The following is a 288,358-nucleotide window of genomic DNA, read 5'->3' as shown; positions in this document are numbered from 1 at the left end:
GGACACAGAACTGAAATGTGAATTACAGGTCAGCGTGGGGAATGGCCAAGGCGGAAGGATTCCGATTGGATGTAGGCTGATGGAGAGACCGAGGTCAAATGTACCTTTTTTATTGCCTGGTCTTATGTCATACTGGTGACGAATATGGCTTAGGGTAGAGAATTCTACAGATTTTTAAAAAATCACTTCTCTCAATTTCTTCTTCTTTATAAGAAAAAAATGTATTCTAAAAATACTGAATAGTTAATATATACTAGATATTATATAATTCAATTATTACATGACCATGCAATATGAATATTCAATCTTGCCGATGAGACAGTGGAAGCCCAGGGCCACAGAGCTGGTGACACCAGCCTTGTCTGTCTTCCAAGCCCTTGCTTGAGTCCTTGCTTTTGGAAGCTAGGTTGGGGGCAGTAATACGTTATGCAATACTTAGCTCCCCTGACGAACAAGAATGGACAAATAAAGGAAAGCCAAGTAAAAAGAATTTTTATAAGCATGTAGTGAGGACTCATAGATTTTTTCAAAAAGTCTAATGGGAGGTGGGGAGGGTACAGCTCAGTGCTAGAGCATGTGTTTAGCATGCACGAGGTCCTGGGTTCTATCAGTACCTCCATTAAAAAAATTAAAAAATAAAAATAAACTCCTAGAAAGTCTAAGTATTCTAATTACAGGTAAGGATGTTATGAAACCCCTTGGGAAGGCAGAGACGATGCAAAGACACATTGTGGGCATTAAGAGTGAAAATGATGGGAGCTTAGCTACCAGTATTGCTCAAGAAAGACATCAGAAAACTCTAGGGAGCTGTCAGAGGCAAAAAGAAAAGCAGAAGAATTGGAAAGGGTCTGGGGAGATTGAAATTTGTCCACGTTGCACGTTTCTTTTGACAATACGCATCCATCTCATGCAGATTCATTGTTTATTCTTACTATGCCAGGTTTCCTCTTCTGGTCTTCTGCTTCTCTGGGGTTTCGTAGACAGTAGTGGGAGTATTCAAATTTCAGGAGCATTTGGGATTTCAAAAAAGACAAAATATAAAGGTTCCCCAGCAGCAGAGTTTACTTAGGGGCTTTTAATCGTGATAATCTGCATAGTGTATGAGAATTCCTACCTCAACTGTCTGTCTCCTTTCTCTTTAGTGTCTGGGGAAAAGTCAAGAGCCCCTCCCTCCAATTTAAATATTCTGTATAATTTTGGTGGAAATGTTTTGCCCCAATCCATCTTCCCAATTCCTTTTCTGCTGTAATGAACCCAATTCACTCGTAAGAACCGCCATTGACAGCGTTATAAACTGGGTCATGGGCAGAGTCAAGTCCTGCCTTATGACTTAGCTGTCATTACCTTATGGGATTTGGCAAGTCCCCCAAACGCCTAAACGCAACCTGGGTTTCTAGCCTCTGAGCTCTCAAAGGCTGACTACAGCGTGGCTGGGAGTGAACTGGAAACGCTGACCCTGGTAAGGAGATGCCAAAAGGGAAGAGATCACAACTTAATCTGAGCCAAAAGGCGTTTCTTTGCAAGAGGCGTAAAGCGGGATCGCACTCCCATAACCCACGCATAGCGCAGAAATCACTGCTGAAGAGATTCAGCATCACCAGCCAGACACGAAGTGAGTGATTTCTCTCCTTCCCTGTCCCACTGCAGTTTCCTCCCTCTTGGTCCCACACGCTAAGCCTCCACCTAACCTCGACTGCAGTCCCCTGGTCTTATCAGGAGATCTGCACTCCCCACCACTGGAGCAGGATGGAGCGCATATTTCCAATGTGAAAAGACTGACATCATTATTATTTTAATTAACTAGTTGCCAGTTCGCATTCTTTTCCGCCCTTTCCCCTCTCATAACCTCACTCCCATTCCCCACTCTGCCCCAGCAGCACCAAGTGAATTTCCTCTGCTGCAGTCAGTGAAAATTCAGGATGAGTTTAGGATCTCAGACTCCCCGATAACACGGGTTGTTTTCGCCTGCAAGCTGTCAGGTCCACTCAGCATCACTGAAACGCTGAACGAGCAACCACAGTGTTGTCACATTGAGGTCTTTTAACTATGTTGTGACTTTCTTTGCTAGCATTTAGAAAATGGACAACACGGTATTTTCCTGGACATTTTGGTCAAGTGAAAAACTATTATTATTTATTAGTTATTTATTAGTTGTAATTATATGTATCTTTTAACTATTTTGTGACTTTACTAGCATTTAGAAAATGGACAACAGGGTGTTTTCTTGGACACTTAGGTCAAATGAAAAAATATTATTATTTATTGGTTATAGTTATATATTATGTATCTATATCATATTAGTTATAGTTATTAATTTAGGCTGTCTTTGTCAATGAGATCTAAAATAAAAATTGTTAGCATGTTTCATCAGGGGTGAATCTGTACACAATTTTGCTACATACAGAACAGCCTGGCAGCTAAATCACAGCATAATTTTACACCCACATCCTTTCTCAAGGACTGTGCATTTATATGCATGAACTGACTGAAATACTTTCAGAGACGTCATGAAGAAAGACTGAGAAGTCGCGATCCCCCCCCCAGCACCTTCTCCATTTGGCTGTGCATCTTTTAAAAGAAGGTTCTGACCACACACACGTACGGTCCCTCACTTGGAAGACCAGTTTCCTGTTATAATCAACACAGATTACTTTTGGACTTAAAAAAAGGCAGACAAATCTTCTAAATTGTTGAACTCTCTGGGTACGTGTATCTTCTGCTTTGTTAAGTTTATTTACTTTATCCAATATCCCTTCTCTTCTTGCTCTAGAGCCTGTTCAGTATCACCGAGTGAATCTCAGGAGGGGCTCGGAGATGGTCTGGCTTGGACACCATGCCTGAAGTGAGTGAGTGTGTATTGAGAGACTCGGGGTAGGGGGTGGTCTTCTCTGTTTTTTAATCACTCTATGGCTAGAAAATACAAACACTGTTTCTGATTATGAAATGCCTTTATATATTTTATAGATGTATAATTATTTTCTCATTAATGACGCATTTGAATAGCACACTTTAATCACTATTTTTTTTTAATTTATTCCTTAAAGGAGGCACTGGGGGTTGAATTCAGGAGCTTGTGCATGCCAAGCACAAATTCTATCACAGAGCTATACTCCCCGTCCCCAATCATAATTTTTAAAAGCAAATTTTATACATATAGATTTTCTCCTTTCCCTGATACTGTTTTAAGCCCAATATCTTAAGGATGCTTTATCCTCCCATTAAATTTTTTGTTGTTTTGCGTACACACCTAGAATGTCTGCTAATCAAGTCAGGACCACGTGCATCCAATTGAGTCTATGTGTCCAACCAAGTGTTGCCCTTCAGGGTTGATGTCTTAGGGGAAGTGAACTTACTGCAGGTTTGTCCCGACTTCAGCGACACCCGTTCATAAGTGGCCCCCAAGCTGCGAATTTCGGTAGTGGCACTTGAGTTGAAGAGAGGGGATTCTTTAAGAACAAGTTCCCTGGAGATGAACAGGAGAGCCCAGAAGAGATGAAAAGTGGGGAGAAGATGGAGGGATGAAAACAACTCCAAATTCTCCCAGAACCAGGACCGAGGGGATGTGATGACATTGACCTGTTAGGTGACACAGAAGGACAGCAGATTTGGGCAAAAGTTTATACTACAAAGAATACTGGGAAATGAGAGACCTGAGTGTTAAGTCCCTAATGACCAAACACATCACTTCTTTTTTTCTCTAATTTTTTTCATAAAATGAGAATGATTATCAGTACATTCAGTTGGAAAACTTGGTGCCCCAGACATAAATCTGCATAAGCTTCTGCACTTTTGTAATAGAAAAAAAAATCATGTTTCATTATGGCATTTCCAACAGGCTGCCTTCTTACTCTTGAATTACTTGTTCGATTTTAGAAAATAGATACAATGTTTTCTTGGCTATTATGGCCACATGAAAATCTAATGATCAATTACATTACCTTCATCAGTGAGGTTCGAAATAAAGACTACCTGAGCATACTCTGGGATTGTTATGTAACTACAGAGCTGCAGAGAAGTTAGACTCCAAAGAACAGACCACCAGGGCTGGGTCCTCTGCTGAGAGAAGTCACACCGGCTTAGTCTTCTAAAAGATGACCGAAATATTAAAATAAACACTTTCATTTTTTTTCCAGACTAATTGTGGGTGTGCCGAAATTCTAGGTTGTTCAAAAAGTTAACTCCTAAGTCATTCAGGTTGACTCTGGATTATATTTCTGGATTAGAATTGCAGTCTGATTCCTTCCCCTGTTAGATGGTAAAGTGAAATAACCATGTTTTCATTCAGTATTTATTTGGCCTCCCCGTGAGACGGCTGATTTTCAGCTGCTGAGGACGGAGCAGCTTCTGTTTTCTGGGACCACAGGGTGTCACTGGGATGGATGCAGAGAGCAAACCAAGCAGGCAGCTCCAAGGCCTGGAGCGAAGGCGATCGCACGGGAACACACAGACAGCTCGGGGCTGACAGTATTTTAAACACTTCAGGAGTGGTGACTCCGTGGTAGGCACCAAGCCAGGATCTTAGATGTCAATCCTACTTTTAAATCTCATAACAACCTAATAGGCCCTTATTCCCATTTTACAGATGGAAAAACAGAGACTGTATTTGCCCAAAGTCACTTGTTATTGAAAGTGATAGACTCAGAATTGGGACCTAGGGACTCTGACGGTAGGTGTTTGAAGACACCTTCACAGGTTTAAACTGAGACTGCAGAATAAAAACTATGGGGTAAAGGAGGTGGTGACCATGGCAGGAATGGAGAGGGGGCTGTGGGGAGAGAGAAAGCTGCCCAGAGAAGGAAGAGGGCGGAGCAGCACGAGTATGTGGTGGCTGCAGCCCGGAGCTCCGGGACAGGGAGCGGAGGGAGAGTTGATGGGGCAGGTCAGGTCTCACCTTGCAGACGACACCTGCCTGGGAGCTGGTGCTTCAGGCTCCTCCCGGCTGTCAGGGGGAGCCCGGGGCAGTGAAACGTAAAAGGCAATGTCATCTGTCAAGCTCCCCAGCTCTTTGATTTGGGAGAAATAGTGGTGTCCTTCCCAAACGTTTGTTCTAGATGCCTTAATTCTTGTTTTACACATCAGGAAGCTAAATTCCAGAGTGGGAACGTGACTTGCCCAAGGTTACAAGTTAGAGAGCAAATTCCAACCAGAACTCTCGGTGTCTTTTCTTATCTCCTGGTGTCTTTTTACTCTGTCCTGTGGCTCTCTTATTATAATAAGATCTTTAAAGATCTGCTCTTTAAAAGTTTGTTTCCTGCTAAAAAATAAAACTGCCTTTTCCACTCCCAGCCTCTCTTTTAGCACAGATGATTCCAGATTAACCACCCCAAAGTACAGTTCTAAACACATTGCCCCTTTATTTCTATGTCATCATAAAATACACAATTAGGATCAATAAAAAGAGCCAGTTCCTAAATTGAAAAAGTCAGTTATTTTTCATATCACTTTATATATTCTGCATATGCAGCAGAATCACTTAGGAGACCACAAAATAAATAATTAGAATGTTTCTCCTTTGGCACCAAGCTAATATTCTATATTTTCTGTATTGCAACACTTTGTCACGAATTTGGTTTTATCAGCGAGCACAAAGAAAGTAAGAAAACAGTCCATCAACAGGTCCGCTAATCTCTGTCTCCATATTTTCCTTCTGATAACCCTCACCTAGCAACTGAGTCACCATCCAGTAAGGGTTGCTGTTCATCTTATCTCTACAAATTTCCTTCACAAAAAAAAGGGAGTCTATTTGCTTTATAGATACAACGAGTTTTAAATGGAAATGCCAAAGGGGTGTTTTGTGCTCATATGTAACAGCTACAAATAGTGACAATATCACAAGGAGACAGTTTGAAAACAAATCAGCTTGTATATATTTAAAATTTTTAAAAATAAGACTGTAAAGTCACTAGCATTTAAGATCTGGGTTTGTAATTCTCACATCTTCCTCTGGGGTCATCTTTCCCACAGAGGAAGGTTGGAGAAAGCTTCCGCTGAGGCACAGAGAGCCCGGGATTGTGTGCGTGTGTGTTTGTGGCTCGTCCTGCTCCGGGGCAGGTGCCAGCCTTGGGCCTTGGGAAGCCCTGGGGTTCCAGGGGAGAGGGCAGGGCTCTCCCACTGCCCCTGCGAGTTCTGACTCCTAGAACAGAAGACCCGCGTGGACCCCCTGAAAGTAGACCTCAGAAGTCAACGGTCCCAACGCAGCGTCTCAGGGATTACCGAACTGGGGTCTCCCATGTGTCCCCCAGCCTGCATGGGCTTTTTGTAACCTACTAAAAGGAAAGACTGGACACCACTGTGCCCTCAAGCAGTGTCACAGTGATGGGTCTCTTCTCAGGTCCCACGCGGGGCACCCAGAAAATGAATCCTTCCTCTTCCCCTGGCCCTTGCTGGCTCTGCAAGTTTGCATTCACTAACACAAACTTGAAAGAAGTAGTCACTAACAAAATGGAAAACTACTTTGTACACATTTTAAAACATTATGCATTTCATCTGTAAGTGTATCTGAAGTTTATGTAACTTCGGACTGGAGAGAGGTCTGAGAAAGAAAAACTATGTTTATTTATTCCCCAAATGTTACTTTTTTAAATATCATAGAATGCTGAAAGTCAGAGACTGGAAACCCGAAATAGTTAAACTTGCATAGAGACACTCATTCATTACTTTTCAGAAAAGAAAATCTTCTTAAAGGGAAAACATTCAATTCTTGGTTTCAGTCCAAAGGTTCTGTTCAGTTGTTTTGAAGTTACAAGGAAAAAAATGTACTTTTCCTATCGTACCCATTGACATTTTTAAACAAAAATAATTCAAAGATATTTAAACAGTACAACTTCAAATGTCCGTTGTTAATCCGCTGTGGGGAAGAATCTGTAGGGGAAAAAGAAAACTATGAAAAAATAAACTTGGAGTTTGGTCACCCTTTCAAACACTGAATCCAACGAAAATCCTTCTGGTTTATGATTGTACTATCACAGTGGGGTTTATTTTTAACTAAAAGAGAATATAAATTCCTGTATTGTCTCTTCCAAAAGTATTTTTTAAGGGGAAAACATTTGAAACTATTGCAGTTAGAATACAATTACAATCAGAACAAAACCCTCTCATTCTGGGAAGTTCGTTCTTACAGAGCGAGGCTGAATTAATTATCCTACCATTTCAGGAGACTTTTTGGTGAAGGTTACCCTTTATTTAAGATTATATGAAGTAGAATTAATATGTGACCTTTTCTCTATATTCTTGTGTTATAATTTAAACCCAAATTCTATTCTTAAGCGGTCAAGGGATACACAAATTAATTTAAAGGAAAGAATCTGTGGTACAGTAGCCCAGAGATAAAAGCTCACCAGCGTGTCTCTGTGAGTTATTTAGCCTCTTGCGTGTAAAGACAGCGGAAAACCAACAGGTTTGAATCCTTGGGTAAGATATTTTATCTCTAGCAATTTGGTTTCCTTATCTGTAAAGTGGAGATAATAGTAAGACTCACGTAACAAAAGAGATCCACGCAAAACAGTGCGGATAACACCTCACTCTGCACGCGCTTCGCGATTGTCAGCTCCCGTCCCCTTTCCTAGACGCAAACATTCATTAACATAACTTAAAAATAGAAAATACAAGGAAAATAAAATGACACGTAATAACCAACACTCAACATCTCTGTGTAATAAGTCAATTTACTCCCCACTGGATCGGCGTTTTCCCAGCCGTTGTTTACACACCGTTAGTGCATGTGAAATTAACTTCGATGGTTCTAACCAGAAAGAAAGAGAAGAGAAATGAAAAAAAGGAGAAAAATATCAGAGTATGTCACACGGAGAAGAGTATTATTGCATTAAACTTGAGTTTCAGTTACACTGATGACGCGAGTATGCATGGTAGACCAGTTCACAGCATAAAATCTGTTTCTTACGATTTTTTAAAAAATTGTTGCAATTTTTAAAAATAAAAATTGAAATTGAAGAAGTATACATTTAAAAATTAAACATCTTTAAATTATAACCATTTTTAAAAAAAATTTAAAAACATCGTTTACTTTATCTGTTCTTCCTATTCTGACATCACTTCCTGGTTTTGAGGTCACAAAGTGTCTAGAGAGATAACCTTGAGCATATACTAGTGTTTGTAAGTTCGCTGATGCATTTTTCAACCACTGAACACATTTTCCACATCCACACGAAACCAAATGTTCTGGTTGGCCAAAATCTGGCCAAAATGGAGCAATTCCTAATTATGAGGCACTGTGCTAGACACACACTCTTCTTTAATCTTCAGACTACCTCATGGGGCATTGATTATTATCCTCACTTTACAAAGAGTAAAACTGAGGCTCAGTGAAGGGAAGCCAAAGTCAGGATGGATGGATGGATTCCGTCCAGGCTGGTCTCACTCCACCCCCTGCTTTTCCCGCTAAACCGTAACACGATCTCAGGTGGAATATAGTTCCATATATAACGTGTTCAGTGGAGAAACGGGTCCCATGGCTGATGCTTCCCTGCCAACTGCAGAGAAACACAGACCAGGGAGAGGATGCCCCGCACAAAGGAAACTGCACATAGATGGCGAGGGGGACTCCTCTCCTGGAGCAAACTGGCTCTGTCAGTAACTGGTTTAGTCGTAACACAATTCAGCCTTTTAAAGAGTCAGAACTGTATAAATACAGCACAGGAAGTTCAAAAAGTTATATTTTAGAAACCGCATTCTTTTCTCCAGAACAGACAGCACAGAAGGTTCCATTTCCCACATTAAAACACTCCGTCTTCTCCTTGGGACACAGGGAAACATTTACAAAGAAGTCCGAACAGCCAGGAGTGTGAACCCTGGTTCTTTCCACTGTGTTCACAAGAGCGGTGGATTCAATGGCAGACTGGGACTCTCAGAGTCCGTTCCGACCGCTCTGCTCATGCTCAGCTAATATCAATCACTTTGACTGAGCACTGCCCTGCTTTGCAGAATGGTATTCTGACATTATTAATAGTTGGCTCAGTTAAGTCGACCACAATAAGAGCTTTCTCCAGCCTGAGACAGAGCCAATCACGCCCTTGTGAATGTCAGCATTAAGCCTGGGGACGGATTCAGATCCAACTTTTAAAATATAGTAAACACTCTCCGAAGATATATTACAATGGGCCGGCTACTAAAAACCAGCATAACAGGGTAATTGTGGGACTCCAGATGAAACCTAAGCTTAGCATGTATCACATGAGAACATGTTACAGAACAGAATTTTGTAGAGGGATTTCTACCATACCTACTAAAGAATGCATTGGTCTACTTGTTCTTTCTTTTTTTGGCTTGCTCACAGCTATGTAGCTCAAATCTGAATTAACTTATTCTTGTGTGATATCAGATAGTCTCAAAAATATCCTGTTTCAAAATTTCTCACTTATAAACAGTATGTACTCAGTAACAAGACGAATGAAAGAGCCTTTAGAAAGGATTATGAACAACACCAAGAGGCATGCATCACTTGGGCCAACGGTAGCACAACCAGTGCCACAAGGAAAGATGCTCGGGGGCGGGGGGGGGGGCTTGGGAAATTTACTTTAAATTATGCTAATGTGTCTTGAGCTAACATTCTTCCTTAAAAACAAAACGTTGGGGGTGGAATTCCAATTACATTGGTCAAAACCACTGTGTTTAGACTAGAAGCAACTTCTTAAATCACTTAATTCATGTCCTTCTAGAACAGGGCAATCATTTAATGAAGAACCTGGAATGTAACTCCTTTTTTTCAGGAATCAAGGAAGAAATAGTGATTTATTTTCCAGTGACAAAGTTTTAGACTGTTGATAATGTTCCTTGAAATCCCACCCCCATTAGCTCAAATTTTATTTAAAACTGCATATTTACAACAGTGATGCCTTTCAGTTCATGTTTTATCATACCAAGGATGGGAAAAGAATCATAACCATAACAGTTTTTATATTATGTCTTAGCGGCTGGTCTCAAAATCATTTCTGTCAAAATTCCTTTTCTGTTGATTTTTAAAAATTTTTGATTCATTATGTCTTTATTTTCCATGGGTTTTTTTTTCTATTTTCTAATTGTCTGTGTAATAAAGGCTCAGTATAGATAAATCGGAACTATAGAAAAATAGATATGAAACAAAAAGTTCCCTCAACCCTGCCACACAAAAGCAATCACTGTTAACGCTTAGAATTTTATCCTTCCAAAAGTGGTTTCCATGCATACAGGATGTATTGTTTTATAAAACATATCATATAGTATATCCATCTCCAATAAACTATAAATCACAAGTAATTGCCTTTGTTACTAAAAATTTTTTTAATGTTTTAAGGGCTATAAATTTTATACTCCTGGACTGTATAATGATTTTAAACTATTTTTATATCACTAGGAATTTATTTCTCCCAATTGTTCACTATTTATGTTATGATGAATCTCTTTTATATACACTTTGTACTCATTATTTTTTAGAGATAGAATTGCCATGTCACAAGGGCCAAGAAGATGCTTAAAGTTTTGACCTATATTGCATGACTGCCCTCCAAGGAGATGCAAATAGTACCTTCTCCCACCTGTTTCATCCCTTTCTGGCCATGTGGGAGGTTATCATTGTATTGGGTAGCCCTAGGATACAGTCCTCAATGATTCTCTCCCCTTCAGGATGGGCTGCACATGGTAACTTGCTTCTATTGAACAGAATGCGGTAGAAGTGAAGGGCTATCACTTCAGAGATTGGATTGTAAAAAGACTGCTTCTCTCATGTTCTTTAGTAGCTTGCGCTCTCTCTCTCTCTCTCTCTCTCTCTCAGTTTCTCTCTCTCCCATCACTTGCACCAGAGGACTGAAGCCACCATGTTGTTCAAAGCCCAAAGGAGAGGAAGACATGGCATGAGTTTGAAACAGGATCCTTCAGCTTCCGTGCAGTCTTGAGATGATTGCAACTTCATGAGGAACCTTGTGCAAGAACCATCCAGCCAGGCTGCCCGCAGATCCCTGCCCCCTAGATACTGTGAGAAACATTTTATTATTTTAAGCTGCTAAGTTTGGGGATAACTTGTTCAATAGCAGTAGATAATACAATCATTTCCCATCCTCATCAGTTTTCATTTAAATGCCTGTATCTTCAGAAAGATGGAACATTGTTTTTTCATTGGTCATTTGTGGTTCTTTCGTTGAGAACTATCTGTTGTCATGTTTTCCTTCCTATTTATTAATTCCTAAGAGCTCATTGTGTGTGAAAGACACAACTCTTGAACCATTACATATGTTCCAAATAATGTTTTCTCAGTTTTCCACTTTATGTTTCTGTAGACTCCAAAGCTGTTAATATAAAAAAAAGTCTTTCAAGTTGTTATTAAAAAAAAACTACATTATCTTTCCTGATTTTTTTCTTTCATGTTTATGCAGAGAAAAGTCTTCCTCATTCCTAAATTAGATACATATCCACCTGTATTTTCTAATAGTTTTAGTTTATAAAATCATAGACATAAAACTAGGTAACATAGTAAAGTTTTATTTGTGTGATATGAGGTAAAGATATAACTTTTTTCTCTCCAAATAAACCTTTGATCATCCCAGGAATATTTATTTAATATTTTTCAGACTGATCTCAATCCTGTCAGTACATAGTAAATTCTGAGAGTAGTGGTTCTCAAAGTTTGTTTCATGGACCCCAGGGGTTCCTTAGAGCCTTTCATGGGCCCCACAAAGAGTGAAACTATTTCCATAAAATACTAAGGCATTATTTGACCTTGACATTGGCACAAATGAAGCCAAGTCAGTGGCAGGTGGAACTGTGGATGCGTCAGCTTCAGGCACACAGTGTGCTACTAATCACGTATTCTTCATTTTCTCACACTTGTACTTGAAAAACAAAAGGCTGATTTTACTTTGATGAAGCACTAGAAGTTACTAATTTTATGAACTCAAATGGCTTCAAGACTTAAATATAAGATGTGACACCCTAAGACTCCTAGAAGAGAACACAGGCAAAACATTTTCTCACATAAATTGTAGCAATGTTTTCCCAGGTCAGTCTCCCAAGGCAATAAAAATAAAAGAAAAATAAATAAACGAGACCTCATCAAACAGCACAGCAAAGGAAACTATAAACAAAATGAAAAGACAATCTAAAGAATGGGAGAAAATATTTGAAAATGATGCAACCCACAAGGGCTTAATTTCCAAAATATACAAACAGCTCATACAACTCAATAACAAAAACAAACAATCCATACAATAAAAAAAAATGGGCAGAAGACCTAGATAGACACTCTCCAAAGAAGACATACAGATGGCCAAGAGGCACATGAAAAGATGCTCAGCATCACTGATTATTAGAGAAATGCTAATCAAAATTACATGAGGTATCACTTCACTCTAGTCAGAATGGCCACCGTTAAAAACTCTATAATTAATAAATTCTGGAGATGGTGTGGAGAAAAGGGAACCCTCCTACACTGTTGATAGGAATGTAATTTGGTGCAGCTACTATGGAAGACAGTTTAGAGGTTCCTTTAAAAAGTAAAAATAGAGTTGCCATACGATCCAGCAATCTTACTCCTGGGCAAATATCCAGAGGAAACTCTAATTAGAAAAGACACAAGTGTTCACTATTTACAACAGCCAAGACATGGAAACAACCTAAATGTCCATCAACAGATGAATGGATAAGAAGATGTGATACACACACACACACACACATATATATATATATATATATATATATATATATATATATATGCAATGGAATACTACTCAGCTGTAAAAAAAGAATGACATAATACCATTTGCAGCAACATGGGTGGATCTGGGGATTATCATACTAAGTAAAGTAAGTCAGACAGAGAAAGACAAACATCACATGATATCACTATTATATGTGGAATCTAAAATATGATACAAATGAATTTATTTACAAAACAGAAACAGACTCACAGACACAGGAAACAAATATATGGTTACCAAAGGGGAAAGTAGGGGGAGGGATAAATTAGGAGTTTGGGATTAGCAGATACAAACTACTATATATAAAATAGATAAACAACAAGGTCCTATTGTATAGCACAGGGAGCTGTATGTAATATCTTTTAATAAATCATAATGGAAAAAATATAAAAAAAGGCTATATATATATATATATCTGAATCACTTTGCTGTACACCAGAAAAAAACACAACATTTTAAATCAACTATACCTCAATAATAAATAAATACATAAATAAATAAATAGTTACTAATTTTATTAAACCTCAACCCTTGCGTATGCATGGTTTTACTATTCTGGGTGACAGAATGGGAAGCACACATAAAACATTTCTACTGCATAGTGAAAAATCGAAGTTGTCTTGAGGGAAAACACTTGTGCAATTGCTTAAATTGCAAGCTGTTTTCAAGAAACACCGTTTTACTTGAAAGAATGACTGACAGACAAACTACGGTCACCCAGATTTTGGTATCCGGCAGACATTTTCTTGGAAATGAATGAGGTGAACTTGTCACTTCAGGGAAAACAAGATATTTATTACCAGAAGTAAAATGTGAACTTTCAAGTGAATATTAGAATGTGGGGAAACTTGTATCGAACATCAAAATCATGACAGCGTCCAAAGACACTGCTGATGAGATCAGTGGTGACATTAACAAATGTGATTTTTTTGGGGACATTGTGTGATAAAATATAACAGCATTTAGAGCATTGGCATAATTCAGTTCAGAGTACAAGACAGACAAATGGATTGTACAGTAGAAAAAGTTCACATGGACACAGTTTCAGACTTCACACTGCAGCTGATCTTGAAGACCCCACCCGTTAGTGAGGTGGGTTCTAGCTCAGTGTCGGAGCAGCAGCAGGCACTTCTGCCTTATCCAGCCGTACATCCATGTGGGGCCAGACCTCCTCCACACGCACGAACCCAAACAGCGTACAGCCGCGGATGGAATGCAGAAGCAGATGTGAACCCCCACCTGTCTTCTATTGAACACGACAGTAAAGAGAATTGAAAAAATGCAAAACAGGGCCACTCATCACTAACTTATTTTTATTTGGGAAGATACCATAAAAAACACGTTGTTTCTGTTGACATGTGCTGGGTGTGTTAGGACAACGTAAATGAATTAATACATGATCAATTCAATAATTTCTGAGCCTTAACTTCTCACACAGTAACTAGACAGAGACACAACCCACATAAACAAGACCTTTCTGGGCACCACTTCCCTTTCCTCATCCATGTCCTGGCTACTGGGTCCTTCCCACCAGCATTGAAATATGCTCAGGGCCTAAAATACCATTGACTCCATTTCTTCTTCCAGGTATTGCTTCTCACCTTTCCTTCAAAACCCAACATCGTCCCCTCTTGGCTTCTTGGTGAAAACAAACAGTCGTCACCATCCTTCCTCCATGGCCTGTCAAGCTTGGTCAGATGACAGCTGCTCATGCTCTGTCCTGAATCACTGAGGGCTCTGTCCTAGGACTTCCGGTCTCGTTTTCCTTCCCTCTGTCAATCAGTTCAGCCATGTTTACGCCTGTAGGAAAGCCCACCCATCGTCACTTCACGAGAGCATTTCGTTTCATAGGGGCGTGTGATTTTTTCCCTTGTTTTTCGTGTTGCTATAAATATTGAGTTGAAAGCCACCGCTGAAAAATTACAATGCTTCATCCATCTTCTCTGCAGATCTACGAGCCAGAACACAGCTTTCGATAGGGGGAGAGTGGATTAGACCCAGCGCTTTGCCAATTCTGTCCCATCCTGACGTGTTTTTAATGGCTCTACCAGGGCATATACAAGAGATTGGAAAGAGCACGCACTTCTGATTTATATAAAAGACTTAAGCTGCGGCTAGTGGAAACGGGTTATGTAAGTGAATTAAACCACAGTCTACTAGGAAGACCTAGACGTCCTTTCAAGAAATTTATAAGCCTCTATTATCAGTAGCATAAATCACCCAAACAACTCCATCAGCAAAACCAAATTATCTAGATTATAATAAGGGGCCCAGTAGCTGGAACAAATCCAGAGAAATTTAACTCAGTTAGGTCTGGTTTATCTTATACTAAAAGTTTTCCTCAATCTTGCTTTTATAAACGATCATTTCTTTGTTATCGGGTTTCTCAGGACTCTGTTGCATCCAATTCCGCTCTAGCCATCAATTTCAAAGTGTGTCATCAGTTGGACCCACCAAACCTAAAGTTGGGCTTTGCCCAACTCATACCGTCCCTCCCCCCACAGAGAAGGGAACTTCGCTTTCAGATTCCAGCTGCTACAGTCAGTTGCTGCTTGGGTATAATATCTTTTATCCAAATTGTCAGGACTCTGAAAAGCCTGTCCTTCAAAAGGTGGCTCGTTTCTTTTAAGTACTATTTAAAATACACCTCTAGTTGACACAAACCATCACCATTAGGTAAGTCCACACTACCGAAGCTCTGTGTATATCCAACAGTCTTAGAACAATGCCAGTGAGTGACTCATGCAATGTGAAAGGTACCAAAACACAGGATTTCAAAAAGGAGTGTGATTTTGTTTCTCAAAGAAGAAGAATATCTGGGGAACACTTGGAAGATTTTTTAAGCTATTCGAAACCATACTGTTGGTAAGGGAAATGCGGACCCGATTTTGAGAGCAACGTCTGCATGCAAAGATGTGTCAGGGTAGCTTAAAATGAGCCTTTTATTTTTCACAGCATCACTTTGACCTCTTAACAGATAAGGCGATGAACTCAGACAGGTTAAGTAATAAGTCCAAGATCACACACTGCATTTTATTATAACGAGGATGATGTCTGTGCACTATTTTCCAAATGTACTCTCTTTTTCTATTGTGCCCCTTCCACCATTTAGGGGAAGTGGTAGATATAGGACAAATCCTAGAATGAAGAGGTCATTGAGCAGCTTTGACTCTCAAGGCTGCATTTTTAAGTCCATGTTGACGTTAAACTTTTCTCATTTTCTTTTCCTCCTAGAGTCTCCATCTTTTTCAGTGCCCTCCCTCACCAGAGCCAGACATGGGGTCACCATCCTCAGCTCTCTGTCCATTTCTTCACTTAAGTTCATTGGTCTCTACAGCCGACAGATTCTACTTTCCAAGACTAGCACCTGTGGACTTCACTTCTTACTCTGTGTTCCAGCTCTGGCTTCCTGAATCAGGGTCCCCTGACTTCCAAATTGGCTGCTAAAAATCCTCCCCTGTTGTCTTTGTCTTCATAATGCAATGCTCTCCACACCCCCCATATCCTCTCTACCAGACTGAGAATAATCATCTGAAAAACAAAACAAATGTTGCCAAGCAATCGCTAGTGAAACTTAATTACTTGTTCAGTTACCTGTAGGAGAAGGTCCAAATTATTCTGCATGGAAATAAAACCCCTTTATGACCTGCTTGCTGTCCCTCCCTTGCTGCACCTCCGTCCCCCTCCTGTGCCCTGCGCAGTGATGTCAGATTACCGAGAGGGGCAAGGATGGGCCTTCATCTTCCTCAGCTACCTGTGCACGCTCCTTGTTTTGTTCAGAAGGTTTGTGTTTCCTGGGCTCTGACTGCTCCCCTCCTTCCCTCTCCTTCTAGAGCTCAGCCGTTTCTCTTCCACCTCCCATGGAGTCATGAATACATCTTGTAATTATTGACGTGCTTCTCTTCGGCAGACCAAGAAGGCAGATTCCAGGCTCCACTTATATTTTTATTTTTAGTTCCACTAGATAAAAACGTGTCGCATGAATGAAGACACAAAAAAAGAAGTGTAGTGGCATAATTTTGACACTCCTGAAAACCCAAATCTGCCTACGAGATGTGCAGCAGATGACTGGTTTTTCTAGACACTACTGGTCTTGAGTTCAAGAGACTGATGAGACAGAGACGTGGGACTCATCGGTGGTGGTAGCCGAGGCCAGTGGGCATGGGAGGAGAGCTTAATTTAAAAAAAAAGAGCTTTGGGTCTTAGAGAGCATTGGTGTTAAGGAGCTGATGAGGCCAGAGGAACCTACAGAGATGACTGAGGAGTGTTCTGAAAGGTCAGAGAAACCAGACTTGTGGAAGTCGAGACAGAAAAGAGTTTCCAGAAAAAGGAAGTGCCTATATAAGATGATAAATGGAAAGCATCCATTAGATTAGGCGTTCCGTTTTGTGATAATCTTAGTAGGACCATCATTTAAAAGAGGAGGCACAATTTAAGGATAAAGATCAAAGTGTTGCAGATGTGAGTATGATTTTCTTGCTTTGTGAGTCTGGGAATTATAATCTTGGGTCTACAGAGAAACGATGGGGAGAAAAGTGGTAATAGTGCCTATTGGTCAGGGTGCTACCGACAAGGGTTCGGGGCGCGGGACTGAAGCTGGGTGCCTCTGACCTTGCGCATTCGTGCCCTGGTCAGGGTGAAAACCAAAAATCACCCCACAGTTTTCCAACCCCTGCGTGTGGAAGGGCCTCTCGCCCAGTGAAGCACTGAGACCTGGCTGGGTTTGTACTCCCAGCCCGTGAAGGACATGTTCCCTCCAGACTTTGAGAACTGTCTTGACTGGAAAGTCCCACATGACATCTTTTAGCTGCAGGATTATCAAAGCCTTTCTTCTCTAATCAAGACATATTATTAGCGTCTATTAGAATCAGAACAGCCTTTATCTTCCAGCCCCTGCATGTTTCTCACAAAAGCGGTCTGTGTACTTCTTGTCTATTTCCAGCAGCCGTTTCACAGCTGCTCCCTCATCAACAGTCTGCGTGTTTTGTTCTGCATTGATTTTTAAGGCTACTTGTTCTGTTGGAAAAAACACCACTTAGCAATTCGTTATTTTTACCATAACCTTAGTCTGTGTGAACATTAACGTATTCCTGGGTGAACGATGTAAAACGTGTGTGATGTATTCTATTGTGAACACACTGTGCTCACGCCTACTTTTTTTTATCTTCTTCCCGGTTGACATCCTCAGGAATATCATTTACTTTTCTGTTCTACCCAAGTTCGCCTGGAGTTTGGAAGCCCTGCACCAGTCCCCGAGTACCCACGTGAAAACTGACCACTGTAAGTGATCTTAGGCAGCCCTGACCTCTTTGAGCTCCAGTTTCTGAGCTTTGGTTCATTATCAGCACAGCCTACATCACACGCATTAACCCTGAGGTTCAAAGAAGTTCATTTTTGCGAAAGCAAGTATGCCAATAAAAAGCCTCCTATAGGCAGTAAAAGCGAATTCAATCATTTCAAGCCAACTATTTCAGCAGAACTCTATTTGGGGACACATCTCGTTCTCACCGTGCGCTCCATCCAGATAGACCTGTTCTGTCATTTTCTTCGAACAGCATATTTTTTACTGAGTTGTCCAACAGCAGAGCGAAAGGCAGACGTGGATTTCATGATCTGTGCATTTGCACGTGAGAAACGGCCAGCAGACCACCAACTTACTTCACATGGAGTCCAAACGGCTCTCAGGTGGAAACAATGACTCGCAGTCATTAACAGCCCGATTAAACAGAAACCGCTGACCTAGAGGTGAAGGTGTCCCGTGCCCACTCTTAGACCTGGGGGAACCCGCCCCTTCGTTTTGGCTTAATTACTTCACCCACTAATGGGATGCCAAGCTTAGCTGCAGCCTGTGTGTGCACGCAGACCCTCGCGCACGCGCACACACACGTGCGTGCCACCAGCGCCGATTTTTATATTTCAACAGTCCTCTTGTTTTCAGCATTTTTTGAAGATAACCTAGAGGATACCACGGCTTTGCTTAAGCCGTGTGCACCACACGGGGACAATCTGGAACACTGGATGGATGTTTAAAAAGATCAGAGGAGATTATATTATAAAATAATATTTATACTACTCAGATATACCAACAGAGTCCTAAAATGATTAGGGCCATGTTTCGGGTTTCAGAGTGAGTCTTTCTGACAGGTGTGAGTTATGGCGGCAGTGAGAGCTACGTGGCTGCTGAAAGATCAGCCCACGATCGGGTTGTGAGCTGATAGCCTCTTTGCCCAGATGAGCGCTGTCAGAAGCAGGCGCGGAACCTTAATACTTTGCCGTCTAACGCTGAGGGGAATATATTCACGTGAAGTGATTATCTCTGATGTTTCTGGACAATCTAAAGATACGTTACATTTGCCTAATAATACCGACCTTCTTTTTGATAGGAGGTTTTTAGAAGAACAGCTTGCACTTATAATCAGCACAATTTATCACCCATCCCCAAAGTGCCCTGCCGCTGAAATGCCTGACATATATATTGGGTGTCATGGATTTAGCAAAAATTGAATTATAAATTGCCCTGCCAGTTTTTGCCTCTGGAAATAATGAAAAAGTAAGCTAAAGAAATGTTCTCCTGAAGGATTTACTTTTTAAGTGACTCTGAAGAAAGAAACAGCCCGCGTGGATTGCCAAAATAGTATCTCTCCGAGCACAGAATATTTGGGCAGCTAAGAAAATTAACAATAGAAAAAGTAAAAAAGTGCAAAGTCCACTTCCAGGATCAGAAAGCAGTTGAAAGGATGTGTTCTTTTGAAACAACTGAAGGATTTAATGTCTGACATCTTAGGGTCCTCCTAAAACTAAAATATCGTGCAGAACTCTTTTGAATTATATTTTGTTCTTTTAAATGAAACAATGGCCTGTTGGAGCTAATTCTTTATTAATTAAGAGTTAAAATAAGGTTTTGGCTCAGTATCACTCAATTTGTTTGAACTTTGTACAATATGCTTATGGGTTTTTTTGTTTTCGTTTAATTAAAAAAATTTTTTGCGGGGGGGAGGTAATTAGGTTTATTTGTTTAATTTTTTTTTCCTTTAATGGGATACTGCAGATTGAACCTAGGACCTCACGTATGCTAAACACTTGAGCTATACCCTCCCCACTTTATAATATGCTCATTAGCAATCTCATGCAAACTTTTTATTATATGCCCTTTGTGAAATACTTGGAAATGCAAAAGCTTATTAAAAAAAACCCTGAATTTTATGCCTCCAAATTCAGTGTAAGTTTTTCTAGTATTTTTTCTCTGCTATATATTTTTAAACAAAATTATGTGTTTATTCAGTATGCACTTTTATAGTTGTTTTTTCCACCTAATTATAAGCCACTCTATTAGATAACTTTCTAAAATATATTATTTTTAATGGCTTTAACCCAGTGTCATGGAAAGTATACTCGTTAAAATATTTCTCTATTTTAGAACACGGTGTTTTTCTGACTTTTGACAATGAAAAAATAACAGTAAAATGACTGTCCTTATACTAGATCTATGTTTTATCTCCGGCTATTTGCTTAGAAATAGAATTCATGGATCCAAACATATAAAACTTCTGAAGTTACTTGATAATATTTCCAAATATCTTTTCATAAAGGTTATTTTACCTTTTCTTCTACCAATAACAAGTCTGCCTCTCACAGAAAGCCTTACCAGGTTTAAATTTTCTCAGCTATTGGCCTTTTGACGGGTGAAAAATTCTATCTCCTTTTGATCTGAATGTTTTGATAACAAGTTACAAGGGCTTTTTAAAAAATGTATTTTTAGGCTGTTAGAAGTTTTTCTATGAATTACATATTAGTGGTATTTTATTGAGATGAGTAACTTCTTTTGCTTCCTTTAACTGAACTGATATTACAATCATGGTGTTTTTTTTTCTCTGAGTAATATCTTACAATGAGTGACATAATGGATAACATGGGTATTTTTCCGTTTTATATACTTTTGGTTTTTTAAGGACATAGCTTTAATGATCTAAAAGACACTGCATCATTATTTAAGAATGCTTATTATATTTTCTGGCTATATTTGTAACAACTATCCGGCTTGGTTTTTCCAAAGCTTAGTCATTTCAGGATTTATTTCAGTAACACTCATTTGGAGAAAGAGATCTCACAATGTCACTGATGGTTTCCAGTGAGTGATACATTTTATAAAGTTACCTTCCATTTTCCTTTGCCATTAGCCTCACTGATGCATTTTCTAAGGTAGAAGCATTTTTTAAATCTCCATCAGATTATTTTGGAAACTTACACAATCACACATCACATGCAGTACGCTTATCACTCTGACTCTGTACTTTATGCTGAGTTGCACATAAAGACTTGGTGATTTCAAAGTCTCTTGCAATCCTGCTAGTTTTCAAAAAAAAAAAAAAAAAAAAAGAATTCTAACAGAAATGACAGCCCTGTCAATTTGGAGTCTCCCAGAGCAAAAAATGGAAATATGAAATTACACATGGGAATAATAACAACTTCAAGCAGGAAGAAAAGCAAAGTATTGAAGATGGGTACAGTCTGCATCCTTCCGTAATGCACAGACATACGTGATGCTCATCTTCCCGGCATGAGCACAGTTCTGTACTTACTTGTTGGGTATCTTTGGGCAAATTGCTTCACTTCTCTCTGAAAACTTTTTCATTTATGCAGTGGAGATTTTTTTTTTAAAACATCTACAATGTTATCGTGAATATTAAAGCAATATGTATAAAGAACCTCACACTCTGAACAGCTCTTACAGATGTCACGTGCTCAGCAGGGGACGGCCACTGCTGCTACTGCAATTTTTACCTAAACTACGGCTACACTGTTCACATTGGAACATCTTGGGTTTCTTTGAACTGTTGTCCACTTGTTTATCTCAATAAGAAATATTTTTAAGTTGGTGTAAAATCTTAGATTTTTACAGGGCTTTCCTTAACTATTTCACTTGATCTTCATAGACAAACCCCAGGGGAACAAGTAAGAGGTGTGAGGACCTCAGCTTTGTGGATGCGGAGACCAACTGCCAGAGATGATACGGGGCATGACCAGAACCCGTATTTCTGTGATTTAATTTAGCACCTCTCCCATCATCACTTCCGCCCATCCGTCCCATCACATCCTGAGGATACAAATTGCCAAGGAAGGCAAACGAAGCCAATATTAGAACGCAAGCCCTCTCTTACTGTCCCCTCTGACCTCTTTTACTTTCTTACCCATCAAGCAAATGCCATTAGAGTTCTAGAAACAACATAGGTTCTTCTCAAGGTGAACAATTTAAATGAAATGCGCGGAGGTACAAAAGCCATTACAGGAAGCGTTGGTCATTATTCTTGGCAGTTAAATGGGGACAGATTTCATTGTCATGAAATCCAGGTGCCTTTTGATAGCCAGCTCTTCCCCAAAGCTTATGAGTACGTGCCCCCATATTTCCTTGTATTCTGATTTTGTCTGTGTAACCATCGTCAGCATGTTTTTGAGTCAGGTGGTCCATATACGGTGAATTGCTCGTAAGTATATCTTCATTCCAGATCTACACTGAATCCAGATTTCAATCTTTCAAAATTATTGCCTTGGTTGGCCATGAGCAGTAGGCAAAATCAAGAAGGCAGTGTTCTTGACTGTACATTTGGGGCTCAGAACTCCAGCCTTAGTTGGAGAAATGAACTGCGCCCTGCTGAATGCACAGGGACCCAACGCTGCTTCTGACGTCACGCCAGCCCCAGGATCTCGCACCTTTCCAGAGGGCGATGCCCCCCTCCAGAGAACTGTGAATCAGGTGTTTAAAGTAACATCTCAGAGCCATGCAAACCATAAATCCACTGACTGTTTTCTTCTGGGTTTGTGTGTAGCACTGCAGACAAGGAACTCAGCCCCACATAACGAAAGTAGCCGATACAGCCTCGCTCATGGTGATTTGCTGCCACTGTTCTAAATAAAAGCTATTTTAAAAAATCTGCTAGACTTCATTTTAAGCTGGCTGACTTCCTGACTTTCCAAAATAGTGAGAGAAGTCAACAGCCAAAAGGGAGAAGAGAGCCAAAAAAGAAGGAAGATGCATGTCACAAAGACATGAAACAGATCAGCGAAACCCACCTTCGCTTAAACATTAGACAGAAAAGGCAGAAAATAGGACCCTCAAACCTTATAGAATAAACTCAGCCAATTCCAAACACTCGCCTCATGTAGAGGATGGCAGGTTCAGCGTGTATGTTCCTACCATTTAATTCTTCCCTGTAGTTTTAAATCTGCAAACAAACAACTGTAGAAATTCGTTTTGATCTTGACACATAGAACCTAACTTGAATTGAGGGTGTCGGGCTGTGACGTTGAAGTGCAGGGGGGCATCCCCTCCTCTCTTTCAGCAGCCTGGGCTTAGGTAGGAGCAGGAGCTGTGAATCCCACTCATCTGGTTCTGCCAACAGCCCTATAACCAATGGATCAAACCACAATAAAGTCAAAATGGCAATTATGAAATTCACAGGAAAGAATGTCACTCTTCATATACAATCTTCATAGCCTCATTTTACTTGTTTATGATTTTGAAAGTTGCACATTCTTTTTGGGGGGGTGTAGGGAGCTAACTAGGTTTGTTTATTTATTTTAACCAAGGTCCTTGTGCACACTAAGCACGTGCTTTGCCACTGAGCCGTCCCCTCCCCACCAAGGATCACGTCCTCATGGTCAGACACTATGTGAGCAGAAAAAGTTCTGAGGCCACTTCCATTTATGAGGCCAGGATTTTTATCTCTAGTTTCAATAATGATCAAAATGCACTTATTTGTTTTACTCTAGGGAGACTATTTTAAACACAGAGAGAGCAAAAGTCATGCTGATTTGCCCTGTTGCCTTATGATTTGGTAGAATGCATGGGAAAGTCTGCTGGGTATAAATCCACATTGAATGGAGACATTGGTGTCTTCCGAAGTAATATGAAATGTGAGAATACAAAGCAAAGCCCGCTAGTGGGGCTGTGTGTTAGGTCTGGAGCAGGGGGACTGAGAGCATCAGGTTTAGAATCGGACCCCTGGGTTGTCCCACCCCTCTTCCTGGTATCCGCCCTCCTCCCCACACCTCGGAATGTTGGGATTCTTCTGAGCTTGTTCTGTCTGCTTTGTCTTGCTCAGCGTCTCCCCAGTATGCCTGCTCATAAGGAGCAACTGGAGTGCTTATTAAAAACACAGACAACCGTGTAACCAACCCTGAAAATCCTTACTTAGTAGGTCTGGGTTAGAGCCTAGGAATATGTATTTTTAAATAACTGTCCTGGATCTCTATGTTCTGACTTCAGTTTGGGAAGCACAGTGGCAGGTCATCCTACCCATCCCTCTAGTTTTAAAAACCATCTGTATCCTGGGGCTAGTCTAAATGCACACATCCAGTCCAGACACCTGTTATGTATCTTTCTGTCTGACATGGTCATTTAGCTGTCTTACCAGGACCTTAAACTTGGCATGTCTAAAACTGATCTCTTGATCACCTATCCGATCTCTCTTCCTCTCTCAGCCTTCCTTTTCTCTACAATTTACTCTAAAATCTACTTAGTTGCTCAATCAAAAAGCCTGATGGCAATCACTTTCTCATCCTTAACTCCGGCATCCAAACCCTCACCCAATCTATGGATCAGACTCCCTCCAAAATATATTGAACCCATCTGCTTTCATCTTTTACATCTTCGCTGCCACCCTCCTGGAAATAGGCCAACAATTTCTTGCCTGAAGCATTGTGGTAGCCCCTTCATTCTTCTCCCCTATTCTACTCTTGGTCCCATCTGTTCAATTTCCGTGCAGTGGCCGGATGACCTTCTATAAAAGTAACCTGGACTGCTTGCACCTTGCTCAAAAATCTTTAATGGCATTTCCCAGTACTTAGGATAATTCCCAGTTGCTACCCAGTGTTGCATGAGTTACCCCATCCACCTCTCCGGTCACACCTGGAGCTACTATCCTCCCCCTCTCTACACCCCTGGCTTGTCTCTGGCCGACCCTGGTAAGCACTCAGGTCTCACTGAAATGTCATTACTGATAGGAGAGCCGTCCTTGGCCACCACCGTCCTGAACTAAATGACTGTGTCTCTTAGAATCTCTTACACATTTTTCTCCGTCTTAGTGTTTATGTTTGTTATTCCTTTTTTGGTCATTTGTTTAATACTTGTCTGTCCCACTAAACTATACACCCATGAAAACACACGTTATTCATGCTTTGCTCAACACTGTCCCCCTGCCCCCGGCCGGTGTTTGGCAAGCTTGGTGCAGATGAGGTGCTCAATGCATGCTGGAATGAATGAATGAATGAATGAATGAATGTTAAGCACTGAGGGCACATCAGTGAATGAAACAGAAAATCATCTCTGCTTCTGTGGAGTTAACATTCAGTGAAGGATCTGTTATTACCCGGAGCACTTGATGATTTGTGATAAGAAAATGGGGGATTTTTGAAAAAAATCTTAAATGAAATGAAAACTTAACTCTGTAACATTGATTGGTTCGTTTCATGAATGCCCATTACTGGTTATGTCAGGATCTGTGCTATTTTGACCATCTGAAAGCTTACATATTCATAGAAATTTTAAACAGTTTGTGTAACATGTGAGATTGGCAATTCTGTCTCTGAGTGCATAAGTGATTGATCCCAGTATCAAGAGAACTATTCACGTGGGCAGGAAGGAATCCCCGCTGAGGGCCCCAAGCCCCACGTCCACCCTCTGAAGAGCCAGGGGGCGGTAAAGGAGTGAGAGTCATACTTACCTGCAGAACCCTTTGCTGGCAGGCAGGGGCGAAAGCTTATAGCGGAACAACGAAGACATTTTTACAAAGGTCCTCACTTAGACTGTTGGACTTGTCAAAAAAAAAAATGATTCTTTTAGTGAACAAGAAAATTATTAAATATTTAAATGGAGGAGCTAATGAAATCAAATTAACAAAACTCTCTAAGAACTTAACTACTTTTTCTTAGTTTATTAAAACACTATCAGAAACTTTTTACCAAAGATCCAGAATGAAAGGAGAAAATCTCTTGGTTTGGAGTGTTTGTCCAAACAGCGCAGGGCTTCAGGGTGACTCCAGCCCTGGACCAGTGTTAATTATATGATAACTTGTGACCAGCCAGTGCCTAGTGGGAGGAAAAACCAAAATTTGCCATTTTAAATCAGAGGCCAGAAAGCACGGTCCATTTTAATGGGAGCTTCTCCTCACACTCTGAAAAGAAAACATGTCCCAGCTTTTCAGTGCCTTGAAAGCACTGGATCTTGCATTAAAATGTCAGCTAAGAGTTTCTAAGCAAATGTTTCCTTTACAATATGGCGCACGTCATAATTCCTTTGCCTGGTTCTCCCTGAAGAAGAGGGGTGTGTAACCCCCTAACTAGCTGCCAAACACGCTTCTCTTAAAAATGCAGTAAAAAGAAATGAAACACAGTCGTTGCAAAACAAGGTGTCTAGAGAAAAGGTCTTGCCCTGAATTTATCATTTGTTTATATTGCTTCCAGCCTTTTAAAATTTTTCTAGTTACATCTTTTTATTTTTTTCAGAGAATTAGGAGTGAGTTAGTAAAATCACTATAAAAATATTTTCTTCAAATAAACAAATTGAATTTGGCCCACAACGAACAAACACTGGTTAAAGTTTACTGTGTTTCACATCATTTTGTGATTAGTACCTGTAAGTCTTAAGTTCTAATACTTGCCCTGTTTCATTTTAATGGAGAAATCCTCCTTGAACAAAGAGATTCTTTTTTTTAAATTAATTTTTTAATTAAGTATGGTCAGTACAATGTTGTGTCAATTTCTGGTGTACAGCATCATGTTTCAGTCATACGTATAAAAGAGAAATTTTAAAAACACAATTAATTCCTCTCTAGGCGCATATATATCTGGTCCTTTCCTTCTCTCCATGAAATGATCTATTTTTCCACTGAGGCACCACTTGCCCATTTTCAGAGCAGAGCTAATTTCTCTAACAATGTACCCATTTTCAAAAAAATGTTAACAAACATTGGAAGAGAAATTTGACCATAAAAATGTTGAGATCCTTAACCAAGAAGCATGGACAACATCTCTGCATTGAGTAGTAGTGTAAGGAATGTGTTTCGTTGACTCCAAGAGCCACAGGGACACTGTTCCATCTCTATTCCATCCCTTTGTCCCCACATTGAAAGGAAAACGTATTTTCACATAATAGCACTGTGCCCCTCCATTCACGGCCACCCCAGCTTTCAGTGTGGATAATCGTCTTTCCCCAGGGAAGCCTCTAACTTAGCAGATCCCACCCCAGGGACATTTTTTCATAAGCTGTTATGTTTGCAGCTTTTCACTGTTTCCCTCAGCTGTGACACTGGGAAATTAGGAAATGTGGAATAAATCACTCCTACCATTCAGCTAGCCGAAAGTGAACCATTTCCAAATAATTAAAAAAATGCAACCAATGCCTGTGGCTGGAAACTCACATGGGCCAGAAAATGTCCGCCTCAGAACATATTAATAATAATATGAGTGTTGTTTTTTTCTCCCTCTAAAGGATTCTTTCCAAAATCAGCCTCTGCTTTCCCTCCGGGGCTGTTGCTCACCAGAAGCCTAGAAACAGCCTTGTTAGATGCAGGCAAGAATTGTATCTTTCCTTTTATGAATATTGAAAAAACTCTGGGTGCTCTTCTCTTCCCAACCAGAAGAAAGGAAGGCTGTTTATCTCACCTCCACTCAGAGACAGGCCTAACCACCCGAGCAGAGCTAGCAGTTAAAGGAAAACTTGAAACGTGAGATTCTCTTTGAATCCAACTCCGCCAGGACCTAGTTAACATGGAATGCATCCGCTTTAAAGGGCAGTTTCCAGACATCAGTTTGTCCTGTGCCCAAGAACACATGGGCTACTTTTTTCCATCTCTAGAATACTCTATTTTTACCAATATAGAAGGATGATTGAAGGCATCCCCAGGCCAATCTAATTTTTCACATCTTAACTATTTTCAAATATTTGAAACAAAACTCATGAGTACTATCAAGGTGAGATGTGATCTATAAGAAGGGGAGGGAAATGAGTGTCTCATCGCTTAGAAGAGAAGGTATAACGTCTAATGCCACAGAGAGCAAGTCAACCATAATCCACATAACACACGTTTTTCAGTGCAGCCTCGAGTCCCTCCCTAAGTGAGGAAAGGAAGGAGTGAGAATGAGAAAAGGAAAACAGAAATTTTATGACTGACAGTGTGGTTCACTCAGAATGATTAGGATCGATGCCCTTAAATGATATTGTCTTAAGGCACAAAACAAAAACAAGAAAAAAATCAAAACTGCACATGTGAGACGACCCCAGTGGAGCTTTAAAAATACTTTGAAAGACGTTCTGTAAGACACCCTAGGTGGATCTATCAATTGTAAATGAGGGTTAGCCTCAGATGATCACGTTACAGTTGATTTTTTTTTCAGTTTTCACCTTTTCTCTCAACTTCTTTTTACAATGAGTAGATTTTATAGTCAGAAAATAAAACAATAAGCCTTATTTTCTAATAAGCATTTTCCTAGCAATCAATAAATTCCTTGTGTTAAATACCATAAAATATAATTACATAATTATATCATTTCAGTATTACAGGTGCTCCAGAAATGGTATTAAAATCGTGGGGGCCCTGGAAGGGGGAACCATTTGCACTGCCTGGAATAACAAGGAAATGTGAAGGGGAATTTAGAATCAGTTCCAAAGAATGAGAAGAGCACTTACTTTTTATTTGCAGCAAGAGGTTGAGAGCATCTCTGGCCAAGAGACCAGATTAAGGAGTGTGATTGACTGGGCATGGTGGGAGCCAGATGGCCAAGTGTTTTGTAGGCCACTGTTAGCCAAGTCCAAACTTGTTCTGCTCACTGAACAACAGGCCAACAAATCGGGAGATGAAGTGCTGGGGCAAGGAATATCAACTTTATTTGGAAAGCCAGCAGACCAAGAAGACGGTGGACTAGTGTCCCCCAAATCCATCTTCTCTGAGCTAGAATTCAGGATCCTTTTATACTAAAAAGGGTAGGAGGTGTGGTTGGTTATTGCAAACTTCTTGATGTCAGAATCCTTTGTTCTTGCAGCCATCCACATAGGTCAGGTCACAGCGTTCCTGTAAACCTTCAACAAGACAAATGTTATTCTCTGTTCTGCAACTTTTTACCTCTGTGTGAATGGAAAAGTGTGCACTCAGACGACCCCTGGCACCCTCACGAATTGCTTTATTCAATATCACGAAAATAAGTAACTCCATCCAATATCATGACTATAGTAATGAGATGTTAAAATATTTAAATTATATTTTACTTCATTTGATGGAGTGAACAATATGTTCCAGCAGTCTTCTTCAATTTGAGGGTGTACAAGAGACTCGAGATACATCACACTGTACTGTACGACCAGCGTGGAAGCTTCTCAGGGCCCTGAACCATCTCCTTTGATTCTTTACATTGCCCACACAAGCCAGGTTCCCACCATGTGATTTGCCCTCTTCGTCCACGCCAGATGAATGGATGAGCTGACTGATTACAGGACAAAATGAGCAGCATTATGAGAACTTAAATCATTTGGACTGAAAACATGATGGCTTTAATAACCATTTGCAAACACAAACGATGGCTGAAACCATTTATTAGCTCCAGAAGGGATACATGTGTGAGGAGAGAAGCAAGAGAACTAGGCCTGAGGTTTGGGGAACAGGAGGCAGGAGCCATTAATGTGGTGGATAAAGTGTCCGGACAGGGCAAAAGTAACACGAAGGGAAACAGATAGGTCACTTCTAGGAGGTAGGAAGAGCTTTTCTCTTTATTTTATTGTTTCTCAAATAATGTGAATGAGAATATTCACTTTACCATATGTTGAAAACAACTGATGGCCTAATCTTGCCATTTCTTCTCATCCTTGGTCACGAATTTACATGATATTGAAGTGATACTTCCTGTTCACATCAAGACTAGCCTCTTCTGCTCGATGTTCGGGGTCTTCTGTAGTATGGATCAGCCTGATCTTTCCAAGCATCTTTCTTCCTCCTCTGCAGCCCAACTCCTGGACTCTAGCCAAGAGTCTATGGATGGCCAATAGGCATGTGAAAAGATGCTCAGTGTTGCTAATTATCAGAGGAATGCAAATCAAAAGTACAATGACGTATCACCTCACACTGGTCAGAATGGCCATCACTAAAAAGTCTGCAAAAGATAAATGCTGGAGAGGATGTGGAGAAAAGGGAACCCTCCTACACTGCTGGTGGGAATGCAGTTTGGTGCAGCCACTATGGAAAACAGTGTGGAGGTTCCTTTAAAAACTAAAAATAGACTTACCCTATGATCCAGCAAACCGACTCCTGGGCATATATCCAGAGGGAACCTTAATTTGAAAAGACACATGCACCCCAATGTTCATGGTAGCATTATTTACAACAGCCAAGACATGGAAGCAACCTAAATGTCCATCAACAGATGATTGGATAAAGAAGATTGGTATATATATACAATGGAATATTACTCATCCATAAAAAAGAATGAAATAATGCCATTTGCAGCAACATGGATGGAACTAGAGATTATACTAAGTGAATAAGTCAGATAGAGAAATACAGTGATCTTAGTATGTCACTTATATATGGAATCTAAAAAAAAGATACAAATGAACTTATTTACAAAACAGAAACATACTCACAGACATGGAAAACAAACTTACAGTTACTAAAGAGGAAATGGGTAGGGGAGGGATAAATTAGGAGTTTAGGATTACCAGATACAAACTTCTATATATAAAATATATGAGCAACATGGACCTCCTCTATAGCACAGGGAACTACATTTAATATTTTATAATAACCTATAATGAAAAAGAATATGAGAAAGAATATATATGTATATGTATAACTGAATCACTATGCTAAACACCAGAAACTAACACAATGCCGTAAATCAACGATACTTCAATCAAAAAAAAAAAAAAAAAAAAAAAGAATCAAGAGTCTAGTCTAGTCCAGGAGTGTCCTGAGTGTCCATCCATATGTCTTGTTTGTTAGAGTTCCCTTTGCCATAGACACAGTCATGCATTCCCTGTGTATTCACAGGGATGAGGATGCAAACGCAGGCTGTGCAGAATCTGTCCTCAAGGACTGAGCCATTTTTCTTAAAGCAATAAGCAGAAAAATTGAAAACACCACATAAATAGGCACTGGCTAGCACCCTCTAATTTTTTTTTTTTTTTTTTTTTGGTATCCTTGTGGTTCCGGGTCTCCTATAAAATGGTTTATATCTCTGTAAATCAATGATACTTCAATCAAAAAAAAAAAAGAAAGAAAGAAAGAAAGAAAAGAGTCAAGAGTCTAGCTCCTATTAAGATAGCTCCTTCCTCTGGAACAACTTCACAACTAGTTTACGCATGCTTCAGTATTCAGGTCAATACCTCCTGCTTAGTCACCCATCAGTACCTGTTGAATTGAGAGGTGGTGTGCAGACCAGTCATGCCTTAGGTATTAAAAGAATGGGAAAATCAATGTTGGGATAGAGTTGTGAGAACCTTTTAATCAAGGTCCTTAATTTAGCACCAAGCCACATAGGAATACATAACCCGTGTGGTTCATCGTGGTAGAGGAAGGACACTGAAGTCAGAGACTAGGCAGTGAAGAGCTTGGTCTACTGATTGCCACCTGAGTGAACTTAAAGTCACTTAACCTGAATCCATCTCCAAGCCTCTTGAAACAGGTATGAAGGTAACCCTTCTTCCTGCCTCACAGAGTTACTTAAGCAGCAAATTAAGTAATCGATCTGGGGGCAGGAGGACTTTGTAAAGTATAATCCTACACAGACACATGTTACTCCATTAACTATTCTTTCCGCTGTTTTACAACTAGATAAGAGCACAAACTGGGTAGAAAAATGTTCAAGAAGAGTCAGTTATCATCAGTGCAGTATCAGCCGGGGGTGCATGAATGTTTTTTCAAAGGAAAACAGTTCTGAGCCAGAACTATTTAATAATATCTTTAATGGTACAGAATTTGGGAGGTGCTCATTAAATAACCAGTGGCACCAAGTTGAGTGGGAAGCTTAGCCACTTGGAGGAGATAATTATAACTTGAAATGACCTTGAAAAATAGACAGAAATAATGAGAATAAAAATTTAATCAGAGCAAGCAAAAGGGGGGAAACGAACTGCACAGACTTGGTGATAAAGACCTGGTTACCAGCAAATACAACATAAACAAAAGACAGGATTATGGAAGATCGTATTATGAGTCATCAACACCATGTTAATGTTTAAAAATGTGTTGATAATAAACTGGAATAAATAGGATTCTAGCATGTGGGAGTTACTAGACAGTCTTCCCACCATCCTTCGGACTTTATCATTTTGAAAAGACTTATCAAACACCTACTGGATACAAGGCATAGAAAAACAGAAAAATGTGTCTGATCTGAGGTCTTAAAAATGAGGAATGGACTCCCTGGATGGGATCCCAAGAGAGGGAGCAAAATGATTCATAGTTTGCAAAATAAAGTCTCTGAGTGGAAGTTAAACGGATTAGGTTTATTTAGAACTGAGAAGGGAAAACAGAGATGCGGGGGTGAGGTGTGATGAGTAAGTATCTGAAATGACAAGAAGGAATGTATGGACAGGACCGGAGATGATGCACTGAGTCTGCCCCAGGAAGGCTTTGCCTTGGCCAGTACCAAGAAGCTGTCTGTCTGGCGATTGTTGGAATAGCATCGTTCGGCCAAAGAAAGGCTTCTTGCTAGCAGTGTCATGGACACTTGTGTGTCAGTCAGTGCTATTCCTTGTGATCAAGTCTACTGTTACCGAAGTTTCCTGCAGTGCCTAATTTTTTTCCCCAATTCAGTTAATGAATGATTTGGTGCTTTCAATGTCTTTGTCTCTTCTGTTTTCCCACCACACTCTATTCTGTTATCCAAGCTAGACGCCTAAGAGTCATCCCTGATCCTACCTCCCACTTCACTCCAAATGCTCAATTAAGCAGTAAACATGAAGCTTGGTTTTCATTATCTCCTAAGTCCCTCCTGTCTTTGTCTTCGCTCCACCAGCACCAAGAGTCTGAACTGAGGGTCTCATCCTTTCTCTCCGGAATGTTACAACAGTCTCCTAATTGGTGCGTGTACTTAAGAGTTGGGGCCCGCTCAACGTGCCTTCTATCCAGACATCCTCCTGACAATCTAAAATGTAATTCTGAGCTACTAAGCTGAGTTCCTATGCAGCCTTTCTACCCTATCGCAGATCGTGTCATTCTGAAAACACCTGCTGGATGTGCAGCAGAGCTGATTTGAAGCCTTACACTCAGATATGGGATCCCACGAGAAGCAGCAAGACTCTTCCATGGCTCCCATCTCGAACAAAATCAAGTCCAAGCTCCTCAACACTCAAGCCTCCCCTTGCTCCGGCCCTTCCTCCCACTCCCATCGCAGTTCTTGCCTGTCCCATCCTTGAAACACACTTCTCTCATCCCCTTCGTCTGTTTCTGTTGATCTCAGTCTGGAAGGCTCTTCCCCTTTCTGTGCCAGGCTGGCTCCTCACGGCCTCTGCCCAGAATTCCCTTCTTCACCCCTTGATGTAGGTACCATCAGAGTTTTACGGGTCTCTATTTTTCCGTTGTCTCTCGGTTACCTGTCTCGGTGGCCATCTCCCCAGGTGAGTGAGCACCTTGAGAACAGATGAGGACTCATTCTTTGGGTCTTCTGGCCTCTCTCACAGCTCCTGGTAAAAGTGGATCCAGGATAAACTCTTAAGAATTTAAAAAAAGATGAATGAATGAATGAATGAAACCGTCATCTATCTACTTCACAGCTCTTTCCTAAGACATTCTGATAATATCCTCAAAGCTCTGGCAGAGCCACAGTACCATTCTGCAAGGTATCATGAAGCCTTCATTTAAGCCCATGCACATGTCTGCTAGACTACATCGTGCCTGTTATTTTAGCCAGTCTAAACAGGGCTGGGATAGCTGGTTGAGAACAGAACAGATACCATTTCTGGATGCAAAGACAAGACGAAGCGAACACCAGGATGAGTGTAACACGATGGTTTGTTCACCTCAGTTGAAGAGTTACTTAGAGTTAGAGCTTGAGAAATGTTGGAAATTGTGCAAAACTGAAGATGTAAAATTGGTTTATTTAATATGAATAAGTTTAGTGGAAGCCATTCTTTTTTATTTGTTACAAAATGGCAAGGTCTTGTGCGTTAGTCCTTCGGGCTGCTGTGACGGGGTTGTTTATAGACAACAGAAAATTACTTCTCACAGTGCTGGGGGCCGGAAAGTCCGAGATCAGGGTGCTGGCTGTGTAGGTGTCTGGTGAGATCTCACCTCCTGGCTCACAGACGGCCCAGCTTCACCTTTTGCTGTGTCCTTACCTGACAGGGCAAAAGAGCTTTCTGGGGCCTATTTTATAAAGGGCACTAAACCCATCCACCAGGGCTCCACCCTCAGGAGCTAATCATTTCCCAGAGGCCCCACCTCCTCATTCCATCACTCTGGGGAAGAGGTTTCAACAAAGAAATTTGGGGGGATGCAGATTTTCAGTCTGCAGCATCTTGCATCACCTGACCTCCACCTGCCTCTCCACCATCACATCATCTCCCTCCGCTTCCCCAGGGCCACCGTACGTATGGGCAGGTCACGGCCTGCGTTGGGTGTCCAACAGGGTGGTGATGGGGCTGAGATGCGGCCCACCCTGGACTCAACAATCCACGTGCCCTGGTGCCGTCTGCACCCACCTTGAGGAAAGAGTGCTGGGTGGCTGAGCTAGACTCTGAGTCACCTCACTTCCTGCTCTGATGTCACATGGGCTTCCTTTTGCTCCTACCACAAACTTTCACACATGCCACACCTCTGCCCAGACGTCTCCCCATCTTCTTCAATGCATTGTTTACATTTCACACATTGGATCCCACATTTGCAGGGAAAACCCTGACCTCTGTGACAGGGACAGTTCTCCCCATGGTTGGAGGCTTTCGTGAGACCACAGACCTTATCACATGCCCAGGTTTATGACTGTATCACCACCAGCAATGGTCCCCCCCACTGTACTGCATCCTCCACGAAGACCAGAAAAGGTGTCTGTGTTGGCTACAATCGTATTCCCAGAACACATGGTACGTATTAAATAAATATCAGTGGAATGAATAAATTCATTTACACAGAGCATACAGAGGTGCATAATAAATGCTGTGGAATAAAAGAATTGCTCTATTTCACTCCCAAACTATGTAGCTGATATTTAAAAATTAAATAATAAAATCAAGTATAATTATCAAATTCCTCTGCGTGTTTTTGGACATGAGTGTTATTACTTGGTTTTATTTGTTTCATCTTTTCATAAATATAAACCATCTTCACCTGTGAAGTTTGCTGTCAGGGCAGTAGATTACTACCTGATTTTACCATCCTGCAGGTCAGAAACACGAAGGTTGGTTAGCTTCTTTTGTCATCTGTCAAGTCAGTAAAAGCTTAACACATGTTTTCGATACAATTTTCTGGCATTAAAAAAAAATAAATGTAATGCTTATTAAATAATGAGGATAGTACAAACTTTCAATAATGCAGACAGGTTGATTATAACTGTAAACCACATGCTTATATACTTTGGACTTTTACAGCTTTTAATTTATCAAAGGAAATAATTAGCACACTTTGTGGCAGCCAGTGATGGAATTTATTCATTTGGAAGGCCGTGGGTTTCCTGTCATTAAAACTACATCATGTCCTTCCTCTTCTATTAAACTTCCACTGAGGGCAGTGAGAAGTCACCAAAAGGAAATGAAGAGGTTTTTTGGCAACGCTCTCGTACAATGATTTAATACGCTTAGAAGATAGCAAACCTCCAGTGTATGCCAGCAAGTGTATTATGTCGAGCGAGGCCCCAATTACCACATTATTTCCTTTATTTGAAGTTTTGTTTGTGACTCAATTAACTGTGATTTGCAAAGTCGTGTCAATAAATTTTTCTTTTTGCAGGTTAATGTATTTTTTGGCTTTCGTTCGTAATGTTTCTCTGCAGCAAAGGAATGAATTCCGATTACAGAAGCACTGTGTACAGAGTTATATGTCAAAGGAGATGCCTTTTCTCTCCAGATGATCCATAGCCCCTTATTACATAGAGAATTGTTGTAGTTAAAGCTCACACACATTTTTTTTTTTTACTCTCTGAAGGTTTTCTCAATGCGATAACACTGTAAACTCTAATCTTTCTTCTGTTTAAATAGTTACTAAGGTTCCATCTAGACTCTGCTCCAAATGCTAGAACTGTAGCTCCTAATGAGATCTGTCCGGTTTGGGAAGGCTTAAGTGAAATGCTTGTTTTCCTAAATTCTACTAGGGGTCTGATGGGGAGACAATTGGCCTCTCTCCCCCAGAAGTGGGTGGTCTTTGAGGCTCCAATCTAGAGACACTGTCTGTCAAAGGTGAGTTACATTTTCTTACAAAGCCTTTGCAGGTGATAGGAGTTCACATCTGATGTGAAGGATTGTTGGGCCTGACTGTAAACAAACAGTTGGTGAACATGCTTTGGACAAGTGCACGCAGGCCTTTCACACGACATGTGCTAAGAAACAAAATGCCCTCAGTTCCTAAAATCACAGAAATGGGCAAAACCCCACACCATGGAAGACTCAGTTTTATGTAAAGCAGGAATACTGCATTTCACATCAATGTCCCAGTCTTTACACTGTCACCCCACAAATACATTAGGACAAGGATGATGGCTTCAAAATGAGCCTATCAATTTATTTTAGAATAATTCTAGATTTGCAAAAAAGTTGTAAAGACAGTACAGAGAGTTCCTTTCACCCAGTTCCTCTCATTGCTAACATCTTCCATTAACATGGTACACTTGTCAGAACTGAGAAATTGACACTGAGTACGTCAATTTTCAGGAAGAATATTTTTTTATGATGAAGCGGTTCTTTAAAAAAAAATAAACCGGCTTCAGCTTCAAGACAGACGATGTTTTACTGAATATCTACAGATAAGCCATTAATTTCAACAGTTTTCTCCCGTCACGTAAACCAGATACCGATACTGCTGCTGAGTTTGCAAATTAAGATGTAAGATCAGAGCTGGGTGAGATTGTCGTATTGTCTCCTTTAATTTGGAAAAGTAGAGCGAGGCTTGAGAGAGACTCATAAAACAGACTTTACGACTCTCTTCAAGGCAGATATGGAAGGCTACGCTTCAATCTCCTTCTCCCAGCTTCTGCAATTACATTTCCGCAGGAAGAAAGAGAAGGAATTAGAAACAGGATAATGTAGTCTTAAATCACCATTCTCAGCCTCTGCCTTCTTGTGGGAGCTCTGAATTTTTATAACACAGCCCTCATATTGTATAGTGTGACACTACAAAAAACACAACTTGTTTGACCCTTCCTCAATAAAAAATCATTTTGTCTGACATCCTATAAAACCCATGCATGAGTCGATACTAACCTCTGTTGTCTCCTCCAATTGGCAAAAGGAAAACATTATAAACACATACAGTGAAGCTGAAGATCATTCTCAGCATCATTTACAAAGAGCTGAAAATTTAACTGCCATCTCTGAAGTCTGAGGTTCGGTGTCAGCTCCTAATACTGAAACCATAGGAAGGGTGGTGCATTGTGGCCTGAAAGATCATGTTCTGAGTCAATTGATTTGCTTCACAGGGTTCCTTTCAAGTGTTCTGAGAATTAGGATGTTAGGTTCTTATTCCAATAAGAGTAAGTCTCTTGCCCAAATCTAAGCTGCCCTGGCAACGGCTAATTGATAACCCGTATATCTTGACGTCACTGGAAGTAGATGTTGGGTATAACATCTACTTGACATCTACGTGACAGTGTTTTTCCCCAGAAAGCACTGCTCAGCCACGAGCTCTCACCCTCCACCCTTATCTCGGACATCAGCAGCGCCGGGAGAGCCGACCCTGCGTATCTGAACGTGCGTGGGAGTGCTCACAAGCTCTGCTCCCCACGGGTTTGTGATAAGGCGAGTCCAGATGAGATCAAGACGTAGGAGGATCCATGACTCACAGGCGGTGCAGCGCAGAGACACTTCCTGCAAGAGTTTGCACTCTGTGATGCTGGCAAGGCCGACACGGACACGCATGTAGCACAAGACTGCTTTCATAGTGGATTTCACAGCAGTCTGGCGGGCGATACCCTGAGGTCTGCAAAGTCTGATCAAAGTCGAAGGCAATATTCTAAGGTCTTTTGCCCTCATTTCCAAACCTTATGTCTAAGGTCAGAAGGAGAGGCTTTGCCTTTTGAAACGAAGGGAAATAATGATGTATACTGTCATATAATTAAATATCACGTCTAATTAATATATGAACATGACTCTACCTCCTGTAACTGACAAAGGCACCAAAACACGATGTGTTTTAAAGACTTTAAAATACGAAGAAAGAAAGAAAGAAAGAGAAAAAGAAAATAAATAAATAAATTAATTAATTAATTAATTAATTAATTAAATACAAAGAAAATGCCATGATCTTTATTTTCTTTGTGAGTTCAGGTTATTCAGAATATAGTTTAAATATTTCAAATATAGTTTAAATATTTCAAATATAGTTAAAACAGAGCACTTACCAAAGGTAGAAAATTTGGGTTTTAGACTGACTTTACCTGACTTTGTGCTCTAGGCCTCAGGTTCTTTGGGAGAGAGAAAGAAGATTGATTACAATGCCTACTGTGGATTGCTGGAATTAAACCTAAATTTCCACCATCAGTATATACTGAAATCAGATACTCCATAGCAAAAACCAGCCACACAAACAAACAAAAATACTTTTTATTTTCATAAAAGGAAATAAATTAAGAAACCAAATCCACTTTGGTTTACACCAAAGTGTAAGGAATGTAAAAGTTCCCTAAGGGTTTAGTATAAATATTACTATAATGCAATATAGTATAATATAATGTAATAAATATAGTATATATTTTATTTTTACAAAAAGTATTAGTTCTCTAAATCTGATAAAAATTAATTGGCACATTAGAATATTACAGAAAAATGCTTATTTGAAAAACTCAGTGTTGACATTTTCTTCTCCCTGATTACTAATACACAGAACTCAATGTTCTAAAAATTTGTAAAATACTTAAAAGGTGGAATTTAGAGTCCTTTTCACATAAATTGTTGTGGTCCCCAGCGCGTAAAGCATGCTGTGTATCTGTTCTTAAAGAAAAAGAAAAATAATCCTTCATCAATTACGGTTAAGGATCCCCAAACTGAAACACATGTGGATGAATGCCATTCAAGTCACCGGCCCACATGGGTCTGGGGGTGGGGGAGGAAAGGAAAAAGAGGAGATAAATGGCCTGCATGATTGATTTCAACTAAGACTAAAATCTTGGAGGACAATTATTGGATTTACTCACTGTTTGTTTTTGCAACATTTCGGAAATTGGCAAAAAAAAAAAGTTTACAAATTTGAAGAGGCGTGTGGCGGCTGAGAAATTGATTTTTTAGGTAAGTAGTTTTTTTCCCCAAAATGTCTTTTCTTAACTTGCCTTAGCTGGTATAAAGCAGTGGAAATGGTCCTCGGGAAATTGTCAACCATGAAATTAACAATGTGATGATGAAAATTGTTCGGTGTGTGCATCCCCAATACATATGCATATATGTGTAGATTCTAAAGCTCTGGTATAATTTAAGGGATTCTTTACATTATCTAAGTCATTCTGCATGTGCCGTTCGTTGTCTGACATGTTTCTTTAAAAAAAAAAAAGAAAATTCTTTCCATTTTGTCCAAAGAGGGGTATTATATCTAATTAATATATCAACGTCTCTTTCTCCTGTAACTGACAGATGCTAAAAGCATTATCAGTCTGGCACCAAAAATGATGTTGTCTCAGGGTTTCCCAGACGGCCTTGTCTGAAAAGGTCCATGAAACACTTTACTGATCATATATTAGGTGGGAACTTTAACCTTCTTCGTACCAGGTCAATTGAGTAGGTAATTGTAAAAGTCAGTTCCACTTGCTGTAATCCATTCAAAGGGAAACTTACTTTTACACAGAATGTAGTTTTCAGTCACAAAAATAATGCAGAGCTGCACAGAAAAACAAGGCAAAATGCAGTCATTCTGGACATAGCATTAAGGTAAAATGACTGAAACCAGAACAAAAAGCACAGATCAGACAAAAATCGTTTTCCAAATTTTAGAAAATTCTATTTTTTTTTTCATTTGAACATAGGTGAGGCTAAAGGTAATGCAAAATTACAAATACAAATATTAGTTATTGAGCATTGATCACGTGCCTGGCATGGTGTTTCACTTCTCACAAAAATTATTTAATTCTCAGAAGAACCAGTAAGGAAGGATTCTTGGGACCACATGACAGCTGACACTTGTACAATAGTGCCAACCAGACTACTCCCAGCTGCCTCACTGCACCATCACCGACACTTACTAGCTATGCAGCCTTGGGCAGGTTAATTCTCCTCTCAGGATGCCAGTTTCCCCATCCTGAAAGTGGAAATGACATCAACACCTGCCTGGCAAGGATGCTGTGAAAATCAGACACCATGGTTGGCATGTGGCTGTCCTACCAACTCACTGTGTTGTCTAGAAGAGGTTCTAAAATGTACCCCAGATCACAGAGTTAAGCATTGGAACAGAGTTCTGAGCTTCTGAGTCCTCCTCCAGGAGCCTACAGATTAGCCGGGAGGGCAGGAAAGAGAAAGAAGAATGCACCACTCTGATTGCTTAAGAGTGGGATACAGGGACATTTTAGAGTACAGGGCAACAGTGCAAGAGGGGGACTTCTGGTTCAGTAGGGGGCTGCCCAGGTCGGGAACAGGAGTTTGTCAGGAAACGTGGGAAGGACAGTGCAGGCACGGCATACATCACAGCCTGGGTGGCAGCAGGTTTGGGAGCTCGAGGAGCAGCCACCTGAAGGCTGACCGTACTTTCATGGGAGCCACTGGAATGACAGCTGTAGCAAAAAGCAGGATCTGAAAAATGCAGTTCTCTTCACATTCCAGAATTTGCAACATTCCAAAAACATACACCTCTCATTGCAAAGGAGTCTCTCTCTATGTAAGGTATATGGTATCTTAAAAATATGTGGAAAGAGGTGTCTTGGTCAGTTCTGGCTTCTGTAACAAATTACCATAGACAGAGTGACTTAAACAATGGAAATTTATTTCTCAACAGTTCTGGAGGCTGGGAAGTCCAAGATCAGGGTGCTGACCAAGCTGGTTCCTGGAGAGAGCAGTCTTCTGATTTGCAAATTGCTGTCTTCTCAATGTCTCTTCCGGTGGCTGAGAGCAGAGAGAAAGACAGCAAGCTCCTTCCTGGCTCTTCTTACAAGGGCACTAACCCCATCATGGGGCCTCACCCACATGATCTAATTACCCCAAAGCCCCCACCTCCAAATATCATCACATTGGGCACTGGGGTTTCAACATACAAACTTTGGGAGGGCACATTCTGTCCATAGCAGAGGAATTCAGACTTCTTAGGATCTTCCATTAGATGCTAACAAATCTTTTTATGTTAATAGTAAAAAGTGTTCAGATTCCACAGTCCTTCATGTGTTCCTCTCATTACAATATCTCTTTTCAGATATTTGACAGCTGAGAAAATTTTCTCTAGGTAGAAGAGGTCACAATATGTACCAGGATTCACATTCTTTAGTAAATGTGAATGTTAGGAAATAGACAAACAATATATTATACCCCAATAACAGGCAACCAGAGTGTTGAATTTCCAAAGGAAATGGAGCCTTGGTCTTATTCCTTATTCTTATGGTTTCTAGGATACAGAAAAGCACCCTATGTACAGCCAGTGAGATCTGACATGGCCTGGTCCCCATCTGTCTCCAAAGCCCTCTCCAAGCACTCTCCCACTCCAACCTCTCACAGCCACAGGGCCTTTGAACATGCTACCCTCTCTGTCTGGAGCACTCTCCTTCCCTGCCTCCATTGTCTCCTGTCCACATATAAGATCTCTGCTCAGGGTCACTTGTTCCAGGAAGCCTTTTGTAAACCCTCAGGTTTTCTTCATCTTCTTCCTCTTCCTCTGCTTTTCCTTTAAATGTGTTCTAATATAACCCTATATTTTTTCCCTTTATTTATCCAAGAAGCATGTGTTGTCCAGCAATTACTGAGCTGCCTTCTCTGCACCTTCTTTGTGCCTTCTCTGCACCAGCAAGTAGCAGAGAAATAAACCAAGAGCTCTTCTGCTCCCAAGATTCCCCTGCTTTATTTGACTCACCGGCTCCTGTGGACTGGACCACAAGTTCCCCGGCATTCAGCAGGGGATAATGCCATGGTCTTCCTCATTGTTGTTTTGCCAGAATCTTGCATGGAGTCCACTCATATGAGGCACCTAATAAATATTCACTGAGTTAATGAAAAGTGAATGAAATTTAAAGTTAGCCTACAAACCTGTAATGAAAAAGAATATGAAAACGAATATCTGTATGTATATGTATGACTGAACTATTATGCGGTACACCGGAAATTGATGCAATGTTGTAAATTGACTATATTTCAATAAAAAAGAATAAAAATGTATCAATAAAAGAGAAACAAATTTTTAAAATAAAGTTAGCCAACATACTTTAAAAAATGATTAGAGTATAAAAATACAAAAACAAAAGCCCTCAGATCAAAGGTGAAGAGGGCTGACACCCACCTGAGGAGACACTTCTGTATCAAGACCTTGCAGTGTGTGCGTGGTCAACCTGACCCAACACAAGCTAAAAGGAAAAGTTCAGCAGACCCTGAAGGCACTAAAAATACCATTAAATCTTTCAAGAAGAGAGGAGGAGAGAGACAGAGAGAGGGAGAGCCTCTGAGTCACGTTTACTGATAAATATGTACCAGTTTACCCACTTGGTGATTATTTCTTTATCACCCTTTATGTATAGGACACTGTTAGATGTCGAATCTGTGGTTTCAAGGAGTAAAACGACACTGCCCTCTCTGCTCTGAGCTCAGACCCCCTCTGTCTGGTTTGGTCCCTCAGGGAAGGGCTTTGCAAACCCCTATTGCAAAGTCTCAGACATAATATCTGCTCAAGATAGTGCTAGGTTGAAGAATAAGTGGATCTTCAAGGATAATCTCTAAAACTCACCTTAAAAATATTGGGGTTTACCAGAACTCTGAGTTGATTTGTTCTTCATTAAAGGTGTTGTGGCTCTCAGTGATGTGTTCTCCCCTGCCTTGGGAGTTTTAGACAATTCCTTTGCTTCTGACTCTGAAGCACCTGAACGAGTCCATTGGAGACCAGATGGTGGTCTCTTCTCTCATGGCCTTGAGCACAGGCAACCCCATGGAGGCACCCACCCTTCTGGGTCCTAACCCTTTTGTTTCTCCTTTTGCTCTGACCATGGACCATGCCTGCCTTGAGGTCTGTCACCAGGGAATCCTAGCAATCAGTCCTACCTCCAAGGGACACACGGACTTCAGATATGTGCTCTTTTAGCCTCTTCCAGCACTCAGTTATTCCAATCCCAGCTTTACTTTGGATAAAAATGAATTTGGATAAAGATGAAAAAGGATTATCAAAGAAAGTCTCTGCATGTACCAGGACATGTTAAAACCTTAATACACAAGACATGGAACAACCTAAATGTCCACTGACAGATGACTGGATAAAGAAGTTGTAGTATATTTATACAATGGAGTACTACTTAGCCATAAAAAATAATAAAATAATGTCATTTGCAGCAACATGGATGGCTGTGGAGAATGTCATTCTAAGTGAAGTAAGCCAGAAAGAGGAAGAAAAATACCATATGATATCCTCACTCGTATGGAGAATCTTAAAAAAAAAAAAAAAAGAAAAGACAAATGAACTTATTTATAAAACAGAAACAGACTTACAGAAATAGAAAACAAACTTACGGTTACCAGGGGGAAGGGGATAGGAAGGGATAAATTGGAAGTTCGAGATTTTCAGATACTGATAAGTATATATAAAATAGATAAACAAGTTTATACTGTGTAGCACAGGGAACTATATTTGATATCTTGTAGTAGCTTATGATGAAAAAGAATACAAAAACGAATACATGTATGTTCATGTATGACTGAAGCATTGTGCTGTACACCAGAAATTGACATAACATTGTAAACTGTCTATTCTTCAATAAAAAAAAGTAAAAAATAAAATAAAATAAACTTAATACTGCTTCTTACTTTACCCCCAGTTCAAAGCCCTACCTTATCCTCCCCAATGCTGCCTGAGATATTTTTATGTTCTTTTTATAATAAATAGATGAACTACTCAAAACTGTATTAATTATTCATATGCTTATTTTGCTACATGTCTTTATTACTAGACTCAGACAATGACGTATATATATTTTAAGTGAAGTAAATAACGGCCAGGGACATATGGAAAATATTAGATTCATTTCACACTCATTCATCAGAATGAAATCCCCATAAAAATGATGAAAACAGCAAAAATTGAATAGATGAATAAACAGCCCATAGACAATTTTTTCAAGTACATCAAGTACCAAAGATCAGAAGCAGACAAGAGACTAAGAGATGAGAGTTGGAGCAGAGCTGGAAGGAATTTCCTACAGGTTTCTTGTCCATTTCTTATTAGTTTCTTCTATCCTACGTGTCCAATAGAAAAGGGATATTTTGAAATTGGCTTGCTGGTCATTTCTCAAGAACAGCAGTAAAGAGTGAATATGGTTAATTGAATAAGAGTGGGAAGTATTAACTTGTGTGTTCTCCCAATACCCGGACCCCACTCCAAACCAGAGGCTGGAGAATTTCCCCCTGGTAGCTTAAGGGAGACACCCCAATAGGATGTAAAAAAACAAAACAAGTTGACTTTTTACTTTTGAGCTTCAAAAGCTAAGTTCTTATCACGTATGATACATGGCGCCCACATGTCTGGAAGCATAGATAATATTATATATTTTTGCAGATTGAAAATCTCCTTAATGATATTATGCATCAGTTGCCTAAGTTTCCAGACTTCATGGAAACTCTGGGGATTTAGAAGATTATTTACTAAGCTCGGTTTTCCCCCATGCCTTAGGAGAGAGAATTTCCCTGGATGAGGTTGACGAGACATTCAGTTGGAAATAAAATAGTAAGATGCTGTTGAGTGACCCTGAGAAGGGTCTGAGAGACCTGAGAGGAGGGGAGGCCTGTGCTTAACTTTCTAGGAGGAACAGGATGCAAGTTGTAAGAACTACCAAACCCACGCTTCCCATCAGGTGAAGGCAGCACTGAAACAATGAGATGAGAACAAAAGGACTTGACACTGCTCTGCAGAGGCGACCTTGGAGGACACGGCAGGATGAACCCAAGACTCTGAATTGAACTTTACTGGGGGAAAGAAGGAAACCCAGAGTGGATTGAATTTACTTTGAGTCACTCCAGGCTTAGTTTCTACCATGAGGTTAACTAGGTGGAGTGAGGCTCTGTTGTAGAAAAAATTTAAGTTAATTTTTTTATGTACCTGAGCTCATGATCTAAAACAGCAGATCCACCACGTGTAGGAAGACTCTCGCTACCCCTCACAGTACATCAATGGCTGAATAATGAAGACAATTTACAATAAAATGAAGAACTCAAAACTCTTAAAGAAGAATGTGGTATCTGTAGGTGCTTAAAGTCCTAATACCCAATTAGAAAATGAAGGTAGAGGTGCAATTAAGCAAGTACATGTACATTTCGTTTTATAAATTGGTACAACCTCCCACAGTAAGTCCACTTCTGAGGCTCTCTACTAAGTAAACAATACAGAGTCTATTCAAATCTTTGCATATGAAGATGTTCATTATGGCATTATTTACAATTCTATACAAACTCAAGCAGTCTGGATTTCCAACACCAACAACAGGGATGGGCAGAGATAAGGACCATGGTTTGGGATTTAAAAATCAGGGGTAGGGTCAGGGGTGGAATCCAGGCAAAGACATTGATGCAAGTAGGTGGTATAGGGACCCAAAAACTGCCCGTAAGTGGTCTTAACAAGCAACAGTCTGGAAGCTTAGTAAAAGTATTGGTGGAAATCTGCATGAGTTCAGTTCCTAGAATCCTAACTTAACTGGAAAGAACATTAATCCATCACATTCCTGCCCTGATACTCAAGATACATTTAAAGAGATAGTTTCAGGGGATTCACAGATTTTTGAGACAACTTGGAAATTACGTTGTAAAGTTTCAAAAGTCATTAACATTCTGATCCATGTCTCCCACCCCTAGAGAGGACAGGACATTTTTGTCATTAGGCAAATGGGTGCAAAATGCGTCATCACCCTCCTGTGTCTTGCATTCTGTATTTAGCTGAGCCATCAATTAAAGAGACATGCTTAACTCTTCAAAGACAATAGACGGGGGTTGAGGACGTGTGGCCGCCCCTGCCCAGACGGCGTTCACTCAGCACCCGAGGTATAGACACACTGCCCTATTTGTTTTGGTGATAATTGTCTCCCTGCCCTGAAAGAGGCCTGAAAATTGCTTCTATGTTTAGAAACAAAATTGCTCTGTTGTGGCTGCTGGTCAGAGTCTCACCTCTTTAGAGAAGTCTGCTCTTCCTAAGACTCTGGCTCCTAATTTAGGCGTTAGGGATGTTTCGCTGATGAAAAGGCACTTTTCAGGCACAGATGGGGCAGGGTGGGGTGCAGGAACCCCGGCAAGTGTGCCTGGGGAAGCCATGATGGCTACTCCCCACAAGATCATTCATTGTGAGGGTTTATCGCTGACCACTCGGGATAAACATCATGATAGATTCAAGCTGATGTATTGATTTGATGGGAAAAGGGGGACAATTTAATTGTCAAAGAAAGTGGATTTCAAACCAATATATGAAAAGTAAATCCAGACTCTCAATTCTCGGTTGCACAGATGGAGAGGAAAAGGCGGCCATTCGTGCTAAATAAGTATCTCCGTGCCCTTGAGAAAGGGGTTTCTTGACCGCCCACCCCCTTTATACCATGCCCAGGAAAACCACCCCAACATCCGAGCGCCCCAGCACCAGCCAGGACCCAGCCATCTCAGGGGACGTCCGGACCACTCTGCGGTCCCCAGTCCACGTCATCGACCCGTGTGTGCTCGGGTTCTCAGTAAATACGTCCCATTAATTTAATCTAAGCCCAGACTTTTAAAACCCCAGATAGCTCGTTCACTATTTACATTAACCATATGCTCTCTGGCTTCACACACCACAAAATCACCCCTGTTATTCAAGGAGGTGAAATCCACGAGACAGTTGTATACACAGACTGACGGTAGAGATTTTGTGCTTTATCACGACCGACTTTGGTTTATTGTCCCTTTAAGTTATGATGAATAAAAATCTTACTCGTTGCCTTAAAGAGAAGATCTGTCTCCCCAAAGAAATTCTCAGCAGATTAATGTAAGACTTTCATGCCAAAATGAAAGCCAGCTAGATTTGTTTAAATTTTAAAATGAAAAATGTTTTTATGGTGCTGCCTCCCCCCCTCACCGTGACACCTCCTCCTCACAGTGTTCCACGTCTCAGTCCAGAGCAACCCAGTGACTTGGGCCCAGGCCGTGGAATTAGCCTGGACTCCCCTCTCCAGGACATCAGTCAACCCTGCTGGTCCTCCCTGCCGCATCCATCCAGCTTGACTACTAGTTACCGCCTCTGCTGCTCCCACCCTGACCTGCGCCACCACGGCCTCCCACCTGGATGATTCTCAATAGCCTCCGACCTGGTCTTTCCACTCCCATCCCCTTTCTCCCCAGTCTCCTTTTGAGCAGGTCACCTTGTTCAAGCTTATGAAAACTGTAATTGAATTTCTTTAGGGCTGAACAGCCTCATTTTTAACATGGAGCTACTAAAATTTCCCTCACAAAATCATTACAAGAATTAAATGTAGTGATGGACATAAGGTAATCTGCCTAGGGTTTAACCTGCAGTAGTTCTTCCGACCAGCAGTAACCATGGTTACAGCCACCCTTCAGCTAATTAGTAGTGCCAGAGTTTATATTTATATTATATTTGTTTATAATAACACTGTCCCCCCTCCCCTTTATAATGATTTATTTTTGTCTTGAAAAAAAAAACACACGTTCCACTTCCAAGATGAATTTGCTGACATTTCACAATTTTTTAACCTGCCGTAAGAGCTGTTTCCTGTGCTCAAACCCTGGTAAGTGGAAACACCCATCCAACCAGAGCTGCCGTGGGTAGTCGGTCACTGTGTAAGATGCTTCCCCGCAGAGTGAACCCTGGTGTGAGATGAACCCATCATGAGCCAGAGAGTCAATCAAGAGCATTCATCGTGCCACGTTGTGATGAAGTCATCCACATCTGTATCCCACCTCCAGTTAAAAGGATGTTTAAAACCAAGTGACTTGACAGACCAAAACTTTAACCTGCATTTTCATATAAGCGCCTCTCTTTGGCCTTATGGGAAGGTTAGGTTTAAAAATGTCTTGGTAGTGTTTGACAGATTCTAAACATTATTCATGCACATGAAGTGTATTTATTATGAGTAACACCACTGAGAATTCCTCGTAAAATTCTGTCCCTGAAAAAAAAGTTCTGTTCTGTAACAATAGGAAAGAATGCATATAAGCTAAGCTGACTAAAGAGAGTCTCTGTAGATTTATTTATGCCTTGACAACCACCGAAACAGTTTAATTTAATCATTCAGGCATTTCCATTAGAATGGTGTCAGCTGAAAGAATAACTTTTTTTTCCACCTTTAATTCTTATTTTTTATTGAAGTGTAGCTGATTTACAATGTTAGTTTCAGATGTATAGCAAAACAATTCAGTTATACGTACACATACTTTTTTTTCAGATTATTTTCCATTACAGCTCATCACAAGAAATTGAATATAGTTCCCTGTGCTGTAAAATGAGTCCTTGTTGTTTATCTCTTTTATATATAGTAATGTGTATTTGTTAATCCCAAACTTCTAATCTGTCCCTCCCCCCACCTTCCCCCCTGGTAACCACAGTTTTGTTTTTATTTAATTTAATCACTTGGGCATTTCGATTAAAGTGCTGTCAGCTGAAAGAATAACTTTTAAAGAAACCCATAAAACTTTTCTGATTTGTGACATGTTTAATCAGCTTAACTACAATTTTTTTCAATTGTCTGATATTTTTAAAGAGTCTAAGTTTCATTGAATACCAGAAGCATGATGTGTATCTCAGTATAACTACTTAATACCGCCTGATAAGACAGATCTGCCACTAAGAACTGGAAAATTCCATGAACAAAAAGCAACTTATCTTTATAATGTGATTCAGAACCTGTTAAGAAGATTGCCACATAGGTCTTTCTGTTATTTTTCCTTCAAAAATTATTTAAAAACTAGAGTATTCCAAAGAATTACATAAAACAGCTATTTGCTCACTTAGGTAAGAAATGTTATAAGAGTGTTAATTCAGTCTCTTTTATTTTTTGTAACAAAATATGAGCAAAATGTGGTTTTTATCCTATGCATTGTTAATAATAATGGGGAGAGGGGACAAGGACTTATTGCTTGTTGACTAAAAATTCTCTTGGTTTAAGAAATTGAGCTATTTGAAAAATTATTTCTCCTTTCTGCCTGAAAGTTTTTAACTCCTAGGGAGGGATCTCTGTATCCCAGTTTCCCCTAAGAGTTCAGTGAATACATACAGACATTATTTCCTAACTTATAAAATAGGTGTTATCCACTGTCCTAAATTTTTACATGTGAACATAGGTCATTTTCCCTTTCAATTTAATAAAATATAAAAGTAAGAGTGCTAATTCTAACTGAATTCCAAACAACATTTTTTTCTCAACTAAGTGAGCAAGTAACCCTTTTTTTAGAGCTTTATTGAGGTACAGTTGACATATAACATTTAAGGTGAACCACATGGGGATTCGCTACACTTCCATACTGCAAAATGATCACCGCAATAGAGTTAGCTAACACCTTCCTCACCTCACATAGTTACCTTTGTGTGTGTGTGGTAAGAACATTTAGAATCTACTCTCTTAGCAACTTGCAAGAATATGACTCAGCATTGTTAACTATAGTCATCAAACTGTGCATTGCATCCCCAGGACTTATTTATCTTGTAACTGGAGATCTGTATCCTTTGACCAACATCTCCCCGTTTCCCCCATCCCCCAGGCCCTGGCAGTCACCATTCTACTCTCTGTTTTTATGAATTCAGCTTTTTTAGATTCTACGTACAAGTGATGTCACCCCGTATTTGTCTTTCTCCGTCTGACTTATTTCACTTAGCGTAACACCTTCATGTTCCCTCCATGTTGTTGCAAATGGCAGGGTGTTCGTCTTCCAAGTGTGTGTGTATATATGTATGTAAAATGTGTGTGTGTGTGTGTGTCACATCTTCTTTATCCATTCATTCATAGACAGACACTTAAGGTTGTTTCCATTTCTGGATTATTATGTATAATGCTGCAGTGAACATGGGGTGCAGATACCTTTTCAAAATCCTGACTTCATTTCCTTTGGATATATACCCAGGAGTGGAATTGCTGGACCATAGGCTAGTTCTATGTTTAATTTTTTGAGAAACTTCCCCGCTGTTTTCCACAGTGGCTGCACCAATTTACAGTCCCACCCAGAGCGTACGAGGGCTCCCTTCTCTCCACACCCTCGCCAGCACTTGTTATCTCATGACTTTTTGATGATGGCCATGCTGGCAGTTGTGAGGTGGCATCTCACTGTGGTTTTAATTTGCATTTCCCTGATGATTAGTGATGAGCACTTTTTCATGTACCTGCTGGCCATGTGTATGTCTTCCTTTGAAAAATGTCTATTCAGGTCCTCGCCCATTTTTAAGTTGGAGTGTTTGGCTTTTTTGCTATTGAGTTGTCTGAGTTCCTTATATCTTTTGGATTTTAACTCCTTATCAGATTGGCGGTTTGTACATCTTCTCTTTTATTCCATAGTTTGCAGTTTCGTCCTTGCTCTTTGTTTCTCTTGCTTTTAAAACACCATCTTAAGTGAGCTGGTTTCAAGTAGAAGTCCAGTGTGGGATGAAACACTATAATTCAAGTGTGCAAACCTAAATTCAATTAGAAAATCAAATCACAGTAAAAGGGTAAGAAATTACTTCCAAAATTTAAGGTAAAAATGCATTTTCTCAGTATGCACCTTCCTAAAATAACCCACTGTACTAAAATGTTTCAAGTTCAATTTTTAATACAATTAGGTCACCAACTTCAAGCCCAAGTGTGACCCATTTTACAAAGGATATGCTCTCTTCTGTATGTGATCATTAAAACGAAGCTTTAAAATGTAATGGAAAGAAAACTATATAATAATGTGCCTGACACTTTCAGTTAAAGCCTGTAAAATATAATTTAACATCATAATCACACTAACACTTTCAGGTCTCTTTCTACCACTGTTAGCTGTATCCTCAAGCTAAAACAGAGCTAATCTGTGGTATGTACTAATCTCTAAGCAGAGTAGTGCAATAAATTTCGATAAATTTGTTTCCGAAGCAGAAATGATTACTGCCAAAAAGTTTTTTAAAAAGGGAGAAAAATAGAGCCCTCTTAAAATTCTTTCTGTTTTGAATGTTGTCATAGTTACTGGAAAGAAATTTATGTTTTGAAGACTTTTTCATAGATGTTAAATACTGTGACCAATTGCGGCTGAAAGAAGAATAAGATTGATGAGGAATTTCATTTATAAACATCTTTTCAAAACCTATCTGTACTAATTATTCCCTTTCCACCTACATTAGACTTCAAGTTGGCTGTGTGCAGACTTGTTTTATCATTTAAGCTATTTTTAGTTATAAACATTCACATATAGCTATAAGTTGAATTTAGTTTCTGAATGTTCAGCCCAAGTCCAAATTTAAATATTTTAAAATATACCTTGTGAGCCAGCTACATAAAATGAGTGAATTGCCAAATAACCCCAAGAGTATAAATAGTAGAGAATTGTGTTCAATTAATTTAGTTCTATAATGGCATTCTTATTCCTCGTTATCTCTGGAATACCATGCTAGGGGGACTTGGGGTTGAGCGTTACAATCCTAGAATATTTCAAGCAGAAAAGCAGCATAGAGATCATTTAGTCTGGAAGTCTCTGTTTTTAAAAATGCAGAAACTGAGTCCCAGAGATGCTGAGTGGTTTGCCCAAGGCCATCCTGCCAACTAACATCGAAGCTGGAAATTTAATCAAGGTCACCTGATTCAAATTTCTTTTTTTTTTCTTTCTTTTTTTTTTTTTTTTGTGACACCAGGCTTGTGTCAAGAAGCTATGAAAATAAATTTCTCCCACCAGAGAGGGCTGGGAGAGGTGAGCCTCGAACCCTTAATGCTCCTTCGAGCCACCCCAGGAGACACAGGGGAGTGCAAAGGGAGATGTTCTGCTCTATAACCGCTTGGACCTAAGTACCCTCTCTTTTCTTCCATTTGATATAATGTAAATTTTGAATAATATTTCACATCTAGGAAGATTTTTCCTATCAAAAAAGAAAGTTTGAAAATTGGTTCTCAACTCCTGGTTCAAGCAGTATGGAGAACTAAAACTCTTCCACTACCCGTATGTAAAAGTAATTGAATAAGATAAAATAAATGTCCTTCAAGGGCTTTTGTGACTGTTAAAATTATCTTCATGTCATATATGGTCAAACGGCTTTAGGTAAGTGTGCCAAGACCACTCAGTGGGAAAAGGACAGTCTTTTCAACAAATGGTGTTGAGAAAAGTGGATCTCTACGTGCAAAAGAAATTAAGTTGGACCCTCATCTAGCATCATACACAAAAATTAACTCAAAGTGGATCAAAGGCCTAAATGAAGATCTAAAATAATAGAACTCTTAGAAGAAAACATAAGGGAAAAGCTTCACAACGTTGGATTTGCCGGTGATTTCTTGGCTATGATACCAAAGGCGTAGATAATGAAAGAAAAAACAGACAAATTCGATCTCATAAAAATTTTTGTTCATCAAAAGACACTGTCCACAGAGTCAAAAGGCAGTGCAGAGAATGGGCGAAAATACCTGAAAATCATATATGTGAAAAGGGATAAATATCCAGAATATGTAAAGAACTCCTAAAATTGACAACAAAAAAACAAACAACTGAATTTAAAAAATGGGCAAAGGACTTGAATTTAGACATTTCTCTGAAAAAGATATATGAATGGCCAACAAGCACACGCAGAGGTGCTCAGCGTCACCAGTCACAGGGAAACGCAAACCGAAAGTGCAATGAATGTCACCTCACACCCATTATTAGGACGCCTACTATTAAAAAAACAGAAAACAATTGTTGGCAAGAATGTGGAGAAATTGGAACCCTTCTGCACAGTTGGTAGGAATGTAAAATGGTACAGCTACTGTGGAAAACAGTGTGGCAATTTCACAAAAACTTAAAAATAGAATTACACTATGGTTCAACAATTTCTCTTCTGGGTGTGCACCCAGAAGGACTGAAAGCAGGGCCTCAAGGAGACATTTGTGGACCCATGTAGATAGTTGCATTTTCACAGTGGCTAAAACGTGGAGGCAACTCAGGTGTCCAACAACGGTGGATGGATAAACAAAATGTGGTGTAAACCTACTGTGGAATATTAGTCAGCCTTTAAAAGAGAAGGAAATTCTGCAATAGACTACAACATGAATGAATCTTGAGGACGCTATGCTGAGCGGAATAAGCTAGTCACAGAAAAGGGAAGTGTTGTATAATTCCACTCACGTGAGATGCATAAAATAACCAAAATCATGAAGACAAAAAAGTGTGACAGTGGTGGCCGGGGACTGGTGGCAGGCCACAGCTGGGGAGAGAAGAAGAAATTATTGTTTCGTAGGTACGGTGCTTGCTATTTTGCCTAATGACGTCTTAGGTCCTCACATCAAATTAGAATCAGTCGACTTAAATCCCAATATGTTCTCCAAATCAGGCAAGTTCAAAATAGTTAAAGACTATTTTAAGGTTTGCTACTATAGGTGCTGTAAAAATGTATAGTAAAGACTTATTTGCTGTGGACAGAGCAACGGTTACCACGAAGGCTTTCGGCCAGGGGTCCCCAACCCCAGATATTTTTAACTCCGTTTCAGCCCGTAGCTGAAATCTATGTAATCGTCTGTGGAGTGTTCTGTGCATTAAACCTACTCTGAGGCTCACTGAACACTGTGGAAAATTTTCCCAGTGGACCAGCCCGTGTGCAGAACCAGGTGTTTCTGTAATTGTGACGCCGTGAAAACTATTCACAGCGCTCTGAGGTCCTTTAAACTCCGACTCCACCTGTGCTTTCTGCTGCAGTCCGGTGGCTACTTAGGGTTTTCAGGGGTCTCCTTGTTTATGTAGGTGCATTTCTTTGTTTTGGAATTTATTTTGCTACGTTTTAAAGAGGAAAATTTATAGAAAAAGATTTTAACAAGCTGATGTTGGGAGTCACTCACGTTTCAGCCAGGTGCGCCCCTAACGTGCAGGTGTAAACCAGGGCACAGGTAAGGAAAGCGTGATGTGGGCTGCGGTCTCTGAAGGATTAATTGTGTATGTCCTTAATGAATGTATCCCAAGGTGCATTTAAACATGTGTTATAGATTAAGGCGTTTTCTTCTGTTTGCCCCTCTTTCCAGTTCCCCTGTGTCATTTGTATCCATACAGTAAGCTGAGTCTGTATTTGGAGATCATGAGAACGAATGTCCTATGTTCTTTATTAAATATCATTGTATAGAAATTTTTTAAATCAAAAACATATTTGTCTACAATGTATTTTGAAAATAAATACATATTTCTAATATGGCTATTAGCAATCAGGTTTGGTCTAAGTATGTTATACCGATTTTGACATAATTACATTAACATGTCAAACAAGTGCAATCTTTACATTTTCTAAGCATTAGATTTGACATCTGGATGTGGCATATTAATCATGCTATCTTACTTAGGCTTTTGTGTTGCCTTTTTATTATTAGTGAAGTACAGTCAATTACAATGTGTCAATGTCTGGTGGACAGCACACTGTCCCAGTCATGCATATACATGCATATATTCATTTTCATATTTTTTTCACTAAAGGTTATTACAAGATATTGAACATAGTACACTGTGCTATACAGAAGAAATGTGGGTTTTTAACCTTTATTTTTATAGTGGCTAACATTTGTAATTCTCATCCTCCCAAATTTATCCCTTCCCACACCCTTTCCCCGGTAACCATAAGATTGTTTACTTTGCGAGTCTGTTTCTGTTTTGTAGATTAGTTCATAATGTCCTAATTTTATAGGAATTTTAATTTTAAGGTAACAAATGCACATTACTCTTCTAAATAACTGACTATTTTTGTATTTGAAAATAGTCCACTTCTACTTAGAGTACTATATTAAAGACATATTTTAATTTCTTCATCTTCATAATTTTGCCCCTCACATCATATAATAGTACCATTACCTCACCTACATCTATGCCTGAAAATTTTTTTCGAATAAGATAATTTTCAACTGTGATACTCAATTTCCTCATTCTGAAAAATTTGGAAGACATCCGATTATTCAAATTCAGTTTCTAATCAAAATAACTTTTTCTTGACTGTTCAGTCCAAGTAACATATATTATTCTGTTTTCCGTGTTTCATACCCTGGAGAACGTTAGCTATTCACTTTTCCAAATAACTTATAATAAGGTAATACTTTGATTCTTTTAATACTGTATAGCCATACTAGTGGGACTTTTACACACTATATTTAATTATATTTTTATTCTTATAATGCAATGTTCTAGATTTTGCTTTAGCATTTTTTAGAAACATTTTCACAACTAAGTCCAAATGTATAATTAGAAATCATATAGGAATGAGAAAAGTGTAGTTTTGGGGTGAAATTTAATATAATACCAAGTCCAAGTAAAAATCTTTCTTCTCACATTTTAAGTAAGAAAAAATGGAGTTTTGTGTCAACAAATTATTATCTTTTAAGAAAACTATCGCCTTTTTCATATGACTTTTTGAATATTTGTGTCTACATCTACCCAATGTCTGTCACTCAGAAGAAAAATGTTTTCCTCAAACTGATGTTTGCAAACGTTAAAGTGTTTAGCAAGTTAGTTCACTTTTCTCAGTAAGTTAAGGTGAAACAGAGGTTGCCATTAGAACTTTCAAGTCCACATCAGAGGTTCCACATTGGAAGCCCAGGGGCCAGAAAGACTTTGCAAACTGTTGGCTTGCCCAGTGTCAATTGAATTTATGTAAAAATGTGGGTTTCCAGTTGCTAAGCCTGGTGATGACAGACTGACCCTGAGTCCCAAGGTTGATACCAGGGGCTGAGGTCTTTCCATTGATCCCCAGCCCCTGTTGTGGTTGCTCACGGGCAGTGGCTCTGTTACCACATTTGTGCTGCTGTGGATGGACACAGAATCTTACTTACATGGGTCTCTAGGTCGTGGTTCCTTCTTTGGTCAACCACTTACATTTAACTATGGGTAGCTGAATAAAGAAGCAGCAAAAAATAAGTCTTCATAGCTTAGTCCTAAGAAGGGATGGAATAAATAAAAGACGTCGTAAGAAGTTGTAAGAAGGGAAAGGCTGAACACCAGCGTAGCCACGTCCACTCAGTAATCACGCTCCCACTCAGGGCTCCCTGTGGACACTTGCGGACATTCTGACTCTCGCCCCGAGGACGAGCTGCACCAGCCTCAGAGCCACGCTCACCGCCAACGTGCGGACACCCCGCACTCCAATACTAAAAGCCTCTCTGTCTCAGTTAACATTCTTCTAGCAGTTTCTCCAGCTGTTGTTTGGATTGAACTGTTGGCCCCGCTCCGTGGACAGTCCCACCCCCCCCAACATCCCCCTCCATTCACTTGGAAATGAAGATGAATGCTGGCGAGAAAATGAGGCTGGCTCTGAAGGACTTCACAGAAATAATCGGCGTGAGGCACGCAACCTGCATATTAGAGGCTGAATGGCTGGGGTGGAAGGGACTCAGAAGGACCGGCAGCCCGGCCGCGCTGCACTGAGTCATGGCTTTGAAACAAGGCCTCGAGTCAGAGCTACGAGGCCGGGGCTGCTGTTTTCCTGGCTCTGATAAGCCTGTCTCTTTTTGTCCAGAGGCTGAGCCTGTGATTTAACATGGCAATGACAGCAATCGTTTTCCCCCCAAACATCCCTAACAACTCATTTCTAATACAGATCACTTATTCTTCGTGAAGAATGAGTGAGTCATGCAAGCAGCAGACTGCCCATTAGAGGTACATTGTTAATTTACTCCTTAATGAGTTTAGTGGCATATAATTATTTGAGGTCAAATAATAATTAAATTTTGGTACGCTCCTTTTTTTCCCTGGTAAATTACCACTGGACCACCCTCCATGATAAAGGATCTCTAAATAACACACAGGATGCTGGCCATAGAACACAAGGAAGTGTGTGATTTTTTTTTTCTTCCCCTACAAAAGCCCCCTTTAAAAAAAAAAAAAAAACTCTCCATGAAAAGAATCATTTTATCATCATTGTTTAAAATCCTCCTTTTAAGAATAAGAATCATCAAATAAAAATATAATAAGCTTTACTCTTCTAATTAAGTGAGTTAATCTGAAAAAAACCAAAATGCACCAACTTTTCACTTTTACTATAAATAACAAATACGAATTAGACTTACGAATATTAAAGTGGGCTTTCCTCTAGAGAACTCCACCAAGAAAACATGTAAGTAAATTTGGCTTCCTCAATTACCTGAAATTAATCACCTAAATTATCCTCTGTGTTTTTTCTTTCCAGAAGCAAACACTTGATTATTAACTAAGATGTGATTCAGCTAAAATCCCACAAAGTTCTGCTTAAAAATAAAAATTTAGAAATTCGTTTTCTCATTTTGACTTAGGCCTTAGAGAAACCATGTTCATAATAATATTAGATATTCTGAAATATATTTGAAGAAAGTATGATTTAGGAAATGAACTTAAGAAAAGATTAATACCGTGTTTATAAGCAGTGAGAAAAGCTGCCTTTGGATTAAAAAAAACAATATTAACCAAAAAAAATTTTCAATTCTTCACCCATGCAACTCCACTCTTGAAAGTAAAAGCTATGTTCCCACCATGCTGCACGCAGTGAACAGATCTGAGCTGACTGAGAAAGTCCTGGTGCACGCCACAATCTTTTCTAGAAAGACAATACCACACCCCGAAATGTATGTTGATTCTATGAACCTTTGTAGATTTCCAACATGTGCTTTGCCAACGTTGACCCATACTTAGCTAGGCCTTCGGTCTGCCAGTTACTGGGCTCCTGTCAGTTATTAGAGAAGAAAAGCCCTCAGGAAGAGACTACCAAAAAGAACGTAAGACAGCCCTACCTTGTCGTGAAAATCAGCTGCACAAAGACCTTTACCAACAAAGTATTTTATGTTTTTTTTTTTAATTAATATAGTCTCCTTTGCACAGAATTGGCATGAATTAATGAGACTTCTCAACAGGAGCACACACACTGAGCACCAGCGCCACACAGAAGTCAAAGCAGTGAAAACACATTTTGTCCGGGAGCCTCTATCAGGACAAGTTGGCACATTTACAGCGTCTCTAAGACTGACAGCTTCAATCGCTTATATGTGGAATCTGGAAAAAAAAAAAAAGGACACAAATGAACTACTTACTTATACCTTAGATGACTGATTTCTGGAATCCGTGTAAACACGTGTGATTGCCCTTTATGACTACTGCATTCTGTTGATTCTTTCTTTTCATGGTTGGCTTTATTCCTTTGATAACTATGTACGCTTAAAAAGCTAAAGCTCTAAATTGTTCTTAGAGACAACGCGCAGTACATGTATGTAAACTGAAAAAAAATGACATTCAATAGCTAAGCAGACTCAGTGCTTATGTCAGGAATTCTGCCTGTGGATCAGGGCTCTGGTTCCACTCCCTGCTCTGGTTCCACTCCCGGCTCTGCTCCTCACTTGCAAGGCAACTGAACCCCCAGCACTCACCCCACACTTAGCATAGGCTTCCCACATGCTGGGAATTGTGTTATATTCGTGGGGCTTAAGGAAACAACCTGTGTTCTTATAAAGTACAAACTCATATTGTTCAGGGCAGGAAGAAACCTTGCCAATGAAGATGACTCTAGTGAAGAAACACTCACAATGCAGTATAATAGATGCCACTGCAAGGGCATATATGAGAGATTTTAGTTGTGCTTAAAAAGACCAGGGAAACCCTAACCCTAACACAAGGATGAGTTTCCAAAGGTCACAGGGAATTCACTTAAGAGAAAAAAGAATGCCTGGGGACTGAGACGAGGAGTAGGTTAAAGAGTGGTCAAAGAGGAAGTGATCACAGAGAGTAGATAATAGACATCTATATATTTCTATTTATTTCTATATGACGTCTCTATTATTACTACAGAAAGAGAAAAGGAAAAAAAAAAAGAAAATGAAAAGGGAAGGCAAAAACAAAACAAAACAAAAAAACCTTATTTCTTAGGCTACATCACGTGTAAGGTACTGTTGCCAAAAATGTCTGACCAAAATTCTTAAAGCTTCTTTGTTGTTTGGGAGCAAATTATACTCAGAGACTGAGACTGTCTTTGCCAATCTTTTATTTAACACGGGCTCACTGCGGGGATTATAATAATTTCACAAGCCACTTGCATACAGGATAATGTCTCTTAATGAGCCCATAAAGAAATAACACAGTCCAAACCAGTGAGAGATTAATTACACTATTGCTCCAGGCAAGGGCAGATAAAGGAAGAGCGTCCGCAGTTAGCTGAGGCAGACCTTTTATACCACTTGGTTCTCGGGAGAGATGGTGCAGCCAGCCCAGAGCTGTCGTCCAGCTGCCATCACGGAAACTCAAGTCTCCCGTTGCTAGGCAACGAAGGTACCAGGATTGGGGGGCAAGATGCTCCCCTGCAAAGGCTCCCACTCAGTGTTCACCCCTGCAGAGCAAGGATCCACCTTTCCCAGCAGAAACTACTGCCCCAAGGTCCTTGGAGAGCCATTTACATCAGCAAGAAATCACCTTGCCCACCGGGCGAGAAATCATCATTGCAAACTCTGGGTATTTATAGCTTATTGGCTACCACAGATGTGGATGCCTGTATCCTTCCCTGACAATTTCACTTTTACATCAAGACAACTTTACTGATAAAAAAATAACTTCATGCTGAAATCAAAACAACTTCACTCAACAATGATGGCAGGCTTGACATGAACAAGTGGATTTGAAATCATCAGACCACCACTCCACACTCTTCAGCGGCTTCCCAGTTGTTCTTAGAAAATAAAGGTAAACTGTTTACCTGCGGAACCTCACAACCTGGTCCCTGCCTCCACCTCTAACTTCGTCTCGTGCCCCTCTGCCCCTGGGGCTTGACTTCCGTTGCACTGACCCTGTCGTCCCACAGATGGGACGAGCCTGTTCCCGCCCCAGGGCCTTTGCCTCGGTAGATGTCTCTGTCTGAGACCCCTTCTCTAAACCTCAGGGGACTGGTCTTCCCTTGTCATTCTGGTTCAGTTGAAGTCACCTCCTTAAAGAGGTCTTCACTGACTATCCAATCTAATGGAACTCCTGTCCCTGGACCACCTTGCTCTAATTCCTGCAAAACACCTTTGCTACCTGACATTGCACACTCGCTTATTTGCTTGTTGGGAGCCTATCGCTGCATCTATCACTTTACAGCTCAGGGTCACCTCCCCAGGATCTGGTCATGTGGTTCCCACCTATCCCGTCAGCTCCATGTCTTCCGAGCACATGCTGCGTTATGTATATATAGCTTTGGGGCCATTGCAGTGGGTTCTCCGGATGGAGAGGCAGCACTTGCTCATCTTGGATGTACCAGGTACCACCTACAGTAGCTGACATGGAAAAAAGGGGAAGGAACCCAGAGATTTTTCAGTTTAAAAGCAAAACACTTCCCAAGTGAGGGAATACTTCTGGATTGTTTTAAGTGGGAGAAAAGAGAAGGGGAACTAGCATTTATCAAGCAGTTTGCTGCAGAGGACTGGCTTGGCAGTGGACAGACTTTCTGGTTTTCTTGGCAGACGCACGAAGTGGTTACTGTTGCCCCCACTTTAGAGATGCTCACCTGAGCTTGGAGAGGCCAGGAAGCTCTGTTATAGAACCAGGAAGAGAAGAGCCAGGATTTGCCACCAGACTGTGTGATTTCAAACACCTTCTGTCACCCTATTATTCATAATTTTGGAAAACCGATTATAAGAACTTTAATAACTAATCAAAATTGAATCCGTGCCTCTGTGAATGAAATACATACATTGTCACATCTCAGAGATTACCAAGCTTAAATTGGTCAATTAAAAGGTTAAGTCTATAAATTAAAAGTATATGGTATGACTGAAGCATGATGCTGTACACTGGAAACTGACACAACATTGTCAACTGACTGTACTTCAATAAAAAAAGAATGTACATTTTTTTTAATTATATAGAAAAGTTCACATTGTTGTAGGTACATGTTGCATTAATATATTTGCCTTTAATTACCATGTGTTGAGCACTGTGCTGAACACTCAGCAATATTACCTTATTTAATCATAAAAATAACAGTGTTTTGAAGGCAGGGAATTGAGAACTTAGAAAGGTTAAATAAACTGGCCACTGCTACACAGCGGGGAAAATCGGGCTTCGAAACAAGGCCTGTCATATACCCCACTCCCAACCACTGTCCGCATTACCTCCCCAAAGGGTCCAAATTGCCACCTGAAGGCCCAGGCCTCTACTCATTTCATCAGTAATTTACTGTGACCATTCACAATCCACAGAATCTCTCACAGCATACATAGCCTTCCTCCTCTGTGCAAATAGAAGGTTGGAAAGGTGGTTTCAACCAGGTCCACCATGGAGCAGACCCACATGTCTGGGACCACAGCCAACTCTGGTTCTCAAACATCAACCTGTCCTGTAACCAAACAAATGACTTTAAATTACAGGGGAAAGAAATTCTAGAATCGAACTCGATGAGGGTCCTAGTTTGACATAACATCTTTAGATGCCCTATTAAATGAAACTGGAGGTTCCCTTGGAGGCCACAGAAAGCAAGCTCTGGTAACTACAATGGGGCTTAACCTGGCACAAAATTGATTAGAAAGAATATGCTGGTGAAAGATCTATCTTTTTCTTTACAGGAGAACCTTGAATAAAAGAGCAATAGAATAATGTTTGATGAGGAGATTTTAATAGGTTTATTTTTTGGCTTATTTATGTAGGAAAAGCCAGAAACATTTTGAAGACTTCCGCAATACATGAGGATCATATGTGGAAAAAAATGAACTCCATAGTCATTTTTCCAAAAACAAATACCCAGTTTTCATTCCTGGTATGGAGGTGATGAGAAATAAATATTGCAGGCATGGAAGATGTCTAAATGTTACAGAGATGCCAGAGCGTAATGCTAAAATTCTTTGGAACACCAGGACCATGAGATGAGTGACTGGCATTTGAAAAATTTCACTGTTTTAAAAAATAAATCCTGGCTCGCAAGAGGAAGGCTGGGTGTGATTGGAGGCCCTCTTGTTCCCATGCCCTTGCTTTCATTTAAATATTTATAAGATCATTGTTAAAAATACTTAAAAACAGCCCGTGTGAGCAAACGGGTTAAACACCTTCTAGATTCCAGTATGAATCTTGACCACCCCCAGTGTTTCCAGAAAAAGATAAAGGGATATTAATAACTGGTCACCTGAAGTTCAGACCCCGACAAAGGAAAGATCCTATTCCGGAAGGCAGGTTGCGGTGACAGGACTAGAATTCAGCCTCACAGGCTGTCAAAGCCACACTGCGGCATCTCTGCTGCTTCCACGGGCACATTGGCGCAGGACCTGTGAGGAAGCGGCTGGGTTAGTCCACGGTCTAGGCGTGGAATCGTGCTCCTGTCCCTGGTGCCGGCGGAACGCAAGAGTTACTGCCAAGTTCACGTGAGATACAGACAGATCCGCAAATAAGTGGATGCCTGAGCTCAGTCTTGGGGAGCTGAAATGGAGGTTATAAGAGCAGGGCTGCTGACTCAGGCTGCCATGTGACCAAACTCCGAAGCCTCCTTTCAACTCCCGTAATAGCATCTCTTGACCAAGTTAGGACCAGACCCCCGGTTACATCCCTGTGTGGACACGCATTTCATTGGATTGTCAAGGTCAAATGATTTAGTCTACCCAGTCAGGTGTAAGCGCCACCATCTGTCCAGTGAGAAGTTTACTATAGTCTACGTAAGCTCCTAACCACACAATTTGCCGCCAAACCTGCTTCCGTCATCAGCATTGTGAGCTCAGAATGCCATCTCTGATGACCTCAACTCTCTGTTATGTTACAAGCAATCCACCAGGTCTGCTCAGAGTTGACCGCGTTTGGTGGGGAATGGAGCATTTCTGTGACTCTCCTCTCTGGTGATTTACCATCACCATGACCACGCTGAGCATTTCGCTGGAAATGGTAGGGCTACCAAAGTTTACCTTCACTAATGACTCCTTTGCTTAAAGAAAAAAATCCCAGTTTTCCCCTGAGTTCAAAGGAGTGAGAAAGTAAGTTTCATAAATCTTCCATTTAAAAACTGTGCACTTGGAAGGCACTGAGCCTCAGACTTCATGGTTAGAACAAATACCTGGAGAGCTGGTATTAGACGTGGAATCTCAGTCTTCACCTCCAGAGATTCTGACTTGGTAGATCTGCGGTGGAGCCCAGGAATGCCCGTGTTTAATAATTTCCCCAGGTGTTCCTGATACAGATGTTACAAGACCATTGCATGAGAAACACTGCAGACTGATGGAAAAACAGCTGTGTCCTGGACACAGTAACGCCTAACAATTAGACTCTAATGTGGTCCTTGCACGATCATTGGAAACCCAGACAAAGCAGCTACCTGGAAATTGTTACATGCACCGTTCCAGGAAAAATTAATTATCTTTTTACTTTCTGCACTACCATCTTCTCAACATGTACCCTGATCTCTTTTCTGAAAATAAAATGGTGGCTTTTATTTAATTGTCACACTGTAGCCTAATTTCATAACTAAGGAAAATGACCTGAGAGCTTTAGGAAGCATGAAAGCAAATAAGGAAATTATATCCATTTGAGGGTTTCAGCATTTTCTACTTTCTATTTCTCATTCCATTTGAGAGCTGAACTTTGGCAGCAGGTCCCTTGAACTTCAGAGAAAATCCTAGTTAAAGGCTCAACGTTTTCAGTGTCATCACTAATGGCTACTGTTATCACTGCTGACGTGAACCTATGAACCATTAAACCAAGCTTGCCTCAGTTCATATTCATCAAGATGTCAGATAGGGGCACTTACCCTATCTCCCATTTGACTCGTAGGTCTCGTATTTTCTTCCCTTATAAAAGGTGCCATCGTATCAGTTGAAAATTGAACTGTGGCTTAAAGTCAAGTGGTTAAATCAATTAGAGCTCTCCTTGGATGTTTAAGAACACAAGGCTCAACTTGTCACCTAGACACAAGTCTATCGGCGGAGAAAAACCAACGCTGCCAGGGGAATCCATGGGGGACCATGTTAAAGACAAACAGAAGGGGACAGGAAAGGGGGTGAAAGATACGGAGAAGGTAAAGAAGATTGAAGAAAAACAGAAGGAAGTGACAGCCAGCTTAGTGACTTGGGAAGACTTAGTGCCTGACAGACGTTGCTCAATGTGTTTGGTGGGCTTTAGAAATCCATGGACTTTTCTGAAGAATACGATTAAGTCACTTATATCCTATATGGCCCCATTTCCACCAAAGGTAAGATGCTGATGGTGTTACACAAGAGTTATGATAGAAATAACTTGCCAAGAAAATAGGTGCTTGACTCTGTCAATAGAATTTTTACAAGGAGGTAAACTGAAAGGGAATCTCATGGTAGACCTACAGAAATTATGTAACTACCCCAAAAGAAATTTAAGGTATGTTACTTCCTATTTCTTTTATTCTACCTTTGTTTCCAACAGACCTAACATATCTATACTCAACAGAAGCTGTATTTCTCACATTCTCATCTCATGAGATGGAGTGATGAGATGGAAAGCTGGAGAGTGGCACTGAAACACTGGGAAACTGTTGATAGAGCAAAAAAAAATTGATCATCTTACTTCTGAAAACACTTTTAATTACTGATGGAGCAAAAGCTAATTTATGATGAACCCAATAAAGCTTGAGTTTCAGGGACCCTCATTTGCCATTTTAGAAAGTGATGAAAATGATAGCTGAATAGTTGTCAAAGAACTTTGGAGCATCTCTATACTTTAGTTTTATAATCCAATAATGATTAAAATAATAGAATAACTAACAGTTATTGTAGGCTTACTGTGTGCCAAGCACTATGCTGATGACTTCACATGCATTATCTTATCTCATCTAATCAAAGAAAAATCACATGGGCACTTAAGAAGACAAATACCATGACATTGTCAAAAATTAGCTGTGTCTTGGTTCTCTACCTGTCACAGACGTTAACAATTAGTAGATCATGAGTAACTTGCAGGCAGTACTGTGTCTTAGTCATCTTTGTCACTTTTAGTAGCACCTAGAAATAAGGCTTCTGGTCAACCAAATGAATGCATTAATTAACGTAATTTTGCTGTCTACCCTCTGCCAATAACGGTGGCTGTAAATACAAAGGATTATAAAATATTCCCTAATTTCTGTGTGTGTGTGTGTGTGTGTGTGTGTGTGTGTGTAAGGATCTGGGGAAAGAAATAGCTGTAGCAAGTAAACAAGTGTGATGCAAAGCAAAAACATCTCATCTGAATCTTCCTGTATGTAAATCAACAATTTCATCAAAAAGCAGATTATGGAAAAAAAAAGAAAGACCATTTTGGAGCTACCACACATTAAATGAATATTTATCTCTGCTCTTTTTCCATCAGGGCACCTTGTAATGGATTTTTCATTTAACAAAGACAATTCCTCTGAATTATGAGATTCTCTGATATTCTCTTTTAAAGACATATCTCTCCCCCTTTTTAATGACTCAAACTTGTGATGGTTTCTCTGTTCTGGTCATTATTCATTGAACTCGTAGTTACAATGATTTTTTGAGTCTTCTCAGGATTGGTCATTTTTCACACTTTCCCCATCTAAGCCCAGGTTCAATTATCTAGTCTGTTTTTACTATTCCTTGATCCCGAAAATATACCCTTCTTTTTCATTCCCACTTCAACCACTGTAATCAAATTTATATCACCTGTGGCTTGGCCAATTGTGTAAGTAATCTGACTAGTCTTCCCACACCAATCCATTCATAAAATGGTAACATATTAAACTTCCTTAAAAAAAGCATGATTCTATTAAAAAGAAAACCCCTACTTGCAATCTAAACTCTTCCTTTATCCAGTGGTCATTTTTAAAATAATCTTTAATTTGATAAAATATATATATTTTTAATACAATTATTAGGAAGCAGATATGGAACCAAGTAGCTATTGATGAATTTTAATGACCGAGAGATTCATTGGAAAGTAGTCTGACAGATCAAATGATTAGAATTATGCATAAAATTGCAATTAATGGATGGAAATGATATCACTAGTTTTCAGACCACGAGATTGCCTATAAGAAAAATTGCTAACGTCTTTGACTTCATTTTGCCTAGTTTATATTTTTTTCTTAACATTACTTGAGTTTAATATAATACCAATAAAGGGAAAAAAGGAGACTATGATATATGATCCGAAATATTCAAGACAGCTAAAATATGACAAAGTGAGGGGGGAAAAATCACAGACATTGGAGTAAACTGTCCCAGCAGCCTGTCTCAGTTCTGAAAGCTCTGTGCAAGTTTATTCAAATTCTCCAAGTCTCAGTTCTTTCACCAAACTAATTTGCAATTATTTCTTCTTTGTTGGCAAATAAGTTCAAAGTGTATCATTAAGGACATGAGCCCTTCCTGTTTCTCTTTATTCCTTCCTATATATCACTCTCCCTGGCCACTCTGTCCACCTCTTCCACAAGATTTTTTAATGTATTCATCACAGATGTTATAAAGTCTTCATCTTCTGATTCCAACATCTGGGCCATCTGTGGGTTAGTTTCTGTTGGTTATTTTTTCTCTTGATTATGGATCATGTTTTCCTAGTCCTTCAGGTGTCTTGTAATATTTACTTGTATGCAGGACGTTGTGTCTTTTAAAAAAAAAAAAAAGGAGCCTGAAGTAAATAATAACCTTTACTCTCAGAAAAGGGCATGCCTGTTTTTCTGTCAGGTCTGTACCATGGGATGAGGTGGGGGGACCAAGCCAATTTAATCTGCGGTTGAGCCAGTTCTGGACTTTGTGGTAGCCTCAGTTAGATCCAGTTCATCTCTTCAGCAGGACTTGGTGTACGAGCACCAGGGCAGCACTGAGACCTCCGTCTGCTTTATAGCTCAGTCCTCAGATTTCCAAATTGCGTGAAGTTGACCTCCATCCTGCTGTCCTGTCCCCACCCTCAGTGAGTTGCTGCTATGTACTAGGCGAAAGCTGGCTGAGAAGCACTGGGGAAAGTTTGGTGCACAAGATGGGGACAGGTGGGACACCTCTGTCAGCCCCCTGCCCTGTCCCAGTCTTTGGCTCAATAGCCATACACAGTATATGCAGGTGGGTGTAGACTCACTTTGGGACAAGGCTCCTTGGAGTTCTGATCCATCACACCAGCCCACAGGAGGCTATTAAAAGTCCATTAAATGTTGAACTAACTTCTACTTACCCCAGTCCATGGCGTGTTTGCTTCTGAAAGCAACCGTGGGTCCCTTCTCTCTTTGAAAGGGCTTGTGACTCTCTAGAAATGACTTCATTTCAGTTTCTTTGCAGCCTCAGCTGTCTGGTGAGTTTTGAAAAATAGATAAGCAATGAGTTTGTAGCTCATCTGGATTGTTCTTATTGTTTGTCATTGAAGATGTGTGAAGAGATTAGAAAGTGACTTCTACTGACTTCTCCAAACTTCCCTTTCACTGTTTCCAATCCAGGATGCACTAGTTTTTGTTTCTCTGGCTTACTACTTGGTCTTGAAAAACCACGCCCCACCATCAGTCTTACTCAAATCTAACCTGCCCAGTGAGGCATTTGGAAAACCTCTGCTACCCTCAGGAACTCACCCTACCCTCAAGGCGCTGAACCAGCACCACACACCAGGAGAACATGGCTGTGAAGAGGACAGCGCTATCTTGTAATTTAAAAAAAAAAAGCGTACATCTCTTTTTTCCAACAAGAAGTAAGCCCTTTGAAGTCAAGGGCAATCTTATATCACTGTTATCTCCCTTGCAACATCTAGCAAAATGCCTTGAACTGAGTAGGGCTGATAAGAGTCCTCAGAGAACCAAAGTTCTTGAATGTTCTTGCCAACTGATCAGACCCTAGGCTCCCAACTCCTGGGCTCATTTGTGTTATGGAAGATGGCCAGTCCTATTCCTTGTGAGTTAGGGTTTCCACTGAGACTGGTCTTAGATGAACGTAGCAGAGCAATGACATTCATTGGGTTGGAACCATCCCATCACTGGTGTGTCTGGCCTCAGCGCTCCCGTCACCTCTCCGGGCGTGATGATGATGGTCCAACTTACGTATGTCAGTGCACACATCAGGATAAAGTAACACAGGAAACTGCACAGCAAATTCCTGAGGAATACGCTGACAGCTCTTGTAGCTGTGCCATTACAGTCCACCAAAAATATTTACCTCACATCAGGGAGACTACTGGCTACTGTAATAAACTGATGCTTCATTTCTCTTAGAAATAATTTGAAGGGCAGAAAGATGGACCTTCTAAAAATCAAGATAAATAAAGCAGATGAATGCATTAAAAAAATCAAGTTATCACCTTCAGAGGGGAAAAGGGGAGGGCAAATAGAAGGGATAATGTTTCATGTATCCTTAAGAAAAGATTCCACTTGAGTTAAAAAAAATCATGCAATCTTTGAAAAATAAATTTTCAAATATACAGTAGATAATGGGAGGCTCAGACTTAATGAAAGAGCCAGGAAAGCAAGTGGTTTTCATTATTTCCAAAAGCCTCTGTGTGCCCCAGGATTAAAGAAATTGATTCTAATTTATTTCGGTGCCCCTATAAACGAACGGTAACTCATCCTTATGTGATGCTCCATTTTCTGACCGTGCCCTTCGGAGTAGGAACATGTACAGTGTCTCTAATAGATTTGGGCCATTTTTTTCCTAAAAGAATTTTAAGCATGTGGAAGATTTCTTGCTGTTTCACAAAAAAAAAAAAAAAAAAAAAAAAAAAAAAGCCAGCCACATGGTCATTAAAATTTTCTGTGGCGTTTAAACTTAATATGACTAAGACGTGGTTATAAAATAAAATAACACTCCATATTGGGAAACCTTTTAAAAAGCTGAATGAACCTTTTTATTCTACATACATCAGACTCTTAATGGCTTTTCAACAGTTCGGGCCATTTTGGGTGATTGCTCCAGCTGCTTCGCATTAGGGGCGAGGTTTTGTTATGGAGGCTGGAACACAGGCTGCTAAGTCAAGCTCCATGGCCCCAGAGTCAATTTTGTTATTTATTCCTTGCGGGGTCTTCTGATTTGTTTTGTTTTCTACTTAATGAAGACTTTCCAGGAATTTTCAAAAGTCCAAACAAAAAGAAATCGATGTTAGGCGCGCCCCGATGAAAACACCCAAACAATTGGAGTCAATTATTTATTGAGTGTCTGATCATACCTGGCGAGAGTCCTATTAAAATATCAAAATGTATCCTCAGAACTTCTGAAACCCCTGCTTGTCATTTCCCCGAAGCTGCAGAAGCCAGAAAACTACCCCAGTTAACTTAAATACATTGTTTGGCGAGAGAACAATTAATACTGAATATAGTGTTGAACCTTAGAGTTTTTTTTTTAAAAAAAATACATTAACAAAACTAGTTTTATTACTTGTCCTCAGAACATGGCTTTGAAGTGGGTACATCATAACTTAGCAGGCAGGACGTCCCGGCTGCTTTTTGGTAGACCACATAGCCTTTACACTTGAAGCCAAGGAAAACCTTTACAATGGCTTAATGCGGTTGTAATAAGACCCACAAGGTCTCTTATTTCCAGTGACCTTACCTCATGCAGAAAAGCTCCCTGCTTTTTGCCTAGATTACTTTGATTTCAATTAAAATTATTTCATTCATCTAAAAAATAATAAATATTTCTTCGCAGTGTTGCAAAATCCTGACTGAGAGCTGTCCTTCAGTAACTAAATAAAATCATGCCTTTTAAATGTTCTTAAAATAAGAATCTGAACAATTCCTGAAGGAGGTCAGAATTAGTCCACGTTCGAAGGCAGGATGGGAAACAGCAATTTGGTAATTAACTGTACAGAAGTCAGAATGGACTCCTTTACGTGTTCAGTTTCTTCCTGAAGAATTTAGTTCCATGAACTACTTTGATAACATCATCCAACTTCAACTACTTATCTCCTTTTAACTTTGTATTTTTACTCTTTAAAGAAGTCACAGGTCAGAATCCTTTTGTAACTGGTAGGGACAAATATTCGAGATCACATATTTCACACACAGACCTCAAAGGCTTTGATTAGTGTTAACTGGTTTTTCCAATGGCCAGTGGAATGAAAGCGTAGAGCTGGCAACCAAGAGGTGTTTGTCAATTTGATTCCGGTTTTATACGTCAGAAAAGAATCTTGTTTCTCTCTATAGACAAAATTACGTTAAAAAATAATTGATGTGTGTTTGAGACTACCTAAATGTATAAATTAGATCTAGTCTATGGCCAGATAGAACAACATTTGCAGCGTGCAGTCTCGGTGGGAGCACAGGGGAGGGGAAGGAGGGAAGAGGAAGGAAGGAAAAAGAGAAGAAGAAAGGAAAGGTGTGAAGGAGGAAGGAAGAGAGAGAGAGACAAGGAAATCGATTCTCAAACACGTTACAGGTTACGTGTGGATGTTGCCTCAAAAAGGCAAAGAAGTTTACAGTTCTCTGTATTTTTATAGGATTACTTAAAATTCCACATATTTGACTATTTTTTATTATATATAAAAATCTACTCTATACAGGCTATAATGACATCATTATATACAAACACACCCACAAATTCAGCATCCTTTTCTCCTAAAATTTATACATGTGGGCAAAAAAAAAAGGCAATATACATATAAAAGCCAAAATTCCTCAAAGTGAAATATGAAAAGAGTTTTTTGTTTTGGATGTCTGCTCTTTTAAACCATGCTACTACAATCCTAGTCAAAAAAGAAGTTCAGTTAGTCCATTTTAAGTTTGGTTCTTCAATTTTATAAGCTTAAGTGGTCTGAAATCTCATTAATTAAAGACTTGACTGGCAAATATTTTTTACTGTTATAAGTTCTAGAGTTTGACCCATTTATTTAGACAAAAACGAATGAATCAAATTAGCATTCTGTGTCAGCACATGTAACATCATAGTGTGATTTAGTTTTTTAGTCTCATATAAACTGGAAGCCCTGAAGGGGGCATCTCACGCACCACCTCAGACCCCAGCAGAAGGGAGGAAGGGCTGCTTCTTGCCCAGCACAGTCAACTCAACAAGAAGCCATCACCGCCCTGGACTCAGACACACCCCCAAGCTTCCTCTTTTCTGGACGGGCAAGCCGCCCAACCTCTGTTGTTCAGACTCGCCTGTGTTCACCAGTCTGCTTGTCGTGACATGTCTCGCAGTAAATAAGCTCATTTTGCTGGTAAAATAACCAGCTCTCTTCTTTTTAAGGTCAACACTATCGATAAAGCATCATACAATGCCATTTCTAGGCTCTTGTACCTCCACAAATGATCAAGATTTACTAGAAAGTTTATAGGTTTAACACAAGTATTGAAATGATCCTTAAGCAAAACACGGGTATGTAATATTTCAAGCCAGGCCAAAAAAAATTTTTAAATAGGAAAAAAAAAATAGAAACAAATTTAAAAGAACTTGTCTTTTCCTTTTCTTTGTTATCAAGTCTACAATTCTTATTGTGTATCTCAATTACTTGAATTCTAAGAAAATAAGAAGTCATATGAGCTAATATAAATAAGATTATCTGGAGTTCCTCACTTGAACCCTCCTACTTGCCTTGATAACTATTTTGGGAACATGATACAATTTAGTTTTTATATATATATATATATGTATATATGTAATAAATATGTAGTTGGCCTGTTCTTGTGAGAGCGTTTTGGGCTGGATATTAACTTCGGGGTTTTCACTTGTTCATTACGTTCAACTTTTGTAAAAAACCATGTTCATTCTATACATTCACAAGTATGCACTGTGTGCTTTTATGTTTGATGTTAAATGTGAAGAAAGCTGGAGAAAGGAATTTGTATTAGCATAGATGCTGGCTTTCTTATTATCCCTGTCCATCTGACATGAGAAAACATTAACAGACTTAGCAGGTGAGCACCCGGAGTCGATTAAAGGTTTTAAAGTAAGGGTTCAAGGACAATAAATACAACACAGTGTAACAGGTGAGATAATTGGATTTTCTGTTTGTATAAAAACAACAATAAGGTATCAAATGTGTATCTTTAAACATGCTTATAGGACGCACACATGTAGCGATCTGAATTTAACACTCCCTTTGTGCTGAAGACCAAGGTGCGTTTTCAATGTAATGAGTTGAAAACAGGAAAAGTTCCAGTTTCTTATGTTTTCTTGGCGAATATGATAGGAGTGTGAGTGAAAGTTTCTAGTTGCAATGTATCTGCAAGTTCACTTCAGTTCCATTATAAATTAAGCAGATCTCTAGAGATGAGGGCTGATGGAAGGAAACATGTAGTTAAAACTATCCACAAGTTACCATAACCGTTACAAGTGGTTTTTTTTTGTATGTTTTTTTTTTTTTTTCAGAAGCAACCCTTCAGGAAAAATCTATCTAATCACAAAATTCAGGTGGTTGCTTCTACTGTGCTCTTTTGTTTGTGATTAAGGAGAATGTGTGGGAAAACAACCGAAATGTTTCCAAGGAGCAGATTGTTGACTGTAGCAAAAAGCCTCCTGAACCCACCGTCAGACGATTAACACTCTCTGTTTCCTTTAGGGTGATTCTGAAGACACATGCCTCTCATATTCATTAAGAGAAACAAGATGAATATTTTATTTTGTACTTTGTTAATAATTGTAGTGTTTCCCTATAAAGGACTTCTGAAATTTAGCCTAGATTGTAGTTCATTATTTGTTCATTAAATCAACCAAGTAAATTGTTTTCCCATCTTTGCTTCTTTTACTGAATTTTCTACTCTAAGTGTATTTCCTGAAGAATTATAATATAAGTTTTAAATGAAATCAAACCAGGAATGGCAGAAAGTGTAAACTTACCTAAAGGTACACCAGCGAGGGTAACTTTCTAGAACCATTCCCCACACCCCAGCAGAGTTTCTGTGATCACATGATATGCAAAATGGTCCACAACCAACAAGTCTTAAACATAGTTGTTCTGTTCTCATTGTGGGTAAATGGATGGACTTGACACACACACACAAATCATTTTTTAATTAATGGCCTATTTCACAGATAGCATATTCTGTGTAAAAACTTATTCTTAAATCCAATGTTTCACCTAATCAACTGTAACATGACAACACATTTCATTGTTGTTGCAATATTTTTATTATAACCTTCTTTGTAATCATTGACAACGGTCTGTTTACCATTAGAAAATGTCAAAGAAGAATAATGAAAATTGGCATTCACTTTCATTGTCAATATGTGTGTCTCTTCAGTGTGCTCATGTTTATGCCACTAGTTGCTTGAAACCAACCAACAAAGTTGACTTCAGTCTGTCCTTTCTTGAAATCCAGCAGTCTGTACTTATTTTAGTAGAATAAGGCTTGGTTTGAACAGTGTGTAACTCTTCCGAAGTTATATTTTTTCCTCAAGCCTTATTTTGAAGTATCCTAAATATGTATTGATTGTCATCCCCCAAAAATTCATACTCAAGTAAGTGAGACTTTGGTGAAGCCAGGGGCTCTGAAAATGCCCAAGCCCAGATGGGCTTGGAGCTGAAGAAATTTTAAGTGATAACTTTGTCCAATAATATCACACCAGGAAGTCTGTTCTTCATATTGTGCACAAATGATCATTTCTTTTGCTTCTAAACATCCTGGATGGATGGAAGGGTAGATGGATGGGTGGATGGCTCACAGGACCCCAAGGAAGTGATGTCTTGTTAAATAGGGTGATGAGATGTTCTAAAGACAATATTCTATCTTTAGCTGGAATGTGATTCCTGGGGAAGACCCCCTGCATGAGGTCCCACTTTCTGTCTGACAAGCAGTGGTGGAGAATGAAGTTACTAAGAGCAAAGTCAGAGAAATAATGAAAATCATTTTGCCTTTGATTGGTCCACTTTTCTGAATGAGAAAAAAAAATGTACCAGCTTATGCAGCAAATAGAGTTTCAACCATGGATTACAGATTCCCCTTCCCCCCCAAAAAAACAAAACAAAACAAAACAAAAAAAACTGGTCAGCAGCCCTTGATTTCCAGAATGCCTTGTTTCCTTTCCCAATCCAAGGAAAACAGGCACATAAAAAAACCCAGGACTTGATATCATGCCCAGAAAGTAGGTGTGTGTGTGTGCGTGTGTGTGTGATTTCCTCGGCACACTTTGCACCTCAACACTCACTAAGACACAAGGTTAAATCTGTGCTTCCCTTGTCCAGCTGTAAAAACCAAATATAGAGCAGAGCTGCAACTTAAAGGGTATGAAATGGTACAGCTTCCCCAGGTACAGAAACGGGATCTATGAAGGGAAATTTTAGAGAATTACATTTGGCACAGCCGAAGGGAAAATTCTGAAAGATCAAACAGGGAAACTGATACTATTGAACACTCAGCGTATGTCAATAAGCTTAAATATATGACAGCTTGATTCCTGTGTCACTCAATGGATCTGAACAGTCGATGAGGACAGAACAAAAAAACTCAATCACAAGTTTCAAGCTGCATTCTTTGTTGGGAGAAACGGACTTTATTTTAAATAAAAAGTGAAAAATTGTTCCTTTTCTTCCTAGGTAAACCGACCCATAAAAATGAATTTTATATACACAAAAGCTAAGTAAAAGTTGTCTTCTGGGGGAAAAAAAAAAAGATTTGGGACGATGCATTTCCTAAGAAGCTAAACTAGTCTGTGTAATAGGGAAAAGTTGATTATTTTCTTAGTGAGTGCTAATTCCTCTGTAAGCGGCAGAGGGAAAAAACAAAAACAAAAAACTATGACCATAGTGTGGTCTTCCCCTTAAACTCATCATATTACTGCCATTTTAAAGACATGTTTATTTCCTTAAAGTGTCGATTCAGAATTCCCTGTGCTGATCCATGTGTACCTTTGCATGTATATGTGCATATATTTGTATCTGTGTGTGCACGTTTCTGTCTGAGTCTGTTCAGGCAGCCATAACAGAATACTATACACGGACGGCTTGTAAACAAAACACATCACTTTCTCCCAGTTCTGGAGGCTGAGAAGTCCAAGATCACGGCGCCAGCAAACTTGGTGTCTGGTGAGAACCCCTGGTCCTCACACAGCAGGGGTCATGACAGCACAGGCTCTCCTCCCAACACCATCACCTTGAGGGGTAGGTTTCAACCTATGAATTTTGGGGGGATATAAACGTTCAATCTCTAGCAATATATATATGGGGGGGCATGTGGGTAAAATTACCAGGAAAATTACAGGCTTAGTGTTCACCCTGAGCTGGAGAAAAGATTGATGACTTTGGGGCAAATGCTGACTTTAGATTATTATATTCTGTTAGAAATCTTGTGGTTAAATCGTGCTCCATACTGTGCGGGGTGCATAGGAGAACTCCCCCCAGACGTAGGAGAGGTCGCAATGGTCCATCTCCCTGGGTACAGTTAAATTCTGGAGCAGAACTGAGGACGTGGGGGTAAGGTAGGAGAGAATGTTCTTCCATCTCACGGTCTCAAGGAGCGAAGGACTAAATCTGAAATAGATGAAATCACTCGAGGGCTGCCCAGCTAGGAGGACAAAGTGGTCACTGTGATGAGGCTATATGTTAGGAACAGAGAGGGGAGCTCAGGGTCTGCCCCTTGGAGGACACTCAGAAAAAGAGACTCCAACAGGGGAGCCTTGTGTGGGACTCAGTCTCGTTCCTGCAACTGAGAACAGTCACTTTTAGTGGCTAGTGTCAGATTTTTTTTTTTATTGCTGGAATTTCCATCTGTTTCCCCAAGTCACCAATTAATGTCTCGTTAAAAGTGGTGGCTGCGTTCTGCTGCTGTCATGTCCCCAGGTATCCCATGCGGGGACACAGAAGCAGTCAGAGGGAAGCCCATGGGATTCCTCGAAACGGCAGGAATGGCTCAAGGGGGAAGCAGAGCAGATCCCAGAAAACAACTCTTAGAATGAATGAGTCTGTCAAACACCCAGACCTACCCGATTCCCCCAAAACGTTCATGAAAAGAATGAGGGATGGGAACAGACCAACCGCCTCCTGTCAAGTAGAAGTGCAACTCAAACTACTGCGAATTGTACATGAAAGAGAAATGTGACCTCGGTCTGGTACCGTCTACCGGACCGGAATTGCACATAATATACACTATTTTCCCATAGTTAATTATCACAGCAACCCTTTGAAGGAGATGTGTGAATTTTGCTTCATAGATGGGAAACTGAGGTTTGGGGACCTAAGTTCCTACTCCAAAACAACATGGCTCCAAAATGCCAACTCTTAACTTTTAGGTTGAGTTAACACGACTCAAAATCTCCTGTTCTGTCTTTGAACCATACTTCTTTCCTAAACAACAAATTGACTATAGTACAAGAATTCAGGCTGACTTTGAATGACAAGATGTCTGGGGATGTTACAAAGGTCACGTGTATGTGTCAAGGTTGGACTGCACAATTCAACGTGCTCGGATTCTTACTCTTTGGCCCTGTGTTTATTACAAACCACAAATCTAACTTCTTCAGGTGATTAACAAGGAAGCTACGATAGTATGTTAGTCTCCAATTTTTTCACTCCAAATAAATTGGATCGACTGAAACGAGGGATTCTGATCATTGTTCCTGGACAGAAAATGGGCACCGGAACTTGCATGGCGTTTTTTAAGGTAAAGAAACGTCAGATCACCTAAGTGAGGTGCTCCTGTTCCCGGGCTGTTGCAACACCAACCATTAGCAGCAGGGTTGAGTGTGACGGTTTTCCTGACTTCAGTGGAGTGCTGGCACAGAGATAAGGGCAGGGTCGGAGGTCAGCCCAGCACACTGGGAGAAAAAAGCCCATGTTCTGCCAAGGTAATGAAAACACTGAAGGTCTGCCAGGGTGAATTAATAACACAGTGAGGAGACCCTGGTCACCAGTGGTCACTTGGAGGTGAACCAAAGAACTTTCCAGCAGCACCGGGCTCCCTGCCCTCCTGGGCGTCTCACTAGCTGCAATTACTGGCTGCAGAGAGTCAACAAAAATGTTTTGCCTTGACCTTCTTGTACTAAAAGTCTCCCTTCTTTCTTTTAAGTATGTGACTCATACATAGAAAATTGAGTCCCCAAGTGTCCTTCCTTTGGACCTCAAACTGGCCATCAGCTCAATCTCCATTCCTCCTACCCTGCCTGTCTCTTAGATCTGGTGCTGTAAGGCCTCCAGAAACTTAATTACAATAGTTTCATGAGAATTTTCTCTTCAGATCCAGAAGAATATAGGTAAATATTCACAGTGTTTAAATGACAGGACTAAGGGACTGTCCCCCCAAAAACTAATCACAACCACCCTCCTTTTTTGCCTCCCCTTACACTAAATAACTCAAGATCTGCAGACATGCAAAACTCTTCTATAATAATCTCTCAAAAGGTGTCATTTGCTCATTTGCATAAAATAGGAAAGCATTTTCCTGGGAGAGATAATATCTGAAAACATAAAAGTGTGTCAGTGTTTTGTTATTTGAAGATTTACAAATAGATTCAGTACCAGCTTATCTGATTTTTTTCAGAGCTCTGTGGGTGTCCCAAATTGCAGACACTTTCTCGATATACTGCAAGAGACATAAAACATGAGCAGAAATTCATTTTGTCGGTCAGCAAACGTTGGTCCCTAACACGTGGGCAAATAAATCAAAAAATAGACTGCTTTCCAACTGTTATCTAAGAGGCCTTGAAAATGATCTGAAAGTAATAATAAAAAAAAACTGGCAGGCTAGTTCAGCTCTATGAGGGAAAAAATGAGATAAAAATTAATTATATCTATCAGAAAAGTGTTGCAAAACCCTGTGGTATGATTCTGTTTTCTTTTGGGATTGTCCACTAGCTAGTCCTGATAAATGAGCAGGGTCAGGACCAGGATTAGGTAAGTGAGACACTTGCCTTGGCTGCAAAATTCCAGAGGGTGCCAAAAAGACTCAATAAATAAGAGAAATAATATTTCTAAGTATTTTTTTTTAGAAATCAAAGTGAGTGCAAAAAATTTATGATGAACAAAATAACAAAATTTTATATACAGACAGGATCAGCTAATGAGCATGGGCTAAAAAGCAAAAGAGAGAATGAAATTATTTGCCATAATTTATAGTGATCCTTCAAAACTCAACTATCATTTTCATTTCTGTTATAAAATTTAATGTAGAACTACCATACAATCCAGAGATCCCACTTCTGGTAAATATCGAAAGAAAACTAAAATCAGTATCTCCAAGAGATACCTGCACCCTCAGGTACATTGCAGCATTATCCATAATAACCAAGACATGGAAGCAACCCAAGTGTCCAGCTACAGATGAATGGGTAATGAAAATGTGGGAGACAGAGAGAGAGAAATAGTAAACACAATGGAATATTATTCAGCACTAAAAAAGGAGGAAATCCTGACATTTACAAAAGCATGGATGAACTTGGAGGACATTATGCCAAGTGAAATAAACCAGATAGAGAAAGACAAATACTGTATGATCTCACTTATTCCCAGAATCTCAAAAAAAAAAAAAAAATCAAGCTCGTAGAAACAGAGTTTAAAAAAAAATGATGACCAGGAGCTGAGGGGTGGGAGAAATGGGGAGAGGTTGGTTGAAGGATAAAACTTTCAGTTCTAAGATAAATAAGCACTGGAGATCTAATGTAATATATTAATGTATAATTCGTATATGAACGTATTAATGCATAATTAGTAATACTGCATTGCACACTAGAAATTGGCCATGGGAGTGGATCTTAAGGAATCTCATCACACACACAAACAGTGGTAACTGTGTGTGGCAGTAGTTGTGTTAACTTGACTGTGGTGAGCACTTCACTTTGTATACATATCTCAAAGCTTTAAGTTGTATATTTTACATATATATCATTTTATTTGTCAGCTATACCTCAGTAAAGCTAAGGGGGAAAAACTCAACTACAGAACAAAAGAAAAAGTGATTTAACAGCTGTTGTGAGAATCCCTGTTAAGAAAGACAAGGCCTTCCACTGCAAAAGCATCTCGGTCAGCCTTTCTGGTTGTGGGATGTGAACGCTCAGAGCATGGCCACCGTGGGGCTGGAGGCACACGCATAGCCAACACGGGGGGATTTATCGTCAAGGTCTCCGGCCAGCCTGAAGAAGAAAAGAAAGAACAAGAAGAAAAGACAATGGTCACTACGTCCCTGTGAAGAGGGGCATGAAATTCCTTAACAGCTAAAGAATTTTTTTAAGAGTGGGGCAGCTCTGGTTCAGCGGCAAGTGACTGACTCTGGGTGTAACTGCTACCGTCAACTGCGTTAAACCATCAGGCGAGTCTGCCATCTAAACAATCCTAAGTCAGAGAAGGAGGGAAAATCCAGGCCCCGGCATTTGATAGAGGTATGGGGTGGTGCTCGGAAGCCACACTGCTTTGTCTCAGTGCTGACTCTCCGGGTTATTTTATTAATCCGCCTATTCCCCTGTCCGTGTGAAGAAACAGGCAGACAGATATTCATCAACTCTCCTTAGTTAAAATAACTTGGTGCATCCTGTTTCTAGACTGTCCTGATTATCTCATTTAATCTGTTTTCATCTGATTTCACTCTGGTCCAATGTGAGGGTAACAACCCCTTCACTTTCTGCTTGTATTTTCCTTTATTGTCTCTTTTCCTATTCTTTTTGTGTCAACAGTTCTAAATTATTTTTTAAAGGTGTACCTCATGCAGCAGTTGCTAGTTGTGTTTTGCTTGGTGATTCAATCAGAATCCTTCCTTTCTGTGGGTTTAGCCCATTCACATTTATCAGTACACTTTGGAGGGTCCTATCTCTGCTGTCTCACCTCCTGTTCTGCTCTAAGTTCCATTGCCTCCTTTGTTTACTATATGGTCTGCTTTCTTCGTTTGATTTTGTTTTGAATGTGCATCTCCAAATAATTTAGACCATTCACATTTTTGCCCTAGTGGATGGAAAACTTAATTAATATGTCTGTCACCTGCTTCTTCAGATGGAAAGTTGAATAGGCAGATTAGTAAAATAGAATGTATATGCATCAATGTATATATAATGTATTTTATATGCCATGGACTGTGGCATATCAGACTGATGAAAACATTAAAGAAAAATTAATAAAAGGTGCTAAGACAATCATTTACCTTAGTGGAGAATAAAAATATCAAATCAATTTAGATCATTTCAACAATGTTAGGAGTCTCTAAAGTATGTAAAACTTCTTTTAGTTCGGTGCTTCTGCTTTAAGCAGAAAACAAGCAAACACGAAATTTTATGCAAAGATTTCTCTTATAATATTTATTGTGTGCATACAGATACCTAGTATGTTATAGAAGATTTAAAGTTTGCCATTATAATGAAAGCTTCTCAGTGACAGGGTTTTTTGTCCTTTCTTATTCATTGACTTGAGAAGAACCCCAGGGTCACCAAAGGCACATGATAAATATTTGTAGGATGAATAAATAAAGTCTTATATTTTTTACCTGTGATGATCTCATGAATTTTTATAGGAGTAACTGCTTTCATTTGAAATTTTTTCTTCCTGATTCTTGCAATTTTATTTTTTCATAACTCTGATCTTCCACAACAAGGTTGAATAATAAAGGTAGGAACAGAAAACTGTGTTTTATCCTGCATTTCGTAGTAATTCCTCTATTGATTTCCTGTAGAACATGATGTTTCAATAGTCCTCTCATGAAGAGTCAGAAACTCATAAAGATTCTGATAAGTGAAGAAGAATAGAAATTTGTTTATCTTTGTTAGTCCTTTTTAAAAGAACTTCCGCCTAGTCCTGGTACTGGAGGAAAGCGAGCCTTGATCAGGTTCGTTTCCAGGAGAAGCGTGGTCCAAACACTGATTAACATGAGGAACCACGAGGAACCCCACACAGGGCCCCTGAACGTGACAGAGAGCAGGCGTGTTGGGGAGAGGGGTTGCGGGGCAGGGAGGGCCGTTAACATCGCCACTGGCCGCATCACATGCTGCTTACCCTGTCTTTAAATCCCTCTCCCATTGGACCCTGACATCCCTTAAGAAGTGATATAACGTCAAGGACAATATGTGGAAATCGAAGGAGGAAGAGGTGTGGGGCACGTCTCTCTGACTTGAAGAAAATTATCAGTGAGATGAGACAGACTCCGTTCCTGGGGAGTTTCCCAGTTTACTGTTTACCAATTGGTTCATCCTTGGAATCGAGCTTTGAAACATCAAGACAGAGCACGGTCTTGCTCACCAGCCCGGTTCCCCACAGGGCGGCCCGGTGCACTCCCAGCTCTTCATGGGCCTCCTGCAGATGACTCAAGGGATGGGAATGTCACCACCCCTCCTGCGAGATTCTTTTATGGCCTCTTAAGTCTCACCCATTATGAAAGTCTTCCTGATTAAACCATTTTTCCCCCTTTTCTTCAGTTCATTCATTACCCTGAGATAATCCCCTAAAGACCACCTCCGCAATCCCGCTCCCTCGTTGGGGCTTATACCTTCAATTATCTGCAAACAGCTCTCAGGCCCCCACCCCACACACATGCACGTATCCTCCTTAGCTCTCCGGCCAACCTACACACATGTAATTCTTTTAATCTTTCCTCATACATCAAAACCTCCAGCTGCTTAATCATTTTAGCTCCTCTAATAAGCAGCGAATTTGAAAGAGGATTATGGTTTCCTTCTCAAACTTTTCTCATGTCAGCTGTATTCCTTCTCCTCAACCACACGCCAGATTTCTGTACGCCAACAGCCATTCATCACCGGAAATGAGGTTTTTCTGGAATGCTGCATTCTATCGGACAGAAAAAAAAAAGGGGGGAGAAGGGTTCCCTCCTACCCATAACTCATTTCTAGGGTGAATCAATATTTATACAAACTAATAAGGAGGGAAAATCTGAGAGAAATCCAGGATGACCCCAGTTTCCAAACCACTGAGAAACTTTTTAACCGTAAGTAAAAATTTCAAAATACCGTGTTTCAATTAAGCACGGATGGTGGACTAACAAAGGAAACTAACCACCTGTAGGTACAGGAAGTGTCGAAGGGTCGACTACTCACTTCTCCGCGATGAAAAATTAGCTGAGATGAGTGCCCTGAATGAAAAGGGGCTGTCCCCCTCATTCTTTGTCATTCTGAGTCACTGGTCGTTTCCATGGTCCCTCAAGGGACTCAGAACAAGGCTGGACTATAACAGGGAGCTTCATTCTCATTAAACAGCCTCAGACCCTCCCCTCTTCCTTTTTTTCCAGCTGTACCGAGAGCCAGCCCCCTGCTGCTCCATAAACCTTGCATGCTCTCCAGGTCTCCAAGACCCCATCCCTAGCTCCTCTACCTCAAGGACCTCTCCTTTGCCCATCTTCCTTCTTCATCCATCCATCAAAATCTAGCTTCAGCACCTGCACCCCAGTGTTCGTAGCAGCACTGTTTACAACAGCCAAGACATGGAAACAACCTAAATGTCCATTGACAGATAACTGGATAAAGAAGATGTGGTATATTTATATAGTGGAACACTATTCAGCCATAAAAAGAACAAGATAATACCATTTATAGCAACATGGATGGACCTAGAGATTATCATATTAAGTGAACTAAGGCAGACAGAGAAATTCAAATATCATATGATACTACTTATATGTAGACTCTAAGGAACAATTGATACAAATCTTATTTACAAACTAAAAATAGACTCATGAACATAGAAAAGTAACTATGGTTACCAAAGGGGAAAGGGGAGGGATAAATTAGGAGTTAGGGATTAGCAGATACACCTTACTATATATAAAATAGATAAACAACAAGGGCCTACTGTATAGCACAGGGGACTCTACTCAATTTTTTGTAATAACATATAATGGAAAAGAATCTGAAAAAAAAATATATATGCATGTATATGTATAACTGAATCACTTTGCTGTACACCTGAAACTAACCCTCTAAATCAATTATACTTCAATAAAAAACAGAATTTTAAAAATAACTAAAATTTTAAAATTGAAAAAAAAAGAGCTAGCTTCAGTCTCATTTCCTCCAGGAAACCTGCTTTTTTGTCTAGACTTTTTGATGTTAATGTCTATACCATTAAAAGAAGCTATCTGGCGTTACTCCTTCTATTTGCTTCCCATGGGAGGGTCTTCCCTCACCACTGCTTCCCAAACCCCCCGACCCCAGGGACTATGTACATCATATCTTTTCAGTCTCCCCCCAAAGAACCAGTACACTGCTCCCCACCAAGTGGACATAATAAATATTTCTTGATTCCTAATGCAGTGAGAACCCCGTAAGAAAGCTCCTGAGCACTGAAAATGTTTTAAGCATTTATAAAATACTATACTTACTTTATGTTCAGAATAGTAGTGTTCACAAACTGCTTCCTTTTGCCTCAGTCTCTATCATTGAAGAGTGAAAAAATTAGCAGAGCCACCAGATGCCTATTGCCCTTGGGAAAACCAAAGTTTCTCTTCATATTCTCTGGAAGTAGGTCTGGACCTCTTCTCCGCTGCACAGTCCTGCCCTCGTCTCCATGCCACCCCTGGGCCCCGCATTTCCTGCTTCCCAGGAACCTCTTCTCTGTCCCTACCACGTGCGTCCCTTTGTCCTTCCTCCCCCCAAGAATGAAAAATATGGGAACAACCATCCAAATTGTTGTAAAGCCCGCCTGTCAGAAACCATCTTCTTCAGCCACTGAACACGTAAAATTATCACAACAACCCACTCTCCCCTGCGAGGTCCTTCTCATCAACATTTATTGTAAAACTCAACACGTGTGACCCTTCCCTCTTCAGCTTTAACTACTGCACCATTAGCCTCGACGATAAAGCCGCCTTCCTCACATTTCCAGCAGGAGAATTGCGGGGACACGTTCTCCCATAAAAAGGGAGTTTTCCTTTCAAATCTGTTTCCCTCCGCTTGTAGTCACGTGATTTTCAGACGCTGTGTTCCCAGCAGCAGGTTCAGCCTCAATTGAAGGCGACACTGGGCATCCGAGGGACAGACAGCGCGAGCTCGCCAAGGTTCTGCCAAGCCCGGCCGGCCTCCGAGGCTTCCCGCACGCCAGCTGGAACATAAGACCCCGTGTTCACTTATGCAAAATTCACAACAGCAATTATGGGCCCCCAACATTCTTTTGAACCTCACCGGTTTCCTACTTTGGTTAAAAAAACAACCAAACCTATGCAAGAGGAGAAAGGATGCTTGCTTCTGGAATGTTCTCAGCATCACTCAAAAGAAAGGCAAACTGACGTCTCCGTCCATGCAGCAGACTTAGGAGCACTTAGTGAAACAAACACGGACCCTGCAGGCAGGTCCTTCCCTGTCTTGTCTCCGTTCTCCTTCACTTCAGATGCTACAATCTTTTCTCTGCTACATCTGATTTGCCGGTCCAGCTGTGATGTAGCAAAACGAGCTGAATGTGAACTTAGACTGACTCACGTGGAGTTCTTCCAATATGCACCCTCTTTTGGACAAGTTGCTTAATTTTCCTCTCTTTTTCCTTCCTGGTCTAACAAGGATGCTCTGACCTCAATAACACAGTGGTTTGGACCAAAGGCTCTTGTGCCAGATACTCTGGGTCTGGCTCTCACCATTGGCGCTTTTTAGCTGAGAACCTTTGGGCAAATAACCACCTCTTTAGGCCTTGGTTTGTCTGTAAAATGGGTGAATAACAACAATGTTTACTAGAGAATTAAATGAAATAATAAATCTAAAATGACTTGGAAGGGTACCTACTACATGGAATGTGTACTGAGTACCATAATAAATGTATACCTCATTTTATGCTAAAGAATCAGGCCCAGGAGTAGATATTAATAAATCACAGTAATAAAAATAATATACCAATTTCTAAGGATTAGTGCAGTTCCAAGTGCAAAATTTTTACCATTAAATCTTCCACAAATGCATTGCTCGAGGCATAGTGGTTTAATCATTAAATATACACAAAAACATCATTTTAGGAAAAAGTTATTGATGAAATATCTGTTCACTAAAAGATGCATAACTTCTGTTACTAAAATGCTATTAAGAATTTCCGGGGGCATCCCACATAGTAAAATATTAATTCTTCTTATGAGGTTTTATTTTTATTCTAGACTTTGAAGTGTATTTCAGAGGAAAGTAAGTAATTTTCTCCTACTGCTTTTATATAGTCTGTCTAGAAAATTTTATCGAAACAAATTTGAATGAAGTAGTTGCATATGACAATACGTGTTACAGCTGGATTACAAAAGAAAGCTGCCTCTGATGGCGAGAAAAATCACCTCGCTCATAAAATCAGCAAGCCAAAGGCATCAATATAATGGGTCCTGGTTTTTCTTTTATTACCATAAAAACTCTGTGTTTGAGAGGAAACTTTAACCATATTTCACTTTTGTCAAATTCTGGTTTTACCCTCTTGGCCCTAGAAAAGGGAGAAATAGCAGGCATCGGAAAGGGGTTTTGAAAGAGAGTGGATACCATCAGGAAATGTGGATAGACTTCTTTTGTGTAAGTACGGAGCAATTTCTGGAACGGATGCCTATTTACATGCTGCTTACTGTGTTTTGAATATATGTTTTCAAAATCCAAAGTGGTGAACGTGCATTTAATCAAAGACGTGTAAAGTTCATTTATCTTGCACTCAGAGGAACAACAAAGCATCTCCTTTCAGAAAGATCTGACTTAGATCTGCAACTTAACCACACCTTCAGAAAGAAGAACCCCCTGCTTGCACAAGTGGAGGGACAGACATTGGCATCACCTTAGGAATGGATTCTTCTGTCACTGAAAAACTGCATCTTTTTTTAACCCATCTTCAAGAAGTCACCTTCAATTTAAGAGTCTATTTGGATTCCCAGGATCCGTACAGCTTTCCTCCAGAACAACCCACTCAGTTTCTCTGCCTCACCACCCAATTCTACAATGTAGAAACTCACTGGGCATCACTGTCCCCAGAGTTTAGTCATCTTGTTTCATGGTGACACTGACTCACTTCCTTAGGGTAAGTCACTATTCCACAACTTTCAGCAAAACTGGATTTCAAAAATAAACACAGGAAAAGGTAGAGATTAGGAACCTAAAGATTGGTCTTTAAAAACCGACTGATTCCCTCATCTGACTCAGTGTGAAACTCCGAGTAAGTCTGACCTCGGCGTTCCTTACACGAGCACAGCAGGGCACTTGGGATGAATTATAAAATGTATAAGAAGACACTTGGAATACACTGAGTACGCCTAAGTATTTATGACGGTGCCATCACAAATTCTTTTTAAGCACAGAGGAAATAAATGCTAAAACAAACAAATACTTGGGGAGTAGAATCCAGTGTGTTTTCTTCCTGAGAGATGTGGTTTGGATCTGTAGGCTGAAACTGAGATAAGAATAATTATGTCAACAGGATTTTAGTTTTTATAAAAGGACACTGTCAGAGTCCGTCTTACTCCAAATCAGTAGAATAAACCACTCTTTTATTTTAGTTGTTCGTTTCCTGTAACATTAAAATCAGGGGGAAAATTTCATTCAATGGGTCAGTTAGCTAGTCAGCGAGAACTGGAAAATTAGTAGGGTATTAACCATGGTGTTACTATAAACATGCTCTTAACAGAAGTTTTGTGTTTACACAGCAGATAAAGAATGAAACCGTGGCAGTAATATTTCAGATTTTCCCTCCTCCAGACATGTTACTGTTAGCTGGACAGCAGCACTGCCCACAAGCAATTTCTGCAGTGATGGAAATGTTCCATATCTGTATTATCCAAACAATATCCTCTGGCCAGACATGGCTTCCTAGCACTTGAAATACGTTTAGTGCAACTGAAGAACTGAATTTTTAATTTAATTTTATTGCAGTGCCGTGGGTGATAATAGAAGAGAAACATTATAATGAGAGTAGAAAGTCCTCCAGTGTCAGTGATCCAATTATTTTCAAAAATTCTTGTTTCATAAATGAAAATTATTCTTGCTATTAACTATTAATTGTAAAATCTGTCACAAGTAATTTACCTGCCATATGTTTGCAGAATTCCTTCAAAATCAGTATCTACATTGGTAGATGTATTGTTTCTCCAAAAGGGAATGAACGCAAACTCCTTTCATTGCTCTAACTGTACACCGAATCACTTTGCAGTCTCATGTTATCTTTTTTTCATTTTCAAGCTCTACCAGAATCCAAGGATTAAAGGTATAGTAAGTTCTTCCAAGAAAAGATAAAATCCAGCAGCTGGGAGAAACGATCTCTGCGCTGTGACTTCAGTTTGCTTTTGATTGTCTTTTGAACCAGAGCCCATGGGTTATCTGACCTTAACACAGCTTCTCAGTCGCTGGCCAGCCCTGAACGACCCCTCGCTGGATGAACCCAGCCTGTGTGCTCTCCTGGAACTTTGGCAGCGTCCTGCGTCATTGGAGCCACTCGGGTCATGTCGAAACAAAAATCTGCAAAACTTCCGGTCAGGGTTCTGCGAAGATGTTTTTTTATTGCCAAGGTGCTCATGATAGGGGAACTCTGTCAGCGCCATAGTTTGTTTCAAAGAAGGATAAAATCTTAATACAAAAATTAACCTGGTGACAGCAGAATTTTCTTTTTTTCCAAGCTCAAATGAAGTTGCCCGATTATTATCTAAAAGCTTGAAAAATACTCATTAACAGCTCTCATCTGTGTGGAACAGAATCAGTACCCATGTGCCAGCTGGAAGGGGTGGGGGCTGGGGTCAGGGGAGAGGAAACAGAATGTTCGTTCCATGCCTCATACCCCTTTGCGTTTCTAGATCTGTTTGGGGTTTTTTTGGAGGGAGCAGCTGAGTATTTTTTCATTTGTTTTGCCAGTTGCATAGTTTTAGAAACACTAATGATGTGTAGATGGTGTCAGTTACAGTCTACAGATTCACAGCTGACGAGCAGTAGAACCTTCTGAATGTTTTCCGTGCTGTAACTCAGCACCATTTATGTTTTGCTTTCCCATTCTGTCTGGGTGGCATAAACCAAATCTCAGTCAATCGGGGTAACCACCCATTGTTTCCCAGGGCCAAGGTCTAGGTGAGTCCACAGTGCCAAGGCCTGGGAAGTGGGTACCATCTGCTCTTTGATGCCAGGTGTCTACTGAGCATGCTCCGTGATGCCCGTCAGCCGCATTCATCAGTCATGCAGGTGCTCACGTGCCCCCACCCACCCCCGTCCACACGGCCTCTCTGCCCTGGGCTCCCTCACCATGTGCTGCCACATTGGTCAGCCTGTCCCTTGGGAATCTTGGGGAGGCTGCCCGCCATCCTGTATGTCTCTACCAGACCCACTGGGCAGTCTACCCCCTTCTAAATCCTGCCACCTCTGGGAGCTCCAAGTCCCCATTGCTCTCAAAGCCCACAGATCCATCTGGCATGTGTACCAATCCCAATGGGTCTAGCCAGGTCTGGGGCCAGGGCTCCTCTCCCAGGACCACCAAGTTCTCTTCTCAGCACTTCCTTCTCACCTCCCTCCCATACTCCATCCTGAGAAATGTTCTCTGGTGTGGGAGTAAAAGTCCCTCATTCTCCAAATCTTTAAGCTTTTTAACCACCCCTCACACCTTCTCTCTTCTCCTTATGGCTTCAACTTTTGTAAACTAAAGCCAGAAAGATTTTTGCTCTGGACTGTGGGCACTAGGTGGTCCAGCTGTCTAAATTCGGGTTCACGTTGGAACTGATGGGAGCAGGTGGAGTTGGAAGGAATCTTCGGAATTAATAGCAGACAGAAGAAAACAATTAGTAAATGCAGTTTTCCAAATTCCACTACAGATATTTGCATTTGCAGGAGGTTGAGGGGATGACAATTAGTAATGTTCTGCTTGGACACGTAGAGCAGACGAGGCCATGTAAGTACAGGCGATCCCAGTGGTGAGTAATTTCCACAGTGGACCGCCATCTCAGACCCTGAGCATCTTCTTCCAAGGCACTCACCTTCCTGGATTGTGAGATGACAAAACAAAACCTTACATCTGAACATTCTACAGTCACAAGTAATTTGCTCATTAGATCCATGGTAAGGATGCTGCAGAAGAAATTCCTATGCCAACAGGGAAGTGAACTAAATAAAAACTGCATCTCTTCTGAGGTTGGTGGTGAGAGGTGGTCCTGCTTTCTGTACCACAAAGGGGCACTAGTGCAGAGACTTTCATGGTTTAAAACAATGACCACTCTAAAGTTTGGCTTTTTAGAAGTGTGCTATTTGTCTGCCTTGCCTTGGGGGTAAAGCCTTGGGGGCAGGGGGACAGGTAGAACTCAGAGGGGCCCCTCCTCCACCAGCCCCTTCTCTGCTCAGCTCTCCCTGCGCCCTGGGGTGGGGGTAGACGGGACACCTACCTCTTGTTCCATAAGTCTCGCTCCCTCAAAATCTACTGTTGGGATTCTTTTATTCATTCAGTCAACAAACACTTATGGTACAATGCCAGGCACTCATTGATGTTAAGAAATGTAAATAACAGTCAAGAATTTACAATCCAGTCTTCTCTGTTTATCTCCTCTCTCTTTCCTTTACGGTAATCCTGTGGTTCGTACTGTATATCTGTTTGTATATTTCTTTGAAGTATTTTACAAAATTCTTCATGGCTCTGGATCACGTGCACCTCTAAATGGGAGTCTGCGTCCTGCGCTGGTGCCCCTTCAACACAGCGTCCACAGCAAGAAATGTCATTACTATGTGTCATCCAGACTTTTGTTGGATGATAGATACATACTGTTGCCAGAAAAATGTGCTTTCAAAAATCCCACATGAAGGAGTGAGTGGTTAATATTCCTATCAAGAAATTGAAATAAAAAAGCCATCATGCAAGAAAAAATAGCAATGTTATAATCACGTCCATAAATGCTGTCCTCTGCGGTAGTTAAATAAGAAAAAAAAATAGTTTTAAGACAAAAAGCTAAACTTTCCAATATTGTTCTTCAGTATGATTTTAATGAGTATTTTCACTTTTCCATGCTTACTAATGAAGTGTAACATTTATCACGCCCAGACTTAAATCCCAGATTGTTATCATAAACAGAAGGCAGATAATTTTACAAGAACGTTAGCTGATGCACACTGACATAGATGGGACATTTACATAACTGCAGGATGTTCACAGTGTTACTTCAGTGTCAAAGAATTGCAGTTCTTAGCACATGTACAAAAAAAAAATTAGTGTTTGTTCCTATTTCATTTTTTTAACTCCATCAAGACTATTTTTACACACATTTTACAGCAAAAATCTGACTCCAAAATATGTCATGATTCATCTAGCAACTCTTTTGTAATTCTTTTTTTTTTTTTTTTTTTTTTTTGGAGGGAGGTAATTAAGTGTATTTATTTATTTTTGTAAATGGCGGCACTGGGGATTGAACCCAGGACCTCATGCACGCTAAGCACGCGCTCTGCCACTGAGCTGTACCCTCCCCCTTTTCGTAATTCACTTTTACACGGTGAAAGATGAGAGAGGTAGACAAGGATTAAATACATATAGAAACAAGAATTTGTATTCATTGTTTCTATTTCAGGAACACATCCATGTTGCTAAACTGTTTCCAGCAAACTGCTGACATTTTACTGCGTGACCGTTTCAATTTTGCTTTGGCTTGAAGTTTTTACTCGGCTGATCGTGGGGAAAATGTTCATTGTGGTTTATTCGCTTTGGAAATGATTTCAGAGTGCAAAGTGACCTCCAACACGAAGCTTGCTCTAGCCTCACATAATATTTTCCCCAGAAGTGCCTATAAAGTCGACTAAAATAAGAAAGTGCTCATTATTTTTGATAAACAGTAAAGACTGGAAATTCATTTTTCACCCTCGTCCCGGAGGTGTGGAGCTGAGATACAGTAGTGCCCTTTTTCCGTGCGGTATAATGGCCTATTATTTTATGAATTCCTATTTACTTTGTGTCTGTAGCTTGACGCTGAGTAAATTCCACCTTTCTTCTCTCGCTAGCTAAGTGGGGGGAAAAAAATTACCTCAAACCCTACCAAGTGTCAAAGCTGCCTTAAAATATTGGTATTTAAAGGAGGTCTAATACCAATAAGTCTGGGGCGATTAAGGGTTCTGAGGGAGTATGTTCAGGGCTGTGTTATGTAGTCTGTGACAGAAATCTTAAATTAGTGTGGCAACGTGGATGGTGTAAGTTTCCCGCAGGCTAGAAAAAAAGTGTTGTCAAACCCTTAACTTGCGATGATGGTACTTAGCAAATATTGGTCTAATAATGGGGCAAAGAATATATGTAAGTTCCTCCAATTCTGATTTTTTTTTTTTTTTTTTTTTTTTTTTGGTCAGAACTTTGAAGTTTTTAAAGCTCTGTTCTCTTCCTCTCTGCCAGGCCAATAAAAAGAATTATTATTACTACCACATTTGTGTCTCTTGGATTTAATTTTTGGCTCATGCAAGCACTTTTACAACATGATCTCGGTTGAAGGAGCAATTAGAATTAAGGAGCCTTATCCAACAATTACGGCACTTACTGCAATTAGAACGGGAACCGAGTAGGTTGACGGCTTACCGACTCACCCCGACACTGCATTTTTATTTTGCTTTTAAACTTATCAAACGCTGAATGGTGGAGGTTCGTAATGACTTTGTGGTAGCCAGATCTGAAGTCTGAAGCCCCGTCTGCCACTCTGCGAGCCATCAAAGGAGGCCTGTCCCACCGAGTTCCCTCTTTTCACAACAGGATATCTGGTTTCTTTTATGAGGATACAGCTCTGTTAATTTGGGTTAGTGGTTTGTAGGAGGTAAGCGGGCTCTTCACAGCACAAACACCAAAATCCCCTTAAAGCAGTTTCTTGTTAATAGCTGGGGTCTGATTGGCAGATTTGCATTGTAAAGTGTGATTTGGTTGGATAAATATGTTTAGTCTAGTAAGCACTTTAGTGATTGAGTGTCTGTTAATGGATAAAGGTGGATTACGGTGAAACCTCTACTGGGTACTTAGCATTGGAGACGTGAGGGGAATGGAAAACAAACTGGCACTACAGACTGCTGAAGGGCCATAAAAAGTTTCAAATATTCGGTGCTCATGTCGGGCTTTCAAGTTTTGAATATTAATTTCAACAGAGGAGAGAGGACAGCAAATTAGTTGGCGGGGTTTCTGTAACTTCCAGCAGTGACAAAACAGGGATGTCCCAGACGCAGGCTTAAAAGCTGACAGCCTTCACTGGGGTTTAAAGTCAGAGAACTGACAGAGAGGGTGTTCAGGGTAGCTCATTGATATCCGAGAATGATTCCAACTCCTGCTGAAATATTTGCATTCTGCATGCAGAAAAGGAATCAAATCAAAAAAAAAAAAAAAAAAAACACTTTCATAGGGAGGGTATAGCTCAGTGGAACAGTGCGTGCTTAGCATGCATGAGGTCGTGAGTTCAATCCCCAGTACCTCCATTAAAATAAATAAATAAACCTAATTATCCATCCCTCCACCTAAAAAAAACCCCAGTAAAAACTGTGTTATTGTTGAGGAATGTTGACACAAATACCTGTACACATGGTATTTGACACTTTTGGGAAAACAATAGACCACTGCATGAATTACAGATACTAATTTCCTCCCTCTCTTCCGATCTCCAAACATCTGGAAATGAAGACTTTTCCATTTCTTCCTTTTGAGAAAGAGAACTGGGATTCTTCATGAAAGTCACCAGAAAATGTCACTGTTTTTTCCCTCTCAGGTGAACACGCCGAGGTATTTTTATGAGGTGACAGTATCAGCTTACTTCGAGGATCTAAGTGGTACTTTAACATCCCAGGCTCTGGGCAAGGGATGCTGGGACGTCTGCTCCCAGCCGGTCATGAAATGCTTAAGACTCCAGGAACCAGGATATTTTTGCAGATTGGCTTTTCTGCTCTAGTTAAACATATTTCCACCATCTTTCTTCAAGACTCTTCTGAACGCTGCCCGGGGTTCACCAGTTTTTATAAGCATCAGGTCATGGGCATTTATTTTCAGGGTACCACCCCTCGAAGCTTCGCGATTCCAAATGTCCATCCATCACAATTCAGCCGCGGGTTTCCTGAGAGGAAGTGACATCAGGACAATTACAGACCCGGAATAACAGTCTGCAAACCTGAGTTAAAATCAGGCTGAGCCTCCTGTTTTCTGGATATCAGAGGTGAGTGTTATTCCAACCGGAGCTTTAACAAAGACCAGTTGAAAGTCTAGAGTCTAGTGAGGTGTTAGCCACTAATTTATTATATGACCTTGGACGGAGCATAGTCTCAGTGGGTTCCAGTTTCCAATATGCACAGTGTTGATGGCGATTAACATGACAGGGCTGGTATCAGGTCATTGTTATTAATGAAATTGGATAGTTACACGTATAGGTCCCAAACCTAGGTTTTCAGGAAGTACGGTTTTCCTTATTGTTGTACCACAAGACGTAATTTCTATTTTGAGCTCCTGCCCCACTGGTTGGAGGTAAATATATTGTTACATAGAACCCTAAAATAGTACTATTAATAAGCTGTAATATACGGTATGGATAATCATAGCTATGTGCATGTATAATAATTTTAGGGTCTCTCCCTTTCGTCCAATTCTGAGAATTGCGTCTACACTCCAGGGGCCTCCAAAATACCACAGACGTGTCATCGGTGGGGGAGAGGTGCAGAGCGCCTGGTGCTGGCCCCTCATCTGCCTGTGCTGATACTTGCGAAGACATCTCATTCTCTTCTTGTTTCTGGTTCCTGATTCGCACAGCCGGCACCCAGTCTCCAAATACCACCAGAGATCAGTCTCAGGGATGTCTCTGTTTCTCTTGGGTGTGTAAGAATCAGGGTCTCTTCTCACATCTCACTGGAGCATATGGACATCTGTATCTGACTCCTCTGTCTGAACACCCTGATGCAGCCATGCCTGCTCTCCTGGCCCTCTGTCATATTGTCTTGCTACCACTGGCTAGGCAAAGCACAGGTCCCCTCTGCTCTCAGAGTCCTGAAACCCACACTGGGTTTTATCTCATGACCCCACACAACTGAGTCCTGGTGGAGCACTTCAGAACCTCAGCTTTCCTGCTTAACATTCAAGTTCCTTCTCAGTTATGGAATCTTTATTTGATTCAGTAGGGGTAAAATTAGGTCTGACTAATCCCATATTTTATAAACATTAGGTGACAAAAGTGAACACATTGGTGCTGACATCAGCTATGATTTGCACATGCTTCTACAAATGCAGTAACTTCAGCGTAAGATGTTAAGACTAATGTTAGCATCATACAGTTGACGCGGGTATCCACGATTTCTCCAGTCCTGCTCTCCTTCACCACATCAGCCCGGGCCTGATGCAAATTGGTTTTGCATGATGTCTTGCCTACTTGTCATCTTGAACCCAAAGCCAAAGAAGAATTAGAACAGGCACTATGCAGACAGTGAGTGTGCGATGGAGCAAAATAACACATGTCCAAGTGAAAAAGGGCGGTGGTTCTGGAGGTGGACAGACTCAGATTAGAATCTTGGCTTTGCCATTGAGTAACTATAGTTCTTTTCCCTGGTGCACAATGAATCCCACAAACTAGACAGCCCGAAATTGCCACTTTTTATCTCCTAGGTCTGCAGGTCAGATCTGGGCACGGATGGGATGCCTGGCTCCTTGGCTCAGGGTCTCCAGAGGCTGGAGTTAAGGCGTTGGCCGGGGCCAGGTCTCCCTTACAGCTCACCGCTGTTCTGCAGGCAGTATTCTGATCCCTGTGACTGTTTGACTGAGGTCTCGGTTTCTTGTTAGCTCTTGACTGGGATGGCCTCACCAGCTAGAGGACATCGCTAAGTCCTTGCTATGTGCTGATGTGGCTCCCCCCACCTTACCCCCCCCCGCAGTTCCACCGTCTGCCTGGTGGGGACGGTGGGGGGCTGGCCCCTTCCAGGCTCCTCTGACCAGGTCCAGCCCACGCCAGACAACCTCCTTCCTGACTTACTTGAAGTCAGCTGACGAGGGACCTCAATAGATCTGCAAAACCCCTTCTGCCCACACCTTACCATCCCAGTGCGAGTGGTAGCGGGTCACAGCCACAGGCCTGCTCACACCGTGGGGGACAGCACCCGCAGAGCTTACATCGGGACGAGGGAACCTTGGGGGCCATGCTGGAACTTTCCAAACACAAAACTGTGAACTCGGGCAAGATTTTTAACCTCTCTGCTTGTCTCCTCGCCTACAGAGCGGAGATAATGATAGCGCCCCCATCAGGAGGTTACTGGAAGTGTTCGATGTGCATTGCCTGGCTCAGAGCCTCTGGATCCGGTAAGAACAATAGACATTTGTTGTTGCTACTACTACTAATTTTTGGCGTTAACTGAACTCCCAAAAGAAAAAGTTGTCTTATCTTAATAGCACAAATACTACAGGGCCACAATTTAGTGCCCCGGGATGACAATGGAGTTAAAAGAACTTGAGTGTTTCCGTGACTTTTGTGGGGAGTAGAGGTGGAAGGCGGGTAAGTCTGATGTTTTCATCTGATGACCCTAAAAGTTCAAGTGCTCTCGGGAGCCGGGAGCCTGGGTTCTAAGCCTGATCTTATACCGCTTTCCACCTAGGAGATCTGGGGACTCCTTTCTCGAGAGCTGCTTCTGCCATGATTCTCTGAATTTTATAAACACTCAGTTTAATTATCGTGATTCCTTCCTTCTCAAGAGAGTCTCCAAGACTCTAAGACAACTTTGGCGGGACACCGTGCAGGGAGTGGGTAGTTTTCAGGAGGGTGTGTGTCCTAGAAACCCCTTTGGACCCAAGTGCAGTGAGGAAAGCTGGTTCCAGAGAATGAATTTCACTGTCCAAGGGCATCCACATGCCCCTTGGAGAGGACTGATCAGAGAATACGGTTATGAGCACAACCTCTTCACACGCCTGAGAAAGCGTGCAAATACGGGCTGTGTAAATGCGTACGGACACCCACATCTGACTGTGGTGTCTGAGAAGGAAGGACAGAAGGAGCACCTCCTGGGTCTTTAGATTTCTGTCATCTTCCGGCTGTTACAGAATCCATCTGATTGGTCCTCAGGAACAAAGGAGAGAACTTGCTGTACCTTCAGAAAGGTAAGGAAACCAACGCCTGCAGCACTTTTGAAAAGCTATTAAAAATATATGAACTCAGGAAACCAGAAATGGTAACTGCAAAACGAAACAATGCATTTCATCCTTCCATTCGCAAGGAGGAAAAGAAGTAACCACTTCAACAGTATCTGCAAGTAACGGAACATAGGATTGTTTGTCAAGTCAAAGGGGCTGTCACATTAACTCACCTCCACCAGAAGAGTTTGACAACGAGCACATTTGAAAAGAAAGCTAATAGTTAAGTACAGCATCAGAAGCAACCAAAGATATTTATTTGAGGTTATATTTTTTTAACGCCTATTTTTGTAGATTCTAATCACATAGAATGTAAAACCAGATTTGAAAAATACTATCATTCATTATTACTTAAAATGTGGAATCTTCTTAAGTGGATTGTCAAAATATAACTGTTTAGTTTATGAAATGTATAAATTTATAACAAAAAAGTAATTGATATGAAACTATTGTTATCTGTGGCTGCAAAGTGACCTGAGTCGTTTTATATTAAACCTCCAAATATCAGTTTATAAATTTATAAAATGAGGACACTAAAAATTTTATACTGCCAATGCCACACTGTGTGAGAACTCACATCTTTAGTTACTTGTGAGATCTTTGCATGTAGGATCCATGTACAATTAAGCTCTTACTCCAAATACAATAAAACAAATGCTTGTAACATCCATATTTTTTCTCCATCCATTTTATCAAGATGCAGTTGACACACAGCACTGTATATCTTTGAGTACAGCATTGGTATTTCTTAACTCCTGCTGGACACAAACTAAACGGACCTTGTCTTTAACCTTAAAAATAACAAGACAATTTAAGACTATATTTTGACTGCAAATCTAGCAAAAAGTAATAGTGAATGATGGCTTTGAAAAACATACAGTACTATGGGTGCAGATCAACGCTTTAATCATTATGTAATCATTTAGTAGTTTGCTTCTTAAAAGATGTAAAAAGAAGCAATCCTTCACTGCAACACAAATGTATGGTGTTTCACTGTTTAAAATTCAAAAGCTACATGAAATTATATATAACTTAGTTATATAAAATTAGTTACATATCAAAGATAGCCCCTAAAGTTGCTACCACAAAATCATGCTTAAAAATAAATGAAATTGAGACTCACTGAGGAATGATTTTTCACATGTGCATGCTCATATGTCAATGAGGGAGTATGGGAATAAATTACCTTAAACTCATGATGAAAAAAAAGTTCCCCGCCTTTCACTTAGTAAGTATCCAACTGTCCTGGTGCTTGTAGTTGCAGATTTTAAATTCAATCAGTATTTCTCCACTAAAGGAACAAAGATCTGTACCAGAGGCTGTGCAAAAGAAATTTGCCGCAACGGCTAATTATGTTTGTTTCCCCATCTTTTCATTCTATAGTTGCCACTGAATCATAAAAAAACACTGTAAACTTGCAAGACAGTGACCAATTACCCTATAATTAAAGCTTGAGATATTACAGAATAGTACCTATAACATGATTTTTGTAGGCCTCTATGCAGAACGTATAGACACATTTATGAGTTTCATTCCTTAGACCTAGAGCACTACATTTAAGAAATATTTGCCTAAACTGTGTGTAGAAATCTTATTTACTTCTCTCAATTATTCCTCTGAAGAAGAAAAAAATATGCATTATTTTACTGCTGTAAATATTTTAGGTCCCAAAGTTTTTTTGACCAAATGGAAAAACACATGGTTAGAGTCATATCTTGGGGCAGGGTGGGGGAACACCCTGGAATTTGAGTTTCGTGAATAAAAAAACAAGCCAACCAAAAAAACTCAGAATAATAGGTTGCAGTCAGATAGGTAGGTGCTTTGTTCGCTGCCAGAGCCCTGCCTGAGGGAACATGACGCACAGAGGCCATTCACGTATCTGAAGGAAGCAGCTGCGAGCACGATGCAGGACCTACTCTTATAAAGAAAGAGCATCAGCAGATCCGAGCATTGCCGACACCCCCATGGGGGATAACCTGTGGCTGGAGAGGTTGCCAGACCAGAGACGTGCAGCCCAGCCTGGACAACCTCGTGGAGGACTGGAGGTGGCAATTCTGCCAAGTGTCATCCGCAGCATCACTGGCCCAAAACAAGTGGATCAAAATGAACTCTGAACCTTGGTTTCCTTCCCAAAGGACCAACAGCTGCCTGCATCTGGAAACTGTGCACGTTCTTTACAGCTGTAACATAATAAACGAGAAAAAAAATCTTCACCCTCTACGGCTCCATTCTCGCCCCTTCTCTGGCCTCATTAAATTGTAATCTCACCTCTAATTACATTTTATCAATTTATTATTTCTGCAACTTGAGAATGAAATTGAAAACATATTGGAGCAAAAAAAAATAAATCTCAAACAGTTGTTCTTTTTTTTTTTTTGTCTTGTTTTGTGTAAGTGCGTGACGCCCAGGACCTGAGTCGTAGGGGGCAGTCAGCATGGATGGTGCACTTTTGATAGTAAGTGTCGGGGGAGGGGGCGACCAACACGTTCAAGCTGTAGGATATGATTTAGCAGCTCTGGAGCTCCGGGGTCTACATTTTCATAAATATAGGTGACAAATTATCAATAAATCACTCTTTGGTTCGCCATAATGCATAATGTTTATTGAAACCCAGTTCCAATAAATATGACTAGCCCTTTTTAGCCAAAGCATAAGAAACAAAGATGACAGGAATTACAAACAGAAATGAAAAATGGGGAATAAGTGACTGGCCAGCAATGAACCTTCTTTCTTCCCAATCCGATCAGAGACCACTAGGTTCTGGAAGCTAGTTTCCTATGTGTACAGTTGTTTCCAAACGCCATTCAGTTTTGCTTTCGACCTGAAGAATTTACAGAATGAGGTAGGACGGGGAACATTTGACCACCGAACAGTTCTACTATTTTTTTTCCTCATTCATATGCAGAAGATTCAATGAGATTCCACAAAAATGGCAATTGGCGTGCCTTAAACTGTCACATTTCTTAGTTTGAAATATTACATCCCCATATTTTTTCCAAGAAAATGACCTGTGAAAAAAGAAAGGAAGAAAGGAAGAAAGGAAGAAAGGAAGAAAGGAAGAAAGGAAGAAAGGAAGAAAGAAAGGAAGAAAGAAAGGAAGAAAGAAAGAAAGAAAGAGAGAAAGAAAGAAAGAAAGAAAGAAAGAAAGAAAGAAAGAAAGAAAGAAAGGAAGGAAGAAAAGAAAGGAAGAAAGAAGGAAACCATCAACATATACTCAACAGATGCAAAATTGTCTACCAAAAAAATGGAAAAGTACAAGATTTACATTGGAAGTAACTGTTAATTTGCCTCTGAACGTTTACACAGACGTTCACCTTCGTTCCACACCTACTCCTGCAGGGATAGGGCGCTGAATACCTAGTGCTTATTGTTGTTGTTCTTTGTTTATCACGTATGGTTACTGCGATACACTTTTATGCACTTGGGGATTTATCTTCTACATTTTAAAAGTGAAACTGAGATGTGTTGCAGACAACGGTGTTGTAATGCCCTCTAACTTTACAAAACTATTCAGCAGCTGGAAGCAATTGACACAGGGTAGCGTTTGATTTGAACAACACTTTAAAAAGTCAACTTGAATCTTAATTGAAATACCCTCTATTTTCACATTGGATATATGACCCAATTCTAGCCTTTGGTTTCCTTTTAGAAAGCAAGGCAGGGAAGTACTGTGCGGTTCCTGAGACCGTTGATGATGCAATGGTTTATTTTTATCAAGCAGCAATATTTACTCTAAGCAAGACTTTGAAACCGACTCTCTGAAACATATCCCTGTGTTATGTATATTTATCTTTTTATGGAAAATTGATATCATAAATAACATTTTCCAGTGAGCGAAAATTAGCCATCACCTGGACCACATGTAAAAGGAATGTTTTATCTTTTGTATATTATAGCTTTTCAGCCTTTGCCCCAAGTTTACTTCTTATTTACATAACTGCTTCTAACTTTTTTATGCTTAAGTGTTTTGTTTTGTTTTTTGGAGTGGGAGGTGTGATTAGGTTTATTTATTTATTTTAATGGAGGACCTCGTGCATGCTAAGCAGGTTCTCCACCACTGAGCTCTACTTTCCTGCGTATGCTTCAGTGTTTTATATATTTGCTCACATTTTTGTGATGCTTCATTTTCTTATCTAAAATGCCTAAAAATGATTATATTCAATTAATTTTAAGTGATAGAAAAAATAATGAATTAGCAACCATTTATTTCTTATCGACAAGCGCTAACTCTCATCCAGGTACCAGACCGCTGTCCTAGCTGCATGCCTGCACCCCGTCACCGTGTGAGTTCGTTACTGTTGTCCCCTACACTTCTCAGATGAGGCACATCAATCACAGAGAGGTTAAGTCACTTGCCAACGATGCCATGCTAGCCGAGAAACAGTCAGGCTAAGAGCAAGCACTCCACCAAATTTCCTTCACTTTAAGTTTTACGTGTGTCCCTGAAAGTATATCTGCCAATCAAATATTTTAAAAATGAATTAAACATTAAATACAATCAAACCAAGTATTTAATGAAGTGAATTCTTTTACGGCAGTCCTACCCCCAAATTCATCTGTTTGTAAATTTAAATTCTGCTGTGTCACATTGAGCTGCTCAGTTCTCCTTACATCGCCAGCCACACAGACGCAGCTCCAACTCATTTAAGCAAAGCAGCATTGGTGACACCTGTAACTGCACAGCCGTTTCCGGCATGGCCAGATCCAGACGTTCCCACAAGATGACAAGTCTGCAGTCCCTCTCTGTCCCATGCAGCTCTGCCTTCTTGGCCGGTTTCATTCGTAAGCAAGCTCTGTATCCACTGGCAAACCTTAAGTTTAAGTTGTCCCTACAGTCCAGTACATAATGGAAGCAGGCAAACGTCTTCTCAGTAGCTAAAGGCAAACTCTTTGGAGATAATCCTCTTTAGCTGAGCTGGGTGTCGAGCCAATGCCTGGACCGTCCCTATGGCTGGGAAAAGAAAGCTTTTTGTCCTCAGATTCTCCAAGGGACGACCCAGGCCGTTGCTACATCAAGGAAAGGGCAATATTGCTGGCCTGAAAAAAATCTGCAACCCCCCAGACACACATTCTCTACACGTGACCTTTAGCTTCATCAGAGTGATGTCTCCACTGCAAACATACCACGTGGGGCTGAGTCAGGCAGGACGCAACTGTGAGAATCACACCTGCTCCAGCGAGTTTAAGCTGCGAGGGATTTATTATGGGGTTTGAAGACACACACGTTCCTCCAGGCAAACAAAGAGACTGCGTTTCTTGTAAGGTCGTAGGAAATAAGCTAAGAGGAGGTTAATCTTTTTAGTGTAAAAGGGTTGGTTTCTGTGTAAATATTCCTTGCTGAGTTTGGAATACTGTATTTCTTCCTCCTCCTCCTAGGGTGCCTAATGGGTCCCAGTTTGCCTGAGACTTTCTTGGTTTTCAGACTGAAAATCTTACCTGCCAGGAGCCCGTCAGTGCCGGGCAAACCGGGACGGCTGGTCGCCAGCCTCACCCCTGTCCCTTTTGGCAGAGATACCAAACAAAACTGACCAAAACCAAAACTTGAAGCCAGCCAAGCAAATACCGCAGGATATAAAGAGTGTAGAACTCTGTACTGAAGAGGAAGAGGATGAAGAGAGGGAGGGTCCAAAGTGGACAGGTGCGCTACGGGGCGTATCCGAGGTACAGCAAGGGATCTGGGGAGTCCCCAGGTCTGCTGAGAAGTCAGAATCCAGTAAAAGCGGGACAAAGCCCCAGTGCCCGTGACCTGTCTGGGTCTGTGTGGGTTGGAAGTGTCAGCCAGACCCCAAAGGTGTGCTGTGTTTTAACTCCAGCACCCGCGCATGTGCCTGCAGGCTCATGGGGACGTCCTCTGATAACCGACTTACATCCCCTCTCCGGTCAGTGTTAAAGGGGGAAACACCAAAGTCAGTCAGGCAGAGAAAGACAAATATCACATGAGATCACTTTATGCGGAGTCTAAAAAACAAGACAAGTGCACTTACTTACAAAACAGAGACAGACTCACAGACATGGAAAACAAACTTATGGTTACCAAAGGGGAATAGGGGCAGCGAGGGATAAATTAGGAGTATGGGATTCACAGATACATAGCACCGTGTGGAAAATGGATAGACCACCGGGATTTACTGTACAGCACAGGGAACTATGTTCAATATCTTGTAATAACCTATAATGGAAAAGAATTGGTAAAAAAAGAATATATACGTACATATTTGGATAGATGGGTCTCCAAATCACTTTGCTATACACCTGAAATTAGCATAATATTGTAGACCAGATACACTTCAATATAAATGAATAATAAATAACATTTTTAAAATAAAATAAAAAGGGAAGCACGAGAAATACATACCCAGCTTTGCACAATTTGAATCATTTCTGACATGGACCACCAAACCCTCCGGCCCACAGGATGTAACTGAAATCCTTTTTGAGTCCCTCCCTCACCCCCAGCCCCTAGACCTGTCCTATCCGGCGTCCCAGACAGACATCCCAGTCAGAACTCTGACTCCCTCTTCCCACCCCTGGAATTTGGGGGGGTTTCTCTCCCCAGAAGGCCCCTTGGTACTTCAACTGAAAGGGCAGAACTGTGAGATTATTCCCTTGGTGGGGGGACCCGGAAAAGAGCGTGGGTCTTCCTTAACTCTTTGGTGACTGCCTCTCATTTTACTGGATTCCTAAAATACGTCTTCCCCAAGGGAAGAGGCTGACTTATTTCATCGGAATCATTTAGCAAGACATAACCGAAAGTACTTTGCATTCTGTCTGTTGGAAACAGGACGTGAATATGGTGTTTGTACTCACCCAGAGTGCTGCCCTTTGTCTACTCCACTGGGGACCCCCAAATCATCTCCCACCCACATGTCTCTGCTCCTGAATTATCTCAAGCTCCCCAGGTGGCCAAAGCCCTGAGCCTGAGCCTGGGCAGATGCTACCTCCGTGCTCACCAAAAACTATGTGTGGTCCTTTCTTTCCTCAAAAGCCCCATATCAGACAACAATGAGACAGGAAAACCAGGTATTACTGTGCCTTTATTTTACCAGGAAGGGGACTGAAATCCAGCTCATCAGAATGGCTCACTCAAGGACACGTATCTGGTCCACAGAAGGATCAAGCAACAGAAGAACCTACCGAATCTTGAAGGTTGGTCACGAGGCACCACTTTCTTAGAGAAAATGATGTCAACTCATCAAATGCCATCCAGTAGGTGACAGCCAGCCTAACTCCCTGCTGCTGCATTCATTTACGTGGGAAACAGCCTGCATCCAAACAGAAAAAATACTCTAGCCAGGCATTCTTCTTTAAATTAAAAAAAAAAAAAAAAGTGTTTCTCAGATCAGATTGTAAGCTTGGGCTAGAACAATTCATAAGCCACTCGCATCTGGGGTTTTGTAATCTACAAAACGCCTTTTATATATCTTCATTCATTGATTCATTTCAACAGCATGTGCCAGCGTTTCCATTTGGTTCTCATAATTCAGGGTGTCTGCACACAAGTCATCCTCCCTGCCTCCCATGCAAGGAAACCAAGGCTCAGGAAGGTGAACTATTCACTCAAAGTCAACAACATCGCTGAAAGCCCTGGGGCTTGATTCAAATCCTCCTGGCTCCCAGGTCCAGGAACGCGGAGGCTTTTAGCATCCATTCGACCGCTTCCCGTGCCAGGAAAATTGTCCTGCTTTGGTCAGTGACAAAGCTCACACAGCTTTTTTGCAGGATTATATATTGTTAGCTCAGATGATGAAAAGGCACAGGTGTAAGTTTTCTGCATCAGAGCCACTACGCTTTTGCCCTTCAAGCTTTATTTCCTATTATGGAAAAGATTATACCGAACTACATTTTTTTTTTTCCTTCGAGAGAAGCAAAATAAATTTTTTAGATGCCTGTAACACTCACCTTTAGCTTGCCCATTTTGTGCATTTCATATGTTCATTTCAGAATAGCTTATGTTAACCCCTAGGTTACATATTTTTTAAGTTACTTGCTCTATTTTGTTTAACTTTCGACTCTAATTTTATCCTGAGTGTACCACGTTTAGGTCAGAACATTTAACTGTTTATATTAATAGTATGTCTTTATCTGGCCGACATTGTTCTCTGATGATCTATGCATTTTTACCGAAGACATCTCTTAAAAAAAATTTCAGTTATTGTAATACAAGTTCTCTCTTACTCCAAGTATGCTTTTGCTTAAATTTTTAGCCAGTCATGTTTTGACACTAAGTCTTTTTTAAATGTAATCAAAGCAATACAAAATTGACCAAAGTCCTAAAACCACATTGCTAAATATTTCCATAAATAATCTTAAAGACTTTTGACAAGGCATTTGAAAAAGTTTCCGACTCTAATATCTGGTTGTTGATTTAGAATCCTTAAAAATACATAAAGTTATTTGGCCTGAAAAAACACCCTAAACAAAATCAGAATCTAAATGGGATTTTAAGTCCAGCTCTAAATATCCTTATTTGATTAAAGAACTAACCTCATTCGTAAATGTCAGTGAAAATCACTGATGCTGGTTTATGTAACATTCTCATGTTGAGCCCCACATTAAAACAATCCTTAAAATAACAATAAACACTGACTCAGTTAATGCTGGATTTTTATACCTCATTTTAAGGGCATAACTATATGAGAAAAATAATAAGTCAAATGGAAAGGGAAATAACTACTTACAAACCAGTCAGACCACTAAATAACAAAGATCAAATCAATGACTTGATTCCTACGCTGTTACTCCTTTGAACAACGAAGCTGTAAGGCCAACAATGCCGGGACACTGGAGACCTCCCCGCACGTAGGTTGGAGGGCATTTAAGGGAATTCCACGTAAAACCAATGAGCAGTGTAGGCATAAGTCCACTGCTCCACTTCATTTGCCAAAAAAAAAAAAAAGGGGTTCTTTAGTCATGAAGGATGGCATACAGGAAGCTCGATGGCTATTAAGATGGGAAGTTCACAGATGGTAGAGCTTGCAGAAGAACCAGAGCCAGGGAAGGCAAGTCCACACACAGAGTAAGAGTCGACTCTGGTGGGGAAGGGGTCCAAAGCTGTCCGCTGCCCCAGGGAGCTGGCTGGCCCATCTGGGGGAAGGTTCTGTACTGAGGGCTTGCTGTGCCTCACCGTCTCCCCGGAGTTCTATCAATCACTGTCTCTGTCTTGGGACGATCTCCATTCGATCTCAGAAGGACGACCAGGTTGAATCCCTCCCTTGGCAGCCATCAGATCACCCTTGGTGAGGGGAAGCCCAAGTTCCTGAAATCATTGCATTGCTGCCACTTTGTTCGTGAGCCCCGCAAGCAGCTCTGAGCGGGTGAGGAGAAGCTGTCTGAGACCGCATCGTCCTGTCTGCTGACCATGGACAGCGCTCCTCCCCTGTAACCGAGGAGCCTCATGGTCGTCACTAGTCTAGAAGTCTGCCCACAAACCCTGTCCCAGATCTGCATTCCACCAGTCCTCCAATATTCCTGCTGAACTTCTGGCCAAGGTGCTGGTCATTACACATTAATTCCCCTCCATCCATGTCTCTGGCCCTTTCTCCTTCCAAGCAAAGCAAAGAATCAGATGCACTGTTTGCAGTCTTCCTTTTGGGAAGATTTGCCTTCCACAAGGCCCTGGGCCACCTCAAAGGGGGACGGCCACGCTGCAATAGCCCAGTTCCAGCCAGTACCAGTCTATCCTGCAAACCCGCCAGTGAACCATGCTGACATGTTTGCCTTTTCAGTCAGTGGATCAAAGGGAGCTCCCCAGGGGACCAGGTGTGGATTGCGGGTAAGAGACTGGAGCCGCAGAAGTACATGCCAACATAGTCAGAGGCACGGGGTATACACATGTGCCTTCGGTCACCTCCCGAGTCCTTATCCCGCTGTCGCTGGATGGTGGACGCTTCTGCACAAACAACTTTCTGATAAAACATCAAAGGATCCAAAGGACAGTTCTGGCCAAATATTCACTTGGCGCATCCTTGCCAGGTTCGCGTCTACCAGGGACTGGTAGCAAGTCAGGAGCAGCAGCTATTTCTCAAAGGGGGAAAGGATTTATTTCCAAAACCCTGAGAGTCTCCTCTCAGGGGCTGCCAGGGGCTGTGTGCAATGTCTCTACTTGCCACAGAGACATCCTGGGTGTCACTGGACCTTCCCAGTTAGGAAGCCCGGGGAGCAGAGTAGCTTTAACTTCAACTTGGACCGGCTGCAGAGATTCTCCTTGCTCTGGGCTCCACTCCAAACCGACAGCTTTGCAGCAAATAAGCCAACGCAGCCCATTCAAACGTAGTTTATGTCGCTACCAGAAAGCCCTTCTTTAAGTGGGAGGAAAAAAAAACAACGGTGCTTCAGACGTAAGGGTTAACCAACTACACTGGTAAACAATGCACGTGTACATATATGTATATAAATGCTGTTTCCTACACAAATAAGGACAAAGCAAGTTGTATACGGTTCCCTCTGAGTCAACAAGATATATTTGAGTCTAGTTAAAAGGCAAACTCCCACAACACGCTAAGGTCTATTTTAAAATTTCACTGCATTATGAGCATGTTATTGAGTACTTTGACCATCTTCATTTATCATTTCTCTTGTTTTTATCATGAGGCACTGTTTGAAGAATGTCCCATTGCGGGGAGCTAGCCAATGATTAATAAGACTCCAATTTGGGGAAATTAAAGATATTAGTCAGCACACAAACCAACGTTGCCGCATCTGGTCTCACTCACGCATGCCGAAGCGGTGATCTGTGCGTCGCTGTATCTGGATTTCTATCTCTTGTCACTGAAAAAAAAAAAATAAAGGATGAAAAAATTAAAAATTTTTCAGAACGATTGTGTATGTTAACAACTATTCTGAAAAGGAATTCTCCACTGATTACTGGTATCACAGATTGATGCATTTTGAAATCATTAGGTTTTTTTGTTAATGAAAAGGAAATAAAGAGCTGATTTCTACTCAAACCTGGAAAAGCTGAAAATACACAATTTAAAGATGATTGTGAAAGAGGAAAAGAGCAGAATCCTGTGACAACCAGCCGCCTTACTGACTGCTCTCCTGTCCTCTGCCCGTGTGCACCGGTATCGTCTACATGATTCGTTCGTACACTCAACGAGGATTTACTGAGTCTCCTGTATGTTGACGTTGATATAAACAAAGCACCTACACAATTTTTGTATCTGCTTTTTAAACTGAACATGATAATACACGTTTTTGTCACTCACCTACTGGGAAATGTCAGCTTTTCAAGTATCATTTTACTAAAACATAAATGTGATGGAGATGTGGGGTTTTCAGCTTTCGCCTCCACAGACGACTGCTCTTTCCAAGGCAGTGTAACACAGCGATGGAGAAACGGTTCTGGGACTTGACAGATCCGAGCCCGAATTCTGGATCCCCACTCACCAGGAGACCTGGGGCAGAGTAACCTCTCAGAGCTTCCTTTTCTTCATCTGCGGAATGTCGATAATAAGAGCACTGTTCCTGTGGTTGTTTTGAGGATCAAATGACAATACATATAGAATGTGTAAGACAATGTCTAGCACGAAGTCAGTAACGCCGGTGTTATTTTTGTGTGTGTCTGTTATCAGCCAGGGGAATTTCTTTTATTCTTTCCTGGTTCATCTCACATCTTTCTCCCCGTTATCAAACTTTTCCTCATCTTTCAACTGGAGATTCTCTTTCCCTCCATCTTCCTTCCAAACATTGTGTTTGTGTCGTTCTTACAGCACTGGACACTTTATGCTTTGCTCTCAAGGTATCCGCACCTTTCTCTTACACACATCGCCAGGTCACCGACTCCTCAACAATCTCTCGCTAACTCTCATCCCTACTGGGGTGCCCAGCACAGTCTTGTGCATGAAATAGATGCTCAATAAATATTTTCTAAAACTGGAAAAATTGTGGACTGTGACTACATTGTACAGGTAGAAAAACAGTGATACAGGCACATGATGATTTTTTGATTAAAATTATTTCAACTTTCAATTGATTTTGGTTGCCAATTCAAGACGATCTGTTCTTTGGCAAATCAGTCACAACTGAATTAGAGGCTGTTTCCCTGCACCACAGCCTACCTCGTTTTGGATAATTTCACTACTTTTCCTTTTTAATTCTTTGGACCATTTGCAACTTTTTTTTTGTCTTGATTTCTTTTCTTTTTTTTAACATTTTTATTGATTTATAATCATTTTACAATGTTGTGTCAAATTCCAGTGTTCAGCACAATTTTTCAGTCATTCATGGACATATACACACTCATTGTCACATTTTTTTCTCTGTGAGTTATCATAACATTTTGTGTATATTTCCCTGTGCTATACCCATTTGCAACTTTTTATGCAGGATAAGTTTATGTTTCTCTTAGAAGAAGAACTATGTCAACTGGCCCAGTAAGAACTATTTTGGTTCCCCAAATTAATAAAATTTTTCTTCGATTCTCCAAACAAATAAATGTTTCCCAAAATCTTTTCCTGACATTCTGGCTGACCAGTTACCACTCACCTCTTTGCTAAACTTAGTTATGCTACGTTGTTTGCATAAAGCATCAGACTTCTTATTGCAGATGACTCTCCCCTCTTGACAAGTACCTGCAGTATCTATAACAGTGTTAATTAAACTCATGAAATAGTTTTAATGTATCTTTTCTGTATCAATATGACAGAACTAAGATGAAAAATGACTTAAAGCTCTTTAAGTGTGGCTCAAATCCCAAAACTTTGCTGCAAATCAACATGTTCACCGTAAGTAACAAAATCGCACAATAATTTAAGAGCATGAGGCAATCTGATTGGCCTCCAGCCATTAGTTTATAAACTTATCAACATAATTCCATTCTTATCTCTTAATTGATGACCATGAATAATGAGTGTAAAGTGAGACTCTAATTACATTAGTCATGGTTGTCCTTGATGAACGAATACATGCAAAAATCATTGCACTACAGAAATGCATGTTAATACGATCAGCCATGTAATTACAGTGCAGTCATTCAGGGCCCTTCTGTGGTCAATGTGTGACATAGACACATCACTGGAAAAACTTTAATTCAGATTTTTGTCAGGATCCACGAAACTCTGGGTATGTTATTACAGAAAAGCTAATTAAAATGTGAGCCCTTTGGAAAACTTGCAACTCACCTACCTCCCAAATTAAAACAAAAGCAGCTCAATTAGAGAAAAGTAATAACAAATGATTATTTCTGTTTCTCAAACCGCTAAACATCTTTCACAGCTTATCTTGTGATTGCCTCAGACTTTATAAACTTCGTTTTATTAAGTGAACCCGTTATAGTGAAGAATGAAGTTATCGCACTGACAATAACACACTAATCTCGTGTATTTGCTCACACTTAATTATTCTCAGCCATTTCACCTGCGTTATCTTATTTGAAATCAGTTTTTGCCTAACGTGTCAGCCCTTACTGGCATGCAAACAACCTCGGACCATAGTGTCTGTCGCTTGGGTCCTTGTAAGTTCTCCGCATCCCAAATAAACTCTTGGTTCCAAGCTTCCCAAGAATATCAGTTACTAAGGTCTTGTCCTCACTCCCAAACCTCCCTCTGCTGTGTGATGCTGACGCTGGGACCTGCAGATTAAACCTCTGCTTTGCCACAGGATGCTCAATCTCTGTCAACAGGGGGAGGGTGGAGGGAGAGAGAGAGAGAGAGAGAGAGAGAGGGAACAGAGGAGAGAGCTGTTCCTGTTTACATCTCCTCTCCCCTCCGTCGCCTGAATAATGACCCTTCCCGTCTGCACCTGAGTCCGGTCTCCAGCCTCTTGCCGGCACTCCCAGAACCAGCCGCCTGGCACCCCCAGAGGGGCAGCCCAGCCACACGGTGCCCCTCCTCAGAACTCTTTTCACTCTGCAGCACTCTTTCTTCAAGACGTCAGGGTGTTTTTTCTTGATGACTGCCTTTTGATTTTTCAATTATGTAAAACATTTACATAGCTCCAATGTTGCCTCCACCTTATTCCCTTCTCTCACTCTCCGAGCAACCACTTGTATTGACTTTTGGGGTTTTTTTTTTTTTTTAATTACTTCTTCTGAAAATGGTTTGTAGTCTTATTACTCCTTCACTCTTTCTTCAACAAAGGGTGGTCAGTCACCCTACATTCTGTCTGCACCTGGTTTTTTTTTTTTTCAATTAAAATTGATCTAGATATCACCCCAAATCAGCAATAGAGATGGCTCAACCTCTTCATTTCCAATTCTTATGCTTCCAGTTCACATATCTGATGACATTGGCTGATAATCCCAAAGTTGAATAGTAGAGTCTTTTCTTGTAGTAGACTCTTTTCTTGATCTTGACTTTAGTTAGAATTCATTCTTCATTAGCTAAGAGGAGGATTATACACATTCTCATATTAAAATATCCGTCAATTTCTAATTCATTAGTTTTTAACATGAATGAGTGTGGAATTTATCTAAAGTCATTTAAGCATCGATGTAGATAATCATATGATTTTGATCTTTAGTTCTAATAATATGATGAGTTCTATTAATGGATTTCCAAATAGGGAGCCACCGTTAGGGCTGGCTCATTGTGATCCCGAAACATCTCGCATGATGGAAACGTCTGCTCAGGCAACAGCAGCATAAAAAACTGGAAGCTTCATCATGGGCCCTGTTTTTTAAGTGGCATCCTATTATTTGTGTAAAGAATTTCAACTCCATCCTAAAAGCAATGAGAAACCACTGGTGATGTTTTTACTGAGTCCTGGATTTTGGAACCACCTCTCTGCGAGCAAAGAAAGTGAAATTCGAAGCAGTGGTGTTGTTGTCATGAACCAGGTGAGACAAGAGGAGGGCTGAACTAAATACGGTGGGATTCAGAGATACTGAGGGAGTGCAGTTGCCATGACCGATCACGTGAAGAAGACGAACGCAAAGGAAGATCCTGGGGTAACTTCCAGGTCCCCAGCCTGGGCGATTAGATGGATATCAGAGCACTGACCAGGGTGAGGAATACAGAGAGACAAGGGGCTCTGGCAAGAAGGGTGCTGAGTCTGGGCTGAGTTTTAGATACTTGTGGAACTTCCAAATGTACACTTTTTTCCTAGAGGTCGGGAGAGGGATAAAGGACATCAATGCAAACTTTGAAAAGATGGGTGTAGGTGGCAACTGAAACTACAGGAGTGAGTGAAATTTCAAAAAGAGTAGACAGAGCACGAAAAGGCCACATCCCCCGCCCCAGACAGCTGCGGGGAAGATGAACTGATACCATGTGTGGGAAAATACCCACAGGTGTTACCTACTGCTTTCCTCCCAAAGTCCTCTTCATGGTTTACATGGTTTAAATAAACACGGCTCCCAGAAAGCAGAGTTTATGACTCACATGCATGTATGTACATGTCAATATCAAATAAAGACTCGAAAATTTCCAATCCTACCTCTGTCTCTTCTGGGAATAATGCTGAAAAAAATTCCATAGCAGCCCCCATTTGACACTTTCTGAGTTTGTTTCTACCTGTCAATGCAAATAACAAAATCTGATTTTTACAAATGTTTTTTCAACCCCTTTGGGGGGAAAAATGCCACTTCTAGTTGATAAGCAATATACGATAGTAGTAACTTTCAGAACATACAGATACAGCTTGGATCTTGTTTGCCAAACATTATTCTAGAATCTGTAAATCTTTTTATATGCCATGCAACCTCTCCAACCAGTTTCTTTTCACCAAGTAGAACGAACGTCTGAAGTACCACAAAAATACATTTTACTTACAGAACTGATTTATCACTTCAGAAACATCAACAAAGCCCTCACACTTAACCCTCACAGCCTGCAAAATGCGTTGTATATTGGATGCCAAAGAGACATCCGAGAGGGATAAATGAATCAGAGGCTTGTGATGTTCGGTACAAGGATGACCATACAACAATAGGTGGTGCTGCTGGGATGGGGACTGGCCACGTACGTTTGACTCCACACAAGTCGCGGAAATTCATCCTGAAGGAGACTACTATACTTACCTAATTAAAGGTTGGCTTGGGAACAGAATTCAAATCTGATAAGAAGGGGCATCTGAGAGAAAAATACTGAAGAGAGGGAGATTTCCACCAATGGGAGCTAGTTTTTGCAAGCAGATTTTTAATTTAAAGCCGCCCAATTTGACGTCCATTTCTCAAGGCCAGGGGCAGCCTAGATCCTCTGAGCTTCTGTCTGTCAAACAAAACCAAGTTATAACCGCCAGGTTCCTATTTAGGTAGGCACAAAAGATACTCACCAACTCTCTTTAACATAACTAGGTTAGGATGATTTCTCTCCTCCTTACACTGACATACAAGAGAAAGAAGGTTAAAAAAGATCGGGATCGCTCCTTTGCCTGAGCAGGTGTGATCGCTTAAGAGCCCTGAGCTGGAACAGTGTCATCAGATAAGACACAGGCCTCCGGCTTTGGGCCACAGGGTTTCTGGTGGTTCTAAGCACCTGCTCTTTTCCACGGACAGATGATTCCAGGTGTCACGAGAGATTGGACTTAGATGAAGAAAAAGTCCAGAGGAAGAGAATGGACCTGCATATCCAATCTTCCTAGAACGATTTCTAACCTCGCAACCAAAAGATGCATCTTTCCTCTCCTTATGTGTCTTTGTAAAGTATGTGATCATTGGAGTAGAAGTGTAATATCCACACCTCTCTCCGTGGTAGGGTCCCAGCTGTGGGTTTGGGGTCCCCAGTACATATACGCAGCACGGGATATTTCCTTAGCTTGGCACTCGGTCTCCAGAGTGGCAGCAGTAAATAATTATTGAATTCTCTAGCTTCCCTTGGAAGTCAGGTTCCCAGTCCTGATCTCAGTGCCTACCCTCTAGCAGGGGCTCAGTAAGTATTTATCAACTGAATACATGAACTCCCAGTGCTTGCTCATGGGGATCTGTCCCAAAGCACCTACACGTTAACTCCCGATCCCAACTACTGTTTACTTGAGAAGCTGGTTAGTTCAATGTAGTGACAAGTTTGCATTTCCCTATATTTTGCTCTAAATTCAGTTAGATTCTCTCCCAGTGGACTATTAAAGACAGCCAACTCTGAAGTCACGGTTTGTGTTTTTATACTCTTCATTGAAAAAAGAAAAAAAAAAAGAAGCTGGAAAGAAGAAATCCAGAACCTGCCAGCGTTGGGAACTACAGGAATAATGGGAATTAGCTGTCCAGCCTCCTATGGAATTACACCGATCTTAATTATAGCACAGAGATGCTCCCTTATAGATGGGTTATTTGAAGGTAGTATGTGATTAACCAGTAAATTCTATCCCATGCCTTGAAGGCTTATTTCATATAAATGGAGCATCTTGTGTGTGGACTAAGGTGAAGGCACATTTGGTTTGCTCTATTCACCCCAAAGTGTACTGTTTGGACACTTTCTCTATGGATTGCATGAGAATGGCATTGGTGGTGTACATGTATTTTATGGTGGTGAGATATGTTATGAAGTCCCTGGTACAGGCAATCTCTCTCTCTAAGAGTCTTTTTTTTAGCAAATCCATTTATGTGAAATAATTGGGATAGACTAGTCAAAAATGCTTTCATCTTTGTTTGTTGCCTACATTGCATTTTAAAACAATTAAAACTCCAGATTGTTTCTGTTTCTCACCTGCGTTTACTGGCACCCAGCAAAGAAGCCTCCACTTTGATTTTAATCACGGCCAGCCGATGGAAGGCCCCTGTCTCAGAAGCAACAAGAGAAGCAAGTAGAAACCCTGCTGGGTAATTTCAAAGCAATGCACTTCCTGCTGGTAACCCTGCAGTATGAGTCCTGCTCTGCCAAGGGCACCAACAGAAAGGACTGCCAATTTGCACCTCACACATAAACTCACATTATGCCAATAGGCTTCGAAGGAAACCACAAGGTACCCAGCTCGGCCGTCAGAGATCTGTTAACAGACCTTTAACTATGATCTACTGTGCAGCAGGGCCGGCAAGACCCACGTGGAGTCCACTTTATAGAGACTGCCCTTGCCTGACACGGTCTTTCTCGAGGTCATTATTAGTGTTTATTTTGGCTTTTAACAACTTTAATCATGTTATTTAGCATGTTGCCATTTTGTCATCAGGTTAAATAAATGCAGAGTTCTCCCAAGACTGTTCCAGAAGCTCACGCGTAGGGTGGTTTCATCAAGGACAGAAGCCAAGGCAGGAGGCAGAGATGGTTAATCACATCGCAGCCTCAGCGATTGGAAGATATCTCCCTCCACAGACAAGGAAGTGAACAAAGAAGCAAACAAGTGATGCCGAGCAACTGAGAATTCCTTGGAGAACAAGGTGTGATCTCTCCAATTAAAATAGTTTGGCTCTCCCTTTGCTTTGCGGTTCTGTTTTCGGTGGTTTAAGTGGTGAAAGGGGTTTACCAGGAATCCTGCCTCACACCCTGCGACATCTTCGATGACAAATTTTGCAGGAGTTGTCATGCGGACTACAGAGCAGCACTTCTCTGAGTTATCTAGAATTGGGTTTAAAAATAACCTTGGCTGATCGCAAGAAGTTCCATCGTCACTGCTAACTTTGAGCAACTGTTGAAACATCACGCTGGGCCAGCCTGCATTTGATCACCCCGGTATTAGAACTACAACATGCTTAAGTGAATTCCGAAAATATCTTCCTGCAGTGGAAGCTGGTTTTACCAAACCAAAACCGATGGCTCATCTTATTCCTAAATCACCTCATTCAGTGTGAGTGTGAGTCAATGAAGAATAGGTCTAGATTATTCAATAAATAGATTTAGTGCATAATAAAACTTACATGCCACCTTTCTGTCTTTAGCATTTTTATCTGATGCTATGCATTCTGTTATGGGTTACACTAAAGTTCCAAAGTCAGCTCTTTTCTTCTATAGTTCTGTATTTCTATCATTTTAAAGTAGTCACTTTAACTTTCTTAAGAAACTAATAATGAACATGTTCTGTTTTACGTGGAATTGTTTCTTCTTCCCAAGGCTCTCAAGTGGATAAGCAAGATTTCTTAACATGATAATAACTGAAACAGGATGGACAATGAGGTGATACGGTTTTGAAATGACTCATGTAATCAAGCAGGCATTATTTCTTTAATTCACCACGTTTCTTTTTCATGAAAACCTGCAGGGGAACTTGTAATAAGGCCATGAGATTCATGCTCTGTTTCACAAATCCAGGAGCCAATTAATTCATAAATAAAAGTTCTCTGCACATCATCTTAGTCTCAAATTTAGCAGATTCATATACAACAGAGAACTCCCAGATTGATAAAATGAATATGGAAAACAAATATGGAAAAATTGAATTTCTAGTGTAAATCAGTACTTGACATATCCTTAGGAACTAATAGAGATTCCAGAGTTTTATGTACATAAACGCTATTTAAATATATGTAGATAATGATTAAGGGGGGGGTTATTATCTAATTGTTGAAAGTTTCAAGTCTAGCCAAGCAATAGTCAATAACAAGCAAAGGTCAAAGTACCCACGCATTTCGGGTTGGTCCTACCCCTAGAGATTAGCAATCACCAGGGCCCTTTTATCATTTGAGCAAAAGTTCCAATTTTTCTTTGCTCCAGCAATCCCTCTCCTGACAGGAGTCTCATACATCTCATTACTAAGAGATCTGGATTCTGGTCTCATTTCCACACAGACAAAGTGGTTTCATCTTTAATCTGCTTCCTATTCAGTGGTGAGAATTTCTGATTCTTCTTTGTGAGTTCAGTGCTCTTACACTGGATTATGCTAATTGAATGAAAAGTTGAAACATGTGAATTTTCTCACTTCATCCTACCCAGCAGGGACGTATGACAGAGTGTAAAACTGCAGAGTGTAAAAACATAAAAATAAGGCACAATAAAATAGTTCATGTCAGATCTAAAAGCTTCCTCTCTAATCCATTTTTGCTGTGATTCACATCAGATTGTGAGTATTTTCTTAATAATTCTGACCCGAGAGGATTAGACTGGCCTCTAATTCCTCTTCTACGATACTGGATACCAGAATATACTAGACCAACGTCTTCAAAGTTATTGTGAACCTGGAATTCTATACCAAACTAAATTACTATTAAAATCTATAGGAAAATTTAATCTTCAGTCATATAATGACTTGGAAAGTTTATCCCACCCACATACTTTCTGAAAAATTCATGAATAATATATTAGTAATTCAAACCTACCAGTGAATTGTAAGAAGAATGCACAATAAACAAAGAGGTTTATTTTTAGAATCTAAAGATGGTTTAAATTTATACATATATTCATGCAATTCACCATATTAACATATAAAAAGAAAAAAAAACAGAGGTTTATTTTGAAAATTTCTGGAAAAGCATGTCCTATAACTGCTTTTGCTGATAAAGAGAGAGGATAAAGACTCTTAGAAAACTTATAACAACTTAAAAATTATATCAAAACCTATGATAATATCATAATTAAGGACTTCCAAATAAAGTCAGGAGCTGAGCAAGGATGCTATCATCACTATTATTCAAGCTTATTTTGAAACATTCCAACCAATGCAATAAAACAAGAAAAGTGAAATCTGTACACCAGAAATAAGGAATCAAAACAAAGCTGCCCTATTTGCATATTACATGTTTGCCTGACTAAAAACACCAAGATAACTGAAAAATGACTAAAACTAATAAGAGCCTAGTAAGGTAGCCAGATAAAATGTAAATATATAAAAATCAATATATATATAATACAATATATATAAATACAATGGAAAAATATCCAGTTTACTGGAGTAACAGAAAGCAGTAAAATGAATAGGGACAAGACTAACATATTAATGCATTCTTGAAGAAAACACTTATCTCTAACTGGAGAACCGAAAAAAGGGGCTGAATAAATTAAAAGGCATAATATTTTCCTAGATGAGAGGACAGTGAATTATGACAGTGATTATGTGAGCAAGCCAGAGCTGCCTGAACAAGGAACTGCAGGCTGGACAGCTTAAACAACAGAAATTTATTTATCTCACAGTTACAGAGGCTGGAAGTCCAAAATTAAGGGGTCAGAGCGTTAGTTTCATCTGAGGCCTCTCTCCTTGGTCTTTGTATGGTCTTCCCTCAGAATCTTCCTACTTCAAATCTCCTCACCAGTTATGTTAAGTTAGTGCCCCTCTAATGATCTCATTTTAAATTAATTACCTCCTCAAAGGCTCTACCTCCAAATACAGCCACATTCTAAGGCACTAGGGGTTAGGACTTCAGCATACGATTTTTGAGGGGAGGGTACAGCTAAGCCCATAACAGTGACATCTCTTTCTCCAGATAATCTAAAATTTCAAGACAGTTATCATTGAAAACCCAACAGAATTTTTTATGAAAACTAACAAGATGATTATAAAATTTACTCATTAGAGGAAATGCATAGGTAAGTTGTAAAATACAGCAGCCCTGAAGGACAACTTGCTATATACCACGTGTCAAACATCCCATTAACCCATGGAAAGTGCTTATGGTACAGAGCTTAACACTGACCATGGGTAGACCAGGTTGGAGTTCCATCCTAGCTCAGCTGTTTACTAGCTCAGTAAACCTGGGCAACCTTCTTAACCTCTTTGGACATCAGTTTCCAAATAAGTAAAATGGGGATACCAATGTTGACTACCACACAAGGTAGTTGGAAAGACTGGTAGAATGGTGCCAGGAACATATTAAAGATTCAGTAAGTATTAGAGATTATTTTTTATTAAAGATCGCTACTATAGAATTAAAGCAATATGAAGAATAGTTAAATAGATCAACGGAACAGAGTCGGAACTCCCAAAAGAGAGGGATGACTATGTGGGAATTCAGTCTGTGAAAGTGTTGGCATTAAAATCTGTGAGTAAAATGTTAACTATTAAGCAAAGTGAAAAGAAAGCCACTTCTGTGAGAAAATATTTGCAACGTATTTAGCAAGAACAGAATTAAAATTCATAGTCAATGAAAAAGCTAAACTATCAAGGAAACGTGGGCACAAATTAGAACTGGCAGAAGAAGTACTAAAGACTAGCAACCATGAAAAATCATGTTCAACGTTGTAAGTAATAGAGGAAATGGAATCAAAACAACAAGGTATGTTTTACCAGCTCAACTAAAATAATGTAGATTACTACAAATAATCTACATTATTTGTAATTTTCAAAGTAATCAGGTATTTCTCTTATACTTAAAAAATTAAAAGATAAGATACCAACAATTAGAGACTACAGTCTGGAGTGTCATGGCCAACTGCTCTTTGGGGAAGATGAGCTATGGATGAGAACAGTGTCTCTACTCATCCTTGGACAGCTGCGGGAGGAGTGATGCCACTGACACAGAAGGAACATGTGCTTTAGTAGCACCAGAAGAAGGTAGATGAGGGGAGCTTACTTTCTCCTGATTTCATGTTCCCATGTAGCAGGACATACACTCAAGCAACACTTCTGGCCGCTCTGCCTTTACACTCATTCTTTCCCAGGGGAGAGAGGTTGAATTCACCGATGGATGGGTTTGGAACAAAAGGTAGGCAGGTCTGGATCAGCATTGCCCCTCTTCATCTTTGAGATCTGACCATATGCTTGTGTTCTGCTCCACTCTTGGTCATGCCATAAACTTAATGGTGGAGATTGTGCACCTAAACAGGAAGGTGGCCAGTGGTTGTCCAGAACTGCCTTGGCTGAGAATATATGGTGTCTCATGCTTGGGTTCTATTAGGAAACCCATTATTACCATGTACCTACACCATCAAACCCAGCCTTTGTCGGCAACAAAGCCATTACCTTGACCTTCAAGTGTCTGGCTCTCAGCTCCATCTTTCAATCCATCTCTCAACTGGTTCCTATCCTTAGAAGAGTGGAGGGGTTTAAATTTATTATTAGTACCTCACTCCAGATGCTTGCAGAGTGACCCTGCAAAACTATACCAGGCTTTCATCCTTTTATTCATTTGTTCAATCAGCAAACCCAAGCTAGAACGTAGAGATACAAAGGTATACGGAATAGGGAATCTGCATTTCAGGAGCCCACGGTGTATCTGGGAGACAGACAGACAACAAACATAGGCTTCTTTCAGGCCATAGGAAGGTCAGGACGTGATATAAGCTGAGTTTTGAAGGGTGAAAAGAAGGTCAAGGGGTTGGTGACAGTAGGTGGTGAGGATATGGTACATCAGGCAGAGGGAACAACATGTGAGAAGACAGGAAGGCTTGCGAGAGTTTGGTGCACTCGGGGAGCCCTAGGTAGCTGGGTATAAGTGAAGTGCAGGGTACCTAACTGGATGATGGTGGCCAAAGCTGGAAAAAGATCATCAGAACGGCATCGTCCAGTACTGTGTTTGTCTTGAGCATGATGGAGAAATTACTGAGGAATGTTTAGCCCTGAAGTAAAATGATAAATTTTGCATTTTAGACAGATCCCTCCGATGGCATGTGAAGGATGTATCTCTATCCTTATAAAATGTATTCTTCTAATCCACTTCAATATAAATTCCTACTAGGATGTAACAAGTCCAGGAGTATTATTTAAAATTAGATCCCACCTGCTGAAGAATTTGAGCTGCAACTGGATACAGTGTTGGTATCACACTTTGCTCTGCCAGCCTCTTGAAACAAATACTTTAACTAAGATTGATTTTTTTCTACTTTTTATTTTCTTAATTTTTACAAGAGCCCTAAAAGATGGGTTGAAATTATTACTTTTTTTCATTTTATACAAGAAGATAGTCATAATTAAACAGCTTGAACCGAATACAGGTCAAGAACAGAGCCTAAATTTGGGTATCTCCTCAATCTGAATAAGAAATCACAATGGTAGGTGATTTTCTTCCATATCAGAAATTCCTCCCATGACAGTAATTCTCCTGTAGCCACAAAAAGTGATTATGTTTTGAAGTATAAAGTCTGACTACTTTTCCCCGAGTCTGAATTCACAGTCCAAGATGAAACAGTGAGTGTAAAACAGGTTTTTTGAAAAGAAATTAGACTAATATTTCCTGTAAATTTTAATCCTTTTCTAAAATTTCCCTAAGCTTCTCTCCTTTGAGATAAATGGCTCATTTTTGGTATCCTCTAAGGACTTCACACAGTTTTGTGAACGCCCTGGAAGACTGGGTGCCAGCCTAAATAGAACCATACAAATGTTTTGGTAAACGTCCTGGGTCATGTCAAAACTCGTACATACTGAAAGGGTCACACCGTGCCAAACTGTGTGGCAGCCAAGAGATTCGTGGGGAGCAGCTTTGAAAGCACGGCCGTCTCATGATTTAACCCTTTCTAGCGCCTGTACCCCTGTGCGTGACTGGTGTGCACGTGAACGTTGTCTCAGAAGGAAGCAGTGCTGGGACACTTTTCTGATCCTTGTCCTCTGACCCCGTGATTGTATGAGTTTACTGGTTGCAATTGTTGTCATGCTTCATAATTGGAAATCTGCAATAGCATTACATATATATTTTAGTGATTTAAAAAAAAAAGCTTTATTTGCTAATTCCATCTTCATACAGGGAAGGGGAGGGCAAGGACTCCCTTTTACCTCTGCTCATAAAATAGTCTGAGGATGTGTTTATCCCTCCTTCCATGCATCAGACTTGTCGATATGTTGTGGGTGGTTCTCCCAGCATCACCATATTTGTCATATCCTATTCATTTGAATTGTGACCACGAGTTTCGGTTCAGAGATTCAAACGATATTTTTATGATACACGCAATAAATATCTAAGTGCTTCAGTAGTAACCTTACTGAAAAGAGCTGATAAAATTAAACCAAAACAGACTGTTAAGGATTTCTGCAGAGGGAATACTCACCGCAGTGTTCGTGTAACTGAAAATGTGAGGTTCTCACATCTCTGGATGGCTGTGGAGCATTTCATTTCCCCAGGCAGAGGTAGAATGTAAACAAAAGGCGCACCATACCCTGATACTTTTGCTTCCCCTTTTATCTGATCCTGATGCCAAGGAATTATAAAGGCACAGGATCCTAACCACACACCATCTGTGCTCCCCACGTGTGGAGAGTGATGATGGACCAGCAAAAGCTTTGATTTTCTGTGAACATCGGAGCTGGAGGAACCATCCAGGGAGGTGACAATCTGCGAGATTAAACAAAAACTGGTCTGAACTGTTTCCCCCAAATTCCTAATCACCCTTTATGAGATTCTAATGTGTTTAGTTAACTTGAGTTTTCTTTTGTTGTGTTTTTTTTCCACCTTTCAGCCACTCCGCACTTACTAGCTTTGGCCAGAAGCACTGATTCTGAGGTACAGTCATAAAGCCAGTTCTGGAAGCCATGCCAGTCTAAAGTCTAGACCTAGAAGTTCCAGATAAGGGTAATACAAACCCTCATTCAGAAGTTTACTAGATTGTAAGCTGCTTGAAAATTAACACCATATTTTTGCTGTAAAATTATACATAAAAAGTGTTAAGTACCTCCTACAAGTGCCAAGGACTTCACTTCAAATAGATGGCAACTAATAATTTGACTATCATTAAATGACTAAAGGGAACATACCTTTTTATTAATGTTATTGTCATTTTCTTGGCAATCATCTCCTCGTTTATCATCAAAGGACTACCTGGGATGGCAAATTCAAAACTTGTGACAAGCAGTTTTCTTTGCTAAATTAATTGTTGGCTTCATATATAACCATATGGCTGCCAGCCATGTTCTCTTGAAGTGGTTTGCCTGTAAAATGAAAAAACATATTTCTATTCCCAGGAGGAAAAGGAAAAGAAAAAAAAAAAAAACCTTTAAGTCACAAAACAAAACAAAACTTTAAAAGCCCAGAGAAATCTGTCTATCCTGTTGGCAATGTGGGTTGGACCCGTTTAGAGGCGGTGCCCCAACAAGAGCCCCTGTGGGTTGGGGGAGAGACTCTGAATCTCCAGCCCTGCAGTGCGCTCCTTCCTCTCTGCATTTTCTGCAGATGGTAGCAATCATGACGACGGTATTCCTTGCCATTGCTCAGCAACAAATGTACTGCGTCAGTGAGGCGTCTAAAATAAGGAAAATATCAGTAGAAACCTAAGTGTAACTGCAGTATTTATTTGAGGAAAAATGATAACCCAGGGCCAGACATGGAGTCCTCTGAATTTTTTAAAGGGAAAGCTTGGGAATCAGAGCAACCAGAGATGCCTTGGGTGTTCCTCTACCATGCCCCATACCATGCCCCTGACCACGCCTATCATACTCTGACCACACCCCCACCACACCTACCACGCCCTGACCACACTCCTGCCACCTCCTACCATACTCCTGCCACGCCCCCTACCACATCCAGAGGGCTCCAGAGGGAGACACCAGGACAAAGGTCCTCCTCGGATGGAGACTAGGGAGCATGACTTGGGTCCCTCAGAGAGAAGGGAGCCCCACAGACACACAGATGCGGAGAGCGTCCACCCCCTTGACGTCACACGTTGTGTGTTACCATCTGCGGAACCCCAGCTGCACTGTCCCTAACATACCCTGGATGAATACAAGTTCAACGAAGGAATGAATGAGTGAACAGCATCAATGAACTGACCATTGACTGAAAGGAGCCAAAAAACTACCCCTCCAAAAAAAGCCAGCGTCCAACTAAAATGAAAATACTACAAATAAAAGTTCTAATCTGTTGGTAATAGTCTCTTCTTGGAATGTCACATTTATGGGAAATTCAACACCTGTAAAGCGTCACTATGCCTGGATCCAATTCACTTTCCGTGTGACTGACACGTCTTTCCCCTTAGAGCAGGAGGGTGACGGAGGAGCGGAGCGCCTCTGGGTGTGGTCCGTGTGGTCAGGGCTGACCCAGGAGTAGAGCTGGACTGCGCCTGACTGCATTTATTTTACTGTTGATTCCCTTCCTACCGTATTATAAAGAAAGATAAAATTATGAGCACACGACAATTGGTGATTTTTAAATCATCCCCAAACCCTTTGCCACGTTCATCAGCATAGCTTGAGCGAGCACAGCCACCCAAGCCTAGTTAAATGAGACAAGTGTTTACAACGCGGTTGAATGACTAATTTGCGCATAACTATATTTTAATGATTTTGTTTTTCCACTAAGTAGGGTACAGCGTACAAGAGCCACGCCAGAAGGGCATACTGACCCCTTCTAATCTCTCATGGATCTGTTATTAGCCTAATAAGGACCTAGTGCTGGACGTTTGGGGTTGGCTTGGTGTAATTTTAGTACTGACCACCTGACACTCCACAGGAAAGAGCCAGAGGCGAATGGGCAATCACCGCTTACTAACATGAAACATGAAAGGCAGGCAAGATGACGGTTCAGCCAGAAGCCCATCAGTTCTACATTCAGCTGGGATGCTGGGATCTTTGCATCACAGATTCTCAAGCAAATATCCACAACTCTCCAGTCAGAATTCCCCTCAGAGACAGACAAATACAACAAGATATACAGAAAATTGAGAGAAAACTGTGACATTTAATTTTTCTTCATAATCTTCCCAATATGGGACCAGCACTGACTAACAAAAAAGCTGTATTTTTCTTGTTAATAAAATTAGAGAAAAAAATCTATCAGCGCATAAGGTTTGACAGTAACAAGACACTGAATGATCACAGATAAAGGATATTTTACTTGTACTAGTAGTTACTGAATGTCTACCAGTCTTGCCTTACAGTTGCATTATTTTTGTCATGTATTCCCCCAGGTAATTAAGAATTCCAGAATCCTTCTTGTGTTACCATAGACTGTCAAAAACAAGACACAATTGTAGCCACAAGGATAAACATTACGTATCAGTCTAGTAGGGGAGATACACAAGTGAGAAGTTACAATTCAGATGATAAAATGTAATGAGATTCCCAGCCGGGACACTGATCCATTGCAGGCAGAGACAGGAAGGCAGCAAAAATCTGGGAAGTCCTGACAAAGAACTAACCACGAGCTAGGTCTAAAGAATGAGCAGGAACGACCTAATAAATGAGGAGGGTGGAGGGCATAAAGGTGCAAAGGGGAAAGGTGAGGGGAAATATTCCAGCCAGAAGGAACAGCACCTGCGAAGGCCTGGAAGAAAGAGGAGGCGTGAAACAGAAAGGGAACGGAAAGCGCCTCATGGACGGAACAGGAGGGTCACAGCAGAGCAGCAGGAGAGAGAAAGGTGCATGGGATCCCACCATGAAGGATGTATGAGCCACGCCGAAGACACTGGGATTAAGCCCAAGAACGCAGCAGGGCTGGAGAAAGGATACAAGCAGGGTGTGACATTCGCCTGTTTGAAATATCACCCTGACTAGGGAGAGGGGACCTGCAGGAGAGCAGACCTCAGGGGAGGCCGGAGAGATAACTTAGGAAATTATTACGTAATCCACCCGGAAATGTCTATTAGAGCAAGTGGACAAGGGGATCTCCTAACACTGAACCCCAGACTTAGAAAGGCTCCTCCATCCGCGACACACGCGCCGCCCCGGGGACCCGCGTGGAGACGCAGAGGAGACAGCGCTCGCGGGAGGCTCGCTCCCAAGACGCTGCGCGGAGGGAAAGCCTGCCTTCTCCATCCCGCCCACGGCGACCCCGGCACGGGTGTCTTGCTCCCACCCTCGCTCCCAATAAATCATCTAAGCCCATGGCTTTAAGTATGATCTCCACACTAATGATTCTCAAATTTTATCTCCGGCTCAGCCTTTCCCCCAAATACCAGACGCAGATACCCAGCTGCCCACTCAGCGCCTTCGCCTGGTTGCCTAACAAGCCTCTCAGACTGGAAGCGCTGACAACACGGCTCCCGATGCCCACGACCTGGCCCCGACCCGGTCCTCTCCCAGCCTCTCCCATCTCGGCAAATGCTTCTCTGTTCTCCCAGCCTAGCACCCGGGAGACAGGCGCCCACCTCGCTCTCCTTCTCCCTCAAGTCATTCTCGGCTCCACAGGCCCTGGCTCTAACTCCAGAATGTGCCACAGACCTGACCTCCTGTCACCACACCCACGGACGCCCTCGTCTGAGTCACCGTCCGCTGTCACCTGGCGGCTCCCGACTGACGTCCCGGTTTCCAACCTTGCCCTTCTACAGTTTCACTCCTCCGGGAGCAGCAGAGCAATCTCTCTGCCTCTTTGTTTTTTAACGGAGGTCCTGGGGATTGAACCCATGACCTCGTGCATGCTGAGCACGCGCTCTACCGCTGAGCTATACCCTCCCCAGCACAATCTCTTTAAATAGAAATTCAGTCATATCACAACTGTTTACCCACCTTCCAAAGGGCTCCCAACACACCCAGCATGAAACGCAAACTGCTCACAAGAAAGCCTCAAAGCACCAGGCTCCTTGGCAACTTCACGTCCTGCCCCCCAGCCCCATCACACAGGCCTCCGGGCTGCTCCCACAAACACCCGCTCACTCTCCTGCTCAGGGATTTTGTGCATCACTGTTCTCCAGCCTGGAACATCCTTCTAGAACTTGACAGTTTCTTCGCCTTCATTGAAGCCTCTGCTCTAGTGTCACCTCCTGAGAGAGACTCTCCCCTACAGCTGTATCTGAAGTAACCCTCCTGCCATCACTCTCCCTTACTTTATTCCGATTTATATCTCTCTTGAGCATTTGGGGTACATGTGTGTGTGCACATGTGCATGTGTTTGTGCATGCAGGCTCTGTAAAGGCGAGGTTTCTTTGTTTTGCTCACTGTATCTCCAGCCCTTAGACCAACAGAACACACCCAACAAAATGTGTTCGCCCCTCCACTCCCGCCGACCCTGTGACCTGCGTTCAGTTCACACCAATCTTCAGAACTGAGAGGAGTGTACTACTTTCTGTGACATTCCGTGCTTAAGTTTCTTCCAAAAGATTTCATCCCAGCATTTGAAAATTTAGATGCTGACCATTAGGACAGAAAGGGGTCAAGAGTGATTGCACAGTCCGGTCCCCCGGCTTCAGTTAGATAATTCGTTATTAAATTCCTTTTATGAAGCAGTAGCCAAGGTCCCCAAAGCTTATGGCTAATTTTCAGTTGTGTTGGAGCTCAGGTGGCAGTTATTTCACGATAAAGGGAAGAGTTGGGAAGACCTATTCATTGTCGCTTCTAACAAGTGTCACGCCCTACCTGCCATTTCACTGCAAGACGAAAACATGATGAGGAGGAAAGAGGCAGGTGATTCCAGGCTGTGGGGAGAGAACGCTGTGTTGTTTGCTGGGTTAGCGATGGTTAATTCAAAGGGATGATAGGCCAGTTCCTCAGAGTTGTGGGTTTTTTTATCCTTTCACCCTTTTCTTAACTCTTTTTCCCCATTTATAACTAATACCTATCGAGAATGCTTCATGGAGCCCTGAATTCTGAGAGTCGTTTGAATTCGGCACAGTTTTGTGTAGACAAAACGTGACTGGTTAAGGCAGCCTTCCCTCTCCCACGCCCTCTGGAAGAATCTGCCAACAGCACACCCACAGACAGTCCCGACGGGGACACGAACGGAGGTCCCCTCGCTGCTGGCAAACAAACAGACAGACAGACAGACAACACTGAGCGACAGCATCTGAACCAAGACCCAGTTTAAGAAGCCGTCAGGACAACGTAGTGCTGGCTGTGACGTCAGTGTCTGCCTCGACGCAGAGAAGAAAATGTTAGCCCTTTGAACACTCAACGTTTTATTTGGAAACATAGAGGCTGAAATCCATGCTTTAGTTCTTCCAAAATCCTCGTCTTCATGGAAATGTGGGTGAGAAAGGTTTGTCCCCCTGGGCTCTCAGGGAACATAGGTCCTCAACTCAGCGTCTGATTGGCTCCCTCCAGGGATGTCAGACCTCCCCGCTCCCTCTGTGAGTGCTCACCCAGGGAGGAAGTGCTTTCCTGCTCTGTCTTAGCACAAGAGTCTTCTGCAATAGACTTGGTTGTTTCTTCCAGAAAGCCATCGACTTACAAAATCACTACTTCTAGGCAGTTCTGAGCCTCCCAAGGCAAAGGGTCTCCTTGTTTTCTCTGCGTGTCCCTAGAAAGCAGAGGCTCTCCCCCAAGCTCACCCATACCCTACTCATCTCTCCCACACATAACTCTTCCTCCTGATGGTATAAACCTGACCTTCCCAGGCTTACCTCCGCCTACAAACCTAAGAAGCCATGGAACTCCCCTGCTGTCGCAGGCAGACTCTCTGGAATGTGGACTCCTCGCACTATTTTTAGCTGCAAGTCTGATGACCCTTCGCTGGAAAATAACCTGGTTCCAAGATAAAGGCAATCAAGCCAGAGTAAGCCCTTCATTATTTCTGAAATGTCTCTTTCTCCTCTTTTATAGTTTCCTTTCACTGTGGTTTTCAAGACAAGTGAATATCAATATCTGGGTGTTCTGAAATCAGAAATATGTTTAATCCTTTTCACTGATAACTCATTTCAGTGTTACACTGTAAATTAGGAGATGTCATTTTCTTCTTGAGGCTTGCTTGCTTTTTGATATTACTGCAACAGTAAGTAAAGTAACCTCCATCATAAGAGAAGATGTACGGACAGCTTGCTGCAAAGAGTTGCCTCGAAAGGACAGAAAGTGAAAGGTTGCATGGAAAGGGCATTTGCGGCATCATGGATGGACCTGGAGAGCGTCATTCTAAGTGAAGTAAGCCAGACAGAGACAGAAAATTACCATATGAGATCACTAACATGTGGAATCTACAGGAAAAAGAAGACACTAATGAACTTATTTACAAAACAGAAACAGATTCACAGACTTAGAAAACAAACTTATGGTTGCCAGAGGGGATGGGAAGAGATAAATTGGGAGTTTGAGATTTGCAGATACTAACTACTAGAAATAAAATAGATAAACAAGTTTGTACTGTACAGCACAGGGAACTATATTCAATATCTTGCAGTAACCTATAATGAAAAAGAATATGAAAATGAGTATATACATGTGTATGCATGACTGGGACATTATGCTATACGACGGAAATTGGCACAAAGCTGTAAACTGACTGTACTTCAATTTAAAAAATAAAAAACAGTGCATGGGGACATATGAGCAGGGAGGTTCCAGGATGAGGAAATGTTTCTAAAATGATTATTAACAATTGTGGTTTTCAAACTGCCTGCAGCATGAACGTCTATGCAGATGGAAGCAGAGTTGATGATGGATGGCGATGCACTCGGTCCTCAGCTCCTCTGAGGCCCTTGGCAGAAACCCCAGGGCTCCCCAGAGCACAATGGGAAAATCACTGATTTTTGCCCATCCATCCTGTTGGTCTTCTAGGCCTGGAGACGCGAGGTGACTTGTCAGGGACGCCACCGTCTCCTCCAGGCCCCCACCCTTTCCTTAGCTCTCGCCGATAAGCAGTGTTAATCTTGGCCGCTTTCCCTATAAAAAGATTGACATTTTCCCCTCTTGAGGCAAAACACCAGAAATCCTGGGTGTTTTGGAAAGAGAAGAAACACAAATCCTAGTCCTCCCTGGCTACTTAAATGAAAGCAGGATTAGCAGGAAGAGGTAGAAACAAAACAAGGCCAAAACCCCAACTTCAAATTAAGGCTTAGATTCCAAGAGCCGCTCCACCTGACTCTTAAAAGTATTGCTGGTGAAGCCACGTCCTACGGTTCTGTCCATCGGGCTTACGATTGGCAGAGGTCCGAGCAATAAAATGGTCAAAGCGGAAGCAAAGGAAGGGAGAGTTAATATGAAAATCCAGCAGCCTGCTCCGAGATCACCAGGAGCGGACCATACAAACACCTCACCTGTCGTCCAGCAACCGCAGCCCTTGGATAACAACATTTTCATGGCAAATTGTTTCCCTTCAGGAAAATTGCATCTGCTGTCTCCTGCGGGAGGTTTGCTTCCCAAAACGGTATTCGGGCTAGTGAAAGGATGGAAGTGATGACAAGTCATTGCACAGAGAAGACCGTCTCTGGTTGGCCCCAGGCTACACACTCGCAGCCTTGAATTCACACTTGCCAAAGTTTGTTTCAGTTATTCCGTGAGCATCCTCTTCCTCTGTGTCCTGTCCCAAGAACAAAAGCCCAAGCTATGTTTCTTTTCCTCCATTAAAATCACATGGCTGTAAAGGGCAAGCACATATTGAAACTAAACTGAACTCTTAAAATATTGAACTGTGAGCCCTCGGCATTCATAGAAGCTAGATTTCCAAACTCTTCACCCTGGCTCAAATGGTGGGGTAGTATTTGATGGGAAAAGTAAATTTAGAATTGGCTTGCAAATGTGTTTTGTTGGGCCTTCAGGAGGCTGACATTAAAAAAGGTGGGGTGGAGGGAGTTCATGTAAAAAATTTGGATTTCAAAACAGCCCCGTAGTCCTACCTGGCATCGTCCGCTGGAGTTCGGGAAGGCTTCTGTGCTTGGAGGGGCACAAACTCACTGGTTCACCGCTTTGTCCACCCGGCTCTCTCCACGCAAGTGCAGTTGCTTCCCGGGCTCCTGCAAGCATTTGAGTTTGTGACCCCAGCCCGAGAATACGTGATTATTCACTGAAAGGGTACAATAGCCTTGAGCAGCAAACAAAGAGGGTCTGAGCTGTTGACACTGACCTTGCAGTAGTCACTCAACCAGCAGCTGACTGCCCGTTGGGACACACAGGGGCTGTAAACAATTAAAATCCGATTATGTGTTTCGGCAAAATTAAGAATTATTTTGTTTGGGTTGCTCTCCTATTTTCAAAACTGCACATCTTAAATCTGAGACTGGCAAGAAGCTTTTGAACACTGTAAATATTCTTCAAGGATATCTAATCCTGGGGTTTCAGGCACTGCCAGGCAGTGGTAGAGAACCTTGGAGGCAAGAGGACGTTAGCTGTGGGCTGTCATTGTTGTTAACCACTGACTCTTCCTGCAGCAGAACCTCCTGGCGAGCTCCCTGAGAGAGAGGCCTGGGGGTCACGATGAGTGAGATCACAGAGCCTCTCCTTGCTGGCCCCAGGGAGCCTTTCAGCCTATTCGGTGGCCAGTATCTCCAATGCCACTGCCCTAAGTGACACCCCCACTGCAGACAACGCCAGCACTGCCATCGCGGCCGCCACCTCTGGGGCTCTCTCCCAGAGTGGCAATGACCTCTCTCCTTTTCTGTTTTGAAAGAGCGGGGAGACCCAATGTCATGCTCCTTTCCCAGGGCATCTGCATCCGATGCCAGGATGGGAAGGTCCAGCCTCAAGGGACAGCCCGGTGCTGCATCGTGGGGTCGCCCGAGGCCTTTTACTGGAACTTCACTGCAGCCTGATTTTTCCTCTCTCAGTCCTGCTCTGTCCCCTCCTCCTACAGGTGCTGCTCGGCAGGGCACACTGTCATAAATGCCGTGCGTCCCATTCTCTCTTTTAGAGTCAGCTTCCCTGGGAACCGATCCTGCTAAAATCCCCAAACTGCAGTTTATCTGCTTACTGATCACCTACCCGCTTGGAGTCATTTAACTTAAGAAAAAAAAATATAAGCTATAAAATTGCATTTCTAATCTCTTCCATCACACTGTCAGTTTCTTTTTGTCTCCAGTTTCACTGAAATGTAACTGACACATGACATTGTATTAGGGGAAGGCGGACAACATAATGGTTTGCTACTGTGTATATTACAAAATCATCACCACGAGTTACAAAGAGTGTGACAAGTTTTCTCAGAACCAAGTTGCGAGCTCAAGGACCTTCAATCTAGAAATGTCAGCTTTCTCCTACTGCTTCCTATTAATAGAATTAAAAGACAAACTATGGGCCTTTTTCCCTCCTATTATATGTTGACGGAATCTGCGAAGAGCTATAAAATGCCGACTGGAAGGACAACCCAAAATAAATTTAATAACAAGCACAGATCTACAAGGAAAGTCCTTTGTAATGTTTTCCAGGGCGCCAAACTTTTTTAACATTACGTACGGGGAAATATTATATGAAAAAAATCACTTTACGAGGCATTAGATAAGGTCTTTCCTATTTTAATGAATGTCATATAGAAGGAAATGTTCGATATAACAGTTTCACTGAACTGCATTGTTGGAACAAACTGCACTTACTTTGGATTTTCAGCTTTAATCTTGTGAGAAATCCATTTCTAAATATCTCTGGCAAGACATTCAAGGTTTATTTTTTTCGCAGTGTGGATTTTAACTCCACAGGTCCAGCCAAGCTCGCATTTGTGGTATTCTACAGGTTAATTAAAGGCAAACAAATTGACGAAATATCAAATGTTGTCATTTTCATTTGATTATTCTTATGCCCTGAAAAACTGGGTGTGTGTGACTTTGCTCAGTTTTAAATTACCCTCAGCATTTAAAAACCACCTGGATGGGTTCAAGGAGTAAGGTGAGGCTGAGAAAAACAGGAATTAATGAAGACCATATTTTGATGACAGGCCTATAAATGGATGGTTTCTACACATGCAGTTGGCACCCACAGATTGAATGATGCTAATATAAGCAGACACAGATTGCTAGAGTGTTTTTGTGTAAAATGTGGCTAGTTCCTGCTTCCTTCGCTATGCTAGTGAATGCCAGGGAGAAGGTAAGCTGTATCTGAACGTTTTGTTGACATCGTTGGACACATGCTGAGAACGTTTCCAGGGAACACTGCCTGCCATGTGCACTTAAAATGTCCAACTTCACCGACTTAATCACATTTTTTAAAATGATTTGGTTTTCCACATTCAAGATAATAGTCCTCTGCTATTTTTTAACAACTTTGGCGTATAAGATATGCAATAACTGTTTAAAAATAACAGCATAGTCTTCGCTACAATAAATCATTAAATTTAATAGGTCTGGATGGTGACAGACGGCTGATTCTCCTCCAAGGTCAGGCATTTATCCTCCCTGGAAGCAGGTAGGAAAAATCCATGAGCAAATTTCTTTGGATTTTCTACAGAGGTGGGTTCATTCAAAACCAAAACATCTTTTTGAGTCAAGAAGATAGATGGCATCAAAGTGAGAAGAAAATAGTGAGGTGTTCAAGTGTGGAGAAATATCCCCACTTTCTAGGAACAGCAACTAAAGATCCCTCAGAAGTGTGGCAACAGCAGGATGCAGGCACTTCACTTCCTCTGTCCTCAACATCACTTCCTGTCCTCAACATCACTTCCTCTTTCATCAACATCGCTTCTTCTATCATCAACATCCCTTCCTCTGTCATCAGCATCACTTCCTCTGTTGTCCGCAGCCGTTCAGGTCTCATCTCATCCAATATTCCTCATAATAAGCCGTGAAGATGAGGCTGGAGGGACCACCCCAACCCCAAGAGCTGAGGGAACCCTGGGAGACCACACAACACATGTCTAAATATTTAAGTTTGACAGCAAGCTAACAAGCTGCTAAATAAAATATTTAATATGTTCTATTCTCCTCCTTTAACAAATATATCTTCTTAACAACAGAATTTAAAAATACATATAAAGCTGTAATTTGGAAGAAGACTGAAAGTAGGCAAAATATTTTTTTAAAACTGGCTTTGACTTTTATTGTGCACATCTGGGGATTCAGCTGATGGGCCAGCAATGTTTGGGGGCGGGTAATAAAACACAAAACTATCACCATTTACTTTTTAAATTATATATTTATCTCAGAAAATGTCTGCAAATTCACTCACGTTGTTACAGTCATAGTTTCCACATGGTCAGTTTCTATCTGCAGCCAAATCATGTGATTTTTCTTGAGTCCTCATAATTTTTAAATAGTTTTTTTTTTAATTCATTAATAGGGAGAAATTTTGTTCTGAGACAGTAGCAATTGGAATCATTAATCAAAATTATAAAGCAGTACTTAGATTCAGAAGTGAATATTTGAATTAATACATCTTGTTCAAACAGTCTAATAGAGATACTGGTGATAAATTATTATCACAAAAACATTACAAGATAGTTTAATTACAGGATATAAATGTCCATCACTTTTATCGGACTTTCAAAGTATCTTAAAGCAATATCAAGAGTCACAGAATATCTCTTAGTTTCTTCTTTTAAAATCATCAATGCTGGGTTAGTATAAATAAAACTAAAAATAGCAGTTTGGGATTCAACTTGTTCAGTTTGTTCCAATCTCTCTTCAAATGAGACCATAACTTGCTTTCTAACGGCCAGAAAACATTCTTTATAGAAATTCATTTTGGAAGTGTTTGTACATGAATCTTTTTCTGCATGGTCAGGAAATATTTTCATTTCTTCTTGTCATTTCCTTCTATTTTAATGAAATATCACATTTGTTATGTATTTACCATTAGTTGCTTGCAGCTTGGAAAAATCATTTTCTCAGAGGATTTTTTTTTTTAAGTTTTTTAATCCTTTTAAAAATGAAGTAGCCAACCACATCTTGTCTGTGTTGTTGGTCATTATCTTTTGTTCATATTATTAAGAGCAGTGTGGAGAGTCCACATTCAAAATTAAATTCATAACTTGTTTTCCCCTAAAAGCCACAGTTTGATTTTTATTTGGAGCATCTCAACATAATTTTTGAAATCTAGTTAAACTGAATAACATTTGCTTTTTTCTGTGTTTTCTTCTCTGACTTCCTTACCGATAAGTTAATGATCCACTTTGAATTCTCCATCTGAAAGTGAAGTCCTATTTTGCATCATTTTTTATTCATTTATATTACATGTTCAGCCATTCTATTAACAGATTTGGAAACCATTTCTACTAAATTCAAAATTTTTCCATGTTTTCATGTTTTGTATAAACACTAGGGAGAAGTTCATAAACAAAGGTACACACTTTCAGCTCTGAAATGAGAAAAGTCTGAGAATCCAATGTAGAACATGGTGACCGTAGTTCATAACATTGCTGTAGAATTGAAATTTGCTAAGAATAGAACTTAAATGTTTAAATATGTACATATGTATGTATAATATATATTATATGTACAAATGTGTGAGTTGATGGATGTGTTAACTGGAAGGGAGGGATTCCTTCACAATATCTATACATATATCAAATCATCATGATGTAGATTTTAAACATCTCACAATTTTGTTTCTCATACCTCAGTCAAGCTGAAAAAAATTAGAGCTGTAATGAGCACCACTGCGCTCATATCAGACACATGATATCATCTTTTAATATTCTTTTAAGGACACTGTAACACTGTTGTGTGTATTCTGCTCTAGAATTGCTTCTTTGTTGAAAAATATCAACTGTCACTCATTCTGTCTTTTTTGTTGTTGCTTTAGTATTTGTTAATTTTGTGGGCGGGTGATATTTGATGTTCTTTTACTCAAGGATGTGTGTCCAATCACAAGTGTCCTCATTGGTCAAAGCCAATTGGTTGGGAAATATGTAACAGCAGCAACAAGATACTTTGAACTTTGAATGTAACAGCTGGTTTGAAAGAGTCGGGGTTTAAAGTGAAATATACGAAGCATGGAGGATTTTCAGAGCAGTGAAACCGCTCTGTATGACACAGTGATGATGCACACATGTCGTTACGCATGAGTCCAAGCCCACGGAACATCACCACACCGAGCATGAACCCTAACGTGAACTGTGGACTCTGGACCAGAATGATGTGTCAGTGGAGGTTCACCCATTCGAACAAGCCTAGCACTGCTGGGGGGACACTGATGATGGGGGACACTGTGCATGTGTGAGGGCAGGGGGGTCTAGGGGAAATCTCTGTACTTTCTGCTCCATTTTACTGTGCACCTGAAGCTGCTCTAAAAAGACTGTCTATAAAAAATGAAATAGAAATTTTCTGCTGTTTTATCCAATGGAAAACTGTGATCACTGATGTGAATCAGATTGTGCTTTGCTAGGAGCATTTTCATTCGTGTCAGGATATGACTGCCATTTTCCAGAATCCCCATCCAATAAACAGAGTCAGGTTCCAGGGGCTATGACTTTCTTCCCCAATTTGCAGATTTTATGAATGCAGTTTTCTTCAACTGCTAACAAGCACACAAGAGTTATATTTGCTGTCTCTGACTTATGAATCTGATATCATTCTCTCTTTCATTTTCATCGTTTTGATCAGTGGTTATGGCTTCATTTAATGAGAATTTGACATAGCTGACCAGTTCCAGTTGTGGATTTAAGGAGAGACGTTTCCTTGCTTATTTTCAGTAAATCTTCTTTAAGTACAGAAATTTCCTGCTTGCAAATTTTACATGGGCCATGCTGTACAGAAGTCATCTCGCTTTCCTGGCTTCCAGTGATTTAAATTTGAAGCATTAATTTGAAAAACTTCTGTCTCTTCTTGCTTTTTAATTTTTATCCTATTTTAAGTTCAACCTTGGAATTTTATAATTTTTCATGATTCAAATTGTATACGTTCTAAACGATCTAACACAGGCATTAACCTTATTTGTTATCTGTAAAGGGCCAGATAATAATTATTTTCGGCTTTGTGGCTGCACAGTATCTGCAGTAATTACTCAGCTATCTGCAAATAGCCAGAGACAGCTCATAAAAATATAGGCATGAACGTAGCGCAATAAAACTTTAAATATAACAAATGGCAGATCAGATTTGCCCCACAGTTTGCTGACCCCTGATCTAAAGGGTTAAAAAACAAAACAACCATTTTCAAAGTGTAAAAATTTTCCAAATGTAAAACTCCTTTTCATGTTTCTTATTTTTCCTCTGATATAGAATAATATATTAAAATGAAATGGCAAAATGGACATAATAATCAATATCAAATTTTAAATCGGAAGCTAGAAATAAAACTGAAATTATAGTTTAATTTTTGAAAATATAATTACGTCTTATTAAATACTTTTAGCAAAATAAAACGATCACGATCAAACTGTTCAATGTCCACCCAGCTGCCAGGGTAAAGAACCAATGTCATGAGAAAGACAAACACCCGTGTGGTGTCCCTTACGTATGGAATCGAAAAGTGAGAAGTGAATTCATAGAAATAGAGAGGAGAACGGTGGTTGGCAGGGGCTGGAGGCTGAGGGGAATTAGCCGACACTGGTCAAAGGGGAACAGCTTTCAGTGGTTAAGAAATCACATGAGGTGATGGCTGTGTTCATCAGCCTGGCTATAAAAATCATTCTGTAATGTATGAACATATCAAATCATCACGTCACACACTTTGCGCAATTTTATTCATCCATTACACCTCAGCAAACTGGGGGGGGGGAAGAACTGATGTCATGTTTGCCATGTTTCGTCTAGACTTCTGTATACATATGTATTTGCTAGCGCTGTGAATTAGTTACCATTGCAAAATGCTGCTCACTGGGTGCAAAGCTTGTGTCCACCTCCCAAATTTACGACAATCTCCAGGTCCAGGAGTAAGAACACAAGCCGGGCAGTCTGCGCCGGTTGCCATAACAAAACGCGGGCCGGGTGGCTGCAACGATACAAAACTGTTCCTCACAGTTCCGGAGGCTGGCAGTTCCACCTCGGCATCCAGCAGGGCCCGGTTTCTGGAGAGGACCCTTCCCGGCTGCAGACAGATGCCTCTGGCCGCGGTCCTCACGTGGTCTTTTCTCTGAGCCCTTGAGGAGGGAGAGAGAGCTGGGGTGAGCTCAGTCTGCTGTCTCTTCTTATAAGGACACTGGGCCTGTCTGATCCCGGCTCACCCATAAGGCCTCGTTGAACCTTAATCACCTCCTTCAAGGCACCAGCTCCAAAGACAGTCACCTTGCAGGGGACGGGACTGCAGCGTCTGAATTTGGAGGGACACGGTTCAGTCCTTAGCAACAAGGGACAGGGATACAGACACTCGGCACTCCTGGGACCCAAATACTTCGTGATTCAAGAAAATGTTCTATTTATGTTATTGGATAGAAAGGATATGCAAATTAATTTATTTTGCACCACCTACGTATTTTTATCCTATGCTCTCAAAGCTGTGCCTGTCTCTGACATTGGCAGTGATAAAATCCACAAGCCTTCATGGCTTTGGGACAATGGAGTCTTTTGTTTCATGGACACAGAGCAAGAAAAGTGGAAAAGCACTTCCCTGGAACTGAAGGGGGTTTATGATATACAGGGTCCTCTGAAGGGTGAACCAGGTCAGGGCCCCCTTTGGCCTCGTCTGAGGCAACCATTTCTACAAGCATTTCTAAGACACATGGAAAGAGATTAAGCAGCTTGCTTAACTTTGAAAAACGCCTTGAAAAATCTAGGGCTAGACAACATTTTTAAAACCAAATTTACTATTCATGGCAGAATATCAGGTCCTTATGTCGACCAATAGCAAAGGCACTTGGGCAAGGATGGAGGTTGGAATCGCACTGAGTGGCAGTACCAAGCACAGATTAAAGTTCAACGAATATATGTTGAAAAATGGCTGGACGAACACTTATACAGCCTTATAACTTATAAATACCCAAACACTGCAGACTGAAAGTCATTTTATAGTCCAATAAACGAAGCGCAGAAAGGTCAATTATGGCCCAATGGGACTTCACAGTTAATTGATTCAATACAAATGTCATGGTAACTACTGTTTGAATACAGTGGTCCTTGGTTACTTTGTCATAGATGTCAAAATTATTAACCCAAGAAATATTCATCTCTTGACATAGGGGATGGAGAAGCCTCTTGAGAGACACTTCACCTTTTCAGATCTAGTAAAAAACTAGGTTTTCAGGGGAAATGGGAGCATTCAGACCAGAGTGTGAAAGCTGGAACACAGCCAGGCTGCGGTCGCTGAGAATTCCGTGTACCTTTCCAGGGCTTCCCCCACAGTGGGGCCCACAGTGGCAGCCATGGGGCCCTTGGGAGGGACAGGTGAGGACACCAGTGTTGCCGTGGGATGCAGCTTGCACCGGGAACAACAGAAGCGTTTTTGGATGCCTTGTATTAAGCCTATTTTCCCAGTTGTATGATTTCCTATCACCAATAATAAGAAAGTTGATGATGCACTGATCATGAAATTGTCCTCGATCCCTGATGAGCTCATTTCTTTTTTGGAACTAAATAAAATGTAAATTCACTGGAGGATAAATTCTTCTATTCACTTTACCAATAGCCCCTAAAAAATTTAAAGACTCTCCAGTAAGATACAGCTTTAACGAAATTTTAATGGTTATAAAGGGAATAGGCGATTAAGGAATCATGACAGAAGGGAGGAGTTGCTTTGTGGTCCTAGTGTGGACAGCAATTTTATGGGAAATTATAGCCCTTTGGGAGCTGAGTCATAAAACGCAGCCTTCCAAATCACTGAACACAGATCATCATCGTTTGCAAAAGAGAAAGGAGGGAATCAAAGATCCTGGCAACAATGCGTGGCTGTGATTTTTGGTTTCTCCATAAGAGCTCACACCAGGACAGGTAACTGCAGCAAATAAAATTATAAATGGCTCAAACCGTGATGGAAAGAAACGGGAACCGAAGTATATGTTCTATATCATGGCTCGTTCTTTAGGTCTGGAGAACTTAGGTCAAATGCAATTGGATCTTCCATTTAATATCAATCTAATTGAATTTGCCTTATAAATGAAGGAACTCATTTCTCTAATTGAAAGAGTTTGTTTTGCTACATCCGCGCAGCCATGGAAGACACACGTGCAGGCACCTAGACAAGATAGGAAAACATATGTCTGTCCCATTGACTGGATCTTATTAGACTTTTAAAAGGATAAATACATCTAGACAGATTTAACATGTGACTTTTTTTTTCCAGTGCATTTGAATTTTAAGAGTATAATGTGTAGCACTTAGATTACCGTATCCTGGTGGGAAATCCTGAAGCAGGATTTTCTCTTTAAGGAAGAGATTTATAAGATCCTGTTCATCTTTAAATTAAAAGCCGCACAACGTGTTAACTTTTAAGGTACTCAAATTCACCCCTGGAAATAATTCAGGATTGAGCTGGTTAAGACTTTTCCATTGTAAAAATGAAACTTAAATAGACTATTGCTTTTGCTGCTCAAACAGTGCCCAGAAAAAAAAATTTTAAAGAAGATGATTTTTTTTTTTTAAATTTTGAGGTTGTAGCATCATGCAGTGTAAAAACTCTAGGCTGGCGTAGAAACACTCAGGTTCTAACTGCTGCTCTCTCACTAAACGTGTGTCCTTCAGACTTTACCATGTGAGCATTTTCTCCTCTAGGCAAGGAGGTAGTTAAATTGTCAGTGAATTCTCACGTTCTGTGTTGCTTCAGTGACTCAAAGAGGGGCCTCAGGCATGTGAGGGAAGAGAAGTTAAGGGGTCTGACGCCAACCTCCCTTCAACCTGACCAGCTTCCGTTTACCTGTCTTACATATCAGGTCCTCAACTTCTTGTAAAACCTGACTGGAAAGCAAGTACTGAATCTGACTTGCCTCCCTGAGGAGGGACGATTCTCAAGGCAGGAGGCTCCCCGCGATGTAAGAAGGGTGCTCAAAAGATGCTGAGCAGTAGAAGCATTTCTTCGTTTCTCTTTTGATTCAAGAAATTTTTATTACTGCCTACAATGCACCGGGCTCCTCTGGGGCTGGGATAACACAGTGAATACACTCGGGTCCCTCTTTCGTAACGTTTTTACATTCCAATGCAGCAGACAGACAATAAACAAGTAGACAAATAAATGTCCACCTTGTCAGACATTGACTGAACACCCAGGTGAATTCAGAAGGAAGGGGATGTTCCTAGAAAAGAGCCGCTGGGCAGACAGTATCCTGGTTTCCACTCCCACCGCCCGGAGCTTCTGTGACTGACCAAGAATGTCACGCACATCCACTCCTAAGTCGAGTCAGATCTTCAGATGGCTCAGCTGACGCTACAAACCCATGTAATCTTTCCTCGTGACTGGAAAGTGCATGTAATACTGACCTTCCGAATGCTAAAACATTTCCAAAGGACAGAACACTTTTCAGCCGCGGAGATAGCTCCTATTCAAATTGAGAAGTTTATAAATAGGAACCTGATCTTATAAACAACCAGCTGTGGATTTCATGTATCTGGGAAATTATTCTGCGTTTTTCTCAAGTATGTATTTTCCTTGGCACGGTGGGTAAGTGCCCCCTAAACACAGCCCTGAAAATATACGTCAGGTGGATTCTGGTGATAAGAATGTGGAGAGAGGGGCTGCTTTCCACGTAGCACCGTGGTGAGCTTGAGGGCGGTCGTGCAGAACCAAAGCCTTACAGGGCTAAGAGACTACAGATGAACACGGTCTATTTTTACTAGCAAGGTACACACAAGAAAGGGAGCTCTGTTACCTCCTGCCTGCAGAAGTCCTCCCTGGCACCTGGGGATGCGTTCTGCATGTCAGGGCATCCCAACGCAGCACCGCCTGTATTCCTCTTGGCCTCAATATAGCAGTTACCTGGAGATTCATGTTTACCCCAGAAGAACATACGGGAACAGAAAGTACAGACCGGCTCCTGTTTTGTTCTGTTCTGTCCTTGAGACCAGCGCAGAGCCTGGACCACAGCAGGAGTGTGACACCTAGCAGCTGTATTTGCCTTGTTTGATGGTCTTTGGCAGGTGACCTCCACTCTCTGAGTACTGGTTTGCTTAGGGGTAAAAATGAAGGTGATTATAATCCTGACTTCAGCAGGTTGTTATGAGGATGGAAGCCCCTTCACAAACATCATTCACTGATTGGAAGGAATCTGACCCAAAGCAAGCTATTTATGGACAGAGGAGTCACAGGGGATACTGCACGAGCCGGCGGTCCAAGCCACTGCTCTCGAAATAAGCAGGAGGTGAAACCTCACTGCTCGACAGCCCTCCCTCCCCTGGCATCTGTGTGGTCACTACGCCCTGGACATTATTAGCATTTTTTGAATACGTGTCAACGTATTTATACATTCATTTTCACTACTGCCTGTCCATTTGTCTGTAACAAGGCGTCCACACAATTTATTCGGAGTCAGAGAACATCGTTTTAGTTTACTCTGTGCTACGCATTTAGGGACTTGACCACACTTTGTAACGCTGCAATGAACAAAAAAAATCTGGTCCCTCTTCGACTGAGTTTATTAAACCGCTTTGCTCCAGAGCATCGACATTTGCTATTTACCTATTTAACGTGCCAGCTCTGCTCCCGGCTAATTCATGTCCTCTATCCTGAGATGTTAGTCGGTAAAGTAAACATATTATTAGAAGCAATTTATAATATCTATATAGATTAAATGTGTCATTAAGAAATCATTCCTCTGCTTCAACTCCTTATGGAAATCAAGAATCACAACATTCCATCCATACCATAATTTTGAAGACATGATTCCAAAACACACGCACACACCCTTTGGAAAGAGCAAGTATCCGTGAAGTTCCAGCAGACACATAAAATCCCTTTTTAAGCAAAAAGAAAAAAATTATTCAGAAATAACCCCTGAGGTGCCAGCAGAACTCAGGGAAGTATTACTATTAAGAGGAGAATGGCACAAGCTGAGCGTTATAACTGTACTTACACATGATACCAAAGCAGCCCCTGGAGAAAGGAAACACCATTTTTTTTAAGTCATACTCTTCAAAGATGTATTATTTAATAAGTAAAGGCAACATCTTTCTTTTGAATCTTTTAGATGGAGAAGAGAAGAAAGTTCATCAGGTAGAATTTAAATGTATTGCCCTGAAAAAAGATATCTGACTCTTGCCAAACCCCCAAATGTGTTTAACATAAAAATTGAAGTTCTTTGAAAAATAACTTGCATAATTAGAACTTGTACTGGCTTGAAGCCATTTTTAGAAGCTTACTATTCAAGTGATTTTTCTTTTAAGTTCAGCCTTTTGTTTGGGGTTTTAAATTTATTTTTCTTTTCTTTTATTTTGGTGGGGGAGGTAATTAGGTTTATTTCTTTATTTTTAGAGGAGGCACTGGGGATTGAACCCAGGACCTCCTGCATGCTAAGCATATGATCTACCACTTGAGCTACATCCTCCCCGCCTCAAGTGATTTTTTTTTAAATCTTCAATGAAAACTACTATCCCAAAATGCCCAGAGTATATTAAATGTGGAGCAAATTCTCTGCTGCCAGGAAGACATTAAAAGCAGTTTCGTTGGAAATATGTTGATAATGCCTGCACCCTTTCAAATAGACAAGGTGAGTTTGCTACCCAAGTCACAAGTCCATCCTTAGTGAGATTATAATCCTAAATCTTTGCTCTCAGTGAGTTCTTGGGAAATTCAAGGGTCTACTTAATTTGACACAAAGCAAAACGTCACCATTTACTGTCAGTGATCGCAACGTGGGCACCCAACAGTGGCATGCTGCACACGTCGCTTCTTGAATTGTTGCCAGCTAACGTGCATTTTGTGACATGAACATCGCCAGGGAAACTCAGAATCCTTCAGCCACTTACGTCCCACGTTAATGCTCCCCAGAGGTTTTATTAAAGGCGCCAGCGTTGCTCCCCATTAGGAGTTGTCATGCAATATTTTATTTTGATATTTTACTTCATTGATTTTCATCACAGTTTCCTACCTCGGTTCCAGACACTATGACTGCATTCATAAACTTGCATGTAATATGCATGTGAAATCATATTTCCTCCTTGGACACGTTAGCAAAATTCCATCTGTCTGCTCCTTTTTAAACTGTTAAGTTTTCCACATTGAAAGAAGAATTTGGTTACAATTACCTACTTCGACTTTTCATCAAAATAGCGTTTTTAGTTGTATATAATACTGTTCCATATTCTCCCTCACCTGAGGAGTTTAAAACAGTTCATACACCCAGATACTTCTACAATAAACCTAAAGGCATAGTAAAAGTCTTTTAAAGTTGAAAGGAATTCTTAGAGATTTTTCTAACCTAATCCCTTCATTTTTCAGATAAGAAAGCTCAGCTAACAAAGATTAGAGAAGTAGGATGGGTGAGAACGGGAAATCTAGGGCCAGACAGCCTGGGTTCTGGGCCACTCCCTCCGCAGCCTCGCTGTGTGATGTTGGGAACTTAGTTCACCTCTCTGGGCTTTTGTTTCTGTGTTGTAAAATTATGATATTAATATATCATATTATCATGATATGATATCCGCTCTAAAAGGTTTCCATGACAATTAAGTGAGCTAATATATTCATTACCATGAAGAACAGTTCCGGCCCATTTCTGCAATTTCCATGAAGAGGGAATTTCCTCAAATATCCCCGACCATGACTTTGGAAGAGGAGCTAGAGCAGGGTAGCCCAGATCCTTTCTGTCCCTGTGTCCTGGGATCAGCTGCCCACAGAACACTCAGCTGCTGCTCCGTTCTGCTCATCTTAGGTTGCCCTTCAATGGAAAATCTCACAGCCGACCAGCGTGACCAAAGACTGGATGCAGAAATCCGTCTAAGTCCAGGGTTCAGTGTTTGAAGCCTGCTGCTGACATTGTCTGACAACGGTTTCATTCGTCCTAAAGGGGATATTCGGTTCTCCCCATGACCAGTTTTGTTTTCTCTCTCATTTGGTTCAGAACTCTGGCAAGAAAACAGCCCCACAAAGCATGCAGATGACAGAGTTCTAGATGAAGTGAACACACAATTAACATTAGTGTTACCACCGTTGCTCAAAATCACCTTCACATCAGTGTCAAAATTAATATTCAGCCCAGATTGCTTAGTTACAATGCTGAATTTTAGTACGGTCGGTTTACAATGTAGTGTTAGTTTCCGGTGCACAGGCATGTGATTCAGTTATACACATATATGTATATATATTCTTTTTCATTATAGGCTATTACAAGCTATTGAATATAGTTCCCTGTGCTCTGCAGTAGGACCTTGTTGTTTATCTAAGAGTACTTGTTTCCAATTTCTTTTTCCCCTCTTATAGGTGAATATTTTGAAGTTAGAAAAGTGACACAAACTATATTAAACAGAAATTCGATGTGCATAGTAATGGCCAAGTATTCGATCAGAGCTAAAAACTGCACATTTTTGCTCTCTGAACGCTAAATCTCAATTGCATCGATCTGTTTACTGGAATTTTCAGACTGTTGACCACTATCATATAGATGAATGTTCAAAGCATACACTGCATTGGTCTGAAGGACAGAGGCAATTGATAAGGTGACAGTAAGAGGAATCAAACAACATCCAAGGGGTGGGGGGGTGGAGCTCAGTGGTAGAGCACATGCTTAGCATGCACATGAGGTCTGGGGTTCAATCCCCAGTGCCTCCATTTAAGTAAGTAAAAACCTAGTTACCTCCCCACTCCCCCTAAAAAAATACATCCAAATACAGTTAATCATTTTAGACTTAAGCATTCGACTCAGCCACTTGGAAAACACTACCATCCATAATATTTGGCATGAAGTTTACAGTAACACCGAGATTCAAGTCCTCATACCACTACCCATGAGCAATATGGCATTTATTTAATATTTCGAGATCCTTATCCTTCCTGGAAGGTGAGGATAAAGTTCTATCTCACAGAGTCATTGTGAGAATCAAGTGAGACATTTCAGTTGTGTATTGGGAGGTTAGGGACGGGTGTGAAAGCATCTCATAAACTGTAAAGTGCTAAAGAGACAGTGTTTCATATACATTTTTAATTTGTATCTAAGGTACGCGGAACTAGGTGCATCATAGTTCTTAATTCATAGCACACATTCAGCCCTGGTCCAGACTTGGCCCACCTTTATTTAGGGTAGATTATTTAGTTGGTATTTTTAATAACTTAATAGGCAGTCATGGGAGGAGGGTATAGCTCAGTGGTAGAGGGCATGCTTAGCATGCATGAGGTCCTGGGTTCAATCTCCAGCATCTCCATTAAAAAATAAATAAATAAACCTAATTACCTCCACCTCTAAAAATAATAAAAATTAAAAAAAAAATAATAAGCACTCATGAAATCAACCCTCACAACATAAGCCAGCACCCTGGTAACAACTCACACCCGGCCACGCTGTCCCCTCTCCCACCCCCTACTTCCCCACTGAATCCTGCGCTCATCACTCCCTTGGTTTATTTTTAAACAGTCTGATCAAGTGAGTGCTGCTTTCCCAAAAGAGTCTGTGAGTTTCCAGAACGTACTCTATGATTTCGACTTCTTTTGCAGCCATCATATTGCACTTTAAATCAGAAATCTAAGACTCGAGTCTGCCCTCGGCCAAGGGCGCTCTCAAATGTCATGAGAGCTACAGGCCTGACAAAAGGGTTCAAAATAACTTATCAGAAATAACTCACATAACTCCGGGATATACAGAGTCTGTGACTCATACCTCATTTCAATTATGAGCCCTCAGGAGCACATAATCAAAAATCTTTCAGGTCCTGAATCTCACTCCCGATAACTCAGCCACGTAAGTCTTTGCTGAAGCAGAAATGCCCCTCACCCCTCGCAAAAAAATGTTTCTGTCCCGACACAGCAAAAACTTAAAATGCCTTAATAATATTTTAAACCTATTTCAGGATTCTAGAATGTTTTCCATGGATGCAGCTGCCCCTCGGGAGTTCTGTGGCCAAGGTGACCGCTTCTCCATCTTGAATCCAGGTTTGACAGTCTTCTGTGACATCCACCAGTTAGGGGGTGATACACGCAGGTTTCAGACAAACCCAGTCTCCAGTTAGGAGGTGATACACACAGGTTTCAGACCAGTCTTCAGTAAAACAGCGAGGAAAAACAGCGCAGAAGTCTGACTGCACTGTATTCCTAGCAAAAACTTGGGATTCCGCATAATTTAAATGATGTGCTTAATTATCTAATCATTCTAATGCAACTATATTTTGTACTGACTTCTTGGAAGCCCTCACTGAAAAAAAAAAAGGAGCCATTGATAATATTTTAATAGTCAAGCTAATTTTGGAGTTGATGACGATGTGGGAACTAAAATGCCTACCTAGATAGGAAGATACTCTTCTAAAACAGAAATTTGTAACTGAGAATTTTTTGAGAACTGTATTACATTCCTCTGTGTTTAGCTTCTGCTTCCCGCAAATGTGCACCTTTAGAAACTGATTCTACTTAATCAGCCCTCGGCGCGATCTGGCTTCTTTGAGAAGCTTTAAATAGGACTGACCAGGCTTAAGCCCAATTTGGGTTCATTTGGCCTGATTTGCAACATCCACAAAAAGCACTTAACTTCTTGCTTCCTTATCTAAGTGAGATGCTGTTTAAATACTCAAGAACCAAAAAGCAAAACTGCTGAGCCTACGAAGAAATAAATTCTAAAAATCTTTCCGTTTTCCAAAAAGGTTAAAAATTTCAAGTTCAGCATGTGCTCATACATGGAGGAATGACTCCCAAGGTGTGCAAACATGGTGACAAAGACTCCCCCAGGCAGTCCCATCGTGAGACTGGTTACAACTTGACATGTTTGAACTCTCCACACACTTGATGAACTTCCGGAAAGTTCTACCGGTCATCATTAACCACTAATGAAATTTTACTCGGGGAAAAAAATTACAAGCCGTGGTCGAACTCTGTTTAAGTCTGAGGGAGCCAATTCCATGAGAATGATTGCCTTCCTATATAAGAGAGTGCCACAGAAAGGCTCAGAAACAAATCTGTCCCCAACAGCTAATAATTCACCTATTATCAAACCCTCTCCAATCATAATACCCGAGTCCCAACTGCGAGCCGGCAAATATGTGACAAAACAATTGATGAATTGCAGTGACCAGCCGAATCGGTGATGTGCCTTGGGATTTGGGAGCTCCGCCCACCCTACGTGTGAGAAGAATTTATGAAGATAACATGACATGCTAATATATTTTTACAGCTTAAACAAGATATTCCATGCCATTTTTGAGCACCACACGTAGTTTATCAATATAACTCCTAAGACCTTTATCCCCTTTTGTTCCTTTGCTGCTGCGCATAATATAATTATCAAAAAGCTTCAGGCTGACGAGTGGAAGCGTTGGAATCCTAGACAGAAGCTCTTTTTTCCCCCCTTGCTTTCTCTATGTTAGTTTCGTTCATTGGTCCATTTTGTTGTTTTTGTTACAATTGTCTTAATACAATCTTCAGCCACAGTAGGAAAAAAAAAAAAAAAGGCAAACCTTTTGAGTGGCTTAGATGTGACCTTTGAAAACCTTTATTCTTCTATCTCCATTTGGATGGGTCAGGTGGTATGTCAAATCCCAAAAGAGCTTTGGCCGGCATCCAGGCATCTTTCAGGGAGAACTTGGGGTCACCACCCCCGTAGGAGAAAACTGTTAATTCGTAGGTAGAGAGACTGGGGCACCGTCCTCTGCCCCCGCGGGCGGTGAAGGTCAGCTCAGTCCTCAGGGCTGTTCTCATTCTCTAAGGCGTTGGAGCAGTTAATTCTGGAAGCGTCCCTCAGGCATCTCCGTGTATAAACATACAATGTATGTGAGTTGTCAAGAAAACGCCTGTAAATTGAAAGAGTTCACGTGCATCAGGCCTGGCCCTGCTTAGGATAAAAAAAACAGGCAGCTAACGTCTGGTGAGTCGTGGGTCCCTGCCTGGCAACGGCGTGCGTTCCCTGAGTTCGTTCACTCGGTCCTTACACAACCCGGGGAGATAGGAATTGTCACGATGCCCATTTTCTAAATGAGGAAGCAGGCTTCTGGAATTTAAATAAGGTTTCAAAAAAAAGAAGAAAATGCAATGGGGAGGCTTCTGAGAAGTTATATGCAGGTTGAATTTTTAAATATATCAGATGATGTTTCATGTGTATCAGAGAGGCATCCTGATTTTTAAAAATACGGCTATAAAGTCTTTCCTTAAAACTAAAAAAAAAAAAACCAGGAAGAGGAGGAGGAACTTGAACTTGAATCCAGCTCACTCCAAAATCCACGCTCTCAAGAGCGAGGCTTCGCGGTTTCTGTAAAATTCATACCCATTTCATGTCGCTCTGAAATTCCTCAAAGATGAAGCAGGCACTGGTTTGAGATTTAACCGTATCACAAATCTTTTAAAATCAAACAGGGATGAGCGATGTCACCATTGTTGTGAATAATGTGATTTTGGAAGATTTACTGAAGACCTCTCCACTTCAGCTGACTCGTGTGTACAAAGCTCCCAAGATTATTAAGGGGTCAATGAGGTCACATGGGTGAGGACATGGTGAGAAGCCACAAACGGAAGTGTTTTCCCCTTTAATCCATTGAGAGATGTTCAATAGTTAAGATAAAACTCAATTTGAAAATGAACGACCTTACACGTGTTTTCTCTCTCAACACCTTGCACGTTGCAGGGAATTTCATAAAGATCTCTTGGAGGAAATGGCATGTTTCCAGTCAGGCTGGGAGGAAAGGCTACCAGACTGGAACTTCAGTGATGACCTCCTGTCACACTTTCATGGGTGTCTGTGCAGAGACTGACACTGAGCTCCCAGTGTGTGCTCTCAGGCAAGAGTGTATCCCCTTCTGAAACTGAAATTTCAAATAACCAGTGCACAACAGGTCACCTCAGCCATCTGCAGAAGCACCGCCTTAAAGAGATGTGCAAATGCATTGCTTTTGGAGAAAGGTGTCTTTTAAATCCTCAACCGTAGGTCTGCAGCTGTCCCTTCCACTAGCCACGTTGACTACTGAGCATTTGAAATGTGGCTGGTTCAAAATGCGGTCTGCTCTGAGAGTGCAATAAACATCAGTGTGGAAATGCTCAGGATGGAAAAAAGCAAATGTAAAATGCCTCATTAATAATTTTATATTGACTACATGTTGAAATGATTATATTTTGGCTATAATATTAATATATATGACATATATGAAGATAAATTCATATAAAAATTACCCTCACTGAGCTTTTTTTTTTTTTTTTAGTTTTTAATGTGGCTACTAGAACTTTAATAATGTGAGCATGCATGGTTCACATTATATTTAATCATTCAATGCTGGACTAGAGTGTTTCCCAAATCTAATCAAGACAATTAAATAATATAAATTATTAGTGCAGAAAGTGTAAAAAAACAAGCAAGTACAGAATCTAGGAAATAGATTAAAAATCACTCCATACCTCCTCGACTCTTCAGAGAGGGTAGACCCTAACATTTAATGACCAGTATTGCTTAGTGAAGTGGAAATAATTCTACAAGTAAAAAAATTTAATTGTATTAGTTTTCTCGGGCTGTCATAGCAAAACACCACAGACAGAGGGGCTGAAAGAACAGAAATTTGTCTCTCACAATTCTGGGGGAGCGAGTAGTTTGGTTTCTTCTGGGCCCTCTCTCCTTGTTTACCCGGGTCTGCCTCCTCCCGAGCCCTTACATGGTCTTTTCTACACACCGTCTAGGTGTGTGTCCTGATCTCCTCTTCTTATAAAGACGCCAGTCCTGTTGGACCAGTGCCCACCATAGTCACCTTCATTATCACCAGGTACAGCCACCTTCTGAGTTCATGGGCGGGTTAGACTTCAACATAGGAATTTGGGGAAGAACACAGTTCAGTCCATAACGATCATTCAGCTACAGCAGTTTCAAGAAAAATCCATTACAAACCCTGTTTCCTTTTTCTGATCACAGAAATTGCTCATACAGACATAGATTTCCTAAGTGACTCTCCCTAGCTAAAGAAAAAACTCTCTACAAATGATCAATATTTGTAATCCTATATGCATCTATTTCTCTTGGCGGAAATCGTTTGAGCTTCTATGTTATAGGTCAATCCCTTGCCAGTCTTTTTATCGGTTTCCCAGATTCCCCCCGGGGAGGCAACACTTCTCTCCAGACATGATGGAGCCATACGGGGCATCGGTACACGGTACGGCACAGGGCAGACATGTCGCCCAACACTCACGTAAGCTGGGCTTTGAGTTTTCCTGTGACACAGTTCTTTCTATGATCTACTGAAAGCATTTTTCAGTAGCTAGCTGGGTTGATGTTGTGTGGTAGCGAAGGGTACCAACAGTCCTCCGCATGGCCAGACTCGAGGTCAAAACCCCGATCTGCTGGTTCTGAACTGTGTAACCCAAGGCGGGTGCTTGGACTTCTCTACACCTCAGTTTCCTCATCTACCATGTAAGAAAAATAACGGTACCCTTCATCACAGGGCTGTGATGAGGACGAAACATCCTGATTTAATTAACTTCCTGCTCCAACAGATGAACAACCAGTTCCCTGCGTCCTCCTCACCACCTGACACCTCGGTGGACGACAGACAAGGAGCCTCTCCAATGCAGCAGCTCACTTCAGGAATTCTGTATCCAGACACAGTGCTTGGTTCGTGACTCAGGATCCTGTTCCCATTAAGAAACATAATTTTGAGTTATAGTTGGAAGAAAAGTAGCACACACACACAAAAAAAAAACAGATTATTTTTTGGAAAGAGGCCTTTGAAAATGGCACACAAATATCTTATAATAGAAGAAGAGGGGACAGAAAACTTTGCTTCATGAATTCCATCCATAGGTGTTTTGGATGGGCGCAGGGAAAAGGGAAGAGGTAGTGAAGTTTACTAGAGACTCGCCGGCGCAGACATGGGGCAAATTGACCCCAAAGTAATTCACTCAGAGGTGAAACCAGAGCCTTGAGGTGAGTCCGGCTTTCCTGACACATTAGGAAAAGGTGTGCGAACTAAATCTGAAAAAGCAAAAGCAAAATCAAATTGTCTAACTTACTAGCAGGAAGTAACAGCTTTTATGCTCCCACCCCCATCCCTTTTCTGTTTCTTAGGATCCAAGAAGAATTTGAAGTCTTGTCAACAAGACAAGCGGTCGGGAATGAAAACAATCGTTACAGTCTTTAGAAGGGCTCCAGTAACATCTGGCTGGGGCCACATGCTTATTTAAATCTTTCTTGAAAAGTCTTTAACTTGGAAAAGGGAAGCATTCAGTCATTTCAGAAACGGAGAATATTAATGAGCACAATTATTTTACTTTGTGACATTTTATTAAAAAAAAAAAAAACACATCCCACTATGTAAATGTTGATTCTGTAGTCGATGGTGAAAACAGCTCATCAAAATGCCTCAGTGTGTGTATTTCTTTTCCCAGAGACGAGTCCTTCTGTGTACTGTTCGTAAGTTTAAAGTGATCTAAACTGCATTCGATGACATCTTCAAAAAACCAACAAAGATGTTTTGATCCGGATTTCAAAGAAACAATTTGTCTCAGTTTGAGTCACAGGGCACTGTCTCTTCACTAAGCCTGTGCCAGAAATCTTGGAATTGCCATAGAACAGTAATGTATCTGGCCTCCAACCTTACTAGGGTTTTTAAATCTGTGGCCAAAATAAAGATTAAAATGCTATTATTAGGACGTGGCTATTGGTAATGGCCACTGGATATAGACAGACTTTCAGTTGGGTTCATAGTTTAATCAGTGAATGCCTACACCCTCTTGGTCCCTTTGCGTGTTCAGTGGAATTTTATAACCATTTATAAGGGACATCAAGGGACCAGATCCCTCAAACTTCTCTAGATGGTAGATAAATAGATGATAGATAATGATCTCTTAGCAAACATTAAAAATAAAGGAGGCCACTCTGGTCAAAGACAAGGAGAGCAGGACCCCCTAAAATTGAGGACGGAACTGAGAACCTGGAAGCCCACCGCCCCGCATCCAGCCGAACATTCTAACAAGTACTGCCCTTGGCTTGGGCCCCTGAAAGGAACCAGTCATTCCAGTTACTAGTACACAAATATTGCTGTAGTTAAAATGACTTTTTTCACCTTTTTTTTAACCAGCAAAATTTTTTCCATCCTATGTCAGTCAAATGATCCCCCAGACATGTTGATTTACCCAAACCACACTTGAGCTCTTTGAGAAAGCATCCAATGATTTCGACTGGAATAGAGCTAGTGAAGAGGGGAAAAAAAAAGATAAAAATAAGCTAGGGGTTCAAGCTTCCACGTTTGTGAGGCAGACATGAGCTTTGAATCAGTGGGTATAACAGTTCCAGAAGAGTTCTCAGTAAGAACTAAATGTTTGCAGGCGTCTTGGTTTACCAACAGGAGCCGCACTGTGTACAGGGAGCCCCCCTCCTCCTGAAATCATTCTACCAGCATCAGAATTGCCGATGATAAATGTCTTCAACAAGGTGCAGAAGCAAAATTTCAAAGGCATATTTTCAGGAAATAAAACATTTTTGGGGGGACAGAACTAAGAAAAGTAAATGGAATTGACGTGAAAGTAGTTCCACAGATGCAGGTTGACAGACAGTTACTGTGCCCCCTCCTGAAAAATATGCAAATTGCTTTGGGCTGTTTGCAGTTTCTCCTTTCAACTGAAAGTATCCCATCTCTTACATCTAAACCATCACAATGCGGTCATAACCTTTTTTCTTTACAGATTCCCTGCTCTCTGACTTTCATCGATACCTGGAGTCAGTCTCAGAGAACCTGCTTTTTCTCCCCACCCCGCCCTCGCCCCATCCAACCTGAGCTTCCCCGTCTATTCAAATATTCAGACATTCTCCTGTGAACCTCTGTTGCTTCTTGCCCTTGTCGATCTCTCTCCTAATGCATGGACTGAAAACCCTGGGATCAATATAACCATTGATCTAGTGGCTTCTACCTCAAGTCCTGTGAAGACAGTCACATAGCCGTGAAATCAGGCACCAGGAAGAAATAGGGCTTCCAGTTCTGATCCAGACTTTGGGGACAAGGAGCCGTCTTGTATGTGTCCCTGGACTGCTGCTTTTCCCATTACCACAAACACCTTTTTACTATTTACATTGACTACTTCTCAGACTCCTTTTCCAAACCCCAACTTTCTCATTTGCAGCAGGTTATCCTATCCTCTTCTTAACGTACTTTCCTACCTACATACCTACACCGCCTTCCATCACAGAGCACGAGACATCCCGCCTCCTGCGCACAGCCAGTCCTGCGACCCGCGTCTTCCACCGCCCCACTCAGGCTCCGGCTCTGCCGATCCAGTCGGCTTTCCCCTGTACTCGAACCCCTTCCTCTGCTTTGATTTCACCCTCCGAATATGCAATTTCAAGCCTCTCCCACGTGGACAGAAACAAGACCTCTCTCCAAGTCGATCTCTCTCATGTCCCCCATCTGTTCCAACCAAGTTTCTCAAGAGTGGGCTCTGCCTCCCGCTTAGATCTTCACTCACTGTAATTTGGTTTCTTTCTCCACTGCTCTACAAAAGCTGTTCTTTTTTCTTCTCTTTTTTTTTTTCCAATTTTATTGAGAAATAATTGACGTACATCCCTGTATACGTTTAAGGCACACAGCATGATGGTTTAATTCACATATCCTGTGAAATGATTAATTGCCACAGTAGATTCAGCTAACATCCACCTTCTCATATTTCCTTTTTTCTTTTTTTTTTATTGAAGTACAGTCAGTTACAATGTGTCAATCTCTGGTGCACAGCATCACGTCCCAGTCGTCCATGTACACACATATATTTGTTTTCATATTCTTTTTCATTAGCGGTTACTACAAGATATTGAATATAGATAGTTCCCTGTGCTATACAGAAGAAATTTGTTTTTTATCTTTTATATATAGTAGTTGTTATCTGCAAATCTCAAAATCCCAGTTCATCCCTTCCCACCCCGTCGCCCAGGTAACCATGAGTGTTTTCTATGTCCGTGTCTACTTAAATCAACAATAAACCATGTAACAACCGGCCCTTTAATTTTGTACGGCAATTGTCTTTCAAATGATCCAGATTAGTTTACATTCAGCCTGGATTGTGTGACTCCCCATGAACCCCCAGTCTTCCTTTTCCTCACCTTAGCCTTTCACATCATCCTCCAGGCCAAAGTATGTAAGAAATTTTGGGTCCAAGTAAACATCGATTTAATGTTCATAGGAGCTGGGAGTTAATATGGCGATGATTATTCAAAAACACACATTCTTTGAAATCTGACATTTAACTTGAAGTAGTGATAGGGCCTTCTATTAAAGATTAAAACTTTCGATTAAAATATATATTTGCTTCTCTTTAAGTTTTTCTGGCTTGAGGTAAGCATAACCCTTCTAATCTTAGCAACACTGTACTTAACAGTCTCAGATCTTTTTACCACCACCATCCCCTTTTGCTGCTATAGAAGGAATCCTAGCATCTCTCCCTTGCATTTATCCACTTTATTTCTCTTTCCTCAAGAATTTTACCCTAAAAAGCTTTCTGGCCATCCCTATTCCTTTTCCACTTACAAGTAGTGAAGGGGCTGAACTTTTCAAAAACAAGAGCCAGGGGAAGGGATGTTAGTAAAGTGTATCCTGCTAACAAAAGAAAGATACAGGGCTAGCGTGTTATCAGGGGAAAGCTTTTAACTACTTTTTGAAGAGTTTTAATAAATATTTAAAAATTGGTTTTTTGGAATAACTTGTCCTAGCGTCATAAAACAGATGTACTTTGGAAGAAAAGTGAGCAGATAGGCAGAGGGCAGAGGGCAGTAAGGAAATCCCCAATGCACTCAGGGCAGAGTGAGACACACACCAAAGATCTGGAGTTCAGAGCGACCGTGTCCTTTTACTCCCTCCCAAGTCTACACTTCACAACAGAAAAGAGAAAGTGAGCTATCCTAGAGATCACCCTTGCCGTGTCACAGGAGGGTAAGGGGAGGAGGTGGAAGACACACGGTGTCCCCTCTGACCTATTTTCCTGTGACATGTGTCTCGGTGCACGGGGCACCACAGTGTGACCTGGGTGGAGATGTCACACCACTTCTCAGAACGCTCTCTGGTTTAATCATTCGGATGCCGGGTAGCTCTGATATCTGCCCTTTGGCTGAAGACAAAAGACGAGAAAAAAAATCCCAGCCATAGGCAAGGACAGGTGGATGGCTCTGCCTACAGACAAAAGAGGGAAGCAAGGATTGAAGGTTTGCAACCTCATCCAGCAGCCTTCATTATTTACAAAAGGCTGTTTTTGGATTTAAGAACCTGCCATGGACAGACTGGGAGTTCAAAATTTGTAGATACTGACAGGCATATGCAGAATAGATAAACAAGATTATACTGTATAGCACGGGAAAATATACACAAGATCTTGTGGTAGCTCACAGCGAAATAGAATGTGACAATGAATATATGTATGTTGATGTATAACTGAAAAATTGTGCTCTACACTGGAAATTGACACAACATTATAAACTGACTATAACTCCATTAAAAAAAAAAAAAGAACCTGCCATTCTTTGAGAATTTAGCAAGCAGGTGGGGGTTTAGGGGGCAATTCTGAGAAGGACCAGGAGAGAAGTAGGGATGAAACAGAGAAGGAAGGAGGCCAATAAAGGAGATGTTTTGGAGCAGCTGTTAGCCCCTGGGGCTCCAATCCCACTGAGGATCCAGGGAGACGACGCAGACCATCCTTCATAGACAGCCCAGGCCAGGGAGGGTTAACGTCATACTCTCCTGGTCATTGGCCAAGGGCTACTCCTTAGGGACCTTTATAAAAATTTAAAAATTGGTTTTTTGGAATAACTTGTCCTAGCACCATAAAACAGAGGCGCTTTGGAAGAAAAGTGAGCAGATAGGCAGAGAGCAGAGGGCAGTAAGGAAATCCATGGTGGACTCAGTGCAGAGTGAGATGCATCGAAGAGCTGGAGCTCAGAGAGCACTCCCAGCACACCCTACGTGTGGGCCAGCGGCTCCAGGGGCCAGAGCAAACCTCCCTGAGAGGCTGGCGTGCCCTACTGGGCGAAGCGGCGGCGAGGATGGATGTGGGAACGGCAAGGGTAGAGGGGGTGCCAGCCGGGCATCAGTCGCCTTTGCCACTCCTCATTCGCTCAGGAGGAGACTCCAGATGCCACTATATTTAAAACCAAAACTTGGGAAGGGAGGGAAACAACCCTTGAATGTAAGAGAAGACTAGAGCAACACTATTTTTTAAATTTTTTTAATTGAAGTATAGTTGGTTTATAATGTTGTGTTAGTTTCAGGTGCACAGTATAGTGATTTAGTTTTATATATAAATTTTTTAATGTGTGTATATATATATATACATACACATATATATATGTACTTTTTCAGATTCTTTTCCATTGGAGGTTATTATAAGATATTGAACCTAGCTCCCTGTGCTAGACAGTAGGTCCTTGTTGTTTATCTACTTTATATACAGTAGTGTGTACCTGTTAATCCCAAATTCCTAATTTCTCCCTCCCCCAGACCTCTTTCCCCTTTGGTAACCATAGTCTGTTTTCTGTGTCGGAGAGTCTATTTCTGGTTGAGCAACACTACTTTAAAAGAACAAACATCTCTACTAGAAATGTCTTGGGCCTTTTGGAAATTAATATTATTTGAGTTTAGAACAGGGGTTGGCATGCCAGGGACCTCAAGCCAAATCCAGCCTGCCAACTGTTTTCATACAGCCCTCAAGCTAAGAATGGTGTTGACATTTTTAAATGGCTGGCTGAAAAAAAAATCAGAAGACTGTTTCATGACATGTGAAATTTATGTGATATTCAAATTTCATTGTCCGTAAATATTTATTGGAACACAGCCGCACTTATCCGTTTACATAATGCCAGAGGTTGTGCTGTGATGGCAGACGGAGGAGCTGTGACAGAGACCATCTGGACCGCGAGGCTTAAAAGTTCCCTGATCTGGCCCTTTACAGAGAGTTTGCCAGCCGGTCACTTAGAACCAGACTCGCTCTCATGGAATCTTCGAGGTAGTAGTGACCCCCTGGGGTGCGGTGGGGGGGGGGTCCGTTCCTTCCTTTAAGGAGAATCGACAACCCCATTATGCTCCATCAGGCAGGGTCTGAACTTCTCAGATAAGGACTAGTGTTCTTTCTACTTCCCAGCCTTAAGCTGATCCGAGCAGAACAAATATCGACAGCTCCCACGATCGCCAGCACAGACGGGGGGTTCCGTTCATAAAGAGTGTCGTACGGGATGAGACAGTCAGGAGTAGTGATGACAATGGCACGCCCTGTGAGCCTTAGAATCCCCTCCTTCTCCAAAACGAAACAGCCCTTTGCAAACACCTGCCCTGTTTAGGGTTTTTCCAGATGCAAATTCACACTGGAAACTCATGTTTGAGCCCTTGAAAAGGAGCTCATCTTGAGAAGGGAGATGAAAAGATACTGGACTAAAAGGTAACTCTGGGGAAAAAAAAGAAGAAAAAAAGACAGGTGTGTGGCAGCAGGCGAGAGCAAGCTTCATTCATATGATCTAATCATCGGGCATCACGCTAACAAATTACTGGAGGAATAAAGATTTATAGCAAGCACTGGACGCAGAGCAAAAGAACTAAAACTGGTAACTTTAATCAGATCCCAAGGGAACCCAGGGTGCCAGGTTTAATCAGCAGCTATCCACGAGGTTGCTGGATTGTCCTGGAAGCAGGGACTAGATATGTAAACCAGCCTCTTCCAGGCAGAGCTCGGTGATCTATGATGTGCTGTAAATCAGCACCTGATCCGAGAATGCCTGAGTCCATTCCCGGGGCCTTGTTTACAGGAGACCGTTGGTATTCCCTTCCCCGCGGTGCACGTCAGCACGATGAGAACTTTAAATAGCACAGGAGGAAAGTGTTCTTGGTAGTCACACAGCCTACGATAAACTTTGAAGTACAAATGAGAAGTGGAAGTGAATGTTAAACGCATGCCTCGTCCCAAAACGCGGTGAAAAATGAAATGTACAAGAAAAGTTGGATCTCTGCCATGACACCCATTACAGTGCAGACGAAGGCGCTGACCTCTCGTGTTATACTTACTGTGTTTTTGACACATTTAGTCAATTAAAACGGGTGAAGTGTAATTTGTTTTTCTTAAGTTTAATACAGCATGTCAATAGAAGTTAACCAAAATTTATAGTTGGAACACTAAAGCTGCCACATGCACTTAAACAAATGAACACAATTTATCATGGTTGGAATACAGAGAACATCGCGGGCGTTTGACTTCAGGCTTCACGTAAGCGCGTAGCCAAATATAGGAAAGCGAGCTCCTTCTCACACTTCCAATGGAAAAGGCGTTTTAGTTCACGTTAAATATTGGTGTGAAAAATCTGGCAGGTATCCAGTCCTAAGGAGTGTTAGGGTTGGCACTTCCACTGTGTACTCTTACTATAAATTGTTGTAGCGTTTATTTGACATGGAATACCCAAAGGATTGATGAGCAGAGAGAGGAAGATTTTTTTCTATGATGCCGTATTACCTTTTTCAGACATCTATACTAAGCCTTTACATCTTCAAAGTCTAAACAAGCAGCCACCTGTATTCAATCGGTGCAAGATATTTTTCATGAAACCATAGCTTGCCTTTTTATAAACCTATAAAAGCACACATTTTCCATTTTTATTAGTCAGCAAAGCGGTGGTGAATTTAATAATAAAACTTACAAACGCGGCTTCCTTATGGACGGTTTTAACTTTTTTTTTTTTGCTTGTTTAAAAGGCCACAAGAACCACCCAATGGATTTCGCAGTTTCGGTCTCTATCACCGAGAAAAAAAGTAGCTACAATTTTGGAGATCTTTATATTAAAAAAAAGATTGACCTAGCTCTCAGATCATTTATATAGCAGCCTACAGACTCCTAAAGATCTAAGAGAAACGTGATACCACGAGGGGGAAATTATCTACAACCTAATACACATATTAGACTTTGGCCTCCGTCACAGAGATGTCATTTACACATGGCTACGGTAACCATGTACGTTGAGATTCTTAGAGCAGTTGCAGTGCCCGCGTAAAAATGTGCGTGGGACCTTTGACTAGGTTTTAGAAGGTGGGACTGGCATAAGTAAATCAAGCTGTGATATTTGGAGACTATAAAAGCAACCGTTTTGTAAGATTATGGATTTTAAGTAGGTAGAACACACGTATAATAAAGACACTGATCATCATATTTGAAAAATTCCTCTTCTGACCCTACTCTTCTCCCTAAGCACCTAACCCAACACTTTTACACTGAAGAAGACTCGTTTTAATGTTTAGCAAAACCCATTATGTTCAACATAATCAACGGTTTCAATGTTTGAGTCAACCAGAGGTTACGTTTTTCTGCTGAGAGACTACCATTAGCCTGAATTACGACAAAATGATTTCTCTTAGTCTTTATGTAGGTCCACCCACTTCGAACTTAGAGGACTAGAATCTTAGCTTCCTGAAAAGATCCAGAGAGCTCTGGAAGACCTTGCAATTGCCCCTTTTTCTAAATTGGCTGCCAAAAAAACGCAAGATGAAAAGTAACCCAAGTATTTCCAAACATGGCAAAAATAGACACGTGTCGGCTTTTGAAGTAATGGAATGCACAGTAAACTTCCACCTGGCAGAGGAAACTCACCAGCTAGTCAGTCATCTGCTGTGTCTGAATAATAATAAAACAATGAGTTGATTAGACAACTTAAGTGTTGACACTTCACCGGAAAACAGAAAAAGCAGTCAGATGGCTATTTCCCATCACAAAAAAATAGTTACACGTGGAATTTTTTGTTTTTCAAGCAGCTGATGTGGCCTTCTGTAGACAAATTTATAGTGTACTGTGTGTCACCCAAGTACTAAAGTTCATGAGTTTTGTTTTTATGGTATTTTTCAAATAGCCTTACAAATACTATACACACACACACACACACACACACACACTTAGAACGCACACAATCACAATGACTATAAAACGAACAGTTAAAGGAGTGATGAGGTATCACTGCACATATGATATTGGTGAGATTTAGAAGAGTGCTAACCCCGAGTGCTGGTGGAAATTTGGGGAAGGATTTAGGCAGATGCTACGAGAGGGAGCATGACTTGTCCTGGCCTGTTGGAAAAGCACTCTGGTGAAATCTATTCAAGTTCAAAGTACATGCAGCCGTCCAGTCAGCACCCCTGTAACTGGCAGTCTCTTCTGCAGAAATAAAGCACTGCTATGTAAAGATGGTGCATGCAGTTTTTCAGGACAGGAACAACAACAAAAAAAAAATGTGGGGGAAAAAACGAATGTCCATCTATGGGTAAAAATTTGAGTAAACTGCGGCAAAACCACACTGTGAGATAACATGATGCAATTACAAAGAATCATTTCTCTCTAAAATCAACATTGAAAAGGTTTCCACAGCATGCTAAGTAAGAAAGGTAAGAGGCAGAGAAATATAATATGTTTAATAATATGTTGTGCTATAACATAATATATAATAATATGTAATATGATCCCATTTTTCTAAGCCAAACAATGCCAAGCTATTTGAATAGACATACAATTATTCATGTGTATGAGTTTATATGTAAATATGTATATGAATATAATTATATGACCATAATTAAAGTAAGCCAAGATACATACCAAAGTGGTAACGCTGATACCGAGAATTTTTTACTTGGAAAGAGGAGAAAAGACAAGGCACCAAAGGAAAACTGCATTGTTAAAAAGTTTATACAGTAAAGGCAGCATTATTATGTGATCACCTTTTGATAAAATCTTTGGAAAAGGGGGTTTCTGAGTATGTTTATAAAAATGTGCATGAAAGAATAGTCATCAAAATGTTAATGATATTTTTTCTCCGTGCGCTGAAATGCAGGATGACATTTCCCTTCTCTCTCACTGGCTGATTTTTTTTTTAAAGCTCATTACTAACTATAAAATATATAATTTTTTCATTGGAGGAAAAAAACCTAACAACTCTAGCAAGAATAAACTAGCTTAAATTTCTTTCAACATAAATACTGTTTAGTGTAGGGGAAATTTTTAAGCTTTTAAATGCAAGGAAACATCTTTATTTTTAAAGGAAAAAAATTTTAAAAATCATGAGATAAAGGACGTGGTATATACCAGCAGTTGGCCTCACTGTCCATTCTCCTCTTCTGCCATTATGAAATTACATCTGTGTTTTGCTGAACAAATGGGCACTAAGGAAAAACACGAGCTTTCCCCGTCTCCCCTCCCAGGAGGAGGGCACGAATGCAGGATGAGCCTAAGTTCTGCCAAACTGGACGTGAGCAGAGGTGCCGTGTGCAAACCTCAGGCTTGGAGGATGGAAGCAGCAGGGTGAGGACACGTGTGCATCCACACAGACCAGTGCAAACTAGAGAGTCCAAGTCATGTGCAAATAGAGCCTGTGGGAGAGAATAACTCGGGGGAAGCTCAGAATATTGGAGAGCCTGCCTTCCCACAAGAGAAATCAGTTCAAGAGAATTATAAGAGGCAGATTTAGCCAGAGGTAAGATTGGTCCTGTCTTCTCAAAAACAGTACTGAGATAATGGGGCCAGTCTAGTGGCAAAGAACAGATAAGATAGAGGTTTTAGCCTTCTCGTCCCAGACTGCTGGTGCAGATTACCTGAAAGCCGCCATAAACAAAAATTAGCTCTCTTAATCCAAGAAGAAGAGGATAAATACAAATATACAAAAGAATAAATGACAAAAAGGGAAATGAATAGATAGAATACTGAACATCGTGACTCCACGGTGCCTAAGTCTATGAAAATAAATTTGAAAACCTGGCTAAAGTAGTCAATTTCCAATAAAAAATACATTTATCAAGTTTGACCCTGTTTTCTATTGCCACATAAAAAAATCACCACAAACATAGTGCCTTAAAGCAACACAGATTTATTCTTTTATAGTTCTGTAGATCAGAAACTCAATATGGGTCTCCCTGGACAAAAAATCAAGATGTCAGCCGTCTGCTCCCTTTTCTAGATGTTCTAGAAAAGAATCTGTTTCGTGCTTGTTCGTATGTTGACAGAATTTGTTTCCTTGTGGCTGTAGAACCAAGGTCCCTGTTTTCTCATGGGCTATCAGCTGAGGGTTGTTCCCTGCTTTTAGAAGCCAACCTTGAGTCCTTGGCCGATGGTCCCTTGTTCCATCTTCAAAGCCAGCAACAGTGGGTGCAGGTCGAGTCCCTCTCACGTTGTATCTCTCCGACCCAGCGGGAAAAAAGTTATTCATTTTTAAGATTTCAAAGGATTAAATAGTCCAAGGTAATCTCTGCATCACAGGTCCTCACCTTAATCACATCAGCACAGTTTCTTTTCCCCTGCAACATAACATAGTCACAGGTCCCGGGAAATTGGAGCATAGACACACTTAGGGGACATTATTCTTTCATCATGACTTGTATACAGATTTCTTTAAATAAAAGAAAAACTTGGATCAATCTTCATAGAAGAAACAGGAAACTGGCCCTCAAAAATTACCATGTGCAGATGGTTCCACAGGGGAATCCAGCCAAACCTTCGAAGACTAGATAATCCAATGCTACTTTAATTTTTCCAAGCACACACAAGATCATTTCAAAAATTTTATTACACAGAAAATATAGCACAGATACATTAGCCTGATAAAATATCATAGTGAGGGAAAACACAAACCAATCCAGTTTGAAATAGTGGAGCCAAAAATCTTAAATGAAACTCTAGGAAATAGACTCGAAGAGCACATTAAAAAATTAATACATCATGACCAAGTTAAGGTTTATTATAGGAAGGCAAGAGTAATTCAACATTAAGAAAGCCATTAGTATGACATCTTTTTATTGAATTATAGTTGACTTACAATATTGTGTTAGTTTCAGGTATATAGCAAAGTGATTTGGTATGTATATATATATTCAGTATATATATATGTATATATATATACTTTTTCAGATTCTTTTCCTTTGAATTCTTTAATTCTTTCAGATTCTTTATAGGTTAGTATAAGATATTGAACATAGTTCTCTGTGCTATACAGTAGGTCCCTGTTGTTTATCTATTTTATATACAGTAGTGTATATATGTTCATCCCAAACGCTTAATTTATCCCTCCTCACCCACGTCCGCTTTGGTGATCATGTTTGTTTTCTATGTCTGTGAGTCTATTTCTGTTTTGTAAATAAGTTCCTTTGTATCGTTTTTTCAGATTCCACATATAAGTGATATCATAGGATATTTATCTTTCTCTGTCTGACCGACTCCACTGAGGATGATCATCTCTAGGAGTATGAGCAGTATTTTTAAAAACCTCAAAAAAATTTATTTGACTATTGACATTGACACTAAAAAGAATTCAACAAAATTCAAAACTGAAGTCTGATAAAACACTTTGTAAAATAGGAAACCATGGATTTTTTTTTCCCTTAAATTGACAAAATTAAGCTTACCTCAATTCTAAAACCAGTAAATGGCTTACTAGGTAAACACCAGAAGCTTCTCCACCAAGATACAGAACAAGGCAAGGACGCGGACTATTCTACTGAACTATTCAACACGGCACGGATTTATTAGCTAATGGAACAAAATGAGAAAATAACTGGAGATAGCACCTGCACATGATTTAATGCTTTTCTTGGAATATCAGAATCAATGATAAAACTGAGTAAAATAATTCAGTGAGTTAGCAAGATACAAAATTATATAAAAATCTATAGCCATACTATATATAAATAAGAGCCAGTCAGAAGATAGTGATGGGAAAAAAATCAACAAAAACTAAAAAAACAGTTTGTAAATTAACAGTAAGTTACAAAACCTGTATGAGGAACACCACGAACCCTCCTGAAAGACAAAGCAAGGTTGAACAAGTAGAAAGATAGCCCTCATTTTTCATCAGGATGACTCAAAAAAAGGTATCCTAGGTAACATAAATGTAATGTGACTTTCCAAAAAAAAAATTGTATATATATATGAATGAGATTTTTTTTCTGGAGTTGGGCAAGTTGGCTCTAAACTTCGTGTATATATAAAAAATAGATGCAAAATTACTGATAAGCCCCTTATCAGTAAGAAGAGCCCAGAAACATGGCAGATGAATAAACAGACAGACTAGTACAACAGAAAAGACACTGTCAAGAGATCCAGCCACCCACGGAAGCATCGATCCTAATTGTGGTAGAATCTCACATACGTGAGGACAAGATGGATTTTTTTTAATAGTGTTGTGGCAAATGAATCATTGTTTGGAAAAAGAGTTAATCCCCCAACGAATATGAAAAGGAATATATGTATGTATATGCATGACTGGGACACTGTGCTGTGCACCAGAAATGGACACGTTGTAACTGACAGTGCTTCAGTTTAAAAAAAAAAAAAAAAAAGAGTTAATCCTAATATCCAAAGAACTCTCGTGGCAAGGAGCATTTTTAAAATTTTTTTCCCCAGTTTTTTAGGGTAAAACTGACACGTAAAATTGCAAGATATTGACAGTGTACCGGTCCTGCCACCTGCCCCTGGGCCGTGGGATGATGCTACGCGCCCACATCTCTGTTCACAGTAGGAAGAGCCCCTCGAAGGCCTCTCCCCACCAGTAATGTGGCCTTCGGAGACGGAGGGCAACTGCCATCCTAATTTCCTGCACGTGTTTTTCATTTTACTATTTGCCTTCTTAAAGATCCTGGAATGCCAAACAAGCCCATGAAAAGACCATAAAAATCCTTTGATATTTTAAGATAAGAAAACCAGCCCCATACATCATCATATGGATCCGAAAACTTCCAAAATGCAGTTACATAAGGTATTTTTTATTACAAGAGAAGGTCCCAATTTTTAAAGTTTTAAATTTATTTCAGTACCGTCTGTTGTTTGCAACCATTGAAGTAGTCAGCTATGTGTCTATGTAACCCTGATGTCAATGTGAAATAGCTAATATGGCAGTGACTGCATTGTTTTCAGTTCAGTATCTGACTATCTGACTCTGCCTCTCACGTCTCTCAGCCCCAATGACAGCGGTCTAAGAATTCGGAGCGTGGAGTCTTCCATTATTTCTCATTCAAACATACAGAGTTCAAGTTTGTTTAATGTTATGCTTAATAATTTTGTTTAAACAAGACTACTTATTTGCAGTGAGAGAAAAATTGTTGCGTTTTCCCCTAATATGTTATTCTTACCGTCGTAAAGGAGAATCCAAGAGGAGCAGTGCTGTGTGCTTCCCATCTGACCAGAGAACAGAGAATGATACCCACTTTCGTATTATTTACACAATAATGATCAAGGCCTGGGTGCTTCCTGAGGCTGGAGGGCTGGCTGGGAGATTGCCTCAAGGCCATTAACTGGGGGCAGCCATTAATTTTCTCAGAAAACCTGGGCTGAAGTCATTATTTCTATTATAAGATCAATAACACACATTCCTCAGCCCTGCCAGCACAAGTTTTTTTTTTTTTTCCTGGAATTTTTCTTAAGCGCATCCAATCAGTAGGTTATATTTTAGAAGAAATGTCACTGCGATCGTGAACAGCTTAGTGTCATGACAGGCCTCAGCACCTAGACATCAATTCCATGAATGCTGTGACTTTCCTCTTCGCCCTGACTCAGAAGTCAAGCTAAAAATAAAGCCTCTCTCTCTCCCTCCCTCTCCCCCCTCGACCCCCCTCTCCTAAGGGCGTCAGCCAGCAAGAAGTTTCCACTGACGGTGAAAATCTGCAAAAGCACGTGGCAGGTCACAAGACACACAAATGACTGCAGGGCCCGTGGGTGTGTGACTATAGTCTCATTAGTGGCATTTTCTCAGGAATAAACATGTGAGAGAACCGTTCCCTGCTTAGCAATGTAACCAAAATGGATCTAAAAAAAAAAAAAAAACTGTAATTCACACGATTAAACGAGGCATGATTTTTCAGTCACAGCTTTGATGCTTTGAACGTTGAGACCTGACCCCAACAGTAGCCCAGGAAGCCAAGAGCACCCAAAAAGCAGTGGCATTTGGAGCCCTGCAAAGAAGCAAAGGGACATATTCTGGAATAAATGTTAAAAAGCTTCAGGAAATGCGTTTAGGATGACACCACATCACACAGGGGAAGGGCTCCTGCCACGCATTCTCGAGTTCAGACATAGTATTTAAAGATGCCGTCTCTCTCCTGTCTCCCAGAATTTCCCACATCCTTTTAGGCTAGAATTGATGTACCCCTAACATCCTAAAAGGTAAATGAAGGAACTGAAGACGTTTCATCCATTTTTCTAATCTTCGAAATAGGGATAACGTGAATTACATGATAAGATGCTATTTGCAGGCCAGTATGATCACGCGACATAGTAAGAATGACTAGTCATTTGGGATGAACCAGAAAGGGCAGACAGGGCAGGACAGGAATTGGACCCCCCACCCGCCGTCTCTTCCTTGATCTAATATCCGTTCCAGTCACTCCTTGCCCTTGAAATCAGGAGCAGGGAAACTGTCACATTCTCACCTGTCAATGTGCTGACATCACTTCCTTGTAGGTCCATCTCTGGGAGACTGTTGACATTGCCCTAGTCCTTGGGGACTTCCTTCTGTCCCCCACTCATCTCAACTGCTCCCACCCCCCATAAACCACCACCACCACCCATGTATTCAATGCACAGGTAGGGGAGAGCAGCGAGTCATGGAAAGCGAGAGAAACAACCTGGAGAAGGGAGGGCCTGAGAAATTAGTTGGCGCAGAAGAACACCTGAGGTTAATGGACACCCACCCTTGCCTCATCCAAGGGCAAAAAAAAAAAAAGTAAATGACTACACTGATGAGAAATGCAAAAATTAAATTTAAAATATTCTTGTCAGAGAAAGACAAATATCACATATCACTTATATGGGGAATCTGAAAAGAAAAATGACACAAACGAACTTCTTTACCAAACAGAAAGAGACTCACAGACATAGAAAACAGACAATGGCTAAGGGGAGGGAAGGGATAAACTGGGAGCTGAGGCTTAGCAGACACAAACTGTGGCAGTATAGGTAAACAACACGGTCCTACTGTTTGGCACAAGGAACTATATTCAATGGCTTGCAGTAATCTGTAATGAAAAAGAATACATGTATGTATAAGTGAGTCACTGTACACCAGAAACTAACCCAACATTGTAAGCCAACTCTACTTCCATTAGAAAATGGGGAAAAAATGAAATAAAATATCCGATCTCTAAGAAACTTACAGTCTATTAAGGGAGATAAAACAAGAAGGCAAATTGCTGTAGCATGAATGAGCAGGGCTGGAGAAGCACATGGTACACACCAGTGTGTGAGTGATGCATGGAGTTCCGTGGTACTTCTGGTTGGAGGATGAAGGAAGACGTCATGGAAGAGATGACTAAAAGGTCAGAGGTTGGAGGGGAAGACTTACAAGCAAGGAGGATGACTTGAGGTACTAAGGATACAAATATGAGGGGATGGTCTGAGAAGCATGGACACCTCAGTTCGTCTAGAATGTATAAGATAACCAGATGAGAGGTAACTCAGGTGCAGACCAGGTGATATCCTGAACCTCTCCAAAGGCCAGTGCAGAAACACAGGGGAAAGAGGGAAAGATTTGGAACAAGACGATGACATGCAGGGAGTTGCACTTTAATAACATCGATCTGAAAGAGATGTTTAGACCGGAGAAAAGAACACTGGATACAAGCCAATAATGAGGCAATTTACAGGGCTCAAAGGTGAGATATTTAGACTTTCAAGTAGCGTGTAACAGTGGGAATGGAACATAGAGCTACTGAGTGCAAGAAAGTCATTTTCAAGGTCTTATCTTTCACGTTGGGTGGTAGTTCACAGTATTATTAGTGTTATAATTACAGTAAAACAGAAAACCAAACAAATAAATAAAAGGGGGCCATGAATGAAAACAGTGATGAAATTGTCCAAGGATGATGATTAATCTAACTCTGAGCTCCTGGTCCTTAACCGTAGGGATAGCATGCAGGAGGGGAACTGCATGGAGAGGACCAGTGTCCTCTGAGAAAGAGACTGAGCTTTTATCACTGGAAAAAAAAAAAAACAGACTTGGGAGACAAATAAACCAGGCTCTGGTTCCGGCTCTTACCAACGCGGTGACACAGAGCCACCCGCCTAACTTGCTGGAGCGCCTGCTTTCTCGTTGGGAAAATGGAAGAATAATGACTTGACAGGATATCATGAGACTTAGATTTCCTAAGGATTCTGGCAAATACTTGATGCTCAGTAAAAGGCAGCTATGCTAGGCAACTGGTTGAGAATATACAGAGGGGAAAGAATTATTCCCAGGCTTTGGGCGTAGGTAGGTGGCTACAAAAATCATCATGCCTTTAATGGAAACGCAAAAGTCAGGGAGTATGCAACAGATTTAAGGAATGAGATTTTTCTGTTCTAGCAGTTTTCAGCTATATTACCTGTTCATAAATCCTGCAGCGTCACTACAGCAAATTTATAAGACAGGGGAAAAAAAACAATTAAAAAAAATGTATAACACAGAGACATTCTCCCCAATATCCATGAATAAATTTCCAGCTACATTTTGCCTTGTGGTGATTGTTTCTTTTTCTTGCCATTGCTTCTGTCGTTTATTTTTACCTGGTTTTTGCTGTTTATTTCACAACAATGTGCTATGGGTAAAATGAAACAGAGAAAAGGATTTGGCCTCACCAGGTCCTGAGGAACCAGAAGGAGGGTGTCTTGGATGCTTCCCACCATCCACAGTCCTAACCAAAAAGTATGATTGTTCATGATCTACTTGGATATTAAAGAATATGAGAAATTCTTAAAGACAGTCCCCCTCTAAAGCTCATGCAGACTTCACCTGCATTACACAGTTAGCAAGCAGCCTATCAGCCAGCTGAGCCGGATATCTTTAGAAATCCTGGAAGACAACGTCTTACACCTTGCTGAGTCAGACCTGTTATTAGTTGGGTAGATTTTCGGCGTCAAGTTACAATCATTATTGCATCCTTTCGAAAGAAATTGAAGTCAAGATTCAATGAATATTTTTTTAAAGTATGATGCTGCAGTCCTTTTTGAAGGGTGCAAAATGGCAAGTTTAAATTTAAATATGAAATCATGAATTCTCTTTCCAATTTAAAATACGTGAAACGTGATTTGGTTATGTGCCCTTGGGTGACCCAGGGACTATGCGTCAGTCTGTGTGCTGTCATTTAAGAGTAAGAAAAAATAAGACTGTTCATCAATGGTCTCGTATCCAGTACCATGTAGAATCACGTCTGTATATTAAAAAAATGTGCATTTATGTGTGTGTGTGTGTAAATGATTTCTGAAGGATACACAAGAAACAGGTAACAATTTCATCCAGAGGGGAAGGGCGGCAGGCTCTGAGACACAGAAATAGGAGACTTCATATCCACTGCACACCATTCTGTGCCCTTGGAGCGCATTCCTTCTACATGTATCACCTGGATTTAAAATCATTTAAGAAATTAAAAATCAAACTTTGACTGGATATTAGGCCTGAGCACAGGGACAAATGAACAAGACGAAACAAAGGTTTTATAAAAGGTCTTGCTCTTGAAGCCAGCAGATGTAAGCAAGTAAAAAATAGGACATACATGATTCGTTTGCAAGCCCCATAAAAAAGACATGAAGATTGGGGCCATCAGCTTAATATTTGTGAGCAGAATCTTGTAGCCGTCAAGAAAAAGGCCCATGTTTGCTTGAGTTCAACATTTAATAAGAATCTATTGTGTAATGGGAACACGGAAATGAAAAAGATAATGACCCTGTTCTGAAGGAGACACACCCCAGAGGACAGAGCCACAATACTGTCTAATGAAATAGGACGTGGTAGGAGCCAAGGGAGGCGTATGCGGAGTCAGAGGCAAGCGGAGAAGATGACATAGAGGAAGGACGTACCAAGGCAGACACCCCCAGACCTTCAGTGCATCATCACTGGCAGCAAAGGTACCAAGCAGGAAGTCTGCTACCCCACCTGCCTCTGCATTCACCAGAGCATCACTGCAATACAGGGCTGTCACTGGTCCCGCTGAGAGATGGGAGGGACAGGACGGGATGACCACGGATCGGAAGTTCTCCATGTGGGAAATGATTAAAGGAATTAGAAACATTTGGTCTGGACCAAAAATAAAATCTCAGGAATTAAATTTTTTTGCCTTTCTCAGGGATATCACAGAGAAGGAGCATGTCTTTCTTCAAGAAGCCAGTAGCAATATAGGGGTGCCGTAACAAAAGATCTAAGCCAGCTTGGTTAAAATCTCTATATCCTTTCATCTTCTTTTCCATTATAGGTAGAAATTGATACAACACTGTAAACTGACTACATGCTTCAATTTTTTTTTAATACAAAAAAAAAAAAAAAAAAAGAGACAACACTACATCCTTTATCCATCAGAGACCAGAGATGGCATGTGCTTCCCCTGTGGCATGTGCTCCACTCTGTGGAAAGACAGGGAGGCGATTGCTCAGATGATTCCTGACACTGCCCCCCACTGCAGGATCCTAACAAAAAACACTTTTGCGTGCACCATTCCACTGAATTTCACAATAACCTTGGGAGAGAACCAGGCCAGGGTCACCATCCCCTTTTCCCAGAGAAGAAGCCCAGCACGGAGTTGGTGTCTGACCCCATTCAGGTCTCCTGACGCCAAGAGAAAGGCATTTTCAAATCTGTCAGCGATTCTCAGCATTCTCTTGCTAGACGTCAACCCACGGCGAAGTTGTCACCCCAATGAGAAAAATAAGCTAAGAAACGACTTCTGCGTAAGTGACGTTTACTCGGCGCAAAGTGATGCTCTTCCTCTCGCGCTGTCTCTTCCTTAATCAGGGGGTGTTAAAATGTACCCTCATTTATTAAATCATAATTGTATTTTTTTCACGCCCATAATTGGCAAAATCAAAAGTTGACTAGCAACATAGTTCTTCCCCTACAAAATTTCTAGAGCTTTTTCTGGTCCACACAATCCAAAATTCTAGAAACCACCAAAGGAGGAAATGCAAATAACGCAGTGTCCCCCCTCCCCCCCAGTAATCGGGGGAAGTAGTCAGTGAAGAAAACACAGGAGAAGGCTGTTCTAACCCTGGAAAAGCACAGATTATTCCAGAAGCCATCAGACAAAACTCGGATTACAACCCACCTACACATCCCTACCCTCTCCCGCAGCTGGTGGAGACAATTACCTGAAGCAGTAAGGTATCCGAAATCTGCTTCAGCGGAAACTTCCTGGGTGAATTTCCAAAGTGGCCTGAAGTCACCGAGACTTCGTAACTACCTAGAAGTCGAAGAGTAAAGTAACTGTGTAAGAACAAGCCACATGGCGGATGTTAACATCAAAAGCTAATTACTATTTATACACAAAACATTGTTCCTGACTGGACAGCCACGAACCCTAAAGACATTTTAAGGCACTTAAAAAGCAATTAAGCCCAAGTGAACCATCGTGGGCTATCATAGCTACGTGTGGTTGTTAGAAAGCTGAAATCATTTCTAATTCTGCTTCTGCCCGGTTTTCATTAGCCGGACGTATAGTCTAGCAGTGTGCAAAACCGATTCCTCTGTGTTCTAACTTTAAGCAACCAGATCCCTGGAGATACACTGCATTTATTTCCCCCACTTTACCTGCAAAACAAAAGACCAGAGCACAACTTATTTTAACAATGTGGATTAGGGAACGGTTGTGTCAATCCCCACAGTGAGAGGGGATCACCGGGTCTGCTGGATGGAGTCCCCTCGGGTGCCCTGACATGTGGGCACAGGGAGACGTCCCCAGCAGCCCAGCTTAGCTGCAAGGTGCCGACCCACCGTCCTGAAACCAGAGCCCTACCCCTGCCCTCCAGGCACAACAGCCAACTGATGGTAATTAATTCCTGATTAGTTCATTTCAGCTAAAATACGAGCCTAAGCTTTTGCTGAGTGATGTAATATTTCAGAAGTGGGACGGTGCCATGAAATTTATTGGACTTTCTGAAATCACCAATGTAATTGTTTTTGCTGTTCACATATTAAGCACAGTCTCCAGGGGGAAAAGCTGATTCTTCTCATGTAATACTCTTTCCCCAGAGTTTGAAAGTCTGTCATCTTTCTCCATATACTCACTTCGTTAAATAGTTTACAGCTTGCAAGAGGGTCACAAAGTCTGAGTAACAAAATGACTGTCCTGACAGATTTAGACAATAAAACCACCAGATTGTTACATAAATGTTTTTCTCAGAGGCCGTTTCTGAAACACATACTAAATGCAAATATTGAAACACCTGCATGCCAAGCACAATTCTTTTAACAGATGTTAATCCCTGCACATTTAACCAATGGATTTAGATCACATAAATGGAACCCACCGCCTTCAGACTGTCTTGGAAAACTACCAATTACCTTCTTTCAATGTGACAAAGAAACTAGTACTCTTTGCATTATAATTTTGATTTTTATGCTTTATAAATGGGGCAATCTAAAAAGCAAGGGAAAAATGCAAAAAAGTCCCCTTGAAACTCAGGCAAAAGCTCTGTATGTAAGTCGTCCAGTTTTAGCATGGAAAATTTACAAAGACTGATAGAGTTACAGACTTTAATTACTTTTTCTTCACAGCCCTGAACACTGAAATTCTTTATTTAATCCATCAGTACTCAGGACAACCCGCTGAAGTGTAGGTATATTTTTAACCTCCGTCTCTGAGACCTAGGGGGTGCCCTGGCTCGTAGTCAAACCCTTCCCACGTCCCTTGGGTTATTTCCTGCTTGAGAGATGCTTCTTAGGGATTATTTTTTTAAACAGACTTCATTTTTCAGAGCACTTGTAGGTTCATAGCATAAATGAGCAGAAGGTACAGAGATTTTCCGTCTATCCCCTGCCCCCCACACACATAGCCTCCCCCATTATCACCCACCGACCTGAGCACTACCTTTGTTACCGCTGGTGGCCCTACCTCACACATCATAGTCCCCAAGAGTCCGTCACTTATGTTAGGGACCACTCTTGGCCTTGTACATTCTGTGGGTTTGGATAAACGTGCGATGATGTGCATCCACCATCACAGGAGCTACAGAATTTTTCCAGCACCCTCCACATCTGCTATGGTCTGCCTGTTCATCCCACCCCCCACCCCTGCTCTTTTTAATTCTTCTTCCATCACTTCCCCACTTTTCCAGCCTTGAAACTTCTTGATGACTCGATAGCTTAATAACGAACATTATTAATTTAATAATGAAATTATTTACAGAAATATATATGAGCTATAATAATGAAGTTACTTAATTTAACAATGAGCTTTGCCATCTGGGGGCCCAGCTGTAAATACCAGACCCTGCACTGGATGCTTGACTTACATTATGCCATTTAATTCTCAAATATCCCAAGAAGTGAATTTTATTTTTCGCATTGACTGATGACAGCAGACCCATGTAATTTAACCTGACCCTACGTAGTGCTGCAGTCCAGACTTTAACCCAGCCCTCAAGCCTACACTGTCCACATCTATAAAATAATGTTCCATAGGGGAGCCTTCTATTTCCATTTTAGAACATATTTTGCTTTTTTATAGATATGCAGAAAAAAAGGAAAAATACTTACTTAGGTTCCCAATTTATTTCAGGCACACGTGCTGGTCTTGCTCTCTGCTTCTGTACCTGAAGCCAGGCTGACAAGACTTGCACAGCGCAGACACCAAGTAAATTTTCAATAAACGTGGCCTGGTTGCTTGATTAATCCTGATCCACAGGGATTAGGTGCTCCCACCTTGCTGCTGCCTGTCTTCTGCCCCCTGTGGCCCTATTTATCCCAAAAGCTTCTAGATAAAATTAGAGCCAGTCTTGTCTTGTGAGAGTCTCTTCTGTCCCTTATGTTTAATCAGAGATAAATCACCACCAGTCACAACACACCATGACTGAACTCCGGGGAAGCCAAGCTAAGATTTCGCTGTAGCATCGCAGTGCGCTCCAGCCATGAAATCACAGAAACCTCCAGATTCTTAGGTCGGAAGTCCATTTCTTTGGTCATCGTAACATGACACTTTGGAAATTATGGGCAATTATTTATCATCTTGTTACCGTGGAAACCTTTCTAACCTTTTTCGAATAGTCATATGTGTGTGTGTGTGTGTGTGTGTGTGTGTGTGTAATACCATCTACAATACTGAGTACTGTAGCAGAAACAAAATCAGCTCCAAGTAGATAAACAGCACAAAGACTTGCTGTCCAGCACAGGGAACTATATTCAATACCTTGTAATAACCTGTAATGAAAATGAACACGTGTGTATAACTGAGTCACTACGCTGTACACCAGAAACTAATACAACGTTGTAAATCAACTACACTTCAATTTAAAAAAATTTTAAAAAGACGGAGGTGACAGACAGAACACAGGTCCAAGAACAGGAATGCACCAGGGAAGTAGACAGAAAGATGTATCTCCTTGGAGTTTTTTTTATTATTATTTCAGTTTTCTTTCTTGGGATGAGAACTCAAGATTTACTCTCTCTCTCTCTCTCTCTCTTTTTTTTTTTTTAATTGTTAGAGGAGGAGGTAATTAGGTTTGTTTTCATTTATTTGTTTTAATGGCGGTTTGAACCCAGGACCTTGCATATGCTAAGCACGCCCTCTGCCACTGAGCTATTCCCAGCCCGCTCCCTGGAGTTCTGAACAGGCGGTCCTTACGACTGAAGCAGGAGTCAACCAGCCAGACTCTACCAAGGGAGCCCATTCTCGCCCAGATTTAAATTGGCTGTGCTATGAGAGGGATTTTCTTCCAGGTGCTATTTAATGGGATGGAATAATCCATTTCATTATATTATCTGTTGTGGGAAAGAATCAACTCACTTCCCTGAAAACGACTAACAGAACAAGATGGGACTCACAAAAGCCTTGACCCTCTGTGACTTTTACTGCTCAGAATAATAGGGAATAAACCACAGAAATGTTTGCACAGTTTCTTCTCAGTGAATTAAATTTAGACTCTACCAGTTGCGTTTCCCTTTCCAAGTCAGTCACAGGAAGTTTAAAGCCAAACAGAACTCGACTTTATACAATTCGGCCGGAGCAGTTCTGCTCTGATTCTCCCCAGCTTTGCCCTCTAGGTTGTATCTCCTCTGTCTGGACTTCCTAATCATGCACACATTTAGCCTAATTTTACATATTCATGTGCACCATCACCTCAAACCTTTTCTGGAATGAGGGAGACTATTTGTTAGTCAATGGTGGGTTTATCGGTGATTGAAATAATTACACAAGCTTTGCTGAATCTATGAACTGCTTGCAAAAAAATTCACCTCCTTTTCTGCAAATTCTTCCAAAGGCAGAAGTGGAAATTCAGTCCGAAGTGCACTGGTCCGGCCACGTGACCGCAGACTTCAACTTCTAGAGGCTGCAAAAGAAATCTCTGCTCATTCAGCAGACAGCTCAAGAGCCCGGAGAGGGAGAAAGACAGTATGAAGCAACTTCACTTATTCCTCAAAGCTTCAGGAGACCGTGGAGGCAGTGTGCCCTTCAGGTGACGCTTCGATACCGTAACAATTGGCTCCACATAAGAGGGATCCAAGGAGGTGCTTGTAAGTTACGTGGCACATCCAGGCTGACGACATCACGTCAGTAACATGTCTTGCTAAATCGTACTTTTCACCTTCACATTTCTTTATAAGCATTATCTAAAAATCGTTGATACAAAGTACCACCTGGTTTAATTAAATTGAAATAATTCAGGGCAGAGAATGATGTCTGGACAATTGGAAGATGCTTTCCAAATGTTGTTCTTCCAATGGAAGTATGTGGAATCCGTAAAGTAACAATAATTATTTCAGCACCATAAATCAAGGGGAAAATCTTTGTTTCCAGAAACGTCCAGTAGAACGAACACCTTCCAGACCTAAGTCATCTCAACAAAGTACAGCTGTGTGGAACAACACTGGAATTTCTGTGTTTCTCTCTCTTTTTTTTTTTTTCTATCTAATGAGAAAGCACCTTTTGAGGCATGAAAGATAGGCTGAGATTTACAACATCATATTTAAGAATCTAGGAAAAGGATAAATAAGAGAAGGACGACGACTGCTTTGAAAAAATAGCTTTTATTGTAATTTATTTATAATGCTCTTCTCGGAAAGGTAATGAGTTCTGCAAATATTAGGGATTTATTAGGGTGGAGGGTGCAGGACGTGATAGAGAGTAGGAAAGAACACTATTTTTTTTACCATTTTGTGCAAGACATAAAGACAGATGTGAAGGGAGGGCCCTCTGAAGTTTTGCCCCATAATCAATAAACTGAGATTACACCTAACTGTTCAGAGGAGTGGTGCCCCGCAGGGGCCAAGAGCCAGACTCCAGATCAGATAGACTGGATCCGTCAAATCCATTTCTTCTCGGTGTGCTTAAGAAATTTCTTACCCTGTCTCAGCCTGTTTCCGCATCAGTACAATGGAGCTGGTTTTGTGACATACACATGACGTGACACCCAGGAGGCACATCCAATGCTTAGTGTGCGTGAGACTTCACGAGTGGTGAATCTTTTTATTATTACTTTCTGATTCAAGGATAAAATTAACTGCACCAGTGCAGTGCCAGACCCAGTCTCTATTTATGATTTGAAGGCTACCTGTTGAAGCCTGCATTCTTCCAGGCAGAAGCCTACTCTATTTTTCTTCCAAGTGCCTACATCAACCTGACTGCACCATGCTTACAAAGACCTAACTTTTTCAGGCCACTAGAGTTGTGGTGAAAACTAAAAATGTGACATGGCCCTGTTTCCCCAATAAATATTGGAAGTTGGGTTTGTCACTTTGTCTCTATCATACGTAACTCACCCTTAGTTTAAACAGATGACAAAGCTTCTAAGAAGAGCCTTCCTGGAGACACCCAAGTGCGGAGAACGCACTTTGAAAGCATCTCAACTGTTCAACACAGTCCTTAATTTGGACTGTTTGTCACACATCTCAATAGACATTTAAGTATAGTCTATCTTAACATTCCAGAAATCAGACACAACATTATATCTATGGTGCTATCTGTGTTTTAAGAAAATCCAAGAAACAAGTTGTTTTTATGAAACCTGACTGGACAGCCAGATTAACTGTAGCGTTAACACCGTCTGTTTTGCCACTGTGAAGCAGTCGTGCGTAAAGAGATGTGACTTCATCAAAACTAATCGCTGCAACAAATTTCAACCATGTATTGAAAGAGACACATATAAAACAGGTAAACTGTGGTGGAGCGTGATGTTATAAAATGCAGTGGTGTTTATTACAGAATTGCACTTGATCTAAAACCTGCAGAGGAACTCCAAATTGGTGGCAGAAGTCCCTGTGACTTAAGAATCAACCCAAAATTAAAACAGTTCTGAATGTCCATATGTCAGTGAGCATAAATAGTTGTATTCAGAAAATTTACATTTACAAATAACGTAACAGGACCAAGCAATTGTACAAATTGAGAAAAGATGGCATTGCCTTCTAATGAAAGAAGGACTGAGCGGCTGTGGAGTGGGTTATCCAGCACCCCTGTTTTCCCCTCCTCCACGTGGCGGACTGCCTTTGGCTGGCCTCCCCACCATGGACTGGTTGCAGTCTGATGTCGGGGATCCACACATCTTCTATACAGGGCCAGAAGTGAAATCACTTAAGCTTCACAAGCTGTACGGTCCCTGTTGCCATCACTCAGTTCTGCTGTTGTAGCGTGAAAGCGGGTGTAGACGAGAGCCACAGACAACACAGAACCAGCCAGGTGTGGCTGTGTTTCAACGAAACTTAATAAAAACAAGCGGCTGGGCCAGTAGCCAACTCCCCATCTTCCTTCTGCGAAGAAAACTCTCTTCTTACTCCCTGATTAAGTCAGAGAAGCAAAAGGAAATATATATACAGTGTTGACTACCTGCCCCAAACGTTCTCTCAAGTATCTGAAGATTCAGATGAAAACTCAGTTAGAAGTGTGACCACCCAGCTCAAGTGTAAAAGTTGATACATCTTGCTGCTCAAAGGTTCCTTTGCCCTTTGGATGTGGATTTCACACAAAGATATAGTTAAGAGCTATTTCTGAGCCATTTCCTCAAAGAGAGTATTTCTGGAGAGATTGAAGATTTTTCACTTTCTAACACAAGTGGCGCTTTTCCATGAGAGACAGTCAGAAATGATTAAATTGGCACTCAATATGTTACTCTTTTACGCTGGGAAAAGACAAAATGCAAACAGTGGCACATAAAAAGAAAACACCATGTGCAAAAGTTTTCACTTGGTGAGAACGAACTGTCGTTCTAACTAAATTTTGGATTGGAACTAGAACATCCTAAGAAAAGTAATATAAGGTTTTCATGCTCCCATTCATTTATTCTTTCCACAAGTATACACAGTGAGCGCCTGCTCTGTGCCAGTGCCATTCAGGCTCGAGGAACACAGCCATGTGAAAACAGCCCTTACATCCAAGTAGGGGAGACAGCGAAGTGTGAAACGTACAACGTGTTAGTTAATGATAAGTGCGCAGAGAAAAACAAAGGAGGGAAGGAGAGTGGGAAATACAGAGTCTGAGAGTTACAATTTCACAGAAAGAAGTCGAGGAAATCCTCATCGAGAATGTCATATTAAACATCAACAATGACTGCATAAAGATGTGGTGTATTTATACAATGGAATACTCAGCCATAAAAAAGAATGAAATAATGCCATTTGCAGCAACATGGATGCACCTGGAGATTGTCATATTACGTGAAGTAAGTCAGATAGAGAGATACAAATATCATATGATATCCTTTATATGTGGAATCTAAAAAAAAATACAAATGAACTTATTTACAAACCAGAAACAGACTCAGACATAGAAAGCACAGTATGGTTACCAAAGGGAAAAGTGGTGAGTGGAGGAATAAATTAGGAGCCTGGGGTTAACAGATGCACACTACTACATATAAAATAGATAAACAACAAGGACCCACTGTAGAGCACAGAGAACTATATTCAATGTCTTGTAATAACCTATCATGGAAAAGAATCTGAAAAAGAATATATATATATATATATATATATATATATATATATATATATATATATATATATAACTGAATCACTATGCTGTGCACCTGAAACTAATACAACATTGTAAACCAACTGTACTTTAATAAAAAAAAAATTTCTTTAATGTAATAGTGGAGTCCAGACTTGAAGGCAGTGAGGCAGTGAGCCAAATACAGGGGGAAGCGTGGTCCAGGCAGAGGGAACAGCAAGTGCAAAGGTCCTGAGGTGAGAGGGTCCCTGATGTGTTGGAGAAACAGCAAGGGAGCCAGTGCTGTGAATGTATAGTGGGAAAGGAGAGAGATGGGTGAGTGAGAGAGAGATGAGGTGGGAGGGCAGGGTAGGAGAGTAGGTGGACTATCTGACAGGATTTTAACAGAGGAATGATCTTTTCATGGATCATTCTGGCCACCATGTTGAGAACAGACTGAAGAAGCGTCAAGGGCAGAAGTGGGAAAACCAGTTAGGAGAACGTCGCAGTAGCCAGATGAGCTGTGGGGAGGCTTGGACCAAGATGCTAGCGGTAGAGATACTCCTGTTTATTCCCCAGAATAAATACATTCTAGAGGAGACCTGGAAAGACACAGGGAGATGGTCTAGAACACAATCTTGCTACCATTCAGCCACCTTCCCTTAGTGAGGGGTCCAAGGGAGGCGCTAGGGATGGTGAAGAGAACAGGGTCTGAGAACCACAGGCAGGACCTCATAGGGATCTCTCTGGAGTGTCGGAAACTCCAGGTTGATGACATTCAGTGAGCATGTGAGCAAAAGGTCCCGTCCATTCACCATTGTTTTCTGGAGTGAAGGGCGGACTCCGACGTGTGTAGTTCAACCTGCCTGAGCTCATCACTGCTTCCCTTCTTCACCATCTGCTCCAACTTGATTACGGAGCTGCATGAACTTGACCTGGATTTCCTCTGTGGCAGTCAAATTATAGGAAGGTTGTTCTTGGAACTTGGGGGTAGAGAGAGGGGTGGGAGATTCTCCATTCTCTGATTCTTCCAAAGACTTGACAGTCAGACAGCCATGCTGCCCTAGAGCAGCCAAGGGCAGAAGCACTGCTTCCTGGAAAGATCAGTGTCCTCCACAAGGCCTCATAGGGGAGCCAAAATTATTTGCTAAATCAAACTTAACTGAATTGCACAGCAAGTTCTAGTCATTTCTAGATAACAGATCGATTTGCTTCTTAAAATTTTGATGCTCTCTTATGTATGGTTGATGGCTCCCAAGTTGAACATTTTTTTGAAGCTATGACATATTGGTACGCCTTGGTAAGATATGATTCTTGTACTATATTTGTGCTGTATCCAGCGGAAGGGGAAAAAAAGCAAAGTGCCATTAGAACCATACCTTGTGTATACACGGCCCTTGAATAGTTGGTTTCTAAACGCTTAATGACAGAGTGATAAAATTTAAGATAAATGTGAACAAGTGTGTATATTATAGGGGTACTATACAAGCAAGATCAAATTATTTTCCAGTGGATGAATAACATGGCAGAATGGCCATGCAGCGTCCTGCTCACAGTAGGTACTCAAGCATTTGATAACGTGGTTAGTTGATGTTTTCATAAACCTCTACATGTGGACCTTCAGGGAGACATTATCCACATTCACAGGAACCTGGGTGTTTCTGGAACTCTATAATTCAGCTGCAGTAATAAAGAAACATCCGTGATGAAATACTCATTCCCCAGTTAGTCAGTGTTAGAGGTCGTTGCCAGGCTCTCTGTAGAAAAAAGGCAAGAAGCTGATTTTAGGTGATCTGACACCTCTCTCTATTTTTATAAAATAGGAGAAAGTTGTGGTGCGGAGAGTTGTTTAAGGAAAATAAAGTAAAAAGCATGGTCAGAGAGGTGGATTGAGGCCACGAGCAAAGACACCGGGTGCCAGGAGGGCTCAGGGCTGGAGGGGCGGCGGACGTGGTCAGACTTCGGAACCATCACTTCGGTGGAGGAGGACGGATCCCACACTCAGGCTGCATGTGTTAGCTCTTCCCTGGGGTCCTCACTCTCCTATGCCTGTCTCTCTGTAAATGTCCTTCCCCCAGATGGGAACCGCTTCCCCTTCCTTGTCCACCAGACCCATCTGTTCTTCAAGGCTCACCAAAAGCATGGCCTCTTCACTGAAGACGCTCAGGCGATCAGTCAAGGCTCCTCGGCCCTCTCCGCAGTCATCTAGGACACGGGACAAAGGTTGTTTGGTGTGTCTGGCTCCTCCGGTGGACTGAGAGTTCTCAAGGAGCAGGGACTGAGTCTTAGTTACCTTTGGAACTGAGAACGCCCAGCGCAGAAACCAGCCCTCAGAAAGGACTTGTCACTACATACGGGGAAATGTAGGAAGTGGGCCAAATCTTACCTTCCCACCTCCTTTCTCTGTATCTCATCTGCCTGGTTTTGCCCCCTCACTCTGAACTCTGTCTTTGGGGGACCCAGAGCCCTTCATTCAAATACTGAAGCTTGTCCCCAGACATCTCAAGCTCTAGAATTGTCCCTTGCCTCTGCCCCTCAAGACCTACTCAGTGCTTTCCAAGTACGCAAGCTGTTCACTGGCTAAACTAATTCATGTTGGATGGTAAATGACACAATTTTCCTTTTAGAAGCTAGTTCCTAAAAGCCAAAGGAAAGAATAGCTAATGGTTGAATTTCAGACACAGTGGCTGCACAGGAAGGGCAGGAAATGGGGGTATTTCTCTGCCATGGGGTACAGCCCGGGACCCCAGCATCACATTCTGTAGGTGGCTGTGACGCCGTCTACACGTGGACATGTAAGAACTGGAAAAAGCTTCCCAGGGCGCAAAAGCACGGGTATTTCATCACTCCTCCAGCACATATATTTCTGAAAAATAAATATGAGGTTTTCCTTTTCAAAAGAATGGTAGCTTCCTTGTTTTTTGTGGTGAAATGATACTATCCACTCACAAAGGAAAAACGAACCGCACATGTCAACATGAATGAACCTCAAAAAACGTAAAGTTCAAATAAAAGGAACGTCACGGAAGAATCTATCCCGTTTGGTTTCATTTATTTAAAGTTCAAAACAATCAAAAAGAAAACCATTTTTGGCTTATGGATACATTCATAGGTGGCGACACCATATAAAAAAGCAAAGAAACGATTAGTGTAAAATTCAGGCAAATAATTACCTCCATGAAGGAGGCGGGGACAGAAGCAAGGCTTAGCTTCCAAGATAAAGCAATATTCTATTTTTCCACTAGGCAGTGGGGATTCATTCAATTATTTTTCTTTAAACTGGATGTATCCCCTCCTTCAAATGAATGGCACATTTTATAATAACAAAAGAAAATGGAGTGGGGAGGGTATAGCTCAGTGGTAGAGCATGTGCTTAGCATGCACGAGGTCCTGGGTTCAATCCCCAGTGCTCCCCATTAAATAACTATATGTGTGTGTATATATATACACACACATACACAAACCTAATTACCTCCCTCCCCCCCCAAAAAAATACAAAAAATTTTTAACAATTTTTAAATGGAGCATTCTAAAAACTATACAAAGAAAACAACAAAACTCGCCACCCAGAGTTAAGCATTAACAACCTTCAAGTCATCTTCCTTTTTACACACATGCAGACACACACGTGCATAAAGGTTTATGTAGGTGGAAAATTATACACTATAAATACTGTTTGCAGCCAGCTCCTTACTCAACAGCACATCGTAGGCATGGCTGCAGAATCAACCCCACAGCACGTAACTGAGTGAGAAAAAACCTTGTGAGCTAAGAACTCACACAAAAGGGAATGTTCTTACCCAAGGCGATTAAACACCCTTCTCTCAGATCTCCAGAATCCTCACAAAGGCGGGAAGGCACAGCTCAGTGGTTAAGCGCGTGCTCAGCATGCACGAGGTCCTGGGTTCAATCCCTAGTACCCCCATTAAAAAATAAATAAATAAACCTAATTACCCCTCCTCCCCAAAATAAAAACAAAGACAGCAGAACCCACATGACAAGAGAACTTCATTAAGTTCCACACATATTTCCAGAGGCTGTCACACTAACCTGATCTTCCCTGAGAAGGAGAACTTAGCAAGTACATCCCTTCAACCCACAGTCAAAGCCAGAATTTTTTTTTTTTTCACTTCTAAAGCTAAATACTTCTTGACTCTGGAACAAATGTGCTGAAAACGATAGTCATCATTTTCGACACAGAAAAAATTAATCACACTATAACAGAGCCCATAAAATATCAAAAATGGAGGAGTGAGTTTTCTCACTTCTGACATCCACGTCACATGTAAGACACAGACAGTCGGGTTTTCAATTCTGTTCTATTAATAACAGAATTGTTTCCATCTAAGACCCAAAATGACATCTCAGTCAGGACCGCCTTTGTGAATCCTAATTGCCTGTTCCCGCCAAGTCAGTAAACTATTGTTTTAAACTCACACGCCTCCTGGACCCAGTGATTCTCCTAATTAAACTTCTTGCGAGCCAGGGCCCCAGTAAATATTTCCTTGGAACTTGAATTTTTCAGAACGGCAAGCCGCAACTGGTAACCATACACTTCGCACTCACGGCTTGCTATAAATGTTTTAGTTTGAAATAATAAATGCTTTTCAAAATACCTCCACTTTGATAGGAAAACCCTATTCACCTCACAGCTCATTCCCACTTTTTAGTAATTTTTCTCTCATCAAGTTGACTCAAATTGAAAACACATCACCGAGGACTGAGCCACAGAACAGCCTGACAGAGGTTCCAGAATTGGGAGTCAGGGGGCCCGTGAGTGGGCCCTGAGAACTTGCGGAGAAGAGGGATTTTTCTTATCAAAACATGATCGTGAGTTTGGAAATGTGCTGGCAAAAATGATGTTGGCGCTGTTCCAGCCATCCCCCGAAGCAGACTTTTATCAATCTGAACGACTGTCAGACCCCACACCTACAATTCAAGTTTCTCATTTCCTCCTAAATAAACTAAATTGAGTTTCTATGGCTGGAGCTGTTTAAAGGGGTTTTCCCTTTTTTAAGTGAATACAACATGCACAGAGAGTCCCACAAAGCAAGAGACTTTCAGAACAGCAGGAACACACCAGGCTTTACGAGATTTGAGGCAAACACTGCGATCAGGGTGAGAAAAGCAGTTCCATGCACTGAAGAAAGTCCAAGTGAGGAATCAGAAATGGAACAGGTTCCCGTCTGGACTCAGGTGAGGACCATCATGTTTAGATGCCTTCTTGGCTCTGTGTTGTTTGCATGAATCTCTGCATCTGCCCTCAACAAACCCATCTGTCTGATGACACATCATCCAGGAAGACGCAGGAGAGTTCGCTGGATTCACGTTTCAAAATCGTCCTGCTTAGAAATGCAAGACACTCATGGGTGGCCCCAAAGCAGGTGAATTGTTGAGCAAAATCCAAAGCAGGGAAACGTCATATTGCAGTTGAATAGCAGACAGCCAGCCAGCCCACCCTGACTGTCAGCTTCCATCCCAGTCCCCGTGTGAACTAAAGGTCCCTTGTGCTGAGGTCTGACAGGTCTACACATGACTAACCAAAAGTCTGCGTGTTTATGGTGCCTTAACTCCTTTACTTCCACCTCCTGATTTCACAGGGTGCATGCCACAGTGAGCTCAACAAGGCTTATGGGTCTGCAGACAAAAGAACAGACTGCATGTGAGCCAGAATATACGTACAAAGAGAAGGGACGAAGTCAAATGCTGGAGGTCTTGAAGGCTGTGGCCTCGAGGTCAGTGCAGCTACATGGAAGTCCAGCTTAAGACGGACATCCACAAGTCCGGGCAGGTGGGTCTGCTTCCCCAGTTCAGGAAAACATTTGTGTTATCCTGGTCGCATCAATTGTTTTTACTTTAAAGTTGTTTTGCCCATTGGATTTTTTTCTTTGCAGTTTCACAGGTGGAAATACAAACTCCATCCTCTTCCAATGAACTAATCATTTTTTTTTCTTTAAAGCACATGCTTAAGAACTTGCTGAACTAACTGGTTTCTTTCCCACTTTCCACTTCATCCTAACACTGCTGGTGGATAAATATTCCTCCAATTCTCCTTTTGTTCCTGGCCCTCTGCACTCCAAATCTTCAGGCTTTCCCACAGCCTGTAGAATAAGGTTCTTAACCTCAATGTTCTTAACCTGCTATTCAAGGCTTCCATAACATGGCCCACCTCTTTTTTTAATTTCCCTCCTACACAGATCCCTTGACTAGATCAAATTAGGTTTTTTTCACTGCCCTTCACACACGAAGCTTTCTGCCCCTACATGTTCACTCAAGTTGAGCTCCTTCCCCGTATTGGTCAGCTGTGCTGCAGTAACAAACAGTCCCCAAACTCTCAATGGATCACAGCAACAAATATTTGTTTCTCATTCACATGACATGGAGGTTTTTAGTAAGTTTCATCCCTGCTCCAGGATCCAAATACATGTCACTTTACCCTGCTACCCACGGCCAAGAAGCTATCACTCTCTGGGCCATGCTGTGCTCCCTGAAGGGGACAGAAGAAAACATACAGTACTGCTTAAATGACTGCTCTGATGGAACATATGTCAGGATTCACTCGTATTTCATTGTTCAAAGCCAGTCACAGAGGCAAGCCCAACATCAAGGGACCAAGAAAATATACTTCACCTGCAAGTAGATATTTACAAACCACACTGCAACTAGCAAGAGTGTTTCATTCTGTTACAGGGAAGAAACCAGGTTAATGATGGCAAACAAAATTAAATCGACCCACTACCTCAATCCTCTACCCCACCTCTACTGACAGGTCCACCCCTGTTCCAACCTTGGTTCAAGTCCCAATGTTTATCCATCCATCTACCTCAAATACTGCCTGGTCCTCCTGCTCATCAGTATCACACATGCTGCTACCCTCTTGAACAAGTCATCACACCATCTCCCTGTCTCATATTCCTGACTAGATCATAGCCTTCCTGAGGATAAGACTGAATCTTACACCTCTGGGTAATTCCACTGATTGTATAAGGTATGGTCCTGAAGGTGTAAGGTTTGTTGTCGAAGAAGATATTGGTGACAACATTTTTCCGTTATGGGAAACCAGTGTCATCTTCAAAGAAGACTTGACTTTGTCCAAAGGAGTGTTATCACCACGTTTTCCTGCATTCTCTCCATTACTCACAATAATACCAAAATAAATATATGGAGACGTGGCCTGTGTGCACACATATCTGGGGTCCTCATCATTTATCAAATAAAACACATGGTGTGAAACAGAACCAGGCCTTAGCCACACGGTGGCTTCACCCTTGTTCTAGCCCCAGTACAAAAGCAGTAACCTGGACAAACAGAAATGTAATGATGTATTAAAATGGAGAATAGTGTACTAAAAATGATCATTGTTCAAGACATCTTGGTAATTTCAAATAGTTCTCTTTCCATTCTTATTATATTGACAGTCCCAGAAGCAGATTCACATATTGCATTATTCAGTGGGATTTTCCCCCAAAGAAAACTCCTGGAAACAAACCAGCAGGAGGCGGAGTCCCACTTACTCGGGGCGCTGTTCCTCCCAGTTTTATCTTCCATGCTTTACTGCCTTCCCCCAGCTCATCAGTACTCAGCAGTTCAACCTGAACGTTACATACTCCGCTCACTATATTGCAAAGCAGTGCCTTTCCTGTTTCTTCATCAGCCATATTATTTTTCAAATCATCACTCAGACACAACTCCTCTGTCAGGAGGTGACTTCTGTCACACGAGATACGGTATCTCCATCCAACAGGCGATGAGAATCTCCCCGCACCTCCTCCGTCGCACCTGCCGGGGCTCACATCTCTTTGCAAATTCCTGCCGGGTTCATTTCCCTTATTTGAAGTGATGCTCACGACTGAGCCATGCAATCGTTACCTCTCCAACCCACAAATAGAATCCATTAAGTAAAAACTCATTCCAAACTCATCTTCATGGAGTGAGGACGACTCGGTAAACCCTCAAAGGTCTAGAGGTTGAATTTCTTTTGGAAAATGACCCAGAAGTTCAACTGCCTTATCCAGAGCTTATCCTAACTAGCAGAGTGGCCTCGGGAGGTGCTGACAGGGAGGAATTAAGGTCCCACCAGGCACCAGGGAAACCAGTGTGGCAGCCCTCTGCAGCACGATGCTTCCGAGAAGGAGACGGGAGACTGGGAGACGATGCCGAGGGAGGACCAGGTCAGGAACCTCCCTCCAGCCTTTCCAGAGCCTCCTAGAAGGATTCTTAATGCTGTGTTTCCAATGGGAAAACCTACTGTACCTACAATGACAACATTACTCCCAACAGAGCGCTCACCAAATTGAGTAAGGTGGTGTGGGGACTCCTTTCCTAAAATTAATTATCTTTCCCACTTGAAGACCCAAAAGCTTTGGAAGGTAGAGAGGCACCATTATCTCCTTGATTTAGAGGTGACATGTGGTGGGGAGGGCAATATAGGGGTCGGGGGGGTGGGAGCACAGACTATTGGCTGTAAGACAGGACCAGGGATGTATTGCACAACACGGCGAATGCAACCAATATCTTGTAATAACTGTAAATGGAAAGTAACCTTTAAAAATTATATTAAATTTTTTTAATTTTTAAAGGTGATGTTTGGAAATGAAGAACATTACATTTGGAAAAAGAAAGAGGCAAAGGGAGGGGTTTATTTCAAAACCCCAAGAATACTTATCTGATACTTAGGCTGTGAGGATATGGAGCTGAAAATTCAACAGTTTAGTTATTCAGTTGGAAAAAAAAAAAAAAGATGTATTTGATTTTTTTTTAATCAATGTGGCTGGAAATCTGAGCTTTTGTGAGTATGAAGTGACTCAGATCATTGTTTGATCCAACAAGGACAATACAGGGAATTGAGTAATTAAGCTTTAGAATAGAGCATAGAAATAGAAAATTCCACTAAGATATTTGCCAAACCACCTTTTCCTCTCCAGAGCTTCATTTTAATCATTCAAGAGAAAAGATAGCTTTTCTATTTTTAAGCACATCCATAGCAGGGGGAGGGCAGGTACCATATCCTATCTCACTGTTAATAACACTCATCAATGCCAATAAATTGTTTCTCCCATCGTGACCCAAAGGGAAAACTTACAGGATGAACTAGCACGTCCCTTGTGATGACTGACAAGCTATCTCGAGGACCTAAGCCCATTGCCTGGCCTCCCTGCGGAGCCCAGCACGGGTGCACGGGCACTGCAGATAAGCTAAGGCCTTCCACACAACCTTCCTCCTAGAAGGGAAAAAAAAAAAAAAAAAAAACAGGGGCACATCTTCTCAAATCTCCCAAAATCTGGATAAGAAGATTCTTTTAAGACCAACGTTGGCTTTTTCATCAATTAACGGCCCTGAGAGAAAACAAACAAGAGAGGAAGTTTGACTATTAAAAAAAAAAAAAAGAAAGAAACTTACATTTTTATATGTGATTTTCTGGGATGTAAGTACACTAAACACATCAATGAATACCCAAATCTCTCTGGGTTCTTGTGGTTGTGTAATTCCAGGGGAGAAAGGATGGAAAAAGAGGAAAATGTTCCAAAAGAGGAAAAATTCTGAACTTCCTTTGAATGTCAAGTACTAAATAATATAATACCCACTTATATTACATAACCGTCCACGGGAAGTGGGCTAGCTAAAAAAGAAAGCTGTCACCCCTACAGGGTCTTGGGGGCGTGTAGAGTAACCTCGCTGAGACAATACATCCAAAGCATCAGATCTCATCCTGATAGGAAACTAAGTACCTGGGAAGATGCAATTTCTCATGAAGCTCCCAGGACACAACTTTGAATAGGCAATGGAAAATTAATTTTTTGTTATTGAAGCATTGTCAGTTTACAATGTTCTATCAATTTCTGGTGTACGGCATAGTGTTTCAGTCACACATACACATACATATATTTCTTTTCATATTCTTTTTCATTATAGGTTCCTACAAGATAGTGAATGTAGTTCCCTGTGCTGTACAGTAGGATCTTGTTGTTTATCTATTCTGTACATAGTAGTTTGTATCTGCTAATCCCAAACTCCCAGTTTATCCCTTCCCACCCCCTTCCCTGCCTGGTAACCATAGGTTTGTTTTCTATGTCTGTGAGTCTGTTTCTGTTCTGTAAATAATGTCCATCGACAGATGACTGGATAAAGAAGCTATGGTATATTTATACACTGGAATACTACTCAGCCATAAAAAAGAATACAATAATGCCATTTGCAGCAACATGGATGGACCTGGAGATCGTCATTCTGAGCGAAGTAAGCCAGAAAGGGAAAGAAAAATACCGTATGATATGATACCACTCATATGTGGAATCTTAAAAAAAAAAAAAGGAAAATTAGTTTTCCTCTGAAACTCACATCAAGGTTCCTGTCATCCTTTCTCCCATAGAATTACACAACCACAAGAACCCAGGAAGCTCTCTGGAAGGGGAAAAGAAAAAGGGTAAGAACAGAAAAGGATGACGTTCAACATGGAGGAAAATAAGACAATACACGTTTCAGAAGTACAAGCCGCTTCAGTGCAAGCTGTGCCGTGATAACCACTCGAGGAAGGACCCGTGTCCTCTCCCACCATCAGCATCTCCCAATGTCATCGTCATCGTCATTAGCAGCAGCAGCAGCGGCCAAGCAACGGCTAAGCTGAGCCCCCACGTGCCTGCCTCAGTCCGACCATTGGCCCCGAGCATGGGCTGGGGAGACACCGAGCCTGTGTTCACACACTGGCTCCACTATTTTATTTGTTTTTTACTTTCATGACCCTAAGCAAATTTCTCGACTTCTATACCTCAGTTTCCCCATCTGCAAAATGGAAAGAAACATATTGGCAACCTCATAAAATCGTTGGGAAGATTCAATTTCATAAAGCATATAAAACGTTTATCACGATGCATGGAGCATGGTAAGCACCCAGTCACAGAGGCCAGTGTTGCATTTCTGCTCATCTGAACAACAGCCCTGTTAGGTCATCAACAGCATCACTTACCGGGGAGAATACAGAATTAAGGAGGAGATGCTACCCGTCCAGTTTAAACACTGTCCGTTAGCATCCCAGCCAGTCCCTGTGTCCCAGAAACATTGGGCTCCAAATGATCCCTCCTTTTCTCAGAACCAAACTCTTTCTCCGCTTTGCCCAGACCCCAATTTGAAAAATGCTGCCTTAGCTTAATGCTAACAGTTGATCAGTGGTATTTGGCAGAACTGCTGGCACTCTAGAGCTCTGAAAGAATGAATACTCTGCCCAGACTACACACCTTTTACTACCAGGAACTAACATTCTTGGGCTATCTGCAGTTAATCCCGAGCATTCAAACACTCCTCGAAAGACACACGTCTTTGCAGTGTGTGTGTGATCCCACTAAAGTTGTAGTTCTTAAGTTTTATTGAGTCTTGGAACTCCTTGGAGGAATAGATCAAAGAAAAGGACACTCTCCCCAGGAAAAAAAAAAAAATGCACCTACACGCATTCACAAAAGATGCATGCAATTTCAGAGGGTTCAGAGATTCGGGGAAGTTTGTGAAATCCAGGCTAGGAATCCCTGTTTCAAAGCGCCAGGAGGTCTGGGATGAGATTCCATTTACAAAGATGCTTTTTTTCTATCTAGCCATCCCCTCCCTGCTTGCTTTGCTTTGTTTCTGCCAGATTCCTTCCCCTTCTCCCCCTGCTCGCCTTCCTATCTTTACCTCTTTTATTCTTCCTTTCTCAATACTCCACCCCCTTCCTACCTTGGCCATCAGACAAAGCCACTATCAAAGTTCCCTCCCCCTCCCTCCCCTCTGCATCCTTCCTGACCAGCTGATTCCGGAGAGGGATCCGATAGCTTATCAATAGGCATAGGTTGCTCTGAGGGAATATTGGCCAGCCTGGGAAACAGCCCTTCTTTGAAGGATAGCAGATCAGAACTTCTGACTCCATCAGGGAGTGTTTTCTCCTGGTTCTCCAGTAACTGTGGCCACTTCCCATTAAATATACGCAGATTCACTGTATCCTGTTTTCAAGGAAACAGATTCACTAACAAGTTAACAGTGCTGGGTTAGATATCTGGGCACTCATTTGTCCTTCCACGTTTGTGATTTTTTTTTATGGTGCTTATCCACTTAGGAGTTAACTACTCAGAAAAAGATATATTGGAAACAGAAATAGGCCTCATTTAAGCAACCCTTGCATTAAAATTGTCCATCAGCACTACGTTTCTCATTCCCCTTCAATGTGTGAGTGAATTCCATTTATACCAGTTTTTTTTTTTAAACTCACAATGCAATCCTTAGGAATCCTTGGTCAACTTTTATCATCTTTTACTTAAGTTTTTATAGACGTTCTGCCTGTTGAATTGCCTCATATGAAAATCTGGTTAAGTAATTCTAGGAATGGAAAGACTCAAGTTGAAATAAAGTGTAAAATACTCGACTAAAATAGTTAAGTGAAATATTGTTCAAAGGATTTGTCTTATAGTTTGTCTCTTGATGCATTTTATGCCTCTATAATATTCCATCATCAAAAAAACTAGAAAGACAGTATTTCCATTCTGAAGCAAATAAAAATGCTCAAGAATTTGCTTTAAGGATGCTTTTCAAGAGAACAGTCCTTTGTATTTTCCACGTGGAAGTTTCCACAAAAACCAACTAAGACATGATGACCTTGCTTTTAATAAGTAAGAATTACCACCATAAATGTGCCTAAAGTTCTACACAGGGCATTTTGTGTACTGCTGGGCATGCAAAATTCAAGGAGGGGGCAAATGCTTTATATAAATAGTACACACTGAGTTCAGAGTTTTCTGAATAGTTCAGAGCAACTTCATTGCCTTTTCTGCTTACTATAATGATCATTTAAGGTTCCATTGCTGTGAAGTCATTCACTGGACGGAAACACTTTTTTTTCTTTTTTGGAAAGTTAAAAAAATATATATATATGTGTGTGTGTGTGTGTGTATATATATATATATATATATATATATATATATATCTCAAATGAATAGCATTGGCAAATGTTTCTAATCATTTCCTTCAAATACCAAAACCACCAATCTTTTTATTTACTACGTTTTGCTTTGGTACATAAATCAAAGGACAATAACAAGCCTAATGTCAAAGAAACTGTTTGACACTTCATACATTTGAGCAAGCTGAGCCGATAAACAGTTTAGATGAAGTTATGGTCTGAAGTATGCTCCCCAAGAGGATTGTGGTTCATAAATTGCTATCAGGCTGCCTCTGTCATTATTGATTTGAGACGGATTCAGGGTACCCACGGCTATTATCGAGTCTAATATTACTCGACCTGGTCTTTCAGAGAATGATATTTGGTTATTACACAAGGACAACTAACCACGCATCCTGGAAGAAACACGCAGTCTGCTTGTCACCATGGGCGTAAAATATTGCAATCTATTTGAAATTTTGACCAACAATTAAAAGGAGGAAATGTCAGCCTTTTTCACAGATTCCACAATGTTCATAATCCTGAGATGGTGTTAGTGAGTTGTTTTATAACAACTGCCCTGCAAGAGCCTAGAAAGATGAGAGAATTTTTTAAAATTTCAAATAACGTGTGTATATGTCTGTACGTGCGTAACTGAATCACTTCACTGTACGCCTGAAACTAACAACTGTAAATCAATGACATGTCGATGAAAAATTTTAAAAATACAAAATTAACCATAAAATTTAAAAAATTCAAACAAAAGAAATTTGCATCTCAGTATTTTGCAATTATATGATAATTTATTACATTAGTGCCTTAGGTCTTCTTAGCAGATAAGTGTTTTTGATAAGCTTATTAAAAATAAACCCAGAATCAAATCAAATGTTAGTCACAGAATCTGTTTATTCCTTTCCCTGCCTGCAGATACCAACTAGCCTGGGAGCCTGCAGGGAGGGCTGAGTGTGGAACAGTTTATATGCTCCAACCCGCCCCGTGCCCTCTGCTTCGGGGATTTGGGAAATGTCAGAAAAAGATCAGAGCAAGGATCCTGCCACTTTTTATTCAGATCCTCTGGTCTTAACCTTCAAGGTAACATTTAAAGGTTAGTTTTGACTTGATCGTTTGCATGACATTTGTCATTGGTGACCTGGCTTCTCGAAAGTACAGAACCCATGAGTTTTAGAAACAGACCTGATGAGTGTCATCCACTGCTCAAGATGTGACAAATTTATGAATTTTATCAGCCTGGCTTTTAAACGTGCTGGTAAGTTAAACAGTCAGAGGTGGAAGTTCCCTGTGAGCCCTCTTAATCATCTGAGAGGCTGCCCGACTGCCCATCGGAGGAGAGCCGGGCAAATAAGAGCTTGACCACATCACTTCTACACAAAGAAACCTGCCAAACGTAGAGGAAAATGTTTGTCTTTCTTATTTAAAATACACATATGTAGACGGGGTGAGAATAGCTCAGTGGTAGAGTGCATGCTTAGCATGCATGAGGTCCTGGGTTCAATCCCCGGTACCTCCGTTAAAAAAAAAAAATGCCAGAAATAAAATACATATATGTATATATATAATTACATGTATCTCTGGAACTGTGTGATCAGAAGCACCTTGGATAAGTCATTCAAGGAAACACCACTTGCAGTGGACTTTCCAGACGATCCCACTGTAACCTTTACTAAGTTTATACAATCACCTACCTACTCAGCTGTCTGAGTGGGAAAGTCGGTTTTGCCAAAGCAAACTTGAATCTACCTGGGTTTCGAACTTTGGCTGGAATCATTTAGGAAGCAGGATGCCTACAGAGAGCAAAGATCCCTCTCCTCATTCATAATTTACGTGCTCCATGCAGTGAGCTTGGAGAAACAGTGCAGAGCCCAGAGAGCAATTCAAAGGCTCGTGGAGATGGCTATCAGTTGCTCCAGCCACCGCCCGCCCGCCTCGCCCAAAGTAAAAGTCAAGCCAGTCTGTTTGGGCTCGTTTTAAATGGGAAACACCAGCCCTCTCTGAGCTCGTTATTTCTAATTAAAACAGAGCCTCCCGTCACAGAACATCTCTTTTAAAGGTTTTAAACTGTAGAAACCTTCTCTCACCAGGACCTCGGGAAAGTTCCACAGACCTGGTTTGCTCCTCTGAAAGGCATCTGAAAACGCACAGGGCATTTCATGATAAAGCACTCGTGACACGGAACTGTTAACCTTTGAACAAAGGGTCTCCGTCTACTTCGCTCTTGACCTTCAGTCCCACAATCCTGTGCTGTGGTCCTGGCCTCACTTCAAAGCCCGCAGCCCGCGAGGGGCTGCACTTACTCTGTTTCCTTCTTCCTCCCCCACTGCTTCCCCTGTGCTCGCTCCCCCCCTCCTCCCCCCCTCTTTTTTTTTTTTTTCACTTTCTTCTTACAACGTTCTTGCCTTTGAGAGAAAAAGGTCTCGTCTCCATCTTCCCGCAGCTCCACACTCCTCCTGACAGCGTGCCCTGCTCTCCTATTCCCTTTATTCAGGGAAAAGTCCAAAATCCTCCTGTTGTAATTTTAAATGGCAGAGATCCTCTCGATTTGGGAGCTAAGTTGGCTTCACAACTTGCAGTGGTACTGTTGTAGGCCAAGTAAGGAAGCCCTGACGCAAATTAGGAGACAAAGCAGCTTGTTAACCTGCTACCCAAGACAGTGCTTTCTTCGAATCAAATGTTATAAGAGCTGGAAAGAAAGCTGAAGGCCTGTCCTCACTCCTCTTTGGAAGAGAGAGGCCCACAGAGGCTACAGAATTTGTGCCAAGCCTCGGGGCCCTTTGTGACAGAGGCAGAAACCGTCTCTTCAGTCCAGCACCATCCACGGCAACTCCAGCGTCTCCCAGGGTTGTGAAGAGACGTGTCCTTTGTCCCGGGTGGTGGACGCCAGAGGAAAGTGCCTACCCCCTGCCCTGCCCCACCACCGGGTCTCTGGCTGGGAGGGTAGGAGCGAGGCAGGTTGTGCACCCTAAACCCACTCAGAGGCTCAGCCTTTCTTTCTATTTCTTTTCACTTCCTTTCTGAGAGAAGAGAAACATAATCCAGTGACTAAAAATAATAGTAAGATTAAACTTAGGCTTTAAGGACCGTGGAATTTCAGAGCTGACGGGAAGCTTACACTCTCAGAGTCCATGCTCTTAGCCTCACATTGGCGGTAACTTGGCCTCCGGTTAGTTGCCTGGTTTGCGAAGAGGCTGGGAGCAGAAGGCCAGGATTACAACTCGACTACCGAATTTCCACCCGCGTGTACTTGGGAATCTGCGCGTTACTGGACACTGCTAGTCATGCCGTTAATTCACTGTGTGCATGTGAATTTCACCTCGTCACGTGTGTGTTTCAAGGATCTATGATATGTCTCATAAATTCTCTTTCGATCATTTAATTACTCCTAACATCTTTTATAAATACAACTCCTTATGCTGTTCCTACAACGGCCTCAGGTATTAAATATCACATTTATCACTCTTCTGGGCAATGGCCTAAACATATAAAATTTCCTTTGTGCTGGATTTTAAGCAGTGTGTCCACTTTGGCTTTTTTAACTTGCTTTTTTTTTTCCTGTTGATAACCATGAGGCAATGCCGATTTCATTTTATTTTGGGACGCTTTCTGATCAATCGTTTAAATGGAAGGTTTAACAATTTTGGGGACAACAACTTGTCCCCTATTCACGTTTGTTTTCACCTTTAAGGACAAAGTCCCATGAGTCAAAGTTTATACAGTCAATCAAAAAAGGCACATGACTCTCCCGTTTTAATGGCAGAACAGGGAACTTTAACTTTTCTGGAGGCTTTGCTTTGGGGTTTTTGCAGAGCAGAACTTTCTTAACGCTGGTAATCAGACCCACAGGATGCGTCTTAAGTGTTCCTGACATGTAAAACTATCTATGGTATCTCAGCCAATAACACCAAGGCAGACACTTCACTTCCGGAAAGTGCAATGTTGAAACCAATCAGGTGTCTGTTGACTGACCCTCCCCCACATCACTGACCCCTCAAGACATTATTAGTGTAGTTCATTCCAATAATGTCAAAATTTTAATTCCAAAATAGCAGAAAAAAGGCTGAACTACGGAACCAAGTTAAAATGCATACCCTCACTGGCTGATCAGAAATAACTGTCAACTTGATACAAACTACTATGTACTGAATAGAGAAACAACAAGGTCCTACTGTGTGCACAGGGAACTATATTCAGTAGCTTGTAGTAACCTGTAAGGAAAAAGAACATGGAGAAGAAAATATATATATAGATGTGCATAACCGAATCACTATGCTGTACACCAGAAATTAAAACAACATTGTAAATCAACATTCAGTTTTTTTAAATGTTAAGAGAAAAGAAAGAAAGAAAAAGAAAAACAACTGCCAACCCATTTGGGTAAAATCTCACTATGTTGTCCTGCAAAAGTAGGATGAAAATACAATTTCACAACAGCTAAGAGCTGCCATGAAATAATTATTTAAAGGTAAGTTACCATTGGCTGCATTGATAATTCAGTGTAAAACGTTGACATTTATTTCTATCCAGGCTTTGAAAAATGTTGCATCAAGGAAAAGTTCTTGTTTGCAAGAAATGGAAACCTACTCTGATTATCATATGGGAAGGGGAGAAAAAAAGCGAGGGTTGGGGGGTGGCGGTGGCAGGGGATTGAACGGAAGTATATAGAGGCTTGCAGAGTTGGGTGGGAAGCTGGAAGACCAGGCTGAGGAAAAGGGTCGGGAACCCAGAGGCCCGACCGAGCTGGGCAGCCAGAACCAGGGTCAGGGACTGGCGAGTAGACTGCTCCAAGCCCTCTGCTGCTGCCGCCGCTGCCAGGAAGCCGTCCATCCATCCCTTGCCCCCCGCACTGCTTGCTTAAGATCCAAAGTCCCGGAAGACAAGTGATAGCCCCATTCTCAATCACATGACCACCTCCAGGGGGAGAGGGGGGCCTGGTCCCTTTAGCCAGCTGAGCCATTGCCTGGGACTCCACACAGAGAGGCTTCATGGAAGGGGGACCGGGGACTAATAAAAGGGAAGCTGGATGATGGAATCTGTCTCTCTCATATGCACACACACACACACACACACAAATGGCAAACCTTTACTCTAAATGTGTTTGTTTCATTTGTTTTTTAAAAGACTTTGAACTGGGGGAACAGTTTTCTCTTTCTGGCAAAGTCCACTTGGAGCTTCAGAAATTCAAGTCCTGAATGGGAAACCAGACAGATGTGCCCTCACACCGGTGTCTGAGCTGCCGTGAGTATGGCTGTCAGGTACTCCCGGGTTCCGCCGGACTCTGGTCGCACAGAGACACGGCTGGAACAGGGAGCAAGAGGGTCTGTCCTTGGCCCTGGTGTGAGAACACCGGACTCAGACCTTTCTCAACTAAAACGGGCATTTTCAGATTGGGTTCCAACATTCGGTGAGCTCAAATCTGATCCTTCTCATTTTTCACTTTAGATGATTCTCTCAGCTTATAGTCTAATTTTCTTAGTACAAAATATGAAATGTAAAAGCATTGTTTGCACATAAATATTTCGTTCAATGATGGCCAAAATGCAGTTCAACATGGAACTCTTTGGGATATTTTTAGCATTTCAATAAAATAAAGATCAACTTTTTAAAAGGTCAAAATGATACTTTATTGCATATTTGCTTACTAAAGTCCAGGTACTACCCTTTAAATTTTTTTTAAAAAGTGTTCATACTAAGAATTTTACCAGATATGAGCACATTTTCATCAGATTTTAACTCTTTAAAACCTGACCCCCACAGGAGGGAGGGTATAGCTCAGTGCTAAAGTGTGTGCTTAGCATGCACGAGGTCCTTTTGGAAAATAAATAAATAAATAAATAAATAAATAAATAAATAAATAAATAAAGCAAGCAAGCTAATTACTTCCACCCCCCCAAAAAAAACAAAAACAAAAACAAAACCTGACCCTTCTTGTGGAGAATGAAGCAGTGAGAATTTGGAATCAGATTTACTTTTTTAAAGAATTGTTTCCCTGGTTGGGGGCGGGGAGGCGGGTCATGGGGAGGTGTTGGTCAAAGGGTACAAGCTTTCAGCAGTAAGAGGAGAAAGTTCTGGAGATCAAACACACAGCATGGTGATTACAGTTAACAGTACTGTATACTTAACAGTACTGTGTACTTAAAAGTTGCTAAGAGAGTAGTGGATCTTAAATTATCTCACCACACAAACACAAAAATATGGTAACCACGTGAGGTACTAGATATGGTAATTAACTCAATTGTCCTAATCACTTCATAATATATGCGTCTATTAAATCTTCACCTTGTGTATCTTTTTTATTCTTTTTTTTTTTCAGGGGGCAGTAATTAGGTTTACTTACGTATTATTACTGATTTTGATGGAGGTAGTGGGAATTGGACTCAGGGCCTCACGCAGGCCAAGCACGCGCTCCACCATGGAGCTCTACCCTCCGCCACGGAGCTCTACCCTCCCGCCTTGTACATGTGTTTCAAAAGTCACAGTGTACAACCGAACTATATACAATGTTTGTCAATCATACCTCAGTAAAGCTGGAAAAAAACAATGAAATCAATCGGTAAAAATTTGTTTCCCATAAAAGATAGTAATAATGTAGAAAGTTAATGCAGATGAATGAATGCTGAATAGTAAAATCTCTTAAGTGAATAATAACTACACTTACATAGCACTGTCTGTGCCAGGCACTGCTCTGTTTCCTCCACATGTGTCACCTCATGTAACCGTGGCGATGGCCCAATGAACTAAGTATTATTTTTATGTCTATTTGACAGATATGAAAGCTGAGGCACAGAACAGTTAAATTGCCTGGGGGGCGGTTCCCAGCTAATCCAGTAAGTCTTCCCTCAGAGTCTATGCTCTTAATAGTTATAATACCTCCCTGGATGAGTTTTTCAAGGAAGATCATGGAAGTTCTCCAATGAATGTAAAGTTAAAGATAAATACACAATCGGTTGGGATCACTGAAATAATCTCCCACCTCTACCAAATTTTAAATCAAAAGATGTTGCAATTTCATCCTCACATACTAAAGCCTATAAATCTGGAATAGAGGACCCTGCTTCCCAAACGTAGGTCTATTTAGACAACCCTCCCCAAGGTAATTGTATGTTCCTTATCCCACAACCAAGGATGTGTGTTTTCTCCACTGTTCCTCTGGTCGAGATATGACCTGGGAGGGTTTTGCTTGGGGTGCAGAGGTTACTCCATTCAACACAGAGTTACAGCTCCATAAATAGACCAGCCAATCAAAACACTGGTCATTTGATGCTTTGGAAGGCCAGGTGTTCTCCTCACGGTCTAAGAGAAGGAAGCATCTGGAGAGATACCTAATTTACAGCCATGGAGGAGCTGAGCAAAAGAACCAAATGCCCGATGGTGCACTGAATTGTACATTAGAACGCCAGGGTAAGCAGGGTCTCAAACCGCCAATCTCTATGACAACAAATGAGTGGGGCGGGGGGGGGGTCTTTGGAGTCTTTTTTTCAGGAAGCAAGATTTTGTTTCATTGCATCTTATTTATCTGCGAGTAAATTTTTTAGTGAAAAATTCTTTAAATTCTAGAGTGCTTTATGATTTTCAAAAGCATCACACACATAATTTCATATAATCCCATAATCACCCGTTTTCCTCACCCCTATGTTGCCCCTCTCCCTACTGGTAACCACTAGTTTACTCTCTATCTGTGAATCTGCTTCTTTTTTTGTTGTTGTTTTATCCACTAGTTTGTTGTATTTTTTTAGATTCCACATGTAAGTGATATCATACAGTATTTGTCTTTCCTTCTCTGACTTATTTCATTTAGCATAGTGCCCTCCAAGTCCATCCATGTTGCTGCAAATGGCATTGTTTCATTCTTTTTTGGCCGAATAGTATTCCATATATATATTTTTTTTAATTATTATTGAACTATAGTTGATTTACAATGTTAGTTTCAGGTGTACAGCAAAGTGATTCAGATATATATATATATATACACACACACACACCCCACATCTTCTTTATCCAGCCATCTGTTGATGGACACATAGGTTGCATCTATGTCTTGACTATTGTAAATAGTGCTGCTGTGAACATTGGGGTGCATGTATCTTTTTTCAAAAAAAAAAACAAATGAGTGTGCTTTAAGAGGTAGACTGAACAGCCTTGAAGAATGCAGCGACTACTAAAAAGATTTCCAGACACAAGCCGTGTCTCAAAGTCTAACCTCCAGCCTCCGTTACTGCGCTCATTTGTGCCCCTGAAGCCTCCACGCGGAGTAACTGGAACAAAATGATGTTTACATTTGACCAGTGTTTTATTTTCAATTAAACATCTCAGCTGCTATTTACATAGTTGAATGGCACGGCATTTATTCTGTGCAATTTGATGTTATTTCTTTGTAAATATTTCTCCAGCAAGGGACCGAAGTTCAAATTAGTTGTGAAAATGTCACCAAAAGTAAAATAAACTTTAATTGAAACTTGATCACAAATTACTGTTAAGCTAAAGCTGAAAACCTGTAAAAATTAAAAATGGAAGGCCAAAGGAATTAACCAAGAGGCGCAAGGCTCAGAAAGTGACCTGTTTTTGCACTGCCCGGGCCTCCCGGGACAGCTGCTGAGTTCATTCAATTAAGGACAAGCTGAAGTGGAGAGCGAAGGTTTAGGGAGCTCGGGAGAGCGGGCAGTCACGTGCTGCTGCAGGATCGCCCCTCTCCTGCCTCCGCTTCCCTTCTGGAACAGGTCACAACTGGAATGCTTCACTTTTCTTACTAATAGTTGCTGCTACCCGACCAGCGCCTCCGTCCCAGATCATTCATCATGGCTGGAAATCTCCACGCTATCTGCATCTGACACCCCCAGGGCCAGGCAGGTCGGCATCAAATTCAGAATGGAGATAAAAACGTAAGGAGGTGTGCCTAGCTTTCTTCGTGCTGTTACCCACAGAACATCCTCTTCCTGTGCTCTCTTTAATGCAGACAGAAGCCTAAGTAAACACGGAAGGTGTAGCTCAGTGGTAGAGCATATGCTTGGCACGCACGAGGTCCTGGGTTCAATCCCCAGTACCTCCGTTGAAAATAAATAAACCAACCTAATTATCACCCCCCGCAAAAAAAACTATGTAAATAAGCAATGTTTTAGACTAATTTTTTTACATTATTACTGAACTGTAGTTGATTTACAATGTTAGTTTCAGGTGTACAGCAAAGTGATTCAGTTGTACACATACATACATATATTTTTTTTCTTTTCAGAGTCTTATACTTTTTTTTTTTTAACATTTACTTGTTGATTTCTTCCAATTTTCTAGATTCTGATATAGGAACCTGAATATAGGAAAACAGGCTTCAGGGTAGGACTTACCTTATATGTACACTGTGTAAAAGCCAGTAATCACAACTATATAATGTGAACTGAGAGTGTCCAATCATGCCTTTAGCTCCCACCACCACCCCCCCAAAAAAATATCCCATTGGCTTGGCAGATACCGGAGATGAAGGTGTGGCTACTGTTCTCTTTTAAACTCCCTGTAGCTCTAGAGGAATAAAACTTCACGCCGGCGACAGCCATTCACAGCTTCGTGTGGACTCCTTTCTTAGGCTGCCTTCCTCTCAGAACGCTAAGTGAAATAAACACCTAAGAACTTGGCAGCGAAAGGGAAGAGATCGTTTTGGGGCAGGGGGACATGATGTCAAAGAAATTCAGCAATTTCCCAGTTTTGCCAATTGACCAAATTTGCCCTGGTTTGGAGAAATAAGACAATCCTTCCTTCTCTGTTTAATCAGCAAACTCAGATGCCTTCAGCCCCACAGATTCAACTCTGCGTGAAGAAGCAGAGCGTAGCAGGGTCTGCGTGATCCAAGAAGCTCGAAGCTCATCACGAGAATTGCAAATCCAAAAAGAACATCACAAAAGCAGGTGGCCGGCCACTGAAATCTTTAGGCAGCTGCCAGTCATTGACCCCTAGTTTAGTCTAACCTGAATGAAGTTTCTGTGCAAGAGGGATATTATTCAGGAATGAAACTGAAACACGATTCAGGACCTCCTGAAAGCTCGTTAGGCCAAGGGGACCCAGAGTGACTCCAAGTGGGGAGCAGCCCCAAATCACGTTCTCCCTAGTTTGTGTCCGTTTGTCCCGTGGTGGTGACGGTGACCAGTGGCAGCTGCTGGAGGAGGCCTCACGTGCCGCGGCGTCGATTGCCAGCACCCGACAGAGAGGTTCGGGGAAAGGCACCAACTTGGAAGCTCAGAACCGGGAAGCACAGTGTTCCCCCGCAGCATTCAAATAAACACCACTATAAATTCTTTTCTTTTGTTTCCATGTCCGAGAAAAGACCCTAGACAGCACTTCCAGTGCCTACCTCAGAGTGGTATTATGAATATTAATCATGGAAATGCCTTGCAGGTACTTTGAAGATGAAAAGGCCGAGTTAGGATCAAGCCACGAAGTGGTGGCCAAGACATTCATAACTATCAGAGCAAAACAGGAAGGAGGCACCGCCGAGAAACCTGGAAGCGAGACAGCAACGTGTGAGTTTCTGTGCAAACCTTTTAATAACGAAAGCCTCTGAACTCCTCCTCAGATGAAAAGAGGGCCCACTGTGTCTTTAATTAGATCGTTCTACTGGAGCACGATATAGTGATAAAGAAGACTTAATAAAGCATTTTGTCTTTTTATTGCTATGATTTGATGCAACCTATCTGCTCGTCCAAGCAAGATGTTTAACTTCAAAAGAAGTTCTGTCCACCCTCCCCTCTGCCAATAAATAACTCCAAGAGGGGAAAAAGCACAATACATTTGGAGAATCCCATGATGCTGAGTGATGAAAAGATTCATCATTTTTTTCTACTGTGGACACGGGTCTTTACTGAGCCCTTTACTTTTCCCCCATAAGTAGTAGAATTTGTAAGACTTTAAATCATGCTAGTTATTGATTAAAACACATGGCAAAGTAATTTTGGGGGGAAAAGATCAAATCTGTCAACAACCTCGTAAGACTTCCCTCTTTAAATGATCCTGGATATGTCCATTAGACTGGACCTTTTAGAAATAAAAAAATTAAGTAATAAAACCGTTGGCATAGAATTCTCTGTACTATAACAAACTTATTCTAAATATCTTGTTTCTACATACATTTATAATTAGGTTCCATTCTTGAATTTAAAGTTATAGCCAGGCTAAGACTGGAAACATAAATAGAATGGTCAGAGGTTAAGGAATTGACTTTTGGAAATAGTTTGTCTTTTGTTTTTTTTTTCCTAGTCGTCTTAATAATAATATTAAGCAGAGATGGTCAGATTAGCCAGACAGCCCTCCTGAGTCTATACGTAAGAAAACCTCAGACAAACCCATTCAGATAAACTGATAGACATTGATTAAGTAACCCAGATAAAAATGAGAGGAAAAAGAAGGACAGACCACAGGGCGGGAATTAAAAAACATATCAGGAAAGACAGGAAGCAACTCGGTCAGTCAATTGTCTTAACTGTACGATGTCTCAAAGCCATTTGGACTTTTTCACCCGTAACAAAAATTTGACTGTATTAAAGAATCGACAAGATCTCTTGGAGTCAGGCTTACATCCTCAGGTAAATAGACAGAGAGAAATAAAAAGAAGTGTCCCGGGTGAGCCTGAGGGCCACAGCTGTTAAGCAACATAACAGTTTCTAACTGATTTCTTAGAACCTAACTTTTTGCACGACACAAAGTTAGAAAAACAGACGTGCCCAACATTCCTCTTCTCTAAGACCACCGATTTCTACAGCTCCCAACTTGAGTTCCTTACTCCTACCCTCATACCTGAATTCAAACTCCACCTTCACCACTAACAAGGGGCTCCAGTTTTCTTAACTGTAAAAATGGAAATAATAAGCCTTACTGCGAGTGGTTACAGTGAGGATTCACTGAGGAGACAGACATAAAGGTCTTGGAAAGTAGCAGGTGCCCACACTCACTCACGAACCCACACAGCCTGATTCACAGCCCCACCAGTGTCCTTTGAGCTAGGTCCCTGTTCTAGCCTCATAAGACCCACCTGCTTATTTTTTGTTTGTCTGTTTATTTTGAGGGCGGAGGTAATTAGATTTTTTTTAAATTTTTTTTAATGGAGGCACTGGGGATTGAACCCAGGACCCCATGCAGGGTAAGCATGCGCTCTACCACTGAGCTACGTCCTCCCCGCCGCCAAACTCATTTGTATGCCCTCCTTCCTGTTTTTCTGCAATGATATGAATTCAAGGTTACATCAAATAAGTACAACACAGGGAAATATATACAAGATCTTGTGGTGGCTCACAGCAAAAAGAAATGTCACAATGAATATATGCATGTTCATGTATAACTGAAGAATTGTGCTCTACACTGGAATTTGACACAACATTGTAAAATGACTATAACTCAATAAAAAATGTTAAAAATTTTTTTTAAGATTACGTCACATAAACTGTACATGTCCAGGTGAACATTTCATTCCTTATCTATTATTCAAAGTTTTCCCAAGTGCAATCGTCTCTTTATTTGGGAGTTTTACCTGGATGTTTAGAAGCAGGTAGACACAGCAAGTTTCTAGAGAAGAGGGCACCTGACATTGAAGGACACGGCCCGAAGGGTCCCGCTGCTCACAACTCGGAGGTCGGGTCCACCGCCAAACCTACCCACTGATGCTGGACAGCTCCCGTGAGTCCGTCCCCACAAAGCGGGACAGCCAGCCGCGGTCTCCATCCCCAGCACCGCCCGCCAGCACCCTGGCTGAACAAAGCCAGGCCAGATTCAAGGAGGCCTCTGGGATCTGAGGGATGGAGGGACTTGAAAGGTGGGGGCTTACTGTGGTTACGCATCCAGCTCCATCCAGCTCCCGCAAATAAAAGAATTTCTTGGAAGGAACTGAAGTGGCTAATGGAACCCAGAGATCGTTCCAGGGCTGGAAAGCCATCCAGAAGCAGGCAGGCCAGGGTCTCCCTGTCTCCCTGCCTGTCTCTCCCTACCTCCTTTCCTCGTGGTGAGAGACAACTATCCCACGGCAGCTCCTGAGGGGACAGCCCTGGGGTCAGCACCCCTAGGAATGGAGTCCCTGGAAGAGAGCCTAAAGGCCCTAGCCTGGGTCAGATGGCACTAAAAACACGGCTGCCCGAGGCCCAGGCCTGAGCTGAAGGGACGTTCTCAGGAGGTCGCAGTGAGGATGGTGACTATAAATATGTCAACTGTGAAAAAGGTCACACTCTGGAAGCAACTAGCACCCGAGACCCTGGGGTTGAGCCTGTGGCAACCAAGCCAGTCACCCACCGTCTGCCTCAAGGCCAGGGGTGTCCTCACAGCCAAGCTGGAAGGTGGCCCCACGAAGCCTGGCTGTGCAGGGGGCAGGGCCCAGGGTCCCCTACCTCTGCCCCCACACCCGACCTCAACTTTGGCGCAGCCCAGAGCAAGAAGGCAGAGGTCCACATGTCATGTGTCTAAATATTTAGTAATTAATCAAGCTTACAGACTGTTGAATATGTTTTAGACCTTGACCTTGACAAATGTCCCTTCACAACGACTTGGAAGACCAGATTCCAGTGTAGAATTCTTAGACTCCTGTGAGATCCGTATTGGGACACGGGGACATGAGGGAGCTGGCCTGAAGCCACTGTGTCCTCTCCCACCCCAGGCACCTGGGAGGGGCCTCACAGAAGCCTGGGGACACCCCACCCCACGTCCCTCTCAAGTAGCCACCCGCTGTGCCTGGGCATGAGACACACAGACCATGCAAATGGGTTGTTTGGGGAGAGAATGTCAGGATCCCAGGGACATAGAGCCAGGTTTCTCAACCCCAGGACCACGGCCACTTTGTGCGGGATGAGTTTTTGTTGCGGGGGCAGGAGGAGGATTTCCTGTGTGTTGGGATGTTTAGCAGCATGTCTGGCCCCTACTTACTAGATGCAAGTAGCATTTCCCCCCTCAAATTGTAACAACCGAAACTGTCTCCTGACCTTGTCAAATATCTCCTTGGGGACAAAATCACTCCCAGTTCAGAACCACCAGCCTGGAAGGGAAAGGCTGGTGCTGTGAGCAGTGGCAGAGATAGAGCAGGGACAAAGTCAGGTTGGGGGGCTTGCCAGAGCCTCGGGGCCAGAACAGGGGCTGAAGTGGGCTGTCTCCCCAGAATTACTTCCTTTGATCCTCCTGACACGTCAGCCAGGGAAGTGCAGTTAACCCATTGTACGGATGAGGAAACTGAGGCTCGTGCCTTTAAGCATCTTGCTGAATTCTGCACATCTAGAAACTGGCGGCAGCAGTCATCAAGGCAGAGTCTCTCAGGTGCTGACCAGGCTGGGACGAACTTCCCATAAAGCCACATTAGAATCTCAGGCTTCGAAGTGACCCTGGTGGTAAAGTGACCCGGATCCATTTCCCAAGAACATGGAGCAGGTGTGTCACTGCTCAGGGGATGGGGGTGTGATGAGAAAGAAGACAGCACAAAGTGTTTTCTCCTGTGGAGGAAAATATCCAAGAACGAAGAGAAGGTGATTCCTGTCTTTTAAGACCAACACTGTCTTTTTTAAAAATACCGTATCTGAGTGGAAAAGATTCACATCCCCCAGTGTCTAATTCAATAGTTAACACAACTTGAACCAAGTAAGAATCTGCTCTTTGGAAACCAGTCAAGGGTTTGTCAGTGCAATTAAGCAAAGACTCAGGTGAGATGCATCTAAGCTGAGGTGTAGAACTGCCTGAGCAGGGCCATAAAATCACACAGCTACGCTGCCTGTGTCTCCTTCGTATTGGATCTAACGCCGTTCGTGGTACATAAACAGCACTTGCAAAATAGCATTGAATGAATGAATGCCTTTGGGTTTCCCTAGATAATCTGAGTTCCAAAAATACACTTTCTTCCAGCCACAGGAAGATGTCCAGGTAATTGCCTCCACTTCTACTTCACTTTCACTCTATCAAAATGGCCAAAGAGAGAGCCTTGGAGTGTACCACAGTGAAAAGTCTGAAAATAAACCTGGTACCTGGGGCAGTGCGTTCACGTGGAGCAGCGTGGCCGGCCCAGGGAGGTCCCCCGTGTCGCCGGGAAGCTGAGTGCATTCGTGCATTCGCGCATTCGCGCGCACCGGGCCCGGGTAATAGGACACAAGGGCAGAGGTTAAACAGTCGGAGGCCCTGGTTTAATAGCAGACCTGAACTGCGATTTAAATGTCACCAAAGTCAGTGTTCGTCTTCAAGTGGTATTACAGTAGGATTAGTGTCCTAAGCCTTGTTCCAATTTATGGAGAATCAGGAAGAGTGATTCTCATCAACCTGGTCCAAAGCAGGAGAAGATTGATTTTCCTTTGCCACTCAGGTTGCGTTTATGAGTTTTCCAGACCCTTCCTTTCCCAGCCTGCACCACGGATGGGAGCTGCCAGACCTGCTCGGAGGCCACATGTGCGCCGTGAATCTGGAAGAGTTATGGCTCCTTGAGAAACCAGCAGAGAAAGCGCTGCCATCACGGCCCTGCCCCCGGCCAGGCTCCCCGCAGCGGAGCAAACCGGCAGCGGCTCGGAGCCGCGCGGCCAGGCCGGGACCCCGCCAGCCCGAGGCCGCCAGAACCCGGCGGAGGCGCCCAGCCCGCGTCCCCACCAGCACCAGCTCCTCTCGCCAGAAGGCGCGTGACACTGAAGCTCTTCTCATCCCACTTAGAACTTAATCGCGTTATTATCTGAAGTAAAGCCAGTGTGTTCGAGCACCTACCGTGTGCCAAGCGCGATAGACGCAGCCTCTCGGCGCACCTGAGGCTCACGGGTGAGTCAGGCCCTAAGGATGGTGGCACTCAACGTCACAAAACAGGGCAAGGCTTGGCTGACTCCAGGCACCTCCCTCTCGACAGTCGTGTAAGTGGGGTTGTTTGCAAAGAGGGAAAAGGCCCAAAGATCTCACGGCCACAGACTTTCATCCCTTAAAGTAATGTCCACCGGGGACAGAGGGTGACACAGCGCTGGGAGCCGTGGTCTGCGAGGCCTCAGCCTCCCCTCAGACGCCCAGACCAGGAGGAGCCAGCCATTCAGGACGCCGGACCATCTTCCGAGGCCAGACGAGATGGGGCGCGTTCGGGGCGGTGTGGTCGTACTCGGTGTTGGGTCATCTTCGCGTGAGAACAGAGCCTGGCCCTGACGGTTCTTTCCTCTTCAGAGCTAGGACGTCCCACAGGAGTGATTTTTGAATAAAAGGGGAGGCTTTCCTGGGTCAGAGGACACAGGGGATGTCAGAGGAGGCTGTGGAGACTGCACTGGGCCCCCTGAGCTGCTCCGAGGGGCGTGGTGGGCCCCGCAGGCCAGCCCCACAAAGGGAAGAGCCGCTTTCCCACTCAGCGCTTCCCATGCCCCAGGTCTCTGGGAGGAACTGTCATTTTAGAAAAGAAACGAGCTTCTGGTTGTGCTGAGGAGTGTGGGTGGGGGAGGGCTCCGTGAGGCCCCAGAGGGGACAAAGTAAAACATCCGAGCAAACAGCCACTGCCAGGCAAGGAATGAAACACAAACTAAGATCTGCAGAAGCGGCGGCTGTAGCTCAGGTGTAGAGCATGTGCTTCACATGCACAAGGTCCTGGGTTCCATCCCCAGTGCCTCCATCTATTTAAAAAAAAAAAAAAAAAAGGAAGAAAGAAAAGTTGCTGGACACAAGAAACTGAGACAACATTGTAAACTGACTATACTTCAATTTAAAAAAAAATAAATTTTTAAAATTAAAAAAAAGAAAAGATATCCAGAGATTTCTTAAAAAGCTAAAAATAGAGTTACCATATGATCCAGCAATCCCACTCCTGGGCATAGATCCAGAGAAAACTCCAATTTGAAAAGATGCATGGGGTGGGGAGGGTGTAGCTCACTGGTAGAGTGCATGCTTAGCACGCACAAGGTCCTGGGTTCAACCCCCAGTGCCTCTGTCAACAAACAAACAAACAAACAAAACTAATTACCCACCCCCAAAAAAGATTTTAAAAAGATACATGCACCCCAATGTTCATAGCAGCACTATACACAATAGCCAAGACATGGAAACAACCTAAATGTCCATCAACAGATGACCAGATAAAGACATGGTACATATATACAATGGAATACTACTCAGCTATAAAGAAGGATGAAATAATGCCATTTTCAGTAACATGGATAGACCTAGAGATTATCATATTAAATGAAGTAAGTCAGACACAGAAAGATGAACATCACATGAGATCACATATACGTGGATTCTAAAAAATAATAATAATACAAATCTTATTTACAAACCAAAAAAACAAAGGTATAGAAAACAAGCTATGGTTAACCCAAGGGGAAAGGGCAGGGAGGGATAAATTAGGAATTTTGGATTAACAAATACATATTACTACATATAAAATAGGTAAACAATAATAACCCACTGTACAGCACAGGGAACTATATTCAATTTCTTATAACAACATATAATGGAAAAGAATCTGAAAAAAAATATATGTATGTATATGTATAACTGAATCACTTTGCTGTACACCAGAAACTAACACAACATTACAAATCAACTATAATTCAATTGGAAAAAAATTTTAATTAAAAATAAAAAAGATCTCCAGAAAGAAAATGCTCAGGGCAGCCAGGCACCTCTCCACCAAGTTTTCAAAGAGGTATACTGTGTCTCTCCTCGTTTGAGGATAATCAGATGACACAAATAGACAATGATATGGATAGCTGGTATCCAGCCAATACATCGACGATTAATGGGATAACCCCACAATGCTTTAAGACTGATGCCATGTTGCAAAAAACAGCTAAATGCTTCATCAGTAGTAAGTAATGCTTCATATTGTGGGAACATAAAAGGTACTGAGCACTGATGATATACAACAGACACTATTAGGTATTTTCACACATTTAATTCTGTTCCTCACAACTGCCCTGTAAGGGAGGTGATATTCTCAATCCCGTTTGGAGAAGAAACAACTGTGTGAACTTCTGCAAAGTCCCACAGCCATAATAAGATTCAGAAGTGGGGTCTTTTGATCTGAAAACTCTTGCTCTTTTCACCTCTCCACGCTGACAGCTCAGCGAAGCAAACAGTCCACTTGGTCAGTTGCAAAGAAGGGGTTTAGGAAAAGGTCATAATTAAATATAGAGTTTTTTTTTACCTTGCCAAGGTAGGTTCAGGCTGCTGATGTGGTCATGCCCAGTGCCTAGACACTTTAAATTAGATCCACCTAGAGGAAGCATAGTCTTCGCTTCATATTTTTAAAATTATTATTGAAGGAATTGGAATTTGTTACTGAGATCAACCATTGTGTCATTTTTTAATGCTTCAAATTTACCTGATAACTAGTAAATAACCCTCTGTTTTGCTTGTGCAAAGTCTTATTCACTGTGGCAATTTCTTCAATTAAAATTTTGTTTTTAATTGTTCATGCATATACACAAACCCTATGTGCAAAAACAACAACAAAAAATACAACCCCAGACATGATTCAGGAAACAAAATATTTTTTGTAAGCTTTTCTCTGAATTTTTATGCTAAGTTAGAAAAAAAAAACTTAACTATATATTTTATCATCTCAAATGATTCTTCAGAAAAAAGTAATATACAAGTGCTTTTGAGCTAGAGTTGAAATTTGTGTTGTAAAACAACCCGACTTTTATCCTGGTATCTACGCCAGAAAACCTTATGTTCTTATCCTTTTTCCCCCTTTGCTATCATATTAACATCAGCATCTCCCCTAAAATGTTTGGGCACCACTTGGCCCTAAAAAGTGAGTATATACTATCTGACAGAGGAGCCACTTTGCTGAAGAGAAGTGGAAACTAAGGACATAGTGGGGTCTCATTTCAGGGCAGAAGGGAGCAGGGGGAGTGCGGTAGGGAGTATCGGAGTCCAGGGGAAAAATATCCTTGGGTTACAAAAAGGCTTTTCAGATTGTAACAAAAATCCAATTCAACTTACAAATTAACCTCCTCTTAGTTCGCTAATAATCAGAAAATAATGTCTACATTAAGCTAGGAAGTAAAACCACTCAATTAAGGAATTAAAAATATCAGAACGAACTAAGAACTTTCTGATGGTAGATGTATAATAGCTCTCTTGTTAGTGGGTAAAATAAGTCCAGGAAATATTTTGATAGATTAATACTCAAATGAGCAGCAAGTTAAATTTTTCCAGCACCGTAATACAATCTGCTTTATTGAGCACCAAACAGAAAGTCACAAATGTCCCCGCTGGATAACAATCTCCACACTGTTGCATTTTAGCAGGTGGAATTCCAGCTTGCCAAAGACTCAAAATTAGGAAACCGCTCTTCCAGCCTCCAGCCTGCCAACTCTTTATTTGGCGAACTGAAAACTGTAGGAAGATTGTCCTTAAGTGTGTGATCAGATCTTGAACCCATCTTTTGTTTTCGATTACATTCCAAAGAGGTCTTTATGCCCTGGAAATAACTCGACGGTACATTGTAAAACGGCTAAAGAAAGATGAGGGAGCAACAGTTAATGGTGAACGTGAGAGTTCATATTGCTCCCACCTATTCATCTAGTTTATCCAGAAGGCAATAATGAGAATTACTAGACACATCAAAGAAAGGAGGCCCCTTTGTTGGATAGAATAAAATAAAACAACTAAGCTACATATGGGGATTTACTTCACTGTAACATTTTCTTCTTCTAAGATGCCTTACTGTGTTTCCATTTAAATACCATACGCATTTTATAAAGAGTTATTTTCTTCCTCCTGGACACAAAGATAGTCCTATGTGTTATATTAACTCAGTGAGCCGTTGAGGTATGAGCTGTGAAACATTTCATGCAGGACCACGGTTGGTTATTCACAACTGTGAATTATTATTCACAATAATGACCTGCATGTCACACCATGTGTGATCGTTATCTGTGTTGCTGAAGTTATAGCTGAGGAATTATTGGGCTCTCTTATCTGAAAGACCAAATGTAGGGCAAGATCAAAGGAGGTAATAATTGTGCAGGAAACATCTTTAAAAAAAAATTCCTCTGAGGATGAGAAACTGATTTTATAAAGGTCAACATTAGTAAAGTACCGAGTGTCATTTTAGGTTACCCAAGTGGGAGCAAACATTTTTAGCAATATTTCTAATAGATCGCCTGTAGCAAGAACAGACCCTAAAAAATTACCAAATTACCAAATCAGGGATCCCTCCCGGGGACTGAAGTAAACAGCACGTGAAGTCATTTCCCTGGCAGAGGGAAAGTCCATATAATAAATGTAACATGATTATGTAAATTTGTTTCATTGGAAAAAGAAGATGACTCTCGAAGTCCACTCTGGAAGCCCTCGTAGACCAAATCGGATCTCTGCACACAAAGGAGACAGTTGGAAATTTCTAGCCCCTGCTGATTAATGATGGTGTTTTCTGAACTGGAGGGTCTGGTGACTCAAGTGTGAGTGCAAGAAGCACTTGGAGCAGATTGCTGGCTGGTTCATACCCACAGCTAGTCAATGAATAAGGCACCAAGCCGGATTGTTTTACCCTCTAACCAAGCACGCCAACAAAGAAAACTTGTGGAAGTCATTAACAACTGATTACAGGACAGAATTTATTAACATCCTTAAAGACCTGCAGAGGCAGAAAACACTACATGGCTTTCCCAACTTGCTTGGGCTCCCCCAGCAAAAGTTCTTCGCTCCAAAAAATTCCCCAGTCAAAACTCAATTAAGGTTAAGTGGAAAATTATGATACAAACTCTCTATGATATCAAGTGTCTAAATATTTAAAACTAGGTGTCTGCAAAGAAGGAAAAAAAAGAAATTAGCACTGGCTATCTCTGAGTGAGATTGAATGATGCTTAGTTGCTGTTTTTTTTTTTTAATCTTTTCTTTATGTTCCAAGCTGAATACATTTAGCACACATTACCCTTATAAAATCAGAGAATTACAAAATGTTAAGAAACATCTATAATGTGGACTTCTTAAAACTTTAGATAACGGATGATTTTTCATTCCCTGTTCTACTTACATTTGTGTCTCCTTTTCCAAAGACAATCGTGTTTCTAATACTTTCCGTTTCTCTCTGTTGACTCTTTGGAATGTTCTATGAGCACTTGGGTCTCATTTGTTTTGCCTACCAACAGAAAAAAAAAAAATCTCTGGCAATGTTGTCGTGCCGTACTAGGTTCAGACATTAGGAAGCCAAGTAAGGATTTGATTTCCCAGCTACGCCTGAAAGATAATAACCCACACTTTGCCCCCAATTTAAATATACAGCCTCTCATGACTAGTTACCTTTCTCTCATCTAACACCACAGCTTTAATACTAATTAATTCTCTATAATTACTGTTCTACAGGAAAATAATCCTGAAACAAACCACTTCGCTTTCACATGTTAAAACTCCAGAAACAGTATGACTGGTGGTGGTGATGGCTGAGCCTGTGTAATGAATCCGGAATGTAAGAACATAACATCTACTGTGGATCAGAAGTTTGCTTCATATCAACCCCCGTTACGTTTGAATGACATGACTTTACCTCCTGTGTTAGAGACTTTCATACAGGACAAGTCTATTGAAATACATATTTCACACATATACGTATGTATTTTTTAATATACATATACATATACATATATATCTCTCTAAGAAAATTTCTGTTTTCCCAAATTGATTGTGGATTCTTTTTTATTATTATTATTTTATTTCAAATTTAGAGAGATAGTTTCTTTTTTTGGTGGGGGAGGAATTAGGTTTATTTATTTATTTTTGGAGGAGGCTCTGGGGATTGAACCCAGGACCTCATGCATGCTAAGCGTGCACTCTACCACTTGAGCTATACCCTCCCCCCGACTGTGGATTCTTTATGCCATTTTATACCTCCCTCCTCCTGATCTCAGTGGCTGGCACCAAGTCCAGCATGTATCCCTTGGCCGGTTGATTTGAAGGACAAAGCCAGACTTCCCTTTTCCAACCTACCAATGGACGATCTTGACCTGGGTGTGGCTACAATCCTGCTGCCGTAACTGGGGAGGCAGCATGGTGGGGTCAGAAGTCCACCAAACTGGGAGTCAGGGCATCAGAAGGCCAGGCTTCAACTCTGCTCATCAGCACCTAGGTGCCCCTGGATGAGGCATTGCACCTTCTGGGCTTCCATTTCCCCATTAGCAAAACCCCTCATTTGTAAAATCAAAACACCCAGACTCGGTAAACTTTAAGGTCTGTTCCAGCTCTTATGTGCTATGGTTCTGCATGTTCAGAATGCCTAAGAATTGTTTAGAGCTGTGCTGTCCAATATTTAGTTCACATGTGGCCACTTGAATTCAAATTTAATGAACTAAAATCAAACCCAGTAAAAAGTTCAGTTCCTCATCTGCAGTCGCCCTGTTCCAGTGCTCAATAGCCACGTGTGACTGGCAGCAACTGTACCAGACAACACAGATATGCAACATTTTATTACCACCCTTTGTCCTGTTTCTTCCAGTGATTTCTTTCCTCCCCTGTTCCATCCTAAATCCAAATTCATCAAGGTCCTTTCCATGGTTATTCTGTGGCAACACTGGGAAGGATTGTTCCAGATGCAGCCAATGTGGCTTAGCAATAGGGGTCAGAACGGACGGTTTAGAGACGCTGCATATGGGTAATGCCTAGGCAGCCTGGTCCCGCACTGCTGGTCTCAGCTGGTATCCATCAAATACACTACAGCTGTTTTTGGTGTGTTTGCTGAGGCTGGGGCTTCCTGGGAAGATGGTAGCTAAGCTCACCAAAATACATGCTAAAAATGAGGGAAGGCAATCAGCCTGGAAAGAAAGAGCCACTGGGTCATGAGCAACAGATGGGGCAGTGCCCTCTTGTGCATCCTGGAAAGTGCCCGAAGCCTCCAGCCAGCAGCCCAGCGGCCCCAGTGCACAGCATGGAACCAGGTCAGGCAAGCGTGTGAAGCATCAGGAAGGGGGGCAGCTGGGAAGTCTGTTCATCAGCTCCTGACAACGTATCCAGTCAATACAGGCTTTGAACGTCACTGATCGTCAGGAAGATCTATCGCAATTGTTACTCCAATTGTCTTGGGCTCCAGGACAAACACCTTCATTTCTTGCCTGTTGAAAGCAAGGTCTTCCTCTTTGGAACTGCCCGAGCGCTTCGTGTCATCTGTGAGGGACTCAGGAACGGGCTCGTGCTTGCCCTGCCGGTCGTTCGCTATAATCTTAAGTAGGCTGCACGGACTTTTCTAATCTGATTTGCGGTGCGGCTCTCACGCTGCCCGAAGGGTGGTAACAACACTCCACGTTCCACTAAAGCTTCTGCTTTGTTGGATTACCCTCTACTTTTTAAATTGTTAATATGGCTTAAGAATCTACATCCTTCAAGTATTATTATATCAAGTGGAAGAAGCAAAATAATTTATATTCAACGGCCAGGCAACAATGATTTAGGCATAGAGGGAACTTGGCAAAGGAATATATTTCATTGTATAATGTGATCATATATTTGTTTATAACTTTCACTTCATTAACATTTCCATTTTTACTAAAAATCCAACTTCTGGGTATTAATTCTACATACTTACTTACACATAAAAGGTCAGACCTATAGAAGGTGCCTCAGGACAACACTGTCCATAAAAATAAAAGATTGGAAACTCAATGTCCACCAATACATTATTAAGTAAATCAATTATGATACATCCATTCAATGGACTGATAAGCAAATGTTAAAAAAAAAAAAAGAATGAGAATGCTTTCTATATGATGCATTCCAAAGTAATTTATAACATTGTTATGTATAATAGAAACTACAAGAAACTCTGTCAAGGTCCATCACTAGGTGACCGGATGAACAAGTCCTAGTACATCCATTCAGTGGAATAGCACACATCTGTGAAAAAAATGAGGCCACCCTGAATACATGGAGAGATATCTGAAATACATTGTCAAGGGACAAAAGCAAGATTAAGAACAATGTTTGCAGTGTGTTCATGTTTGCATTAAAGAAGAGGAGGTTTTCAGATATGTTTGCATAAAGAAATGCCAGATGAGGACACAGGAAACTACTGAAAATGGCCACACAAGGAAGGTAGACTTGAGGACATGAGGACACGGACCTCTCAACGGGAGGGGCAAAACTTCACAATGTATCACTTTATGTTTTTTCATTTTTAATTTTGTGACTGTATTACCTATTCAAAAAAAATGTAACATATATGTCCATTATCATCGGTCTAGTGTTTGTTTAATAAACGGATTTTAAAACAATTCCCAATATGTCATTTTCCGTCCGTCTCTTGCCAAACTTCTGTTTTGTTCTTTGCCTTCCTGTCTTCTATATCAAATGCCTTTTCAACGCTCACAAAGACCCAGCTGCGGGAAGCAGCCGGGCCAGAGCACTTTGGAATGGACTTGGTTTTGATCCAGTCTGGAATCGAACAGAACACGATGCTAAATAATGAAGTAATTTGGGGAACATATTTGCATAGAAATGAAAGATGGGCTGTGTGGTCTGGGTGAAAGCCAAGAAGTTGAATAATACAGAATTAATGGTGCCTCCTCCTTGCTAACATTTTAACAGCCTAATTATGGGAAAGTTTAATTAAAATGTTTTCATTCTTAAATGAGGGAAGTCACTATCAACCACTCTCTGAAGAACTAATTTTGATTTTTTTTTTTAATTTCACTAAACTTACACAGATTTTAAGAAAAAGGGAAGGTAACTGAATAGCCAGGCTGAAATTTCTTTTTAATACGAAATCAACTTTCTAAATATTTAAGTCAATTAATCTATATTTGGAAACCTATAATCGTCTGAGGTCTTACATAGCCTTCCATTTATTTGACAAATGAATTCACACCAAAAAAAAAAAAAATGTTTAAAGTTGATGTTCAAAAAGCCGTCTCAGTGAAAGAGATATTAAACTGTCAGCCTCATTTGAATGAGACGTTATTGACCCCCATTAGTAGGACACATGCGTGGCTTGGCCTCCTCTAGCGGTGGTGATGGATTTGCTATTGTCCATCCACACACTCCTGCCATGTCCTCTTATGACCTGGGGCAGACATATGCTAGACAGCTGGCTGGACCAGCTCTGTGGCCACTGAACAAAGCAAACCTTGCTGGCCCACACAAAGGTTGAACCTGTGACCTTGTTCTCATTAGCTCAATGCCCTGACCACCTGAATTCAACAGCCACAAAAAAAAAAGTGTAGACTGAACGCTGGGTAGATAGATGTCTTGCTTGAGGGGTGGGGGTGTCAAAGCCGGGGATAAAATAATACATAACACTGGACATAACGCCGGTGTTTAGGTGTTAGAGGAGGGTGTTTGGTCCTCCTAGAAGTTATATCTCTCGTATCCCATGCTCCAGTGGCATTTTCCAAGCTGAGAACCAAAACGTGTTCACCTTAAAAAGAACTGTATTTCAGCTCGATACCACAATTCGGTAGGGTACCAATCCTGACATGAAGACAATGGCCACTGAAATAGTAGTTAACTATCAGGAAGTCCCAGAGAGCAACAGATTCTACATCTCATCTGGTCAGCATTCTCCTGAGCCTTGGGCTTTAAAAGGGGAAGTAGAGACAAGAACAGTCATTGATGGAGGCAGAGGTGAGAATAAAGGCCAAGAGCTTGTGAGCAGGAGATATGGACGCTGTTCATCCAGGCAAAGGCTCGTGAGAAAACGTCCATGCTCAGTCACTCTACACGTCTGGCTGAGGGTCCATGTGTTTTGTGTGTCATGGGGCCTCTGGTCACAGAGATCATCCCACAGGGAGGGAACTGTCCTCACGGAACACGCCATCATAAAGTCACTAGGGACTTCATTCTCACCTTGTCCTTGCCCTGGATAGCAGTGACGCTGGTGCCAACTTCTAAGGGCCACCGCGCCTGTGGGCCCCATGCCATGATCGCTGAGTGTGGAAGATCCCAGACGAGGTGAGGAATTTCACCGCCAGTGCAGTGTGAGCAGTTGCAGGGCCCCCGGTTTTATTTTAAGGGGTGAGATGAAGTTCCACCCGTTAGCCCTTCCTCCTCATCCATTAGAATGGGCCCTCCATCGTAGGAATGAGCTACTACAGGATCCTGGTCTGTGGATGGCAGGCTCATTGACCCCCAACCACTGGGAGACGACAACTGAAATTATATCTTGGGTCTCCAGAAACGTATTCCAGTTAACCATCCAAAAATAACACTTTCAGGCTCCCCTCCTCTTGAAAGATATCGTTCCCCTTGGGATAAAGTTCCAACTCCTTAGACTGACACCCAAGAGAATTCAAGGCTCAGGCTTTTTGTCTTTGCTTCCCCATTGCCTAGCAGAGGGCTTCACACCTAAAAGGGGCCCAATGAGGAGATAAATCAATGACTCTGATCTTAAGTTACCTTTCCCTTTGTCTCATGTCACTTCTCTTACTCACTTCTTCCCTCCAGGACTCATAACCGTCCTCTCACTGCCCCCACGGACATGACCAGCCCTCTCCTTACTCACGCTCACTCAGGACTCTCTCTCCAACTAAGGGCATTAGCCTTTACTGAGGGCTGCTTACGTACCTCTTTGTATATGTGATCTCATTTAACTCTGTAACAAAATTAAGTAGTCACTCTTACACCATTTTCCACCAGATGCTCAGAAAAATGCAGTAACTTCCCAAGGTTTGGCAGCTGGAGAGCAGTGGGACCAAGATTGGAACTCAGATCTCTCTGGCTCCAAAATGAAACTCTCCTCCCTTCTAGGGTATTCTTCCCCCACCATGTGCCCATATTCCGCTTTCCCAAAATTGGTCTGTCTCAGATAACAACTAGGGATGACCTCAACCCTCCACCTACTATTCCTTTCTATTTTTCCTTTTAACTTTTCTTTAACCTGTTTCCTCTCAGCCTAACTAAACTGTAAGCTCAAGAGCAGGTTCCACCTACTGTCACTTGCTGCATCCCTTCACAAGCATGCAAGACACGTCCACACGTGGTCGGCACCCAGCAAAGGTGAGGGACTAAAACTGACTGGCTAGGAGGGAGCTCTAATTCAAAAAGACACCTGCGCCCCAGTGTTCACAGCAGCATTATTTACAATAGCCAAGACATGGGAGCAACCTAAGTGTCCATCGACAGATGACTGGGTAAAGAAGTTGTGGTATATATACAATGGAATACTACTCAGCCATAAAAAAGAATAAAATAATGCCATTTGCAGCAACATGGATGGTCCTGGAGAATGTCATTCTAAGTCAAGTAAGCCAGAAAGAGAAACAAAAATACCGTATGATATCACTTAGATGTGGAATCTAAAAAAAAAGACACAAATGAACTTATTTACAAAACAGAAACAGATTCACAGACATAGAAAACAAGCTTACAGTTACCAGTGGGGGAAAAGGGCGGAAAGGGATAAATTGGGATTTTGAGATTTGCAGATACAAACTGCTATATATAAAATAAACAAGTTTGTACTGTATGGCACAGGGAACTGTATTCAATATCTTTTAGTAATTTATAGTGAAACAGAATATGAAAAGGAATATATGTATGTGTACTTATGACTGAAATATGATGCTGTTCACCAGAAATTAACACAATGCTGTAAATTGACTATACTTCAACTAAAATAAATAAATAAATAAATAAATAAATAAATAAATAAATAAATAAATGATTGACTGACTAATGTCCACACCTCCATCCTCTGCCAAGAATTTTGTGCCAATAGCTAATTGTTACAAAAAACACTCCTGGAAGTATTTATGTCTTAAGGCTCTTGTAATAAAGAGAGAAAACAGGAAAACTTGGAAAATTAAACTATGTTTGTAAAATATTTTAAAGTCTTTCATTATTAACCACCGACTGGAGCATCTCGGAGCTGGTTAGTGAAATCCTCATACTAAGATTTTCCTTGTTTCTTTCAAATACCCTCATTTTCAAAGGTTAATTACTTGGCTGTAAAAGTGCACTCCAGAATGAAATTTAACCTACCAGTTCTCCATCTTGAGGTGAATATTTTTAGCAGTTTTTTTTTTTTTCGAAAATAGAAAGCCATCTGTTTAACCAATTTGAATACAGTCTTACAAAAGAATTTTTAAAAAAATAGGAATACAGAGGTTCATGGATTTTAAGCTCTTGTATTTGTAAAACGCATTGTGACTTTTATGCTTGGAAAAAATATGAAGTGGTGCTTTCAGCTGTAAATCAGCACCAGCAAATAAAGCTGGGCTAGAAGTGGGGCTATCCTGAGGACAAAAATTTTTTGATCATCCGAAATGTTGATCATTTGGGGGCCATAGAAAAGGAGGATTTATTATTTTTGAATGGTTCAATTTTTAGTAAGATAAAGCACACATAATTTGAGAGAACATCAAACAGAACATGGTTCTTATTAATATCACATAACCTTTTCTATGAAACTTTTCCTTTCTCCAGCCTCGCTCCCATTAGAAGCAAACTAAACATGTTGACAGCTACAACTTAGGAAGGTGTTAGGCCAATACTCTCTCCTTTGGAGAAACTAGATCATTAATGCAATATCACATTACTAGTTTTCTTCATAAACCAAATGCAGGGGGACAGACTCTATGCTGCAGGGTTTAATCACACACAAGTGGCTAAAACCACAGAACACAGCTCCTGATCAGCTGGGCCTTCAACCACAGGTCCACTGCACGCACATGTGTCACTTCCATTATCAGTAGCTTGAATAAAACTCTCTTATTTTACTCATTCAAAAGAGGCTGGGTCTCAGTGTTAGTGATTAGATACGTTCCTGTAAAAATTATAGTGTCTCATTACCAAATCTGTTGATACATACCAGTAGCTTTTATAGTTGAATATTTGCCTCCAAAGCTGGTGAATCATTGTTTTCTGAACAATCCATGACTTAACTTATTTCCTTTTTATCCTCAATACTCTTGTGGCTCTAAAGTTAGCGTTTTTGTTTTTAGAATTTTTAAGAAAACCAATGAACTCTAGGACCTCAAGTTTTGGTGTTAAGTCTTGCATACAGTAGGCACTCAATAAACATTTGATGCAGAATGAATCGATGAGTCCCAAGCACCAAAACTTGGGAATCCAACTCATAACCAGTAAGGCGAACACCTTAGAGGAGATTTCAGATGGGATTCAAGACCCAAGTCTCAAAAACTAGGTTCAGAGCTACCTCATGTCATTGATTCTACTTAATTCTGAATCTGAATCCCGGGAAGAAATAGTCTGAAGGTTTCCAAGAGATCCAGACAGAAAAAGGCAGAGGTCAAAGATAACAGCAGTGACTGTATCTTCAGAAGAAGTAGCTCGGACCTTCCTTTGTGTGAAAGAGAGCTCTTGGAGTTTCTCTAAACCCCCTTCTGGAAGCCCTCTCTGAGTTGAGGATCCCAGAGTCACATTCCAGGGTAGTACAGCTATCCGTCAAAACAAAGCAAAAATAGGTTAGCAGCAGTGCGTTCTAAGATCGCCCCACCAGCACGTCCCACCCCTCCTGCCACTGTTCCCGGCACAGTCCCATCCAGGTAGGGAGCCCGCCCACCTAGCCTGGGACCCGAGACACACCCAGAGCACAGGGAAGGAGGCTGGCACGGACCGTTCACATTTAAGGGAGCCGACCTCCGGGGGGGCGGAGGCAGAAGACAACCGAAGGCCGTGGGAAGGAGCTGCGCTCCCTATTTTTATGAAAGAGCTTATGTCAAAGTCAGCATGCCATCCTTCTCACAACACCACGTTCCTTATATAGTAAGTCCTCGGACTTTGTGCCCAAAGGAGGCGAAGATGTCCGTCTGAGTTCCCTGAAGCCGGCCTGCAGAGAGCCCAGTGCCTGCCCTGCGCCAGGTGCTCGGCAAATACCCGGCACCCGAGGCGGGGGTGCGGACAAGAGTGGGTTTCACTCCTGCCTGTGTTTCCCCAGCTGTGTGACTTCCTTATTGCTACAGCTTCTCATCTGTAAAATGGGATAATAACTGTCTCTTAGTTGGTAACTGTGAAAAATGAATGGGTTAATATGGGGAAAGCACTTGGAACACAGCCTGGCTGTGTTACTTTTTCTATTGTTATCATTATTATTCCAACCTCTAATTCCTGGCTTGGGGCGGAGCAGGGCTTTGCCCAACCTCTAGGGCCCCAAGCCCTTCACTGCATGTGGGGACATTCACACCTAAAATAAATCATCCTGCTTTTGTGCAGAGGAAGACAAAGCTCGCCACTCAATAAAGTGAAATCGCCAAAAGGCTTAACGTCTTGCAATGTTTACAAAGATCCTCCAGCGTGGAGAAAAGGGAACCCTTCTACGCTGTGGGTGGGAATATAAATTGGTGCAGCCACTATGGAAAACAGTTTAGAGGTTCCTTAAAAAGCTAAAAATAGAGTTACCATACGATCCAGTGACCCCACCTGGGCATATATCTGGAGAAAACTCAAATTTGAAAAGATACATGCTCCTCAGTGTTCATAGCAGCACTATTTACAATAGCCAAGACGTGGAAACAACCCAAATGTCCATTGACAGATGACTGGATAAAGATGCGGTGTATATTAATGGAATATTACTCAGCCATAAAAAGAATGAAATAATGGCATTTGCAGCAAGATGAGTGGACCTAGAGATGATCATACTAAGTGAAGCAAGTAAATAAAGAAAGATAAATATCACATGATATCACTTATATGTGGAATCTTAAAAAAAATGACACAAATAAACTTACTGAAAAAACAGAAAGAGACTCACAGACATAGAAAACAAACTTGTGGTTGTCAAAGCGGAAAGGAGGTGGGAATGGATAAATTAGGAGTTTGGGATTAGCAGATACAAACTACTACATGTAAAATAGATACCCAAAGTCCTACTGTATAGCACAGGGAATTACATTCAATATCTTATAACAATCTATAATGGAAAAAATATGAAAAAAATATATATACATAAATATGTATAACTGAATCACTATGCTGCACCCCAGAAACTAACACAACATTGTAAAGCAACTATATTTCAATAATAATAATTTAAAAATCCTCCAGAGTGACAAACTTATCACCACTCTCGACCTTAAGTATTTAATTAAAAAAAAAATTGTAGCCAAGTTACTACCCAATGTCCATTAATATTCAACAGAAAACATAACTCCCTGCACATGTATAATTTTCACAAAACGCCATCAGGGCAATTTTGACAGGTACAAGGAGACTCCCGCTGTTGCTAATTGCTCCCCGGGCTTAACCTCAGGCGGGATTCAGCTAACTGCTATATTGGGTTTCATCGTGCCGGCTCCCCCTGCGTCTGCAGTAATTCTCTGAGGGGTTTCCGGTTATCTGGGATGGCCCGAGTGCCTGGCTGTGTGCGCCCGGGTCACTGCGCGGGCCTGTGTAAGTGGGTCAGGACCAGGAGCATCTTAAAACGAAACAGCTGCATCAGAAGTGGTTCAGGCTTGGGCGCAACACGATAGCTGCTATTAAACTCCACTTTGAGCTTCTCTAGGCTTTGATGATTTCTTTCTTCCTCTCCAAAGTTTATCACTCTTTTCCTGACCTCAAGTCAACCTCATAAAAGCCCAGTTTTTGTTTTGGCTCGTATTAAAGTTTTCGTTGTGTTGTTGTTTCAGGATTTTTGCTGGGTTTTGTTTTTTTCTTTGTCTATTTGGTCTGAGAAAATTATGAAGTGAGATGGCCCAGCCGTTCTCAATTCTCCTGAATCGATGTGGAGCTAGGAATTTCTGTTCCGGGGGCTCACCTGTCTCATGGCCCCTCCCCACCCCACCTCCACTTCCTCCTGGTCAGCAGCTGGAAATGCCCGATTATTTTTTCAAGCTATGTGATACCAATCGCCTTTCTTAGCATCTCTCATTCCTCTCCCAGCTAGTTGAGTTAAAAGACTTCATTTTTCAACATCCGGTAATAGCATCTCTGAATAAAGTTTATCATTCACCACTATAAGAGAAGAAAGAGGCACTTATGCACTGTAAGAATCAAAAATTCTTTACATTCTGATAGTTAAAAATTTAATGCACTTTTAAGTTCCTTGAAAAAGATGTGTTACGGTAACACAAACAGGGATAGAACTGGAAAGATTATAAAAAGACAGTTCTAGGGCATTGTAAACCCATGGTGAGAGAAATCATTTAAATGAACTATGAATAATGTTCCCTGGATTAACATATCTTAATTCTGCCACTGTATTTTGCATAATCTTTTCTTGGGGTGATAATTAATAAGGCATTGTTTAAAGACTATGTAATGATGCTGAGATGAAACGAGGTTGAAGTCAGCCAACTCACTGGGACTTTTTCCAGCTCCCAATGACCACCTGGGATTCATCTCAATTCTCTGATTCTGTGTTTCAAATCAGCCACTCAAAGATACTATTTGCTGTCAGCAAGTCCCCTGATTTATTTAATCCTTCCCCAAAATGTGTCCTGAAATTCTCACAATTTAACCCCTATTTGTCATGAAGGCAGCTCCTCTGCAGTGACTAAATCACTCTCCCGCACTGTCAGGTGTTAGCAGAGGCCCGGGGCTGCGCTGGTGGCCTGGCAAAGTGAGACCAGCCCCCTGCAACAACTGCTATGACTTTATCTTCCCAACAAACCACCAATAGATTTTTTTTTTTTAGCTACACTTGTAATCTCCACTACTCTCTCCGAAAATAAGAATGTCCAAGCGTACCGCAAGTGCATGGTACTGTCGGAAACTCAGTGTATCTTTCTGTTTCTCATTTTAAGAAGGATATTACTAATTCCATCTACAGCACGTGTATGTTGTTTTTCAGATTACACAGAACAAATTTTGGTTCAAATAGAAGAAGGAAAAAAGAAGAAAATCAAGTAAAAAAGAAAAAGGAAGGGTAAGTTTTAAAAAGTACTCTTCTCTGATTGACTTAAAAATAGATTGAGACAATCATGTCTGAAATAGTCTAGTTTCATCTTCTAATGTGTAAATCTGTCAGCCGAGGGATTAAAAAATCACCCCAGTTTGCAAAGCGGAAGTCCTATGACAAGAGAGGTGACATTTTTTTCCCTCCCTAAAGTAGCAGTAAGAATGCACTACAACCAGTACCAAAAATCAGAGGGAATAAATTCAGAAGAGTTTGTGGGGTGTGCTGAAAATCACTCTCAAAGCTCACGCCTCCTCGGTGCTCACCCAGCCTCTGCTGGCAGGTGTTCTGTGAGGCATCGAATTGAACTCACTGAAGGACAGCACGCTTTCTTGTTAAGCTTTTTATTCTGAGGTAGTAGACAATCCTCCTGCAGTTTGTAAGAAATGATGGGGACCCCATGCACGCTTTACTCAATTTCTCCTAATAGTGCTGTCTTGCAAAATTACAGTGCAATATCTCAGGATGTTGACGTCAATACAGTCATGATACAGGACTTTTCCGTCACCAGAATCTCCCTTGTTACCTTTTTATAGCTATGTCCACTTTCCCTCTACCCCCTCCAATACTTAACCCCAGGTCACCACTAATCTTTTCTCTATTTCTAGGATTTTGTCATTTAAGGATGTTACATGCACGGAACCACACAGTGCATGACCATTTGGGGTTGGCTTTTCCATCCAGCATAATTCTCAGGAGACTCATTTGGGTTGTTGTGCTTATCAATAATTTATTCCTTTTCATTGCCAAGTAGTATTCCATGGTAAGGATGTACTATGGTTAACAGCACATGTTTAACTATTAGCAGAATGGCTAAGATTTCGTATGTCTTTTCAAGGACATCTGGGTTATTTCCAGTTGGGAGCTATTGTGGAGAAAGCTGCTATAAACATTCGTGGACAGGTTTCTGTGTGAACCTAAGTCTTCACTGATCTGGGGCAAATGCTCAGGAGTGCAATTGCCGAGTAATATGGTAGTTGCGTGTTTGCTTTTTGAGAAACTGCCAATCTGTCCTCTGGACTGGTTGTCCCATTTTTCCCTCCCACCAGCTGTGTACTACTGATTCAATTTCTCTGAATCCTTGTTGGCATGTGATGTTGTCAAGGTTGATTTTTAGCCAAAGCTAGAGATTCAGTTTGGTACAAAAACTGCTAGCAAGGCTTTCAAGTTTAACATATTCAGTTATTTTTAACATTACCCCGAAACTGAAATATATATATAAATATTTTAAGGTCAGCCTTCTCTGGTTTAAACTCTGTAAGTTAAAAGCTGTGCACTTTAGATGAATTACTTAACATCTCTGAACCTCAATTTCCTGATATGTAAAAACTACCCCTCCAAGTAAAGAACTATATTAAAGGTGTAATGTGTATAAAAATCATGGGATAAATTGTGCACAATGCATGTGAATTTCTTTCCTCCACATCACCCATTCGATCCTCACTGACCCTAATCTGCATGCTTTCTCTCAGTCTGTTCCCAGCACCACTTAGAACCACTGTTTCTCCTCAGTTTTGTAGTTCGGTCTCCCTTCAGTTCAGGCAAATATGAATATAGTTTAAAAACCCATAAAGGAGATGAAATAGAAACAGCATGACACTGCTTTCAGAAAACAAGCTCAAACCCTGCCCCACCGCCTACCACTTGTAGGAACGTGGGCCATTATGTTGCATCTCAGGCCAATGCCACTGATGGTTCATCTCTTCCACCTTTGGAATGAACAGAATCAGACCTATTTCACTCACCCTCCAGAGATGCTGAGGTCAAATGAAAGAAAGTTGTGGAAGTGACCTGTAAGCAGTGAAGAGCTGCACAACTCCGTGGCTAGTGGATCAAGGCACACTGTAGAAATTAAAGTCCAGGGCCCCAAAGAGGCTCATTCATTCTGCCACAGAACTCCAAGGCAGAGAAACAGCAGGAACTACAGTTACTTCTGAGTCTAGGACAATGGTCTGCAGGACAGGGGGTGTCAGAAGCCCGTGGTAGAAATTCTCTTTGTATTTGTTGTTTATGTAAACAGTCAGGAACGAGTTCACCCATGCCCTCACTGGGTCCCCATCAACAGTTGCCCCAGGCACACAGGGGAGGGGGAGACCTCAAGGACAGAGGGGCTGAGCGCACCCCCACTGAGACAGGGGAGAACAAGTCTGACTCCATATTGGATCTGTTTCTTTTACTCTAACCTTTGTGTTCTACTGTTTTGGCTACAAGTTAATCACTAAAAGAATGTTGCCTGTAGCCTGGAAATATACAAAATAGCCCATCCTCAAGGCTCTAACCTTTAAACGTATAATACTTTTCCATTCAAATACAGATAAAACGTTTCAGCACAGAGAATAACTTTGTCTTGTTGGAGCCTTATAGGAACACTATGACCAGACCTCCATGGATGGCCCAAGAACAGAGGATTCTAACACAAAGAAGTCTGCAACAACCAACCACACCCTCTTCCCTTTTCACATAAAAGAAACCTGAATTCTACCTTAGGCAGGATGGTTCTTTGGGAACCGTCTTTTCTGTCTGCTGGCTTTCCAAAGTAAGTCGCTATACCATGCCCCAACAACTTGTCTTTCAATTTGTTGGCCAGTCTTGCGGCAAGCAGTATAAGCTTGAACTCCATAGCACCACCACAGGCTCACATGGATTGAGATGCGTTACCATTTATCTGGCTCAGTTAGGTGGAAGCAGGTCATATAATCCAGGTGTACTGAAAACAACCTTCACCAAACGGACAAAGGGCTTTTAAAGATTCCTGCAAAGAACCTTCGGTGGAAGATAATTCAAAGAATACAGGCATAAACCAACAAGAGGATGACGGAAGTAATACCACCCTCCCTCCATATTGAGCACTTTAGTCCTAAAGCCACAAAACAAGGCAGAGACACAGACAACAGGAATCCGACAGTAAATCAGCCAAAGCACCCTCAAATGACCAAGACTGTGCAAAATGTGGATTTGCACCCACAGCTGAATAAGCCAAATCTCACCCTGAAATATTTAAACCTATTGTTTAATTTGTCTTTATCTTGCCCTTTTTTACGTGGGTTTGTAATGTATGTATCAGTGAAGTAGTGCAGATACATAATTTGCCAATAAATAGCCTTTGTTTTACTGTGGGGGCATGCAATGCAAATAGTGGGAAGACATGACTGAGGGGATTTTATGTGTTTAAGGTGTCATTTGCCCCAGTTTGCTCTTTGTGTTAAACACCAACAGACGACTTACTACATGGGGCCAAGATGGAGCCGTGAAGGTAGAGCTCCTCTGCCTGTCTGGCAGTTGCTCTCACTCAGACCATTGCCCCATACCTTTCTGAGTCTCTAAAAACATGCAGAAGCCTTTGCCTTCACTCTGCCAACACTGAGGTCTGGAAGCCAATGTCGACTCCTGGTACGACTCTCTGTGCAGTCCATGGACTGTCAACACTCACTACTTGGTGGCTCTCAGGAAGACACCTGGCACGGCAATCTTAATGCCAGACAGCTATGCCAAAGAGAAGCGCTACTGTTTATTAAGGACTTACTGTATGCCAGAACTTCAGTGAAGAGCCTCATGTGAATCATCCCACCAAATGTTCATCATGACACTGTGACAGATTCTACAATTATTATGCGCACTGTTCAGATGTGGTGACTGAAGTTCAGCATCGTTGAGTAGTTTTCCCAAGATCACACACTTACAGTTGCTCTGGTCAAGATTCAACATTGTGCCTCTGCCTCCAGAGCCTGGCTCTTACTTGTTACGTGGTGTTACTTTACATGCATAATAATAGCTTTATTTCTATGTACCAAGGTTTCTTTACAATGCACTCAAAATTAATTTCTACAATTTGTCTCATTCTAAATGTGATTTCGCTTCATCTTGGGACCAAATAGTTACCAGAGAGCATCGCTGATCTGGTAATAAAATAAATTACAATTCTATTCACAGGAATTAGTTTTACAAACAGATTTTGAAAAATGTATCTTACCAATCCTTGGGGGAAAAAAACTGCTTTAAATTATTTCTGACATGAAGCAGGACACAATAACATAATAAAATGTATTTGGCTTACTATTTGCTCAGAAGTCTCTGAGGTTATGAGTCAAAACTCCTAGCATCCAAGGCAATGAGAAGAATTCCAGGCCTGATCCAGTAACTTCCACACATTCAGACGGTTCTTGGTGAGCGTTGAGGACACTGGAGTCCTCTTCTCAGATGTTTTCATTACAAATACCTAGGCTGTGATTTTAAAAGCTCTGTAATTCACAAAGCACAGCCTGAGCCCACACCACATGAACTCAAATGCCACTTTCTTAACATAGCTGTTTTATCTTTGCCGAACTGTCATATTTATCCTGATAAACACTTCATTAAATATCACTCTATCTGAAAAAGGGAAAATTCAGCACTCAAAGGACAAAGCACTTCAACAGCCCATATATAATTTTTACTTGTGATAAAGCAACCATAGTTACTTGATTAGATTCTGCAATTCCATTGCTGACCTGATCTTTACCTGAATAGCACAAGATACAGAGAACTTAACACTGTCTGGAAAAGCAGAAAGAATTATTAGGGAAATAAGTTGGCAGTTTTCTGCTTTATTTATCCCAGATTAATGACAGGTAAAGTTGCCTGACTTCTTCCAGAAAAAGTTTGGGGCTTTTTTCATCTTTTTCTCAGCAAGTTGGAGTTTATGGAAATCATCTGAGCAGCGTACTTTATTCCTCTGGCTTAACACCAAGTTGAAAAAGAATCAATGCTTTTTGACCCCAGTTGTGACAACATGCATTCATTTAGAAAGAACAATGGTATAGTGGGTTCAAGGTCCTTATATTTTAACCCATTATTTAAAATCAAGGAAGCTAGAATTTTTCCATATGTGAGAATTTACATATATTTCCTTGATTACGCTTCTTCACCCAATGGGAAAATAATATTTTAAAAATCAATGAATTGGAAAAAACAAACCCAAAGCCAATCTATTTGGTTATGCAGCTCCAGCTCATCCCTCTCCTGTTTATAGACAAAGAGCCAGCTTTTGACTAACGAAGCTTTCTTTTTTAGATGTTCTGTCTCTGCTTTCCTCCAGGCTCATATTTGGCATCCCTCTTTAAGCCATCATTTCATAACTGTAATGAGAAAAAGCACTCACTCATTTTCTCTGATTTCACATCTTTCCAGAATTTTTTTTAGATGGACCACAGCAATCTCTTAGGGAAACTCCCATTTTCTGGTAGATTCCTGCAGAGAGTAGAAGCTGACTGTCCGGTGCACTGTCTGTTTGTCACCCAGCACAAACAGGGACTCCTATAACCTTCAAAGATATTAGGAAAGTGCTCCCAGCTGAAAGTATTTATCCAATTCCAATTGTTGTTTAAAAGTCTAAAATACTAAGAGTGGGACTGTTCCAGGAGCTACTGTTTAAGACAAAGCAGTGCCTGTTTAGAGGGGAAAAGTCAGTACTTGAAAACCTGAGTTGGTTTAAAAAATAATAACTATGTATCCCAAAAAGAATTCTTAAAGAAACATTTATATCCCAGGCACATGTTTTTAATTTTAATAACATTGGCTTACCTAAATAAATATGTAGACTCTAATAATTGTTCTCTGTATTTTGATATTTTTGTATATTATTTTATTTTAGTGAATTTTCAGAGAAGCTGATGAATAACAATAAAGGGAAAATATGTATCTGTCAGTACGAAGTTGCTGTGCTTTATAGGCATTGAGAAACGTGAAGCTGGAAAAACAAATCTGTTAAAAAGTAATTGAAAACTGCCCTGACTTTAAAAGAAATGGATGTATATCCTTATAGGATGAAGTCAGATAAAAAGTCATCATGTTCCCTGTACAATCATATTTGTTGGCATTTCTATAAACATGATAATGCTTTCAGGGTATGTTCATAGTTGTTCACTTAACATGGGATTAGCATCAAAATCTTCATAATTATCTGAGATCATGCACTTGAAAAAGGTGTGGTAAAAACATGTTAATGGTTAAAACGCTCTAGTAGTTTTAATACTAAACAGATTAACACACACAAAAGTAATGTAATTTGTGCATTGAATAATATGCCAGACCTTTTTTTTTTTTTTTCCGGTGACGAGAGAATTCTTATAAAGTGGTACCACTTCTCACTACTGTTTCCCATTTCTTACAGAAATACTAAAGCAATCAGCTGGAAAACTGCATGAGAGACACACATGGATGTGTGTGACTCATGGAAGTTTTATCCTGTGACTTTGTCATCGCACAATTTCAGGAAACTGCCATCTCTGAGGGTTGCTTAAATAAAATTGAGAACCAAAACATGACAATCGGAAGGTGATCCGGAAGAATGAAGATGGGATTATAAACCAAAAAAAAAAAAAGAAAAGAAAAGAAAAAACAAGCATGCAAGAGATTGCTAAGCGGCAAGAACAGCTATGGCTTTATTTCATGACCACCAGCAAACACATGTAGGTCGCTAGCTAATACATTTTTAAATAAAGAAGCATATTTTAGTATGTACCCTAGAGTCTCGTAAAAATATTTCTCTGCCTCAACTGTCCCACGTAGACATGAGAGGAAGATGGGTAGTCATTTAGAAGGGAATATGAAGCTATGAATTCATTGCACATCATGCCCATCTTTCTTGAATCCGTGTGAAAATGGACCTCACATCCCAGACCTAATTATATCAAAATCCTTGCTGCGTTCAGCTCCGGGGGTCAGGGTAGGCTGTGAAATCTTGGAACCTTTACTGAACGTGACAAACGCGGGTGCCTCCCCCGAGGCACGGAGAATGTGTATTAAAAGACGGTATGCGTCTAACTTCAGCTGGGCCAGAAAAGGGGGCGGGGGTGTCGAGGATTTAAATCATGTGGTTTCCACTTACGCAGAGAGAATCCATAAAAAGAGATTTATTATCATATTTTCTTCTTGAAATGTAGTGTTTGTTTTTGACTTTAAAAGTGGTCCTCGGTATAGAGCAGAGTAAATGTTACAATTTGCCTAAACAGCAGTCAAGATGTAATTGTCTGTGAAACAGAAGGCTTAGGACCCTGTGCGAGTTAACCACCGTGCTGCCGAGCCCAGCCAGGCTGCCCGGCGCAGGCCGACCCCTCTGGGCGCCGCCACGCACGGAGCGGGCCCGCGGGTTAAAGGACCGCTTGGAGCTTTGCTCCTCCTGCAGCCGATTTAAAGTCACTTTGTACAAAAAATCGGACAAGAATGAGCAGCAATAGAAACAAGAACAGAGCAGGCTGGCAGGTTTAAGAGCGAGGGACAAAGGGAAATCCAGGAACCGCTAACCAACACTGGAGGCAAACGGGACGCAAGGGGAGAGAGGGGAGCGGGCCGAGGGGAGGAGGGAAGCTGGGTGAGGGCGCGCCGCTGACTCCACGCGCGCGGTGCACGGTGTGGCACCACTGTGTGCGGCTCGGCGGCTCGGCGGCTCGGCGGGGAACGAGAAGCCCGTTGACGCGGCTCCGCGCGCCTGGGCCCCGGGAGCAGCAAGGGGTCCGCCGCCCCGGCCCCCCCACCCCACCCCACCCCCCGGCCCCTCCTCGCCCCCTGCCCTCCTCGCACCCTCTCCACATCCCGCACCCCGGCTCCCTCCCCGCGCCGGCTCCGCCGGGGCTTCCCGCACCGCCCAGAGCGGGGAGAAAGCGGGCGGCGGCGGATTTGCCCCGGTGGCACCGCAGCCGCGAGCCAGCCCGTAATTGCAAAGCAAACAAGGCTGAAATACTGGATCGGTCTCAATCGTGACAAGATCTACGCTTTTGCCGCCAATTTGTTTGTGCAGCTCTATTTAAAGGCCCTTGATTGAGGAAATGTTGAAAATAGCGGTGAGGGTTCCCTAATGAGACCTCGGGAGGGAAGTGCGGGGGGGCGGGGGGCGCGGGCCGGGGAGGGGCGCCGTTAACCCCTTCCTGCCCGCCTCCGGCGAAAAGCCCGGGAGCCGAGCGGGGGCGGGGGCGGAGGAGCCGGGTCCGTCCCGCCCCGCGCGGTGACCTCCCCGCAGGCCGCGGCCTGAACCTCGCCCGCGCCCGCGGCCCGCGCGGTCTGTGTCCCGAGGCCGGGCGGAGCCTCCGACGTGACCCGGCCCACTGCTGTCGGGCTGGGGGTCCCGGCGGCAACAAGGAAAGGCGAGAAACTCAAGAGGCAGGAAGAGAAAATACCATACACAGATTTATCGCGCGCAGCCTGTGTGTTGGGCATCTTGCCCCGCTTGCGCCTTGATCTCATTCCATCTTCCGTGCGCACCCTCGCGGCGGGCGGCGCTACCCCATTGCTCAGATGGAGAAACCAAGGCTTAGAGAGACCAGTCCGCAGGGAACTGGAAGCCCGCCCGGCTAGCTCTGGCCTGGGACTCTGGAGGCTGAGGGGCCACGAGGAGGACAGGTCGGGCTGGGTCTCCCCCTCTCCACCCAACCCTCGCCGGCGACGCGGAACCCTCGCGTGGGCGCGCGGTCCAGCCCAGGAACCTCCCCTGGCTCCCCCGAGGGTTTGTCCATGAAGGCTTGTTCCCTGAGGCACGACGTCTGCCTCCGCCACTAGCTCTGGTCGCTTTCAAAATAAAGAAAATTGCACTCCAACTGCGCTTGGGATATGCGGGATTCAGCCTCATTTCTCCGTCATCCCTTATATATAAGCTCTCAGGGAACCCACAGTCACAGGAGGGGAAAGATGTGTGCCCAGAGATCTAGAGGTCGGAAGAAGCGAGACTTGATCTGGGGGGAGCAGAAAGAAAGGAAGCCGTACCTGGAAAGGCTTCCTGGAGGAGGTGGCATTTAGGTTGGGCATAGAAGAAACCAAGAAGTATATAGATTCTTTAACAGGGGAGCGACATGGGTCGTCTGGCAGCTCCGCTGGCAAGTCAAGGGGTGCCAGACCCATAGCAGGGACAGTGTGGAGGTCACACTTTTGCCACCTGCTGATCCTCCAGCTACCCCTCTAACTTGAAGAACTGTGAGTTGGTCAAGCCCTGAGCCCAAGTTCCAGTCTCTCTTAGGACTGAAAACCTTGGGCGTGCAGACACCATTGCCTAGAATTTGACCCTTTAGGAGCCCTGGACTTGAGCCAAAGGGACTGTTAAGGGCAGGCAGGGGCAGGTAAATGGGACTGGGGCACTCTCACCAGGGCTCCTATTAGAGCCACACATTCCCCAGCTTTTCCAGAGGGATTTGGTCAGAGATGAACCTTGGCCAATCAGAAATTTGTCTTTCTAGAGTCATAGGCAGAGGTGGACTGGGAAAATGAAGACAGGGGTCAGGGTTGGGGGTGGGGGGACTGGTTTGGTACTTCCCCAAGAAGGATCTGCGTCTTCTGTCAGCAAAACAAAAAAGCATCCATCCTGCGGAGCTAGGGGAGCCTCTCAATGTGTCCTGAATGGAATTCTGCTTTTTCTGTGTGCCACCAACTCCTTCGTTTGAAGCTGGATGCTTTGCAAGCAGAATGCAATTCCATTTTTTGTTCCTCGAGGTTTTGGCCTGTGTTAACTTAAGTGGGCACTCACACAAGCATTAAAAAGAAAACCATTCTCTTTGGGAAAGTGGAACAAAGTTGCGCCTCTCCAATCACGCTACAGATATATAATCTGTAACAACAAATTAACCTCGTGGTGCTGCGCATTTCCAGCAAGCATCCTGCCTCCTCTGTTTATGTTATAACTTTTCTGCCTGCAATTATTTTTATTTTAATTTTCTGTCACTTTAACAGAAACCAGAGCCTTTTCCTTTAATGTTTTGTACACAACATGTTCATTTTGATAAGATGTTCTTTCCTATCCTCTTTTAGCTTGCCTTTCCTTGTGCAGCATTCTGTATCAGGAGTTTCTGATATTTCTCCCTCATTCTCTCTCTCTCTCTCTTTTTTTTTAAGAACTTGTCCCTGTCTTGCTTTATTTGTTTGTGTGAAATTTAGTTTGAAAGGAGATCAGAGAGTGCAGGAGGGGTTTGTAATAAGAGAATGACCGAATGACCCAAAGGCTGATTATCTGTCATTAACTGGAGACTCGGTGTACCCAAATTACCAGGGAGACCTCAGTCTGCCGGATCCAGAGAGGTGATCGTGGAATGCAAGCTGAGCAGGCTCCTGGCAAATGAAGACCCTCTACCCACACATTTTCTTAAGGAGGTTTCCTTCAAAACTGAGCTCAGGTTCACTGGACAAATTTATTAGATTCTGACATGAACACAGGTTTAAAAAAAAAAAACCCTCTGCTGAAAGAATAACTTCAACGTTTCTGTAACTAACTGTTTTGCATTGTTTCATTAGGAGCAAAATTGCAGTTAATTGTCTAAGCTCCAGAGAATATTGAGAAATCAAGCCAAGCTGCTTTTGATCTGCTAAACCCAAGCCTTGTAAAAATAGAGGTTTGCCGTTAATATAGACAATAAAATGGTTTCTTTTTGTTAACGTGAAACCTAACCATCGTAGTTAGCCCTTGTCTAGAGGCAAAGGCCCTGGAAGAAAGTAGGAAATGTTTGGAAGAAACTGCCAGGGTGAGAGAAATCTAGCTCTTGTGAATTTCCAAAGGAGGCTTCAGGACACAGTTAGAACTGGGAATACACTGGGGCCTCAAGCCACAAACAAGCCCTTCAGTCACATGAGCAGTTTGTCCAAAGGCCCACATTTTTAAGCTGCCATTTGCTTTCATATTTTATTCGGAACCCCAGAGTGTCCTGCAGTCAGGTAGCTGAAGTCTATCACTCACCATTTCCATAGGGCATGTATGCAAAATTATAATTAGGTGGTCCTCATCTGAATGTTACTGCTTTCCTCCTGGCTTGGAAGAAAACAATGCTAGTGTGTGTGGGTAAGTTGATTGAAACAAGAACACGGAAGAGTATATTGTGTAGCACAGGGAACTATATTTAATGTCTTGTAGTAACTTATGGTGAAAGACAATACAAAAATGAATATGTGTATGTTCACGTATGACTGAAGCACTGTGCTGTGCACCAGAAATTGACACAATGTTGTAAACTGCCTATACTTCAATAAAAATATATATAAAAATTAAAAATAATTTTCAAAAGAACACAGAAGAGTAGTTAACATAAATCCTGGGGTGTATTTTCTTATGTTGATCTGAACGCCATCTTTATTTCACCAGAAAGTAGCAAAGAACAGATTGACCGTACCTTTTATGTACCGCACGTCACTACAGCACAATTACATTAATAACACTTCCCGTGTATACATCCTGCTGCCTGCAGTGAGGCCCACTCATGTGCGTCACCTTTTGTTCGCTTCGGTCTGAGTATGTTAGCTTTACAGACAGACGTAGACACCTGGCCAAGTCTCTAGTTCTCCCTTATCAACAAAGGCTGCCCCAGAGCGGCATCCATCTACCAGTTATTGTGACTATCCAGTCACTGACTGGAGAAAATGCAATTTCCCCTTGCCTATAATTGTAGACATTCAGATGGTTCTTGCACATCATACACCTGAAACTTACACAGTGTTATCTGTCAATTACATTTCAGGTTTTTTAAAATTTTTTTTCTTAAAGGATCTGACTTAAGGATGAACCAGTGTCGTATTCCTCAAATTTTTCAGGTTCTATGACATTTAAAACCTAGTAAATCCAAACATTGCTGGAAGCCAAATTAGAAGAGAGGGAAGGAGAGAGAAGGGAACAGAGAGGGAAAGCGAGGTAGAGACAGAAGGACAGAGAGAAAGCCTTATTTGTTGGGGGGGGTACAAGCACTCAGCAAATTACAGTTTTCTCCACCGACTTCAATATTTCCTAATCAACACGGAGCAACCAGCCCCTACAGTCACCCCTGCAGCTGGAAGCCCTCCCCACACTACATCCGCAGATCTGCCAGGATGGGAAAGAGGGGGTGAGAGGACTCACTCACCAAATCCCCCATCTCCAGCCCAACGTCCAAAAAGAAAATGCTCTGAAGAGAGGCGCCCCCACCAGAGCCAAGGGCAGCTCTTTCTGCCCTTTATTTCAGAAGCAGAGGTGAGTTTGATCAAGCTTGATTCTGCTTTGTAGACGGGTACTTGGGGCACCTCCTCATTTCTGGAACCACTGCCCCTGGCCAGGCCTGCAGCCAACTACGCCCCAGAAGGAAAACAAGAAAGAGAGAGACCTCAAAACTCCAGTGACAGGGAGACTCTTGCCGCCACTCAGACAACCCAGCTTGTTCTACACGTCCTAAAGGTTCTGGGGCGAAGTGGCCAGAGGATGCAATGACTCAACCCCTTCCCATGACAGACAGAACTGCCAAGCACCCAGGATGTCCTTGGAGCAGGTGGGGCTGCGGTGACATCTTCAAGAACACATTGCTTTTTCTGCCACTTTTGGCTTTGATGTTCCTTCTGGGGTCCTTAGCATATTTTAGGATTCACCTTATAAAGGCACCTTATACATAGTTAAAGCAATGCCCAGATTCAGTTCTATTATGTTGGTTAGGAAAATAAGGTAAAACGAGACTTAACAAACACTGAGGGGAACTGAACCACAATTCCCGTAGACATAAAATGTGTGTTTCTGGCCTCCTGGCCTGGTTCTTTTCAGGTCCAGTTTATTTTGAGTTCTCATGAGCAAAACACAAGATACAAACTGCCCTTGTCTTTGAAATAATAAATACCTCTAAAAGATCTGTATTTTCCCTAAAAACAGACTGAAGTTTTTAAGAAAATATTTAGTTTAAACCAGATTGATTTTTAAAGTAATATCTCACAAACCCAGAATGTTTGCAGGGGAGGGTGCAGCTCTGCCGTGCTCTTTGAATCTTTTCCAGGGGAAGGGGTGGGAGGGAAGGAAAAGAGACAGAGACATGGGCCCAAAATAAATGTTTGAACCCAGCACTGTCTGCTTAGCTGAAGACAGATGTCATGGGCAGCACAGTGGGACCATCATCAGCCACAGGGGTCACAAACGCTCCCCCAAACTGGGGCTGCCCCCTGCCCCATTCCCCTGGAGCAGTCACCCCACCTGAGCAGGACTGGATGCAGCTCAGTCCAGGACCTCAGAAAAGGGGAAGGGGTTAGCACGCCCTCCTCCTGGCAGGATTCCTCCCGCAGGCACCCCAAGCAGCCCCCAGACCACATCTTCTCAAATGCTTGGGATCCTGGAGTACACATGCCCTTCGGGGATCCGTGAAGGAAGGCTTTGCCAGGACAGCCCAGGGTGGGGTCCCCAAGCTGACAACTAAGCCGGGACCTTCATCCTCCTTTTCTCTTCACACTCCCCCTCCATCACCACCACTATCATCACCTCCATCTCTAGCCCCTCAGAAGGCACAAGTCACCTAAACTGGGGGCAAACCTGAGATGGCAGCTTGGCCTCACAGCTTTCCAAAGGCACAGACTGCACCAGCACTAGACCCGGAGCAAAATGTCCCAAAGAGGGCACGAGAGAATGTGGGCTCCTTTGGCTTTGCATTCAGAGTGACTCAGCCAGTTAAGGGCCCTAGAGCTCTCCCATGTGTCCCCTGCCTCCAAGCCACATTTCTAGGGTTGTAGCCTCTGTATTTTTGGCTTTCTGAGATTCACGAAGCCCCAGGCCCTTGGATCACATTAATTAACTGATAATGACACTGTCAGTGAGGACTGATGTTCAGATTAGCATCTTTTACGACTGTTTCTGTCCCGTGTTGTCCATCTCTTTTATCACCCACCAGCCTATCTGGGATCATGAAGGGGCTCGTCCATTTTTTTGGTTTCAATTAAAAGAGCATGAGAAAGGCTGAGAGTAGCAACTTCTGAGGCCTTTGCCACGAGGCCACTCGCCTCTGGTGGACACAGCATCCCAGTCCCCAGCTCAGCCCTCCGTCTCACCTCTTCCTCCTCCTTTCAATGCCCAAAACTCCCTCTGGGTCTGAAAACAGCCGGCAACTACTCTCCCTGCATTTTCAGCTGTTCCCGATGTGGCTGCAAGCATCTCACTCTGTCTACCTGCTCCCAAGGCCTAGATGTGTTCTTATAAACAGACTTTTTTCTTTACTGTATCAAATATCAGAGGATTGGACTACCAGTATTTATACATTCAGGGTTTGCCTCCCCAGTGAAAATGTAAACAGAACCTGACCACACTACCTATATTCTTCCCTTGAAGAGCAAGGTCTTTAAAAGACTCTCCTTGTGCTCAAAACTGCAGACAGACCTACCCAAGGTGGGGGTGAGGAGCTCTCGGTGGCAGTTTTGTTCTGAGCCCAAAGGACACTTACCAAGAAATCTGGTTTCTGCTACTCCCCACCCCTGTTCTCTGCCTTAAGAGCTCTCTCTGCTGGGGGCATCCCAGGAGACTGACCCCTTGCAGAAGGGACAGAATGAGCTCCCAGCCTGGGTTTCTACGACCCTCGCTGACTCACTGAGTTCCTTTCCCTCTGGTACAGCCCGGCCCCCTAAACCTAAAAAATGTTTCTCAACGCTGTTGCCCAAGGCTCTGGGGTTAGTGGCTGGCAGCCGCCTGGAATCCATGGCAGAACAGGCATTGGGTGCCCTGCAAGTCCAACCTCTATTCGACCTTGCCTTCCACCCCCGAACCTACCCAACCTACCGTGTGCCCCGCAAAAAGCGCACAGCAGGAAAGGACTGTCCTCACTGACTCCTTGGGGTTGGGACTCCCTCTGCCTGCCTCCAGGGGATGATGCCTAGGGTGGAGTAGCTGGTCTCCCCTGGGTGACCCGGCCAGGCCTAGCGGTCAGTCCCAGGCTGTGCAGGCCGCCTCGGCTTCTGCACACTCTGCGTGGGCCCCTTCTAATTTACAGCCCCCAGGCTCCTTTTCACACGCTTTTCCACACGGACCCATGTGGAAATCCTCCGCTACACATCAGCCTCCCCTCGAGGCTCCGGCCAAGCCCCGGGGATCATTTCAGTTCCTGCCACCGTCCTCCCACCCCCCCCCCACCCCAACCCCCTGCGAGCCTTCTCAAGATGCTCACGCCACTCGGCGCCGCGGCCCCGGTGCCCTGCGGCCGGTGACTTACAAGTGGAGATCCATTTTCCGTTATAATGCGTTCAAGATCACCAAGGCCAGCAGTCTAAACATCCACGAGCCGTCCTCCCGGGCCTGCCTCTTAAACGGGTGTTTAATGGTTCCCCTCCGATAACTAAACCTGCTTTCCACAGATGCCCGCTTTTATGGGAGAGGCAGGAATGCAGAGATGTATTTATATGTTTGTTCATAAAAACTGGAAAATAAGCTCTGAACACGCTGTAAAAAATATTCAGTTACTTACCAAGCAGGCTAGTTAAACCAGGGGAACACCAGACCGGCCACACAACGAATTCGGGGAATCGGGGTGACCGCGCTTCGAACTCGCCCAAGGTCCTCGCTGGGGCTGCAGTCCCTAAAGAATATGGAAGTAAGAGGATTTACAATCAGCGTGACCATTCCTCCCTTGGTCTCAACCACGATCTCCAAAACCAACCACAAAAACACAAGCTACCCAAGATGGCCCTGGCCTGGGTAGCGCGCCGGGTAAGTCCAGCAATTCCGACGCCGAGGCGGGCGGGTCCCAGCCTGCGCCCAGGTCAAAGCCGCAGCCTGGCCCCGCCGCGCCCGGCGCCCCGCACCCGGTGCCGCGGCCGCGCTTTGGTGGGGGCCCGGCCGCCCTCCGCCGCCGCTCCCGGCCCTGCTCAGAACTGCGCTCGCTTCCCGCTGGTTTTCCTGCCTCGCTTACCTACGAAAGACTTCAAAAAGCAATATCTGCCTTCCTTTTTTTTTTTTTTTTTTTTTTAACCAAAAAAGAAAGCGGAGTGATACTGTACCTGGTTTAAGATTCTTCAACATTTGAGACTTGGGGGGTAAATATTTTAATAGTGAAGCATCTGTTAAACACTTGCATTAACCTCTGGCTGATAAAAAAGTTTTTTTAACCCGACCCCCCCTCGTTTTAATTATCTTATGGTTATGAAGGGGCAGCCAATCCTGGAAGAGGACCTCAGCAATTAGCAACGGGAACATCAAAAAGTTTTATTGCAGAGAGCGCGAGGCGCCGCCCCCGCCGCCCCGGGATTGGCGTGGGGAGCCTCTGACGACATATATTAACCCGAGCGGCCCTAAAGATGTAGCTGTACATGGAGATCTTGCTGGGAAAATCGGCTTGCTCCCCTCCCGGTGTCCAGCCCCGGAGAACCGCCGCCGCCGCCACCCGGGAGCTCCCACGGCCGCCGCGCAGAGCCCTCCGAGCCCCAGCCACCGCCTTCGCGTTCCAGGGCGACTGCAGGGCCCAGATCCTTCCCCGAACGAAGGAGAGGATCTGAGAAAATGGATGCATTGAGACCTCTCTGAAAAACCCTCCGAGGGAGCCTGAGAGGAGCGCGGGACACGTTACTCGCAGCTAAAATCACATTCAAGGACCAAAACAACTACAACCAAAAATTTCATTAAAACAATAAGAGCCCAAGAACCTAGATCAGGCTGGTGGGGGGAGGGGAAGGGGCGGGAAGGGGAGGGTCGCATGGAGGTGGCTTCCCAGTGAGCAGTCGACCCCGCCGCCTCCCTGCAGAGCCGGGCCGGCTCCTCCAGCCTCGGCTCGGACTCGCCCCGGGACTCCGAGTTAGCGGCGGCGCGGGGAGCGCGGCGCGGGCGTGGAGCCCGGCGACTCCGCCGAGCAGCCCCGCGGGAGCCCGCGCACCTTTGCATGAGCACGAGAGGACTGTGCCTGCCCGCAGCAGCCCGGGGAGCAGGAGCCTGCGCGCGGGCCGTGGAGCAAGGCGGGAGCCGGCGGCGGCGGCGGCGGCCAGGGGCGCACGGTGCCGGGACCAGCTCGCCGCGCCCTATGGGGAGCCGGCGGCCGCGGGGCTGCTGAGGCGGGCCCGGCGGGCCAGGCTGGGGGCCGGGGCCTGGGCTGCAGCAGCCCCCTCTGCGGCTGCCGGGCCGGCCCGGGCGCCCCGGGGCTGGGGGGCGGGGGGTGGGGGAGGCCGCGGAGCGCCGAAGCGGGGGCCCGGGCCCAGGGCGCGGCGGGGGTGCGCGCACGCTGGGGCGCGTGGAGGGGCGCGGAGGGCGAGATGAGTCTGGTGGGGGGCTTCCCCCACCACCCGGTGGTCCACCATGAGGGCTATCCGTTCGCCGCCGCTGCCGCCGCCGCTGCCGCCGCCGCGGCCAGCCGCTGTAGCCACGAGGAGAACCCCTACTTCCATGGCTGGCTCATCGGCCACCCCGAGATGTCGCCCCCCGACTACAGCATGGCCCTGTCCTACAGCCCCGAGTACGCCAGCGGCGCCGCGGGCCTGGACCACTCCCATTACGGGGGGGTGCCGCCGGGCGCCGGGCCCCCGGGCCTGGGGGGGCCGCGCCCGGTGAAGCGCCGGGGCACCGCCAACCGCAAGGAGCGGCGCAGGACTCAGAGCATCAACAGCGCTTTCGCCGAACTTCGGGAGTGCATCCCCAACGTGCCCGCCGACACCAAACTCTCCAAGATCAAGACGCTGCGCCTGGCCACCAGCTACATCGCCTACCTCATGGACCTGCTGGCCAAGGACGACCAGAACGGCGAGGCGGAGGCCTTCAAGGCGGAGATTAAGAAGACAGATGTGAAAGAAGAGAAAAGGAAGAAGGAGCTGGTCAGTACCAGGGGGCAGCGGGCAGCAGGGTGCAGGGAACTGATGCTCCGGGTTCCTTTGCAGTTGGGCTGAGCCAGGGCAGGCCGGGTGCTTTGGCCGCGTCCTGAGCCACGGTTGTTCGCAACCAGGTTGTGGTCGGGACGGCTTCCCGCAGAAGCAGAGGAGGTGGGGGAGGGTGGCAGCACGCGGAGGAGGCTGAGGGATGCTTCGTGCCGGTGATCTTCCTCACAGGTTGTCGCTTCTCCTCCAGGCACTCAGGGCGGGCCTCGCGGCCTCGGGGTCCGGATGCATCTTCCGATCGCACTGGCCCGGACCCCTTATTCCTTGTCCTTTAGGCCTTCATTTGGCCTCCAATTTGATCTTGCTTCCAGACATTTCTAAAATAAGTTGCTCGGAAGCACTTGATTTCAATTATTTCACTGTTGATCGCATTTCCCCCTCTTGAGAACAAGGCTGCCGCTGATTCTGAGTTTTGTAGTTGTTCTGATTACTGTGCCCTGAAGACGTAAAGGTAAACATAAAATAAGTACTTTTAACTTCAAAATGCAGCTCGCTTCTCTCTGGCAGTGAGGTTAAAATGTAACTTCCCAGACGAATATCCTGCATGGTATTTATTTTGTTTGCAAGAGCCTGGACATTTTAAGACAAACAGTAAATATTGCCATAGTCATCGTTATTGTTGTTAACAGTAACACGAAATTACAAGTGAAAATTAGTTTCCTCAAATTCCTACCAGGTGCCCACAGTGTCGTGGTGTTCAGAGCAGGGCTACTGCCACCAAGGGCCTGGAGAAGAATCCCATTTGTCGAGTTTTTCTTCTCTGGGGCCTGTAGCGCCTTACTAGCTGCGTAGTCGAGTGATCCCCGAGTAACCGGGGATACCAGAGGCCTCGGAGGAGAGGCACTGCCGGGCCGAGCCGCCGGCGCACAGGCCCAGGCCAAGGCAGAGGCACCTCGCCCCATCTTCTCCTGGGCGAGGGTTTGAGGCCTCGATTGAAAGCAGGGAAACCAGATTGAGAGCCGACCCCCCGCTCGCGCCCCTACATCTGGAGTCAGAGAAAAGGCCCCCAGCTCCTCCATAAACGACTTGAAAACGGGTGATTGTTTATAAACTTGCCGATCCGGGAGTCGAGCGCTGCGGGCGTGCGGAGGCCCGGGCGGTAGCTAGGGCAGCGCCAGCCTTCGCAGCTCGTCTGCCGGGGCTGGGACTTACATCCGTTCCGCCCGCCATCCCTGGCTCGCTCTCCCACGCTCTGCTCTGGCCGGGAAGGCGCGGACGGGAGGTGCGGGGGGGTGGGGGTGGGGGCGTGGAACCGGGTCTCCTCTCTGATTTTTCTCTTTCTACTTCTCTCCCCCTCGCCTCTCCTCTGCCCAGAACGAAATCTTGAAAAGCACAGTGAGCAGCAACGACAAGAAAACCAAAGGCCGGACGGGCTGGCCGCAGCACGTGTGGGCCCTGGAGCTCAAGCAGTGAGAAGGAGGAGGAGGAGGAGGTGGAGGAGATGGAGGAGGAGGTGGAGGAGGGCAGCGCGAGCCGGGCCCGGAGCCGGATGCAGACCCAGGACTCCGGGCAAGCTCTGCGCGCTCCGCTCTGAGGACTTCCTGCATTTGGATCATCCGGTTTATTTATGTGCAATTTGCCCCCTTCTCTTTGCCCCCCTTCGAGGCATCCGCTCCCCACCTCCCCCTCCAAAAAAAAGTGCATATTTGAAGAAAAGCATTCCATATTTTAATATGAAGAGGACACTCCCGCGTGGTAAGGGATCTTGTCGTCTCAGAGTCTCTGTTTGTGAATGTTTCCTCCTGGCTGTGTAGACACCAGCGTTGCCCCCTCCCCACCTGCCCTACCCCTTCCAGTTAAAGACAGCGGACAATAGTGTGTATGTGAAGTGTATCTTTAATACTTGGCCTTTGGATATAAATATTCCTGGGGATTATAAAGTTTTATTTCAAAGCAGAAAACGGGGCCGCTCACATTTCCGCTGGGGTCGAGGTCTAGTGCTGCCTCTCATCTGTGCTGGTTCCCTATTTGAAGATATTTCCAACAGCTACTTGTTTTGTGCACTTCCGTCCTCTAAAACTAAGTGGAATTTAATTAATATTGAAGGTGTAAACGTTGTAAGTATTCAATAAACCACTGTGTGTTTTTTTTTTACAAAACCCCAATCTTTTAATGGTTGATACCTCAAAAGAGTTTTGAAAACAAAACTGTTATACTTGTTTTCATTATATTTAAAATATTCAGAAGTAAACTAAATTATCATGATTGCCTCTAACTTTATTTGAAAGAGTCAGTGGGTCCGACCAGTCATGGCCACGAGCTGCCAGCCTCATGCAGGGCGTGGAGGCTCCTCAAAGGGACGTGTTCTTGGTGAAAATCCTGCCAAAAGGCCTGGCTTCCATGAGGTCCTGCCACCTTCTTTGTGCCCCTGACCCCAGGAGAGCCCTGAGTGGGCTGGGAAAGGAGGGTCTGGGCCAGAGAAAGGCCTGGGCAGCTCTCTCCCAAGGTGGAAAGATGTCCTTGTCTTCCTGAAATCAACCAGATGCCACTTGGTGGGGCCTCGGTTTTTGCTCGAGAGGCCGTTTTTTCGGTGGAGGAGGTTCGGGGAGAAACCCAGGCCTCATTACAGTCGCTGGAGCCAGCCTAGAGTTTTTCATTCAAAAGATAAAGCTTTCATCCAAGCAAATGGGCAAAAAGAAAGGAAAAGAGGTGGGTTTTGCTGGTCTTCTTGATGGGGGTGAGTTGATGGTGGTGGGACTCTTCTGAGCAGGCCGGGGGAGGGGGAGGGCCTTCGAAAAAAGTCCATGATTAGGTAACAAGGAATTCTACTGTCAAGTAAGAAATCGTGAATTCGATCGAGGATTTAAAGGGGGGTGAAATAGTGGCTAGATTTACAAGGAGCTATAGGGAACTCAATATTAACTGTGCGGTGTCTGAAGTCTTCCCGGCCGCAGGCCAGCCAGGCCCTGCCCCCGCTGCCAGCCGCCCGGCCTCCCCGCGTCGGGGGTTCGGGCTCCGGGAGTCCCAGGACATCCTGGAAGAAGTCCCCGGTGCCTCCTTTGCCCGTGGGCTTGACTAGAGCAAATTCCCAGCTCTAGGAACCGGAGAGACTCGAGTGCCATAAAGGACACTGCAGGCCGGGGAGGGGGAGCGGAGGGAGGGATTGGGGCTCCGGGAGAGGGGAGGGAGAGAAGAAAGGTGAAACGTATTAAAAAGCGGTTTGTTTCATGAAATGCCTCGTGCGCAAAGCTGGTGTTAGGGAGGTTTGCCAGAGGGTTTCCACCTTGGAACCCATCCTGGGGTAATGTTCGCACCTCGGCCTCGGGCATAGCCTCTGCCCCGCCATCTCAGGGGTCCCACGCTGGCCGGTGCCCACTCGGAGCCCCGCCGCCGGCAGCCAGGGAATTCGCCCGTGCCGGACGGGAGCCGGGAGAGTGGCGCTGCGGGGTTCTCCTGCGGGCGGCTGACAACGCGAGGGCGCGGGGTTAGAACAACTTGGCCAAAGCGATCTGAACTTTCTCCCCTCGGGTCAGCTGGCGCTGGGCCGCCGTGGTGGGCGCGGGGCTGTGTTTACAGACACTTGCCTTTGTTTATAGCGCTTGGGGGGGCGGGGGGCGGAGAGAGGCGCGCCCTGATTTTCTGTCGCTCTCGGGATCCCTGTCCGTTTGACCGAGCGGCTCCCTCCCTCTCCTGCCTCCAGCCGCCTTGGGCGTCTTTACTTTAATCCGTTCAAGAGAAAGGAGCCAGTTCGTAGGGGTGGAGGGAAAGAGAGCCCCGAAGTGGTGGAGTGAATGGTGCTGGAGGCAGTGAGGTTTCCAAAACAGGAACCAGAGAGGAGTTATCCTCACCGTGCATGAGTGCCTGTGCTGGCCTCGGGTGGCTGGTCTTCCTTGCCATCTGGGCCTCACCACATTTATGCTGGTTTAACACTTTTTCTGGTTTGTTAAACACCAGCAGAAGGGAACCAGAAGACCCTGGCAGCACCATCACCATGAGGCCGCTTGCTGCTACACATGTTTAAAACCCGCGCTCCAGAAACCTGTCCTCTTTGTCTGGGCCAGGCGCTGCCTGCCTGCTCTCCTGCCCGCCCGCCGTGCCGCTTCCTCCGGCTCCTCAGCACCAGGGCCCCCGACACCTCGACCACCTGGATGTTCCAACCTGCCATCATCCTCAACCGGCCAATCAGCAGACCCACACCCCAGGGGGCCGAACCCCCAAAAAGAATAGACACCCAAGTGGCCGGACACTTCAAGCCGCAAGACACCCGAGATTGTCCACCACCTCCGCCAGCCCCACATCCCGAAGGTCCCAGGGCTCTCAGCCACCCAACATCCCGGCCCACATGGTCAAGTCCTAGGGTACTGAGTGGTGTGCTAGGCAGGCATTTCTTCTGCACTTCCATGCTTTCCTCTTCTACACATTTCTTTCTCTTTTAACTCCCTTTCTTCTTTGCTTTAAAAAAAAAAAAAAGAGTTTCCAAGCTCCTGCCTGGTGGGACTGGCTAAAAGGCCTCTGTTTTAATTGCTCGGATAATGTGGTTGCTGCCATTTTGTTAAAAGCAATCACTCCTGCAGGGAAATCACAAGCTCTCTAGACAGGCCGGAGCCGACAAAAATGCAGGATTTGACGTTAAAAGCTAAATGGGAAGCTGGGGCGGCGGAAGGTAAATTGATGGTAGATCTGGTTGTCAGGGCCCGGCCCCAGACCGCCGCGCAGGGCGAGCGCCTGATAACCCTGGAGCACCGGCGGGGCGAGGGCCGGCTGGCCGCCGTGTGTGTGTGTGTGTGTGTGTGTGTGTGTGTGTGTGTGTGTGTGTGTGTGTGTGTGTGTGTGTGTCTGTGTGTGTGTCTGTGTGTGTGTCTGTGTGTGTGTCTGTGTGTCTGTGTGTCTGTGTTTTCCAACAGACCCATTCTCAACTTCTTGGTAAGTTATTTGGGAAACTGGACAAGTGGGACCCAAGCACACTCCCTCCTCCCAGTCGCAATTTTCCAGGACTTCTCGCCCTTAACCAGGACACTTACAGCGGCTTTCAGAGTTTTTCAGGTCGAGACGCCGAGAAGATGACAGCAAGATCACTTGGAGTTCTTCTTGCCTTCCAGGTCCTAGGGCCACCCTCTGGGGACTCAGAAGCTCCAGCCTCCGAGTGAGTTAGCCAATAAGTCTGGGCACCTAGCGAAGATGGGTCTCCCACCTAGGCTGACCTCCTCAGGGATGGCAAGACCGGACGGTTCTGGTCGTCCCCGTGGTGAGGTGGGTGCCGCAGTGGCGCCAGGGAGGGCAGCCTCCAGGCCCCTTGCACAGCACGTGCAAGGGGGTGGAGGGCGGCAGGATCCCTGGCCCCTCACCCGGGCCTCTGCTGCGGCTGGTATCCCTCACCCCGCTGTTGCGGTGGCGGGAGGAGTGAGTTGTGTGCACGCGGATTTCGCAAGAAGGGGAGCGGAGGGTGAGGGCGAGCTCGAATGCAAAGCCACATGGAGCGGAAGGAGGCCTGAGTCTAAGCTTTGCAGAGAGAGCCCAAGCCAGCCGCGAGGGCCTGAGGTGTGCATGCAGGATGCCACAACAGCTGGTGCTTTTGCACTCCGGCTCTACAAAGCGCGGGAAACCGCTCAGCCGTTTCCGTAGCTTTACGGAAACGGCGCGCCTTCTGAGGCGCGTGCGTGCAGCCCCCCGGCCGCCCCTGCACGGCCGCCCCGCGGGTTCCCTGCGCGCGACTCCCACCCCCGCGCCTGGCTCTGGAGAAGCGCCTGGTGGTAGGTGCCACGCGGGGCTGATCGGGAAAGGAGGCCTGGGGCGTCTGCCTGGTGGAGGGCTGCATCTGGACCTAGGGCGCCTGCGGTCTTTTCTGGACCTGTTGACTGAGGGAACTCAATTCTCTCGACAAGGCCCGACCCCTCGGGCCCAGATCCCTGCGCGAGGGGAGCGCGCCGAGCGGCCCACGGCCTGCGGGAGCCCGCGCGTCCCCGAGGCCCCAGCAGCCCTCTTCCCGGGAAGCTCATCCGCGCCGTAGGGTTTGCGTCTGCCAGAGGAAGGGGGGCCAAGTGTGGTTTCAGCAGTTTTGAAAGAGAGGAGGGGAGAGGGGCAACCCCCGGAGAGGTGCCGGGCCACCGTTTCCGGGGCGGGCGGCTGGGAGCGCGCACTGCCCTCAGCGCGGTCCGCGGGGGTCGCCGGGCCGCGCTCCGCTCGGCGGCGGGGCGGGGGGACGGGGGACGGTCCCAGTGCACGGGGTGCGGACCCACAGGCGCACACCAGCGGGCCTCCTCTCCCGGTCCCCTCCACCCTGCCCACGGCAGCTCCCCTCAGGAGCGCGCCCCCCGCCTCTCCCCCGAACGACCCCCCTACACACGCATTCCCTTCAAATTCTCCCGGCATTTGGGCCGCTTTGATGATCAGATGGTAGAGCCCTGATTACAAATTTATTCCCGGCCGCTCCGTCCGTCTTTATCTCCACTATTAGGGCCATCTGGGAGTGATTAGCGCCGCGCCCGCGCCCGGCCGCGCTGCCTATCTCGCCGCCGCGGGGCCGGAGCCGGGCTGACGTCAAGGCAGACGGCTCGGAGCCATCCCAGCCGAGCTGGGTGTAATCGGCGGCCGCGCGGCCAAGTCCTCCCGGGCCAGGCCGGCAGCTGTAGCGCGCCGCCCGCCCGAGCGCAGGGACTTTCTCAGGATGTATTTTTAGCCCAGAAGACTTTTTTGTTTTCCTTGTTTGGGGTGAGGTGGGGCCGGTGAACGTTTCTCCGGGCCCCCTCCCCACTTTAAATTGGCCAACTCACCGTGTCCGGTGCATTCCGCCTGGAAAGGCTCCCACATCCGGCCCTGACCGACAGTGCTCCTCTGCTATCCCTGCGCCGGGTGCTGCGCTCCTACACCAATAGCTGTAGCCCCGGCAGCCGTGCCCATGAAGGCCAGTTGGGGGAGGGGTGCCTCTTAGGGGTCCGGAGTGCTCTTAGGGCTGCTCTCCCGGTACTTGCACCGGCTTGTCCCCTACAGCCCTCGAGCCAAAAGGAGGGACGGCCCAGACAGATGCTGGTTACAGACCAGGACGTCTCTGCAAGCCTCCGTCTTTGCACCTGTTATTACAGCCTGGAAGACCTAAGAAGCAGAGGTTCTGTACTCTCTTCTGCTCCCTTTTCCGCAGAAGTTGTCCTTGATGCAAACCCTGACTCTTCTCCAGGACAAGGGGCCCTGGCAGTCCCCTTCTCTGTCTCAATGCCCAGGGCAGAGGCTGGGTATATTTGTATAATTCCTGGATGGGAGGGCAACACCCTTGACCTCCGACCCTGGCACCCTAGGGCACTGGCCTGGTCTTTGGGATGACTCCAACTTCAGAACCGTTTAAGTTGGAGCTCTCCGCACTTACCTAGTGATCTGGTAAAGTTATCAATTCAGCCCCTATTTCACCCCCAACCTTCACCAGAAGTTCTGATTCAGCAAGTCAGGGGATGAGACCTGAAGTGTGCAGTTTTCAGAACTCCCCCAGGAAATTCAGGAATCACTGCCAGAGGCCACACACGCCCATTGCCTTGGGTCCCTGCCCCTGGCACTCCCAACAGCCCTTGCGAAATACTCCACGGTCCCCGTGGGGGTGGCCTTCTCTTGGGGAAGGGGGAGGGCGATTGTTTAAAGTCTTTGCTGGGAGAGAATCGGCCGTATCATGGGCCAGTCCCACTCCTTGCAACTGGGCAACAGCAAGGACTCGAAGTAAAGCCAGACGGTGCTGTTTATTTCAACACAGGCTGCAAAGGCCATGCTGGGTGTGTCCTCGGAGGCTACAGATAATTTAGCTAGAAGGGAGAGAAATCCTAGCCCATGATTTGAGTGCAGTGTTGAGAAGATCCATGGGGGGAGGGGGGAAGGCAAGGGTATATAAAATCAACAAGAGATCCAGTCGAGAAAACTTCCCAAATGTTCACCCCTCCTCAGCTCTTTAAGGCAACTCGATATAGCAAACTCCAAAGTTTCATGTCGTCTAAAAGGGAACAGAATCACTTCCTCCTAAGTCAGTAAAGCATCACACCAAGAGAGCATGGCGCACCCTCCCACCCACCCCTATCCCCAGCAGAGAGGGGAAGGAAATGTGGGGGGGGGCAGGGATAGAGAATGAGGCTTTTAGAGACTGAATCCTTCATAACTGGAGGAGGAGGGGCCTATCTTTGCGTCTAGTGGGGGAGGGGCCTATCTTTGCGTCTAGTGGGGGAGGGGCAGGTAATGGCTGCACAGAGTACTTTCCCACAGGGCTGGTAAGTGGCTTCACCAGGATCTGCCTTACTGGTGGAGTCCACTCAGGAGAACAGGCAGTTTTTGGAGTCACTGAGACCACTCACAAATGAACAAACTAACAACAAAACCGCTGTTTCATACGGTACTTTCTTGAACTTAGCATTAATGAACCTTCACTTGAACTAAATGGAATGAGTCAGCGAGGCCCACAGGCCCAGAGAATCCCAGCGTCTATTTCTAAGCAAAAGAGACAGGCTTACAGGCAGCTAATCCGTTTATATAGAGGATCTCAGGGTACTTACCAGCCCCTTCCCAACTAACAACCCGGTTTTGTCCAATAGTGCATTGAGTGCACAACTAATCCTGAACAACCAGACCTAAGCCGATGTTTCCCTGTGACCAGATGGAGGGTTTCAAAATGCCATTCCATGTTGTCGCACCAAATCATCTTTCAATTCATTGGTGAACAAGGTCTAAAGACTCAGAGAGACCTGCAGAGTTTTCTGTCAGGTGTGGGGTCGCTTGCCGCCGGCTGGCTTGCCCCGCCTCCCCCGAAAGGACTTAGAACAAACAGTGCACTTTCTCAGGCAGAGAGAGTTTCCAACCTTCATCAAGTACATTGCCTAGAGGAGAAGCCAAAAAAGGTATCATTCTAAATTAAGATGGCAGTAAATACCTCCTTCTGGAGAGATGGAAGCCAGTGGCTCCTGGGCCCGTGCACTATTTAAAATAGGTTATTGTTGCCTTGGGCTGACATTTTGTCTTTAGGGTAAGACAGAAACGCAGGAAACAAAAACTGTGTGTGTGTGTTGCTTTTCTTCTTGAAGAGGAAAACACAAGCTAAGTCTATAACTAGAACTTGGCGATGAAGGAAACCTGGTGGGGTTTTACTGGAAGAAAGTGGCCGCCAAGCCGCCTGACCATCGCCTTCGCTTTGCAAATCTGGTTTTCATATTCTCGCTCAGTAATCACCCAAAGCTATAACTGTCTCTGAAATTATTCATTAAAGTCATTTTCAGGGATTCTCACAGGATGACTCTTTTACGTTTATGATCTTCTGAGAGCAATGACATCAGCCTCTGTCTCTTTTCCGCTTTTAATTAATGTGCTGGGAAGACCAGAGGGGCCGGAGCTGTGTCCGAGGGGAGGGGGCGGGGTGGGGGTGGAATTCACCGGCCGCTCTGCTCCCAGCGCGGTCAGCTGAGCCCGGGCGCGCAGACATCCTTTGATTAAGGAGGGTATTTCGGGGAGTGCAGGCTGTGCAGAAGATCAGGGCTGTGCCCTGTGGTGCTGTCAGCAGTGACAGATCCCAGATGGGGCCGCTACTGTATGGCAGATTGAGTTTCTCAGCAGAAAACTTACCCTCCCTCCTAAACGTCTTCAAAAACCTTCTCCAGATACTCCAGGTCGCGTCGTGTAAAACTGAAAAAGTCCAACCCAAGTTGGTTTTGCGTGAGTGTGTGTGTTTTTTTCCCCTTCCTCTTCTTTTTTCTCTGCACTTCCTCCAACTCTGAGAATCTTCGACCCGCAGGGCTACCCGGCTGCTAAGAGCGCAGACCTGGCGGGCCTGGTGGTTCCTGTTCGCCCGCCCGCAGCGCCGCGCCGTCGACTCAGCACCGCAGGGCCCGAAGGCAATCCGGTGGGTAGGGGCGCGGCGTCTGGGACGTGGGGGCAACTCGGAGCACCCCAGGCAGCTGGGTGGACGACACGGGCGAACAGTCCCTGCGGGGAGAAGTGGGGGGTTGGCGGGAGGAGTGAACCTTAGGGCGAAGCGGAGAGCATCCGGCCTGGCGCCCGCTTCCCTTCCCTGTCTGCCCCAGCGGAGCCGTCCCGCCACCCCGGGCAATTTCGAGGGGCCGCTGGACCCGGGAACGGGGCGGGGGTCGTCTGCTGGGATCGGGACGGGCTTGAAGGCGGCCTTGGAGCGGCGGGGCCCCAGCTCGATCCGGGATGGGGAGAAGGGGGCGGCGGAAACTGGACTGAGGCATCTCCCGGGTGAGAGGGGGCTCAGCGAGATCCGGCTTTCCGCGCCATAAACATTCGCCCACTTGTGAGAGCTGCCAGTGGGGATCCCAAGTGTTGCATTGCTGGACACATATCGGGTGGGACACTCCATTGCAGAAACATTTGGTCTTATTTTTAAACCCTTTTTAAGAAATATAAAGCCCCGTCGCTACCTCCTCGGAGGCAAAGGAGTTTCCGCACCCTCCCCCGCCCCGCTCCTGACCCCTTCCGAGGGTGCCGAGGCCGGGTCCCGGGAGAGGGGGTGAAAGGCGGAGAGGAGGGCGCGTGGCAGCCTGATTCTGCTCAGATTTCTAGACCCCACCCATTCCTACCCCATCGTCCTCATAACTGTGACACTCGGCGTGTTCCCACGGGCCTGGGCCGGGGGGCGAAATCGAGAGAAGGAAGGAAGGAATAAGGAAGGAAGGAAGGACAGAAACCTGGAGAGAGCGAGATTTGTTCTGTTTTAATTTAAAGGCAAGACTTTTTTTTTTTCCTTCGAAATACCCGTGCAGCTGCCTCCACCTACTCCCACACCCCTCAGAGTGAGGGAAGGTTGGAGAGCCTCCGTTTGGCTTACAAAGGAGACTCTAGGGAACCGAACGAGGAGCTAAAAATACCGCATACACGAGGCCCAAGGTGCGGGGTTTAGGGGGAGAGATCTAGTGGCCTCCCCCGGCCGCATCCTGCCCTGGAAGGGCCGCCTTCTCGAGGCAACCGGCCCGGGCTTAGCTGGCACCCGCCAGGCAGTCTGGGCGAATTTCGCCTCGTCTTTGAATCTGGACCCGGTCCTTTTGTAGCCAAGCCTTCTGGTCCAATCGGGTAAAATCAGATGCCCCGCTTCTGGACACTTTCCATTCTTCGCAGACTCAGTCTTGGAAAGAAAAGAGGTAGGACCACTAGATCTTATTTTATGTCAGCAATAATCCGCTCAAACAGTATTCACCCCCCACCCCTTGTATAATGATCTATATGGATGTACGCAGTTGCTTGCATACCAGGATCCAACACGATCTGGGAGAAAACTGTGAACCCCTGTTACAGCCCTCTCCTGGAAAAAAATCTAGCAGTTATCCTCCCCCTTCCCCGAATTCCCCCTGGTTATCAGGTAAAATCACAAAACCCTTTATAGAACAGCAAAACACACACTGAATTTGAAAACTCCCGCTCGTCCCCGCTAGAAGGCAGCTTTTATTTTCACGACCCACGCTGGATGAAAGTGGTTTATTTTGATTTTTTTTTTCTTGTACCCACTTGCCTTGTAAAAGGTTCCTGTGCACGGGCCCGGCCCCCCGTGATGACCGCAGGGCCTTGCTTCCAGACTGCAGCCCCCGCCACTAGGTTTTTAAGTCCTCGCCTGGAGCCGAGGTGTAATTGCGACCCCGCCCGAGCCGCGAGCCTCCCGGGGGGACGTTTGGCCGGGCCTGTGCAGGGGCCGGGACCTCCCAAGTGGCGGACCTGGGAGCCGGGAGCCGCGGCCCTCTCCCTCCCCGCCTCCCCCTTTCCTCCCTCCCTCCCTCCCTCCCCTGCGGACTCCGCTCCTCTCCTCCGGGTCTCCAGCTTGCCCGCGCCAGGGCGCACAGCGTTTCTCCTCCTCTCCACTTTTTTGGTTTTCTCTCGTACTTTTCCTCTCTGGCACCTTTCTGCCGCCCTCTCCGTCTCCTCCACGTTGAAATCCCTGGCCCAGAGAAGCACAGCGGGGCTTCGTCGGAACCTGGAGAAACCAACCGAGAGCCTCTGGCCCCGCGGGCGCCGCGGCGAATTCGCAACCGGGCGCGCTTCTGCGTAACGTCAGCGCGCGGGGTAATTTACCTTCCCCCGGCGTCTGTCAATATGACTAATTTCCACAGGGGTCAAAAAGCCTCTCTCTGGCAGTCCATCTTGGAACGCTCTCTTACGCAGCCGACTGGGTTAGTTGTTTTGTTTCCAGCCCTAGAAATAAATACTCTGGGGGCGTCCCTGCCTGGGCAGCCCGAGAGGAGCAGAAGCATATATACACGGTGTCAATTAAAGGCAGTTTTCCTTGAACTACGAACTGTGATTCGGCTTAAACGACAGCGACCTGCTCGCCTTTGAGTTCACATTTCCTAGCTCGCGCTAGATACTAACGCTTTCTTTAGAAACAGGAAATCAAAAAAGAGGGAAATCATTTTTGCTCCACTTTTCCTCTGCTGAGTGTAGATCCCTGTTGAAACTTTCTCCGCGTTTCGGGATGTGACTGAAACACAGAGTATGCGAGCGTGGCTTGGCTAATCTGGACTAGACAGACAATATATCATCCGGGCGGTATTTTACAATAATTTTAGAACTGCTACCGACGTCTAAGTGTGAAATCAGTGCTGCGGATTCAAACGTTCTCCGGGATTCGATGTAGGCGGCGAATAAATGCTGGTTGCACAACTCGGATTCAATTTGAGAAATGGGCTGAAAGCAGCCAGCGTGGCTGGCGGCGGGTGATTCCCGTCTGCAGAGTCCTCTCGTGCCTGGAGCAGGGCTTGGGTGCTGGGGGAGGTAAACCTCTCCGATCCGGGTCCAGCGGGAAGCGAAAGTCGCCAGAAAACCCATTTCCCCTCCCTCCTAGGCTCTGGCACTGAGGCCCCAGCAAGTAAACTTCTCCAAGTTAACATTTCAACAAACTCTCCTGAAAAAGCACGTCACCACCCACCCACCCCGCCCCCGTGGCCTTTAGGTAAGTAAAAGCTTAGACTTTGGGTAGTTAGGGGCTTAAGTGGAACCCACCAGAAACGTAAGAACTAAGAAAGCGAAGCAGAAGAAAGGAAGCCTCACTGAGGGCGGCCTCCGCTCAAGGTCCCTGACCTCTGCCCGCGGGGGTGGGCGCCACATACCTGGCGCTGGGACCCCACCTCCCATCACGACCCACTTACCCGCGTCCGCGCGCGCGCACACACACACACACAAACTCTCTCTTCACCTCTCTCATCTGTTGGTGCATTTATGACCTAATGAAAATATATCCTTTAGGGAAAAGACTGCCTATAAAATGTGAAATATGAAGAACTCGTTTGGATATTCCCACTCTCCACCAGAACTGATCTTGAAGATTTTTAGCCCAAACACCTTGACGCCTTCTGTTGCTTCCATAATCACTCTGTTATTTTTACAAAATGATGAGAATTGGTTCTAAGTGGCCGTTGCTCATTCCTTGTGGAAGGAGGAAAGGTCTCCAGTCTGAAGGTAGTATCTTCATTGAGGGGAATGCGTGCCTTGGGGAAAAAAGAATTGCACTTTCTATCCTTTGTCATCTTTGGAAAACCCTGGCACCATATGTTCTAACTGCTGCAAACAGCTGAGGAAACGAGGGGTTCTTTCAACTCCCTCCCCTTCCTTCCTGCCTGACCGTTTCCCCCCATTGCCGCCTTTGGGGGTCTCACAAATGCTGCGCTGGTCTTTCTCCTGGTCCCTCTTCTGAACCTTCTCCCAGTTTCCAATATAACCGAGTCTCTCTTTAGAAATCACATAGTTAACCATCTGTTTTCATGTGAACAGAGGACCTGATTTTGCGTTTTGGGGAGGATTGTTTATTAACACCAGTGGGTACAGCAGAGATAAGTCCCCATGTGGTGTTCTATATATCATATCTTTAATAAAAGTTTTTAAAAGTCCCTTTCATTTTGCGATTGGCCTTTTCCCCTGGGAATGATTTGAGTTGTTTGGTAGCAGGGACTACGCCATGGGAAAGCTGCAGACACTGTAAACTAGTGTGAGTGACAGGCTGCCTCCCAGGCTGGGGTGGAGTTGTTTATTTGTGTGTTGTTTAAAGCATGCAGCAGTTGTAACTTAAGGTCTTTTGGACATCCAGGGGCCATTTAATGATCTGGGGGTGGAGTGGGTGTGATTATTCAACTCACCCATCTGTGAGTTTCTGAATTAACATCACCAAGGAAATTTCTACTCTCTCTCTTTTTTTTTTTTTTAATTTAGGCTTCCTAAGTAGAATTCACTTAACAAAAACTTGGAAGCTGGTTAAAGCCTAGGGAAAGGGGCAGATGTCCAAGGGCCAAGTGTTCAGCCACCCTGAGGGGTAAGAGGGGGAGTGCATGGAAAGGCAGCCATTTGTAGGGTTTCGTCCTCCTCCTACAAGAAATTGTCCATTTTCAAGCATCTATTAGAAAATGTCAATCCTTTTTCAGTTGTGTTCTAGCTTAGCCTTTCCACCGAGGACTGAGGGTTCGGCCAGGCCTGCAAGGCAGTGCTTCCAGTGACCTGACTTACCTGGAAGAGTGAATGACTTTCTGCTGGCAAATATTCCCATCTGGGAACAGGAGGGTATTTGAGAAGAGTAGTGTACATTTTGCCTCACCTAGAGTTTAACGCTTCTGCATAAAATATTATTTTGTCATCAGATTTCCAACTTATTACCCATTGAGCAAAACCAGAAAGTTTATTACATGTTTTTTATACCCTTCCCCCATTACATATTTTTCAACCCCATGTTCTCAGTAGATGACCTTTAGACCCTCCTCCTCCAGATGTGGTACTATGTCTAAATATATTTTGCATCAAGTATCTCGTATATATCCTGATCAGATTAACTCCTATTGGGGTTGGGTATAGCTTAGTGGTAGAGCACGTGCTTAACATGCATGAGCTCCTGGGTTCAATCCCCAGTACCCCCATCAAAAAGTTTTTTTCTAATGAATAGGCAGTACATTGTCATGGTTCAAAAATATACAAAATGTGCATGTCTTTCTATATCTGCCCAATTGTTTTCCCATTATCATTCATTTCTTGCATGCTCTCCAGAGCTTCCTAGTGCACAGAAAAGCAAACAGGAACATAATCTCTAGGGATCTAAAAGGGCACAAGTTACTCCATTTGTATCTGTTCTGCTGATCAGGAGGGATTGGGGGATGGGGGCAGATCCCTGGAAGCTTTGAAGAACTCATGCCAAACACAATCTGGTCCCGGTGTGAGATGCCTCCTGACTGTAATTTTTTTTAATGTCTGGGAAAGAGAAGACAGGGCACATGAGGAACAAATGATCCCTAAGGCTCCAAACTGGATTGCCTTTTCTCTGTGGCTGGATTCAAAGAGGAAGGAAAGGTGGAAGAAGGGAAGGAAGAAAAGCAAGCAGAAAGAGTGAGGTTGTCAAATTTAGAACTGTGAAAATGTGACTCCTCAGTTTTTGTTTTTGTTGTTTTGGATTTTGTTTTGTTTCGGTTTTTTGGTGTGTGCCCCTCCCCCCCATACTGAAATTTAAAAGGACTAAATTGCTATGCATCAGATAAATCACAAATTAACTTCCTTCTACTCTCAGGGGTTTTGCCAGGTTCTAGCCTGTAGATAGTTTGTATGGGTTATAAGTGGAAGGGGAGGCAGGTTGAAAAATGTGCATGAATTTTAAAACAACTGAAATAAATTCTGCAGTGTAGTAAGTTAGCCCACGTGGGCTTGATAGGCCTTGCGCGTTTTTCCTTTACAATTCCATGAGACAAAAATAAAGCCAGAGCTGATCTCTCCCCACACAGAGCAGGTGACACTTTCAGTTACATCCCTGCAGCCTTCAGAGAGGCTAGCGGGTCTTGCTGCCTGACAGTGACCTTCTCTATCTAGGAGTCAGATGTGGATGGAGAAGACATGCCTTGTAGGAAAAGTGCCAAGCACAGGGCCCCCTGCCAGGGATGGGGCCAGTTCTGCTATCTAGGGTGTTCTGTGACTTCCTGGTACCCAGCCAGAAATGCAGTTGCTAAAATTGACTCAAGCCCATGCTCCTCCTAACCACCCCTCCCCTCATCCACCACGCCTGTGGGGCTGGAGTTATCTTCACCTTCTTGATGGACTATAGCAATTACTGTGTGTGTGCGCGCCCGTGTGTGTGTATTCGGGGACAGAGTTGCTAAGTATCCATACCTTCTATTAATGCCAAAAATTTCTGTCCTTTCACTTTGGGATTCTCCCTGCCCCTCTCTTAGTCATGTAAGATGCAATAAAAACAACTAAAGCTCACTGACGACCATCTTTTCCTCCTCCAGATTCTTACCTGTGCCTCTTAGGGACCCACGCCAGGTTTTAGCCTCAGTTACTGTGCTTAAGCACCTTCCAAAAGGGGTAGGCCTTCAGATCACCCACTGAGTTCAACTGATGCCCTGATAGGACCAAAGGGCATTAATAGGTGAAAAGGACCCCCAGCCCTCTGCTCCCTGCAGCCCTGGAGCTGTTCATCAGAGTGGGAGCCAAAGGCTCACATAACTCTAATTAATGTGTGCATATGTTGGCCAGCCTCTGCGTTGGTTTTATGGGGTTTCACTGGCGGTGCTTGAATCAGCAGGGTCAGATGAGGATTAAGGGTCCTAATGAATCATGTGACCATAAGTGGTCTTGGATGGTAGCTGTGTTCAAGAGACCTACCCCTCATGTTCTCCACCCTGAGGCTCTCTTTTCGTGCCTAGAGAGGAAGGCTGGTCTGGGAGAAGCCAGCCAAAGAGCACCAGCAGAAGTTTAAAATGTCCTCCTCATCTGCATCTTGGCACAGAATGTTACTGGAATATATATATGTGTGTGTGTGTGTGTGTGTGTATCTTAAATCATTCAGAAATACAGAGAAAAAAACTTCATCTTAACAGTATAGAATTTAAGAGTGGCAATGGGTCTTCAGAGTTCTAACTCCTTCTTTACAGATGAGAAGATGCAGGCTTACAGATGCTCAGGGCACCTGACCAGCACGGGCCACTAAAGAGGGAAACTGGAGGTGATGGGTTCCTCTCCTCTCCTTTGGTAGTTGTTTCCAGGGGTCTCTTGTCTAAGGATGGTGAAGGCATAAGGAATGAGGGGGCTGCGGTAGGAAAAGTTGTGAAGAAAGACATGATGTTGAGGGCCAGGCAAGAGAAAAGCTAGTCAGAGAACTGATCATCTGGGGGTGGGTGCCTGGAGGCCTGTCTTCACACTCCCTGACAGTCTTTACTGGACTCCAAGACAGCTATTGGAGGCTGCTGTTTTCACACCGCAGGTACTTTGTCGTGTGCATGTTTCAGCCAGGCGGGGAGAGCAGATTCTTCTCTCTTGGCAAGAAGGAATGGTGTTTCCAAAAGCGAAGCAGCTCTCATCAAAAGCCCTGGTGGACCTGGTGACAACACGGGCACGCTCTTCGCTCAGAGCCTGGAAGATGTCAGGCGGCGGGGAGGCCGGGTTGGGGACAACCAGACTGCGGGGTCCCAAGGGGAGCGCGCTTGGGACTGGGTTCTGGGGCGGCTGCGTTTCTTGGTCCGTTAAGAGGCGGTGGCCCCGCCAGGGGACTAGCGACGATTTGCAGGGAATCGCGGGAGGGAGGTTGGTAGATCACTGGGGGAGAAGAGAATGCGGGAGGAGAAAGATGCTGGGGTCACGACAGGGGGCTTCTGAATCTCTACTGGGAAACAGTCCACCGGCCCGGCAGCCAGATACGGTCCACTGTCCGGGCTGAAGACACCGCTTGGGCGCCACTCTCTGTAGGGTGGGGGAACCATCGAAATGGCTCTTGGTTTTGCACAAATTCACGCTTAAAAAAAAGTTTTTTCATTATTTTGGCGCGGGTCTCGGTGGGTTCTGAGGCTGAAGGCGGTCTGGTCCGGATAGAGGAGACTCAGGAGCCATCGCTGGCCTTTCCTTACTCCTTAGAAACAGAACCGGGCAAAATGCAACATCAGCAAGGAAACTGAACAGCCCTCACAGGCCATCCTCCCAGGGCGGGAGCCGGGTTCTGGCCTGGGCTCTCAGGTCTGAGATCCGAATCAACGGAGCCCGGGCTCGGGATCACACCCCGGGGACAGCATTTTGATGCACATGTGAAATATACTAGTAATAATCATTTGTGGGCCCTGAAGCACCTCTGGAATCTCTGTTTAATTGAGAGGGTAGGAGAGGAAAATTACCAGCTGATTAAATCCGAGCCTAATTGTAGTTCTCCCTCCGCTGTTGCCGACTTCAAAATCTGAAACTGTGTTTTAAACGCGCTCACATATGAATTTTTAAAACATAAGTTAAAACTAAAGGAGAGACGCGGGGACCAGGGGCGGGGTGGCGGGAAAAGGAAGGAAAAAGAGCAGCAGGACGGGGAGAGACACAGGCCTCCGGGCCGAGTCGGGGCGGTGGGCTCCCGGCGCTCGGCCCGCGCTCGGAGTCCGGCCGCGAGCGCAGCCGTTCCCTCTCTTTGCAGGAGGTTCCCCTCTCCTCCCGGCGGGACGCCTCGCAGCCCGCGGACGACGGCCCGCGGAGGGCCCATGAGCGCGGGGCAGGCCCGCGCGCCTACCGGGAGCGGTTCCGGGGGACGCCGGGGAGGAAGTGAGCTCACCGGGAAGGCAGGCCCACGGCGCCCGGAGGCTGGCGGAGCCCGGGGAGGGGCCGCGAGCCCGGCCGGCCGCCCGCGCCCGCCCCCACGAGGGGGCCCGACTCGCCGCTCTCGGCCGCGCACTCTGCTCCTCGCGGCCGCGGTAGGAGGCGCGCCGGGCGCCACCCGCGAGGCTCAGGCTTGGAGGACGGAAACCGGAGGCAGGGGGCTCGCGAGCGCCGGGTTCCGGCCGCTGCGCCCGGGCCCGCGTCGCCCCACCTCCCGCCGCGGGAGCGCGCTCTGGGCTGTCCTGCGCGCGCGCGCGGACCTCCCCTCCGCTTGCACCCGCTGCCCTGGAATCACCAGGTTCTGCGGCTCGGATTTAGGATCCAAACCTTGTTATTTGCATCAGCTAATCAGGGTGACCGCGGCCACCCACTCAGGAATACGCTTAGTACTCGTTCTTCAGAATAAGCTGCGGCGTCTGTTTCCAAACCTGTACCATCTGCCACCGACCACACTGTCGCCCCTCGGTTCCGATGCAGCCGGGTTTACAGAGGGGGGCCGGCTGTCCTGCCCAGCACGAGGCTCCGAAAGCAGAAAACGTGAGCGTGTGGAACAGGTTTCCAAACCTGACGAAGCGCCCGACGAGGCGAGGGCACGTATCCAACGGGAGGCCTTCACACCCCCGCCTCCCGGGTCGCGAGCGCTGCTCCAGCCGCTGCCCGTCTCACTTGGTGGCTACAGAGCGCGTTCGCGTCGGAAGAGAGCTGGCGACGATCTGTAACCTGTCTGGGGCGGAGGGTAGTTCTACGCTGTGCTGGGAGACCCTGGCCCCGGCCTTCTCTAGGCCTTGCTGGAGGGCCCTGCCTTTGTCCGTGGAGAAGGGGCCTGGGAGCCAACGCAGCGCGGGCCCGCGGCCTGTGGCTTGGCTCCCCCTGAAGCCGGTCGTCGATCCTGTGTCTGACACTTCAGGATTAGGGAGGCCCAGGAGGTGGGAGAATCCGAAGGCTTCTGCGTGTCGGGGGGTTTATAGTCAGATCGAGAGGCCGGGTCCTTGTCTGCAGGGCACAGTGTGGGAATGCTTGTCGGGTTTGTGTGTTTTTGATCTGGAATTGATTGCAGAAATTTGCATCAACTAGAACCTCGCCGTTTCACCCCCATTTCCCTCTCCTGCAGAAAGCACCCGCATACCTCCTGTCGTCTCTACCCAGTGGATCGAAAGGTTGGCTCATAATATTAGTAAAATCTTGTTTTCAACCTAACCTACCACGTGATGGTTATCTTTTTTTTCTTTTTAAACTCTGCGTCTTTCTCTATACATTTAGGAGAGAGGTGGTGAAGTTCTTAAGCCGCCTGGTGTTAACCTCGGCAGCCAGGAGAGCACCCCACCCCCTCTCCGGTCCCTAGTCCCTCCCCCGCCAGTCCCCTCCGCGGTCCCAGGCCACAGTAGCGCCTCCTGGCGCCACTCACGGGACAGCGGAGACTCAGGGCCTTGCAGGCCAGGCCGCGGAGGGGCCTTGCCGCCTGCTTTGGAAACTCTCCATTTTCCCACAGTATTTCACATTCATACTACTTTTCACACCCTGTTAGGCAGTAATAGCACTGAACCTGCTAAATACTTCCATGCACCGAGGCAGTCCTGCCGCGACCGCCGCCTTCGCCGGCCTTCTCCCGGTGATGGGAACACGATGGTTCTCTTGGCGTGCGGCGGGTCGGCTTCCTTCTCTCCTCTCAGAGGGTCTATCTCTGGCCCCTCGGAAGGTGGTGCTGGAGGTGGCCGCAGGGTGGAGGGTCCAGGTGTGGAGGTCTTGGCCCTGAGGGTGAAGGGGGTGGTTGTGAGGTGGGGGTTAGGGGGAAGCTGTGGGGACTGTTACAGCTTTCGGTAATTATGTGCGGCTAGATGGGTGAGTTTTTAATGAACAAGGCCTTGCTCCAGGCCTCGGGCAAGACAAGGAATCAGACCTGGCCTGTGCAGTGAGGCCTGCCTCCTGCCTTCCCTCCAGGCACACCAGGTTCAAGGGGGAGCCTCTGGGCACTAAGGGACTGGGAGGCAGCAGAGCGCAAGCCCCTGCCCTGCCTTGTGGCCTGAGCCCCACAGCTCTGAGAACAGGGCTGCTCCAGGGACCTGGGGAAGGGTCTGGGTGGGGGAGCTTAAGAGCAGAGGAGACATCAGTCAGGCTGGCAGGGAACCACCGCTGCTCTCACCCAGCTGCTAGCTCTTTGGAGGTTGCGTGGACTTGCGTCACTCCCCCTCAGACACGCAGCAGGCAGATTCTCAGAGTCCAGTTACAATGCACCAGCCGCGACTGGAGCAGTTGTCACCAAAGTCCTGGCCCTCTGTCCCCTGGGCATGGGCCTGCACTCCTAGAGCCCGCGGTGGGTGGGGAGGGACACCCCCCACCCTAGTCTGCCACTGTAGAGGACTGAGGCGGGTGGCCCTGTGGCTTTGATCTGAAAAGTCAGGGTAAGCTAAGGGCCATCCTTTCCCTCCCACTCCTCTCCCTCCTGCTCCTCTAGGACCCCACCTCAGTTCTTCCATCAAGAGAAGGGGACTCATGAAATCTGCCTGCCCCTGCCTCCAGGATGGGAGGCATGGTGAGGGAAACTAACTTGTAAAAGAGCCTATTATGTGTGGAGCATTTCACAGGCTGCATAATGTTTAATCTTTACAAATTTCAAGAGGAATATTTCCAAACCCTGTGCGCCTGCCAGGAAACAGATGCAGAGAGGATGGAGTGGGCCAGAGCCATGGATCTGTGCCTGCCAACAGCTCCCGACCATTCTGTGCCTCTATAGCAACATCCTGGCATTGACGACACACTGAGGGGTCCTGCAGCCTGGGCCGGGTCTCCCGATGACCTTGAGAGAGAGTTGAGCTGCCTTCCATGAGCCTCAAACATGCCCTCCTAAAGGGTGACTGAGGTGATGGGCGATTTGGGTGCAGGGACTTGAAGCTTTGGGCACTGCACAAGCTGTGGTGCCTTTATACCTGTTCCTCAAATATCCATGAGAGTCAGTTACCGGACTCTCTTACTCACCCAGGGGAGCCCAGAGTCCACCCCAGATGTGTCCTTCCGTGTCACTGTTCTTGCCCCCACCACACCTGGGTTGAGAAGATTTAAACTCAAATTCACTGGACTTCTTTCTGCTCTATGGCTAACATCTAACCTGAGCCCAGAGCGCTCCCTTTCAGCCTGAGGAGGCCCGGGAAGGGACTGACATGGTTCCTAACTCCCAAGGGCCACTTCAATCCCTTTCTCCACTTGTCAGGGCCAGAGCTGAGAGTCTGTCCAGCGAGCAAGAGGGACCACCCACCCCTAAGCTGGGGGCGGGCTGAGTGTAGGGCTCTGGAAGCCCTCGTGTTGACTTTTGGCAGCGGAAGCCCCAGGCGCTCCTCCTCCCAGACACCGCCTCCCAGCGCTTGTTCAGGAGTTGCTTCATGCTGTCCTGGACCCTCACAGGATTCACAGCAGAGAAGCTGTCTGCTGCCCACGCTACAGAAAACGACTTAGACTTTGGCTTTGAGGCATTTGCAGAAGGTAGGGTGAGAGGGCAGGAAGACCAGGCAAAGCCAGAGGGCAAGGAAGGAGGGTGCAGGCCTGAGGCAGCTGTGGTTTCGAAGTTGCTGAGGGAAACTTCTTCTGCTTCCTCTCCTGCAAAGACAGCCCCAGCCCAGAACCTCTCCACCCTCTGTTTCTTTTCTTCTTTCCTTTACTCTCCTGATGCTGCACCTGGGCAAGAATTAGGGGGCAGGAGCCCAGGTCCCTCTCTTTCAGGCAGTCAGCTGCACAGGGTACCGACTCCAGGTGGGCATTAAGGACGAAGTGTTTTAAAGAGTCCCTGAAGCCATGTCATCCCTGTGGAGCTGTCTCTTCCCTTTGGGCATGGACAGGAAGTTCTCAGGCTGTTCCTGGATTTCTGGTTAATGTAGGCACTCTGGACCCTAATTTCCCCTGGAGCACTATTCCAAACCTGGAGGCAGCTAAATGAGGGGTCCTTTAATAGGATCTCTGAACCCTACCAGGGTATATTAATTCATTTTACGGTCATGGGGTGGGTGGTGGGGGAGGGAGTGACTATGGTGATTTTCTGAAGGCCAACTGGTAAACCCCTCTACTCTGCCATTTTGTTTTACAAACAATTATTGATTATCTGACTCTGATGACAAACACGGCTGTCAGACAAGTACAAACCAGGTTAGAAAGCCGCAGTGCACTCCGTATCTCTCGTCTATGATCCTCCGCCGTAGTTTCCACCGCTACTTGGGGCTGGTGGGCCACACTCAGCTTTGGGAACACCAAGTGCAAGACATTGAGCACAAGTGACTGGGATCTGGTTGCCAATTTCAACTGAACTTGGCCTTCCCTCCTCCTATCGGGATGCTGCGACCGGAAGTGAAATCTTCTCTCAGGGACTCCGGCCGTCTGGAAATGCTAAAAATCAAGAAAGCTAAACATCAAGAAATTCCAGAGGAAGATGAAAAGAACAAGAAACTGGAGGAAGAGTGGGAAAGAAAAAAAGGAAAATAATCGTGCCCGAATTTTGAAGGGCTTTGGAGTTCTGCCTGTTTCCAACAAGGGAAGCTAAAGCTAAAGCTTGTTTGTCTTCACTGGGTTTGTCCACGTGGTCCCTGGAGCGCAGTCTCCTTGCTCAGAATCTCAGGTTCTTCCTGTGGGAAGGTTGCTTTGAAGCGAGGCTGGTCTCCTGGAGGGCTCTACTCACTGGTGGTGGGAGCAAAGCTGGAGGGAAAGGCCCGGAGGTGCGGACAGGTCCAGTCCAGGCCCTTCCCCAGCATCCGAGGGGCGCTGCGCCCTCCACCCCAGGGGAGCCTCTGGGTTCCTCGCCATTCCGGACGGCTTGGCCAGGGTGATGTTATAGTTATTAACGACCAGGATGATGTCTTTAGCCAAGACCGAAAAGAAATGGCTCCATGTGAGCCCACCTGTGCATCTTGGGCTCTTCACCACAGCGGTCAGCAGGATTGACAGGGTCCACGGCTGCGGCTTCACCACCCACTCCGCGCCCAGCGAAGTGGTGCATGAGGGTGGGCTCTGAGCTCCAGAGTCCACAGTGGTGCAGGGCTGGAAAGCACTTAACAATTAGACTACACCCTGCTGATGGCGGGAGGAAATAGAAGACACTCTTGGCTACTTAAAAGGACTTATATACCCCGTCCCCGCTTCCTCCCAGCATCAGGTTTAAGGTAAGGCTCTCCTTTGCTAAGGATGACACTCCCCTCAAAAGCCTTCCAGAGTTAGGACAGATGGGCGACTCTTGTAGAATTAGGAGCATCGCCACGATTTTGCTTGAGCTCCTCGCCAGAGGCTCAGCCATGAAGTGCTCAGGGCATCTCAGGACCAGGCACACCTGAGCTGCGTCCTGGCTCCTGGATTTACTGGTTTCACGATTTAGAGCCAGAATCTTGGTTTCACTGTTTGTCTTTGCATTTGAAAAACGGGGACACATGCCCGGTAAGGGTTTGAAAGTGCCGCTCCTAGCCCTGGAGATCCTCATCGTTGTGTATTTATTCATCTTCGGGAAGATCCCCGCATTTTCTAACTAGAAACTGCCATCCCCGCTTCCCACCGCGAGGTGTGGCTTCCTGAGCAACCGCCTCCCTCCCCCGACCTTCGACCCGTGACTCTGGGGTTGCCAAGTCCTTCCCTTGGGTCTCAAAAGCGCCTTCTCAAACTTGCCCCGCTTTCATTCTCTGCCCCTGCGGGCGAGACCGGATCCTCGCGTTCTTTCACTTGCTCTCCAGCCAGTTCTATTATCCTCTCGCTGCACCCCGGGGAAGCCCAAATTCCACCGCCCTGGAGGATGTTCCCTCAAAGCGGGCCAGAACCGGCGCGAAAACCCGGACCGGTGATGCCAGTGGAGCATGGTCTCCTGCCCACCTGCCGGGCGGGCCAGTCCGCATGTGCATGACTAGAGACCCTGGGAGTGGGAGCGATGCGAGGGGCAGCTGGCCACGGGGACCGAGAGGCGACACCTGCACTGGCCATGCAGGGATCCCTGGTCAAAGAACCCAGGGATTTGGGCCATAGGGAGCCGCGTAGGACTGGGTTCCTCACCCCTCTCCCTGCCTTCACCAGGCAGAGAAGGGTTCAAAGTTGGCGGGTGCTGGGCTCTAGCTGCTCCCTGCTTCCCAGGGAATCCTGCATTGCACTCCAGCGCCCTTGTAACTTTTTTTTCATGAAGGAAAGTAAACATCTTGCATATATTTCCATACTGGTCAGGCCCTAATTTTGGAAATTTTCGTTCCAGATACTCGGCTGACGTGGCAGGAGAGTGCCCCTTTGAACGATGCATACATAGAAAAAATGTTTAGTTTGGGCCGTTTGGGGAGTGTCTGGAACCAATGAGCTGGTAGTTGGAAAGGGGGACCATCTGGATCCCCCAGTCTGAAAACAGAAGCCTCTGTGTTGACTTGCAGTTGCGACCTGGGGCGGTCAGTGATCCTGGGACTGCTCCAGTCTGACTCTAGGACTCCTTCCTGGGCCCACATTCAGCCAGCACCATCATTCACCTGGGACCCAGCAAAATCTCTTAAACTTGCAGACTCGGAGAGAGGGGAAGGTAGCCAGGCAACGGAGTTGCAGAAACATCCTCTTGGTCACATGAACTTTATTGCAGATCAGGAAGTTATCTAACAGCTGCCAAAAATCTTCTGACTCCAGGGCTCCAAATGTTGACTGTTTCTCACACCTCACTACGGGGTCCGGAGTCCCCTGGCTGCCTTGGAGGTTATTCAGATTTCCTATCCCCTTTTGGCTTCCATCTCCGCCCACCTGCCTGGCTGCATTTGGAGATGATTTCCTTTTTTGCATTCTCGAAACCATGTGGCTCCCATACTTACCTGGACTGGCGCTTTCCCCACCCACCCTACGTAGGTGGAATTCCAAATCTCCTGAGGAGGGAAAGCCGGGTTGAAGAAGAGTCAGGAAAAGGAAGCCGAGCTGAAGTCGGGGCGTGCAATGCTATATCCTTCTCCCGGTGCTTTGGGAGAAAAGCACTGCACGAAAAAGTGCAGCACACGAAGTACTATTAACGGGCGCCTTCCCTTTCTTCCCCTAACGCACCAAGTCCCAGGCCTGAGCCAGGTTCAGGGGCAGGAACCTGGGCTTCTGTGGCCTTGTACTCGCGAAAGGGCCGGGGCAAGATCTGAGCACAAAGTAGGCGCTGAGACAATAGATCCTGCTTGACAGAAGGATGCTCCAAAGGAAAGGGGGCCATTATTTGAGAGCAATTGTTAAGTAAAGGCGCACGTATGTGTATCCTGTGCTCGTTCAGTTAATTTCAGGCTCACATAGGAGGTCGCCTGGGACGGATCTGCTTCCCATTTTCAACGCAACGCGCAAACACGAGGGAGCCCCGTCCAGCTGACCCGCTTAACACAGATCGGGAATCACTGTGTCCTCTGCCGACCCTGGAGGGTCAGGGTGAGCTGAGCCCACCCGACTGCTTCCACATTCAGGCCAGACTCACTCCAGACAACCAGCAGCAGAGACTGTGCCCGAGTCCCCGCGACCACGGGTGGGGCGGGGACGCTGAGGCGGCGCCTGGGTTCCCCGCTTCGCGGATCCCCCTTCTCTGGGGGAGCCGAGAGCAGAGATTCATGTGCTTGAGCACTAGGGCTTGGTCAAGACCAACGGGAGGGGCCCTGGCGTCGCCCGCCCGGGCGTTACCATCGGCTACTGTGGCGACGGCCGCTTTGGGCGCTCACCTTCCCCGAGCCCTTGGCAACCATCCACCGGCGCCGACACTGTCCGCGTGGCGCGCACCCCGGAAGCGCTTGCCGAGACCCGGAAGCGGCGGGAGCGCGGGGGCCCAGCTCTCGGGGGCGCGCCCGCCCCGCCCACTTGAGCCGAGGGTGGCGAAGCCTCGCGTCGCGCGAGAGCCGGGCCCGCGTCCGCGCCGGGGACTTTCCCGCCTCTGGGGCCGCGGCCGGTGGCGGCCCGGGCCGCCCTGTCCCCGGGAGGAGCCCGGGTGGACTGAGGGCCCTCGGAAGGCGGCCGTGCCCTCGAGGGAGGCAGCGGGAAGGAGGACTTAACAGTCAGCGCGGAAACCCCGCCAAGGCGCGGGGCGGCTCCTCGCGCCCCTGACCGCCGCCGTCGCGGAGGCCCGGGGCCGCGGGCGTCGGGGCAGCGCCGGCGTCCACGTGGCGCTCGGCGGCCTGTCGGGGCGGGCGCGCCTGGCCTCGCCGTTTTCCTGACTGCGGGGCTGGCTCCGGCGCAGTTTGAGAAAGAATAATGTCTTTACTTTCGAGAGAAACATCAAAGACCGGGGCTGCGCAATGTGGAGCACATATGGCAGCCGCCGAGGCCCGGGCCTGCCAAAACACGTTTCTCAGGACTTTCCTCCTTTTTGTCGATCCCCGCCCCCATTCCCTACCCCCCTCTTTTTTTTTCTCCCTAAATGGGAGGGAGTCGCGGGCTCGGGTTACCCAGACGTCCTGCCTCCGCTTGAGGCGGTTGGCGGCTTCGGGGTTGGATCCACGAGGCCCCCTGGGAAGGGGACCCAGAGCAGAGGCGCCAGGGCGCTTTTGGCGTTTACCTGCAAAAGCACGTTTTCCTGCTGGTAGGTGCTTCCTTGGTGTAGTAGAGTTGCACTGGCGGAGTCCCCACGCCTTAGCGCATCGCTCCATAGATACAGGGTACCTTAATATCCATAGAATGAACACTGAACTGAAGTGAAGGCAGTGTCCTGCAAGCTAGGCTTCAGTTTGCTTGTTACTTAAGCCTAAACAAGATTTAGATGCAAAGCGCCTCTTCCCCATTAATGGCTAATTTATATTATTACTCTTTCTATTACTATTTGTATTATTATCTAGACCACTATCGCGGTTTCTTAAATTACCTAGCAGGGGGAAGCAGGAGACAGTTGGCCCAAAGTTCAGGCAGTTTTCTTGAGGAATTGCTCAAGACAAAATCTCAAAATGCTAGGGATGAGGGGGGAGAGTATAGTTCAAGTGGTAGAGGGCATGCTTAGCATGCATGAGGTTCCGGGTTCAATCCCCAGTACCTCCTCTAAGAATAAATAAATAAATGAACCTAATTACCTCCCCCCACCAAAATGTTAGGGGTCATTAACATGATCTAGTTTCACCTTGTGAGTTTCCCTGAAGACGAGTTTCACCTTGTGAGTTTTCCTGAAGACGAGCTGAGGCCCCAAAAGGCAGTGGAGCTGGGGAAGCCCCCTCTGTCCCAGGCTGGTGCTGCACAGCACTACCCTCCGTGCAGGGATGAGCCGGGTGACTGCCTCTCTTTTAGCTGCTTCCATTAAATGCATTCCTATCGTTTGTCTCTGAGACATGATCTTGGGATAGTCTTCTTCAGCAGATTTACATGTAGGGTTAGTATTAAAGGCAGTGGTACAGTCTTGGGGCTCCCATGTGAAAGAAGTCCATGCTGTCGCCAGAACTTGGCTTTTCCTAATGCACGATTGATGGTGGTGGAAGGAAACACACCACACCTGGAGCTGGTTACACCTGAATCTTCTCAAATTTTCCAGTGTCTGGTGACTTATGTGACTTACACACCCAGATCAGTGGGCAGATTACCTGACAGATGGTTAGAAAATCTGGACTTTACAGCTGACTTTGCCATCAGTCTGCTGCCTATCTTGACCAGTTTCTCTGGATATCTCTATTTTTTAAATTTTAATCTTAATTTATACGTGTGTATTCTGTATTTGTGTGTATATATGCACATGTAGATATATTATTAACTTTTAACCTAGGTGATCTGTTCATTCATAAATCCAATGTCTCTTCTTACATTCTCTGACGCTGTTGTATGTATCCACATGGAGTGAGCCCCCTACCCATACTGGATGGAGAAGCAACAGAGCCAACTCTGGCACCCTGCTTACTCTTGTATTAAGTATTCAAAGAATGTGAAACAATTTGCAAAGTGCTTTAGAGCTGCCTTCTTTTCTTCATCTTGCAGGTGAGCACACTGGAGCCCAGAGAGCTGATCTCTCCAGGTCGCCCAGCTGCAAAACCCAGGATGGCTTCCTGCCCAGTGCCGTACTCCACTGTAACTGCAGAGATGGGACCTACCAGTCTCTGTATCGAGTGTAGGTGAGCATGGATCGAGTCTTTAGGATATCTCCTTCTGCTGCCCAACCGTCTGCACCCCTCACCCCACTTTCTGATTCAAAATATTGGTAACTGGACCAGAATATAATATTCTTGGGTTCAGCAGTGCAAATTTAAAGCAAAACTCAAAGTCAGTACCATGTCACCTGTGCTGTGTTCCTTTAAACCTACCAACCCTATTGTGTGGACTCTGAGCCCACAAGGACCTTTGGGACAAGGTTATGTTTCCTCTAGTGAGGATACAGCAGCAAATCTCACTTGTTTTTAGAGTCTTGAATTCAATGTAAGAGAAGTAAAAATTCATGATCAAACTTAATAAAGAGGCAAACTAAAAATTAATAAATTTGTAAGTCAATGTTCAGGATAATATTCAACTGATCCATTCTCCTCGCACAACAAACTCCCAAATTATTAACATTGGAGGCGGGTGGAAGAGCTAACAAAGGAATTGTCCACTATTAGTAACAAGATAGTAAAGCTGCTCTTGCGTGTGTTTTGGGAGCACCTCCTTGATGTGAGAGAGTGACTCGGGGAACTGTCTGCCATGTTGGACATGAAGTCCGGGCACTGTCTCCCTCCTGCTTGTCTGGCCCTGGTCAACCTTGGTGAGCCTCATGGATGCTGCCTGGCTGGAATCCAGAGTTTTTTGGAGGAACAGTTGCGATGTGTTTCCTATGGTATGCAGTGCAAAAGGCAGTTTCTCTGTACTGAGCCAGTCTTTTCCTCCATCACCTGCAGGCTGAGGCTCCTGGACAACCTAGGGGCTTATAGCACCCTACATAGCACGGGGCCTGAGGGGTTTCCCTCAGCAGGGACCTTGGGCCTGTGGCACTGGCCTGCCCAACCAGGACAGCCACTCCCCTGGGCAGGACTGGAGCAAGGATGTTCAGCTTCTGCATTTGAGTCTGGGTGATTATGTAAGTTGTTCTTTGCAACTACAGCCATGCCATAGAGTAGAGAGCGCTCTCCTACCAGTCCTAACCCTATCCTCAGGGCTCTGTTCCAAACCTTTTCTCTTCTTGTATGGAAACCTCTCTCTGAACAGTACTTAATCATGATACTTACTTCCTGAGCTTGTTATGAGAATTAAAGGAGAGACTCTACTAAAACGACTTTTTGCGGTGCCGGATATAGATGCACATTAGCTGCTGCTATTGTTGTTAACCATTCTGTGGTTTCAGGTGAGGCTGGTGACATTTCTCTACAACTCAGGCCTCTTCCTGGAGCACTAGACCTGAATACCCAACTCCCTGCTGGAGGGCACTGTCACGTCCTTAGTAGATGTGCTTAGCTTTTTAACTCTCTCCATGTTCAAAATGGAATTGACTTCCAGTCCGTGTTGCACACCCACAGCCTGCTCCCCTGGTCTCTGTGCATGGCACCACCACCAACCAGGAGCCTGGGCCGGGAACCGGGCAGCTGTCACCAGGTCCTCCTGAATGTCCTTCCAGTGCAGTTTCTCTTCTCCAGCCCCCACCTCCTGCCTTAGTAATGACGGGTATTGAGCTTGCCTGCATCATTCTGTCCTTTCCATTTTGTCCAGTGTGCTCTCCAGCCTGACCTCACAGCAGCCAGAGTCGTCTTCATGTCATGCAGTTGGATCCTGTCATTTTTTACTCTACATGATTCATTCACTCCCCATAGACTTCAGGAGAACCCAGATGTTGAGCATTTAACGCTCCTTGCGTAACATCTTTCTCACCACGTTCCCTTCACACATGCTGAGCCCCCTCCCCCGGCTCTGCTGAACTGTTTTGAACACCTGCGCTGCTTTTGCCTTCGTGTATCTGTGCGTGCACACCTCCGTCCTCCACCAAGGAGACGCCATTCTCCTTGTGCTTCAACATGCAGCCTGGATGTCTCCCCTTTTGGGGAGCCTTCACTAAGCCCCAGGCTGATTACAGAGTTTATATTTTCCAGAGTGTAATTTGTCTCTTTCACACTAGGTATGAGTTCCTGAGGGCAGTAGAATGCGTCTTTAATCTCTTGGCCACAGTGCTTTAGGGCCTGGCAGACAGTGGGTGTCCATCACACGTTTACTGACTATGAGAATGGCCCAGAATCAGAATAAATGGCTTTGGTTTTATAACTTCTTATCATCAAGATTTGAGGGAAGTAATTTCTTCTGAGCCACAGTTTTCTCAGCTGTAAAATGGGGAATGATGATAGCCCCTAAGGGCATGAGGATTAAGTGAAAGGTGAATGCAGGAATTTCCTGTAAACTGTAGTGAGTCATTGTTACAATAACGCAAAGCTGGGTTTCCCGTGCATGTACACATTTCCATACATGCACCTGCCGTGTGTATGTTACATGCATCTGAGTCTTTGTGCACCTGCATGGTTACATGGAAAACACTTTCCAGACATACCTGTCTTTAGCTCCTCCCCTTTAAAAGGCCTGCTGAAATAGGTGGATAGAGAATTACTTTCCGTTACTAGTCTGGGTTCTCAATAAAGCATTTTAGTAGCAGTGTTGTCCAGTTAACACTCCTTCTGTGAACTCATTACATCCATGCACACAAACACAAACAGTGCCCATTATATAGAGCGCCGAACAGGTATTAGAGTCCATTAGAATTTTTACCATGACTATTGCACTTTTCTACTAAAGCGGTAATGTTGAAATTACTTTCCTCTTGTTTTCACGTCGGTGGCTTGGAGCAGTTACTGAACCCGATTTCCCCATTTTGCATGCGAACAAACCGAGGCCTAGGGGTTCATTTAACAACCTGTCCCCTTTCCAGAACTGCAGCTGAGTGGCGATCAGAGCCCTAGGGTACCCTTTCTCCTGTCGTCTTTCTTTTCCCACATCGGTGTAGGAAGTTTGCACAGAACAGTGACTGGTAAAACCAGCCAGGGCCGATCAGTGCATAAACTGACCGGTGCTTATTTCTAGTCACTTCTGCACTTGGGACTTGCCTTACATGTGGAAGCCGCTCTCCTAACGTCAGTAGCGAGGGAGGTTCCTGGCTGGTCGATTCCCGGGAGGGTAATTGCCTGTCCTTCCGCCGCGCGCGGCTGCCAGCTGCCCGCTGCCCCTGGGACTTTGAAGTGGAAGGCGCTGCCGGGCTTCTCTCCCTCCTTGGAGCCCGAGAGGGAAGGGAGTGCGCGGCCCCTCGCCCACCTCCTTGACCTCCCGCCACTCGTTCTGCTGTAAAAAGCCAGGTGGCGCCAAGCGCCCAGCCCCGGCCGAGCTGGAGGCGCTGGGGTCCGCCCCGCGGCCGGGCTGGTGCCTTCTCTGCAGTCTCCGCACCCCTGTCGGTCGATGGCGAGCCCAAGGGGAAACGAAACGACGTGTCCTGTGCGCCACATGGAGCTTGGGGGATGGAAGTGATTAAAGCCATGAGGTTTCCTGGCTCTTCGCGGTGTTTACGGTGGGTTTTGATTTGGGGAAGGAGAGCGGGGAGCGGCGCGGGCCGGCTGCAATCTTCCAGCATCCTGGGTCCGCTGTCTGCGCCGCAGATGCCGCGCGGCCTGGGTGTGCGCGCGGGCACGGGAGCGAGTCCGGGGTCGTGCGCAGGGCCTGCCTGCGCCTAAGCGACGGGGTAGGTGCACCGAGTAACGAGGCGGGAGGCCGCCCAGCTGTGAAAGGAGGGCTTTGAGCTTCCCTCATAGAACAGAGGGTCTGGATCTATTAGGGAAGGCACACGTTTCAGCTTTCAAACCCCATTTTTTTTTTTATCCTTGAAATGGTTCCAGCCTTTGAACTACTGTTACTAACAGGAGAAACTCCATCATGCAGTTATATCGATTTCCTTGATTTAAACCAAACTTCATTGAACAAAAATGTTTGTTGAAATTTAGAAAATAACTACTTACCTAGGAATGAAAACTGAGCCGTCCAACATGTGCTGTTTAAAATCAACACCAAATTTGAAGTTAAGATGAATCCAATAAAATTATTTTTTTGTATTCACTGGAATCCTGGGAGCACAGAGTTGGTATTAATGGCCTATAGCAATTTTAGGATTTTAATTGAAATGACAGTAACACATATACAAACACAGTGAGCTCTCAGCAGGGCTGGTCATGATGACAGTGTGCTGTTAAGGCTGCTTTTCTGTGGTGCCGGTGGTGTGTTTATTGTAGTGTGGGCTTCAGAGTAGTATTTTTCATGCCAAAGGCTGCCAACCACTAATAACTCATGAAATTAATAATGCAGGATTGGACTAGCTTTTTGGAAAGGCATAGAAAAGAACAGAGAGTATCAGAAGGATGGGAAAGATAAATGTTCCTTTACAAATCTTTGTCCCCATGTATATACATGTGTACTGAGTTGCAGTGCAAAGTGTATTTGCTATCATGGATTACACTAAAAAGAAATTTGAAAGCTATAGTTGTAGGAAAAATCCATGTTTCTCCAGCAGAGTTCCCATCAGCATTATGCTCTTGGGGTTTGGGGTGCTAGGCTGAGGCCCCTGCTGCCCCCGGTGCTCTGCACTGAGCTGTAGTGGGTATGTGCCCCCTTGTGGGACCCCCTCCTATGTGCCCCCTTGCAGACCTGACACTGAGCATGACCCTCAGCGAAAATGAGACCACGAGGTGGTTATTCAGTGTTTAAAATCTCAACACAGTAGGTTCTTTCCTGGTTATGAAAGTAATACTCGATAAGAGATCATGTCAGGCCTCAGGCCCCTGGAAAAGGACTGGCACGAAAGAGTGACATGGAGCCTCAGGCCTCAGAGAGGAAGGTGGCAGTGGGAAGCTGGGAACAGGAACTCTGCAGCAAAGACCAGAGCAGCCTGCTTATTCAGCCTGGGGGAGGGCGGGCCATGGGGCTGGGGTCCCGAGCTTGGGAACGGGGAGGCGTCAGCTTAACCTACTCAGCAGGAGCAGGTAGAAGAGTCTTAAACCAATTTAGGAGCTCAGGGGTTGACCCTGGGGATGAGGAACGCTTCTGTCCCCCCTCTTCCTCTCTGCCTGGGTGTCTAAGGGCAGCGGACACTATCATCGTCGAAGCTTCAGGACACTGATTAAACCATATTCACGAGAGGGCAGGTCTTCTCTGTTAGGTCAGTGTCTTCCTTTGGCTCTTTCTCCTGTTTCCTGCTTTAGGAGCCTGCTCTCGGGGATGTCAGCCAGGCGCCTCTTTTTCCCACTCTAGGTACTAGGATTGGTTACCTGAGCCAGACCCTTCCTTCTCTCTCTTCCCCTGAGAACATGCTGGTTGTGGCTTTGTCCCTGCCCCACCCAGTCAGCCAGAGGGAAAGGAGACATAGATTTGGACTTTGGGGAGAAGGACCCGGCCCAGGCTCCGTCTTGGGCTGACCAGAGCTCTGCGGAGGTGTACACCATGTTCACCCCTAGCAATCAAGTGGGCATTGTTTCCACTTTCAATTGTTCCAGGAATGTCCGATTCTCTGCAGCAGAGGTCCTCAAACTCTGAGGTGCAGCGGACTCGGCTGGAGGGCTTGCTGAGCGGCAGATTGCTGGGCTCCACCCTCCTTTGATGTTCCAGGGCTGGGGTGCATTTCTAACAAGTTCCCAGGTGGTGCTGATGCTGCCGGCCCAAGACCAGACCTTGAGAACCAGTCTCTGTAGGATCTTGAGAAGGGTGTGGGGTGGGAAGGTGACTGGCGGGAATGAAAGCCCTCTGGAGGTCTTGGCCATGAACCCTGCTCCCTACCCCAAGCCCGTCCCCAACACTTAAGGCTGCCAGGGGATGGGGTCCGGAGGAGGGTGACCCAGTCACCCCAGGGCTGAGTGGCTAGTCTGGGGACTCAGGGGAGTTGGGTTCCAGGGCGCCTACTCTCAGCCCACCACTGAGGGCTGGCTGACCGGAGGGTCCCTGTAGGAGGGGCATGCTCTTGTCTGCAGCCCTCCTCCTCCCGTGGGGCCTGGAGGGACAAGAACTAGGCTTCCCAGCCCCCTCTGCAGCCAGAGTCAGGATATTGGGGAGGTTCTGATAACGAAATGCAGTCATATAGGATTTGAAAGGCAGAAAAGAGGAGGACGCTGTCTTTCCTCAGCTGTGTAGGGGCACAGGCAGGCTCTGGAGGCGCCAGCGTGGGCAGTGGCCGCGGCCCACGGCCCGCTGCCGAGTCCCCAGCCTGCAGGGTGTGGGGCTCTCACGGCTGCTCCTCCTCCAGCGCCTCCACTTGTTACTGGGAGTAAATCCCTCTGCGTTTGGGAGATCCAGAGTGGTTTCTGTGTCCTGTATTGAACCCTGACTGACACGGGGAGGGGCTGTTGAGTGCTCGGTGCCTGAGGTCGGGGGAGCGTGGACATGGGGTAGTGTAGAGCCTGCAGCGGGTGAGATGACTGTCCTCGGCTGGGGACTCTTGGCGGGGGTGAGCGCTTCCGGAAGAGCTTGCCTGCTGTCCGAAAGTCAGGAGCTTGAGGGATGCGTGTGCACACCGTCCCCAGCTCATTCCACCCCTCTCACCTCACTTCCGCTGGCTTCCCTTTGTGGTGTTCGCAGCAAAGCAAGAAAACCAGCAGTCTGGGGGAGGGTTCAGGCGCACATTTTCACTAGGGCTCAGTGACTGTCTTGCCCATTTTGATACGTGATTGAATATTGTCCTGTTCTGAGCTCTAATTTCTGGATATTTACCCCCTAATGAGTTTATACCCTAATTAAGGGAAGATAGTAAGTTTTCAGTTTCCAGCCTAGGGCTGAACAACAAGTTACTTGAGCAGGTCGCCCTGGCTCAGTGTGAACGGAGAGCCGGACGGACACTGCCGATCCCGGCTGCAGAGGGGGACAGTACGGCCGCCTCCTCAGTCCCTGCTGCTGCCTAAGCCCCGCCTCACTGCCGTGAACCTGCAGGTGTTCATCTGGAGCTGACTGTCTGGCTCAGCAGTTCTTCCTGAACAGAGACAAGACTGAATATATGTCACTTAACTAATTTTTGTCCAAAGGACCTGGTTGCTCTGGTAACTGTCTCACTGCCCCCAAGCTAGTGGTACCCCTCCCCGCAGGAGGGGACATCCCCATTCTGCCATGCTCAGGTGGAACCATGTGGACTGCCTCCAGCCAATTAAGCACTGAGTGGAAATGACTGCCCTTGGTCTTAAATCCCTCTCTCTACATGTCAGCAACGATGCAGATGGAGGTGGCCCCAAAGTGACACCACCACCAGGGCCGGCTGCAGGAACCCAGGAATGACTAAAACTTTTTAAAAATATTAATTCTGTATTAGTTAATTTACTTCTGTGAAGTGGTTGGGATTTTAGAAGCCTAAAGATTGCACCTCTCACCCTAGCCGGGGTTTGGTCTAAAAGGGCCGGACTGGGCTGCTCAGGTGCTTCTTCCAAATGCACCAACCAGATCAGTTGGTCTGGAAGAGGTTCAGGGAGTTACTCCAAGGCAGGTCCTGTCCCCTGAAGACTTTGGGTAGGGAGGTACAAAAGGTTTCCAAAGGGATTCATTACTGTAGAATTGTATCAGTCTCCGTATGTGAAAGAATTCGCCAGAAATAGAAATATCAGAAGAGGCCATAAAAATGTGAATTCTTGTCTCATTTTTTTCCTTGCATATTTGAAAGCCTGGGGAGACCACTGAAGTGATGGATCAAGGCATTAAATAAAACTTTAAGTGACGGTAATCCTACCCAATAGAGCGGCAACTCCACAGTAGATGGACTGTGGCCCGAATATTAACAGGATGGACTTTCTGCCAAGACGTCCCTCACTCTGAGGGCCTGGCTTCTTGTTAATTGATGGCCTGTGGCTCCCAGCACAGTGCTCTGCTTTGGCTGCCAGGTCTCAGGGAAATGGGGTTGTTTTGAAACTCAGGGCTCTTAATGAAGCAGTTCCTGGCCCTGAAATGTGCAGAAAAATACCTAAAAGTGCCATGAAAAACTGGTCTATTGAAATGTCAGTGACCTCTCCAGGGTTGATTTTTAAATAATATATTTGTTTTCTTTGACACTTCGGTAGATGATTTAATAAAACACAACAAGGTCAAAGAAACTACCCAGTGCATTTCCTGTCCCACAGCCCAGAGTATCTGTGCAAACGACCATCATTATTAGTGAAAATTTTGCATGGACTATTTTGAGTGTCAGACTTCTAGGCGCTATCACAGAATTGGCAAGGTTCGAGGGATTTTTTACTGACTTAATAACATTTTTCTTTACTGTCTCCATAATCACCTGCTTTATGAACTGTGGCTGTAGCAGATGTTGCAACTGGTAATTTTCTTAGAACCCAAATGCATTTATATTTTTCCTTCTTTTGATTTCCATCATTTCTGGGAATTGTTAGTAGATGGAATAAAAAGAAACTACATTATAAACAATTCAGAACACTAAAAACAAAATTCCTTGGACCTCTTACAGATACCACACATGCAAATAAATGTGGCTTTGCATTCCAACGGCATTCGAGTGGGGATTACATTTTCCTCGTTAACTTCTTTCTTAACCAAACAGTATTGTTTTTCAAGACCATTTAATTGAAATCAAGTTTGACATTTTAAATTAATTCATACTGACTCCATTTAAGTGAAGAGGCAGAATACCTTCTTTTGATCCCAGTCATTTGTGCAGTCCTGGTTGAACTGTACCAAAGTAGGAATGCCTCCTGGTTCAGGATGAGATCAGGAGAATTGATCGTATTGCTTGCAAAACCAAAACATTAGGGTACTAAGTGCAGGTTTTTCCTGTCGTACTAAGGAAAGAGGTGGGAAAAGCAACCACAGATGCACACCTGAGATCTGCAGCGCCTGCTTTCCGACGGCAAACTAGAATGAATGTACTTACTTCTAATTGAAGGAACTTCCACCTCATCTGTCTTCCCCTGGTCATACCCAGTAATTCCTTTGCTTGTATGTGGACATTAGTGTGAAGCAGTGAGACGCTTCTCTTTTCTCCAGGGAGGTCAACAAAGCTGTTTAGAAAGACTGTGCAGTTTTGGTAGGAGCAGAAATGTCAGTTGATTGTTTTTTTTAAAAACACTTGTGTAAACACTTATGCTTGCATCTGTAACGCTTGCCCTGATACAGAACAAAAGTACATGTTGTTTCCAGTGTTGATATTTGGCGGTGGATAACGAAATATTTGTGTGTATTCAGGTAGATCTAAGTAAAATGAAAGAGACATTCAAATAACTCTCCATCTGAGTTCAGTCCACCAATTTTAGGAAATGCTCTGTCACTTGTCTTCACTCTGCTGTTAGCTCCATCTTGTTTTGTCGAGCCTTCTTTTTCATTCCACCGTCTTCTTGTGCATTGGGTTCACCTCCTGTAATCCCAGCTCAAGATGGCATGAGTTAGAGTCAAAACAACTCTAGTTTTCTCAGTGTCCCAGTTTCAAAACACACCCTTTCATGTTATTTGACACCATTTTCTACATGTACTTTCTTTAGAAAGAGGAAAAATATGTTATTGAGAATGTGTCAGATGACACCATATTGCAAAACATTTGCAAAACTGAATTATCGACAAAATTCACATGATTCCAAAAGGGCTGCTTGATTGAAAGCAGTTGCAGTGTTTCAGCATGAGAGTGTTGCCTATCCCTCCTGCTGTCTTTCTGTGTTTAGATTCCTGCAGAGCACACCCCAGAACTTCTGTGGGCCCCAGATAGCAGTTTCAACACAGCTAACTCAGAACAGATTAGAGCTAGAGTTTTAGAACACTCTGCACCTTCTCTTCCTTGAGTAAGCACTCAGCAAAACCGCAGCCACAGGTTCCCCTGTGGTCACCTCCACTTCACAGGAGGCTGGGCTGCCCTGCATGTCTGTGCTGTCTAACACCACCTATCAAATGACCTGACCACACTTGTGTGTTCCCAGCGTGTGCTGTGGTCACCAGGATGCCGTCATGCCTCCAGTAGGTCCTTTGAAGAGATGCTCATTCAACATTGATGTGCTGCTTACGCCTCAGGGTCCCAGCCTGGCTGACACTTGGCGACCTCTGCAAATGACACCAAACTCAGTTCTGCCACTAACTGGAAACAAGGCTGTTTCTATTATGAAGGGAGAATAATAGCCTCATGAAAGCTGTATTTGCACACTTGGTGACGGTAGTTAACAGTTAGAATTTTTAAAACATTTAAAGCCCAGCTATGTGGTGTATGTAATGTATGGTGAGAGAATTTTTAAAAAACATAATGTGTTTGACATCTCAATTGCATTTTGACTGACACAGAATTAGCATCCTGAAAATAGACCAAAGGAGAAAATAACTTTTTGTTTTATTTTTTCATTTTCAATATACTTCCTTTGTCAAATTACTCTCTTAACAGAGGAAAAGCATAAAGAGCAATGTGGTTCATCTTTATTTGGAATTACAGCAAAGCCACTGTCCCCAGCTGTCTTCTGAACTTTTTGAAGGACTTTTTAGAGCCTAGCTTCATCTTGTTTAAAGATGTTAGTGCTGTGTTGGGACGAATAGCCACAGTCAGAAAGCGCTGTTGTGGTTCTGGTTGTCATTATCCTGCCCAGCCATGCTAGAACCAGACTGCCGTGTGAAGACCTGGTGGAGTCGGGAAGAGAGGCGTTCAGACCGCTAATGACGGGGGCTTTGGCCATACAGGCATCTGCCAGATGTCCCATTTTCTAAACTCAGAACATCTGATAAATTCATGATGTGCCTCAATTAGTATTCTCAGCCCTGGCTACAGGTTAGAATAATCCGAGAATTTTTTTTTTTTTTAATGGAGCGGGGGGTAGCTCAGTAGTAATGTGCGTGCTTAGCATGACCAAGGTCCTCAGTGCAATCTCTAGTACCTCCATTAAAAAAAATAAAAACAATTTTAAAAGTGGATAGGCAGGCTCCACCCATTCTAATTAAAGCAGAACCTCTCAGGATAGGCCCCAGACATTGTTTTTGTTTGTTTGTTTGTTTGTTTGTTTGTTTGTTTGAAGTGCCCTCAAGTGATTCAAATGTGCAGCCAAGTTAAGAATCACTAACCCACATGATAAGTTCATCCTTCAGAAAGGGAAGGAAGTGATGAAGAGGATTAACACCCTGCTTCCAATTCCGGCCAACTCAGAAGCCTGCATGGAAAGTCAGAAGTAAAGTCAGAAGTGACAGAAACCCTGGAAGAGGGCCACCTGGCCATCAGAAAATTTCAGAGGGATGCGGTCACTGCCAGACACACACTCAGTTAGTTTGAGTTTTAAAATATCTCAGGAATTATAAAAGCCTGACTTTGACCCCCTGGTCTGAGATTCCAAAAAGAAGCAGAGGAGAGTCCTCAGAATGAAATTCTGATGCTATGATTGAAAATGGTCCAAGCATGGGGGGAAAACAGAAGAAGGAAAGGAAAGGGAAGGAGGTAGCCAGAAAGATTTACTATCTTTGTGCAGGAAGCTGTCTGTTGAGATCAGATATAGTTTTCAATGGTGTATGTAAAATGTGAAAGATGATCTTCACATTTAGAGAAAACAAGCATGTGTACAAAAAAGTCTGCCAAGAACATGTGAGAAAAGAGTCAGAAAGACTAAATCCAGAAGGCGGCTAACGTTCTCGATGGTGAAGGGGGCTGTTTGAAACAAAAACAAGTGTGCATCCGTGCAGGGCTAGGGTGGTGTTTCATGTCACATCAGCGGTGAAGATAGAGGGTGACCGACCACACTCTCAGACTGTTTTACACTTTAGACTAGAAAGGATGAGACTAAGTTTGGTAAGAAGGAATTGAGTAAGACCACTTAGGAGCAAATGCTGGCTGTCCTAAATAAGTCCAAACACTGGTCTGGAAGTAACAAACCAGAATATTAATACAATTTTCAGATGAAACTGCTTTCATCTTTAAAAATATGAAGAATGTAAGATATGCCTAAGCACCGTTCCACATATTTTCCAAGAGGAAAGTAGAAAAAGTCTTTGAACTATAGACTCAACCTGCTGATTTTTCAGCTCAGAATGTCTAGGATTTACTTTAAAATGCAGTTTGAATGCAAGACTTGCCAAGTTAAATTATACCTATGAGGTAGGTTAATGAAGAGAGCAGAGATAAGGAGTCATAACCTTTTAAATAACTGAATTCAAATTCAGAAGCTCATAGCCCTTGAGAATTCAATAAAAGCTAAACGCATTCTTGGAATAGTTAGATACTACAGTGTAACAAGCCACCCCAAAACTTAGTGGCTTAAAACAGCTACCATTAATTTGTTCACAATTCTTTGTCTTCCTGGGGCCAGTTGGGAGGTTCCTCTGCTGGTTTTGTCTGAGATCACTCGGGCGGCTTCAGTCATCTTTGGCTTAACTGAGGCTGGATGGTCCCAGACACATGTCTGGCGGTGTTGCTGGCGCCCAGCTGAGCCACGGGCCCGCAGCAGGAGGACCAGGCCTAGTGTCCGTGGTGGGGCAGCACTCCAGGAGGACGAGGGCAGAAGCTGCAAGGTCAAGGCTCAGAAGTCACGTGACATCGCTTCTGCTTTGTCCTGTTAGTCACGGCAAGTCACGAGGCCACCCCCAATCAAGGGACAGGGAGACAGATGACACCCTTAGGTGAAAGTTGTTACAACTCCTAGGTCTAACCGACCACACCTGTCCTCGGAGAAATGCTTCTATGCTGATGCACATGAATTACTTTAATTTCAGGGGATCCACGGACCCTTGCATCCCAAGTTAAAGCCTTTAATCTGTTCTAACCATTGGCTTATTCAAATAAGAAAATTAAAGTCCAAAGACATTGAACACTATTGATTAAGTACACAGGCACGGAAGTCCAGGCTGTCACTGACTGCTGATTTCATTAGGCCCACCTGAGGCTCACCTCATTATTATGCAGAGTAGATTTTAGCAATTTCAAAAGTCAGTATCTGACTACCAAATCGGAACAATTTAACTCACATATGTATGGTAAAATATTGCAAACTGGCACAACTATTTACAAATTACGGGCTGTTCCCTACGTCTGACTTTTTTTTTTTTTTACTGACAGGTACTCTATGCTTCAAATAACTCATGCTGAAAAGTTGATTACACCATATAATTTATGATTTGCAAGACTGTTTTCATTTTTAAACCATCTGCTTAAAATGCATTCATTAATAAGAACAGCAAATTAACAGTTATATTGATTTTAATTTACATAAAACCAGGCACTGTTATCAGTTCATGGTTTTGTTTTTTTCCTCATAAGATAAAGACAATTAAAGGGAAGTTGATGTGGTTTAGTTTAAATTATTGCTTCTTTTGCTGTTGTTGTTGTTGCCAGTGGACGACTTTTTATGTGAAGGCTACAGGTTCTACTTAAAATTTTTATTTATTATTAGTATTATATTTATTCATTAATTTTATTTTTTGGTGAATTTGGCAGGTTGATCTGGTCCAAGTAGATGGAGAGAAACTAATTAGTTTTGAAACATCCAATTTTTAGAAATTATTAACTAATAAAGGCAAGGTTTTTATTAAACTTTTTAATCATAAAAATGTTCAAACATGAAGAGAAGTAGAAAAAATACTACAATGAATACCCAGAGCCCAATGCCTTTCATCCGTAATTGTTATCATTTGCCATCTTTGTGTCATCTGTCTATCTGTAGTTTCTTGTTGGTGTCGTTGGACCATTTAAAAGCCAGTCACCCCTAAGCATGTCAGCACACATCTCCAGAAAATGAGGGCATCTTCTTACATGAGCAGTTTCCAGTGTAGCCCACACAATAAATTAATTCCCTGGTGTCATGTAACACCCAGGCCATATTCAAATTATAACCTTGGTTTTATAGATTTTTTTCCAGTTTAGAATCCAATTGAGGAGCACATGATACAGTTACTGTATCTTCAGTCTCTTTTGATCCAGAAAAGCACACACACCATTTCCCTGCTGTTGACTTTTCAAAGAGGCCATGTGTGTTGTTTTATAGAATGCCCTAGAAGATTCTGGACTTTTCTGAGTCTTTTTTAATGGCGGTTTAACTTGTTCCTCCATCTTCTGTATACCCTCGGTGAGACTCTGGTGACACATTTTGAAGAGTACTCCACAAGGGGGACCGTCTGCCCGGCAGCGCACGACACCAGCAGTACATCAGGCCTGGCTGCCCCGCTCTGTGATGCCAGGTTTGGTCCCCAAGTTAAGGTGACAGCAGCCCCAGCTCTCTTCACTAGTAAGATGCATTTCCCCTTTGTCAGTTATCAGGTCATCAGTAAGGTGATACCTTGGCACCATGAAAATAACCAGTTCCCTAAAGTTAGTCTTTTTCAAAAGCATAACTCACTGTGCTTTCTATTTTAATAGAGTTATACTTGGTTTTTCAAAACTTTCATCAAGCTGGTGGTGTATTCAACCTAAAATTATGAAAACAAATCAATGTCTGCATTAAGCCATTAGGTAGTTACTCATTCTCTCGCTCCTGTCTTTGTCATCGTGGGTGCCATTCTGCGTTCGTGTATACTTGGGCTTGTAAACTGGCCATAAGCGGGGCCCCAGAGCTGTGTGTTGCAGTCCCCTCGTCCCTTCGTTTTATTTTATGGTTATTACAAGCCCGCGTTCAGACGTGGAGGCACTTAGAATGCTGTGGCTGTGAATGTCGCATTGTCACGAGTAATGAAATGAGATCCAGGCAGCACCCAGTGACCGAGAAGCCGGGCATTACACAGGTGTGCGATGCCCGCCAGACTCTGGCCATAAACAAATTGAGCCACACACTGGGATTGAAACGTGGGTCCCTTGAAGTGACTTCTTTGTTTCCTTTTTTAAGACGGTCGAAAGACGTGAATGAAAACACACCAGTAACCAAACATGGTGGTATCAAGCCTAATTAGGAATAGAAAATCATTTCTAAAATCTGTGTCTGTTCATTTTCTTCTTTTGTTTTTGTTTCACCCTCATCTGTGATTCATTTGCCTTTCGTCATCTTCCACGATGGCTTCTTCGAGAAAATCTGTCTTGAAACATACGGCATGGCTCACACCCACTTCAAACACTGTTTAAAATCTCATTTATTATTTTGCACTGTGGTCTCACTTAAAAGCCCGTGTTACTGAGACGCGGAGCACATACCTTTAATTCCCAAGGGTGAGAGAGGGAAGCAGAGAGAGAAACTAAAACTGTGAGACACTCCGCAACAGACGTGCCAGGAAAACAAGAGAATTCAGAAGTCTTACGGGCAGCTGAAGTCTCTAGACACAAGAAAACTGGAAACTGCCCAAAGTTGGGCTCAGAAGAGTATAGAAATGTGATGAAGCCCAGGACTGTTTTTTTTTCCCCCAAAAAGAGGTTCGTTACTTAAGGAGCACATTCGCAGGATTACAAGGATTTGCCTGAATAGCCAAGGGAACACTTATCTGCAGTGGAATTAGTGAGACCAAGAGACAGGGTCTGTGCGAGCCGCCTGTTGCAGGAGACTGGGTATAGAACTTGAAGGTAACACCTGGAATTATGGGCATAATCATATTAAGCTGATGTGCACAGATGAAAGTTCTGTTAAGTAGGGATTACGTTTTGCTAATTAGCTTAAATTTTCAGACACTGAAGTGCAGGTGTTTGGGGGAGCCACTGGGGTTTAGCGTCATTCCTTTGAAGAAAAACAAACACAAGACCATGCGGGGAACATCTCAGGCCGGGAGTTCAGTCTCTCTACCGAAGCACCTCCACCTGACACCGTGCAGGAAGGTTTGTGAACAACAGAAGAGAAGCACTTACCTGAGGGGCAGAGATGGTAGGGAGGGAGCCTTCCTGTTCCTCGTGCAGCAGAACGTCCTGTCCCCCTTTTTCTGAGAAAGCTCTGTGTCACACTGTTACTATAGAGAGCTCGACTTTGAGGCCACACGTGGGTTCCCGGCTGGCACTTGCTCAGCAGCCCGGGACAGCAGGGCGCTTCTGACCCCGGAAGCTGCAGCAAGAAGGCGGGTCAGACGAGACGGGGCAGCAGCGCCCCTCCGGCTGGGGAGGGCGGCCGGGGAGCCCAGGGCGGGGACCCAGGCCGCCGCCGCCCGTTGTCCCCCGCCCGGCTCACTGAGCAGACAGGCAACGCTGCCCTTTTCAGCTTCGGTTCTTACAGGCTGAGCAGCCAGTTCCCGCCCTCTGTTCCAGGTGAAATAAAGTGGGCAGAGAAGGCATCACCCAGTGACGGTCACTGAAGTCACTGACGGCGGAAGCTCCCGCACAACGCGGGGAGAGGACGGCCCCGGGGCGCCGCGCCCGGGGAGCCGGGGACGGACGGACGGACGGACGGGCCGCCGCGACAGCTGTTTCCAGCCTCCGTTCAGTCCGTTCAGGACCCGTCGCTGTTTCTGGCGTCACATGCGAATCCGCGGAGGTTTCCGCGGAGCCAGGGCGCCCGGAGACCCCGCTGGGTACCCCCACCCCGGCCCGCGCCGGCCTGGGCTGTCCTGGCTCATCAGCTCAACCCTGGGGGCCCGCGGCGGCTCTGCCCGCTACCCGCGGGCCGGGCCTCTTCCCGCCGCGCCCCCGCCACCCTCGGGCGCTCAGCACTTCCTGCGCTGCTCCTGCGCCCACTGGGGCCTGGGACTTTGCGAGGCTAAGACCTGGGGCCGCCAAGGTACACACGTCGCCGCATTTGCCCCTTTCCCGGTTCTTGCTGTTGTCCGGCTGTACCGGGAAGTGAGGTCCACGTCCCCGTCTGCACGCAGTGAAGGTCTTGTCCACCCCCTGGGACAGGGGGCGGCCTCTCTCAGGAGCCCTGCGCTGCCCGCCTCTCGGGCTTCCCTCCTGTGCTGGCCTCCCTGCCTGAGAATCCTTTTTTTTTTTTTAAACTTTTTTTTATTGATTTATAATCATTTTACAATGTTGTGTCAAATTCCAGTGTTCAGCACAATTTTTCAGTCATACCTGGACATATACACACTCATTGTCACATTTTTTTCTCTGTGAGCTACCGTAAGATTTTGTGTATATTTCCCTGTGCTATACAGTATAATCTTGTTTATCTATTCTACAGTTTTGAAATCCCAGTCTATCCCTTCCCACCCTTTGCACCCCTGGCAACCACAAGTCTGTATTCCATGTCTATGAGTCTATTTCTGTCCTGTATTTACGCTTTGTTTTTTGTTTGTTTGTTTTTGTTTTTGTTTTTGTTTTTGTTTTTTAGATTCCACATAGTAGCAATCTCATATGGTATTTTTCTTTCTCTTTCTGGCTTACTTCACTTAGAATGACATTCTCCAGGAGCATCCATGTTGCTGCAAATGGTGTTATGTTGTCAGTTTTTATGGCTGAGTAGTATTGCATTGTATAAATATACCACATCTTCTTTATCCAGTCACCTGCTGATGGACATTTAGGCTGTTTCCATGTTTTGGCTATTGTAAATAGTGCTGCTATGAACATTGGGGTGCAGGTGTCATCCTGAGAATCCTTTTTAAGCCCCAAGGGCAGAAAAGACTTGCTTTCAAGGTCTCCTCTGCCACTGAGTGACTTGTTTTGTTTTGTTTTAATTGTGGTAAAATATACAGAACATAAAGTTGACAGCTTGAACCAGTTTTAAGTGGCATTAAGTACATTCTCATTGCTCTACAACCATCACCATTGTCCACTTCCAGAACTTTTTCATCTTCTGAAACTGAAATTCTGTCCCCATTAAACACCAGCCGTCCCCATTTCCCCTCCTCTCCGCCCCTGGGAACCCCCATTCTACGTCTGTCTCTGAATTGGACTAGTCTAGGTGCCTGGCACAGGTGGAATTGTACAGTATTTGCCCTTTTGTGTCTGGCTTATTTCACCTAACACGATGCCTCCAAGGTCCATCTGTTGGAGCTTTTGTCAGAATTTCCTTCCTTTTTAAGGCTAAATAATATTACATTGTATGGTTGGACCACATTTTGTTTATGCATTCATCTGAAGATGGACATTTGGTTGTTTCCACTTTTTGGCTGTCATGAACAGTTCTGCTGTGAACACTGTTGTACCAGGGTCCCTGCTTTCAGTTGGTTAGAGGGTATATACCCAAAGGTACAACTGCTGGGTCGTATGGCAATTCTGAGTTTAACTTTTGAGGATCTGCTATATTGTTTCCCACAGAACCTGCACCACTTTATCTTTCCACCAGGAAGGCACAAGGGCCCCAGTTTCTCCAGATCCTTGCCTGCCAGTGAGTCCAGCAGAGGTGCTCGTGGCCCTTGGGCTCTGCCCTTCCTTGTTATGCAGGATTGTCCCACTCTGGGAGGAAGTCGAGCATCTTTGCCCCCCCCCCCCGCGGTTTGCAGATAATGGGATAATGGTTCCCAGTTGTAGTGACACACACCTGGCCCACCCCACACGAGCACACAGCACACTTCCAGTGTGCCCCTCGGGTGGGAAGAAGCTGCAGGGTTAGAACCCCCAGTCTGATGCCTTCACACTTTGTCTCTGGAAACTCAGAATGCTGGAGGAGGCTGGCTTTCCTGTCTTGCTGCCCCATCCTTTCCTTGATTCAGTAAGTAGAGAATGACCTCGTTTAACTGAACAGAAGGGGCAGGAGGAGGGAGGGGAGAGAGAGAGATTAAGATTTCAAAATATTGACTCACTGCACAAGAATTCCTCATCTGGTCCACTTTCTGCTCTTGAGCAACTACAGGTGTTTGTGATCTGTATTTTCTTGTTTGACCAAATCATGTTTTTATATGAAGACTTCGGCTTGCGTACAACACGTCCTTCAAAAAAGCCCATGAGCTGTGTTAACAGAATGAATGCAGTGATGTATATCACTCCTGTCTCTAAAGGAAAACGCACTCCTGGCGTCTTTACTGTCACGCGCCCTGTCGCACTGCCTGTGTCACTTCTGACACCAGATGGCTGGGTTTTCCACACAGCAAGCAATTCTGCGATACCGGCTGGGCCCCCACAGTTTAACTCAGTTCTGATGCTGTCTAGCCAGAGACAGCATCAAGTCCCACAGGTCAAGGGCTCCTCCCTAAAGACAGCCCCCCACCACTTCAGATGCCAGTTGTAAGTCCAGGTTGTCTGTCACCTGTGCTTCTGACC

At 43.5% G+C, this 288,358-nt stretch overlaps 2 protein-coding genes, 1 long non-coding RNA gene and 1 other non-coding gene across 19 annotated transcripts; 2 read left to right on the top strand and 2 right to left on the bottom strand.

Moving 5' to 3' along the window:
- Positions 1–102,848: 102,848 nt before the first annotated feature.
- LOC141575701 (uncharacterized) lies at positions 102,849–239,595 on the bottom strand. Of its 16 annotated transcripts, none has more exons than XR_012503419.1 (7): positions 239,155–239,595; positions 238,623–238,733; positions 170,034–170,125; positions 128,967–129,083; positions 128,388–128,650; positions 121,249–121,422; positions 102,849–106,599 (listed from the first exon to the last, which is right to left on the bottom strand). It is a non-coding gene; the product is annotated as an uncharacterized LOC141575701 (long non-coding RNA). The 16 variants fall into 16 exon arrangements; XR_012503420.1 differs by having other exon boundaries at positions 128,388–128,506; XR_012503430.1 differs by lacking the exons at positions 128,388–128,650; positions 128,967–129,083 and adding an exon at positions 120,546–120,829 and having other exon boundaries at positions 102,849–106,130; positions 106,545–106,599.
- Positions 202,793–202,865, bottom strand: TRNAG-ACC (transfer RNA glycine (anticodon ACC)). The gene has a single exon. It is a non-coding gene; the product is annotated as a tRNA-Gly (tRNA).
- Positions 239,596–240,287: 692 nt separating the features above from the next.
- HAND2 (heart and neural crest derivatives expressed 2) lies at positions 240,288–243,216 on the top strand. The gene is made up of 2 exons (XM_010973175.3): positions 240,288–240,951; positions 242,326–243,216. The coding sequence occupies exons 1-2, from the start codon at positions 240,397–240,399 to the stop codon at positions 242,422–242,424; spliced, it is 654 nt and encodes a 217-aa protein (XP_010971477.1). The 5' UTR covers positions 240,288–240,396; the 3' UTR covers positions 242,425–243,216.
- A 7,385-nt stretch (positions 243,217–250,601) lies between these two features.
- Positions 250,602–260,700, top strand: LOC105083359 (uncharacterized). Its single transcript, XM_074355601.1, has 3 exons — positions 250,602–250,620; positions 250,700–250,807; positions 259,325–260,700. Exon 3 carries the CDS (start codon positions 259,389–259,391, stop codon positions 260,220–260,222), a length of 834 nt encoding a protein of 277 aa, XP_074211702.1. The 5' UTR covers positions 250,602–250,620; positions 250,700–250,807; positions 259,325–259,388; the 3' UTR covers positions 260,223–260,700.
- Positions 260,701–288,358: the final 27,658 nt, after the last annotated feature.

This window comes from Camelus bactrianus, chromosome 31, assembly GCF_048773025.1.
Source record: "Camelus bactrianus isolate YW-2024 breed Bactrian camel chromosome 31, ASM4877302v1, whole genome shotgun sequence".
In the NCBI taxonomy this organism is placed as follows: domain Eukaryota; kingdom Metazoa; phylum Chordata; class Mammalia; order Artiodactyla; family Camelidae; genus Camelus; species Camelus bactrianus.
Note: the sequence above shows the minus strand (reverse complement) of the source record. Positions and strands in the feature narration are given on the sequence as shown.

Coding starts and splice junctions, on each gene's coding strand:
- HAND2 (XM_010973175.3), top strand. CDS start 240,397: ATGAGTCTGGTGGGGGGCTTCCCCCACCACCCGGTGGTCCACCATGAG. Junction 240,952..242,325: donor AGAAAAGGAAGAAGGAGCTG/GTCAGTACCAGG, acceptor TCCTCTGCCCAG/AACGAAATCTTGAAAAGCAC.
- LOC105083359 (XM_074355601.1), top strand. CDS start 259,389: ATGAGCGCGGGGCAGGCCCGCGCGCCTACCGGGAGCGGTTCCGGGGGA.